Genomic DNA, 288358 nt, shown 5'->3' on the forward strand with positions numbered 1-288358 from the left:
TGCTCCAAAACGACAAAGCTCGCCAGCTACAAAGAGATCCATCTTATATTGCATCGTCACTCTTTGACCCCCTCGGCCTTTTGTCACCGATCATCATCGTGGCGAAAATGCTTCTTCAGGAACTGTGGATACTCAATCTTAATTGGAACGAATCGGTTACACAATCTATAATTGGTGCATGGACCGACTACTTAAATTCCTTGAACATGTTGCCCACTCTCCAAGTACCGCGGCGTTGCCTGCAAAGTGAAAACAACATTCAACTACATGGATTTTGCGATGCATCCATCAAGGCGTACGGATGTTGTGTGTACGTGCGAACTGAAGGACCAAATAACACCACCGTTCGGTTGTGGACATCAAAGTCTAGAGTAGCTCCTGTCAAGAAATAATCGTTTCCGAAACTGGAACTGTGCGCCGAACACTTACTCGCTCAACTATTCAACAAGGGTTGTTCGGAGAAAGACTTATACCGTCTTACCTCTGGTCAGACTCACAAATTGTACTCCATTGGCTCCAGCAGCACTCCGTTACACTCTCAACTTTCGTAGGAAATCGCGTGTCAGATATCCAGAGTCTAACATCTGCCACCAAATGGAGATTCGTGCCCACCCAAAGCAAACCAGCCGATAGTGTCGATCGTGGTTGCACTGTCACCAATCTGGACGCATCAATATGGTTCACCGGTCCACCGTTTTTGTATGAAGGCATTTCAAAGTGGCCTGTTGCAAAAAATGCTGCCATCGATTTGGACATCGTTAACTGCGAGAAACGGAAACACATATTTTCAACTACAATTACAAACAACTATCTGCTGGCGTCACTCGAAAGGCACAGCTCATACACAGTTTGTCTACGCATTTTCGCATGGATGTTCCGATTCATAAACGTCGTTCGGAAATCATCGAAGTTCAAGGGTCAAACCCTCAGTATGGAAGAACTAGAACACGCAGCAAACTGCATAACATGGAATCTTCAGACCCACTCGTTTTCAGAAGAACTCCCTTACCTCAGGAAAAATCAAGTACTTAAAGGTCCTTCAAAGTTTCTTTCTCCTTTTGTAGACGCCTCTACTGGATTCGAACTCATAAAGGTCGGAGGACGACTCGACTATTCCGATTTGCCTGAGAGTGAGAACTACTACTAGTGCTACTACTTCCCAGCAACTCATCAGTGGTAGTTAAATATGTCCGCCACCTTCACATTAGAAACTTCCATGCCGGACCAAAGGCGCTGGTGGCTCTACGTCGTCTGAATTATTGGATCATCAATGCAAGGAATTTAGCGTGCCGTATTGTTCGAGCCTGTACCCACTGCGTTTGATATCGGGACGTACCACTGTAGCAAGTAATGGTTCAATAACCCAAGGCAAGATTGGCCATCAGTAAGCCTTTCAGCAAATGCGGTGTCGATTTCTGCGGAGCTATACACACAAATCTTCGAATACGCGGATTGCCTCCATCAAAGAGCTATCTCGCCGTGTTCATACGTCTCGTCGTCAAGGCCGTGCATATTGAGGTGGTCACAGATTTGAGCACAGAAGCATTTCTGGCGGCTCTGAAAAGTTTCTCTACAGATATTTACTGTGACAACGCGACCAATTTCGTTGGCGCCTCCAATCAGCTGCACGACCTAAAGAATTTCCTATTCAATGAGAAGACTCAAACCGCAATTCAACAAATTTGCGCCGCTGACTTCATCAGCTTTCATTTCATCCCACCCAGGGCGCCGCATTTTGGTGGGCTCTGGGAAGCGGCAGTGAAGAGCACAAAGGGACTACTCAACAGATCCTTTGCAAACACCAAGTTTATGTACGAAGAGCTCTCAACAGTCGTGGTTGAGATAGAAGCCATCCTCAACTCACGCCCACTAACGCCAATGTCATCAGATCTGAATGATCTCTCATCCCTGACAGCAGGTCACTTTTTGACGGGAAGCTCACTGCATTCCATGCCAGAACGTATTGTCAACAACTCCAAGGCCAGCACATTGCAACGATTTGAAGCAGTTACTGCATCAAAGCAGTCCTTTTTCCATCGCTGGTCTACAGACTATTTCAACGCATTTCGATCTAGAACTAAATGGACCTCCCCATCGCCAAACGTCTCTGTCGGTACCATGCTGCTTATTCACGAAGATAATGTGCCCCCTCAGCAATGAAGAATGGGAAGGATCGAATCGCTGAGCTGCGCACCGCAAAGGGAACCTGTTGCCGCCCTGTTCACAAGCTCGCTGTACTTCCTATATCTTGAAAGTGGACCCTATCAACGGGGCCCGGATGTTGGATCAGATTTTGAATAGAATACTGTTTAAACCTAATGTCTACAAATGTAAAGCTGTAACCCCTCTTATAACCCTCCCATTTGCTCGTCTTAGCGAGCGTTCGTTAATAAAAGTCTCGGTCTTGAATTTTCGGTCGTTCAATCAGTTTATACTTAAAATTTCCTTCACCCCCATACTCTGATTTAAATGAGTTATAATTATAGAAAACGCTCTATAATTCACCGTTCAAAAAGGTTAAGACAGATGAGAGTATTTTGAGCAAAGAGTTTCATACTTATTCATCGTATAATCAAATATTTAAAACAAACGAAAGTTACCTTAGTTTTCAAGGAATTATAAAAAAAGATTCACCAAATGGATCTGCAACTGATAATGTTACCACTTTTTTTTTAAATAATTGTATAAATTATTATTAAAAGTTAAAATATATCAAATACTTGATAGAGCAGTGGATACGAAATTTTTACGGAACCACACTTAAACTGTTCTGTCTAAAAAAGATTTGTTTTATAACGTGGAAATTCCCCATGTAACTCCGAACGATTTTCTAAAAATTAAAATACTATTGAAAGTCGTGTAGGCCTACCAATCGCATTCCGCAGTTGGGACTCAAATGTTAACCCCAAATTGGGGCGTGGCGGTCAACGCAGCTTGAATATGAAATTGTCAGTTAACAGCGAAAAAAACGATTCGCAATAATTGAATTTACACTAAATAAAAAACTTATCACAAATAATTTATCAAACTTGACAGATAACTAGAACTTTGAACTTTATGAATGTCAGTTTTCGTAAAAATCAATATGCCCACATTTCAATCTATTAAGAAACGATTTCTATAAAATTTTTATCCACTATGAGTTTTAACGCGTGCGGGTCCTCTTTTTATAGTTTACACGTACACGTACCCATAAATTGATTTTCAGCCCCCAAAATCTCTCATAAATGCCCCCCTAAAGTGGGGGATATTTGATAGTGATCTAGGAAGTCGTTTTTTCTTTTGCTTCTTAATAGATTTTCTAGCTGTAAGGCTTAAAGAGAAACCATATGCTATAGCCAATAGATTTACCAAGACCATTGGTCGTAACAATTGTATGATTAAAGTTTTCTTCTTCATCTCTTCGTGTATATATCCCCTTCAGTTCCGCAGTAGGCTCGCCGTGACATGTCCGAGAGCAAAAAGCTTTTTTGTTTCTTTTTTCTTCCGAAAACTGGATGATGCTGTAGACGTCAGCAGATAATTCGGAGCAGCGTAGAAGAGTGCCGACGAAAGCGGTCCAGCAAAAATGATGGGCAGATCTTTGGATATTACCTTCTCTTTCTGTGTCTTATAATCTGCCTGCCCGCAGCTCTCAGAGAGACAACCTTCGGCCGGTTTTGCGCCTCTCCGATATGTTAAGAAAGAAACCAAAAGAAGAAGAAGACCTGATGCATTATGTTTGAGTTATGAAAAGAGAAGAAGCGGCTGTTTAAATTGTGCGCTGTGACACATTTAGATTTATTAATAACAGTGATATTTTTTGAAAAAACAAAATTAAGTCAGGTAAGAGCTACCTTAAGTGCAACGTATTGTGCGTTGATCCACGTCTAAAGTACTTCTCTTATGGATATTTTTTAAAGGTTTTACAGCATGAGCTAGAAAATTCAGGTTCTGTTTCCAGAAGGGGGCGTGATGAAATGTTTTTTGCCAATAAAAATCCTGCAAAGGGCTTTAAACAGTTCGAAAAGGTAAATCTACAAGTAAAACACATTTTTTTGAACACATGCTCCTATTTTTTCAGATGCGTTGGACAGGGATTCCGAGGACCCGGATAAAAGTTTAAAAAAACAATGACAACCATTAAAAACAAATTATAAAAGAAAAAACATAGATTTACGAACAATAACTCTAATTCCACAGAAAATTTAAATTATACAGTTTAAATAAAATATAGTAAAATGTAAATGAATATGTATATTTCAAAAATCAAGGATTGCCAATGTGATTTCACATGGGACTTTTCCGTGGCATGGGAATTCACAATAGAAAACTCGTTGGAAAAATTTTGAATTTCCGAAGTGATTTCACTTGTGACGTAATGAGTATAAGGAACAAGTAAAATCCGAAGTTACTTCGAAAAAGTTTCCTTTTGCATTTTCACCTGTGAAAGAGATTTACAATTTAAGTTGATGTAGGTTAGCTGATTTGGGGAAGTTAAGGATTTACTGGAGATTTTCAAATAAAGGGCTATTTAAACGATAAGGTAGTTTGAAATACGGTGGAGTCGTCGAGAATGTGTGTGATCTGGGATATATGGTACAGAATCGGCATTAGCTGTTTATTGGCTGCGAAAATCGGTAATCGTCCGCCAGTTTTGTGTGTCCTAGGCGGAACCTTATAATCTCGGTTAAAACTTTTCTTGGCAAGTTGCTAACTTTTACGTTTTTGGCGTATTCGTTGATGCTTAACATCTCTGGGTTAATGGCTTGGTACCAAGAGGATGCTTTTTGTTGTAGGTATACTCGTATATTATTTTGCAGTTTATTGGTTTTCAAAAGTTTGTTAATAGTTTAATAAAAAGTTTGATATCGTTGCATCATTCACTGCTGTGTCGGCGCATTTGGAACCCAATGAAACACGATTTTTAGGGTGTGTTTTATGATTATATGATTAATTTTAATTGGGGACAGCTTCTAAGGTTGACAGTGAGTCGGAAAAAATGCAGGTCTTACCTCTCTTTATCCCGGCTAAGCATAAATGAAAATAAAAATGTTAATACACTTCATTTCGCTACACTATCATTTCGCGCTTTCAGCCGATTAGTGTGTGTACAAACGCCATTTCGTAAATACGGCAACACACGAAAGTTGACTATGATTTCAGCCTGAAAGCGTGAATTTGTGATGCGCAACCAAGTTAACGCTATGCAGACCAGTTGGCAACGCCGTGCATAATGTTTTAATAAATCCATCGACCTTCTGTGCCTCCACTCAGTAACTTTGGAAATTAATTTTCGGGTTCTTATTTGCCGATTGTAGATAAAGAATTTTAGTTTATCCATCGCGTTGCTTGGTTTGTTTACATTTTGTAAAAGTGTGACCAGACTAAAATACAAAGTGTTATACATGTCTACTGAAAGCAAATCACGAAATGATCTGTGCCGTATAAACAGGGGTTATTTCTATGTCGCGCTTTTAAAAAATCGTGATTCCTAGTATAAACATAGTATATATCTGCATCTCTAGTTATCCGATTGATTTCTTTTGCATAAACTCCTCTGAAACCTCAACTTTTTAAATACAAATAAATTGTAATTAACAACACTTACAATCGGTTTTTATACCCTTGCAGAGGGTGTAATGATTTCTGTCAGAAGTTTGCAACGCAGTGAAGGAGACGTTTTCGACCCCATAAAGTATATATATTCTTGATCAGCGCCACTAGACGAGTCGATCTAGCTATGTCCGTCTGTCTGTCCGATTCTACGCAAATTAGTCCCTCAGTTTTAAAGCTACCGGTCTGAAACTTTTTCAAAAGTCTTCTTTCTATTGCAGGTAGTATCGGACAACTATATCTTATAGCTCCCTTAGGAACGGAAAATAAGTGGTAAAAAAATATGACAAAATTATATCTTCGGTGTTTTTAAACATATATCATTTTTTAATTAGTTTTGAATTTTGAATTAAATTTTATCAAAATCGGACGACTATATCATATAGCTGCCATAAAAACAATCGAAAAATTAGTGGTAACAAAAAATGAAAAATTATAACTTCGGTGTTTTTTAACATAACGGGTGTTTTTTTTAGAGGTATAGAACTTTAAGTTGCAATAAATCAACGAAGAAATAATCGATTGACATGAATTTTTTTTATTCGAAAGATAATCTTGTGGCATTACATTTTATATATGATTTCTGGTGTATGCCCGCCACGGCTGGCTCGAATGTAGTCCAATCTGGACGTCCAATTTTCGATGACTTTTCCCAACATTTGCGGCCGTATATCGGCAATAACAAGGCGAATGTTGTCTTCCAAATGGTCAAGCGTTTGTGGACCAACGACTTTACATATCCCCACAGAAAGTAGTCTAGCGGTGTTAAATCACAAGATCTACGAGGCCAATTTACAGGTCCAAAACGGGAAAGTAGGCGGTCACCAAACTTGTCTTTCAATAAATCGGACTACATCTCTCTAAAAAAAACACCCGATATAACGTCCTACGATTGGAAATAAGATTTTTTAATTAGTTCTTAACTTCGAATTAAATTAAATTAAAATCCGTTGGCGAAATGAAATAAATAAATAAATACATTTGATCAAAATCAGATGACTATATCAAACAGCTGTCATAGGAAAATTGGTTTTGTGCTTTATGACATATAACCAAGCTTGGAAGTAAAATTTTTTTATTGATTCTGAATTTCGAATTAGGTTTTATCAAAGTCGGAGAACTATATCATATAGCTGTCAAAGGAACGATCGGAAAATTGGTGCGAAAATAATATGGCATGGCTTTTTGACATATTATCTTATAATTTTTAATATTACTTAATATTACTTTTTAATATTACTGCAGTCAGCAACAATTCTTAAAAAACATACATGGTGTTCCTATAGTTGATTATTTCTTATAACTGCAAGGGTATACAAACTTCGGCTTGCCGAAGTTAACTTCCTTTCTTGTTTTTTTATAGGCTTCTCGCTCGCTCTTACTAGAAACTTATGGCGTTTGTATTTCTGAGTTACTAAACAATCTCTTTATAATTTTTAAATAAAAAAACAATCTCTTTATAATTTTTAAATAAAAAAAGAAAATATATTTAATTAGAATCAAAAGAATATTTTTTTTCTTTTATTTATTTTTTTTTTTTTTGTACATGTTTTTTCTTAATATATTTACTATTTTTATTATGCAATTATTTTAGCACATCGGCTTTTCTTGTAATGAACAGTGCTATAAAGAAAATGAGAGCGATCGAGAAGGCTGCTAAAAATATCAGAGGGCATATTACATTAAATTCGATGTTGAAAACCAAAAATTTAACCTATAAAAAACCCGATTTTAGGTGACAAATGGGGACACATTGTCAGGGCAAAAGCAAAAAAAATTTTAGTTTTAAATTTTGGTTCTATTTTTAAGAAATTATAAATTTTGTGTGTTTAAAAAACACAGGAGCTTCCTATACGGACTATTGATTTAAAGTCTGCTTCAGCAAATTTTCGTTTCGGTGGGATGTAGGAAGAAACAATATATATTTTTTTGAAAGATTTTTTTTCCAGTGCCACGGTGTGGATTGAGTTTTGAAATGAAATAATTGTGTGTATTATTGACTTTTGTATTAGAATTGCAGTGCAGTGAAATTCTAAGTTAACTGGGATAGATCATTTTTGGTAATACTCGCATGTGATGTGGGTCTCCTACAGGGAAACGATTTTGGCATTATGGACTTTCAATACGATTAGCAGTTCATTGTAGTTGTAAAGGTAACCATTTATATTCAATTAAAAAAGCTTTAGAGCCATTTTTAGCTTGGTATTGGTGTTTGATTTGTACCAGAAGAGGAAATGGCTTTAAGTTTTGCTCTAGTCATAACAGAGTTTTACTTCATTAGTAGTAGGATTTAAGATTTTGTTTTTGTTGTGTGATCCTAATTGGCGTCTTGTATTTTGGAACCGGATGACTTGGGTTCATCAGGGTAAAAATTTGATTCGTTCGGGAGGGCACACCCATCAGCTTACCGTTTTGCGCTGCGTAGGTGCTACTATGGCTTTCGGTGGTTGCATTTGATTAGATTGAAGTTGGAAGCAATGCCTGCAGAGGAGTACAGGGAACTATCGTGTGGGTGGTTTTTGTAAATGGACCAGGCTGTCTTATTGCCTACTTTGCTTAAGGCCTTCCTTCCTTGTGTATCATGAAAGCTGGGTAGTTTCCGTCGCGGGCGTGATGATAATAAAGTGGTAGCCTCTTCTCCGTGCAGTTGATACAGTTGGATTTTTTTAAGCATATATGGGACCGGGCTGTGATTAGGTTATTGAAATAACGTACACGTAATCTCACTAGTTTTGATTATATTTATTATAGTTTTATTGTGAAGTTTTTAGTATTATAATTAGGTTTTGTTAAATGGATTAATCTGCTTCTTAGTTTTTTGTCTGCGTTTTTTCACGTCTTTTGTACTCATTATTAGACCAGCTGATCTGGGTTGACACACCATTCCCATAAATCGGCCATCCTACACTGCACTCGCCTCGAATGCGTCGTCTTCATCGTCGTCATAAGGCATCTAAGGCTTGAGATACTCAGCGCAAGTGCTCGTCTGCCTTGGGCCTTCGCTGAATACTGAGTCTTTGGCTACGTCATAGGTGTCATTTGATTTCACCCTTATAATGCGGTATGGACTAAGATACTTCGGCTTTAGCTTTAGTCCTGGAACAAGCTGTGTTCTCTTAATAGCAACTAAGTCACCTACTTTATACTTTGATGCTGTTCTTCGTCGTAAGTTGTATTTTTTTTATTTTCTTTGAAGTTTCATCTCGATCGTCGTTAAAGAGATGAATCATTTCTTCTTCTAACATTTGCTGGATATGTATGTTGGCTTTGGGACGCATCTTGGTTCCCGTAAGTAACTCAAAAGGCGTTGTTTTAGTGCTTCTGCAAAATGTTGAGTTGATGACTTGCTGTACGCTGCTGACAAACTTAAACCAATATCGTTGATCATCGATTGAAATTTTTAAAAGGGCAGCAATTATTGTCGTGTTGAGCTTCTCGACCTGACCGTTGGCATGTGGAAGGCCCGTTGTGATGAGATGATGCTTGATGCCTTCGGTGTTGCAGTACAGTTGAAATTCCTCCGACTTGAAAGCAGATCCTTTGTCAGAGATGATGTGATTATGTGACATCTTTGATAGAGGTCGTCTTTGTCGGATAGAGCCAGCAAAATTTGGTGAATCTATCGATTACTGCAAGTATGTGCTCATACTGCTTGTGAGTCGACTACAAAGGGCCAAGGAAATGGATGTGATACATCTGCAGCTGTTTTTCATCCTTGCTGAGTGAATGAAGTTCGCCGTCTTACTGTTCTTGCTTACGGTTGCTAAAAATGCATGGTAAACAGCAGTTTACACTTCTGAATCTTCTCTCTTCCAGCTTCGGTCTGTAGAACTTCTTGCCAATGGTCTCTTTACACTTCTTGACAGAGAAGTGACCGTGTTCGTGTGCTTGCTTGGTAATTTCTCGTTGCATACCCGTCAAAACAACAATGTGTTCACAGTCGTCAACCACTTTGTGTAAGAGTCCCCATTTCAAGAAGTAATTGTTATGGGTGGTCTTTTCTGCTAAAATGTCTATGATGGCTTTAAGCTGGTCGTCTTAAGCCTGGATGTTCTTGATTCTGCTATGAAATGAAGTCTCTGTTATCATCATCATGTGTACACGACGACGTGGCGAATTAAGTCTTGTTAATGAAGAATCCAGCGATAAATTTTTTCCTTTTTGTCTATGTCTTGGCTAGAGCATTACAGTTTGTTATAAGTTTAAAGCGCAAACCCAGTAAGTAGACCCTGAACTTTTTGAAGTCTTCCACAACAGCTAAGATTTCGAGCTCGTAGCTCGTGAACTTCCTATCAGCATCTGTCGTCTTTTTGCTCGTATAATATATAGGATGTCACTGGTTATCGTCCGTAACTTTTTGCAGCAAAACTTTGCCGAATCCATCGATTGAAGCATCCGTATGGAGTTCAGTCTCGTGCTGCTGATGGAAAATTTTTAGGACTGGTTATTGCGTAATGAGAACCTTTAATTTGTTAAACGCATCTAGCTGTTGGTCGCCGCAATGAAATCTTGTTTCGTATGTCAGATAAAGGTTTAGCTATCTGCAAGAAGTTGGCGATGAACTTTCGGAAATAGCGCACCAAGCCAAGGAAACTTGGTGGTTCTTTCAAATTAATCGGAACAGGAAACGATGTCACAGCATGTGTTTTGGACGGCGATGGACTTATTTTCTGATTTTCAATTATGTGACCCAAGTAAATGAAATTTTTTGAGGTAAATTAAACGTCCATACTCTGAGCATCTCTTTAGAACTTCGATGATGTTTTCTACAGCTTCTTTCTCCGTTTTTGCAGATATTAAAATGTCGTCGACGTACGGTATCGCCCCTCTTTTACAAGTCAGGTCTCTGAAGATAGTATTTACTTGTCGTTGGAATACGCTCGGCGAATTGGAGAGCCCGAAAGGAACTCAAAGAAACTGGAAATGTCCGTTGTGTGTGACGAACGACGTTCGATCAAAGAGAGAGGAATATGGTCTCTGATGATGATTGATTCGTCAGTAAAATATTCATAGGCGATGAGATCTGTCACGTTTTTTATCTAGGTCAACTGGGCTGCTGTTTCCCGACTCGGAGGCGTCAATTACATCGTCCTTCAGCCTTTGGTCGGTTTGTTTGTCTATGAAGCATCGCTCGGCATACGAAAGTTTTCGAGGTCGTGAGTGTATCGTCATATCGTTGTAAGGATCAAACGCATTTGAATGTTTGTGGATTTAGTGCTTACCGGTTGATAGTTTTGAACGGCTTTGTAAACTACCTCTTTAGCTCTTATGCTTGCTGATGGTTCGATGTCAGTTATAACTGCTTCGAAGTCTTAAGTGCCACTTTTAAAAATCGAATTGATCTCTGCGTCGGCACTACGTGGTTTGGTTACTTTCACGCCTTCACTAGAAATTGTCAATTGGGCTTGCTTGCAAAACTCTTCACCAAGAACCATCTCCTCCAGGAACTGCGACTCGACCACAAGAAACTTCGTTACGAATTGTTCACCGTCAATTGTAATTTTATGTTCAAACGAAACCGATGGTTTAATCTTGTTTTGATCTGATTTACCGAAACCGATGAGATAAGCGTTGCACTCACTTAACTTTGGCTTTTTTAGGTTTTTAAATGTGGTATCGGTAACCAAATTGTACTTGCTTCCGGTGTCGATCAGAGCGGTGAACTTTACATTATTGGCCTCTACAGTGATGCTCATAAACGCGTGAGCAGTTGACACCTTACACATGTTGATTGATTCCATTTTGTCAGTCAAACTCTTTTCTGGGCATTCTTTTGCGATACGTCCGAAATTGTTACACTGAAAACATTTTCGTCATTTGTTTTTGTTTTTGCACTTCGCAAATGTGTGACCTTTTGCGCCGCAATTGTAACACTTTAGATCTCTGCTTTTATTTCTCACTTTTTTTCGCCTTTGAGAACGTGAATTAACTTTTACTCTCACTTTTTGATTTTCCGCGGATTACTTCGTAGCACTTCGGTTTGTCTTTAAACTCGCTCAGACTTTTTTAATTGTAGAGCGCTAGCTTATTTGCACACGAATGGTCAATTCCCACGATTACGTATTGGATTAAGACACTGCTTTCGATGTTTCCCCTTGAAGCTAGTTCTTTCATATGCAAAAAATATTCTTGCAGACCTTCACCTTTCTTAATTTTTCTTTCCGCCATCAAATTGTGTAACTGAGCACTGTTTGTCGCGGTCTTGAACTCGGCCAGTAAGGTTTGCTTTAGTTTCACACAACTCGTTAGTTCGCGCCCACTATTGGCAAACATTTTGGCAAGGCTTTGCAGCGATCGCTTGGCAAAAATGTCCTCAAATTCCTTCACCACACTTCGACCGACAAATTGTCTTCGCCACTGAACGCGCGGACTGAGTCCTTTATGTCACGAAAGCTTACAGCGAACTTCGGTGTTTCAAAAAAAACTGCTTGTTTCGCGGTTGTTTTTAGAACTGCTACTGCTTCGAATGCTTATGGCGTCTGCTGCTTGATTTTCTTTTCTTTCGTCTTCAGATTCGTCATCTTCGCTTTCATTTTCTTCGTTCTCGTTGAATTCTGCGTTGACCAACAAGGAATATTTTTGCAAATTGCAAAATATGTGTTTTGTCAGTTTCGTAACCTTGAAACTAGCGCAGCTATTTTCTATTGTTTTTGTCCCCGTCCTCTTCAAAAACAAACTTGTGCAAAAGTAGAATATTTTGCTTTTTTTTCATCTCGAAGCATCGCACTAATGCTCTCAAAATGGTTCAATTTTGTCATTTTGCACTCTCACGGACACTAATGGATATCAAAATTGTATGTGTATTCGCACACGCTTGATTGCCGGCTGCGTTTTTTATGCGTATCGCGAATATTTTTGCACCCTTCCGAGCTTTTAGTTTAGCGGAGTTAAACTGTTCTGATGACGGATTTCTCGATCTTTTCTGCACTTTCCTTTTCATTTTTACTCTTGGCTTTTATTGGTTGAGCCCCCAAATTATGTGGGAAATCCAACTGGTTTTGATTATATTTATTATAGTTTTATTGTGAGGTTTTTAGTATTATAATTCGGTTTTGTTAAATGGAATAATCTGCGTCTTAGTTTTTCGTCTGCGTTTTTTCACGTATTTTGTACTCGAGTCGTTTTCGAACGTTCTCTCCTCGTCGTTGCAAATTCTGATTTCCTTCTCAATTTTGGCAAGCTTGCCACGACGTTAGTTCTGAACAATCTCTCGTTATTAGACCAGCTGATCTGGGTAGCCACACCACTCCCACACATATTAGACTTTTTTCTGTATTTTCATGAACGGCAAGGCCACAGTTCGAGCAGATTGATGTATTCTTGCAAAACTTTCGGTATGTCCAATTGGAGATCAGGTATTGCAGCGCATTGGAGGAAGGATGTATAGGCAAACCTCGACTTTTTCGTATCCAACGTATATATGTTCTGGTTAGTTTAACGAGAGGATCCGGTATTAAGATTTTATTTTTTTCATTTTTTATATTAATTGTGTAATATCTGAAGAATTTTGTATCAAATTGAGTATTTTCAGTATGAGTATCAGTATGAGTATTTTTATATCTCCGGATTTTCGTTTTGCACTGGAGTTTTTTGCATTATAAACTTTTAATCATTTTTCCCACAACTCAAAGTCGGTGCCCATCATACATACTTCACCGTTCCTTTTGAAATTTTAAACACTTCTCCTGTACATATTTTACAAGGTGAATCTGTCGATTATTTTTCGTGCATAATTTTGATTTTACAATCAGAAGTTACCCAATTTAAAAAACAAATAGTTTTTTCACTTCAAAGTCTTAAAAAAATTGAAAAATTGTAATTAAAAAGACTCTACAGCGTTACCTGGGGCTAAGTATTATCTAACGAATGAACTTTGATTTTTGGATTTCTGATGATCCAGCATCGAATTATGACGGTATTCAACTTTTGACAAGTCCGGACAACCATTGCCATATTCTCGAATATTTCTTTGTAAAAGTTGAATAAGACATTCTTCGAATGTTATACTCTAATGTACAATTCGTTGAATAAATACATTTTGACTGTGTCCTAAGAAAAAAAAATCACAAACATTAATTGCTCTGATCAAAATGTAGATAAGTGGAAGCTATCTTTGCGCTTGTTTTGATTATGGGTTGAGAAGCTGCGGTGCTTTACCAATATGCGGAAGGACACGTCGGTCATCTTAGATTGTCGAGAGCGAACTGTGAATTTTAGATAAAGATTTCATAGTTTCATATGTAAATTTGCTACGTGAACTGTGCAGCATACAGAATCGATTCGATTAAAAAATAGAACTGATATCAATCGCTGCCCTGCAGTTTCATAATTCAGTTTAAGCGCTAAGTTAGCACGAAGTCGACTGCTACGGCGACAGAGCAGCCAGCGACTCGGTCAAAGCCAAATGAGAGCCGTGTTTCTCAGGCATGTCCCTTTTGTCATGCATGATCCGTTTCACATGAATGCAGGGTATTTATGGATATGTTCGACTCTGAAATCATTATGTAAAAATATAATTTTGAAAATTCACTTATTAATAAATTAAAAATGATAAGCTTATTAACTAAAAAAAAAAAACAAATATATTAACCCTCACACAAATTATTTAAATTATATGCATTTACCAAAAGTTTTGAATTATTTTAAATGAAAGGGTCTACAAAAGCGTAGTCACTTGGCCTATAAGCCTTCATCCGCATTCATTAGGGAGGACATGTTGTGAGAGGGAGAGGAAAAAATTCCTTTTTGTGCGTTCTCTTCTGCGAAATTCTGCGAAGCGTGCCACCCCTGCTTCCAAGGTTATGTTTTAAAAGCCATATTAGTTCTTGGTTGATTAGGGAAAACATCATGAAGATATTCAACCACTCAAAGATATGGAATATTGACTGATTGCAACTTTTTCAAAAAAGTACCAAATATGCCATATTTAGACCCCTATAGCTGCGGTAAAACTCAAAATTTCGCAAAGCCGTTCAAATGAATATTTTGTTTTGTCGTTATGAACTGGAAAAGCAAAAAGTTCAATGAAAATCGGATCTTCGGAATAGGAGTGGCACGCTTCGCAGATTTTTACTCTTAGAAAATGAAAAATCAAAAATGACACTGAATTCAAAATTGATCAATGTATACTTTTCCACCATGATTTTTGTTTTGTGAGGTTCTTTTTTATAAATCAATGGTAAAAATAATTATTTTATTATCGGAAACTCCTGCAACCAAATTTCCCCAGAAAGCAAATCTCGGTGTCACAGATGTCATTTTTGACAACTACTAAATCCCCCGTATAAAACTTTATTTAAGGCAACACTTATGAAATCTATGAACTATCTGCACATTAAAATTTTTATGTTTACTTAGTGATTTTCTATATAAGCAATGTCTTGAAAAAATTAGCTTAAAACAAGAAAGGAAGTAAGCTTCGGGAAGCCAAAGCTTGTATACCCTTGCAGTTATAAGGATTTTTTGCTAGCTTCAGTAATATTAAAAATAGTTTCTGTGTTTCTCTGACCGTTTCTTTGACAGCTATATCTTAGAGCCGTCCGATGTTTATTAATTTTAATCCAAAATTATTAAAAATATAAAAAGATGATATTCCCAATATTATATATCATATGTAATATGTCGTTGATTTTCGAATTAGCGTCGCCTTTGAAGAGCTGTGTTTACTTTTGTGCTCTGAGTTTTTGTATTTTTCAGTGATTTTGTGCGAGTGCTTACTTTAGTGTCGCACAAGCCGCGCTCAGTCGATAGAATATTTTTTTCTCATGCCCTATTTTTGTTGTGTTTTGTACCCTTTTTAAAGTATTATGGTAGTTAGAATTTGACCAAGCAGAAATTTTGTAAAATGTGGTGGCTCGAACGGATTTGAATGATTTCAACAGTCATTGCTATTCCATGTATGTAAATTTAAATTTTCAAATGTTCCGAAACAGTTACACAACTTTGTTAATGCCAAACGTAAGCATTGGCATTGCCTTCATCGATACGTTTAAACTTAATGGAGGCATAGGCGGATTCTGCTTGGTGAAATTCTAACCACCATAATCCCTTAAATAGGGAAAATTGCATTTTTAAACCTATAACTATCGAAAGTTCTCTCTTAAAAGATTTAGCACCAACAACGGCAACTCATTCTCCCGGTCCAGATGGACTTCTGAATGTGTGCTTAAGTTTTGTGCGTCAACCATTTGTAAACCGATTCCTAAAATTTTTAATTTGTCTATTTTATCATCAATTTTTACTACTAACTGTAAATGTTTTTTTTATTTTTCCACATCATTAAAAGGGTGCGAGAGCGGATGCCAAAATTATAGAGGTACTTCTAAATTGACGGCAATTCCTAAAGTATTTGAACGTATTATCACTTCTCATTTGCAACATTTACAATATGTTCCTTGCATATATCACCCTGTCAGCATGGTTTTCTTAAGCGAAGATCGAACACCACCAACCTTCTTGAATTGACATCTATTGTAATATTGGATTAAAGAAAAAATGCAGACTTACGTTATATATACAGATTTTTGTAAGGCCTTTGAAACTGTGAACCATTCTTTTCTTTTATTCAAATTAGATCAGCTTGGGTTTCCTGGTAATATATTATCTTGGATTTCATGTTACTTGAATGATAGGACTAAGAGGGTTATATTCAAGAATGCTGTTTCAAAATTGATCTACGTGACATCTGGAGTGCCTCAGGGTAGTCATTTGGACCCTTTGCTATTTACTTTGCCTATTAACTATCTTCCCTCAATCATAACACATTCTCGTGTACTAATGTATGCTGATGATGTTAAGCTTTGTTTGTCATATAATGATATAGCGTCGGGATTTAACTTACAGTCAGATATTGATTGTTTTCATGGATTGTACACACACCTTTTATATTTGAACTGCCTTAAATGCAACGTTATGACTTTTTATAGGGATACTCCTACGTTTATCAGCTACTTTCTTATAAATACGCCACTCGACCCTGTTAACAAAGCCATGAGTGTTTTTGGGTTTATAAAGCGTTGGTTAAAAGAATTTTAAGACCCTTATACGACCAAATTATTATTTATCTCTCTTGTCCGTCCTATTTTGGAATATTGTTCGTCGGTTTGGAGTCCACAATATCAAGTGAACATCGACCGTATTGAGTCGTTACACCCACTTTCCGATCTTTCCTATGACAGCTTTATGCTATAGTCGTCCTATTTTGATAAAATTAAATTCGGAATTCAGAACTAATTAAAAGACGAGTCTTATTCGTCAGAAAGTATGCAATAGGTAAAAGGAAGTATTTCCGACGCCATGAAGTATACATATTCTTGATCAAGGTCACCAAAGAATTAATTTTTTTAAATTGTTTTTTTCGATAATTCCAATGGCAGCTATAAGATATACCCGGATATATATATCCTTCTTGTTCCACCTTATATACTACCTGCAATAGAAAGAAGACTTTTGGGAAAGTTTCAGCTATAGCTATATTCCGATAGCTTTAAAACTGAGAGACGAGACGGACAGACGGAGGGACAGACGGACATGGCTAGATTGACTAGTATAGGAATGCTGATCAAGAATATATATACTTTATGGGGTTGGAAACGTCTCCTTCATTACGTTGCAAACTTCTAACTGAAATTATTATACCCTCTTCAAGGGTAAAAAAAAACAATCTACAAACCGTCCAGACTGACAGGGGTACCAATTTCCATGAACTTTAATGTACCATATTTCGAGGTAGTGATAAAATGTTGTGTTAACGAATTATGTAAAGTACGGTGCATAGTATTGTAGTATAAAATAAAACCTATTTCTGGTAAAAATTGCATGTTAAAAGAAGCTTTAGCTATTAAAAACAAATTATAAAAACATGCTGCCTTTTTCAAAAGAATATTTTGCAAACTGTGGATCTAACAAGATAGGAAGTTATCTTCGGCAAGCCGAAGTTTGTTAACCCTTGCAGTTATTAGAAATAATTAACTTTAGTAACACCGTGCAAAATTTTTAAGGATTGTTTCAGACCATTTTATTGGCATCTGTACGTTAGAGTGGTCCTACTTTTATTAAATTGAATTCGAAATTCTTAAAAATATAAGAAATTATATTCCCAATTGTATTCCCAAAAATAATATGTTTTATAATATTTTCCCACCAATTTTCCGATCGTTCCTTTGAGAGCTATATGACAAAGTCCTCAGATTTGTATAAAATTTAATTCGAAATGCAAAACTAACTAACTATTAGGACCCCTATAGCTGCGGTAAAACTCAAAATTTCGCAAAGCCGTTCAAATGAATATTTTGTTTTGTCGTTATGAACTGGAAAAGTAAAAAAGTTTAATGAAAATCGGATCTTCGGAATAGAAGAGGCACGCTTCGCAGATTTTTACTCTTAGAAAATGAAAAATCAAAAATGACACTGAATTCCAAATTGATCAATGTATACATTTCCACCATGTTTTTTGTTTTGTGAGGTTCGTTTTTATAAATCAATGGTAAAAATAATTATTTTATTATCGGGGTGCCACAGAAAACTCCTACAACCAAAATTTCCCCAGAAAGCAAATCTCGGTGTCACAGACGTCATTTTTGACAACTTCTAAATCCCCCGTATATAAACTTTATTTAAGGCAACACTTATGAAATCTATGAACTATCTGCACATTAAAATTTTTATCTTTACTTAGTGATTTTCTATATAAGCAATGTCTTGAAAAAATTATTGCAGTTATAAGAAATACTCAACGTTAGTAACACCATATACAATTTTTTAGGATTTTTGCTAGCTTCAGTAATATTAAAAATAGTTTCTGTGTTTCTCTGACCGTTTCTTTGACAGCTATATCTTAGAGCCGTCCGATGTTTATTAATTTTAATCCAAAATTATTAAAAATATAAAAAGATGATATTCCCAATATTATATATCATATGTAATATGTCGTTGATTTTCGAATTAGCGTCGCCTTTGAAGAGCTGTGTTTACTTTTGTGCTCTGAGTTTTTGTATTTTTCAGTGATTTTGTGCGAGTGCTTACTTTAGTGTCGCACAAGCCGCGCTCAGTCGATAGAATATTTTTTTCTCATGCCCTATTTTTGTTGTGTTTTGTACCCTTTTTAAAGTATTATGGTAGTTAGAATTTGACCAAGCAGAAATTTTGTAAAATGTGGTGGCTCGAACGGATTTGAATGATTTCAACAGTCATTGCTATTCCATGTATGTAAATTTAAATTTTCAAATGTTCCGAAACAGTTACACAACTTTGTTAATGCCAAACGTAAGCATTGGCATTGCCTTCATCGATACGTTTAAACTTAATGGAGGCATAGGCGGATTCTGCTTGGTGAAATTCTAACCACCATAATCCCTTAAATAGGGAAAATTGCATTTTTAAACCTATAACTATCGAAAGTTCTCTCTTAAAAGATTTAGCACCAACAACGGCAACTCATTCTCCCGGTCCAGATGGACTTCTGAATGTGTGCTTAAGTTTTGTGCGTCAACCATTTGTAAACCGATTCCTAAAATTTTTAATTTGTCTATTTTATCATCAATTTTTACTACTAACTGTAAATGTTTTTTTTATTTTTCCACATCATTAAAAGGGTGCGAGAGCGGATGCCAAAATTATAGAGGTACTTCTAAATTGACGGCAATTCCTAAAGTATTTGAACGTATTATCACTTCTCATTTGCAACATTTACAATATGTTCCTTGCATATATCACCCTGTCAGCATGGTTTTCTTAAGCGAAGATCGAACACCACCAACCTTCTTGAATTGACATCTATTGTAATATTGGATTAAAGAAAAAATGCAGACTTACGTTATATATACAGATTTTTGTAAGGCCTTTGAAACTGTGAACCATTCTTTTCTTTTATTCAAATTAGATCAGCTTGGGTTTCCTGGTAATATATTATCTTGGATTTCATGTTACTTGAATGATAGGACTAAGAGGGTTATATTCAAGAATGCTGTTTCAAAATTGATCTACGTGACATCTGGAGTGCCTCAGGGTAGTCATTTGGACCCTTTGCTATTTACTTTGCCTATTAACTATCTTCCCTCAATCATAACACATTCTCGTGTACTAATGTATGCTGATGATGTTAAGCTTTGTTTGTCATATAATGATATAGCGTCGGGATTTAACTTACAGTCAGATATTGATTGTTTTCATGGATTGTACACACACCTTTTATATTTGAACTGCCTTAAATGCAACGTTATGACTTTTTATAGGGATACTCCTACGTTTATCAGCTACTTTCTTATAAATACGCCACTCGACCCTGTTAACAAAGCCATGAGTGTTTTTGGGTTTATAAAGCGTTGGTTAAAAGAATTTTAAGACCCTTATACGACCAAATTATTATTTATCTCTCTTGTCCGTCCTATTTTGGAATATTGTTCGTCGGTTTGGAGTCCACAATATCAAGTGAACATCGACCGTATTGAGTCGTTACACCCACTTTCCGATCTTTCCTATGACAGCTTTATGCTATAGTCGTCCTATTTTGATAAAATTAAATTCGGAATTCAGAACTAATTAAAAGACGAGTCTTATTCGTCAGAAAGTATGCAATAGGTAAAAGGAAGTATTTCCGACGCCATGAAGTATACATATTCTTGATCAAGGTCACCAAAGAATTAATTTTTTTAAATTGTTTTTTTCGATAATTCCAATGGCAGCTATAAGATATACCCGGATATATATATCCTTCTTGTTCCGCCTTATATACTACCTGCAATAGAAAGAAGACTTTTGGGAAAGTTTCAGCTATAGCTATATTCCGATAGCTTTAAAACTGAGAGACGAGACGGACAGACGGAGGGACAGACGGACATGGCTAGATTGACTAGTATAGGAATGCTGATCAAGAATATATATACTTTATGGGGTTGGAAACGTCTCCTTCATTACGTTGCAAACTTCTAACTGAAATTATTATACCCTCTTCAAGGGTAAAAAAAAACAATCTACAAACCGTCCAGACTGACAGGGGTACCAATTTCCATGAACTTTAATGTACCATATTTCGAGGTAGTGATAAAATGTTGTGTTAACGAATTATGTAAAGTACGGTGCATAGTATTGTAGTATAAAATAAAACCTATTTCTGGTAAAAATTGCATGTTAAAAGAAGCTTTAGCTATTAAAAACAAATTATAAAAACATGCTGCCTTTTTCAAAAGAATATTTTGCAAACTGTGGATCTAACAAGATAGGAAGTTATCTTCGGCAAGCCGAAGCTTGTTAACCCTTGCAGTTATTAGAAATAATTAACTTTAGTAACACCGTGCAAAATTTTTAAGGATTGTTTCAGACCATTTTATTGGCATCTGTACGTTAGAGTGGTCCTACTTTTATTAAATTGAATTCGAAATTCTTAAAAATATAAGAAATTATATTCCCAATTGTATTCCCAAAAATAATATGTTTTATAATATTTTCCCACCAATTTTCCGATCGTTCCTTTGAGAGCTATATGACAAAGTCCTCAGATTTGTATAAAATTTAATTCGAAATGCAAAACTAACTAACTATTAGGACCCCTATAGCTGCGGTAAAACTCAAAATTTCGCAAAGCCGTTCAAATGAATATTTTGTTTTGTCGTTATGAACTGGAAAAGCAAAAAAGTTTAATGAAAATCGGATCTTCGGAATAGAAGAGGCACGCTTCGCAGATTTTTACTCTTAGAAAATGAAAAATCAAAAATGACACTGAATTCCAAATTGATCAATGTATACATTTCCACCATGTTTTTTGTTTTGTGAGGTTCGTTTTTATAAATCAATGGTAAAAATAATTATTTTATTATCGGGGTGCCACAGAAAACTCCTACAACCAAAATTTCCCCAGAAAGCAAATCTCGGTGTCACAGACGTCATTTTTGACAACTTCTAAATCCCCCGTATATAAACTTTATTTAAGGCAACACTTATGAAATCTATGAACTATCTGCACATTAAAATTTTTATCTTTACTTAGTGATTTTCTATATAAGCAATGTCTTGAAAAAATTATTGCAGTTATAAGAAATACTCAACGTTAGTAACACCATATACAATTTTTTAGGATTTTTGCTAGCTTCAGTAATATTAAAAATAGTTTCTGTGTTTCTCTGACCGTTTCTTTGACAGCTATATCTTAGAGCCGTCCGATGTTTATTAATTTTAATCCAAAATTATTAAAAATATAAAAAGATGATATTCCCAATATTATATATCATATGTAATATGTCATTGATTTTCGAATTAGCGTCGCCTTTGAAGAGCTGTGTTTACTTTTGTGCTCTGAGTTTTTGTATTTTTCAGTGATTTTGTGCGAGTGTTTACTTTAGTGTCGCACAAGCCGCGCTCAGTCGATAGAATATTTTTTTCTCATGCCCTATTTTTGTTGTGTTTTGTACCCTTTTTAAAGTATTGTGGTAGTTAGAATTTGATCAAGCAGAAATTTTTTAAAATGTGGTGGCTCGAACGGATTTGAATGATTTCAACAGTCATTGCTATTCCATGTATGTAAATTTAAATTTTCAAATGTTCCGAAACAGTTACACAACTTTGTTAATGCCAAACGTAAGCATTGGCATTGCCTTCATCGGTACGTTTAAACTTAATGGAGGCATAGGCGGATTCTGCTTGGTGAAATTCTAACCACCCTAATCCCTTAAATAGGGCGAATTGCATTTTTAAACCTATAACTATCGGATGTTCTCTCTTAAAAGATTTAGCACCTACAACGGCAACTCAAGTTTTGTGCGTCAACCATTTGTAAACCGATTCCTAAAATTTTTAATTTGTCTATTTTATCATCAATTTTTACTACTAACTGTAAATGTTTTTTTATTTTTCCACTTCATTAAAAGGGTGCGAGAGCGGATGCCAAAATTATAGAGGTACTTCTAAATTGACGGCAATTCCTAAAGTATTTGAACGTATTATCACTTCTCATTTGCAACATTTACCCTGTCAGCATGGTTTTCTTAAGCGAAGATCGAACACCACCAACCTTCTTGAATTGACATCTATTGTAATATTGGATTAAAGAAAAAATGCAGACTTACGTTATATATACAGATTTTTGTAAGGCCTTTGAAACTGTGAACCATTCTTTTCTTTTATTCAAATTAGATCAGCTTGGGTTTCCTGGTAATATATTATCTTGGATTTCATGTTACTTGAATGATAGGACTAAGAGGGTTATATTCAAGAATGCTGTTTCAAAATTGATCTACGTGACATCTGGAGTGCCTCAGGGTAGTCATTTGGACCCTTTGCTATTTACTTTGCCTATTAACTATCTTCCCTCAATCATAACACATTCTCGTGTACTAATGTATGCTGATGATGTTAAGCTTTGTTTGTCATATAATGATATAGCGTCGGGATTTAACTTACAGTCAGATATTGATTGTTTTCATGGATTGTACACACACCTTTTATATTTGAACTGCCTTAAATGCAACGTTATGACTTTTTATAGGGATACTCCTACGTTTATCAGCTACTTTCTTATAAATACGCCACTCGACCCTGTTAACAAAGCCATGAGTGTTTTTGGGTTTATAAAGCGTTGGTTAAAAGAATTTTAAGACCCTTATACGACCAAATTATTATTTATCTCTCTTGTCCGTCCTATTTTGGAATATTGTTCGTCGGTTTGGAGTCCACAATATCAAGTGAACATCGACCGTATTGAGTCGTTACACCCACTTTCCGATCTTTCCTATGACAGCTTTATGCTATAGTCGTCCCATTTTGATAAAATTAAATTCGGAATTCAGAACTAATTAAAAAACGAGTCTTATTCGTCAGAAAGTATGCAATAGGTAAAAGGAAGTATTTCCGACGCCATGAAGTATACATATTCTTGATCAAGGTCACCAAATAATTCATTTTTTTAAATTGTTTTTTTTCGATAATTCCAATGGCAGCTATAAGATATACCCGGATATATATATCCTTCTTGTTCCGCCTTATATACTACCTGCAATAGAAAACTTTATGGGGTTGGAAACGTCTCCTTCACTACGTTGCAAACTTCTAACTAAAATTATTATACCCTCTGCAAGGGCAAAAAACAATCTACAAACCGTCCAGACTGACAGGGGTTCCAATTTCCATGAACTTTAATATACCATATTTCGAGGTAGTGATCGAAATGTTGTGTTAACGAATTATGAATAGTACGGTGCTTAGTATTGTAGTATAAAATAAAACCTATTTCTGGTAAAAATTGCATGTTAAAAAAGCTTTAGCTATTAAAAACAACTTATAAAAACATGCTGCCTTTTTCAAAAGAATATTTTGCAAACTGTGGATCTAACAAGATAGGAAGTTATCTTCGGCAAGCCGAAGTTTGTTTACCCTTGCAGTTATTAGAAATAATTAACTTTAGTAACACCGTGCAAAATTTTTAAGGATTGTTTCAGACCATTTTTTTGACATCTGTATGTTAGAGTGGTCCTACTTTTATTAAATTGAATTCGAAATTCTTAAAAATATAAGAAATTATATTCCCAATTATATTCCCAAAAATAATATGTCGTAAAGCCCCAAAGCTATAATTTGTTTTATATTATTTTCCCACCAATTTTCCGATCGTTCATTTGAGAGCTATATGACAAAGTCCTCAGATTTTTATAAAATTTAATTTGAAATGCAAAACTAACTAAAAATTGAAATTGGACATAGTCGTCCAATTTTGATAACATTTAATTTGAAATTTAAAACCAATTAAAAATTGTTATTTCCAAGCGTAGGAGGTTGTATGTTAAAAATACACAATTTGTAATATTATTTTACCACTAATTTTCCGATCGTTCCTATGGCAGCTATATGATATAGTCGTCCGATTTTAAAAATATTTATTTCAAAATTCAGAACTATCCAAAAAATGCTATTTCCAAGCTTAGAAGGTTATATGTTAAAAAACACCGAAGATATAATTTTTTTTTAAATTTGTTCCCCGATACTTCCCATGGGAGCTATAAGATATAGTTGTCCGATCCGGCTGGTTCCGACTTATATATTACCTGTAATAGAAAGAAGACTTCTGGGAATGTTTTAGCCCGATAGCTTTAAATTAATTAATTAATTAAAATTAATATTTGAAAGGAGCCGACTGCCGGGAAGGGCAGCGAAACCTATTCAGTATTCAATACTTAATGTATGTATCCAACCATGGTCATTTTTCCAAATTTTTCCAAATAGAGGATATTGCTCAAAGTTCTGGGACGCATACGGTTTTGATGGGTTGGTTTCCAAACCAACCGTCACCAAATCCGACGCCGGTTTGTGTGGCATCCCTGTATAAAACGTAGGCAATAATTCTCTGTATGTATGTATGCCATACCGTTGATATAGGGGCCTTTTTATTTGTGTAGTTAAGATAACACTGCTTCTATTTTGGATTGGAGAAGAATTATACAGAGTGGCCTGTCCTTAAGACTCAGTCGCTCTTTCGTTCTCTCTGCATTCGGTCCAAATGTTTAGACGTCACCCACGCCTGTTTTAGGTACACTTATTACATACGCGTTGTTGAAAGTGCTGACGAAAATATAATCCGTCACTATTAAAGGTCGTAAATTAGCATTGATGGGACCAAAGTAAATATCGTTAGTAGTCAATGTAAATTTTTGCAACACAAACAACAAAATCAATTGAACGACAGCAGAGTATATGGTTCCCAGAATTGTAAGTATACACACAGTATCAATCTTTATTGCTGGCACAATTAGCAAGTGCGTTTTAACTTCCTATAACACATGTATTATAAAATTCAACTACATTTTTATGGGTGAAGAGAATATTCATATTACTTATTTTTCTTAACTTTTTTTTAGCGAGGAAGAAGGATCAAATATCTTTAACTCAGCTAAAAGGAGGAAATGGAGATGGAGATATAAAAACCCGCAAAACGAAAGTGTAAAGATATGCTAATGTGGGCTGCAGACAGATTTATGCGTTATAGGCGTTAAAGTTGATCAAAAAATAGGTATCGACGAAACCAAAACATTTCAGTTAAATTTTTTTAGCATAAATTAGTACATATGGCCATTCTTCATGAATAAAAAATTTTAAACGTGACTTTTTACTTTAAGGAGTGTCAGTCCCTAAAGCCGCTTTCGAGAAATATGAAAAAGCTCTAATAAAAAGTTTAAAATATCAGGGAAACGCAAAAAATTTTTCGACACACGTTTCTAATGAAATGCCTGCAGCATTAGTAGTTCGCAAGTTAAGGGTGTACGAATTTTGGGTATTTTCGTTTTGGGTTTTCTTTTGGTTTGCTAATTAACGCTATGCAAGTTTTGTGAGCATTCGTATGTATTTTTATACCGGTTTATCGTAGAATATAAGGGTATTTTGTATGTGATGGAGCAGGAATAAGGCAATCAAAAAAAGTGTTTTACAGCAAACAAAAACAAAATATACACAACTAAAATGTATTGTTGCCAAAAAAAATGTTTTCCACGCCCCCTCTAAGATCCAAAACTTGCCTACAAACTTTAAAAAATCGTCTAAATGAACGCTAATAACTCGGAAGATATTAAAGCTAGAGAGTTTAAATTTTAGATAAAGATTCCATAGTTTTATACGCAGCGCATATATTACCATTCTATAAAAAAATTTTACTTATACCATCCCATCGCCCACAATTCGCCCACAGTTTTGATGCTAGAAAAAAAGTTGATCTGTAATTTATTTAATTTGTCAATGCCTATCGCCCACATTAACGCCCAAAAACGTCCATAAAGCATATTAAATACACTGAAATCGTTTTTCTGTTGCTTATCTGCCACCCCCTGTTTCCGCCCTTACGCTGAATGACGGTTATCTTAAATAGTTATTTCTTGTTTGCTCTGTTATCTTGGGGACTAAACTGTGATAAGATCAACTTTGAATATTTTTGAAGACATACACCAGCAACTAAAAGGTATTTTACGTTTAAACGTGATAGATTTTAAATCAACCAAAATTTATACGTTTTTTTTCTCTCACTTAAATTTATTAATATCAACGAATTCAAGCCCAAGTTTTCTTATAGTTAGTCCCATTACTCATAGACTACAAAAGTGTACTAGGTTCCTCGAAAAGTAGGTAACGTAGAAAGAAGTCTTAACGACCCCATAAAGTATATATATTCTCGATCAGGATCACTAGCCGTGTCCGTCTGTCCCTGTAAATGCTGTGAATTCGGAAAGTGTAAGAGCTATAGAAATGAGATTTCAGAATGAGACTCGTTGCGAAGATTATACTCTGACGCCCACAAACCGGTTTAAGTGCGAACAAAAAATCTAACTAAATTGTATTATTATTAATACCTTTCGATTGACCTAAAAATTAAAATTATGTCAGGGACCGAAAATAATCTCCCTGACAAAAACTAAAAAATAAATAATTTTCCTGACAAAAAAATCATTTTTTTAGAAAGTGAAAAATGTATAAAAACAAAGACAATTTATAACAACAAAACTCACAAAACAAAAATCATAGTGGAAATATTTCCACCATTTTTATAAATCAAAGGTGAAATTAATAATTTTACTTTGAAACTTAGGCAATTATTCTCTCTATGTATGCCAAAACGTTGAAAGGCCCCTTTAAATATATATAGTTAAGGGGGGATTTCTTCGTAGATTTTTGGAAAGGAAAAAATTTTCAATTGAAACAAAACTCCTTGGATTTGTAGTTTTTGTTGATTGTACAAGAATTTCGCCGCATTGTTTCTATATTTTCCGCCAAAATAAAATGAAAAACGCCGACTATAAAAGTGCTTCGATTTCGAATCAAGGAGAAGAATCAGAGAGAGTTACCTCAGTTAGACTCACTCGCTCTTCCGCTGAGGAAAATATAGTCTCTCGCTATTAAAGGTCGTAGATTACCAATGATAGGACGAAAGCAAAGTTTGTTAAAAATCAACGTAAGTTTCCGCACTACAAACAACAAAATCAATTGATCACCACCATGGCTGCCACACCTAGCAAGTGCGCTTTATCTTCCTGTAACTCATGTCATATAAAATTCAATACAATACAATAAAGAAAATATCCAACATTCAAATAAATCATGTTATTTCTTTTAACTTTTTTAACAAGTAGGGACGATTAAATATCCTTTACTCAGCTAAAAGGAGGAAATGAAGATGAAGATATACCAGCAGCAAAACGATATTGTAGATATACAATACTACAATCTTACAATACTACAATAATACAATAAAACAATAAAACAATAAAACAATAAAACAATAAAACAACAAAACAATAAAACAATAAAACAATAAAACAATAAAACAATAAAACAATAAAACAATAAAACAATAAAACAATAAAACAATAAAACAATAAAACAATAAAACAATAAAACAATAAAACACTAAAACAATAAAACAATAAAACAATAAAACAATAAAACAATAAAACAATAAAACAATAATACAATAACACAATAACAACAATACAATAATACAATCATGCAATAATACAATATTGAGTAGATTTTATATTACATTTTCGTTACCAAAGTTATTATTAGAATTTTTGTTCGTGATCGTCACTATATTTTTACCTTGTTAAAAGGTGTTTTTGTTTGATGTGCAAGAGTAGAAGTTAATATACCAAAAAACATCAACGTTTTTTTTATACCCCTGCATTTTCTTTCTTTCGCAGGTCAAATATAAGTCGGAACCAGCCGGATCGGTGAACTATATCTTAAAGGTCCCATAGAAACTATCGGGGAAAAAATTTAAAAAAATATATATCTTTGGTGTTTTTTAACATATAACCTTCTAAGCTTGGAAAGGACATTATTTAATTAGTTCTGAATTTCGAATTAATTTTTTATCAAAATCGGATGACTGTATCATATAGCTGCCATAGGAACGATCGGAAAATTAGTGGTAAAATAATATTACAAAATTTTGTGTTTTTAACATAAAACCTCCTACGCTTGGAAATAACATTTTTTAATTGGTTTAAATTTCAAATTAAATGTTATCAAAATCGGATGACTATATCATATAGCTGCCATAGGAACAATCGGAAATTGGTGGTAAAATAATATGAAAAAATTATATCTTCGGTATTTTTTAACGTATATCCTCCTACGCTTGGAAATAACATATTTTAATTAGTTCTGAATTTTTAATTAAATTTTATCAAAATCGGACGACTATATCATAAAGTTGTCAGGGGGAGTTGGGAAAGTGGGTGGAAAAATAATATGAATCAAATTATAGCTTTATTGTTTTTTTACATATTATCTTACAGTGGGGGTCAAAAGTATTTTCACAAAATAAAAGTGAAATATACTTGTAACTTAATCTTGCTCCGCTTAACTTTTAGCATCAATAAAAAGGTAATTTAAATGACGGTTGAACGATGCACTATTTTTCTTAGCCCATTCAGTACTTATTGAAAATTCAAAATTTGTGTGAACGTCTACTTTTTTAATTTTTTTCCTCGTATTGAAAATTAAAATTTTTTGATACAAAAAATTTGTTTAAACAATAATAATAGAAAATGCAAAACGAATTTTTCAAAAATAATTTTTATTATATTTTTTATGATTTTGTGAAGGTGACAATGTCGGAAAAAATGTATATGGAAAAGAGAAAAATATGGCCTAAATGCGTATTTCTAAACATTTTCAAAAAATTAAAACAAATATAGGAAATTTTATTTTTAATCTGCTTGCAGTAATTATTATTTTTGTTTTAGAAACTTCGATTTGCCGAAGTTAACCTCCTTTTTTGTTTTACATATTTTAACGCAGTTTTCTTTAATTTACCCATGGCAGCTATACGAATGAGTTGTCCGATCTGGATTCCGATAGCTTTAAAACCGAAAGACTATTTAAGCAGTGTTGTTTTTTTTTCAACTATATCTACAGATGAACACTTGGCTTGAACACTTTTGGTGGCATATAATTTTATACTATATGATTAAATATTTACATTGTGATTTTTTCTAACGTACATTTATTACAAATTAATTATTTACGTTGTCGGTCCTTCAGATCCGTAAAAAAAATTTCACTTGTGAATCCAGAGGAACATGTCAGCTTGCACGAGTGAAGAACAAGAAATATAGAAAATGGTATGGAATGTTCGCTTTTCCACAAGTAAAAATGCAAAGGAAACTTTTTCAAAGTAACTTACACATTTGTGGTATGGGCTGTAACCTGCAAGTGGCACGACCTAAGTGAAATTACTTCTGAAAATCCGATTTTTTTTATTGAGTTTTCAAATTAAAATATTGAACTTAAAATACATACATAAATGCGTACGTATTTACATACATAAATGAGACGATTTATAATATTATGTTCATTTGCGGCTTTTTTGCTTTTTTCTCCCAATACTCTGTGCCGAAAAACCAAACCAAAACCAAAAGAAAAAAATACCTGGTTAAGGCTGATATTTTTTGAAAACAATAAATTTAGGTAAGTGCTAGATGTTGTGAGTTGATCCACTTTTAAAGTACGTCCCTTTTTAAAATGTTTTATTGGTTTTACAACATAACCTAAAAAATACTGGTTCTGTTATTCATCAAAAGACTTAAATAATCAAATTTTAATAAAATGAAGTAACATGTAAATAATTACATGTTACTTCATTTTATTAAAATTTGATGTTTTATTGGTTTTAAACCAATGTAAAACCAATAAAACATTTTAAAAAGGCCCACTGTAGCTATAGCTACTAATAAACAATTTTACGTAATTTTAAATTAACCTTTAACCCGAGAATAAATAAATCATATCAACTTAATAAGTACTGAAGGGATAAAAAAAATTATTTATGGAATGATAAGATTTTTTCCAAAGATGACAAAATTTAAAAGAAGTAAGTTCAAGTTATATTTAACTTGTGTTTCGTCCAATTACTTATGCCGACTAATTAACATGATGTTATGATGATTGAGATCGAACTTTCATTTAAAAGCTAAAGCCAGCATAATCAATATTTTGCCAAGTCAATTGAAGTGCACAGCACATGCAGCAAATCAACTGTTTTAACTAATACGTCGCCAAGCAGCGACGATATTTTGCGTTATAGGCGTAGTAGAGTTTGTGAAAGAATCGATGGTATGTACTGTCGATAGTATCGATGGCCGAAACATTCAGCAAACAATTATAGATCAGTCCCACCATCGATATTATCGTTTCAGAAAATATAAAGTAAAATATATAAAAATACTAGAGTTTTCCACTTTAAGGAACACAAATTTAAAAAATTAAAGAGGAATCAATGTAAGCGATTAAAATTGAGTACATCTAATGGAGTACATTATATTAGTAGTTATGTGTTGTTAGAAGTGGTTCGACATAAAAAAGGACAAGTTTTTGAGGCACAATAATGGTACGTTATCTTTAAAGTGATGTGAAGTAAAGATTTGTTTTTTAATTCATTGCTTAAATAAATGTAAGTATATAAGTATTCTTTAATATGTACAAAAATAAAAATTTTTTTATGTTTGTACAAAAAGATATGAGGTCGGTCTAACTACTCTCACTCTCATTTATTCCGCGTCTGGCCATCAGGACACTCTTTCAAAATTAAAAACCAAGATTGGTTTTAGGTCGGAGTACTAAAATCGATATCGGCTTTGCCTTGATACCGAAAACAAAGTTCCACGATAGTATTTATTTTATAACCGTTACTCGTAGATTAAAAGGGTATAGTAGATTCGTCGGAATGTATGTGACATGTAGAAGGAAGCCTTTCCTGCGCAGCTCAAGTTTGTTTTAGAGGGGTGCCACGCCCACTCTAACGTCCATAATCCGAGAAAATCTATGGCGCCTACAGTTTTTACGATAGAAACAAAATTTTACGTTATCTCTAAAGTGATGACCAAAAAAATGTTCCACGCTTAATTACTCTAACGCCCACAAACCGCCAAAAACTAGAGTGGCCACAGTTTTTGCTAAAATGTGTTTGTCTTATCAATACCTATCATATTACCTAAAAAATGTTGCCACGCCCACTCTATCGCCCACAAACGGTTTAAATTCTAAAATCTGTCTGCCGCCCACAGAACATATACTGAAATAGCGGTTAGGTGACGCTTTACAATATTGCTTTGCTGCTTTTAAATCTTCATTTCCCTTTTGCTCCATTCAGCTGAGTAACGGGTATCTTAAAGTCGAGGCACTCGACTATAGCGTTCTTCATTGTTTTATATATATATATAGTAAAATTGTTTACTAATTTAATGAGTCGAACTAATGTCCCGTCAGTTGACTAAGGACGCGTTTCACGTCTTTATTAAATGAACTCAGCTTAAGACTAATTTCTTGTGACAAAAATCTTTCTTGTGCTGCCCTTTGTTTACAAAAGTCTAGAAGCGATTTGGATTTGGATTGTACATAAGTTTGGGAGCGAAGTCGCCCGTTTGGGATATTGATTGTATACAATAATTTGAGAATAAGAGTGCCACTCAGGGTGCGACTCTTATTGATTGCAAGAATTGTTTATGTTATTGAAGAGAGGCGTCGCCTGCTCCGTATGTGGATCGTTTACATTGATTCAGCGTGGGATCGCCCACGCTGCATATTCTTATTTTTTGGTACATAACTGAGTATGTGAATATGTCACTTCCCTCCCCTTAAAAAGGGTTGCCTATGCTTGGGCTGGCATTTCATGGTACAATGCAGGCAACTGGTCTTGTGCCGGTTCCATTTCTTGTTGTGGTTCTTGCTTATTTTTTTTTTTGTATAAATTTTGTATATCAAATGGTGAGTGGATTTAGTGTAAAAAATTTTGATTGGGCTAGAAAAATAATAAGAACAATAACTACAATTATTATAACTACGTAAAGTGAAGTTTTATTTTCTGAAATTAGTCTTAAAACGTCATTGTGTTCTACCATTTTAATCTTAGTTACATTAATCGGTGAATACAATGGTCTTAAATCAAATTCTTGACTTAAGGAATTTTCGCTTAAAATAACATTTCCAATTTAGGTCTACATTTTTTTATTCTAATAATTTTGTTTCCATTTATTTCATTGTAGTTTCAGTTAGATTCCATGTTAGTATAATATTTGGCTCAATGTATTGAATTATTTCTTTTGAGAGAGTTGGTATAAAATTACATGTTGGGTTCTTGCGCTTAATTATATTTTAAATACATTCATTATCAACTTCTTTATTGTCTTGATTATAAATTTTATTCTCATCTTCAAAATATGATTGTTGGTCTGAATAGTTGTTGCAGGCCCATTTCCATGTGTTCAATGTGCTCAATAAATTGCATGAGTTCATAATCAAGCGTTCCAATACTATTGCGGTTATTTTCGTAGTTAGTAAGTTTCTGTAATCCTTCATTCACAAACCTTATAACATCATTTAATTTATGAAGTTGAATTTTCTGCAATTATACCTATTTTTGTTAATTTTTATTTTATCATTTTCCTTAAGTGTGCCAAAAAGAAATTTAAAGGATGAACCTATTATGTCAAATAGTCCACGTTTCTGCCTATTTTGCTGATGAATACTTTACCATTTAATTCTTCTAGTAGTTTATTGTACAAGTTTTTCATTCTGGGCGAGTCTGTGATTTTGTTACCAAAAGAATTTGTGATGATATTAATTTCCGTTAAATTAATTCTTAGACAGTGATGTTCATACACTACCGGTATTTGAATTGGTATGCTTGAGAAGAGTAAATAGCCAAGGTCGTAATCTGGGTTGGTTATTTGAATTCGTTGAGTGTGGCCCGTGGTAAACAATAGAAACAACATCATTGTACAGAAGGTTCCTGTGGGAGTTTAACGGCATTATTTGTGTTTTGTAGTATTTGGTTTCTCTATTTCGATTAGTAATTTTGTAATGGTCTTTGTCTATTTTTTCTACATTTTAAAATGGATTTTCTATTTTAGTCCTTTTAATTGGTCCTTTTCTGTATCTAGTGTCAATGTTAAATTCCTGTCGATCTTCATTTAGTTTATCTATTTTCTTTAATATTTTGAGTGTCTAATATTGGATGCCCGGCGTATAAGAATATTTGAGCAGGTGTTTGTCCAGTAGTGTCATGTTTAATTTTATATTTGTATGTGTAAAGGATTGTTTCTATCTTGCTTAATATTACTTCTTCATCATCGGATTAATTGATTATTCGGATTTTTTCATTTATTGTTTTATGAAGTCTTTCGACGTCTGCTACGCCGTTTTTGCCGCATTGAGTTGTAATTCAATTCCTTCTGCTTCAAGCCATCTCTTAAGAGTCAAGCTGGAGAAAGCTCCGTCTCTGTCTGCCTTTAGTAATTTGCGTTTACCTAATTGATTAAAAATAAGCATTAGCGCGTTCCTGCATTCCATTCAGTCCCTTGTTTTAATTTGTTCAAGTGTAGCGAATTTAGAATAACTGTCAATGCAACTGATGTAATGCTTTCCCTCAGATGAATAAATACCTACTACAAATTTGTCTCTACAATGTTCAGGGTTGGTTGTGATTTTAAAACGCATTTTTGTGTTTCTGTGTTCTGTTTTTTCCAGATTGCATATGTTGCATTCATTTACTATGTTCTGAATTAATAAATGTCTATTGCGAAAGAAATGATTTTCTTTAAATAATTTTGTCATTTTCTGTATACCAGGATGTAAGAAATTTTCATGTGATTGAAGTATAATTTCATTAAATTCGGCATATGAACAAACATTCTTTAAAAGGTAGAGGCTTTTTTACTTTAGTGTAGGTGGTATTAATAATTTCTCTGTGTGCTCTTTGAATAAGTTCAAAATCTACATTGCTCTTAATATAAATGGAAATGTTTTTATGAATAAAATAATACAGTAAAATCTGTTTGGCCTTATCGAATGTCATTTCATTATATTGAATTGTGGTAATAGAGTTAACAAATATTGTTGAATTCTCTACTTTATTTTTATCAGATTTAATGAAAATTATTTGTTTCTTGAAATAATTTATTGGTTTTTCTGTTAAATGAATAAGATTGCTATTGTCTTCGTCTGCACTATGTTGAGTAACTTCGCTATGATGATTTTCTTCAATTTTAATACTTGATAATGCATCAGCAACTGAATTTTCCTTCCCTTTAATATAGTGGATTTTAAACTGGTATTCGTTTAATTTAGCTCTCCATCTCTGTAACTTGGCATTCGGTTCTTTTAATGTAAGCAGCCATCAAAGAGGTCACTAACAATGAGAAAATGTCGTTCTAGTAAATAATGTCGAAAAGTTTTACTGGCCAAACTATAGTGAGTAACTCCTTTTCTATAGCATTGTAATTTAATTCATGTTTATTGAGTGGATATAAAGGATATAGGATGGCCATTTTGAGAAAGCACGGCTCTTAGGGCTAAATTACTGGCATCTGTGGTTAAAGTGCATTTTTTTCGAAATCGGGTAATTGAAGAATGGGTTCTCTAATAATTAAAGCTTTAAATTTTTTGAATGCTTCTATGTAGTCGAGATTTTATGTATCTATCTTTGTTCCTTTTTTAAACATCTGGTCATGGGTTTGACTATGTCTGCGTAGTTTGGGATAAATTTACGATAATAGCCGGTTAATCCAAGGAATGCTTGGATCTCTTTTACTTTTGTTGGAATTGGATATGAATCTATGACTTTAACTTTAAGGAAGTTTGGCTTTAAGGGGTTACGAAGTGACCAAGAATGCTAGCTTCTTTTTTTAAGAACTGCAATTTTAAATTAGCTTCTGCAAGTTTGGAAAAAACTAGTTGTAATGAATTTAAATGTTCGGTAAGGGACGCGGAAAAATTATAATATCATCTAAATACACTAAACAGTGTTTGTTAAGCAACGGTCGACGGATATTATTCATGCACCTTTGAAAAGTAGCGGGTGCATTTCTAAGACCAAATGGCATTCGGAGGTATTCATAATGACCGCTTTTGGTGGAACATGCGGTTTTAGATATAGATTCTGGGTCCATTTCTATTTGATCCCTTTGCTAAATCAATAGTAGTAAAATATTGGCATTTTTTTAGTTTACCGAGGATTTCGTCCATATTCGGTATTGGATATCTGTCGGGGATAGTTATTTCATTGAGTTTCCTATAATCAATTACTACTCTATATTTAATTTTACCAGAAGCATCCGTTTTTTTAGTACTACCCAGGTAGGACTATTATATGGTGAACTACTTTTTCCAATTAATCCCTGTGTCAATAAGGCATTTGTATGTGCAACCTTTGTGTGCTATTTCTATGTACTGGTGATGTCCGGGGCTATTACCCGAAAATTTTCGTTTGGCTCTGAGCTATTTTGATTTTGATCATATGTATTTTGGATGGATTGTACCTGTTGTTGCCCTTCATTAAGCAACCCATGGTATTGATTCTAATACTGTTCTTTATAATAATTGGGTTGTAATTCTTCGTATTCGTGCACGTCCTGAAATCTCAATTCGTCAATAGACATTTTAGTTTGGTCACTGTCCGATGGTCTTACTCGTTTGCTAACAGGGAAGTTAGTGTTTAGATGTGGAGGGTTGTTGCTGTTGAGGGTATGTATTTCCTTTATAATGTGTGTGTGTGTGTGTTTGAATTTTATTGGAATGTTGTGGGAAAGGATTTTTATGAGTTATTGGTTGTGTGTTCATGTATTGGACCGAAATGATTTGGTACGTGCCTTTCCATTAGACGCCTCCCTATGTCAGGCATAACTCTTAGTGTGTCAGTTTGGGTGCCCCCGTTCGCCGCCCGTAGTCTTACCACCGCAGATACTGGCAGTTCCACATCAAACTGTTACTTAACCGCACTTATGACCTCCGTTTTGTCCGTGGTCTCGTCGATGTCCTTCACCTCGATCAGCGTTGTCTCAGTCACGCCCACGACCGCTTTCATTTTAGTTCCTCCAGGTGCGGATCTGCCTTTACCTTTGTAAGGATATCCGCGTAGGACCCTCCAGTATATGTTGCGATAACTATCGCGTCATTTTGTGGCGGACGTACCTTGGGCTTCCTTGCCTTCGGTTCTACTTTTTTCCACTCCTGTGGTGGGCTTCCACTTTTGGGGCTTACTGGTGCTCTCGGTCCCAGCATGTTTGCCCCAATTTCCCCCTTGGCTAGCATCGCTTGCCGGCGGCTTATGCATCGCCTTTTTTGCTGGCATGGCTAGCGTTTTCCCAGTTTCATGTCCCCTGGGTCGCATGCTATTGCCGCACGCGAGCACTTCTGCGCAGGTTTTTTTTAGCGGTCACCTTTTGGGCTGCCTTTTTTTACTATTGGGGGGTGCCTGACTGCTCTCCGCCCTTTTTTTTGGCGATCTCGCCATTACTTTGCTCTTTTCGAATGGGTCAGCTCCCATGTTGGCCCAGTCGGGTAAACTGGACAGTGGTGTGTGGAATCCGTCCGCATTAGCCGGCGCCGCCAGTCCTTTGCTTGCCGGCGTACCACCGCCCACCACCAGTCCAACTCCGACTTGCTCCAGGGGGTTGTTTCCCCGGTCCCCTACCCACCATTGCCCCGTCTGGGGAATTTACCGGTACTGCACGAAATTTCTGCCTTTACCCGCAGTGACCTGCTTCTCTTCGATCGGACTTCGCTCAATTATTTAATAGAAATCTTAGTGGTAAGGTTTAAAAATTTTTTATTTATGATTTTCCCGCGAAGAAATACCGCCCAAGGTGTACGTGCTACGGCACGCACTTATGTGCTTGGCCTGCACCCTGTCCGAAGCTTGCTGCTATGACACCCGCATCCCCTTTCGCACACTACGATCAGCTGGTCGCGCAAGCGCTTTTCACCATTGATTTCGTGTTCACGAACAAAAAGCGCGAGTGGAAAATTTGGCAACAACTAAACAAACAACGAGTGGAAATAAGGAAGAGGAAAAAGATGCCTTCCCTCCCTCGCCTACGACCGGCCCCTGCCTGGCCGCCAAACCTGTTGGGGATAAATTCCCGGGTTGTTCCTAGATGTCGGCCACGACCTCCTGGCCACCAGCTGACGTCCAGGTATGTGTCCAGATGCTCCAGGCCGGATAGCCGGCTGTCCTTTCGGTTTTTTGCTGAAAACTTGGGAAAATAGACGGATCGATTTAAAAACGCGACCGCACTCTCCGCTTTCACAACTCTCTCTACCTGTTGTGTATAGGTGGGTCTAAATGATTGCATGTATTGATTATAATTAGGTTGGAATAGTTGGGAATATTGTGGGTAACTTGGTTGATATGGGATTTGGGTATTTGTATTAAATTTGTGTGATTTCGAATTCTGAGTAGGGTTTGCATTTTTATTACGGTTTTCTGTATTTTTTATTAAATTCAAAATTAATATGTTCTTCATATATTCCCTCATTTTTTGTGTAATAGTAATTAATGATCTTGAGTCTGCAATATAATGATGAGCCAAAATAGTAATGAATTGTATTGGTAATTTTCTAATCAGTATTTTATTGGAATATTTAATCGCCTGCACATAAATAAGAAAATCTGATTGGTTACCTTCCAGATGCAATTTTGAAATTAGTAGTTGACGTCGTCTTTCCGCTTCTTTGCAGAATGCTCTCAGATTTTCCTTATAAAGTGTCTCCCTGAAGTTCTCCAGTAGTTTGTAGTTCGGTGTCTGCGGCTTAAATTCTGCAATTAGTCTCGATCTAAGGGTAGGCCAATATTCGATGTTCGGAAGGCCCAATGATCGTGTTACGTGTACGTCTAAGTTTCTTTCGATAGCTCCAAGTAGAATCCTCTGTTGTCGCACATCAGTGAATCGGGGGAAAATTTAAAAAAAATTATATCTTTGGTGTTTTGTAACATATACCTTTCTAAGCTTGGATAACATTTTTAAATCAATTCTGAATTTCGAATTAAATTTTATCAAAATCGGACGACTATATCATATAGCTCCCATACGAACAATCGGAAAATTAGTGGTAAAATAATATTGAAAAATTATATCTTCGGTGTTTTTTAACATATGACCTCCTACGCTTGGAAATGACATTTTTTAATTGGGTTTTGAATTTCGAATCAAATTTTATCAAAATCGAATGACTATACATATAGCTTCCATATAGGAACGATTAAGTTTAAGTTTTGTTGGACTTATTTTTTCTTTAATTTTTATATGTTATACTTATTTCTCTTTTTAGTTGCCTTTGGACTTATTGAGTTTTTTTTTTATACTTCCACTTTTAGTTGGACAACCGAATTGGAATTATAATCCAAGTTGGAGGGTTGAAGGGTCGCGTAATTGTTAATCGAGAATTGAATTATACAATTTAATTTATTTTTCACTCGAGGTTCTTTTTTTTCGGATACTTCTTGAATCGTACCGACTGCGTCATTAAAATAGTTTATTAATTTAATGAGTCGAACTAATGTCCCGTCAGTTGACTAAGGACAACGCTTGTAGAAGAATAAATTAACGAATATTTAGTTTTACGTCTTTATTCAAATGAAGATCGCCTACGCCTCATGTTCTTTTTTTTGGTACATAACTGAATATGTGAATATGTCACTATATAACAATCTCAGGGTTCAAACAGACATGGCTTGATCGTCTCGATTATTGGTCCTGATAATGAAAATATATACTTTATCCGGTTAGTCGCCTTACAAGCCATATTCCTTTAAAAAATGTCATTCTATGAAAAAAAAGGTTCTAAAAATAAAAATAAAAAAGTCTAAAAACAAGAAAACCCTTGCAGTTATAAAAAATAATCAGCTTTAGTAGCACCATGTGCCATTTTTAAGAACTGTTGGTGGCCCTAATATTATTACAAAAATAAAAATTATTTATCCTGTGACCATTTTCTTGACAGCTATATGTTAGAGTCGTCCGAATTTAATAAATTTAATTCCCAATATTATAAGAATTTATGTCAAAAAACTACGAAGCTTTATTTTATTTTCCCACCAATTTTTCGATCGTTCGTATGTCAGCTATATGATACACTCGTCCGATTTTGATCAAATTTAATTTAAAATTCAGAACTAATTAAAAAATCTTCCAAGCCTTGAAGGTTATATGTTAAAAAACACCAAAGATACCATTTCATATTATTTTTGCACCAATTTTTCGATTGTTGGTATGGCAACTATATGATATAGTCGTCCGATTTCGATAAAATTTTATTCAAAATTCAGAATTAATTAAAAAAGGTTATTTCCAAGCGTAGGAGGTTATATGTTAAAAACCATCTTCACTGCGTTGCATACTTCTGACTGAAAACATTATACCCTCTGCAAGGGTGGATCCACTATCAGATACCCGTTACTCAGCTTAAGAAAGCAAAAGGGAAATGGATATATATGTATACATAAGCAGCAAAGCTATATTTTAGGGCGCCACCTAACGGCTATTTCAGTAGATTTTATGTGGGCTGCAGACAGATTTAAGCGTTTAAACCGTTTGTGGGCGTTAGAGTGGGCGTGGCACATTTTTATAAGCTGCAAAGCTATATTTTAGGGCGCCACCTACCGGCTATTTCAGCAGATGTTATGTGGGCGGCAGACTGATTAAAGCGTTTTAACCGTTTGTGGGCGTGGCCCATTTTTTTGGTCAGTCGATAGTTATTAATGAGACAAATGCATTTCAGTTACAATATTGTTTTTATCGTAAAAACTGTAGGCGATATATATTTTTGCGGATAGAGATAGGCGTTAGAGTGGTCGTGGTAACCCTCCAGAACAAACGTGAGATGTGGATGAAGCCTGGGAATCTGCTTGCCAAGTTTGACTGTTCAAGCTTTTATAGTTTCCGAGATCTCAGCGTTCATACGGACAGAAGGACTGACGGACATGGCAAGATCGACGCGGCTAGTGATCCTGATAAAGAATATAAATACTTTATGGGGGCGGAAACGCTTTCTTCTATCTGTTACATACCTTCCGAAGAATCTAGTATACCCCTTTGACTATTTACTATAATAAGTCAAGAGATGTTTCAGAAGTTTGTCGTGAAAGCATTTAAAATATTTCATTACAAACGTTTTAAAAGTATAAATAATTGTAGATTTGACGTTAAATAAGCTACAAAAGACCAGGTTACCACAAGCTGATGCCAGTATAACCACATACACACACGAAAGCTAAGGAAAATAATAATAAATAAAGGCGCGCACACCGAGACCAAATATAATGCCAAAATATCAGAAGCTTGACAGTCCCATCCCGCCAACTGTCCACGAAGATGACTGCGAGGGCGATTTTCCTCTGTATTCCATTGGCAGTCATCAGGTCGCTCGCCTGTCAAAGAGTCGATACCAATATCACAATCTCGTGAACAACGGCATAGAAAGCGGAGTTGTGACAATCGAGACGAATACAGTACGGATTCCAGAGGAGCAAACGTGGGAGGTGCCTCTGCTAGGCGATAGCGATGACAGGGCTAGTCAGGTGAGCGCGGGACATTTATTTACAACTGATAGACATATGCATGCTACTATATATAAATAAATTGCGCGAATTTTAGCACGGACGAATGGAATTGAATACGGAGCTTAAGTGCCACAGCCGTCAGCCAGGATTCGGTTGTAACGTCAATATGAAAGCTGAGCAGCAGGCCAAAAATAAAATTCTGCTCGTAGCCTTCATTTGTTTCATATTCATGGTAAGAAGAAAATTGCCAAACCCGACTTTAAATGTGTAGAAATTCAATGTTGTTTTAATTATAATGAATGTTATGCCCTACTAAGCAATTATCTCATTTACGTTAACCACAGGTCATTGAATTTCTTGGCGGATACGTGGCTGGTAGTCTCGCCATCATGACGGATGCCGCTCATTTAGCATCTGATTGCATTAGTTTTGTCATCGGTTTAGTTTCCATTTGGGTGGGAGGGCGTCCACCAGACGATTGCATGTCTTTTGGTTACAAACGCTTCGGTAAGTCGCTAAAAACGTTTGTTACCATTTTAAGGAGTTTACCTTGCGCACATTTACGTCAAACACATTCATCTATCTTCAAGCAATCCACAGATTTTCAAAATCTTAAAAGCTATTTTCTTAAATATTTTTTTGTGCTTTTTGGCCTATCAGAGGTCATCGGCGCATTGGCCTCTATCTTGGGAATCTGGTTCCTAACCACCTTGCTCGTGGTGCTAGCCGTTCAAAGAATATGCTCCCAGGACTTTGAACTTGACGTAAATACGATGATGGTCATTTCAGGCATAGGCATTGCTATTAATATCGTGTAAGTAATACAAATATCTTTAATTCTTTATTGCCACGCATTTAAACTTAGGCGGAGCTCAATTGTAACAAATTAAAGCTCAAATTTCGAGATATCAGAGGTGAGTTTAACGATTTTTTTAAGTTTGTGGCCTTTTTGTATGCGTGGCAACACATTGTCTAGTTCGATAGGAATTGACGTGAACAACAAGAATACTTTCGAGGACAAGGTTAAATTTGATTGTAAATGAAAACGTGTGCAGTTGTATTCTCCCAGCGACTGATTATTTTATTCAAGTCCTTTTTATGCACGGCTTGTTGAATACTACGCAGTGTGTGTACATTTTAAAATATCTGCCCAAAAGTCATACTTGAAACTTAAATACAGCTTCTCTTTGAGCCTGCTCATATAGTAAACGGGAAGCACATGACCATCTAACGGAAATTTCTGCATCAGAACTTCGTCGAATCCGAATCTTCACAGAATCAATCGGCACCTGCTATTTATACCAGTTACTCGTAGAGTAAAAGGGTATACTAGATTCTTAAAAAAGTCTGTCCGTCTTTCCGTATGAACGTCGAGATCTCAGAAACTATAAGAGCTAGAATGTTGTCTTTTTTCAGACCATTTTTTTTACATCTATATTTTCGAGTAGTCCCATTTTTATTAAATTGAATTCGAAATTCTTAAAAATATAAAAAATTATATTATAAGATAATATTATTTTCCAACCAATTTTTTCGATCGTTCCTATGACAGTGAATATGATTTAGTCGTCCGATGTTGATAAAATTAAATTCAAAATTCAAAACCTATTAAAAAATTGTATTTCCAAGCGTATGAGGTTATATGTTGAAAAACACCAAAGATATAATTTTTTTTCTTTTTTCCCCGATTGTTCCTATGGGTTGGTTCCTATGGCTGGTTCCGACTTATATACTACCTGCAATAGAAAGAGGACTTTTGGGAAAGTTTCAGCCCTATAGCTTTAAAACTGAGAGACTAGTTTGCGTAGAAACAGACAGACAGACGGACACACGGACATGGCCAGATCGACTCGGCTAGTGATCCTAATCAAGAATATATATACTTTATGGGGTCGAAAACGCTTCTTTCTACCCGTTACATACTTTCCGACGAATCCAGTATACCCTTTTGTTCTACGACTAACGGTTATAAAAAAAACTCGACCGCCTTGCCTTGTAATATATGTATGTAAATTTCAAAAGGATGGGTGCACGAGTTTTTAAGTTATGGGGGTCACCGACTTTAGAATCGTGAGTTGTGAAAAAACGTTTTCAACACAAAAAAATCTAGCAAAAAATGAACATCCGGCAGGTATAAAAATACTCATAACTTTGTCAATTTTGCTTTAATTGACTTCAAATTTTTAATTCAATTATGCATTCAATTTGAAAAATAAAAATAAAATTAAAAATAAATTTAAACATTAATAATTAATTAATTGATATTTAATTTAAGCAATGGCAAAAAATGAAAATATCATTTTCCTACCAATATTTTTTGAGGATCCAGTGATGCTTAATATGTACATATATCCGCGTATAAACGTAAAGCTTCAGTACAAACAAAAAATTTCAAAGAACAAATAAAATAGATATTTCACTTATAAAAAAACAGAATCGAATGCTGTAATAGCTTACGATGTTACAGCAAAAGTTATCATGGGCGAAGACAATAAGAAAGAAAAGAATTTCAAGAGATGTAATATATGCAAAAAAAAAAATAGACTACATTATAAATATATTGTTTCGGTTTTCCCTTGCCCGGTGTCGCCTTTTGTTTCTAAGAGTATACTAGGGGTTAAAAAATAAGGATAATATTAAAATATTGCTTACATAATCATAAAAGTTCTTCGGCGTTGATACAGATGCAAGGTTTTTTCAGGAGGGTGCCCCGCTCACTCACTCTATTTGCCTACTCTATATTTTTTGATTGACCTAAAAATATTTTGCAACGCTTGTAAATTTTGATTTCTTTGTGTATATATTCCATATCTTCCTGGTCACTACGTCGACTGCCGTCCACAGCGTTGATGCCGAACAGCTCGATAGCTCAAGAATTATATAAAATGTATTATTTTTTGATCGGTATATTGAAAATTTTTTTTGTGCGTGGAGGCTGCCGTCAAACACGTCATCCAAAATTTTGCCAACTAAAATGTTTTATATGAAGTTTTGTTGTTTAGGAAGACTTTTTGTGGGTTTAATACAAAGCCTAATATAAGTATTTACGGCTTCACAAAAATACACTGTATAGAGGTTTTTATAAGTCTTTATAATTTGCGAAAGTCGTTGCTCTCTTCTGTTGCTTTGCCTTCGGGTTCCTTCATCAAATCCCCTGTCACGTCCATTGTCGCCCGATATACTTGTCTCGTTCTTTTTGTTCTCGTCGTCGTCTTTTATTCGCTATCTTCCTCTTTAAGTTTTCGTTATGCTGCTTTATACTCTCTTTCCATATAGTCCAACCGCTTTTGTAGTTTTCAAGATGTCAGCGTTCATACGGACGGACAGACGGACATGGCTAGATTGACTCGGCTAGTGATCTTAATCAAGAATATATGTTTTACTTGATGGGGTCGGAAACGCTCTTTCTACCTGTTGCGAACTTTACGAATCTAGTATACCATTTAATTGGATATACAGACCATTCTGATGAACAAAAAGTTCGTCTGGTATTTTAAAAGAACGAATTAATATGAACAACATATTAAAAAAATAAATTATTGGGTTCGAACCCAAGGATGCAGAACATGACCAGCACCCAACAAATCAAGCAGTAGCCCAGTTGGGGACAGTACCAGCGATTTTATCTACAGTAGGACAAATTTTCAAGTACATTTTTCTCTGAGTTGAGAAAAAATGTATACGTACATTTTGATATCAATGCTCTCAATATGAGAACGAGTTGGTAAGAGTTATAAAACTGCGTTTATTTCAAAATTTTGTGATAATTATTCATTGTTTTGTAGGTAACAACTTAGGTTTGAAGTGTAAGGCTAGCGCTCAAATATTAGGATGAATTTTATGGTACCTGTATATGTTGTCTAAAAGACATTTGTCTTAGTTTAACACAATTTGTCGTATATCTTGTATATCTTTTGATAATGTTTAATGTCAAAATTAACCACATTTTACTTTTCTGTACCGTAAAAAAGAAATTTGTTTGGATTAGGGAATTTCAATAGAACTGAAGGCACCAAATCATAAACATCCCCATGTATCTTCATATATGACCGTTTAGTTGAATATAACCCATCAAAGAGTTATTTAGTTTTAAGAAAATGTTGAAACTTACTGTTTAGATTGTTGTTCAAGATTTCTTTCAGTTTTAAGGCTAACGCGCTGAAACTTTCCCAAAAGTCTTCTTTCTATTGTTCTATTCTTTCTATGGTAGGTATTTTATAAGTCAGAACCGGCCGGATCGGAGAACTATATCTTATAACTCCCATAGGAACTATCGGGGAAAAAATTTAAAAAAAATTATAATTTTGGTGTTTTTTAACATGTAACCTCCTACGCTTGGAAATAACATATTCTTAACTGGTTTTGAATTTCGAATTAGATTTTACCAAAATCGGACGACTATATCATATAGTCAAAAATCAAATTAGTGGTAATATAATATGAAAAAATTATATCTTCGGTGCTTTTAACATAAAACCTCCTACGCTCGGAAAATTAGTCGGAAAATATAAAAATTATGTATACGATGTTTTTTAACATATAACCTTCTAAGCTTGGAAATAAAACTTTTTTATTAGTTCTGAATTTCGAATTAAATTTTATCAAAATCGAACGACTATATCATATAGCTGTCATAGGAACAATCGGAAAATTGGTGGGAAAATAATATGAAACAAATAATAGCTTTGGGGCTTTTTGACAAATTCTCTATTTAATATTTGGAATATAATTTTTTATATTTTTAAGAATTTCGAATAAAATTTAAGAAAAAAATCGGATTACTCAAAAAAAGGAAATAATTTTTTTTTAATATCACTTTTTTTAATATCTTAAAAAATTTCACATGGTGTTTATTTTTTCTTTTAACTGCAAGGGTATACAAACTTCGGCTTGCCGAAACGGCTTGCCGAAATGGTTTAAATAGAATGTATTAGGCTAGCATCAATCTTGAATGTTACTAGCAGAAAATGTTTTAAGTTATCAGCTGTGAAAGACTGTTTTTATTTGAACGAGGTGTCAAGGTAGGTAAGTTGCCTATTATTCTTAATAGTTAAAAGTGTCAAAATGTGTAAAACTAAAGAAAGGACTGCCGTTTTAAAATACCAGCTAATCAGAGGTGCTTGTAACTTGTGTTTGTGACCTTGATATTGTATTTATTGATTGTGGTTCTCAAATAATAGTGTCTAAGCTCTAACCTAAAAAAAAAAACAAAATTGTTGAGTTAACTTTTATTATTATTAAATAGAGCTACAAAGTAAGTCCAGCTCTTTCAACCTCTGAACCTTTTCTATTTTGTAGAATATTAAATTTTCATTAAGCTCAGTTAGTATAAATGTGCACTCCTGCGCACTTTCTCTAAAATTTGGATTTTAAGACCTCTACCTAATACTGTATATTTCGCACTATTTTATCTTAAAAAAATACAGTATGCAATTTTCTTTGTTATCAAATAATAAAATAATATAGTATATATATAATAATTATTATAAGATATCATTTCGCTTACAAAACGTTGATATAAATGTTTTTAGTATTTTTGTTAAGATTTATATTGGTTAATAAAATAAAATTTATTTTAAAAAATGCAAAATACATTATTAGTTAATTCTTATGCTTATGGCTTTGTTGACAGTGGATCATATGGCAATCATATTTAAGTTTTGGGTCCAGAAGAACAAATAAATTTTTAACTAAATACATACGGTCGAGTGGAGTTTATAACTAATAAGTAAAAAAGTAACATCATCATCATATGTTAGTATACGAAATTGTGTTATTAAAGAGGGAAGATCGTTAATAAGCAAAGTAAAAAGCTCTACTCCAGATGTCAGGTAGATTAATTTTGAATCAGCGTTCTTGAATATAACCTCAGAGGGTCCTACCAAACAACTTGAAATCCAAGTTAATAGATTGCCTGGAAAACCAAGCTGATCTATTTTGAATAAAAAAAGATAGTGGTTGACAGTTTCAAAGGCCTTACTAAAATCTGTATATATAACGTAAGTCTGCATATTTGTCTTTAATCCATGTATTATAATGAATGTCAATTCAAGAAGGTTGGTGGTGGTCGATCTTCGCTTAAGAAAACCATGCTGACATGGTAATATATGCGAGAAACATATTGTAAATGTTGCAAATGAAAAGTGATAATACGTCCAAATGCTTTGGGAATTGCCGAGAATTTAAAAATATAATTTTTGGCATCCGCCTTCGCACCCTTTTTATGAAGTGGAATAATAAAAAAATATTTACAGATAGTTGGAAAAATTGATGATAAAATAGAGATAGAGAATAAGTTGCTGTTGTTGTTGCTAAATCTCTTAGGAGAGAACTTTCGATAGCTATAGGGGTAAAAAGGCAAATTTGGCCTTGATATTGATATATTGATATGAATGAAAAAAGTGATATGCGCAAATTGAGGAGACAGTATAAATCAGGTAATACTCCTTTCTTTTTATCTTTGTGATAAATGAGCTGAGTTTTTGGTAAGAACTAGAATGGCCAAATTATTTATATTTAGAATGGTAAATTCGAGCGCAAACGATGCACACTGAACAGAAGGAATTGTGAATGCCGCAGCTGATAAAGCGCGACAAAAAAGAAGGGTTAAACGATCCATGAAATGCGACTCTTAATTTATTCGAAGAGCTTTCTGGTCGCAGATAAGGGATAAAATAATGCGGCTCGTTGCTTACCTCTGTAGTCTTTAGTTGACCCAAAGCTGAATACTACTTTTTTTAATTGACTTGGGACTCCTAACGCTTCTTTTTCTAAACACGAAAAAAAATGATTGAACTTTTCGTTATTGGATAGGGATTTGTCGTTGCAAACCAAGCTATTAAAAAAACCTATAAAATTTCTTGATCACAAACTTTGGCCTCAATTCTAATTATATTGTTTTTATTCCGCTCAAACTGTTCCAGCAATTCGTTTGTGTCCCTCCCTCAGCGAATGAGTTCTAGCAATAAATTTTCATTTACATATTTTTTCTAGATTTTTCCAACAAGTAAATGCAAATGCAATGGCGCTGGAAGTAACAGAATTCTTGCACTGAAATAATCGCTCGAGCGCGATATGCGATAGAAACAAAAAAAAGTAAAGCATGTTGTTAGTAACATATATTTCTTATAACTTTTTTCGTCTTTTATAACTATAAAATTTTCGTCTTGTCGAAGTTAACTTCCTTTTTTTTTTTATTATAATTTGTCCTCAGATATAAGCGACTTTTTCGGTTTCTGTTTTAGTGTTATTCTGGTAACTAAAAGCCGTAATGATAATTTTTAGCATTTCGAAAGAACCTGTTGGTTTAAAATATTTTCTTGTTGTAAGATGCTGACCTATGCAAAGTTCGGTGAGTGGGCAGCGAAGTCACCTTTTGGTGCTCGCATACCCCCCTTTTGACCATTTTTTTTTTCTGTGTATCCCTTCTTTATGGCTGACTCTTGCTTAGGCCTGACCTCTAATCCTTTTGCCTAGCGGTCTAGATTTTGTATAATTTGATCTTTGTTTTTGTATCCTTATAAATGTCTGATACCCATTTTCTCACAGAAAACTTTCAAAAATACGGCACGTAATTTGATTTGTAATTGGTTTAAGATTTTTCGCTTGCTCTTGTCTTTCCACTTTCTAAGAGCCCCTGTAAAGGCATGTGGTGCTAAGCGGCCTTATAAAGGCCACGCTCTTACTGTCCACTCCGTGGCTCCTGTTTGAATCCTTTATCTTCTGCCCACGGTTTTTGACCGTCTACGTTTTGTACGTCTTGCTGGTCCAAAGTTCATGGCCGGTTCAAAGGCTGATTTTGCACGTGACACTATTGCTTACTCTTCGAGTCATCACTCTCTCTTGTTACGTACGCCCTCCATCTAGAAAGATTCAACGACGAATTCTAAGTCGGAATGAAGGATGCATTTGACTAGCCAGACTCAGGCTAGTAAAGGCAGAAGAAATTACATTTCGGCAGCTTACAACGGCCACGATCGACCTACTGGTAACCATATAGTGCAAAAGCCAGACGTTAATTCCAAAGATATCGGATACCGATAAATAGTAACCCCAGGTGGGAACACCTAGCTTATCCGATCTAAACTAAGTAAAAGCTCTACTAGGCTATAAAAGACCTTAGGCCATTACAAAAAAGGGGGGAATCCATTCTAGTGTCTTGCTGACGGAAGCCGCCGGCTTCGAGGAAAGGCGAATTTTCCAGGGGCAGCCGTCTATGGAGTTCTCTCTCATCAGGATCAGCCACCAGGTTCCAGCAGCCCTTGAGATGGAGACCAATAGCTCAAAAGATTTTCATGTGTTGGACTATCGCCACCATTATAACCAAAGAAGGAGGGAAGATCAACCACACGGACGACATTCGACATACTTACTGCTTGTGGACGCAGTACTCGAAGTACTTTTTTGAAGAATGCTGTTGGTCACTAAGACTCTGATGAGATGGCTTCTACAGCTGAACAATCTTCAGGAGCATGAGTATCACGAGAACTGCGTCCACAAATATCCCCATATGTCGGAAAATAGATAGAAAACGTGGGGTCTGGTACTGTTTGCATATTAATGGCCCCGTCCCCATGCACCGCACTCATTTGCATATGCGGGATCTGAGACAATTACCATAATCCATAAATAAACTAATTTTAATGGGTTGCAAGGTCAAAAAAAAGTCACGATCATGTCCAAAAAAAATATACGTGATTGCCCCCTTCGCCTCCACATTACCATGTGACAAAAAGATCGCACACCCAAAGAATCCGAAGGTTGTTATCTCAGAGAAACATTACCGATCATTTTGGGGAATAATGTTTTCTGCAAGACAAGTTTAGAAATCAAAAGCACCCCAATAAAATAAATTTCACAAGTTAATGACTCTCAAAAGTGGGATATATTTTGAAACCCATATTTTCGTTTCCGCCCCTGAACGTTTTACTGGTAAATTGCCAAAGATTCTCTCCTTTCCACAAAAGGGTTATAAAGATATCAGCCAGAGCCAGAGACCCGAACATGGGTTCTTGACTATTAACTGACTGCAATAAACGGGACACACTGGGTTTTTGTTTTTAGAAGGTATTGAAAGTGCTGACCGCTTATCTGTCCTTTAAATTGCTCGATGAATTGGTTAATTTCCTCATGATATTTTATTTTATTAATCTTGTTTTCTTGTAGCAATTTATACATCTAGCGTCAACTTTAAAATGATGTATATAAAAATAGTTTCTTGTTATGGTGCTACATTTAAAATACCTCACTCTTAAGATGTGTTTGACAATATGGAAACCGGTTTCCTTTAAACCTGTTTAATGACGGACAGCCCACTTCCTCGATATTAATAAACCGACGATTCCCAAAAAAAATTCTCTAAAAATCGTTTCTCTTGAGCACCCTTGCAAATAATCAGTTCTCCGTTTGTAATTGTCCTCCAAAATTTTCGAGTTTGTAAAAAACTATTTTCTCCATCGGTACAACAAATTTTGTTATGTTTATTGGTTAACCAAATTGCAGTCTTTCTGGATTTTGAGTTAGCAAAGTAAAATCATATGGTGGTTCTGATTCTTACTAAAATCGACATTCAGATTATCATATGAATATGAGTCAGAATTCAAGTGAACTTTCAAGTTAGATAAATTATTTGTGATAAGTTCTCCATTTAGTGTAAATCCAATTATGGAAAATCGTGGTTAGCTGACATATTCACATTCCAGCTGTGTTGGTTGCCATGCTACAATTCTAGGTTAACATATTAATTCCAACTCCGGAATTTGATTGGTAGGTTTACACCACTTTTAATAATATCGTACATCTTAATTTTTGCAATACCACTCGGAGTTACATGGCGGATTTTCCAGGTTATATTTGTCATTTCCACTTTCAGAAGTATCTCCGAAGTCAATCCTGGAAGTGTCGCCGTAGACACTTCAAGAAGTGTCGTAGAAGTGACTCCGAGAAGTGCCGCCGAAGTGGCACATTTCTGGACTTCTGCGATCCTAATGCGATATCGCGGACGATAGTTTTCATCTTCTAGAAGTCACATAGAAGTGTCTTCCGCGATAGAAAATGCTTGCAGGGCTGTTTGACCCAGTAAGAACGTCATCGACATAAAAATCCTCCAGCAGAATTTTAGAAGCGTTAGGGTATTCATCTGGATAAACCACAGCGAGTGAACATGATGTTCCGTAAGTTACAGTGCACAGTTGGAAATGCTTGATCGGATCGGATGGATCCTTTCTCCAAACCATTTTTTAGTAGTCTCTGCCCTTCTTTAAGCCATATTTGTCGGAATATTTTTAAAAGTAGGCACACAGCAAAAAAAATAACTTAGGATACTAGGCCCTGTGTCATTTAACACCTTACCATTAGCGTCGCGAAAAGATCTATCAAAAGCCACTCGCAGTTTGCTGTCGAGCAACCAGGGATTTCTCAGTGGGAAAGAAAGAATTGATTTCCAGTAGCGATGTCCTCTGGCGGATATACCCCCGCTTAAAGTATACCTTCTGTGTCCGAAGCTGTTTTTTTTTCTTTTTTTTGGGTTTAAAGCCTTGAAAGTCAACTTGGATCTGTGCAAGCTTGCCGAAGTCTGGGACTCCCCGCTTCCACGCCGTTACTGCTGCTAGGTAGGGGAAATTCTCTTAGGGTTCTTTAGGACTGTGTCCTATTGGAATATATCAGCCTTTCTGCGATGCGCAGTTTCTTGAGTACTATTGTGGCCATGTTGCATACAGCAGACCAATTTACTTCTGATTTAAGCATAATCTCAGTTGCCTTAAGTATAAGTCCACATGTCCATGCTTCCGTCCCAGCCATCTCTCCATTTTCCTTTGCTACTGTTTACTTATCTCCCTTGCCACTTAGCAATGTTAAGTTCTCTGCACATTTTCCGAGGGGGCTCAGTAGTTATGAGTCCTGTGATGGCTACAAAGTAAATCGGTATGACTCCCGATATTACAAACGCCGCGTCTTGGCTTGCCGTGCGGAACGCACAGCAGTGTGGCGGATTAGGTGCCTCCGTACGTCGCACTTATTCCTACCAATGCAGATTCCACATCGAACTGTGCTTGGACCGCACATAGTACGGTGATCTCGTGGATGTCAACCGAACGATTATCGGATATGAGAGACTTGATATGCATCGATCCTGTGTCCAAAAGAAGAAGACGTTTTTAACATAAGCCATTTCAATTAAATGTGTTGATTTTGCAGTGCCTACCTATCTGGGCAAGATTCTTAATAGCCTGTGGATTTGGATGGAGATGAGGAAGGGTATGATTGTCTTATCCGTTAGTATGTTTAATCAAGCAAAAACGACTCTTAACGAGCTAAATATATATATATATATTATATATTTTTATATATATATATATATATATATATATATATATATATATATATATATATATATAAATATTTTTATTTATTTTTTTTTTATATATATATATATTTTTATATATATATATATATTTATATTGCACCCTCAACAAACATGAGTTCTGATATCAATTATTGTGACGCAAATGTAATATACGATCTACTAAATAAATACACTTTCTACATTTTTAACATTCGGCACACCCATATCCCCATATTACAATATCGCTTTCCATCTTAAATATCTCCATTTCCCTTTTGGTTCCTTAAGCTGGGTAACTGGTATCTCAAAATCGGGGCACTCAACTATTTTGCTTTTTTTTAAACGTTTTCGAATTTCCGTTTGGAAATGATTCTGCATGCACTATATTGAAATACACCCTGCTAAAACTGTTTAAATGAAAGACTCCCACATTTGTTCAGTTATTATTTCAAACTTATTTTATTTTATATAAGTTCTAGCTTACTTACTAAATGGACGCGTTGAAAGCTGATCAAAAGCACTTATCTTTATATCTATGCTATAACAATTTACAGGAGGTCAAGTACTCCTCAAGTGCTGAATGGAAACAAATATTTTGGCTTTCAGATTTGCATTTTTAGACTTAAATAATGTCTTATCAAAATATACAATTAAAATTAACGTGACCCAGTTACCTTTACATATACCATTATTATTTTTCCATTTTTGACACTTATTGAAGGTAGCTTCTTGCATAGAATGACAAATTCCAAATTGTAAACTAAATAGTTAAAATTTATGTATGCAACAATTATGTCATTCCTAGTTTTCGTTGGCATTGGAACTCTCCTAAATAGATTGGAAGGGTGTCGACCTAATATGGCGATTTTTAAATTCTAAAAAATTTGTTTATTATTTACAAAAATATCTTTAGCCGTTAATAAAATTTACGTAAGTATCCTGTTAATTTATCTTGTAGTACTAAAGTTTCTAATAATGCATCCTTTTTCCGAGCATTTTCTGTTTTTAATTTATTTATTTATTTATTTATTTGTACAATGTGGGCTTACTTATAAAAAGTAAGCTACAGTAGTGATGACAGCCATAGCTGCTGGGGCTTTCGGCTGGTTATCTATTCAGCTATTTCTTAGTACTTATATAGGGTTCAACACTTAACGATTAGATTACATCTAACAAATAACACTTAATTAGAAAACATAGAATTCTTAATCTTAAACTTGAAATTAGAAAGTATTTTTACATTTTGTTTTTTGTAGCCTTATAATTCATTTATAATGTTGGCCTTTTTTAGAAATGTAAGGAGGATAAGTAAGTTTTCAGGGCTAGGATTAGTTAGGAGAGGGATGAGATCGGAGTTTGGTGTTTTGGGTCTGATATTGTGGAAGGTTGGGCATTCATTCAATATATGCTTTATTGATATGTCCGTACAATTGCAAAATTTGCATTGGTTTGATGGCGGTTGCACAAATCTATTTGCATAGGTTAGTCTAGTGTGCTCAGACGTAACCGTATAAGCTTGGTTTGTTTAATTTTTGATAGATTATTAAAGAGGGGGTTTTTTGTGTAGTGGGCAATGTTAAGATGACTGACATTCGTTGTTTGATACCATGTGGATGTTTTATTAATCAGTTGTGGAGCAAAATTAAGCAGTGTTGATTTTAAATATCTATTCCTATCTAATTTATTTATGTTTGTTGAAGCTAATAGGTGGGAGATTGTAGCTGCTTTAGTAGCTTCATCGGCAATTTCGTTTCCAGCTATCCCTACATGGCTTGGTACCCAAAGAAGTTTAATTTTAGGGAAGTTGTTTATTAAAAGATTTCGAATTTTGGAGATAAGATAATAATAATTTATTTATATTTTATTTACCTTGGTTAAAATCTAAAAGTACACCCAGAAAAAAATCCTTTTAAAATATTACAAGTTCAAGACCAAACGGGGTAATAAAGTGCGTTAGCCTGTTTGTTGACAGTTCATGAACACTTGTTCATAAAATTCGTACGAGCCTTGATGTTGGTTTCCGAACGAATGGAGTCAGTTTAAGAACATTTTGGTACTAACTTTGGAGCCTTAAAATATAAAAAAGGAAGGTAGATGCTACTTTTTCTGGACTCCTACTAGACATCTATAATTAATTACAGTTATTTTCCCTTTTTACCTCTTAAAGTATTTTCGTTATTTTGGTGAAATTTGCTACTAGAAGTAATTATAATGCATGAACGCCGTTCGATATCTGAGAACCAATATTTTTTTTGGTAGAATTTGTTACCTACTACGTTTGATTTTCGTAAACAAACGTTTGAAGAGTGAGAACTAAAAGTGGACAACGGATTGTTCGCAAATCATGAAAAATATTCCTAATTTTTTTCGTTTTATTTTCATATCATGCAAACTTCTTTTCTATTTACAAGAGTGTTTTAATAACCATTCTTGGATTTATTTCTTTGTTAAAGAGTGTTTAAATACTCATTCTTCCATTTATTCAAAAATTCCGGTTTTAATTTTAGAATAAATTTCCATCTATTCAAAATTCCAAGTTTTCCTTGGAAATCGATTTAGCGTCGCTTCTGAACATTTGTGTTTACTTTTGTGCTCTACATTTTTGTCTTTTTTCAGTCATTTTGTGCAAGTGATTTGTATTCACTTATTTAGAAAACATAGCCTAATATTGTATTAGAAATTTTAAAAAGATCTCCCAGTTAACAGGTATGTGTTTATAGTTATTTTAATATTCCTATTAGATTTTTTTCGATCTTGTAGCTCTGTTAGGTATAAGTTACGCTCTCTAAACTTGCTAGAACGCTTTTACTCCCCCTCAATTTCTCCTGCTCTATTGTATAACTGTAATTTAATCTCCCTATAAACATGCTGAATATCTGGTAGACTTTTTCAGTGCGATTTCTGTAACTGTCTCTCTCTTGCTTGCTTTACATTGTATTTCTTGGTGCTTTCATTTGTTAGTTTTGCACAAGCCACTCTCAGTCGATAGAATATTTTTTTCTCTCGAGCTTTCTTTCGTTTGATTTAATTTGCGGTCTCGTGCTGTTATTTTTTTCGTGGCTTGTGCCAAATTAACTTTGAGGTATTTTTCAAATTTTGTTATTTTTGCTTTAAACTTATAATGGCTCTGGTCTGTTCTCTTGCGTCTTCAACTAAAGACCCTTTCTTTTTTTTTAGATGGCTTTATGAAACAGACTCTAGACTCTAGAACTATATCATATAGCTGTCATAGGAACGAACGGATAATTGGTGGAAAATAGTATGAAACAACTTATAGCGTTGGGGCTTTTTGACATATTGTCTTATAATATTGGGAATATAAATTTTTATATTTTTCGGATTCATTTTAATTATTGATTATATTTTATAACTGCAAGAGTATACAAACTTCGACTTGCCGAAGTTAACTTCCTTTCTTGTTACTTTAAAGATTATCCATCTTACATTTCACTGTCTTTTTTTTAATTTATTACAATGTTCATCTGGTTTTCCTGGTTCATGATGTTGATTGAGCTTTTTGGACTTTATACAGCTGTTACCCGTTTTTACTTTGATGGTTAAGACTTGGTATTGTAATTATCTGTACAGACCTGAACTGTTTCTGTATTGTAACTGTACTGTATCTGTACTGTATCTGCAGTGTATCTGTACTGTATCTGTACTATATCTGTACTGTATATAAACTGTATCTTTTTAGTTGGTTATTAACTGTTTCCAGCTATTCTAGTCTATTATTAAGAATTATCAAAGTTCTTGTCCACGACGTTCGATGTGAAGTAAAGACTTAGATGAATGAGAAAAAATCACTTCTTTTAAACATTGAGTCATAAGCATGTGACACACAAGAGAGACAGGAGATAAGCGACGACCCAAGACGCAAGACACTGATTAGATAATATATCTCAGGACCATCCCCTCTTTTCAAGGTCTAGTTTTAATTGCAGTCAGAGACATATTCTCTAGAAATCTTTTATATTTTTTTTTGTGTTATATTCATAGTAAAAAGAAAGAAATTGTAACTTTCACAGTGCAAAATATTCTATAAACTATAAAGATAATTTAAAAATTGCAAATTTGTTTATTGTGATTGAATCAAGTTGAAAAAATTTACCGGCCGGTGAAGTAGAAGTTACCCATCTTTAATATTGATGGTTGCCAAATCCGCCTCCTCCACAGCAAACAAAATATATGGGTTCCTTGAACCCATATTTAAGATATTTTCATCATTCTCTAGTTAATATCTTTCCTTATTTAAAGTGGCTTAAAATTGATTTGCACACTCGGGTCCCTAGCTAAAGCCACCACTGTAACAAATCTCGACTTTTCAAATGACTGTCCCAACCACCTGTAATGTCCATTCAATATTAAATTAACTTTTCTCTTCTAAGCAAGGAATACAATTTTGAAACTGATTCTGACCCCCCTTTTGAATGGCATCTTTCTTATTTATTTTCGATTCACTGTACTGTTAAATTTTGTCTTTAAATTTTTGTTTTGACTTATAAATATATTCATCTGTAACATGATTTATATTTAAACCAATCTGATTGGTAAAAATAATTAACATAATTAAACTGCACCACTACAAGACGATTCAATTAGCACTGAATTGCTTAAGAAAAGTTTTCTATCATTCAAACGGCATTTAAATTTCCTTTCGATTAATGCCAACGTTTTTATAAAGTCAGTTCAAATTGTGAGTATATTAAACTTTTCGTTGTTAAAATACTTATGCTGACAATTGTTTTATCATTTAATGGGATTTTTGATAAGCCCATGATGATCACGGACTTGGTGGTCACTCATAGAACTAACTTTTAAGGTATCTGTACTGCATAATATATTTCCATCCCCATCTAATCACTGTTAAAAAATCACAAAAATACTTATGGTTATATTTTAGTTCTTTATAAATAATTTAGGAAAAATCATTAAGCAAACATACTTAAAAATAGTAACATATTGTTTTTTATCCTCGTAGCATAACATATATCGCATCAAATATTCCTAATAATTGTAGAAGATTTCTCTTTTCATGTCGACAACGTATTAACTATTATATTATTAAGAGTTCGCGTAATTTGCTAGTGAGATGATGATAACTAAAAAGGTAGATCAAAAATTAAAAATCCAATTCAAAACTTATATGTGCTTCAGCAGTGCCAGACCAATGAATTGTGAAAAACCAATTCAGATAATAATACCATAATTTAATTGTTTATGAACATTACTTATAAAACAAGAAAGGAAGTTCAATTCGGCAAGCCTAAGTTTGAATGCCCTTGCAGCTATAAAAAATTATCAACTTTAGTAACACCATGTGAAATTTTTAAGGACTGTCGCTGACTTCAGTGATATTAAAAAAAATTATTTCATTCTTTTTTTCAGACCATTTTTTTTGCTATCTATATGTTAGAGTAGTCCGATTTTTATTAAATTGAATTCGGAATTCTTAAAAATATATAAAATTATATTCCCAATATTATAAGATAATATGTCAAAAAGGCCAAAGCTATAATTTGTTTCATATTATTTTCCCACCAATTTCGCGATCGGTCCTATGACAGCTATATGATATATTCGTCCGATTTTGATAAAATTGAATTCGGGATTCAGAACTAATTAAAAAATGTTATTTCCAAGCGTAGGAGGTTATATGTTAAAAAACAACAAAAATATAATTTTTTTTAGTTTTTTCCTCGATAGTTCCTATGGGATGTAGTTGTCCGATCCGGCTGGTTGCGAATTTTATACTACCTACAATAAAAAGAACACTAGTTTTTATTATTTATATACATACTTTATGGGGTCGAAAACGTCTCCTTCACTGCTTTGCAATCCTAGGACTGAAATTATTATACCTTCTGCAAGGCTATAATAATTGCTTGCAGAGTATCGTGCCAAACCTTTTATAGGGTATGAAGATTTAATTTCTTTCGGCTTATGGTGACTTTAAATTGTTATTATTTTTTTCTTGAATAAAAAACTTGTTTTTACATGTTTGGCAATATTTTGCATTTATTTTTTCTATAATGTCTTTGAGCGCTTGTATACACAGTTCTTGGCATGTCGGAAATGCTGCATAATAATTTTATGTCCAGCTCCGTTCACATCAGAAAATTAATAATAACGACCCCATAAAGTGTATATATTCTTGATCAGCGTCACTAGACGAGTCGATCTAGCCATGTCCGTCTGTCCATCTGGCCGTCTGTCTGTCCGTTTCTACGCAAACTAGTCTCTCAGTTTTAAAGGTAACGGGCTGAAAATTTCGGTGTTTTTTAACATATAACCTTCTGAGCTTGGAAAGGACATTTTTTAATTAGTTCTGAATTTTGAATTAAATTTGATCAAATCGGATGACTATATCATATAGCTGCCACAGGAACAAACGGAAAATTAGTCGGAAAATAATATGAAAAAATTATATCCTCGGTGTTTTTTAACATACCTCCAACGCTTGTAAATAACATTTTTTAATTAGTTCTGAATTTCAAATTAAATTGTTTCAAAATCCGACGACTATATCATGTAGCTTTCATTGGAACGATCGGAAAATTGGTGCGAAAATAATATGAAACAAATTAGAGCTTCGGGCCTCTTTGACATTGGGAATATAATTTTTTATATTTTTAAGAATTTCGAATTCAATTTAATTTAATTCAACAAAAGTCGGACTACTCTAACATATAGATGTCAAAAAAAAATGGTCTGAAAAAAAGAATGAAATAATTTTTTTTTAATATCACTGAAGTCAGCAACAATCCTTAAAAATTTCACATGGTGTTAATAAAGTATATAAGTTCTTATAACTGCAAGGGTATACAAACTTCGGCTTGCTGAAGCTAACTTCCTATCTTGTTTGTTTTCATCCAACTCATAACGACAAGAGCAAGTATTTTTTTGTCAATATTTGTGAGCTAGAAAATAAATAACTTCATTTGTACAATTTTAGCCCAGAATTAACGTAGACTTCTTTTAAGTGTACATATACAATTTTATTATTTTATTTTCCTTTTTTAAGCTTTCTTGAAGAACAAAATTTATTATTTTCACAGCTGAATATACCCTTAATGTGTATTTCCTAGTTTTTAGCCTTATTCTAAATTTTAGAAACTTAAAAAATATTGGTTTACACCAAGGGCGGTAGTATTTAACGTACACCATTCGTACTACATCGAAATGATCTATAGAACCAAAAACACGTTTATATCACCTTAAAATAACTTTATATCATCTCAAACCAACCTTTTATAAACTCAAACCAAGAATCAACTCCAAATCATTTTAAAGCAACCTCTATAACAACTAAAACCGAGAAATAACTCCATATCACCTCAAAACAAAACGTACCTCATCAATCAGATCTATAGTATCAAAACAAATTTTTATATCTGCTTAAAACAATTTCATATCGCCTTAAACCACCCCGCCTATCACCTCAAACCAACCACGTATTAACTAAACCTCTTATCAACTTAAACAACTACTAAATAAAACAGATCTATAGCTCCGAAAACACCTTAATATCACATTAAAACAGTATTGTATCACATTACAACAATCCCCTATCAAACCAACCTATATATCAACAGACGCAACTTCATTACACCTCAAAACAACCTCCGTACTACATCAAACAAATCTATAGAAACAAACAAATATACACGTTTTTATCAGCTTAAAGTAACCTAATATCACCTCAAACAAACCTATTAATTATTTCATACCAAAAATCAACTCCAAATCACCTTAAACCAACCTCTATATCAACAAAGCCCGAGAAACAACATCATATCACTTCAAAACAACCACTATAACCTCAAACTGACCACTTATTATCTAATTTGCCAAAGATCGAAAAATTGCTGACCTCTATTAAGTTTATTTCACTAAAAGTTGATAAAATTTCTTCGCAGTTACAACTACCGCTCATTTGTTCTTCAAGACAGCTTGAAAATATACAATAAAAAAATAAAAACATTTTAAAACAAATGAAAGTAGTCTACGTTAGTTTCTATAAAATTTAAAAAAAATGATTTTTGAAAAACTATCTTTGCATTTACTATTAGTTGCTTAAAAAAATTAAGTTTAGAAGACAAAGAAAAAAATTAAAAAGTAGATTTTCACACAAAGTTGTTCTATTCAGTAAGAACTGAATGGGCTAACTATTGTATCATTCAATCGGCATTTAAATTACCATTCCATTTCTGCCGCAGTTTTCGTCAAAACACTTAAGTCGACTAGTTTTACCAATCTGATTGTTTAAAATAAAAATCATATTACAGATGAATATATTTATAAGTCAAAACAAAAATTTAAAAAGAAAATTTAACAGTACAGTGAATCGAAAATATAAAGGGGGAAGCCATTCAAAAGGGAGGTCAGTATCAGTTTCAAAATTGTGTTCCTTGCTTAGAAATGAAAAGTTAAATTAATATTGAATGGACATTGAAGGTAGCTGGGAGAGTCATTTAAGAAATCGAATCTGTTACAGTGGTGGCTGTAGCTAGGGGCACAAGTATGCAATAGAATTATAAACCACTTTAAATGAAGAAAGATATTAGCTAGAGAAGGATGGAAATATTCAGATTCAAGGAACCCATATATTTTGTGTGCTGTGGAGGAGGCGGATTTGGCAACCATCATAATTCATCTCCTTCACCGGCGTGGAATTATCGAGTTCCAAAACCATACCATTCTGATAGAAATTCTCTTAATATAGGATATAAATTCTTAAAATTATTAATATATGAAAAAATGTTTGGTGTAAACCAATATTTTTTAGGTTTTAAAATTGTAGAGTAGGCTACAAGGGTCTTATGTATATTTCCTAGCTTGTAGCCTTACTCTACAAATTTGAGAAAATAATTAATTTTGTTTTTCAAGACAGCTTGAAAATGTACAAATAAAAATGTATATTTACAATTAAAAAAAGTCTACGTTAGTTTCTATAAAATATAAGAAAAATTATTTCTGATAAATTCTTTTTGCAGTTACTATTTGTTTTACTTACCCAAAAATACAAAAAAAATTAAGTTTTGAAGACTCTTAAGTTTTGAAGACGTCGATTTTTACACAAAGTTGTTCTTTTCAGTTAGATCTGGGCTAAGAAAACTATTGTATCATCCAAACGGCATTTAAATTACCTTTTCATTTCTCCCACAGTTTACAAGAAGTAAGATCAAATTATGAGTATTATAAACTTTTGTTTCGGCGGGGAATCGGCGAGTTTCAAAACCATCCCAATCTGATATAAATGCTCTCAATATAAGATTAAATATTTGATAATTTTTTTTAATTATATACTGATGACTGGTCTAAAAGTTTAGTTGTTCAGATAATCAATGTAAATACAGTCACTTCAACTTGATTCAAGCACAATAAAAAAAATTTAATTTCAATTTTAGAATAATCTTTATATATCTTAGAATATTTTCCACTACGAAAGTTACAATAATTTTCTGTGTACTTAACCAAATTTTAAAAATCAGTAGAATAAAACTACTTATACCAACATCCTTACAGGGCCGTTACACTGTTTGACAGCTACATTTTTAAAGAATAGAAGAAAAATAGTAGAAATATATAAATAAAAAAAGAGTACCCAGCTAGAAAATGATATAACCAGACCCCAACACGTTTACCACTTGAAAAAGAAATTCAATTTAAATATTAGACCTTTGTCTAAAGGTAATGTGGGATTGATCCAGCATTGTTTTAAAAAATGCAATATATATTTTTATAACCTTGCAGATTGTATAATGATTTAAGTGAGAAGTTTGCAACGCATCAGCGTCACAAGACGAGTCTAGCCATGTCTGTCTGTCCGTCCGTCCGTCCGTTTGTTTGTCCGTTTCTACGCAAACTAGTCAGCAAACTAGTTTTGAAGCTATCGGGCTGAAACTTTCCCAAAAGTCTTCTTTCTATTGCAGGTAGTTTATAAGTTGGATCCAGCCGGATCGGACGACTATATCTTATATCTCCCATAGGAACTATCGGGCCAAAAGTTTAAAAAAAAATTATATCTTCGGTGTTTTTTTAACATATAACCTTCTAAGCTAGGAAATAATATTTTTTAATTAGTTCTGAATATCGAATTAAATTTGATCAAAATCGGACGAATTTATCATATAGCTGCCATATGAACGATCGGAAAATTAGTGGTAAAACAATATGAAAAAATTATATCTTCGGTGTTTTTTAACATATAACCTTCTAAGCTTGGAAGTAACATTTTTCCGACTTCGGCCTGCCGAAGTTAACTTCCTTTCTTGTTTTTTTTATTATATTTGCTTTATTTATTGAATCTTTTCTTTTACGAGACTAAAAATAAGTATATGAAAACTTAGGAATATAACTTAATTAACAGTCATGTAATGGGCCCTAATAATTCTTGCTGTTCTGGCAGAACGTTTCGATGCAGACGAGTTTTGTTCGAAACCCGTGTTAGGGCACCATGGTGCCCCAGTGAGGTACGACTTAAGTAGCTTATGAGTGTTTTCTGGCAGTAATTTTATGATTTTATTCATGAGGCCTTCAAGCCACACTCGGTCGAAAGCCTGAGGGACGTCGAGGAATATCGAACTACAATATTCCCGAGGTTCGAAGGCTGTACGAATTTCTGATGTTATCCGGTTTACTTTCTCGATGGTTCCGTGACTTTCTCGAATCCCGAATTGATGTGCCGGGATTAAGTTTTGTTCTTCGGTATAATTATAACCACAGACTTTTTTCTTTTTTTGCTACGCACAATAGTCAATGTTGAGATTTTGGCTGCTGACACGAGTTCTGACTCCAGGGCATCAGCAAAATGTTTAATTGTGATGTGAGCTCAATGTGGGAACCTAGGTACTTTTTGGACTTTAGCCAGTTAGTTCTATGCGAGGTTAGCCTGAAGAGGTGCTGGATTAATAATAATAGTAATTGCATTATACAGTTGACTTCCTTTAAGGGTCACGCGTCTTGATCCCCAGTTCGTACCTTTGGAGTTGTAATCTCCTCCTCGATCTTTGAGTGAATTGTAGAAGTCCATGAATTGCTCTTCAGTTATTCTAAAATAGAAAACGGCTTTAGTGATACTGCCGTTGCCTGCTTGTACTTTTATAGACGCAAATAATTTGTTGCAAACCTTCGATTAAAGTGGTGATTAATGCGTTCCCTAATTAAGATTCCGGTTACTCCGTACCGTCCGGATGATCTGTGCAATATGAAGTATACCCCCTTATTTGAAAGTTGTATTTACTTGTGAGATGCGTTTCTGCCAGCAGTATTATATCTATTTGGTTTTCATTAAGGGGTTGAGTTATTTCAAGTGGCATTGGCATTCCACATAGATATTCGTAGGCAAGTCATTGAATATTTAGATGTGAGCAAATTTATTAAAATGTTGTAATTTCCATTAACGTTTTGCATCGTTGTTTTCATAAAGGACATAAATTCCATCATACCCTATTGTAAAGTCAGCATCATGGTTTCGATGCTTGCTGAGCTTTTATTATAGCTTTTATTTGAGAGCATTGAGCCTGTGGAATCCCCTTCTGATTGCCAAGACCTGATTTTGGGTACTGGCATATGAAACTCCCCCTTTTGTGTTTAGGGGCCCAAATGAAGATCCGGCTGCTTTCGCAAAGAAAACATCAGGTGTTGTTTGAGATTGCACGTAGGCATTTTGTGCATTGAAGCCGATTCTTCAGCTCTTTATAGACTGCGCAGCCTCGGTAGTTTGCGGTATGGTTTTCTCCACAGTTAGCGCATTTCTTCGACTTTGTATCTTTTTTGCTTACAGGGCACGGTTCGGAGTTGTGGAAGCCTCCAAAAGCTACCCAGACGCATCAAGGTAACAACGGGTAACAGCTGTATCAAGTCCAAAAATCTCAATCACAATCAATCCTTCCAATCGCATTCCGGAGTTGGAATTCATATGCTAACCCCAAATTAGGTAATGGTAGCCAAAACACCTGGAATGTGAAATGGTCGGAAATCTGCAAAAAAAACGCGATCCGCAATAACTGAATTTACACTTAATGGTGAACTCATCACAAATGATTGATTAAAATTGAAAAATCTCTTGAATGTCGATTTTAAAATAATAATAATAATAAGATTTCAATCTCCTTACTATAATCGAGAATAACATCCGAATTAAATTAAATTGAAGGCCCTTTTATTACGGTCGTTTAACGTTAAGAAAGTGTTTAAAAAAAGTGTTTCGATTGATACGACACTAAGACACCATCAAATCGATAAAGAAGACAAAAAATTATAGGAAATGGAAAAGGTTGGTTAGAAAAGGTCACACTTACATTACCTTCAAATGGGAACAGATAGATCAGTTTTTTATACACACAGTTTGGAAAAAATCATTTCGACTTTCTAAAAAAATTAATTATTTAATACGATATAATATTCTTTATTAAATGTGTGAGAATATTTTGAAAGGTAAGATGATATTGTTGAGTTAGACAAACCTCATGGATTCACTTAAACTAAGTAGCATTCTGAATGAATTTGATGGAATTCTGTTCAATGCAAATTTTGTATGTCTTCAGATTACACAATCAAAACTCTTTGAATGTATTAATACATTCCACCGAGGGAGGCGATACCACTCAATAATATAAAAGTGTATTATAATCTGGAAAAACATAACAAATCATGATCGACTTTATATTTCGAGTTTAAATTACAGGTATACTTATGAGTTGTCGCGCAGTGATTTTAACGCGCGCCTACAGACACTTTATTGCAGTCAGGGACACATGTTTGACTACGAGTTATGGTGAACGATTTTGAAATCCTGAATCGACTGTCTCTACTTGCAATTCGCAATGGGTATGTGACGATGGGGGTTCATAAAGTATACTCCTTATAGACATGGTCGTAACATTTTTATGACCTCGGAACCCATTAAAACCAGTTAATTTATAGATTACGGTCATTGTCGAGAACCCTCATATGCCAATAACGGTGGGGCGGGGGTCTTCAATATACTAATTGTCTCTTTTGTGACGATCAGGTAATAATAGAAAGTCGATTTCTCGAAAGTGAGGTTTAGAAGTAGGTCTCTTGTGCGTCCCTATTATTGGTCACATGTTTATGAATCAATGGCGAAAAGAAGTGATTTTTTCTTATTTTATAGATAAAACGATTCTGGAACGGAACAGGTAAGATATCTGAGAAATTTAGTAACTATCCCATAATAAACCATCAAGTTAGGAGTTCAATACAACGTGAAACCAATACTCGCACGCGTTGAAATAATATATACAGATACAGTACAGATACAGTTCAGATACAGTGCAGATATAGTACAGATGCAGTACAGATACAGTACAGATACAGTATAGATACAGTACAGATACAGTACAGGTCTGTACAGATAATTACAATACCAATAATAAAGCATCAAGATAACAACGGGTAACAACTGTATTAAGTCCAAAAAGCTCAATCACCATCAAGCAAAATCTGTTAAACTCTGCATGGAGCATTGGAGACAATCTTCAAATTTTCTGTACCATTAAAGCATTTGGGAATTGCTGAGGGCTATGTAAAAGTTTTATTAAATTGTGTTGATGTTGACTAAGATTCTCGGCGACGTGTTTGAAAAAACCAGGAATAAACAAACATTTAAATTGGATATAAGAGTATCTCCTGAAAAATTCCTACCAATCGCATTCCAAAGTTGGGATTAATATGCTAACCCCAAATTAAGGCATGGCAGCCAAAACAGCTGGAATGTGAAATTGTCGGGAACCTGCAAAAAACGCGATTCGCCCTAAGCGAATTTACCAAATGCTGAACATTAAAATTGAAAGTTCTCTTGAATGTCGATTTGTGTAACAGTAAGTATGCCCAACCTATATAGAATGTAAACAACATTTCAATCTCGTTACTATAATCGAGAGTAACATTCAAATTGAATTAAATTGAAGTCTATTTATTGCGGTCGTTTAACGTTAAGAAAGGGTTGAAATCGATGAGACACAAAATTATAGAAATAGAAAAAGGTTGGTTATAAAAGGTCACACTTTGCCTTCAGATGTTAACAGAAAGATCGAATTGGGGACAGTTTGGAAAAAAGTCATTTCGACTTTGGAAAAAAATAATTATTTTTATTTGTTGAAGTTCGAGTATGCAGATCTTGTGGTAAGTGAAAAATACGAAAGCAAAACTCTTTGAATGTATTAATATATGTGTGGAGCAATGATGCATGCACCGAGGGAGACGATACTTCTGTGTGCCATCGAATTTTAGGTTACAAAAATGAACCACTCAATATTTAATAAATATATTATAATCTGAAAAAACATAACAAATCATGATCGGAATACCAAAATAATTGAATAAATGTGTTAGTATGCTACAAAATGATCTTCTGACTTTATTTTTCGAGTTTAAATAACAGGTATACTTGTGAGTTTTCGGTGAGTTTAACCTCCTTGATGGAACTTGGTAAGGATTAGTATGCGCGCCTACAGAACCTTTATTGCGGGCAGGGACACATGTTTGTTTACGAGTTATGGTGCACGATTTTGAAATCCTGAATTAGCATTGGGAAACGTGCGACTGTCTCTTCTGGCAATTCGCTGGAATGAAGCTAGAAAAGTAATATCAATTTATAGCAAAAGCTTGTTTACAATACCGAAATAGGTAATTAAATGTATTTGTAAAAAATGTCAGCCACTTGCGACTAGCGGTCTCGATTTTAATACCTGTTATCATGTTAATGAGCGTGCGCGCCTACAGACTTTCCTGTGTCCCTTTTATTGTGGCCAGTAATACCCCTTTTCGGGTCTCTGACAGACCCTTTATTGCGGTCAGAGGCACATATTTGATTACGAGTTATGGTGAACGATTTTGAAATCCTGAATTTGTATTGGGAAACGTGCGACTGTCTCTTCTTGCAATTCGCTGGAACAAAGCTGGAAAATAAAATCAATTTATAGCAAAAGTTTACTACATCAAAATTGTTAATTAAATGTATTTCTAAAAAATATCAGCCCCTTGCGACTAGCGGTCTCGTTGTTAATACCTGTTACCATGTTAATGAGCGTGCGCGCCTACAGACTTGCGTGTGTCCCTTTTATTGCGGTCAGGTAATAGACCTTTTCTGGTCTCTGGCTCTGGCTGATGTTTTTCGGACCGTTTTGTGAAAAGAAGCATAATATGGGTTTGAAAATATCTAAGAATCATGAACTTGTGAGATTTATTTTATTGTGGTTCTTCTAATTAGTCTTCAAACTAGTCTTGAAATTATAGAAAACATTATTACCAAACTTGATCGAACATGTTTCCCTGAGAAACAATATTTGGATGCTATGGGTGTGCAACCTTGTGTGATGAAAAGGGGGTTGTGGGGAAATGTGAGATCTTTCTCATACACAAAACAACCCCTGTTGAATGATAATTGCTCATAATGCCGGAAAAGGTCACGAGATCAATACAGTTAAATGGGTATGTGACTATGGGGGGCTTATAAAGTATACTCTTTATAGACATGGTGGTAACGTTTTTATGACCTCGAAGATGTTGGTGAGGGGACAGGGGCCATTAATATACATATACATATACAAGTCTCCCTGAAAAATGCGGCTGAGGGCTAATATTCATTTTCTTTTTCACTTGCGTTTACTTATGTGAAGAAGTTGGAGTTACCCACGCTGACATTGATAAATAAACAAATCCAGTGATTTAAAAAAACATGTGTACGATTTCTAAGTAGGTCCCCCGCAGATAAATATTTTTGAAGTAAAAGTAAAAACAAGTAATTGTACATTAAATAAAGGGGAATGCAAGATTCACAAAAGCTTTTACTCTTTCATTGAACGGTCGTATTTTTATTCTTTTTATCTATAAACCATCGAGGCTTAGTTCAAATTTTCTTACATTTATAAAGCTTTTTATATCCCTAACAATATCCGTTCGCTTCGCGAATGCATAGAGATTTTGTGTTTAAATTAACAAATTTTTTGCATGCCCAAACAAATTAAAGTTTGCATTCCCAGTCATTGTGCAGTGTTTGTTTTTATTGTTTTATCTAATTGCATGCTCCTTTTCTACCAAACGCTGTTTGAAGCGGTAAGAATCTATACCGTAGTTACCCGCTCTCCCGCATTCCCGCATAAAACGTTGTTCTTGGCACTAAAACTAACGCTCCCCCGCTTACTCACTCCCGGTCACTCTCTCCCGCTATTTTGCTCTCGTAGCTTTTTTTTTTTTGCACGGTGGGCCGGAATATCGCAATAACGACTGTCTGTTGTTCAAAGAAATGCAAGTTGTTGATTTTGGCTAGACAACAGAGCATTCCGTGCCATTAGTGCGACAGTACTTTTCATGCTAAATGGCTTGGCTATTCGGGCCTGGTTCGCTATGCAATCGACATGAGAAGTGGCTTGCGCTACCATTGTGAAGAATGTATTGCTTATGAAACCCAGGTCTTCATCTTTATCTGTCTCAAAAAGCTAGATTATTTCCTTCTGCTTTCCTATCAGAATACAAGATGTTTACAAAGTAAGTTGACCAAATTTTACACTCATAATTGTCTTCCCATGTTTTTGTGTTCACAGAAAATTGGTTAAAACGGGAAATTCTTAGTTCCGAAGTCTTTCCAATGAAGTCCACAACGTACAGGCTTGATCGTCCCTCTCGACGTGGAGGTGGAGCTTTTATTACAGTTGACTCAGAATAAACGTCTGAAGAAATAACGTCCGACGATATAATGGACATTGAATTTCTTTGTATAAAACTATCCCTTACGGATATTCCGCTGTCATCTGAATTCCCAATATATGCAAGTCATTTGTCTGCTATTCAGTTTATTTCAAGTAAATCTCCTGCTTTAGTGGAGAAAACTTTTCACTTATCACGACATAAAAATGTGAAGTCTAGATTCTACAAAAAGTTTAGAGCTTCCGGATCACAAGCTGCCTTAACGCTCAGTGTTACAAAATATTTTTAGCTTGTGGCAAGACACAGTTACACTGGACCCAAAATTTGTATAATTTTGTAAACACAAAGCGTTATTCTTCAAGTTACCCATCAACACATAAATTTAAAAATTCTGCCGCAAACACTGATCAGGCTATAGCCGATCTTTTTGCATAGTTGTTCCAAACCACGTATTCAACATCTAGTCCCTCAGATCATTCTTACCCATATGACATGCATAAATCATAATTTATTTTCTGTCCTGTTAGAAGTGAAAGCTCACTTCTTTTAGATTTGCAAAGGGTCAAACCAGTCTTCTCTTAGGTTCCTGACGGAGTCCCAGAATGTGCGCTGAGACTTTGTGTAGACCATTGAACAAACTTTTTACTTTGTCTTTAGAAATGTCAGATTTCCCGCATAGATGGAAGGAATCGTTTGTTATCCCGCTTCATTAAAAGAGGATCAAATTGAATGCATGTAATTACAGAGATATTTCAGAGCTATCAGCTATTCCGAAGCTCTTTGAGAACGTTATTACTCCCCATTGGCAACACAGTTATAGGTCTCTTATTTCCTCAACGACAACCAACCTTCTGGAGTTTACTTTATTTATGTTAAATGTTTCTAGAAAAAATCTCCAGTTTTATGTGGTTTTCACTTATTTCAGTAAGGCGTTTGATTCTGTAAACCATTCGATTTTAGTATGGAAATTGGACCTTTTAGGGTTCACTGATGATCTTCTTAGGTGGACCTTAAGTTATTTGAATGGCATGACTCATTTTTAAAAACTCTTTATCATCCCTAATCCGAGTTACGTCCGGTGCACCTCAAGGAATTCATCTTGGTCCGCTCCTGTTTACATAATTTATAAATGACTTTTTTCTAGTCCTAACGAACTGTGTACTTATGTACGCAGATGACATTAAAATTTGACTGCAATTTACTGATCCCGAACAAGGTTTAACTTTACAATCCGATCTGCATTTCAATAATGGTGCATGAATAATGAATTAAATTTAAATGGTTCTAAGTGTAAGCTAATGACCTTTTTTCGTGTCAGCCCTCACTATTCAACTTATACTTTGAGCGGTTGTGAGTTAGATAGAATAACGCATGCTGACGAACTTGTAGTCTATATGGATCCCTAACTTATATTTTCTGATCACATTACTACCATGGTAAATAAAGCCAGCGGCGTGCGTGCTTTTATCAAAAGGTGGTCGAAGGGCTTGACTTGTTTATTTCATTATCCCGACCAATTCTTGAGTACTGCGCTCCAGTTTGGAGTCCCCAGTATAGGGTGCATATAGACCGGATCGAGTCCGTGCAAGAAAACTTCTTAATATTTGCCTTACGGGGACTTAACTGGGATACAAGCCTAATACTGTCATCCTACTCTAGTAGACTACTTCTAATTAACTTACCATCATTAACCAAAGAACTATGCTTGGTATTACGTTTATTGGGAATCTTATTCATGGTGATGTGGAGAGTCCCGAGTTACTGGGTCGCCTGCATTTTAATGTGCCAAATAGATTCACAAGAAACTATATTACTAACTAAATAATTACGCAAGACATGAACCTTTTAGAGTACTCTGCAGTGAGTACAAGAGATTATATCACCTAATATCTAGTACCGACTCAATAATTCTATCCCACTTAGCAACTAATTAGTTTTACTTTGTGTATCGTCACAATTCGTATTTTGACAGGCATATATTCTTTAATGGTGTATTGTAAAAATTGTCTTTTTTTTTGTCCGCGATTTCGTTTACTCGCCCAAAATGGTGTGGGTCTCCGCGCGTAACAAGCATTGCTTGGTGTCGTAAGGGCCACTTGTTTGTACTGACCATAATGCATCAACATGTAAGAAATTGCCGAAAAGACAGTGGCGGAAAAAAATTGACATTGAAAAATATTACTTTTTGTAGTGAAAAACAAAAGAAATAAACAAATGAATAGTATTTCAAAAATGTGAACGAATCTTAAAATCTAATTAAGTGCCAAGTTCCTAGGAACCAAAAATAAGAGATATTTGTTTTCAAACAATGCTTGTTGTTCAAATTCCATCATTTCTACTTTTGTGTACGTAAGAAATTCCTTACGTGGCTAATTAAATAAGACTCCCAAACATCTCTAACATTAACTATGTATATATTTTACTAAAATATTCTTTACAACAAAATTAAACAAATCAAGAGCCAGAAAGCCAATGTTTGCAAATTTCTAAACTGTTAACTAATTAAAATCTAATTTTTTCTAATGCTAGATGTAGTTGCTCAGGCGGTTCCGGAAAGGTGCATCAGAAGGCAATGTGGTAAGTGAGAAACCTGAATTGATCGAATAGAAAGACTACGCAGACCCCAGATGCTGGCGAGAGATGCTAAGGACCGCAAATACATCGGGAAACCTACAGCCCAAATTGTAAATTAAAAAGGAAATAAAATCAAGGCAATGAAATCAAACAAAAAGTGTGTTTTATATTTTTTATATCTGCTAAGCACCCAATCTATGCTGAGCTTGTGCTTTTTCTAATGCTTAATTTAGCGCTCAACCAGTTCTGAACCTGTGATTTTTCTAATCTTATCTAGTTTAGTAATTATTCAAGAAGAATTCAATTACTCTAATTTTATATTATTTATTCTGTGGTATTTATAGGTATATTGTTTGCAAAAAAAATGTTTAAAGTTAACTCACCTGCATGCAGTCCGTTAGATTTGGTTTGTTGCTGCTTCGATGTAGTTGTTTATAGTATTTTTTTTTATTTAAACCACTTAAGGTTCTAGATATGGAGTTCATCCTTACAATGTTCCCATTTCATCAAATACGTTTTTTTAAAACAATTCAGCAATGTTTATGGCCTTGGTAATGCCAACATCGCTTAACAAACCCGTGTAACTATACAGAATTTTATGCCCGTTTGGCTTATTATATATTTTTCTTTAACAAGATTTACATATACTTGTTAAAATTTTTGTATTCCCGGCCGGGTGTTTGTTTTAGAGGGCTATGTAAAATCATTGGTCTATGCGGATAAGCCACAAACGCTTAACCATTTGGAAGACAACATTCGCCGTGTTATTGCCGATATACGGCCGCAAATGTTGGGAAAAGTCATCGAAAATTTCACCAGGAGGGTGTGCAAAGGTGACTACTATATATACACGAAGAAATGAAAATCTATAGTATTCGTTCGATTGTTTCAAGTGATAGATCAATCGAATAACATTAATTGGTTTGGTAGAAAAGGTGGTGAAAGCGTAAAATTTAAAATTTGGAAATTTTGATCTGGTGGTGATAATTACCCCCGCTATCAACCTAACTGTATTCTCACTTAAATACTGTCAGATGCTCCGTTCAAAAGTAATATTTCGAAATACTATGTACGCCTTTTAAACGCAATTTGTTTACATTCATTTTTTTTTATTTAAAATTTTGTTTTTTTTTTTTATTTCTTAAAAACGTCTGTAAAAATTTCAAAAAAAAATTTTAAGGTGCTTAGCCATTTAGATTCTTTAACTTTTGGCATACAAAACATTCTTGTAAAATTATCCGTGTCAAAGTTATTCAACAAAAATGGCTACATTTACCAGTTCAGATCATTTAACATTGCCAGAGAATTGACCTTTTTTTGTGCATATCTAAACTCTTTTTGAAGGTCTTGGAATTATAAAATGATGCTAAAAATTGTATAAAATTGCGTAATTGTGTATTGATATACGAGTATATCATCTGTGTAATGTGTAAACGGCAAAAGCATTGCTTTTGTGCGGAGTTTAATGTGAACACATGTACTGTGTGCAAGAGGTCAATACATTGGAAAAATGCCGACTCAGCTTGTTTGACGTCAATGCGTTCTCGCGGGTTATCATATTGCGGGGCACTTGAACAAAAATAGGTGTCGTTTGTAAGGTATTGATCCTGGGGGTTGACAATATTGGGACTATAAGCTTTGTTATATGGAGTGCCTCAAAGACAAACGCCTTTCTGAAGGTGAAAAACAAGGAAAAGACTCCCAAGTTCACATTTTCCCTCTTATTTATCTTTCTATAATTTATAATATGTATTGTAAACATATTTTCCAAGTACTCAATTCAAGTTTTAGTCCAGTACCTTCTGATAGTTGCATAGGGTAGAGTTGTCCGAAACCGACCCCCTAATTGTAATCAGTTGAAAAATTGTTTAAAAATGTTTTTTTCCTTTCGGTTTCGGACCACCCTTTGCGGGTCGGCTTCGGACCACCGTGTATTTTTTCACTTTCAAAAGTCGTAGCTGTAACAAATCGAAAAAACTTACCTTGGAACTTTTGATGACGAAAGAAGAAACACTGTTAACGCGTTTTACCTACAGCTCCAAAATGAATTTTGCGCCTGTCAAAACTGAAAATGCTGAAAAACATAGGTTATTATACGAGAGGAAAATGGCGGCATACTTCCAAATTGTCGGCAATAAAGAAGCTTTCAAAAGCCACCACCGATAAATTTTATGGCAGCACGAGTCATGAGAAACATTGGGGGGTCGGAATGGTACCACCGGTCGGTTTCGGACCACCTTACCCTATGTTTTAGGGGGAATTAGGAATACATTTTTATTTACGCATTACTTTTTCATGTTTTTATACCCTTGTAAAGGATATAATGATTTCAGTTAGAAGTTTGCAACGCAGTAAAGGAAACGTTTCCGACCCTATAAAGTTTATATATTCTTGATCTGCTTCTCTAAACGACTCGATCCTGCCATGTCCGTCTGTCTGTCCGTTTCTCCGCAAACTAGTCTCTCAGTTTTGAAGCTATCGGTATGAAACTTTCACAAAAGACTTCTTTCTATATATAAGTCGGAACCAACCGGATCGGACAACTATATCTTATACCTCCCATAGGAAATATCAGGGAAAAAATTAAAAAAAATATATATATCTTCGGTGTTGTTTAACATATAACCTTCTAAGCTTAGAAATAACATTTTTTATTTAGTTCCGAATTTCGAATTAAATTTTATCAAAATCGAAAGACTATATCATAGCTGTCATAGGAACGATCGGAAAAGTGGTGGGAAAATAATATATAACAAATGATAGCTTTGGTGCTTTTTGACAAATAACCTTCTCAGCTTGGAAAAACCATTTTTTAATTAGTTCTGAAATTCGAATTAAATTTTATTAAAATCGGGCGACATGAACAGCAGAAAAATGTATTTACTAAAGTTGATTATTTCTTTTAGCTGTATACAATATCCGGCTTGCCAAAGTTAACTTCCTTTCTTGTTTTATTTAAATTTTTGTTATTAAAGTTTTCTGTTGAATACAGTCAATGGTCGTAAATGTTATTTTTTGTTTTCTGATTATGTTTTTTTTGTTTTACTTGTATACTTGTATATTTTTTCGTACTGTGTAAAACCCTTTGCGGGGTTGTTGTTGTCACAAAACATTTCATCACGTCACCTTCGGATAACCAGAGTTTTCTGGGTTTTGTTGTGAAACACAAGAGCACAAAATCTTGCGTTAAAAGTAGCACTTACCTGAAATACATTTTTTTTTTAAATATCACTTTTTTATACCTGTTACTCGTAGAGTAAAAGGGTAACTTGATTCGGCGGAAAGTATGAAACAGGTAAAGGGAAGCGTTTTCGACCCCATAAAGTATATATATTCTTGATCAAGATCACTAACCGAGTCGATCTAGCCATGTCCGTCCCTCCGTACGAACGCTAAGATCTCGGAAACTTGGCATGCAGCGGGTTGCCACGCCCACTTTAACGCACACCAAACGCCCAAAACTGTGGTGGCCAGTTGTCATGCTAGAAAATTGGTTTATGCTAAAACGCATTTGTCTTATCAATACATATCGATTGACCTAAAAAAAGTTTCCACGCCCACAAACCGTCCAAGACTGTGTTTTTTTTTGCTAAAATGTATTTGTCTCTTTAAAACCTTCGATTGGCCTTAAAAATGTTTGCATTTACCCACTCTAACGCCACCAAACAGCTAAAACGCTTAAAAATGTCTGCCTCCCAGATAACATATACCAAAATAGCGCTTTACAATATTTATTTACTGCTTATATATCTCCATTTTTATTTTGCTCCCTCCAGCTGACTAACGGATATCTGATAGTCAAGGGACTCGACTAAGCGTTCTTCCTTGTCGAAATATATACCAATCAGTGGTGGAACGGAGGATACCATTTTTTTGGTGAAGCCCTCGTATTATTTGCTTTTATATAATTTGACGGTTGTGTAAATAAAACACACTGACCAAAAATAGTTTATCACGTCGGTTGGTGTCATTTTTATTTTTATATATTTAACCGGATGGCCGACGGAAAACTTCAGTTGGTGGGAACAAGATGATTGGAATTTAAAAGATATGTGTATATATGTATAATATGTAAATTAAATTATTGCTTAGTTAATTTTTAAAAAATATATTGTTTTATTGTTAATTCTTATTTACTAGTTTACACAATTGTTATTGGTACCGAACTTAATTTTCACTGCTCGCGATATTCAAGTTGTCGACCGATCAATTTTGATTTTGACGTTGTTTGAATGTTAAGAATTTTCTGTATTCAATTAAAAGCATGGTAATTAAATATATAAAAATGCGATTATAATCAATATTAATGTAATTGGTATTTGAGTTTGTTTAATTTGAATTAAAGGATTTAATACGTTAATTTTATCGAATGAAAGTTCCGACTCATTTGATATAATTTTAATATAAATTAAGAAGTCAGCATATTTTCCTGCAGTGATGTATTGCAATATCTTATTGTCTACATTAGTGCAGTATTTACTATTAATTTTAGTGCCATTAAAGGTTATTAAATATGACCCATCTAAATGAGTGTCATTAGCTTTATTATCTCCGTTCATAAAAATGGCTCCTTCTTGGATTACACCCACATACATTTTTATTTTGCATAATGATTTCAGTCAGAAGTTTGCAACGCAGTGAAGGAGACGTTTCCGACCCCATAAAGTATATATATTCTTGATCAGCGTCACAAGACGAGTGGATCTAACCATGTCCGTCTGTCCGTCCGTTTCTACGCAAACTAGTCTCTCAGTTTTAAAGCTATCGGTCTGAAACTTTCACAAAAGACTTATTTCTATTGCAGGTAGTATATAAGTCGGAACCAGCCGGATCGGACAGCTATATCTTATAGCTCCCATAGGAACTATAGGGGAAACAATTTTAAAACAATTAATTCTTTAGTGTTTTTAAGCATATACCTTTCTAAGCTTGGATATAACATTTTTAAATTAGTTCTGAATTTCGAATTAAATTTTATCAAAATCGGACGACTATATCATATAGCTCCCAAAGGAACAATCGGAAAATTAATGGTAAAATAATGTTCAAAAATGATATCTTCGGAAATAACATTTTTTATTTTGTTTTGAATTTCGAATTAAATTTTATCAAAATCGGACGACTATATCATATAGCTGTTATAGCAACGATCGGATAATTGGTGGGAAATAATGTGAAACAAATTATTGGGGCTTTTTGAAATATTATCTTATAATATTGGGAATATACATTTTCATATTTTTAAGAATTTCAAATTCAATTTAATAAAATTATTCATTCTTTTTTATAACTGCAAGGGTATACAAACTTCGGCTTGCCGAAGTTAACTTCGTTTCTAGTTTTCTCTTATTTTATTACATAAAGATTTTTCTCTATTTAGTAATCTGGTAAAACAAGAACCTTCTGGGTTTATAGTGCAATGTTAAATAATTCCGTCTTAAAATTAGAAATTACATAAAACTTATTTTTACATTTTGCGACATGATTATTGATTAACAATATTCCATCACTGTGCGAAATTGATCTTGATTTTTAAACTTCACAACGATCGATAATTATAGGGTATTTAATATATATAATAATAAAATCTTGGTGCAAAGCGATTTTAAATTCAGATATATCCAATAGATCTGTAATAATAACACTGTTTTGTTCATGTTAATAAATTTCCTGTATGTCATCATTGTTTAGAATTTTTGTGTTAAAAAGATATATTTTTGCTAATGTAATTGTGTTCATTAAATTCATAAGATCGTAAGTTAGCAAACGGAGGCGGTGTTTTCTGAGTGGAATTTCTTAATCCTTAAAGGCGATTTTAAAGTTGTCAGATTAAGTTTTTATTTCTTTAAATATTTTGGAATTAAAAACGAATCTATTGTTATTGTTTTGTATCAAACCATCAATTTTATTTTAAAGTGTTATGAAATCATCATGATCTGGTGTTCCTGCTATCCATTTCCAAATTGTGCCAAAGTCATTAATGTTTCTTTTTTTTTTATTTGAGAAATAAGTATTTTAATAATTTTTAAATCGTGGATTACTTCCCATTGTGAATTCTGAACGTTATGACTGTTTAAAAATTCTGTTTCAAGAGTAATAATATCGTTATGAAAACTTAAATTAGTTATATGAAATAAATCCGCGTATGATTCATAAATGAGAACTTCTTTGGTATCCTCCTAAAGAAAGAAATCATGGTTTGTGTAATCCATAATTTCGGATTTGGTTGTAGCTACCAGCAATAATAAGTACATTATTGAATTCATTATCTGGAATTTAAGATAAGTAAATTGGTTTAAAATTTAATATTATCTTTATGAATGGTATGGTTTCTGATATTAATAATACCTTTATTAGGATGATTTTCCTTAACTACTTGTTTTTTATATCTAGAGTTAAGCTTATTTCTTTCCCTTTTTGGGCGTAATAAATGTCAATATGCAAACCTTCTCTATCCGAAATAGGTGCTTGACCGATAGGAATTTGCACTGGATGTCTGTAATATTTGTTCTGATTGCAGATTGTGCAAACTCCTTTTGTTTTTGATAAAAGTTAGGCCAATATATAGCCGGTTAATTTGTTTATAATTTTCATGAAGACCTCTGTGTGCTCGACAATGCGTTTCTGTTATTATAAGCGATCTGTCTTCAGCGTTTTCTACGTCTTGGACAAATATTCTAGTAAATAAAAATTTATTTAAAAAATTATCTTTTAGTGGTTTTTGAATTATATAAAGGTCTTCTAAGCTACAATGAATTTCGGTTGTTATAATAGGTGGAATGTATTCCTTTAAGATATTTAATAAATTGTTTCTAGTATTTCCGAACACGTTAATCGACTCAAATATTGTATACCTCCCCGTTGCTATTAGCAATTGTTGCTTAAACTGGTTTAAGGGTTTTCGGGTTTCTTGTGTAATATTTTCAAAACTTCTTTCTGCTGAATGCTGAGTGTTTTGATCTGAGACCGACTTGATACTTTCTGTTAAGTTATTAATTTGTATCCTAGATAATGCATCTGCAACAACATTTGTTGCTCCTGGCTTATAAATAATTTTTGGAGAATTACTTTCAATGTAATAATACCATCTTTTCATTTCGATATTAGGGTTCTATTGAAAATAAAAGAGGTTGATGATCAGTGTAGATTTCAATGTGGTTAACTCCATATAAATAATTAGGTAAATTGTTAAAAGACCAAACTATGGGTAAAAGTTCATTCTTATAAGTAGCATATAATTTTTCTGTTTTTATGAGCGTTTTTGATATAAAAGTAATTGGTTTTCCTTCCTGAGAAGGCACCCGCACCAATAGCCAAATCTGACGCATGGGTGGTTAAAGTACATTTTTATCGGGTTGAACTAACTCTACTTGTGCGATTAAAGTATTTTTGAGCTCCTTGAAAGTTCTTACTGTATAAAAGTTTTACGGGATTCCTTTTTTGATACTTTGCCATTTTGGCCTTCTCAATATTTCTAAAACGGTTTAGCAATTTTGGCGTAATTTTGAACAAATTTTCTGTAGTATCCTGTAAGGCCTAGGATTTTTTAGGGATTTTATATACTCACCAAAATTTTTATTATACAATTAAATCTTTATAATGCTGTTCAATTGTTTTTGAGAAAATAATAATGTCATCATATAGACATGACACGTTTTTCCAACTTGTTCTCTCAAAATATCATCCATCGCTCTTTGGAATATTCTAGGGGCGTTTGTTAACCCAAATGGCATTCTCAGGAATTCGTATTTTCCATTATTTATTGAGAATGAGATTTTTTGAATGTCTGTTTCATTCATGAGAATTTGGCGGAATCCTGATTCAAAATCAATTGTGGAAAATTATGTAGCTTCCCGAGGTTTCACAAAATTATGGAAGGATCCTGCATTGGATAGTTTTCCGGTATAGTGTTTTCGTTAAGTTTCTTATAATTTATTACCAGTCTAAGTTTTGGAGTTCCATCTTCCTTAAACCCCTTTTTACGACTAATACATAAAAATTATAAGGGCTTCTGCTTGACCTTATAATTTCTTCCTTAAGCATTCTGGGGATTTCAGAATTCACAAAATCTGAAGCTGATAGAGCATAAGGCTATTGCTTACATATTGCCCTATCATTTTCGGAATTTATTTCACCGCGTATGTCAGTCCTAAAAGAAATCTGCATATTTATTTTCGAATGTTCTTTATTAACAATATTTAATATTTTGTCCTCCAAATCTTTTCTTTGATATGAGGATGAATTCTGTATATTGTTAATTTTTTGGTTGTCGGATACTTCTACGACGGCGAGTTCAGGACTTTTATATCCCAAACTTTTATGTTTGTCTTATATTCCGACGACGGCGCGTTCGTGATTTTTATATATCAAACTTTTTTTCGGATAATTCAACGACGGCGTGTTCAGGATTTATGTTTCCCAAACTAAATTCACTTTGCTTTCTCTCTTCCGACTCGGATCTGATTTGAGGCTTTTGATCAAAGTATTTTTTTATTATGAATTCTTTTAACGGAAGAATGTCGTTTTCTTCTGTCTAATAATGTTCGTTTAAAATATTACCGTTATCGTAATTTAATTTTTTTTCCTTTCCATTATACTTTATTACCCCTTTTTCTGTATCAATTACAGCTCCGATTTTTTTCAATAGGTTGTAGCCAACAAGTAAATAGAATCTAGCCCATCTAAAAAGTATAGAAAAATAGTTAATAGTATCGAAAATAGTTATATGGTAAAACTTAATTATTGAATATCCATTTAATGTGGATACTCTTTTATATATTGGTAGTTCAATTTTGTTTTTTATAAATTCCTGTTTTAATATAACAATTTCAATTTCAATTATTTTATTATCCTGTCTTAATATGTAGGGTAGGCCTTTTCTTGAGTTTGCCGGTTAATTAACAGTTCCTGTTTGTACTCTTTTACTTAAAGGTTGTTCCTGTTGTGTGTTTATGTTTCGATTCTTTTAGTTTGATTACATTTATTTTGATAATTATTTTATCCTTGAATATTACTGTCATGGGGTCTATTTGGCATCTGAATTGATTTATTAACATCCATTTGATCTGGCTTACTTTGTTGTCTAAAAGAGTTCCATTGATTTTGTTGGTCATTATTAAATCTTGCCTGATTTCAGGTATTGTTTCTATTTTGATTTAAAATGTTATAATTATTTCTGTTTTGATTATTTGCTTGATTAAACCTTAAGTTATTAGTATATCTTTGATTGTTATTATTGTTATATTGTCTTGGTTTATTATTTGAGTTTTTATTCCCATATAAGTTTGAATCATTAGTCTTGCGTTGTGATGATATAAAATTGTTCGCGAATTGGGCCCTAAAATTGTTGCTTTCAAGTTCTTGTACTATTACCATTGCGTTCGGTAAATCGGGTGGATTCATTGAAAATATTACATCTGAGATATGGCCGTTAAAGCCAGTTATGAACATTCGTAGTGCTGATTTTCTATGTTTTTCATTAAGTTCAGATGTAATTGGTTTATTCCTCCCATGTGTCATAACGGTTTTGTTAATAAAGATAGTTAATTTTTTATTTACCGAATTATAAAATTTCATAATCGATAATTTCCCCTGACTTAAATAAAATACGTATAGGTCGCTTGTCACTAAAAACAAAATCTAGTCTTGCCATTATTCAAAATATCTTCTTCGCGTTTATATTCTTGAACCGACTTGATTTCATAGAAAGTATCGCACCTTACGTTTGGATCAATATCTTCCACCTTGAATTCCTCAACCTTCTTTATGTTGTGATTTAATTTTTCTTCTTAGTTTCCTTGTATATGAGATGTCTTCTTTTTGCCTGATGATCCTGTTTGGGGTCTTCGTATAGCGAGAGATGGCCCTCAGCTCTTTCTTCAATTTATTTCTCGGCTCTTCCTTTTTTTGTTTAATTTGTATTTGATTTTTAATTAATTTTTTATTTATCCGTTTAATTTTTGTTTTTTTTTATTTTTTTTAGTATTTGTTTTTTAGAGTAATAGTTTTTTGAGCAGTGTGTGTCACGGTCACTAATTAAAGGATTGTTGTAAACAAAGGGGGTTTATTGCTTTTATTGTCTTCCTCCTTTAGCTATTTCCACGATGTAAACACTTTTAATAATGTCATCTGTAAGGTTTTTGAGCAGCTCGAATTTCCTTTCTGTTTTCGAAAACTGTTTTGTTTTAAAACTTATTTCAGGAATTGTTTTAAAATTGCTTAATGAATTTTTAAAAAATATATATTTGTTATTGTTAATTCTTATTTACTAGTTTACACAATTGTTATTACTACCGAACTTAATTTACACTGCTCGCGATATTCAAGTTGTCCACCGATTAATTCGCATTCCTGACTTTGGTTTAATAATCAATAATCAAACCTCGGCTTAAGAGATTTATCTCAAAAATCATCTTATTGTGAAATTTAATTATGCTGACCGATGTGCAATTTGGTGGGAACTCGAAACGCAAAAGGCGGATTGATTAGGTTTTGAACAGAAGCTAATGTTTACTTTAACTTTGATTTGCTTAACTTAGATGGGCAACCAAAATCAGACCTCAAAGCCAAAGGCAAAAATAAATAAAATACTGTTTAAAAACCCTTTCCCTTCAATTTAGAGTAGGCTCGCTCTGACATGTCAGACGGTAAAAAGCTTTTTTGTTTTTTTTTTCTTTCGAAAACCGTTGTCGACGTTGCCGTTGTCGACGTTGGCAGAGAAGCCGGCGCAGCGTATAGGTAGAAGTGCCGAAAAAAAGCGGTCGTACACCAAGGAGAGACAGATCTTCGGAGATACCTCTTTTTCTTTGTCTTATAATCTACATGCCCGCGGCTCTCAGAGAGACAACCTTCGGCCGGTCCCTATTTTTTGCCGCTCTCTTTTGTTATTTGATTCATAATAATTTATAATAAAATTAATATCTTTTGTAAATTAAATCAGGTAGGTGTTACCGTAAATGCAAGATGTTGTACGTTGATTCAGTACGTCCCTTTTTGAGATTTTTTATAGGTTTTACAACATGACCTAGTAAAATCAGGTTGTGTTAACGAAAGGTGCCCTGATGAAATGTTTTCTGCCAACAAAAATCCCACAAAGTGTTTTACACAGTTCAAAAAGGTAAACGTACAATTATAGAAGTAGAACACATTTTTTTTAACACATGCCCTTAACTTTTTCAAGGGGCGTTGGACAGGTGGCACGCCGCAACTTGCGCTGCTCAGAAAGCCCAGGAATCTGCATGCCAAGTTTGGTTGTTCTAGCTTTTATAGTTTCCGAGATCTCAGCGTTCATATGGACGGACGGACAGACAGACATAGCTAGGTCAACTCGGCTAGTGATCCTAATCAAGAATATATATACTTTATGGGATCGAAAGCGCTCCCTTCTACGTGTTACATACTTTTACTCTACGAGTAGCAAGTATAAAAAGTCGTTGGAAAGATTCAGCAAGTGAAACTTTTTTTTCTGCAGTAGGCAGACAGTAATAAGCGTTTTTGTTTTTGAGCGTTGAGTTTTGGACACAAAAAGTAGGTACTTAACTAGAGCTACTTGGTGTGCAGTGCACGTGTGTGTTTGGTGGTGTGTATTTTACTTACTGTACAGTGCACTATGTGGTAAATGTCCCCTTTATCTGGCATTTAATATTGCGAGTAAACCAAAAGAGTTTTATCACGCAGGTTTTTGTAGTATTAGTAGTATTATTTTATTTGGACACCTATTGTGTATTAAGAATTTAGAATCTTAGAATTTTTCAGTTTCTCATCTGCCCCCAAAATTAGAAAAATAGAATACTTTAAACAATTTCTTTGCTGATAAGAAAAAAAATAAAAAATCCCCTATAGTCGAGTGTTTCGACTATTATATATCCGTTACTCAGTTTTTGTATAAAACATTGATAAAACAAAGAAAGAAAAAGAAAAGAGAAATACAAATTGGAATATGGTTAAAAAATGTTAAAAAATAGCACAAGACACAACATAAATACACATACGAGAGTTATTCGTAGACTAATGAGAAAACTGAATGATATGCAGCGCTGTAAAGATAATGCCCGTCAATATTACGGGTACGAACTTTCGGTCACTGCCTTCTTGTGCTCTTCAATGCTCGGTTAAAATTTACCTAATTGGAATTAAATTATTGAAATTGGTATTGAGAAGTACTGGAGAGATAAGGCGGGTGAAAAAACATTGAAATTCCTTAATTTGTTAAATATTTAATAGAAGAAGTTAGCCGCGCACTCTGCCTTTTCTTAGCAACTAATTACACTCACGCGTGCAGAAATCCCTTTTTCATTGCCTAGTTCTGGTGTCATTGCGTGGAGGTTGAGGTCGTGGGATTCTCGCGGATTGTGGATGTCATAGTAGGCGTGGCTGCTGAAACAAATTGACTTTGCTCAGGAAGCCCTGGTATCTGTATGCCAAATCGTACTCCTTATACTTACCACTGTGCGATTGTTCATCTTTGGACGCACGTACGAGTATAGGTGGATCCGTCCATGTACCTATCATTCAGACTTGGCTGCACGATTCCTGGGCTTCCTGCGGAGTGCAAGTTTGTTTTAGTGGGGTGCCAAGTCCACAATCCGCCAAAATCTGTAGTGCCTAAAATTTTTATGATAGAAAAGAAATTGTAACTGAAATGTATTTGTATCATCAATACCTATCGACTGACCTTATCAAAATGTGCCACACCCACTCCAAAGCCGACAAACTGCCCACAGTTGGCCACAGTTTTTTGGTAGAAAATTTTTGTTTTCCAAAATGTATTTAAAATGTATCAATACCTAACGCACACAAATGGCTTAAACTCTTAAATCTGTCTACCGCACTCAACATATATCCGATTGCTTTGTTTCCAATGCTGTTTTCAACAGATTAACCACATCATTATTATCATGAAAGATCTAAATCGATAGCTTGCAGGAAGGGGTCGCTTTACCGGTGTTTCGGTGCACGGGTGCTTTTGCGACGAAATGTACTGCCGAGAAGAGGTTGGTATGGAGAATCACCACTGATGTTCTGATTTTAATGTTAAGGATGCAGCCGATGTTCTCACAAATATCATAATTTCGTTTATTCCAAGGGCGTTTCCTTTTAACAATTTTACTAAATAACCGTCTTCAGATCTTCTTTATTAAAGATTTCCCAATGTAGCATTTTAAAACAGCTATGCTGCGCCAAAACTCGTAGCTATTGATATTCAGGCATTTTTACGAACAAAAACTTAACAAAAATAGGATGAAAAACCAAACAATTAGCTTAGTACTGGATAAACGATAGTCGAGGCACTCGACTATAGCGTTTCTAGTGACTTTCCTAAAATCATATAAATAAATTAGTTACATTTAAAAATTTAATTTTAAACAGAATGATGTTAATTTTGCATGGCTCCTGGTTCGTAAGCGGCAATGGACACGGTCACAGTCACGGAAACGGACACTTTCATAGTCACGGTAAAAGCTTTATAAAGAAAGAGGATTTAAAGGCAGCTGACACCGTTCCAAGCAAAGAAAATATTGGTGCTATGGATGCGACGAATTTATTGCACCGGCCTGGGTAGGTATTTGAACATTATTATACATCCATTTTACACGAGCGTCTACTCACTGTTTTTAACACTGATAAATAATCTTCTTTCTTTTTTATTCTCATTTGAATGGGCTTAAGGTCAGAATGCAGAGAGAGAGTGATGAAAAAAGTAAGAAGCCCCCTTCCCTTACCATTGTTTATCAGAAATTTAAAGTTTACAATAATATTAACCTAATTATGTAATAAGGGAGGAGGGGGAGTCAAATAGAACAAGTTGATAAAATTTATAATTATTCAATACAACAGCGTTTTCCGCTTTGCCGTGCATAAATACATTTGGCATAGTCTGGCTCTGATGTCTTATTTGTCGATTCTTGAATCGAGCTAAAAGACAATTGCTTGTGTGGCTTAAAAACGAATAATGGATTTGAATTCTAGGTTTCACTCTGAGGCTAGATTCAACTTAATTATTTTTTTTTATGTATTTCATTTTTATATTTTTATTGAGCTGTACTTTTTTTAAATTTGTTTAAATACAATTTTTTTTTACAGTTATGAATTATCGTTACAACAAGTAAGCTTTATAAAAAATTCACAGTATGCAGAATTGACGCTCTTTTTGTACCTGAAGACCGATATCATCCAACCATGGAACTGACAATTTGCCTCCCCTGCTCTTATACCCTATTTCTTTTAGTTTCTCCAACTAAAATGAGATGTTATCGTAAATGTGACTATAATAAACTTAACGATATGATTTCTAATTATAATTGGACTTGTACAATTGTACAGACATTGAAAGTGCCACTGAACTATTCTATACAGTTTTAAATACGTTTTTTAATGAATGCGTACCTGATGGGTTTCTTTCAAACCTAAACAGGCCTCCTTGGTTTACCAATGCGCTTTAAAGACTTAAAAACCTTAAATCTAACACTTATAAAAAGTATAAAAAATCGGGTAGACCAGCAGTTTTTTCGAAATATTTGGTGGCTCGAACAGATTTTAATGTTCTCAACAGTCATTGCTATTCTATGTATCTAAGTCGATGTAAATTTAAATTAAACTTTGTTAATGCCAAACGTAAGTCATCGGCATTTCCTTCATCGGTACGTCTAAACTCAATGGAGGCATCGACGGATTCTGAAATTGCTGATTTATTTGCTGAGTTTTTCCTAACTGCTTATAGTTCGACAGCTTGGTCAAATTCTAACTACCCTAATCCTAAATAGAGCAAATTGTATTTTTTCCCCTGTAATCACCAAAAGCTCTCCCGTAAGGGATTTAGCAACAACAACGCCAACTTGTTCTCCCGGTCTAGATTGACTTCCTGAATGCGTGCTTAAGTTTTGTAAACCGATTCTTAAACTTTTTAATTTGTCTATTTCATCATCAGTTTTTCCAGATTGACTTCCTGGATGTGTGCCTAAGTTTTGTAAACCGATTCTTAAACTTTTTAATTTGTCTATTTCATCATCAGTTTTTCTTTCTATCTGGAAGGAATCTTTTATTATTCCACTGCATAAAAAGGTGCGAAGGCAGATGCCCAAAATTATAGCGGTATTTCTAAATTGTCGGCAATTTCTAAAGCATTTGAACGTATTATCACTTCTCATTTGCAACATTTATGTTCCTCGCTTATATCACCATGTCAGCATGGTTTTGTTAAGCGAAGATCGACCACTACCAACCTTCTTGAATTGTCATATATTATAATAAATGGGTTTAAGAAAAAAACGCAGACTGACATTGTATAAACAGATTTTAGTATGGCCTTTGACTCCGTTAACCACTCACTTCTTTTATTTAAATTAGATCAGCTTGGGTTTCCTGGTAATCTTTTTTCTTGGATTTCATGTTACTTGAATGGTAGGACTCAGAGGGTTATATTCAAAAATGCTGTTTCAAAATTGATCTACGTGACATCTGGAGTGCCTCAGTGTAGTCATTTGGGCCCTTTGCTATTTATTTTGTTTATTAACGATTTTCCCTCAATCATAACACATTCTCGTGTACTATGTATGCTGATGATGTTAAGCTTTGTTTATCATATAATGATATAGCGTCGGGATTTAACTTACAGTCGGATATTGATTGTTTTCATGGATGGTGTGAGTACAACCTTTTAAATTTAAATTGCCTTAAATGCAATGTTATTATACGTTTATCAGTTACTTTCTTTAAAATACGCCACTTGACCGTATATATTCAGTTAACGATTTAGGTGTTTTTCTTGACCCTGCCACATTATGTCCACTGTTAACAAAGCCGTGAGTGTTCTTGGGTTTATAAAGCGTTGGTCAAAAGAATTTTGTGACCCTTATACGACCAAATTATTACTTATCTGCCTTGTCCGTCCTATTTTGGAATATTGTTCGTCGGTTTGGAGTCCACAATATCAAGTGCACATCGACCGTATTGAGTCGGTAGAAAAAAAATTTTTCTTATTTGCCCTGGGTAGTTTGAACTGGGATCAAAACGTAAGGCTACCTTTCTACGAGAGTAGATTACATTTGCTTAATTGTATACATAGAACAATGCCTTGTACTATTTTTATACAAAATCTTGTAAGAGGTGACATTGATTCTGCAGATCTTTTAAACCGCCTAACATTCAACCTTCCTGTTAGACTAACACGAAATTATTATCCTCTTAATTTGCCACGATGTACATACATCAAATTTTTGTCTGCACGAGCCCTTTCGCGTTCTATGTAATGACTATAATAAACTACTATCATTTAATTTGCATTTCAACATCTACCCGGTTTTAAAAACTAATATTTTAACTCATTTGCTTAGTTCTTAGTTGTGCCTTTTATTTTCATTTGTGTCCCGTCTCTATTTTTTTATGTATGTATCTTCCTCGCGAACTCGCATTTTTTGCCCAAATTGATAAAAGGGCCCCGCGCGTAACAAGCACGTGCTTGGTGTCGTTGGGCCACTTGTTTGTACTGTTCGAAGTGCATCCACGTCCATATATATGATTATTATGATTGATTGATATACTAATTTGGACTTTGGTATTTAATCGCTTCTCTAGATATATTTTTGCTTATTGCAATTACATATTAAAGGTTTTAAAGAAATATATTATAACAAAAAAAAAATGAACACAAAAAAAATTCATTTTCAATTAAAACGTAATGTGTACTCGAGAAAAGGATTTTTCATTATATTTTGACGGATATGCTGAGTGCTTTCCCTATAAAATGCACATGTTTAATAAAAAGATTAAAACTTTATTTTTTACAGATCCCATGATATTTATTTATTTGTTAAATAAACATTGATGATGTATTCCCAGGTTTTTTTTTAATCAATCCATTGAAAAAGGGGTGTTTTTCAATTAATAACTACCCTTTAGTTCTGCAGTAGGCTCGCCGTGACATGTCACACGGCAAAAAGCTTTTTGTTGTTTTTTTTCTGTCGAAAACTGTATGCCTGCGCAGGGTAGAAGTGTTCCGAAAAAAAGGTCGTGCAAAAACGAGAGAGAGCTTCCTCTCTGTTATAATTTGTCTGACCGCGGCTCTCAGACAGACAACCTTCGGCCGGTTTTCTTTTGCGTCCTTCCATTATGTTCAGAAAGAAACCAGAAGAAGAGGAAGACCCGGTGCATTCTGTTCGAGGTTTGAAAAGAGAAGCAGCAGGTTTTTTAAACTGTGCCCTGCTACACATTTTAATTTATAAATAAAATTGATATTTTTTTTTAAAAATTAGGTTGGGTAAGTGCTATTTAAAATGCAAAATTTTTTTATACACATGCCATGATTGTTGGCCAGGACAAATTTAAAAAAAAAGCGAAAACTGTATTAACGAACAATAGCTATAACTTAAGTAATACAATTAAAATAAAATGAATGATGAAATAAAAAATCCGAATTTCCGAAGTGATTTTACTTTGGACGTGTCACTTAAAAAGGTTTTCATAAGCGAAAACTCGCTGAAAAAAATCAGAATTTCCGAAGTGATTTCAATTGACACGTGTCACTTGCAGGTAACAGGCCATATAAAGAATGAGTAGAAAGAACAAGTGAAATCCGAATTGACTTTGAAAAATTTTCATTTGAATTTTCACTTGTAAACAAAAAAGGAAGTTATACCCTTTGCTGTTATAAGAAATAATCAAGTCTAGTAACACCATGTAAAATTTTTAAGGATTGGGACTGACTTCAGTGATATTAAAAAAAAGGTAATTTCATTCTTATTATTAGACCATTTTTTGACATCAATATTAGTTAGATTTTTATTAAATTTAATTCAAAATTCTTAAAAAAATAAAAAATGTTATTTCCAAGATTTTCATATTATTTTACCACTAATTTTCCGATCATTCCTATGGCAGCTATATGATATAGTCGTCCGATTTTAATAAAAATTGATTTCGAAATTCAGAACTAATTAAAAAATATTATTTCCAAGCTTAGAAGATTATATGTTAAAAATCACCGAAAATATAATTTTTTTAAAATTTTTTCCCTGGTAGTTCCTCTGCACCCTCTGCAAGGATGTAAAAAAAACCGTAACTTGGAATTATTATTGCTAACCATAATACTAAATATATAATATAAATATAAACGTCATGTGAGAGTATTTCTCATATTACATTTGGGGGTTCGTCCTAACCCAAAAATTACAAGTTACGCCCAACCGAGAAGTATCACCGCTGTCTCGAAAAGTATCAAAAGAAGAAGAAGTAGAGTTTGACAAATGCCAGACAGTAACGGGGAATGAGTTTAAGCGAAAAGGAAATAAAGAAAGAACCTTCGAGGATACGAATTTTAATAAGGAAAACAGCCATATTACACAAGATCAGTGGCTGCATCAGACAATAATATGAGTGAGCCGGCGAAAAGCGTTGTGCAATAACTTTCCGAAATCATCGGAGAGCAAAGTGACGCACCCTGTTTAATCGAAAGCAGCGCGATCGACGAAAATACAAGAACGTTGAAACCCTTGGTTCAGTTGCTTGCTATTAGGATTTGAGCGGTTGAGCGATTCAACGGTTGCTCGATTACTGCGGAAAGCCTTCCAGATTTTGACGGAGAGTCTATACTGATAAAAATTGGTATGAAAACTTTGAGCTGAATGCTGTGGCCTACTATCTAAACATAAAACCGAAACCAAAATGACGAACGAAGCAAAGTTGATTTTGAATTCTACGTACGCACACGAATACTCGCAGATGCGTATGCTGCTGGAGACTGAGTTCAGCCGACTATATGTGTGCAGCGCGAAAGTGCATGAGCAGCTCCGTGATCGCAAGAAATGAAAGCAGAAATCTTTTCACGATGAAAAAGATTGCTTCAATTGGCAACATTGGTATTGTATTCCAAAGTTTTAGAACGCCTTGGCGAAAGAACCCATTTTAAGTATATCAGAGGGGCGAAAATAGAGTTACACATGGATGCTTCAAAAGATGGACTTGAAGCGGTCTTAATGCGGTGGTTCGACAGCAGAATCCATCCAGTACAATATTGGATCATCATAAGCTGAGTCCGGATTGCTCTGCATTTAAGCAAACCCTACAGAAGGCGGATGTGCTAAGAGCAGTCACACAGTGGATTGTTTGTTTACAGGATTTCGAGTTTGCAGTGGAGCATCGCCCTGGAGAACGGCTGAAGCATGTTGACTGCCTAGCGATAGAGACTATCCCGACCGAGTGATGCTTGTACGAGTATCCTCGGAGATCACAGCTCGGATCAAAGTCGCACAAGGAAAGGACGAAATGCTAAAGTCAATTATGGAAATTCTGACCAGCTGTCCCCTGGACTTGTAAGAAGAAGTGATTTTCGGTACCCACAGTGCAGGTCATTTTGCACTACAGAAAACAGTTCACGCTGTTCAATAATTGCACTGGATGCCTTAGTTAGAACAGAAGGTTCATCAGGTGTAGAACAACTGTGTGAGATGCATAAATTTCAACAAAGAACAACAAGAAAGAGGGTTCTTAAGCTGAATTGATAAAGGTGATCATCCCTTTCACACGCTTCATGTTGATCATCTTGGCCCCATGGATGCCACTGGAAAACAGTATAAGTACATATTCGCGATGGTGGATTCATTTACAAAATTTATTTTGTTTCTTACAAAACATAAACCTCCGAGGAAACGTTGAAATATTGAGAGATTTGGTCGGAAATTTTAAGCTACCCTGTATGGATGGTTTCGGAAATATGTTCCGCTTTCACGGCCAACCCGGTTGCAGAACATATAAAGGAAAACTGAATCGAGCACGTTTGGAGCACAACCGGAGTTCCCTGTGGAAATGGTCAAATTAAAACAGTGAATCGCATAATTGTATTCATTATTTCAAAGATATCGAAGGAGCCAATAGGTTTAAAGCAGTGCCGGAGGTCCAGAGAGCGGTTGATTCCCACGTACATGCGTCAACTAAAAAGTCACCCTTTGAGCTGCTGTTTGTCGTGAATAAAACTGTAATAATGAATCTATTGATCGTATTTACAGCTTTTGGAGGAGAAACTGTTTTTAAATGTTGACGAGCAAAGGCAGCAATTGAGAAAGGATGCAAAGATTAAGATTCAACGCACACAGGAATCATATATAAACAACTTTGTCCTAATGCGAACAACGTAAGTCAGTCGGAAGTCAGCCGGAAGTTGGAGACCTAGTCGCAGGAAAGAAGTTGGCGGGACAATATCCCGTACGAAGTTTCAAGTGTCAAGAGGAAAGGAAGATACGAGATACGAGATACGAGAGAAAAGCGCATTTTTCGGAGGATGACAGTCAGCCGAGCAAGATTTGTTTATTTGGTTCCAAGTCTAAGTCCTGCCCAAAATATTTATCAATACAATACTATTTTTAAAATTGCTAATGAAATATGTTTCCTAAAATCTTTCGACTTACTGTCTTGGTCAAACGCATTAATAGTTCACGTTAGGGATTGACACGTTTTTCTGGCTTAAATTAATAACATCTAAACCATGCGAGGTATTTTATATATTTTGTTATTAGTGGTAGAAGCACCATTTGATGAAATTTGGAAACATTCGCTTGTGTTTCCTATTACCTCTGTTAATATATAACGATGAAATGTTGGACTCCGAAGTCTCCGTTGCTCTTTGACTTTGCTGTGCTTCCTTGCATATTTAAGTTCAACAGACCTGAAAATTATATTTTTTGATTTAAATATGTCCTTTCAAACACCCAGCTGCAAGAACTGCGTAACATGTATAAATATATATAATTGTAAGCTGTCGGGGTATAAAATCTTTTACGGATCTAGTTTTTATTTGTATCCAATTCAATACCAGCTTATATTGTCTTCCCTTGTTAACTTCTTTATACTAGTTTTATTAATTTTAAGAATACGGTTGGCGATATGCTCACATATAAAAGCGATTACGGTACTCAGTTTGTCCCGGCCTCTTTTTTGCTTGCACCAAACTTGTTGCTACAAAACAAATTTAATTTTTGCAAAAAGTCGAAAATAACGCAGGATGAGACAAGATTTTTTAAATGAGGAAAAATCATTCTACAAGATGGTATAAGAGCCTAGTTCAACATATCTTAACATTTGTATACCCTTGCAGAGGGTTAATAATTTCAGTCAGAAGTTTTTGAGTTGTTTATATTATATATATAATAGAAAGAAGACTTTTGGGAAAGATTCAGCCCGATAGGTTCAAAACTGAGAGACTAGTTTGCGTAGAAACGGATGGACAGACGGACAGACGGACGGACAGATGGACAGACGGACAAACAAACGGACGGATGGACAGACAGACATGGCTAGATCGACTCGTCTTGTGACGCTGATGCGTTGCAAACTTCTCACTTAAATCATTATACAATCTGCAAGGTTATAAAAATATATATTGCATTTTTTAAAACAATGCTGGATCAATCCCACATTACCTTTAGACAAAGGTCTAATATTTAAATTGAATTTCTATTTTTTAAGTGGTACACGTGTTGGGGTCTGGTTATATCATTTTCTAGCTGGGTACTCTTTTTTTATTTATATTTTTCTACTATTTTTCTTCTATTCTTTAAAACTGTAGCTGTCAAACAGTGTAACGGCCCTGTAAGGATGTTTGCGTAGAAATGGACAGACGGACATGGATAGATCGACTCGTCTAATGACGCGGATCAAGAATATATATATTTTATGGGGTCGGAAACGTCTCCTTCACTGCGTTGCAAACTTCTGATTTAAATCATTATACGCTCTGCAAGGGTATAAAAATGGGTATCTACTACTTCACCGGCGGGGAATTAAAGAGTTTGAGAACCATGCTCCTTTGACTAATTGTCTATTATTCTGTTTAAATTTTGTATGAATCTTTTTCTTTCAAAGATTATGGTAAAAAATGTATAAGTGAAAGTCACAGAGACTTTCGACAAAGTATACATTTGGTCATTAACGTTTGGGTACACACATTTGTTATGATGATAGAAATAGCTCATTTGTTTTTTTTCTTACTTATTTACAGACAGAGACTTTTAAAATAAGAACATTCATTTTAAGAAAAACGTGTATGTATATTTTGATATCAATGCTCTCAATATGAGAAAAAAAATGTTAAGAAAAAAAGTAAATGGAGTTTATTTAACAACTATTTATAAATTATACACTACTGACTTGACTAGCAGTTTAGTTGTTAGGATAAACAATGTAAGTACCACCAGTACAAGTTTATTCACAATAGAAATATTTTCAACTTCTAACTTATCATTGTCTTTTTTAGAACTGAGTTAACAGTGAAAGTTACAATTCTCTCTGTGCACTTTACCAAATTTAATTAATTAACCTTTTCGTTTAATCTTATATGTTTCCGACGCCCTAAAGTATATATACTCTTGATTAGGATCACTAGCCGAGCCGATCTAGGCATGTAAATATTTAACGCAATATTTTACCTCATTAAGAAGTGTTATTTTTTATATCAGACGTTTTGATTTTAAACATCATTTATTGATTCATTTACTTTTCCAAAAGTAGATTTAAAATTTGTTGGTAACAATTTAAGTGATTCCAAGACCCTTAAGTAAGGTATGCAAATTAAGTTTCTCACTAGTGATTTAATTAAAAAAATTTATTTTTATTTATTAATCACTTAATCACTACTACAATTTTTTAATAGGTCGAACTTAGTTAATTCACTGCTCGTTTACTTTTACTCGATTTGTACTACTGCTCCATTCGGATCTCAAAAACGGACTGTCTGATCTCTAGTTCAATGATCAATAATCAAACCTCGGCTTAAGAGATTTTATCCCCAAAAATTGATAAAGAGAATGGCTCAAGAGAGTCGGAAAATAGTATGATGCAATTTGCCAATTAAATTTGAAGTCCAATCTTGGCCGGAAATTGGTGTTTACATTAGCGGAGTTTTAGGGACCGCTTTGGGGATCTTTTTGATAACGTTAACGGACTCGGGGCTCGCCTTGGGGATCTTTTGTTTACGTAAGCGGACTGGATGTTTACAGCATCCGTTTGATTTGGGCTGCGTGAAATTGATCTGGGTGGGAATGATTCGGAGGCCTGGTTGAAAGAAATAGCTGACCACGGATTTATCTCGGGTCTGTCAGAGTTATTTGGAAATTGGCTCTCGGCTCAAAGTTGTTTATAAATTGGGTAAATAATGTGTCATATAACTCCCCCCATTCTAAATTGAATCGTTCCGATTCATTGGAACTGATGGGTATATTGAATGGGTTTATTGGGTTATTTTGACAATGATATTTTCTTCTAGGGTATTTTCATTGTCGGGTATATTATTTATTTTATTATCGGAAATATTATTTTCTGGTTCAATTTCTATATGAATTTTCCATGGTTTGAATATTAAAAATTTTCTGAATTTGATTACAATCATAATAGTTAAATATATAAATGTGAATATGATTAATATTAACGTAACTGGTATTTGAGTTTGTTTAATTTGAATAAATGGATTTAGTATGTTAATATTATCGAATGTGAGTTCCGAATCATTAGATATAATATATTCGGATACTAAAAAATGAGTGTCATTAACTGTATTTTCTCCATTTACAAAAATGGCTCCATCTTGGATTACATCTACATTTTTATTTTTTTCTCGGATTTTGATACAAAGGGATTTTTCTCCATTTAGTAATCTAGTGAAACAAGAGCCCTCTGGGTTAAGTGTGCAATAATTATTAAATATTTCTGTCTTAAAATTAAACATTACATAGTACTTATTTCTACATTTTGCGACGTGATTATCAATTAATAATTTTCCACCATTATGTGAAATGGATCTTGAATTGTAAACGTCACAACGATCGGTAATAATAAGGTATTTTATGTAAATTATAATAATATCTTGATGCAAAGCGATTTTAAATTCAGATATATATTTATTCGTCGGTTGTATCGGGTTTTATTGGCCGCGCTAAATTCCTTTTTTCACTTTAAAACTATTTTGTTTTTATTTTAAAGCTTTTTTTTTTAGAATTTTTTAATCGCACGGCCCCACGTTGGGCGCCAATTAAGTTTCTCACTAGTGATTTAATTAAAAAAATTTATTTTTATTTATTAATCACTTAATCACTACTACAATTTTTTAATAGGTCGAACTTAGTTAATTCACTGCTCGTTTACTTTTACTCGATTTGTACTACTGCTCGATTCGGATCTCAAAAACGGACTGCCTGATCTCTAGTTCAATGATCAATAATCAAACCTCGGCTTAAGAGAATTTATCCCCAAAAATTGATAAAGAGAATGGCTCAAGAGAGTCGGAAAATAGGATGATGCAATTTGCCAATTAAATTTGAAGTCCAATCTTGACCGGAAATTGGTGTTTACATTAGCGGAGTTTTAGGGACAGCTTTGGGGATCTTTTTGTTTACGTTAACGGACCTGGGGCTCGCTTTGGGGATCTTTTGTTTACGTTAGCAGACTGGATGTTTACAGCATCCGTTTGATTTGGACTGCGTGAAATTGATCTGGGTGGGAATGATTCGGAGGCCTGGTTGAAAGAAATAGCTGACCACGGGTTTATCTCGGGTCTGTCAGAGTTATTTGGAAATTGGCTCTCGGCACAAAGTTGTTTATGAATTGGGTAAGAGCCCCCAAATAATGTGTCATATAACTCCCCCCATTCTAAATAGAATCGTCCCGATTCATTGGAACTGATGGGTTTATTGAATGTAATTGTTGGGTTAATTCGACAATGATATTTTCTTCTAGGGTATTTTCATTGTCGGGTATATTATTTATTTCATTATCAGAAATATTATTTTCTGATTAAATTCCTTTATGAATTTGCATTGGTTTGAATATTAAAAATATGATTATTATTAACGTAACTGGTATTTGAGTTTGTTTAATTTGAGTTAATGGATTTAGTATGTTGATATTATCGAATGTGAGTTCCGAATCATTAGATATAATATATTCGGATACTAAAAAATCTGTATATTTTCGAGCTGTGATGTATTCCAATATCTTATTGTCTACATTGGTGTAGGAAATATTATTAATTTTAGTGGTGCCATTAAAAGTTATTAAATATGACCCATTTAAATGAGTGTCATTAACTGTATTTTCTCCATTTACAAAAATTGCTCCATCTTGGATTACATCTACATTTTTATTTTTTCTCGGATTTTGATACAAAAGGATTTTTCTCCATTTAGTAATCTAGTGAAAAAAAGCCTTCTGGGATAAGTGTGCAATAATTATTAAATATTTCTGTCTTAAAATTAGACATTACATAGTACTTACTTCTACATTTTGCGACGTGATTATCAATTAATAATTTTCCATCATTATGTGAAATGGATCTTGAATTGTAAACGTCACAACGATCGGTAATAATAAGGTATTTTATGTAAATTATAATAAGATCTTGATGCAAAGCGATTTTAAATTCAGATATATCTAAAAGGTCTGTTATAACTAAAGGTCTATCTTCGTGCTTATAAATTTCTAGTATATCATCATTGTTTAGAATTTTAGTATTAAATACATCAATTTTGGCAAGTGTAATTGTGTCCATTAAATTCATAAGATCGTAGTAAGCAAACGCAGACGATATTTTCTAAGTGGAATTTCTTGATTTTTAAAGGCTGTTTTGAATTGTTCAGACAAAGATTTTATCTCTTTAAATATTTTAGAATTAATAACGAATTGATCGTTATTATTTTGTATTAAATCATCGATTTTATTTTGGACTGTTATGAAATCATCATGATCTGGTGTTCCCGATATCCATTTCCAAATGGCGCCTATTTCATTAATGCCTCTTCTTGATCTACTGGGTATAACTTGAGAGATAAGTATTTTGATAATTTCTAAATCGTGGGATATTTCCCAAAGAAAATTCTTGTTGTCGTGACCCTTTAAAAATTCTGTTTCAAGATTAATTATTTCTCTATAAAAACTTATATTAGTTATATGAAAATCTGCGTGTGATTCATAAATAAGAACATCTTTGGTATCCTTGTAAAGAAGGAAATCATGGTTGGTGTAATCCATAATTTCGGATTTGGTTGTAGCTACCAGCAATAATAATTACATTATTGAAATCATTATCTGTAATTTGAAACAAGTTATTTAATATTATCTTTATGAATCGTACGGATTCTGTTATTTATAATAACTTTATTTGGAAGATTTTCTTTAACTACTTGTTTTTTATATCTAGAATTAAGCTTGTTCCTTTCCCCGTGTTTCTTTTCGTAAATGAATTAAATTAAGCTCATCTTTAATGCAGCGAGCCATTTCTGTTAAGGTAGAGTGTGCCCTTTCTATTTGTCCGTTAGACGTACTATGTCGAGGATCTGCAAAGAATAAAGATATCCCATTTCTTTGTGCAAAAGATTTAAATTGGGATGAAGAAAAACTTGGTTCGTTATCTATCATCAAAGATTTGGCTAATGGAAATTGTTGTAAAATTTCTGAAACTTTATTTTCTATATTCAGTTTATTAGGGATTTCTTTTACCACTAAGTATTTCGAATACGAATCTATACAAGTAATGAATATAAGATTTTGGGCGTAGAATATGTCAAGATGCAAATTCTCACCTTCTCTTTCTGGGATTGGTGCTTGACCGATAGGAATCTGTACTGGGTGCCTGTTGTATTTGTTTTGATTGCAGATAGTGCAATTCTTTATAAACTCCCTAAGCTTTTTGTATAAATTTGGCCAATAATAGAGTCTAGTTATTTGTTTATAATTTTCATCAAGCCCTCTATGAGCCCTACAATGAGTTTCTGTGATAATAAGAGATCTATCTTCAGCGTTCTCGACATCCTGGACAAATGTCCTTGTGTATAAAAATTTATTTATAAAATTGTCCTTAAGTGGTTTTTGAATTCTGTAAAAATCTTCTAGAGTACAGTGAACTCCTAATGTTATATTGGGTGGAATATATTCCCTTAAGATTGATACTAAATTTTCTGGAGTGTCATACTCTATTATATGTCTAATATTTCCGAATACATTAATCGACTCATGTATTGTATACCTCCCCGTTGCTATTAGCAATTGTTGCTTAAACTGGTTTAAGGGTTTTCGGGTTTCTTGTATTACATTACTACTACTCTCTGCAGAATGCTGAGTATTTTGATCTGAGACCGATTCATTACTTTCCGTTAAATTATTTATTTGAATCCTAGATAAAACGTCCGTAACAACATTTGTTGCTCCTGGCTTGTAAATAATTTTGGGTGAATAGCTTTCAATAAAGGAATACCACCTTTTCATCTCAATATTTGGATTTTTTTGAGAAATGGAAAATGAAAGAGGTTAATGATCGGTATAGATATCGATGTTGTTAACCCCATATAAGTAATTTCGAAGATTTTTAAAAGCCCATATAATGGCTAAAAGTTCCTTTTTATTGGTTGCGTATAATTGTTCGGTTTTTGTCAGAGTTTTTGAAATAAATGTAATTGGTTTTCCTTTGTATATCCCAAACTAGATTCGCTTTGATTACCCATTTCAGATTCGGATCTGATTTGAGCTTTTTCATCAAAGTATTTTTTTAATATAAATTCTTTTAATGGAAGAATGGTGTTTTCTTCTGTTAAAGAATGTTGGTTTAATATGCTTCCGTTATCATAATTTAATTTTTCTTCTATTCCATTATATTTAATTACTCCCTTAGCTGTATCAATTACCGCTCCTATTACTACTCTCTGCAGAATGCTGAGTATTTTGATCTGAGACCGATTCATTACTTTCCGTTAAATTATTTATTTGAATCCTAAAGCGTCCGTAACAACATTTGTTGCTCCTGGCTTGTAAATAATTTTGGGTGAATAGCTTTCAATAAAGGAATACCACCTTTTCATCTCAATATTTGGATTTTTTTGAGAAATGGAAAATGAAAGAAGTTGATGATAGATCTCGATGTTGTTAACCCCATATAAGTAATTTCGAAGATTTTTAAAAGCCCATACAATGGCTAAAAGTTCCTTTTTATTGGTTGCGTATAATTGTTCGGTTTTTGTCAGAGTTTTTGAAATAAATGTAATTGGTTTTCCTTCCTGAGAAAGAACAGAACCAATTGCTAAGTCAGATGCGTCCGTTGTTAGAGTAAATTTATTTATCATAGCCTGGTTGTACTAGTTCTACTTGTGCAATTAAATTTCCTTTAAGATCGTTAATAGCTCTTACAGCTGAATCATCAAACTGTATTAAAGTTTTACATGATGCCTTTTTTGATACTTTGCCGTTTTGGCCTTCTAAATATTTTGTTAAAGGTTTAGCTATCTTTGCGTAATTTTCCACAAATTTTCTGTAATATCCTGTAAGGCCTAGGAAGCTTCTAAGCTTTCGAATATTTTTAGGTATCGGATATTTTACGATAGTAGACATTTTTTCGGGATCGGTTTTTATCACATTGTAGGAAACAACGTAATCGAGAAAATTGGTTTCTAATTTAAAGAACTTTGATTTTTCAATTGAAATTTTCATGTTTGCGTTCAGCAAAATTTTAATAATGAGAATTAAATCTTTGTAATGTTGTTCAATTGTTTTTGAAAATATAATTATGTCATCCATATAAACGTGACATGTTTTACACACTTGTTCTCTTAAAATATCATCCATCGCTCGTTGAAATATTCTTGGAGCGTTGGTCAAACCGAAAGGCATTCTTAGGAATTCGTATTTCCCGTTGTTTATTGAAAATGAGGTTTTCTGAATGTCTGGTTTATTCATGAGAATCTGATGAAATCCAGATTCCAAGTCAATTGTTGAAAAGTATTTAGCTTTCCCAAGATTTGACAAAATCACTGAAGGGTCCTGCATTGGATATCTATCTGGTATTGTATTTTCATTAAGTTTTTTATAATCAATTAGGAGTCTGAGTTTTGGAGTTCCGTCTTTATTGAAACCCTTCTTTGGTACTACTAGTACTGGTGAATTATAAGGACTTCTACTCGGCCTTATAATTTCTTCATTTAACATTCGATTTATTTCAGAATTCACAAAATCTGAAGCTGATTGAGCATAAGGGTATTGTTTGCTGTAAATGGCCCTATCATTTACGGTGTTTATTTCACCGCGGATATCTGTCCTAAATGGGATCTGCATATTTATTTCTGAATGCTCTTCATTAATAATATTTAATATTTCTTTCTCCAGATCTTTTCTTTGATCTGCAGATGATATTGTTATGTTGTTTATTTTTTGATTGTCGGATAGTTCAACGACGGCGCGTTCAGGATTTTTAATTCCCAAACTTTTATTTTTGTCGGATATTTCAACGACGGCGCGTTCAGGATTTTTGATTCCCAAACATTTATTTTTGTCGGATATTTCAACGACGGCGTGTTCGGAATTTTTGAATTCCAAACTTTTGTTTTTGTCGGATTTTTCAACAACGGCGTGTTCAGGATTTGTATATCCCAAACAAGATTCGCTTTGATTACCCATTTCAGATTCGGATCTGATTTGAGCTTTTTCATCAAAGTATTTTTTTAATATAAATTCTTTTAATGGAAGAATGGTGTTTTCTTCTGTTAAAGAATGTTGGTTTAATATGCTTCCGTTATCATAATTTAATTTTTCTTCTATTCCATTATATTTAATTACTCCCTTAGCTGTATCAATTACCGCTCCTATTTTTTTTAATAGCTTATAGCCGACCAGTAAATCTGAGTCTAGCCCATCTATTTCATGAAAAGTATATCGCGTGTCAAAAATAGTTATCATATGATAATATTTAATTATTGAATATGCATTTACTGTAGATACTCTTTTGTAAATTGGCAGCTCGTTCTTATTTTTATAAATTCCTGTTCTTATATAACAAGAGGTTGCCCCAGTGTCAATTAATATTTTTAATTTTTTATTTATTTTTGGATCTTTTCTAATTAAGTGGGGTAAGCCTACTCCTGACTTTTGTCTAAAAAATGGTTCTCCTCAATGTTATTTAATCTCATCGTCTTGTTAGCCGGTTGGTTAACAGTTCCAGTTGGTACCCTTTTATTTTGGGCTTGGCCTTGCTGAGTGTTCTGGGTCTCAAATTTTTTTGTTTGATCCCACTTGTTCTGACTATAATTATTATTTTGATATTTATTGTAGCTTTGATTATAGCCGTTGTAACCCTTATTCTGAACCTGGATAGACTCGTCTACCTTAATTGGTTCCGGATTATTTTGTGGCTGCCTATAAGTGTTCCACCGTTTTTGTTGGCTATTATTAAATCTACCCTGGTTCCAAGAATTATTTTTATTCTGATTATAATAACCGTAAGTATTTTTGTTCTGGTAGTTGTCATGATTAAACCTTAAATTATTATTGTTTCGCTGGTTACTATAATTATTGTTTTGCTGTCTAGTCTTGTGGTTGAAATGTGTTTGTCCATTTCCACTAGAGTTTGGCTCGCTATGTTTTCTCTGAGTAGCAGAGAAGCTATTTGCGAAATGAGCCCTCATGTTGTTGCTTTCCAGTTCCTGAACTATGACCATTGCATTTGGTAGGTCAGGTGGATTCATTGAGAAAATAGTATCTGAAATTTGGCCGTTGAGGCCGGTAATGAAAACTCTAAGAGCTGTCTTCCTATGTTTCTCATTCATTTCCGCTGTTATAGGTTTGTTTCTACCGTAGGTCATAATAGTTTTATTAATTAGCAGAGTTAATTTTCTATTAACTGTACCATAATAATCCATTATGGATAATTTTCCCTGACTCAATACACTTAATTCCTGTTCAATAATGTGAATTGGTCGTTTGTCGCTAAAGACGAAGTCAAGTCTCGCCATTATGGCATCGAAATTTAATACAGTACCGTTATGGGTTAAGGCGTCGTTTGCCATTCCTGTTATTTTGTTTCGTAATATAGATAAGGCAGAATAAAATCTTTCACTCCCTCTGACATATTGCCCCATGGCTATTTCTGCCGATTCTCTCCAGCTTACATATTTATCCTCTTCACCTTTATATTCCCTAACAGATTTGATAATCTCATAAGATGTGTCGCATTTTATATTCGGATCTACAATCTCTGTCTGATAATCCTCAACAGCTTTAATTTTGTGAGAAAGCTGCGATCTTAAGTTAACGATCTCCTCCTTTAATGGATTTAATTCAAGATTTACAATTTGCTTAATTAAATCTCCTACATTTAACATTGTGTTGTTTGTTATTGCCTGAAGGCTTGTATTTTCTTGGGGCGGATTCATGTGGAGTCTTTTATTTGCTCCAGTCTGGCTTGTTGAAGGTTCTGGCATTTTGAGAACTCTTTCAAAATTTGAAATTAACTCTTCCACTTTGTATATTTATATTTCCTTTCTTACAAATTTTTTATAGAATAATAATAATAAAAAATTGTATGATAAAAATAGTATCGCTCACGAATCGTCCTTATTTTTTTCTCTTCTCGTTGCTGTTTTTCCTGTTGGGGTCGTCCTTATACTGAATGATGATCCTGATTGGGGTCGTCCTTCTTTTTTTCTGTTTTTAAATTGTCTCGGGGTCTTCCTTCTTTAATTAGGTCTTCCTTCTTTCCAATTTTTGGCGAGGGATTGCCCTTCAGCCTGTTTTCTTAGAATGTCTTTGTTGTTGATTTTGAAGATTTTTTTTTTAATTGTTTTTCACAATGTTTATTTTTTATTTTATTTTTTTTTGAAAATTTTTTGTCGTTTTTGATTTTTATATTGTCCGAGCAGTGAATTTATGTTACGATGACTATTTTGTAGTTTGAGATTTTAAGGGGATTATTTCATTAATTAATTTCCACCTTAGTTAAACTTTTTATTTATTCGTCGGTTGTATCGGGTTTTATTGGCCGCGCTAAATTCCTTTTTTCACTTTAAAACTATTTTGTTTTTATTTTAAAGCTTTTTTTTTAGAATTTTTTAATCGCACGGCCCCACGTTGGGCGCCAATTAAGTTTCTCACTAGTGATTTAATTAAAAAAATTTATTTTTATTTATTAATCACTTAATCACTACTACAATTTTTTAATAGGTCGAACTTAGTTAATTCACTGCTCGTTTACTTTTACTTGATTTGTACTACTGCTCGATTCGGATCTCAAAAACGGACTGCCTGATCTCTAGTTCAATGATCAATAATCAAACCTCGGCTTAAGAGAATTTATCCCCAAAAATTGATAAAGAGAATGGCTCAAGAGAGTCGGAAAATAGGATGATGCAATTTGCCAATTAAATTTGAAGTCCAATCTTAACCGGAAATTGGTGTTTACATTAGCGGAGTTTTAGGGACAGCTTTGGGGATGTTTTTGTTTACGTTAACGGACCTGGGGCTCGCTTTGGAGATCTTTTGTTTACGTTAGCGGACTGGATGTTTACAGCATCCGTTTGATTTGGGCTGCTTGAAATCTGGGTGGGAATGATTCGGAGGCCTGGTTGAAAGAAATAGCTGACCACGGGTTTATCTCGGGTCTGTCAGAGTTATTTGGAAATTGGCTCTCGGCTCAAAGTTGTTTATGAATCGGGTAAGAGCCCCTAAATAATGTGTCATATAACTTGCATACTAGAGGTGCAGAAACATCGATGTTTGAAGACATAGATGTTTTTCGATGTTTTTAAAAAAACATCGAATGAAAATAAGTTGCACTTTATATATTTACTATCCAAAAATTTAAGGAATCACGTGTTTCGGCCTCATTTGTTCTTTCTAAATGCTGTCTGAGCAATATGATTGCTTCAGAACGAGTCGAAGTGGTTCTTGCGTTTAGTTTTAATTGAAGCATTGTGAAATAGCTTGAAGAATCAGTTGGATTGGGTGGTGTAGGCGGTATCGACGCTGGTCGAAAGAAGATCGTCTTCTAAGACGCGACATGCTTGTTCAGCGTTACTTGTTTTTTGAAATACTTGCTTTTTAAATCTTGCGTCTATCAGTGTGTAAATCCTTGGAACGGTGCGTGTCTCATAGTGCCCACAGCGATCTTTGAAGCGATCACTCAAAGTGTCGAACGCTAGAATCGATTCTGGGGTTTTAAAGCTATTTTTGTAAGACAAAACTTGTACTTGCATTTCGCACACCACAGGAATAACGAAAGACATTGTAGGGTACTTTCCGCCGGATATTAATTTCGTCGCATTTTCAAGCGGACGAAGTAACACACAAAGTTCTTCTAATGTATTGAGAAAGGAGAAAGAAAGGAGCAGGAGCCTTTGCAGTCCCTAGTAATGCTATTGAGAGTGCCTCGTTGGTCTATTAAATTCGTTCGTTCATTTGGAAGGCACTGTTCCATCTTGTTGGTACCTCCTGAATTAATTCAAGGGGGTCTATCACCATCTGAGCGTCCTTAAATTTTGCCATTGCAGTCGATCTGCGCTTAATAAATGCGACAACAGCCTTGCACTTGGTTAAAATAGGTCGAACATACGGGACACCTTCGAGCTCATTTTCAAGATCCTTTCTTAATTCATTGTACAGCTTAGGTAAAATTGTGTCCCTAAAATAGGTTCTGCTCGACATTTTGTATTTAGGGTCCATGTTGTGAATTAAATCACGGAATCCACCGTCGTCAACTATGCTAAATGGTTGAACTTCCTGTGCTATCATTAGCATTACATACTTATCCATTATAATTATAATAATTCTCAAAATGTAACAAATTTAATGTAAATTAATTTCCCAATAATTTCCCTATTGTTCCTATGACAGCTGTATGATATAGTCGTCCGATTTCGATAAAATTTAATTCGGAATTTGAACTAATTAAAAACTGTTATTTCCAAGCTGAGAAGGTTATATGTCAAATAGCACCAAAGCTATAATTTGTTATATAATATTTTCCCACCAATTTTCCGATCGTTCCTATGACAGCTATATGATATAGTCTTTCGTTTTAATAAAATTTAATTCGAAATTCAGAACTAATTAAAAAATGTTAATTTCAAGCTAAGAAGGTTATCTGTTAAAAAACATCGAGGATATAATTTTTTTTAATTTTTTCCCCGATAGTTCCTATGGAAGCTATATAGGTATAGGAAGATATAGTGGCCTGATCCGGCTGGTTCTGACTTACAAGCTACCTGCAATAGAAAGAAACTTTGGGAAAGTTTCAGCCCGATAGCTTTAAAACTGAGAGACTAGTTTTCGTGGAAACGGACAGACAGACAGACGGACATAGCTAGATCGACTCGTCTAGTGACGCTGATCAAGACTATATATACTTTAAGGGGTCCTTCACTGCGTTGCAAACTTCTGACTGAAATCATTATACCCTCGTGTATACGTGTTTTCTTAACGCTCCGGAAAAACAATTATTCACTCAGTCCAAAACGTTCAAAAAAATTTGCGTTTCGCTATGCTAATCGCAAATCATAAACTAAAGTTTTTATTAAATATTTAATTAATCTTAACGCACTATAAATAAACAAATGATTAAGAACGTGGATCAGCGCACTCAACTCCAAAAACCACAAGACGAAGCCCGTGAAAATATTCATAGATTTTCCATTCTGGCGGAACCCGAAACAGTATCTGAACAATTAGCCCCAAGGAAACTTAAGCCGCCACCCATCTTTATTCGGGAGAAGATCTCGAATGCCCTAGTCAGCAAAATAGGTAAGCTACTCGGAAAAGATAACTTTCATGTTATTCCACTTATGAAAGGGAATATAAGCGAAACAAAACTGCAAACCAAAACTGAAGACGATTTCCGAGCAGTGTCAAAGTACTTAAACGATGCCAAAAATAATTACTACAACTTCCAGCTAAAAAGCTGCAAAGGCTTGCAAGTTGTGCTTAGGAAATAGAACCCGATGTTACCCCCTCTGAAATTACAGAGACATCAAAAGAAAAGGGTTTTTTGCAAAAAATGTTATAAACATTATGAACAAAAACAAGAAGCCGCAACCGCTATTCCAGGTCGAGCTGGAGCCAGACAGCAGACATTTGAAAAAAAAACGAGGTGTACAAGTTGCATTACCTGCTACATCGCAGGATCACAGTAGAAGAGCCCCACAAACGGAACGGGCCAGTGCAATGCACAAAATGCAAGGAATACAGACACCAGGGCTTATTGCACCCTCAGGTCAGTATATGTAGCTTGTGGAAACTGGCACGGCTCCGAACCCTGCCCTGCCAACAAGGAGACTCTCTCACTAAAAAGTGTGTAAACTGCCAAGGAAACCACACAGTAAACTACAGATGCTGTTCAGTCTACTTCCAGTTTACTTCGCAAAAGTAGGCGGGTCATCATTCAATTCAATTACCACCAACGGAATTTCTTACGCCAGTGCTCTGAGATCAGGCACAGTTCACATAGAGCCGAAAATTGATAACATCCAGCAGGCCATGAAACAGACACAAAGTGACATGGAAACTATGATGATCACTTTGCAACAAAATAGATGGAATTTATGTCCTCCATGAAAACCACCATGCAAAACCAAAACATCTTATTACAAAAGCTTGCAGCTCAGCAGTCCAAATAAGCTATGCCTAGTCTTCGAATAACTCTGTAGAACGCCAACGGTGTTTCACGGCATAAACCTGAATTAACTCAATTTCTGAATGAAACCCACATCGACGTTATGTTGCTGGCAGAAACGCATCTCACCTTTTAGTACGGGGATACACGTTCTACATCACCAGATGGTAAAGCACATGGCGGAAACGGCATCTTAATAAGAGACCGCATCAAAAACCCCTTTCACCAAAGGTTTGCAAAAAATATTTTGCCATCGATAAAATTACAGTTTTACAGTACATTTTACAGTACAACTGCCACCTTGCCATTGCCGCTGTTTATTGGCCACCCCGTTTTACAGTCTCCGAAGACCAATTCATGGACTTCTATAATTCACTTGGAGAGCGATTCATAGCAGCAGGAGATTACAACGCCAAGCACACACACTGGGGTTCCCGCCTTGTGACCCCCAAAGGAAGGCAACTATATAATGCACTTATCAAAACATGCAATAAACTAGACTACGTTTCACCAGGCAGCCCTACATACTGGCCTACAGATTCTAGAAAACAACCTGAATTTTGCTGTAACAAAAAATATTTCTCGCAATCTGATATCTGCAAAATCGCTTTTGGATCAATCATCGGACCACTCACCAGTGCTAATAACTCCTCTCGAAAGCCCGGAATTAATCGAGCACCCTTACAGGCTGATGTCGCATCGAACCAACTGGCTGAATTTCAAAAATTACGTTACTTCCTATATTAAACTAAATCCACAGCTTAACATCAAGAAGGACATCGACTACTATGCCGTTGCACTGGAGTCTGTACTCGTCGCAGCAGCCAAAGTCTCTGTACCGCAAGGGAGGGATGGGCACACACACCAACACAAAACTAACCTTGAAATCGAACAGCTTATTTCGGTAAAAGGACGTTTGAGGCGTGCTTGGAAAACCATCAGATCGCCAACCTCAAAACAAAGTCTTAAGGAAGCTGGTCGCAGACTTACCAGGGCTCTAAGGCACGAAAAAGTAAAAGCACAACGCCATTACATTGAGAAACTTTCACCCACCAGCACCAAGCATCCCTTGTGGAGGGCCCACCCAAATCTAAGTGCGCCGGCCAAAACAGTAATTCCAAAAGCGACAAAGACAGAGCTTGTACATTTGCTTTACACCTTCGAAATGTCTTTCAGCCAAACCCTGCAACAAATTCATTCGCACTACCGTCGCCGTCAATTCGAATTGAAACTGAAACGGAGCCAATTCCGTTAACACCAAACGAAGTTGCAAAAGTCTTCAGCGAGCAATTGATGAATTGAACTACCAAACTGTGCAGTTGAGGTCATTTGTAAGCTCTTTAACGGAATTACACGACTTGGCTACTTCTCAAAAAAGTGGAAAAAAAAGGTAATCATAATGATCCCAAGGCAGGAAAAGATCACACAATACCAGCTTCATACAGACTGATAAGTTTACTCTCGTGTCTGTCAAAGCTGATTGAAAAATGCCTTTTGACGCGCATAATCCCATATCTGAAAGAGCTCAACGTTATTCCGGCACATCAATTTGGCTTTCGAGAGAGCCATGGAACAATAGAGCACGTCAACAGGTTAACAACAGAAATCGGTCTGCATTCGAATATCGGGAATACTGCAGTGCGGTATTCCTTGACGTTGCACAGGCTTTCGATCGTGTCTGGCTTGATGGCCTTATGCATAAAATCAAAACTATTCTGCCGGAAAGCACTCACAGGATACCTGAATCGTACTTTTACAACAGAAAATTCGACGATTGTACTATAGAGGCTGGAGTTCCCCAAGGTCCCGCCCTTGGTCTAACTCTATTTCTCCTTTACACCGCAGATATTCCCACATACGACCGGCTACCTACTTTTACATTCGCAGACGATACCGCGATCATAAGTCGGTTCAAATGCCTAATTCAGGCAACAGTAGTATTAGCTGATCATCTCGTGGTAGTGAAGAGGTGGTTTTCAGACTGGCGTGTAAAAGTAAATGCGCAAAAGTGTAAACACATAACGTTTACTTTAAACAGACAAACGTGACCCCCGCTAACTCTGAATAACACGCCACTTCCACAAGCTGACGATGTAACGTATCTTGGCGTTCACCTAGACAGGAGACTGTCAGATAGTTTCTTAATTTAAGATTTGGTATACTTATTGTTAGTCTCAATAATCAATAATAAAAAAAAGAACGTCAACACATATTGACCGATAAGCATAAAAATGCATCAGCCAGAGAAGTAAAAAAAAACGACTATCAAATACCCGTTACCCGTTAAGTGGAGACATATAAGCAGCAAAGCGATATTTAGGGCGCCACCTATCTGCTATTTTAGTAGGTGTTATGTGGGCGGCAGACAGATTTAAGAGTTTAAACTGTTTGAGGGCGTTTGAATGGGCGTTAGAGTAGGCGTTTTAGGTCAATCGGTAGTTATTGTTGAGTCAAACACATTTCAGTTACAGATTTTCGCGGATTGTGGATGGGTGTGGCACTCCGTCCTATATTATCTTGTATTTCATATGCTACGGAGTATGTCTTGTCTTTTAAAACTTTAAAAACTTCTGTGGGATAAGGGTATATTGAAAGATTTACGGCAGCCTATTTAATTTCAAATAGGGACACACTGTTCAATCTCATGGCATATTTCGTCCTAACCCTTTTCATTGAAGTTATCTATATCCATCACCCTATTTCAATATAAATTACGCCTTATAAATTTAAGCAAGTCACTTGATGTTGTTATTTTGTCAGAGGAAGTCGTGTCATCCATAGAGTGCGAAAGTCATGGAGTTTAAATAAAAAAAAATGTTTCTCTACTTTACTTAACTACGAGTATAACCTAAAAGAGAATACTGTGCGATAACACATCTTAAAACTGCCGCAACGAAGAACGAAGTAAAACTGAAAAGAATCAATTAAAAGCGGGGAAGGGAATTATAAAAACAATTAAGGCCGAGGAATACTTAAGAAGGTTAAGGAACTACTAGCAGATTTGTATATTAGAAAAATTACGAAGACCACAAAAGAGTGCCAAGAGTGTACAAAACTTGAATATGGGCGTGCCCACAAATCTAACGCAATAAAACTCGCAACGAAATAATGTACACAGCATAGAAAGAAAAGCATCGAATTTTGACGACACGGTCGCAGGTGAAAAGGAAGGTAGCAATTACCCTTGAGAGAAGGACAACGAGAGGTGATCCTTACGACGAAAGCGACGGTGTTATTGGCGAGAAATCAAAAGGACGATATACAGAAACGGACTGGCAACATGCTACTTTTGCTTCAACAAAAGTTGCCCTGTGGCCAAAAGAGAAGCTATTAGAACATGCAAACGACGCAATTTGCAAAGTGGCCGAGGCGTGCAAGCAGTGCGGTGTGACGACATTGGAAAAGAGTACGAGCTGGAGTAGCTAAGTCAACTGGAAGTTTTAAAATTCAAGCAGTCATAGATTATTAAATTATTTTTTTGTATCAAAATATTTAAATTTTGAATTGTACTACTGAATGTAAACGGCTTATACGCATTACCATGGATACTAAAACGATCCTCGCTATGACAGTGCGTCTTCTAAGTTCAAAGTCCTCCGAACTAGGTTTGGCAAAAAAGGAGCTTTGCTAGATCAGTTGTTCGATCATTATGAATTAGTTGTGGCTGACGATGAGGACGGCGATTCTGATGAGTATGGTGCGAGTGTTAGTGGTTTACTTGGTTTACCAAGAAGCGGTTCAAACTAGTAGCTCGATATTTATTTTACGCGATATTCAGGAGCCAAGGCCAATATTTCCCGGTTCCGTTATATTTCTTTTCAATCGAACAGTCGGGCGTGCACATGTATCTCGCAAGTATTGCGATCGATAGTGAAGAATTTAAATAATAAACTCTCCAAAGCTAAAACGAGTAAGTTTCCCGGCGAATTGGTCAGACAGCTGAAGTGGAAAAACTTAGAGTCGTCCCGAAACAAGGTCAGGGCTTGAAGAGAAAGACAGCCTCACTAATTAGTTGCATAAAAATAGAGTTAGAGTGAGGAAGAGGGCACGGGTAGGATGAAGTATAACGTAACCATCGGATGAGTGGACTGAAAAAATTTGGCAAATAAGTTAGCAATATCGGAATCACAAGAGAAAATTAAATACCTTGAATGGTTAGCCAACTGACCGGTTCTCTTAAACTTCTTAAAAAGCCTTGACATGGAATAGTTTAGGAAAGAGAGTTTTTAAGACTCGGTGGCAGAAGGAAATCATACGACAAACATAACGAAAGCAGAATATAGAGTTCCAAAATACCGTTCCACAATATGAGAGGGGTCGTCGATTGAATCTATGAAGAACCAGTCGATTTCCGGTAAATGGCTATGTAATAATAATCCCGCTCCGTCAATAAAGAAGATAGGTACATCGTTTCAATTGTTCTCGTTCTTTATTTAATTTTTGTTATTCAAATTTATTGATGGTTTTGGAGCAGCCGTTGTTGCCGCTCCGAGTTCGAAGGAGGTTCTTGTTGAGCCCCAATTTGATTAGGAGCTAAAAAGGTCTAAGTCTCGTAGAGGCGCTGCCAACAGCGGCAGCGGAGAGACGGCCTATGTATTCTTAAGTATATAGCTATGCTCACTTAGTCTGAAGCGCGGAGGTATATGCACACACATGAGGTCCGCTCGTGTTGCATTTATGCTGACATTTGCTCTTTCAGAGTACGGGCCAAAGCACAGCGAGCGGTTCATAGAGCGACAAAGTGCTACAGTGCGTGCCTCTTTTAGTACTCTTGGTACAGTGATTGGTCGATATATATATTTTATATGTGTGCATATTACATCTATTCATTTCACTGAACCTAGCTCTGCGAAAACATCGAATGGATGCTGGTGCGGTTTCGAGACATGGCAGTACTGAAGCTGATGCTTCTAAGGTTACCTCAAGTTTAGGATGGTACGCGTTTTCAGGATTCGAAAAAAGACTAGTTCGAGTAACATATGTGATTGCGAACTCTCAGAAAAAATAAAGTCTTAAACTTTACCAGAGCAGTTCAAGAATGAGTTCAGTTGTCCTAAAGAGAGATCGATAAGACCGTAAACTCGTGGATTGTTGTGGGCACAAGAATATTTGAATTAGTTGAGGACATCCAAGAAATGGCAAGAAGTTTAAAATCGCCCAAAATGATAAGATGATCGTAATTGCCAGCGGTCGAATAAATACTCTGTATTTGAGCCAAATGATGAAGGTATGGACTTGTATCAGACCGAGGGGAATATACGAGCAAGATATAATAAAAAAAAAATTCCCTTAGATAAAGTTGACGGCGATGGTCCCGTGTTGGCGTTTGCAGGCAAAGTGCCGGAGCTATTCACAACAGAACGCGATGTAGAAGCCTGCTCATTGTTGACGGGCTGCAGATCAGGGTCAAGACAGGCTCAGATGGTCCAGAATAGGCAGCGGCAGGCGAAGGTCCTGAGGAAACGACTGCACTGCAAAGAGGGCTTACTGGCACTTCAGCGATGTGACTCAAGTGTTGGATCATAAGCGAAGCCAAAAGCAGCAGTGCACGACGTAAAATTGGGATCAACAGGAAGTGGTTCCAATGTAGGATCGGCACTGTGGCCGCCAGCTGCCTCTGACCGCAGAATTATATCTTTAAAATTATATTCTGCCTCTATAAACCGATCAGATAGATCCTTAAATCCGGGCGATAAGGACTGTTATTTCAGTACGATTTGCCTTATAAAAGCCATAATATTGACTTCGATATGATGGCAACTGGGGCAGGTCCAATCCAGGTCCATATTTGTTTGTTTTATTGTGGTTGACTGATTTCAACAATAGTCGAAACGTTTTCGGGAGCTATTAGGATATACTTCGAAAGCTATTATAGTTTTGTCGCAAACACGTTCAATTCTTAGTCTTCTTAGTCTTAGGGTCTGTATAAAGCATAAACAACACCCCCAAAGCCGACGAGTTACTGCCAGACCCTATATCGTGTTCCGCAAGTACAGATCCCTCGACTCGAACGTTACACACTACAGTTTTAATTTATTATTATTAATAAGAAAAAGGCCTTACTGAGTAATTTTTATTCATTAAGACTCACTGGTAAATTAATTTTTTTGAAAAACATGCTAAGTGAATGTAAGTATGTAAAGCAAACTTAACTGTTCGGAAAATACTGGCATCACTTGAAAGAAGTTAGTGGCAATACTATTTTTTTAGGCCTAAGCAATCTTTTATTTCTGTAACTTCTATAATTTCCGAGAAACTTTAAACAAAAAACACCCTCGACTCGTAGGGCATATAGCAAGAAATTCAGTTAATATATTTTCCGTATATATCTATATTTGTTGGTTAATTTTGTTTGTAATATCTTTTTAAAATAAACATTTTTTTGCTTTACAATATTTGTTTATAGACTTCTTGCTTAGCTCGATGGTCGTTAGCGTTGCAAAGGTATAATTTCGATATTGAGCATCGAAAGGGATCCCTTAACATAGTTCCCGATTCATTGTCCGACCGACAGCGGTTATGTTTATTGAAAAGCCGAAGGAGGAGAGCAAGCTCACGATGAGTATGCTTGGGAGCTCTGGATACCCAGAGAATTAGTGCCCGAAATCCTTTCGCGAGCGCACAATAGCCCTTTATCGTCACACTGTGGCATACACAAAACGGTTGAGTGAGTGTGGCGATATTATTTCGGGGCGGGCCTTGTGTCGGATATAAAGACTTATATAAATGCCTTTAAAGTGTATAAAAGCACAAAAGCTCTTAATTTCGTACTACGTAGTTCGGGAGGCTTTGTAGCGGCGACTGAAGCACTGAATTTATTCTTTTTTTCTTTTGGCGACAGTAATCAGCTGTATTAGGTTATCGCTGGTAAGCTTGGTTTCAAAAATCAGATGTTAGTAACAGATGTTAGGTGCCAACTGTCAGGGTCTGGCATGATCAGCTGTACCAGGGGATTTCTGGAAAGCTTAATTACCACTTTGGCTTTTACCAGCTGCGATGCACTTCCGCTGTCTGCCTAGGCCAATATTTCCCTGTTCCGGTCTATTTCTTTTCAATCGAACAGTCGGGGCGTGCACATGCACTAGAAAATAAAGTTCCCAGTCCCACACAAGTTCAAAACTTTAAGCCGGGTACGCAAGTATCTCGCAAGAATTGCGATTCGATAGTGAAAAATTTAAATAAAACACTCGCAAAAGCTTAAACTGAGTAAGTTTCCCGGCGAATTGGTTTTCTTTCTGTGCCTAACCCCCGCCCATGTCACAGACAGCTGAGTGTGACTACGAGAGTGTGCCCCGGCCAGCTGGACAGCAGCAAGTTATATTTTTTTACCCGTCACCCCTTATAGAAACTACTTAAATTTGAAAGTTAAATTTGGCGCGTCAAAAGAATCGGGATACTCCGTCTATACTTTAACCCAATGGCGCAAAACGCCATAATCTTTTTCCAGCACACCTGCGTCGGGAGATCGATCTTTCGTCGATGGACGAGTTGCCGTGACTTTGAGAACTAATAGTTTATTTCCTATATCCACCTTTATTTTTGAAAACTAAACAGGACATTTATTTGAATGGCCAATGTAATAAAACAAGAGGCCCGAATCTTATGAAGCATTAAATTACGAGACAAAAAATAGTATCTAACAATTATTAAGTACCTACAAGAGGAAAACCCTTAAAGAAAAAAAATTTGACGCGAATTTAATTTTTAAATTTAATGGAATTTTTTGGTAATCCTAGATATATTAAAACAAACAAATCAAATGAAAAGCTCACCCTGAAATAAATTGAAATTTTTAACATTAAAACAGCCATTCTTCCCTTACAAAAACCGTATACGAGTATATATATGTTCTTTTAATTATGATTATCAATTTTATTGCTGAACTGTTTGTTAATTTTGTTTTTATTTCCCTGAAGGCTTATGTCCAACATTTATTTCTGCGTTTTTTTTTCATTTTATTTATATTTTTTCCGGTTGAATTAATTTTTGTCTCTTCATAATAATGTGTAGATTGTTTCAGGGTCTGTATAAAGCAAGAACAAAGGCGACGAGTTAGTGCCGGACCTTATAGCGTGCCCCGCGAATACAGATCCTTCGATTCACAACCCTTCCGTTGAAAGTTCGTTTTATTAGTTGCATCAAACAGACAATACGATGCGGATTTATATCAACACTTTGATTGATATAATTTATTATTATCATACTTTTTTTTTAACATTTAAAAATGACAAAAGTGATATGCGAAAATTGAGGAGACAATATGAAACAGGTATTGCTCCGTTTTTTTACCTTTGCGATAAATGGGCCGAATCTTTGGTGAGAACTGGAATGGCCAAATTATTTCTAACGGGTGTTTTTTTAGAGGTATAGAACTTTAAGTTGCAATATTATTCGATTGACGCCAGCCGTGGCGGCCATATGCCAGAAATCATATATAAAATGTAATGCCACAAAATTATCTTTCGAATAAAAAAAAAATTATCAATCGAATAATCCATCGTTGTTTTATTGCTACTTAAAGTAAAAAAAAAACACACGATATTTAGAGTGGTAAATTCAAGCACACAAAAAAGAAGGGCCTCTGAAAGCGACGAACTGAGTTATTTATAACGGTGATAAGACGATAAATTTGTAGATGCTCTTGAAAAGGGGTTTTGCACGATCCATGATATGCTACTCTTAATTTATTCGAAGAGCCTTCTGGTCGCAGATATGGAATAAAATAATGCGGCTCGTTGTATATTCTTTTGCCTGTAGTCGTTAGTTGACCCACAGCTGAATACTACTATATTTAATTGACTTGGGACTCCGAGTCTAACTAAATTCTAGCTGGCATTTTTTTCCTGTCTGACTTCGAGCCGTTGAGAGTAACACGTAACCGATTTTTTGAGGTAAAGGTTGACTTAGCGTGTTGCGTGTTTTGGAATGCCAGATTGTCAAAAGGGGACGGCGATAAATTGTCTTGGATACTTGCGGGGTCGAGGTACACCGATGTAGAACTGTATGATGGGGTTTTCTACAATTAATGGAATGATCCTTGCCAATTTGAACAGAGATTTTACTGGACTATTTGCGAAGTGCGTCTTTGAACGAAATGTCTATTTGACTTGCAAAAGCGACATTTCAATTTGGGTACTTCGGCAGGTCATGATAATGTTAACGCCGTTTTACTATAAGCATGCTTTTTTGGCTGACCCTGTTTGGGAGCTGCTAAGTGTTGATAACGTTTATTAAGCGCCTGTAAGCAATCCAATCAAATTCCATAATAAAATGGAGTCGTATATAAGTTCTTCTTCCCAATGCTACTGCCTTTTGGGATTTACTTTAGACATGCCGATATGAACTATCATTTCATTGGCATTATAATTTTCTTGGGTAAACCTAAATCAAGGTTCCTTCTTTGCGTTATTTGCTTCCGTGATCTGGTAAGCTTTTACTGTTCCTAACGCTTCTTTTTCTAAACACGGAAAGAAATGATTGAACTTTTCGTTATTGGATAGGGATTTGTCGTTGCAAACCAAGCTATTTAAAACACCTATAAAATTTCTTGATCACACACTTTGGCCTCAATTCTAATTATATTGTTTTTATTTCGCTCAAACTGTTCCAGCAATTCGTTTGTGTCCCCCCCTCAGCGAATGAGTTCTAGCAATAAATTTTCATTTACATATTTTTTCTAGATTTTTCCAACAAGTAAATGCAAATGCAATGACGCTGGAAATAATAGATTTCTTGCACTGAAGAAATCGGTCGAGCGAGATATGCGATAGAAACAAAAAAAAGTAAAGCATGTTGTTACTAACATATATTTCTTATAACTGGGGTATAACTGGGGTATAACTGGGGTATAACAAGGGTATAAAATTTTCGTCTTGTCGAAGTTAACTTCCTTTTTTTTTGATTATAATTTGTCCTCAGATATAAGCGACTTTTTCGGTTTCTGTTTTAGTGTTATTCTGTTAACTAAAAGCCGTAATGATAATTTTTAGCATTTCGAAAGTAACTTGTTGGTTTAAATTATTTTCTTGTTGTAAGATGCTGACCGATGCAAAGTTCGGTGAGTGGGCACCGAAGTCACCTTTTGGTGCTCGCATACCCCCATTTTGACCATTTTTTTTTCTGTGTTTCGAACAGTCGGGGCGTGCACATGCACTAGAAAATAAAGTTCCCAGTCCCACACAAGTTCAAAACTTTAAGCCGGGTACGCAAGTATCTCGCAAGAATTGCGATTCGATAGTGAAAAATTTAAATAAAACACTCGCAAAAGCTTAAACTGAGTAAGTTTCCCGGCGAATTGGTTTTCTTTCTGTGCCTAACCCCCGCCCATGTCACAGACAGCTGAGTGTGACTACGAGAGTGTGCCCCGGCCAGCTGGACAGCAGCAAGTTATATTTTTTTACCCGTCACCCCTTATAGAAACTACTTAAATTTGAAAGTTAAATTTGGCGCGTCAAAAGAATCGGGATACTCCGTCTATACTTTAACCCAATGGCGCAAAACGCCATAATCTTTTTCCAGCACACCTGCGTCGGGAGATCGATCTTTCGTCGATGGACGAGTTGCCGTGACTTTGAGAACTAATAGTTTATTTCCTATATCCACCTTTATTTTTGAAAACTAAACAGGACATTTATTTGAATGGCCAATGTAATAAAACAAGAGGCCCGAATCTTATGAAGCATTAAATTACGAGACAAAAAATAGTATCTAACAATTATTAAGTACCTACAAGAGGAAAACCCTTAAAGAAAAAAAATTTGACGCGAATTTAATTTTTAAATTTAATGGAATTTTTTGGTAATCCTAGATATATTAAAACAAACAAATCAAATGAAAAGCTCACCCTGAAATAAATTGAAATTTTTAACATTAAAACAGCCATTCTTCCCTTACAAAAACCGTATACGAGTATATATATGTTCTTTTAATTATGATTATCAATTTTATTGCTGAACTGTTTGTTAATTTTGTTTTTATTTCCCTGAAGGCTTATGTCCAACATTTATTTCTGCGTTTTTTTTTTCATTTTATTTATATTTTTTCCGGTTGAATTAACTAACTTATAATTTTGTCGCAAGCACTGTCAAATTTTTGTCTCTTCATAATAATGTGTAGATTGTTTCAGGGTCTGTATAAAGCAAGAACAAAGGCGATGAGTTAGTGCCGGACCTTATAGCGTGCCCCGCGAATACAGATCCTTCGATTCACAACCCTTCCGTTGAAAGTTCGTTTTATTAGTTGCATCAAACAGACAATACGATGCGGATTTATATCAACACTTTGATTGATATAATTTATTATTATCATACTTTTTTTTTAACATTTAAAAATGACAAAAGTGATATGCGAAAATTGAGGAGACAATATGAAACAGGTATTGCTCCGTTTTTTTACCTTTGCGATAAATGGGCCGAATCTTTGGTGAGAACTGGAATGGCCAAATTATTTCTAACGGGTGTTTTTTTAGAGGTATAGAACTTTAAGTTGCAATATTATTCGATTGACGCCAGCCGTGGCGGCCATATGCCAGAAATCATATATAAAATGTAATGCCACAAAATTATCTTTCGAATAAAAAAAAAATTATCAATCGAATAATCCATCGTTGTTTTATTGCTACTTAAAGTAAAAAAAAAAACACACGATATTTAGAGTGGTAAATTCAAGCACACAAAAAAGAAGGGCCTCTGAAAGCGACGAACTGAGTTATTTATAACGGTGATAAGACGATAAATTTGTAGATGCTCTTGAAAAGGGGTTTTGCACGATCCATGATATGCTACTCTTAATTTATTCGAAGAGCCTTCTGGTCGCAGATATGGAATAAAATAATGCGGCTCGTTGTATATTCTTTTGCCTGTAGTCGTTAGTTGACCCACAGCTGAATACTACTATATTTAATTGACTTGGGACTCCGAGTCTAACTAAATTCTAGCTGGCATTTTTTTCCTGTCTGACTTCGAGCCGTTGAGAGTAACACGTAACCGATTTTTTGAGGTAAAGGTTGACTTAGCGTGTTGCGTGTTTTGGAATGCCAGATTGTCAAAAGGGGACGGCGATAAATTGTCTTGGATACTTGCGGGGTCGAGGTACACCGATGTAGAACTGTATGATGGGGTTTTCTACAATTAATGGAATGATCCTTGCCAATTTGAACAGAGATTTTACTGGACTATTTGCGAAGTGCGTCTTTGAACGAAATGTCTATTTGACTTGCAAAAGCGACATTTCAATTTGGGTACTTCGGCAGGTCATGATAATGTTAACGCCGTTTTACTATAAGCATGCTTTTTTGGCTGACCCTGTTTGGGAGCTGCTAAGTGTTGATAACGTTTATTAAGCGCCTGTAAGCAATCCAATCAAATTCCATAATAAAATGGAGTCGTATATAAGTTCTTCTTCCCAATGCTACTGCCTTTTGGGATTTACTTTAGACATGCCGATATGAACTATCATTTCATTGGCATTATAATTTTCTTGGGTAAACCTAAATCAAGGTTCCTTCTTTGCGTTATTTGCTTCCGTGATCTGGTAAGCTTTTACTGTTCCTAACGCTTCTTTTTCTAAACACGGAAAGAAATGATTGAACTTTTCGTTATTGGATAGGGATTTGTCGTTGCAAACCAAGCTATTTAAAACACCTATAAAATTTCTTGATCACAAACTTTGGCCTCAATTCTAATTATATTGTTTTTATTTCGCTCAAACTGTTCCAGCAATTCGTTTGTGTCCCCCCCTCAGCGAATGAGTTCTAGCAATAAATTTTCATTTACATATTTTTTCTAGATTTTTCCAACAAGTAAATGCAAATGCAATGGCGCTGGAAATAATAGATTTCTTGCACTGAAGAAATCGGTCGAGCGAGATATGCGATAGAAACAAAAAAAAGTAAAGCATGTTGTTACTAACATATATTTCTTATAACTGGGGTATAACTGGGGTATAACTGGGGTATAACTGGGGTATAACTGGGGTATAACAAGGGTATAAAATTTTCGTCTTGTCGAAGTTAACTTCCTTTTTTTTTGATTATAATTTGTCCTCAGATATAAGCGACTTTTTCGGTTTCTGTTTTAGTGTTATTCTGGTAACTAAAAGCCGTAATGATAATTTTTAGCATTTCGAAAGTAACTTGTTGGTTTAAATTATTTTCTTGTTGTAAGATGCTGACCGATGCAAAGTTCGGTGAGTGGGCACCGAAGTCACCTTTTGGTGACTTTTTTTTCTGTGTATCCCTTCTTTATGGCTGACTCTTGCTTAGGCCTGACGCCTAATCCTTTTGCCTAGCGGTCTAGAATTTTTATAATTTGATCTTTGCTATTATTACTGATGAATCTTTCAAATGCCCGATGCTAGCACGGTACTTAGAATCTCTGTCTGATACCCATTTTCTCGTAATTTGATTTGTAGTTGGTTTAAGATTTTTCGCTTGCTCTTGTCTTTCCACTTTCTAAGAGCCCTTGTAAAGGCATGTGGTGCTAAGCGGCCTTATAAAGGCCACGCTCTTACTGTCCACTCCGTAGCTCCTGTTTGAATCTTTTATCTTCTGCCCACGGTTTTTGACCGTCTACGTTTTGTACGTCTTGCTGGTCCAAAGTTCACGTCCGGTTCAAAGGCTGATTTTGCACGTGACACTATTGCTTACTCTTCGAGTCATCACTCTCTTCTGTTACGTACGCCCTCCATCTAGAAAGATTCAACGACGAATTCTAAGTCGGAATGAGGGATGCATTTGACTAGCCAGACTCAGGCTAGTAAAGGCAGAAGAAATTACATTTCGGCAGCTTACAACGGCCACGATCGACCTACTGGTAACCATATAGTGCAAAAGCCGGCCGTTAATTCCAAAGATATCGGACACCGAGAAATAGTAACCCTAGGTGGGAACACCTAGCTTATCCGATCTAAACTAAGTAAAAGCTCTACTAGGCTATAAAAGACCTTAGGCCATTACAAAAAAGGGGGGAATCCATTCTAGTGTCTTGCTGACGGAAGCCGCCGGCTTCGAGGAAAGGCGAATTTTCCAGGGGCAGCCGTCTATGGAGTTCTCTCTCATCAGGATCAGCCACCAGGTTCCAGCAGCCCTTGAGATGGAGACCAATAGCTCAAAAGATTTTCATGTGTTGGACTATCGCCACCATTATAACCAAAGAAGGAGGGAAGATCAACCACAAGGACGACATTCGACATACTTACTGCTTGTGGCCGCAGTACTCGAAGTACTATTTTGAAGTATGCTGCTGGTCACTAAGACTCTGATGAGATGGCTTCTACAGCTGAACAATCTTCAGGAGCATGAGTATCACGAGAACTGCGTCCACAAATATCCCCATATGTCGGAAAATAGATAGAAAACGCGGGTTCTGGTACAGTTTGCATATTAATGGCCCCGTCCCCATGCACCGCACTCATTTGCATATGCGGGATCTGAGACAATTACCATAATCCATAAATAAACTAATTTTAATGGGTTGCAAGGTCATAAAAATGTCACGATCATGTCCAAAAAAAATACACGTGATTGCCCCCTTCGCCTCCACATTACCATGTGACAATGTTGATAATGTATTCTCCTCTTCATTATGAGTAATTAATAGTCACGTGAGAAAGGTGCACGTGAAAAAGATCGCACACCCAAATATCCGAAGGTTGTTATCTCAGAGAAACATTACCGATCATTTTGGGGAATAATGTTTTCTTTGACTGCAAGACAAGTTTAGAAATCAAAAGCACCCCAATAAAATAAATCTCACAAGTTAATGACTCTCAAAAGTGGGATATATTTTGAAACCCATATTTTCGTTTCCGCCCCAGAACGTTTTACTGGTAAATTGCCAAAGATTCTCTCCTTTCCACAAAAGGGTCATAAAGATATCAGCCAGAGCCAGAGACCCGAACATGGGTTCTTGACTATTAACTGACTGCAATAAACGGGACACACACACAAGTCCGAGAGGCACGCTCGTTAAGAAGATCACTGGGCCGCAATAAAAGAAACACGCGCCAATGACATTATGCCGCACACAAGTACGAGGGGCACGCTCATTAAGAATATCACTGACTACCTATCTCTGTCACGTTTCCAAAACGGAACAACGCACAAGCATACCTTTAATTTAAACTCGAAATAAAATATCGTAAGTTTATTTTGTAGCATAATAATACATTTATACAATTATTTTGGTATTGCGAAGATGATTTTTATAGATTGAAATTAATTTTCTGGCTCTGTTCTGGCGAGTTGCATAGAAGACCACCATAGTTTGTAGCTTTCAGATCATGTCCACCTTGACTCATAAACATAGTTTTTGTTTTTAGAAGGTATTGAAAGTGCTGACCGATTATCTTACCTTTAAATTGCTCGATGAATTGGTTAAGTTCCTCATGAAATTTTATTTTATTAATCTTGTTTTCTTGTAGCACTTTACACATCTAGCCACAACTTGAAAATGATGTATATAAAAATATTTTCTTGTTTTGGTGCTATATTTAAAATACCTCACTCTTAAGATGTGTTTGACAATATGGAAACCGGTTTCCTTTAAACCTGTTTAATGACGGACAGCCCACTTCCTCGATATTAATAAACTGACGATTCCCAAAAAAAATTCTCTAGAAATCGTTTCTTTTGTTTGTTTTAATCAGTTTTCCGTTTGTAATTGTCCTCAAAAATTTTCGAGTTTGCGAAAAACTATTTTCTCCATCGGTACAACAAATTTTGTTATGTTTATTGGTTAACCAAATTGCAGTCTTTCTGGATTTTGAGTTAGCAAAATAAAATCATATGGTGATTCTGATTCTTACTAAAATCGACATTCAGATTATCATATGGATATGAGTCAGAATTCAAGTGAACTTTCAAGTTAGATAAATTATTTGTGATAAGTTCTCCATTTGGTGTAAATCCAATTATGGCAAATTAATAGCAATTAATGACAGCTGTGTTGGCTGCCATGCCACAATTTTAGGTTAACATATGAATTTCAACTCTGGAATTTGATTGGTAGGTTTACACCACTTTTATAATATCGTATATTTTAATTTTTGCAAAACCACTTGGAGTTACATGGTGGATTTTCCAGGTTATATTCGTCATTTCCAGTTTAAAAGTTTATTCATTTCTGGTTTGTTCAAACACATTGCCAAGATTCTTAGTTAGCAACAACACTAGTTCGCGTTTACGATTTAACAAAACATTTTTATAATCTTCAGCAAATTTTAACAAATTTTTAAATGGTACAGAAAAGTTGAAATGGCTCCACTGCTCAATCCAGAATTTAATAGATTTTGACTTTGAAGATTATCCCGAGATATACAATTTTTTAGGGTAGTAGTCATGCCGACAAATCACATCCATTTATTCGTATTTGTACATAATTTCATCCAAAAAGTATACCATACAAATATTTTTAGAAAAAGTGGTAACATTATCAGTTTTAGGTCCATTCGGTGAATCTTTTCTATTAATTCCTTGAAAATTAAGGTAACTTTTGTTAGGAAGCACGAATTCAAATTCTAATTTCCTTTAGAATAAATTTATTATTATTATCAAAGAAACCTTGAACATCAACCGAAACAGTTTCTTTCTTTATTTTCTTAACTTTAAAGACTTTCTTGTACTAGTAAGTATTGGTAGGTTTACACCACTTTTAATAATATTGTACATCTTAATTTTTGCAAAATCATTTGGAGATATAAGGGGGATTTTTCACGTTATATTCGTCATTTCAATTTTAAAAGTTTGTTCATATCTGGTTTGTTCATACACATCGCCAAATTCTTAGTTAGCATCAACACTAGTTTGTGTTTGCAATTTAAGAAAACTTTTTATAATCCTCAGCAAATCCCAAGAAATTTTTTAATAGTACAGAAAAGTTTAGAACTTTCGTCTCCACTGCTCCATACAGAATTTAATAGATTTTGACTTTGAAGATTATCCAGAGATATTAAACTTTTAAGGTGGTAGTCCTGCCAACAAATCGTGTTCTATCAATCTCACATCCATGTATTTCGTACTTAATTTAACCCAAAAGGTAAACCATACAATTATTTAAAAAAAAAAGTGGTAACACTATCAGTTGTAGGTCCGTAATTACATAAAAATTATGGTAACTTTCGTAAGGAATCACGTACAAATCTTGATTTTGGATAGTAATTTGAATTTCATTGTTTGGTTTAAATGTTTGATTACACGATGAATAAGTATGAAACTCTGTCTTCGAAAAACTCTCATCTGAGTAAACTTTTTCTCGAATATTTAAAATTTCGTTTATTGTTTTCCTTTCCACTTTTTATATTATACTCAATCCTAACGACTTTAAAAAGAATTTATTTTTTAAAGTAAGTGAGCTTCTTTTTTCTGTAGGTCTTCTTTCTATAGCTTTACAATTAGTAATTCTTGGATGAGGACTTAGACTACGTCTTTTATTATAAATAATCATTCTTTCAGCCGAATGTGTATGCGAATTGAAACTTTCACTACGTAAATTTACCAAATCACCGTTTGGTCAAAAATTATGTGAAATACATTATTTTTTCGTCAATACTTGGAATTGTATTATACATATTAATGTCAATTAGAGCGCATTCATATTGCCCATTCAATTCGATGGGTGGAAAAAAGTATGTATTAAAAATGGAACGATTTCTATTCAATGATAATGTAAGTGATCTAGACATACTGAAATGTATTGATATCTATCTAACCCAGATTTTATGTATATCACTCCATAAATCATAATAAATTGATCAAATCCTTTTCTGTACCTTCCGTTATCCATTTCATCATCCTTGCTAATCAAGAGAAATCCGTGCTTATCTTCCAAACACTTTTGACAAATTTTTACAAATGTTTCTCAATTTATATCAGTGTTAATATGATCCCGATATTATAAGAATGGAATTGTCATGAATCAAATGTTTCGGTATGTTTGACATAAATAAAAAGAGTCTATATTTTTATGTCGACCTATACAAAAATATGATCTTATGTTGTCTTGTTTTTCACAAGCTACGTCATCGACTATCAAAATGGAATTATTTTTCGCTTCACTGGGGTCTAGTACACCGTCATTATGGGAGAATGAATAATAAGCCATTCCTTTTAGCGGTTCGATTTATTGCTCCAATTACTCATATTTAGGTTGTTATAAACTTTTTGAAAATATATTAAAATTTTCAAATTGAAATATTTCTAGCTACAATTTTTTGTTTTTGGATTATTTAACGCATCTTTCAATCTAATGTACTTCATTCAATGAGAAAACATTGATGATTAAACATCAATAAAATGGGGAAACGTTGCTTATCGATAAGCTAATCAAAACATTACTGTTTAAACCGGACTGGGTACAAAGTTACAGAAACCCATTTGATGAAGCCTGCAAAGAGCACGATATTGTATATTCTAAAAACAAGGCATTGGGTGAACGGCATATAGCCTGGTGGCGTCTCAAGGAATCAGATAGCCCCCTTGGTGAAAAAGCAGCAGCTTACTTTGTTACAAATATAATGAAAGCCAAGAAAACATTTGGTATGGGATAGAATAAGACGGAAAAGAAGGGGAGGAAAACGATAAAGAAGAATACAATGAAGAAAACAAACCTTTCGACTGTTATTAATGCTGCTACTAATACATTAAAAAACAAAAACTATTAGACATTATGAGTGCAATTAAAGTTGCACCTAAATTAAATCGTCATTCAATAGGTTCTAAGAAAAATGTTAAAGTACCTCGTGTAATCAAAGTACCCAAAGTTGGAGGTTTTCTACAAATCTTTCCGATCTTGACGGCACTCAGCGCTCTTGGTTTAGCAAGTGGTAGTGCCGCAATTGCGAAAACAATTAATAATGCAAGAATGGGTAAGGAAAATATGGAGGAGAAGAAACGCCACAACAGGAAAATTGAAGGTGTTGCTGTAGGAGAAGGATTTTATCTCAAACTTTATAGAAAAGGCTATGATTTCTTGCTCAAGCCCTGTAGTAAGGGGAAATCAATTAAGAAACGAAAAAAGTAATTTCTCTGCTACCCAATAGACCACTATCAAATATCGACATTACATGTTTTGCTAAGAAACATATCCTTCTGTATCCCTGTATTTATGGGAGATCTACTCCCAGAAACACCAAAAAGGCGGGAGTGTGGTGGAGAGTTGTAAAATACTTGGGCTATAGAATACAATACAATTGCGATAGAGTTCAAGACTTTGATACGTACAACTGTGGACAGCTGTGCCTCGATTTCTACTTTCTTTCATAACCGGTATATTTGATTGGTTAATTTACATTTTGGGGTTGAAAATCCATGTGTGGGTACGTGTATGTGTACGAGTATATGAGGTCTGTATGATATAAAAAGTGGACCCGCACGCGTTGACATTCACAGTCTAAGTCTTCACTTCTCATCGATCGTCGTCTAGTGAACAAGAACTTTGATTATTCTTTACAATAGACTAGAACAGCTGATAAAAGTTTCCAACTAAATAGTACAGAAACAGTGCAGAAATAGTACAGAAACAGTACAGCCCTGTACAACTAATTAGCGTCCAAAACCAAGTTATCAAAAAGTACATTAAATTTAATAAAAAATTTCTAAAAATTTATTATTAGAAATAAGCCAATATTCATTAAAAATGTAAGATTTTAAGTATAAAACAATAAATGCCCTTTTTTAAATATAATGATGTATATTCCTTCCCCATAAAGTTTGTAAAATGCAAACCTTTCACCAATGTATACAGAAGAGGTCGATATGGGTCTGGACGCAAATCTAGAAGATAAAGCACTAGTTATAATTATGATTTTAATATCAGTAATTTGACCAGAGGAAATGTTTTGGATAAAGGTTATGGATCTAAAAAAACTGTAAACAATTCATTAATATTGGGGAATAAAGAACTAAAAATTAAAGATAATATAATAACATTTTCTAATGGAATGAGTTGTGATCTTACTCCTAGTCTGTACTCTCTAATTTTTCTTTGTAAAACTGGAAACTATGATGATCAAGATTTAAAGATGTATAAAAAAATTATATTAAGAAGAACTCAAAAAAAAAAAACACGATTCCCCAATACATACCTAGTAAAAAGTGGCTGGGGTTTTTAAGGACTAGCTGCATAAATAAGAAATATATTTTGTAGAATAACGAATGATTTATTTAATTTCTTTTTTATATATACATTCAGCTTATCTTATATTTAGTTTATTAATATTTTTTAACATTGTTTACTTAAATAAATATTAAAATAATAAATATACCTTTAACAAATTCCAAAGTCTCGATCATAATAAAACATATCCAATTCAAGTGATTTATAAAATAGGTCTTTTTTATTGTATTCTTTTTGCAACTTAAGGTTATCAAGTGATTCTCCATCGTTAACATAATTTTTATGTATCATTTCACCTATGCAAAATGGATTAGTTTCTAACCATTTAACATTTTCTAAAGTATCTTTTTCAATTAGTCTCTGATTTTTATTGATGTCCTACTATGATCTTCTTTAGTTTTACTTTAACTGTAGATATTTTGTGTGATTTTGATCTAAAGATTATTCTATTGCCATTAAGTGGAGTGCCAGTTTTTATAGTGCTCAACTGTAAGATTTCGTAAATTCACTTTCTTTCCTTTATTGTGTGAAAATTAAACTTGATCTATTCTATAAGAATAAACCTGTGAACATAGATTTACAAATTCTGACATGAGCTTACCGTTATGCTCATCTTAAAAAAACATAAACTTTTTTTTATTAATTTATTTATATCTATTATTATTTCTTACGTCCGAATAGTCCAATGTATCTAATTTGTCTTCAAGAGCATTACGAAGATCTTTATAAAAATAGTCAGTTTTTATTGTACAGATAAGTGAATTAGTATTCATATCATTCAAGGGTAACTTTTCCAATTTAATAAGTCTAATACTGCAAATCCTAAATACATGGGCTTATAAAAAAGGACAGGAAATTATCAATAATTTTAGTTGCACTATGAAAATTGGATTTTGAAATTAAAGTTTTTGTACAATGTGCATTTCGTTCAGTCTTGTTGCTATCCAGAGCTTCCCATGTACATACGAACAAGCTTTATATCCACTGTGCGCTCAGGTTCCTTCATTCTTTTTACGTATATATAATTCTTCTATCAAGGCTTTTGTAAGAATGGAACTCCTCTATGGATCTCTTTCACTACTAACCCATTCTGTATACAATGTTTCACATTCTGATAATGTATTACATAATTTTTGTATTTCCCAGGTCAACAATTAATTTTTTTACCCTATCCTCTTTTTAGGCCAGACAATTTGACAGACAAATGGAAGATCAATATGAAGATCATGTGAACTGTACGGATATATTAGGTCCACTTCCAAAAAATAGCCATATTTACCATCAATTGGCATATTATGAATATCAAAATTGTTTATGTCTGTGGTAGACATACACTTAAAGTCTTTACATAGTAAAGGTTGTAACATTGCCCAATCATACAAGTTATTCGCATCCCAATACATTAAAAGTGAAGACTCCCTCGAGGAATCGTCTGACACAAATTTATTATTTGCATTTGTGTATCATGACAATATTGGACTAAACCACCTCGAATGCTTTTATTAATAAATCTATTTATAAATATATCTGTCAGCAATTTAAGTTGAATATTTGTCGTTTCCAATATTGCCTTCAAAGAAAGACCTGATCTGATCTATTTTATCTAAGTTTTCCACACTCAATTTTGTAACATTTTCTTTTAATGAATTTACAAAACTGGTTTCTGAATTTATTCCTGTCTCTAAAGCAAATTTATCTAGTCTAGAATCAAAAGTACACTTTATATAATAAGCGTATGATATTGGAATATGTTCATTAATAATAAGTAATTTGGGGTTCACTTCAAGATTCTTTGGTTCCAGAATGCATTTAAAATCCGCGTAGACAACGAATGAAACTTGCAGCTGATGTTGAACTTTTGTAAACTCCAGAGTATTATGGGGCTGCGGCATCTTTGAGACCTTTCCTTCCTAAGTTCTGGGAAATTTAAACATACATTGCAGAAAAAATGCGAAATCCTCTAATTTCCTCTTTGTGCAGTCATTAGTCTTTGAAACAAAATATGAGTAAATTATTTAATTGTTTAAAAGAGACAAAAAATTAATAAAGGAATTTACCTTGAAACATTTTTAATAAACATATAATGTCCATTTCCGCCGTCTTCCAAAAACAACACATTGATGTGAAGAGGATTTTGCACTTCCGTTTGAAAAAGTGGTCCAATTATTTCCTTCAAATTTTCATTATATTCGAAAACGTTTCAGCTCAATTGAGTATTCTTTTTTAGAAAATGTTTTATACATTTTATTTCAATGGGGAATGTTAATCTAATTTTATTTCATCACTTAAACGAATTATTTCCAGCGATATGTCATTATTATACGCCATACATCATCGCGGCCTATTTACAATTTTTAATGCAGAAATAAAGGCCCATTTAAGACAGTAGTGATAATTTTCATTACATATGTTGACTATCGCCTTTTTCGTTAAATGGAAACGAGGTAGTGGTATGAATGATGAACCAGGCATCGGTGTATAATGATTCACATTCATTTCTAAGCGATTTAATTTTATAAGAGACCATCTATTATTTCCATGGTATGTTCATGAAAGATAAATTCTAAATCAGAATCTTTATTCATGGTCGGCATTTTACTTTTACTCATTTAATTCTATTTAGATTCGTCTTTAAAAAGAATATACTCTGCAAACAGTCCAAAGTTTACTTTGGCTAATGTATAACTTTCTAATAAAATGCTGAGATGAGGTAGCAACGACAATCCAGCTTCACTCAAGCAACTTTCAGCAACTTTCAACAAGTCCGATCCATCGCTTACATACATGTAATGCATTATTCTTCCCCTGAATCCTTCGGAAATTTTCTTGACTCTTCCGTCAAGGGGTTGAATTGCATTTGCTTATGCGACTCCGAGAAGACATGGTTTGACCACCTATTTTTTTGAACATCACACTTGCAGAATTTACAAAACTAGTGCTTGTTCTTGATGCAGCAGACTAACCCACTTCAATACTATTTTTAGAAGACTAACTATTGTTCCCGGTCATTTATAGTGTTTTGAAGTGGGCTTGGACGATAATGTTGAAAATGAGAGGTGCATATATAGGATTTTGTAAATTGGAAAACAATGTAGATAGTGCTAGCATGGCACATAGAATATTCATTGGTTAGAAAAGATTACAAGTATTGATTTTGAAATTGAGATTTTGTAAATTATAGAGGTAGTTCTAACAGGTCAGAAGAGATGAGAAGTATTGGTTTTGAAAAATATTTATAAAAGTGTAACCAGTAGGACACCATCAATCGATCAAGGAGATAAAGAAGACACAAAATTATAGAACAAAAGAGAAGGTTGGTTAGAAGAGACCGCACATACTTAGGTTAAAGGTGGAGAAGGAAAGATCAGTTTTTATACACACCGTCATACTCAGGAAGCAAATAGAGGAAAGTTTGGAAAAAAATTGTTTTAACTTTGGGAAAATCACAGAAATCATATGCACACCTTGAGATAAAAGAAGATGTTGTAAAAGAATATTTTAAAAGGCAAGACGAGATTGTTGAGTTAAAGAGTCAATGCGTCCTATGTACGTCTTCGGTCTGTACAATCAAAACTATCTGAATGTAATGGATATAATATGAAAACATCTATTCATGAAAATCAAGTAGACCCCTGTGCGTGGAGCAATGATGCAGGAGTCGATACTTATGAATGCCATTGAATTTCGGATTACAAATTGAGTGTCTCACTCAATATCATAAAACTATATTACAACCGGAAAAAAGAATGAAAAATAACAAATAATATAACAAATACCAAAAAAATTGAATTATTATGCTAAAAAATGAACCTCTCACTTTATTTTTCTGGTTTAAATTACTGGTATACTTGTGTGTTGTAAACTTTTGAGAACCTGTCCGAGATAGGTATTCAGTGATCTTCTCAATGAGCGTGCCCCTCGGACTTGTGCCTTTTATTGCGGTAAGGTAATAAACAAAGGCTCTGGCTAATATCTTAATAAACTTTTTGTGGAAAGGAGAGAATCTTTAACAATTTGCCATTAAAACTTTCCGAGGCAGAAACGAAAATATGGGTTTGAAAATATTTCTGAGAATCATAATCTATTTATGACCTCGAAACTCATTAAACTCGGTTAATTTATGGATTATGGTAATTGTCCCAGAAACGGCATATGCAAATGAGAGGGGGGCGGGGGACAGTTCTGCGCTACCGCATCTTCATGTGAGTCCGAAAGAGTTTTCAGTAAGGCTGGACAACTTATTAGTGAGCGTCGCACTCGGCTATTCTTGACCGTTGTCGACAAGCTCCTCTGACCAACATGTAAATAATATGCAAGTATTTAAAGTAGTTAGGGATAGAAAAGTAAGGATAGTAAGGTAAGAATAGTGATTTAAGGACAGTAAGGAAGGAATAGAATAATCTCCTTAAGAAGAATTATTTACTTTGGACCATGTATATAAGAAACAATAATATACAATTTTATTATTTTTTTGATTTTCAAAATAAAAATATTACAATATTCCGATGAAATCTTCACACACCGTAGCTCATGATTCCTTTGGCACCTGCGTCAGCATTTTGCCAACCGTCTGCATCAGATTTGTCTTGAGCCTCACGTGAGCTCGGGCGCCTCTGTGCATTGCTTGCCATAAGTTTCGGTCTTTTAGACGTGATATTGTCCTTCGGCTTCCTACTTGGCCAGCTGCCGGTAAGCCGTGTTCCTCCTTTAGCCCCGTTTCCCGTCGACGCACACCCTCTCTGCCTGCTCTGTTAGGTAGTTTCCTTAAAAGGGTTCACCTTCCATCACGCAGTCCGGGTACTTTTGTGGCTGGGGGCTTATCACATATCCTGAATCCAGCTGAAGCTTACGCCGCCGTCTCCTTGATCCCTCGAAGCGTTTCTGGTAGTGTCTGCCTTGAGCAGCTTTTGCGCCGTGGTGTCGCTTACTTATTAAAAATGGTAACCTTCCTGATACGGCTTGATTTTTCGGATCGCCTAGACGATTGCCAAGCACTCCTTCTCACCGTTGAACTTTCAACTTCAGTTGGAATTTACCTTTCCGTCTCGTTCGTGCCGAAGTCGTTCGAGTCCGTTTTCAGGATAAATGGTTTTTTGAAATCCGGGCATGCCAGTACGGGGTCTTCAACGAGTCTTGCCTTTACCTCTTCGAATTCCGTCTGATGTTCATGTGTCCACACCCACTTGTTGCCCTTGCGTAGCAGATCTTTGAATGGTTGTTTTTTTTTCGAAGTCGGTACAAGTCGGAGGTACCGTGGTGCTACGCTCGGAGCTCTCTTACCCTTCCTATAAAGGTTCTAGTTCGGCGATGGCTTCTAACTTTTCCAGATCCATCATTTTTCTGTTGCAAGTCACTCGAAGACCATAATACAAAAGCTCATTCTTGAAAAATTTGAATTTTTCCGGGCTTAACCTCAGATTTGTTTCCTTCAGTTGCCGGAACACCTCTTTCAGGATCGTCTTGTGTTCTTCTACCGTACGCCCCGCGCCATGATGTCATCCTTGTAAGCAAATGAGTGCTGCGACATTTCGGGACCAATCACATGGTTTGGCACCCGCTGAAAGTCGTAGTCTTTTTAACCATCACGATGGGAGATCTGTATGGGCTTTCGGGTTCTTTGTATAATATCGTTGCTGTCGTCCTTCATCGTGATTTGATCCTCTGTCATATTTCACGTTCCCGTCATGGTGTTGAAGCTCGTTAGCTTTGCATCCAGGAACTTTGTTTCATCCTCATTTTTGTCTGTTGCACGACTGTCACTGATAGCTTCTCCTCGCTTTATTGTGTCGATTCTTGGCGAATATTTTAACTTCGTGCCGAACACGCTTTATCTCGGTTCCGACTTGTGTTAAACAGTTCCATCCCAACACCAATGAATCCACGCAGGACCATGGTCAGTCGCTTTTTCCCGAATGGGATTTCCATTTCCAGCTGTTCATAGATCCCACACCTTCCGTCTGCCAAGCTATCTTGCCGTCATGTCCTCGTAATTTTCCAGAGGGCAGCCAAGTTGTCCTCCAGTTCCTTGCCTATGAAGCTTGCTGTAGCAGCGGTGTCTATTGCAGCCTTGTACGTGCCTCCACCAATCGTTACCGCTGCGGATAACTGCTGCTCCTCTTCGATTAGCTCGCCTTTTAATTTGGAGAGATAGCTTCTTGCGACCCCCTCTCGCCTCTCTGCGGTGAGATCACTGGGCATTTCCTGCCTGCTAGCAGCATTCTACGCTCCTGACGCCTATTTTCCCGCATACCCAGCAGAACAACAGGCGTTGGTGTCTACATCCTCGTTCCCAGTGTCCGTGTCCGCCGCACTTTCGGCAGGCCTCCTGGGGGTCTGTGACATGTGTCGTTTCCCAGGCCTTTGTGTTATGCTTGGTGACCTCTACGCAGTGCTTGTTGGCAGCGTATGCTGCTTTTGGGGTGGTGTCTAAGGCCTCTGCGTGGTGCGCCTGTTACCTGCTGCCGTGGGACTCGGTGTGCTTGCGTGGTTGCCTCGTTGCCTGTTTCTACGCATTTCTGGATGTTCCGCCCCGTCGAACCTAAACGACCCCTGGCGGACCTGTTTAACAAGCCTTGCATAATCTGACTTACTGGGTCTCGAGGTCAGCGCTGTTGTTTTCCTATCTTGGCGTGACTGTCTCCTCTGGGCCTCCATTTGCAAACTTGGCGCTCAGGCATGACACTAGGTTGTCCCCTTCAGCATCCGCTAGCGTGATGCTTGGGCCTGCTCTGTCGTGGTATGTAACTCCCAGCTCGGCTCAGATGTCGACGAAATGTGGATCGCTTCCTGTTTCAGAGTAATACTCTGACAATGTCCCTTGAATGTCTTCTAATCTGCCATCCAGGGCGACATTAAGCCTCTGTGCGACATGGGCAAAATCCTCCTTAAGACGATAGATCCATTTATTTCACATTGCGTTTAAATAGCTTTCACTGCTTGGATATTCACGTTTAGGGCGCCAGATGTAATGAACTGATTTTTAAGATACAGAGTAGTGCTGCTATCTCAGTAGATTGTGTGTTTGTCAGTAGATTGTGTGTTCGTAGATCAGTGAGAAAAGTGAAAAAGCAAAACTCTGATGGTTGATATCGCCACTTGTGCCCCTTGGTGTCACCGACGGATCTGGTTGTCTCGACGTCCTCTCCACTCGTTGACCGCTCTCCTTTCTGGCTCGTTATACTCGGTGTTCGGTCACGCCGTACTGATCGATCGCTCTCCCTTCTGGCTGATTTTGCCAGGACCTGCTCACTTTCCACTTGAAGTACTGGGCTTACGCCGGGAAGCACCAAATTAGTTCCTGTGGCGAGATACACTAGGCTTAGACAGGCTTTTATCCGAGCTCTCTATTTTTTTGTCGCCAGCATTCATTCTGACTCTCCAGGCATAGCACCAGGATTTCGTAGACAGGAATAAACAAATCATTTTGACTTAGCCGTGTGGTATCCTCTGGACCTCAGCTACTTGTGTCTCAATTCAGAGATTCCTGGAACCCTGATCGCAAACGTCTTGACGTAGCGATCTTGCTCCTTTTAGGATTCCACGGCGCTGCCTCCGACGACTCGGAGTTTATTTGGCTCCCTTGCAGTTTATTTGGTAGACTGACGTTTCACTTTGATAAATTGACTGATCTTGATGGGTTGACTCCTTGTCATCGACTGATGATCAAACTGCCAGCGCCCTGCGGTTTTATAAGGGCCTTTTGGAACCGTTATCTACTTTTTGCGAACGGCCCGCTGAATCTGTCCACTCCGGGTCCAAAGTCTATGGCTCTTCTTTGATCCTTTATGCTGCCGTCGCGCTTCCGAGATGTGGCACTTCTTTTCCTGTTCGAATATTCACGGCAGAGTTTAAAGTCCCTTATTCCTTTTTGCATACGGCACTCTTGCTCTGCCCGATAAGTCTCAACTCTTTCTTTCTCCATCCTTGTTTGCCAACCTCTCTCATTCTTCATCCTTGTTCTCCAGATTTTCTTCTTCTCGAATCTTTTCTCCAAACTCTCTTTTTCTCATACCTTGATCTCCAAACTCTCTTTTTCTCCAACCTTGCCCTCTAAACCGCTCTTCGCCGCGCCCTTAAGACGCGAATTCGCCGTGTACCCGGTAATAATCCGGCCGATTGTTGTCACTTCTGGAGGGATAATGTGGACTTATTTAACTCCAACAGGATCGGTAATGTTTCTCTGAGATAACAACCTTCGGATTCTTTGGGGGTGCGACCTTTCTAAAGTGTATAGCAACACCTGGAATAATGAGGTAAAAGGGTACGTGGTATCGACCTTTGGATATTTTGGGTGTGCGACCTTTTTCACATGCACCAGTCTCATGCGATTAATATGCAAATTGTTCTATAACCCGCGTTTTCTATCTGCTCACCCCTCCGTCCTACTTAAGATTCGTCTTTGAATCTTTCTATATGGAGGGCGTACGTAACAGGCATGGAATGACTTCGCAAAAGCAATCTGCACACGACCATTGTTGTCTGTTCCGTTGTTTATTTCTTTCTTCTTTTTCTTAGGCGCCCATTGACGTGTGTCTTTGACCCACTCCTGTGATCAAGAGTCCAATGTTTTAACGGCTGAGCTGTTCGGGCTGATATTTTTACTGTTGTTGAGCAATGTTTTTTATTTGTATATTCTGTATTCTCGGCGCTCTGAATCTGGTCTTTGATGTTAGATGTGACCAAACTGACAATCATCATATTCATTATAAATTTTCGATTAATTCCATATTTTCGTACTTTTTTCAGTGTTGCAGTGAATATTTCCGGGTAAACTTTTTATTAGGTACATTCCGGTAGTAGAAGACGAGCGATCCAACTCCTGCGTCAACGAATAGTAGTAAAACTCTTAGTTTACTGGATTGGATTTCCCTAGAAACTTGTTGTCTGCTTACGCCATACATTACTTGAAGTCGGTCAACGCGAAACTCTTCCAGTGCTGGGTTGAAATAAAACCCCTTCATTTATATGGTTGTACCCTCGTTTAAGGCATCCGCTTTCTTTAATAAACTATCACTTAGTGCTGTTTAATGCAGGCATTCACTTTTTTTCCACTTATCGTTTGGTATAACAGGATCACGTGATTCCTTTCCAAATTCCCGGTCGGCGACGTCGACTCTGAATAAGTCGACAATAAAAATGTTTTATGATTAACTAGCCTTGTACGTTGTTGCGCAGAGAAACTAAAGAGCATAAAGCATGTCAAGGGAAACGGTAAAGACTCGAACCAAGCAAACGACCTGACCTGTCGTCCTTATGGTTGATCCTCCCTTCCTTCTTTGATTATAATGGCGGCGATGGTCCGACACATGCAATTCTTTCGAGCCTTTTGTGTCCTCCTCAAGGTCTGCTGGATCCTGGAGCCGGCAACTTTCGTCAGCAAGACACCAGAACAAATTTTCCTCCTTTTTCTTATCGCATATGTTTTTTATATATCGATATCTTTGGAGTCAACGGCCGGCTTTTGCACTTTGCCAGCAAAGGGGTATGGTTACCATTAGGGCGATCGTGGCCCTTGTTCTGGCCACGCGATACCAGTAAGTTGTTGAATTGCCATTTGTTCTGCCCTTACTAGCCGGAGTATGGCTAGTGAAATGCACTATTTATATAGAAGAAAAAATACCTATAAACCAATACCTATCGACTGATTAAAGAAAAAGTGCCACGCCCAGTCTAACCCCCACAAACCGCCCAAAACTGTGATAGCTAAAGTTTTCATGATAAAAAGTTTTTTATTGCTAAAATTTATTCGTCTCATAAATACCTATCGATTGACTTAAACAAATTTTTCCACCCTGCAGCCTGCTGTATTAAACAGCGCAAAAAGCTAAGGAATCAACATGCCAAATCCCACTTTCTATCTTTTGTAATTGCCGAGATCTCAGAAAAAACGTTAGCTCAAAGGCAACTGTGAACAAACACGTGACCATATTAGTAGAGTGTTGTAACCAAGCACATATTTCAATATAAAAAAAAGGGCGAACATTAACAAAAAGCATTGGACAGAAGTGTCAAGACTTCTTAATAGGCATCCAATAAACCTATTGTCAGGCAACTGTGAACGAACACGTGACCATATTAGTAGAGTGTTGTAACCAAGCACATATATTAACATACAAAAATAGGGCGAACATAAAAAAAAAGCATTGGACAGAAGTGTTGAGACTTCTTAATAGGCTTCCAATAAACCTATTGTCAATAAAAGAAAAAATTCAATTGAAAATCTCAATTCTAACAGTTTTAAATACTTAGTATACACTTGAAGCGGTCAAACAAAAAACAACTTTTAAAAAAATATCAGTTATAACCGAAAATATAGTAACCAGACCAATTACACAAATAGACCTCATGGAAGTTATAGAAAGTAATGGAAGTAACAACAATTATATTATTAGCAATAATCAAAATAAAAAATAAAAATAAGTAAAGATCTACAACTTTTTGCGTATTGTGGGCGTTAGGCAGAGCGCTGCACCCTGCTGATACAAATTTGCGTTGCGCAGGAAACCTAGGAATCTTTGACCAATTTTTTTTGTCAGCTATATTTTGTAGCCGTCCGATTTTTATTAAATTAAGTTCGAAATTCCTAAAAATATAAAAAATAATATTCCCAATATTAAAAGATAATATATAAAAAAACCCCGTAGCTATAATTTGGTTCAAATTATTTTCCCACCCATTTTCCGACTTTTCCTGTATGATATAGTCGTCCGATTTTGATAAAATTTAATTCGAAATTAAAAACTGATTAAAAAATGTTATTTTCAAGCTGAAGACGCTTAATGTTAAAAAACAACAAAAATTTAATTTTTTTATATTATTTTCCCAGCAATTTTTCGATCATTCGTAAATGATATAGTCGTCCGGTTTTGATAAAATTTAATTCGACTTTCGAAACTAATTAAAAAATGTTATTTCCAAGCGTAGGAGGTTATGTGCTAAAAAAAACACAAAAGAAAAAATTTTTCAGATTATTTTCCCATTAATTTTTATATAAATTAACCCGAATTTCAGAACTAATTAAAAATGTTATTTTCCAGCGTAGGAGATTATACGAGTATGTTAAAAAATACTAAAGATAACATTTTTTCATATTATTTACCAACCAATTTTCCAATTGTTCGTATGACCGCTATATGATATAGTCTTCCGATTTTGATAAAATTTAATTCGAAATTTAGAACTAATTAACAAAATTGGATTTCCAAGAGTGGTATTTGCGTAGAAACGGAGGAACAGACGGACATGACTAGATCGACTTGTGTAGTGATGCTGATCAAGAACATACATAATTTATGAGGTCGGAAACCCTTTTTTCTACCTGTTACATACTTTCCGGCGAGTCTAGTACACCTTTTTACTCTACGAGTAACTTGTATACAAATACATACGGTTTTGTCTTTTACGCAATCATGTTGCTTAAAGCCCTATATTGATTTATATACTAATCCCTAAAGGCACCAATCTGTGGTCGATTCCTTTTCTACCCCTCGACAACTACATGATATACAGACTCGTCTAGTGATGCTAATCAAGAAAAAATATTTATGGGGTCGAAAACGGCTTCTTGACTGCATATTCAACTTCTGACAAAAACATAAAACCCTATGCAAGGATATAAAAATGAAAATATAGATATCGGTCTATAGTCACCCTTTGTTTTTGTTATGGGGAGTACTTTGGCTATCTTCTAACATTTTGGCAATGTATAAAATGTTATAGCGGAGATCTATTCCATCAAACTGACTCACACAAAGACAACTGAATCTAGTATAACAGTTGTTGTTTGGTAATGTGTTCGGATACGGATTGTTAGTTAGATCAGGTACTTCAGGTTGAGATTTTACAGAAGTATTATTTAATTCATTAGCATTAATAAGGCAAACTGTCTGTTCTCGTTTTTTACTCCAATACTGCTAATATTTTTGCAGAACGCTGTTCCAGATAACACATCATTGAATTTCTGTTGATAGAATTTTCTTTTAGCTAACCAGCATACCATATTTACCTTTATTTTCAAGGAACTGTGCAAGTATTCTGTTTTATAGTGCTAATCATTGGGGTCTCATTTTTTTCACATTATTTACCCATTAATTTTCCGATCGTTCCTATGGTATAATCGTCCGATTTTTATAAAAATTAACTCAAAATTCAAAATTAATTAAAAAATGTTATTTTCCAGCGTAGCAGGTTATATGTTAAACAAGATAGGAACTTAACTTCGGCAAGCCGAAGTTTGTATACCCTTGCAGTTATAAAAAATAATTAATAATTTTATTAAATTGAATTCGAAATTCTTAAAAATATAAAAATTTATATTCCCAATATTATAAGATAATATGTCAAAAAGCCCCAAAGCTATAATTTGTTTCACATTATTCCCTACTTATTTTCCGATCGTTCCTATGGCAGATATATGATATAGTCGTCCGATTTTGATAAAATTTAATTCGAAATTCAAAACCAAATAAAAAATGTTGTTTCCAAGCGTAGGGGGTTATAAGTTAAAAAACACTGAAGATATAATTTTTGAATATTATTTTACCATTAATTTTCCGATTGTTCCTATGGGAGCTATATGATATAGTCGTCCGATTTTGATAAAATTTAATCCGAAATTCAAAACCACATAAAAAATGTTATATTCAAGCATAGAAGGTTAAAAGTTAAAAAACACCGAAGATATAATTTTAATTTCATGTTTTCCTACTAATTTTCCGATCGTTCCTATGGCAGCTATATGATATAGTCGTCCGATTTTGATAAAATTTAATTTGAAATTCCAAACGAAATCTTATTTCCAAGAGTAGGAGGTTAAAAGTCAAAAAACACCGAAGGTATAATTTTTAATATTATTTTACCATTAATTTTCCGATTGTTCCTATGGGAGCTATATGATATAGTCGTCCGATTTTGATACAATTTAATTCAAAATTCAGAACTAATTTAAAAATGTTATATCCAAGCTTAGAAAGGTATATGTTAAAAAAAAAACTATGAATTAATCTTTTTTAAAATTTTTTCCCCGATAGTTCCTATGGGAGCTATAAGATATAGTTGTCCGATCCGGCTGGTTCCGACTTATATACTACCTGCGATAGAAAGAAGACTTTTTGGATAGTTTCAGCCCGATAGCTTTAAAACTGAGACCTTGTTTGCGTAGAAACGGACGGACAGACAGACGGAAGGACAGACAGAGATGGCTATATCGACTCGTCTTGTGACGCTCATCAAGAATATATATACTTTATAGGGTCGGAAACGTCTCCTTCACTGCGTTGCAAACTTCTGACTGAAATCATTATACCCTCTGCAAGGATATAAAAACACCTAAGATATAATTTTTTCATATTATTTTGCAACCAATTTTCCAATTGTTCGTATGACAGCTATATGATATAGTCTTCCGATTTTGATAAAACTCGAAATTCAGACCTAATTAACAAAATTTGATTTCCAAGAGTGGTATTTGCGTAGAAACGGAGGAACAGACGGACATGGCTAGATCGACTTGTGTAGTGATGCTGATCAAGAATACACATAATTTATGGAGTCGGAAAACCTGTTTTCTACCTGTTACATACTTTCCGACGAATATAGTACCTTTTTACTCTACGAGAAACTTGTATACAAATACATACGGCACCAATCTGTGGTCGATCTCTTTTTTACCCCGTAAGAGCCATCGGCCTCCTCGACAACTACATGATATATAGACTCGTCTAGTGATGCTAATCAAGAAAAAATATTTATGTGGTGGAAAACGGCTTCTTGACTGCATTGCCAACTTCTGATAAAAAGATAAAACCCTATGCAAGGATATAAAAATGCAAATATAGATATCGGTCTATAGTCACTCTTTGTTTTTGGTATGGGGAGTAAATTGGCTATCTTCTAACATTTTCGCAATGTATAAAATGTTATTGCGGAAATCTATTCCACCTGGTTTAAAATTTAAAGTTGACTGTTGGACATCAGATTGACTCACACAAAGACAACTGAATCTAGTAGAACAGTTGTTGTTTGGTATTGTGTTCGGATACGGATTATTAGTAAAATCAGGTACTTCAGGCAGGGGCGGATTAGGACAATTTGCCGCCCTAGGTAGTTTTGATTTTGGCGCCCTAGACTGCAGCCTAATTTTCACCTTTATATTATTGTTTTATTGACCTTGTGTTACATATTAGGAATATGGGTTCAATCAGAGAAGCAGGTAGTGATGGTTCAGAATTCTTTTTTAATATCATCTTATTTGTTAGTTGTACATATTAACATAAGTATTTGTATATCTGTGCGTTTGTTCGTTTATTCGGTTTTTTATATCAGTGGTTTGTGCGTTTATTTGGTTTATGTGTTCTTACGTCGTGCTTTACGAATCGCAAAATCAGAAATGATTGCATCGCATTCTAACTCACGTAAAACTTCCGCTTCTATTGTCAACAGAGCCAAAGAATTCAAGCGATTTTGTCCAATAGTTGATCTAAAGTAATTTTTAACTCGTTTCAAACAAGAAAACGATCTCTCACCGCAGCAGTTTGTGATAGCCATGGAAAGGAAAATTCTGTAAGCAATGTCGACATTAGGAAAAACTTCGACAAGATCTTTACATCTGAAAAAGTTGAAAGTTTCAATAGGTGTGTGTGTTTTCAAACCCAGATCATATTCAGATATGCTTTGAAATGAATCACTTCATCATCCAAACAACTTTCCAAATCTTCATTGAATGCTTCTTGCAAAGCTTTTGCTTTTTCTCGGATTTCCACATTATTCATGTTTTTCAAATCAATCAATACAGAGAACTTATTGCAAACTTCTTCATATTTTTGGCACCTTTTTGGCGTAATTCAAATAATAAATTGTCAAAGATGACATTGTACGTGTTGACTCTGAAGTCAATTTTTTCAAGCAATGTTACCTCCTCTGTTCCTGTTTCATCTTCATAAATTTTCCGACGTTTAACCCTGCCTTGAAGTGTTTTGTATTCTTGGTTGACTGACAACTCGAATGCTTTTTTTTCAAAAAAGTCAAAATCATCACGTGCATCACTTTCAACTTTTATAAGACTTTGATACAATTGAACTACTTCATTCAGGTTGGTAAGCGTGGATTATAATTTTTTGCTCACAGCATTGAATTTGGAAAGTAAAAACTCCACAAAGATTGCATAAAAGCTGTTTCAAGCAATTCGAAACGAGTCCTAATACCTTTGGCTTTATTTCGTGTAACAGCTTTTTGTGAAAGATCGTTTTCTATGTAATACAAAGCTTGAAGTATTTAAGTATAATACTGATCGAGAGTGCGAACGGCATCGTTGCGAGCTGACCAACGTGTTAATGAAAGAGATTTCACAGTAATTTTCTGAGATTTCTTGCAGTAAGATTGGAGAATATCCCAACGACTCGTAGATGCTGAGAAAAAGTTATATAAACTTTGAAGATCTTTAAAAAAAGCAGCAGCTGTGGAACTACTTTCAACTGCGTGATTTCTAACTAAATTAAGCGAATGAGCTGCACAGGGAACATATTCAGCGTATTCGTTACGATTTTTGATCAATTGTTGCAATCCCGCTTAAATACCGGACATATTTCAGGCTGTGTCATACGACTGACCTCGACAATCTTTGATATCAATTTGTAAATCACCCAAAGTAGAAATTACAACATTTTCCATTTCGACAGCCTTGTGGCCCGCATTTTGTAGAAATTTCACGAAACGCTCTACTGGCATACCTTCTTTTTCACGTAACGCAGTAAAAGACACAGATATCCACATGTGAAATGTCAGGGGTGGAATCAACAATGATAGACTAATATTTCGCACATTTGACCTCTTGAATGATTACATTTAATATCTTATCAGCTAATATTTGTTTTGGACAGAAAACTGGTACTACCGATGCCTTTATTTCCAAATTTCGAAATATGCTCTTTCAAAAATGGATCGAATTCGGCTATTAATTCTAAAAGCATCAAATTGTTTCCGTTGTGAAGACAACCAAACTTTTCTTCATGCCCTCTAAAAGGCAAGGCCACGTGAAGCTAAACTCTTAATGACAGCGACGACTCGTTTCAAAACATTTTTCCAGTAAACTACTTTTTTGTCATATTCAGCGAGCAGAGTTTGGTCGATTCGAAGAAAAGCACTCGCTCTATCTTTCAAAGTTTTCAAACAAGTTTGATGCTTTTCAGAATTTTCTTGTTGACTCATTCTTACGCCCGCATTTTTCCAATCACTGAATCCATCTTTGTCAGAGGAAGCAGATTCACCGCCAAAAAGAAGGCATGGAGCACAATATACCGATCCTTTGCTTATAGAATATACTAACCAGACACGGGAAGTTTTTTCACCATTCACAAGTTTTCTTTTGAACATGGATGAATTCAAAGACCGCGTTATATCATTGTTCACTCTTTTTGACTGCGAAAAATCCAGATGTTCATTTCTCTTATAATTATACTTAGCGATATGATCACGTAATTCGTCATTTATGAGCCATTCCGCAGGGTCATCACTGAATGAAAATTTCGACTTGTTATGAACGTCTGATGCTATCTCTTCTGTAGATTCTAAAAAATTTTTCAAATGCTTATGTTATGTACTTATTAATCTGCGCACAAATTTTTTTTAACAAAAATACAGAAAATCTAGAAACCAGAAGTATAACCTTGAACCAATAATAATGAGAAAAAAAATTAAAAAAAATAGTAAATTATAGAGGAACAAAAATTCATGGAATTCGAAACTTTAATTTACCTGCGAAATCTGTTGTTTCTTCAGAAATTTGGTTTTTTTCAGGAACGGTCAAACTACTCGAATTACCCGCATCACTTTGACTTCCGGTTTTTGCTATATCCTCGTCATCGATTTCGCCCGTCACTCATTTTTATTGAAAGTTAAAAAATAACTATTCTCTTTATCGATATATGGATCTTTCAATTCAAATTGATGAAAACTTAAAAGAAATTTTCACGATTGACACATTTTCTACATGTGATTCGGCGATATTGCACATCGGGAGCGTACCTTCGCGAATTGGCGCGAAGATGGCTTCCGCGAACGCGCGTGAAATTCAAACGCACGGTTATTTTCGGTTATAATGATTGTGTGTTTGAAGTATATTGAACAATATGTTAGAGTTGAAGACCTTAGAGTACAAATTTTTTGTGTCTATTAAAAAGTAGTATTTTATGTAGTGTTAACAGTCGAAATTTGCCGCCCCTAAAAATTTGCCGCCCTAGGCAGCTGCCTATGTTGCCTATTCGGTTGAGATTTAACAAAAGTATTATTTAATTCATTAGCAATAATAGGGCTAACTGTCTCTTCTCGTTTTTCTACTCCAATACTGTTAATATTTTTCCAGAACTCTGTTTCAGATGACACATCATTGAATTTCTGTCCTGTATGGTACATTTTTATTGCTTAGAAACGCAATATTACTGTTAGAAAACTGTAACTGTGAATCAGCATTGGAAATTGTATACATAGCTTACCAGTTAAAAGAGCTAAATTCTGAGTCCAGTAGCGTACAGATTATAACGGTTAGGTTCCAATAGGTTATAGGGTATTCCTCAGCGCCTAGTTCTATGCTACACTTTACGTAGATAAGTTCGTGCCGCTAGAAAACTCGTACAGATACCAGCTCATTAAAAGGATTTTACTTGCGTCATCCATTAATGGTTAAATATTATCTGATAACGTTTGAATTATTGGTCCGATTCCGACAATTTTAGGCAAGTAGATACACTATTCGGTATAACAAAGGTTAAATATACTCCTAATTCGTACTTACTTCTCCTAAATTTTAGCATCAATGGAAAGATAATTTAAATGCCGTTTGAATGATACCATACTTTTCTAAACCAATTATTGGTAACTTATCTTATCTTTCCTTAGGATAACTGAAATCAGTTTTGAAATGCTTTGGTAAAGTTTTAGACCTTATTTTTTTCATCAGAGTTCGCAAATGCATATGTAACTCAAACTAGTCCTCTCTCTAATCCTGAAAACGACTACCATTTTACACTTAAGGTAACTTTAGGAGCATCAGTTCCAGTACTGCCATGTCCCAAAACCGAACCAGCATCCCCTCGCTGTTTTTGCGGAGCTAGGTTCCCAGAAATGAATAGGCATCCGAGATCGAGATGGCATCTTTCAAACCAGCTGTAATTTTATACCCGCCATAAATCCACTACGACCCCGTGCAATGTGTGTTTTCTCATTAAGCTACTGGACGGTCACGTTTATATAAATTTGGTGGGACGAACACACAAATTTCTGAGCTAGCCACACGAATCTCGTAGCGAGCAAACCATACAAATAAGTTCTTTACAATACTTTCCGACAAATTTACTATACTCGTTTACTCTACGACTAACGAGCTTAATTCGCAGGGAGTTGTCGAAATAGGGGAAAACCTGCGAGCACTGCCGGATATATTCAGTTTTTAAATAAAACATGGAAGATAGAGGAGAGATATAGGTAGCAAAGAAATATTGTATTTTGATATATTTTATGTGGACGGCAGACAGTTTTAAGAGTTTTTGGCGTTAGAGTGGGCGTTTCAAACATTTTTTGGGTCAATCGAAAGGTTTTTCATGAGACAAATACATATTAGCAAAAAACAAGAAAGGAAGTTAACTCCGGCAGTTATAAGAAATAATCAACTTTAGTAAAAAAATATATAACAAATTATAACTTTGGTGCTTTTTGACATATAACCTTCTCAGCTTGGAAATAATAAGTTCTGAATTTTGAATTAAATTTTATCAAAATCGGACGACTATATCATATACCTGCCATACGAACGATCGGAAAATTAGTAGGAAAACATAAAATAAGAATTATATCTTTGGTGTTTTTTAACATATGACCTTATAAGCTTGAAAATAACGTTTTTTAATTAGTTCTGAATTTCGAAAAAAATTTTATTAAAATCGGACGAATATATCATAATAATTTGATATCCATGATATCTACTTATATAAATTAATTAATGTTTGTTGTTTTTCACTATTTTTATCCCTGCAGATCAGCAAGGTCGCAACAGGCCCGCGAAGCGGAAAACGTAAACGTTCGAGCCGCCATGATACATGTTGTTGGGGATCTGGTGCAAAGCATTGGTGTTTTTTTGGCTGCTGTCCTAATCAAATTTTACGTGAGTTACTTCTCTACATTCTCCAATATTTTCTTGAACGCTATGCTAAATAGTACATGAAACCTTTTATTTGGTTTTATGAGTCTGAAACTTGATTAAAGATTTTTTCCTAGAAACCGACCCCTGTGCTTTACACCACTTGCATTTTTTTTAACAAGAACAACATTGGCTTAGCTGAGTCAATGGCCTAGACGATCATATTAATTTCTTAGCTTAAGGAAGTGCCGGCCATGCGGCTGGGACAAAAAGTTTCGCGATTTGGGAATAAGTAGATTCAATTGAAACTGGCGATGGGACAAAATTGAACTCATTCGAGGTCGCGTTGTACCGAACAAAGCTGGCAAAGCTATCGGAATTAAGGTCACGAAAGTTTACGTGGATTAGATGCTTGTTTGGGATATCTTCGAATATGCTCTTCTGATTAGCTATCCATTTTATCAATGGGAACCCGGCGCGGCTAAACGTGTGGTGAAGCTGGCTGATCGCAAGTTGAGCCTCTTGAATGGAATTAGCCCCCGCCAGAACGTCGTCTACATAAAATGCCGAAACATATTTCTTGCTATAGGGAAAGCCTTTTCTACGGCATCTGGCAATGGTTGGAGTATGCGGAGTGCCAGAAACAGTGATTTTTGTAGTGTCTGCACTGAACGTGAATTGGAAATAGCGCCACTTCAAGATCTGAACATGAAGAATATTGTTCAAGCTTGCTAAAGGGCTAGAAGCATTGAATAGCACGCTAAGTTTGGTGGTGGTACTCTTATGTTTGATCACCGCGTGGTGTGGAAGATAATAGCTTGGAACATCGTAAGACGGTGGGACTTCACTCATGTGACCCAGATCAAAATACGCTTAAAAGACAGTCATATTGCTCTATTAATATCAAGTGTCTAGTCAAACGGTTTTCATTTCTAAGAAAGTGAGCTAGGGCAATGGATCGCGAGTGCCCTTGTTTGGATTCGAAATTTTCGGGTTCACAAAACGGTAAAGTTACCACGTATCTCCCGCTGCGGAGTAGCAGCTTAATCAGATTGAACAGGCGTTCCGTAACAAACCTAGCTTCAGAACCCGAGTCAAGTGGCATATGTCAATAATGGCCGTGCCTAGCAAAACCGCTCTGCATGCTGGGCAGATTTTCTGAACCGTTGGCGGGCCCCTGTATAGCTGAATTGAGTAAGCTTGCTGAAGAACTAATTGCGGGAGTTGACCCACGGGGTTGCCTTTATGCAACAGTGTATGATGCCGTGCTCGACATTTGAAACAGCTGTGAATGGTAGTACATTCACGTATCTGGAGACCTCTCGCGAAACAATTTAGGCAAAGCTGTTTTTTTTATTTTTTTTTTTTACAGACATCTGGAGAAAACGCTGGAATAAGCGCACTAGAGGACTCTCTTTTGAGCACCGATCGCAATTCTTTGGTTGTGTGACCATCTTAGCTTCGAAGGAGTTGAGCTACCTGAAAACGGGTTCACTCTTGGCGTTAGAGTAATTGCTGCTGATGGGTTTCATATCCTCAATCGCCTCTAGCGTTCGGTATCGGTCGCTCAGAAACGTATTCATTTCATCCCAAGTCGGAATGTCGGACTTGGGTTAGTTTTGGTAATATAAATGCGCACAGGAATTCTAGGAGACAGTCCCAGTTCTCTGTGGAAATGAGCCAGCGCTATCAAACACCCGTGGGTTGCGCTCTGTAGGTCTTTCACAGCTCGGTCAGATTCAGAACTTACGGACCCCAAATTTAAAAGAAGTTTGAGTTGGCTGTTTATTAGCTGTCTCTTATTTTCAAAACGTTCTTGAAGCGCTGCCCATGCTGAATCAAAACCCTCATTTATGAGGGGGACTTGGCTTCAATTGCCTTAGCCTCGCCGCTAGTTTTAGCGATGTCAACCTAGAATTGTCAACATAAACTACTGAAAAAAGATCCCTAAATGTTGGCCATTTCAGATAGTTCCCTTCGAATACTTCAGTATCGCATGGCGGTAACCGGCACTGAGACGGAATGTAAGTGGACTGATTATTTGTACTCGTGGGAGGATGCTGAAAATTGACTCGGTCGATTAGTTCACTGAGCTGAACTGCTAGTTCCTCGTACACCGAATAGCTATATTCATATTTTCGGTGCAGAGTCGCCAGAATATCCTCCGCCCTTTCAGTCGTACTGCTGAAAATCGTGTCTAGACATGCTTCTTATTCTTTCTCGGCTTTGTCCCAGAGTGAGCGGACTTGTTCCTTACGGACTTTTCAGGTGTGGACGGGCGCAGATGAGGGCCATGGAGTTTCAGTCGTCGCTCTGAAATAGCTGAACCGAGCGAGAGCTGCACTTGCAATTTCGTTGTTCACCTTTGTGATCGACTTTGGGGCTACTGGGCTTCCTGTGCGCGAGCGAGGAGATGCGGATAGCGATCGCGTTTTAATTACAGGCGGAACCGATAACCTTGTTTTATCTCCTCCTGGCATTCCAGAAATCAGATTATCTGGGCCGACCTTGTTTGCTTTGTAAAAATTAGAGCCGCCCCGAAGAATCTGTCCTGGAGTGTGGTCACACTGAATCACCAGATTGGATTCCAATGGAAAAAGAACCACGACAAATCGTAATTTAATTTGATTTTAAACACAAAAAAAATAATATTTTGCAGTGGTTACTTCGTTTTTCCGTTATGGCAAGCGGTCGCAGCTCCGGTCTACTTTTGGAATATGTGGAAGAAAAACAGTTGCACATCAAGTAGTTGATGTGCGAAGTAATAACGAGAATTCGGGAAAAATGTTCTGCAAGATATAAATGTTCTGCAAGATATTATAAGTTGTATGCTGTGCTGCGGAAATGAGCGCTAGGAAAAGGAAAATAAATGTATATTTCGCAACGTCAGGGCTTGCACAAAAAAATATATTTTTATTTAATGGATGTGAGCCGACGGTTTTTGCGAATTAGCGCTGCTGAAATAAATATCATGCAAATTCTGGAAAAGCGTATTGTGGTGATGGGTTTGGTGAAATTTTTGAAATATTTTGATTTTGGATAATATAATTATATTATGTATGTATGTGGACAGGCATATGTACGTTTATTAATAAGCATACATCAGGATTATATATGCGTATGTATGGACGAATGGATATTTGTGTTTGTGGGAACTTGGAAATATATGTGTGTAATTGTACTTTTCATATTTGGAAATTAGAAATAATGTGCATTGTATTGTTAATGTCGCTATTGAAATGTTTGTAGGGTGTACCGCGAAAGTAGGTAAGTGGGCTACCGTGCTTACGTTGCCTTACGTTACACATGTTTAGATGGCCGGGCATATGTACGAACATTAATAAGCATGCATCAGGATTATAAGTGTGTATGAATACGAATATGTATGGAAATGGCACTGGTAAATTAGAACTCCCAGCTTCTACCTAAATCTAATGTTAGGAGAGCGGGGGTGGAGACTGTTAAAAGTCCGAGAGCGAGATGAGAGACCATCTGGACGTAACTGCTCTCGTCTGTTAACCACTAACATTCACATTAGCACCTCCTTGGAACGAACATCGGATTGAAAATAGTATGATAGCGACAATTACATAAAGCTTTTAACACAATTTCTCTAACAACAAGCTACGCATTTCGAGCGACATTTTATTTTAATTTCGCTTTTCTTTGAACAATAAATATTAGAATAAACGACTCTAATTCGAGTTATATTTTAACCAAATTTTAATCGTTTCGGATTAAAATGTAATCATTTATGCGACTCTTCTTTTTCCCCTTACTAGTAGAGAAACGGATAAATTTTAATAGGGGAATTGTATGTAACAGGTGCAAGGAAACGTCTCCAACCCAAGCCAGGACTGTATAGCCTTGCAGTTATAAGAAATTATCAATGTATGTAAATAACACCATGTTACATTTTTAAGGATTGTTGCTAGCTTCCGTGATATTGAATAAAAAACCCTGTTTTTTTAATAATTATTTTATTTTTCTCTGACTGTTATTATAAGATAATATATAAGATATTTATTTATTTAATATATAAGATATTTCAATGGGAAGGTTTTAACAAGAGAAACACATTTTACCAAAAAATGTTTCTAGCATGACAATTGTGGCCACCTCAGTTTTGGCTACACTAGGTGTGGCACATTTTTTATGGATTAATCGATAAGTACTGATGACACAAACACAATCCAGGTAAATGTTTTTTCTACCATAAAAACTGTAGCTCTTATAGTTTCCGAGATCCCAGCGTTCATACGGACAGACGGCCAGACGGACGGACAGACGGACAGACGGACATGGCTAGATCGACTCGACTCTTGATATCGATTGATGTATCACTCGTAACAATCGGATGATTTATCGCCGCTTGTGAACAGTTACTTTTATGCTCTGAGTTTTTGTCTTTTTCAGTGATTTGGTGCGAGTGTTTTGTGTTTAATTATTTACAAAGCTTAGCCCGACAATTGCGTTAAAAATTTTAAATAGATCTCCCAGTAAACGGGTATGTGTTTATATTTATTTTAATATTTATATTAGATTTCTTTATTCTCTTAGCATTGTTAGTGTAATTTACGCTATCTAAACTTGCTAGAATTCTTTTACTCCCTCTCAATCTCCCTCGCTCTATTTTATAACTGTAATTTACCCGCTCTAAGAACTTGCTGAATTTCTGGTAGACGCTTTCTCTCTCTCTTTCTCTCTTGCTTCATTTACATTGTATTTGTTTGTGCCTAAAAATGTTAGTGTCGCACAAGCCACGTTCAATCAATAGGGTACTTTTTCTCGTGCTCTCTTACGTATGATTAATTTTCGCGATCTCGCGCTCTAATTTTTCTTTTGCATTTTGTGCCCTTGTGATTTTTAGAAACTTTACGAAACTCAGTTGTTCCACAAAGGAAGCAATTATTTGTTTCTAGATTCACCCCAGATACCACATCTGAGGATGTTCTGGAATTTATGCGGGAAAAGTTCTTATCCGAAGTTATTGCAGTTGAACAATTTCGATTTTTGTCGTAAGAAATCGTCTTATAAAATTTTTGCTCCCCCTGATGTTTTTAATGTTTTACTCTCTGAAAGGTTTTGGCTTAATGATTTTTAGTAACTAAAGAATTTGTTCCCGATAAGACCATAACAAATAACAGGCTTTCCACTGTACCAAAAAACTAAAAAGTTTACTGTTACCTATACCCCAACATCTGAACGAATTCTCATTCATATCTCGAATACAATTGCAATTTCATTGCAATCTTTATCTGTTTTTGTTACATGTTCTTATATTCCACTTGGCTTTGATGTATTTATTTATGAGCAACATCTGTCTGCAATAAAATGTGTTTTAACCCTACTTTCTAATTCTTGATTCTTTAGGTGACTTTAATCTACCTGATATTTCTTGATATGTGGTGGCTCAAACGGATTTTATTGTTCTCAACAGTTATTGCTAATATATGTATCTAAATCGATGTTAATTTGAATTTTCAAACGATCCAAAACAGTTTTACAACTTTGATAATATTAAGCGTTAGTCATCGGCATTGCCTTCACTGGTACGTTTAAACTCAATGAAAGCATTGACAGATTCTACAATTGCTGATTTATTTGCTGAGTTTTTCCAAACTACTTATAGTCCGACAGCTTTGTGAAATTCTAACTTCCCTAATCCCTTAAGTAGTGCAAATTGAATTTTTCCCCTGTAATCACCGAAAGCTTTATCTTAAGAGATTTAGCAACAAAAACGCCAACTTATTCTCCCGGTGCAGATGTACTTCTGAATGTGTGCTTAAGTTTTGTGCGTCAACCATTTGTAAACCGATTCCTAAACCATTTAATTTGTCTATTTTATCATCAATTTTTTTACTATCTGTAAGTATTTTTTCATTATTCAACTTTGAATCCTTTGAATCTGTCAACCATTCTTTTCTTTTATTCAAATTAGATCAGATTGGGTTTCCTGGTAATATATTATCTTAGATTTCATGTTACTTGAATGATACGACTAAGAGGGTTATATTCAAGAATGCTGTTTCAAAAATGATCTACGTGATGATGTTCATCATAACACATTCTCGTGTACTAATGTATGTTGATGATGTTAGACTTTGTTTATCATATAATGATTTAGCGTCGGGATTTAACATACAGTTAGATATTGATTGTTTTCATGAATGGTGTGTGTACAACCTTTAAAATTTGAACTGCCTTAAATGCAACGCTATGACTTTTTATAGGGTTACTCCTACGTTTATTTAGTTACTTTAATCTTAAAAATATGCCACTCGACCGTATGTATTCAGTTAAAGATTTAGAAGCTCTTCTAGACCCTAAACTTTAATTTGACTTCCCAGAAATGTTAAAGGGTTTATAAAGCGTTGGAAAAAAGAATTTGACGGCCCTTATACGACCAAATTATTATTCACCTCCCTTGTCCGTCCTATTTTGGAAAATTGTTCGTCGGTTTGGAGTCCACAATATCAAGTGCACATCGACAGTATTGAATCAGTACAAACAAATTTATTTTATTGCCCTTCGTAGTTTGAACTGGGATCAAAAAGTAAGGCTACCTCCTACCAGAGTGGAATACAATTGCTTAATTTACCTACATTGGGAATCGTAGAACAATGCTTGGTACTATTTTTATACAAAATCTTAAAGAAGTGACATTGATTAAGCAGATCTTTTAAACCGCCTAACAATGTTCCTGTTAGACTAACACGAAACTATTATCCTCTAAATTTGCCACGATGTACATTAAATTTTTATCGGCACAAGCCCTTTTGCCTTCTATGTATTAACTATAACAGCCTTTACATTTACCTTGCATTTCAACTTCTATCCCGGTATTAAAAATATATTTTAACTCATTTGCTTCATTCTTAGTTTTCCCTTTTATTTTTATTTGTGTCTCATCTATATTTGTTTTATGTATCTTCCTCGCGAACTCGTATTTTTTGCCCAAATTGATAATAGTGTCGTTGGCCCACTTGTTTGTACTGTTCGAAGTGCATCAACGTCCATCATATATTACTGTAGATTTTCGTTTTTTTTGTGCATACATAGTAGTCGCCTTCTTACACCTTCCTGGTGCGCTTCGTCACTACGTAGACTGCCGTCCGCAGCGATAATATTATATTGGCTTTACTAGCCCGGAATCGTTGGATTCTTTCGTAGTCTTTTTAAGATAGCCCGGCATGAGAACCGACGTAGGCAGCATTGTAGTTAGGGCGCTGAATTTGTATGTATTGTTTCGCTTGTACTTGTTTCTATCCGACTGTTTGAGAATTTCATCTGCTTTGGAGAATTTCAATTGGTCTTGCATCACCTTTGGTGGCTCGGAATGATCTTCCACTTTAGGCCGATGGGTTCTGTTATGTTCTAAAGTTACTATATTCCTCAGTTTTTTTTGGTCAGGAAAATCCATTACAAAGAATATTCTATGATTGCTATGTCGTCGAGGGAATACCTCGGATAAAGATTTGGGTCGTTTGAAAGTCTTTATTTTCGATATTTTTCTGATGACTGAGACAATTTACAGGTAAGAAAATCATGCTATGAGTGGTAGTGTCCTGAGAAGGCATCGGCTAGAACATTTTGTTATTCTGGTTTGTAGAAAATGTTAGCATCATGATCAATGAATCAATACAATTTTTTTTAGCTATTTATTTGGATATTTGTAGTTTCTTCGGATTAAAATTTGCATTGCAGGTCAAGTTTGTTAAGTGGTCGGAAGATCCTAGCACAGTTTTTTATCCATAAAATTATTGCAATCAATTCAAATTTATAAAGATTATTAAGAAACAGGAAGCCCACTCAAGTCTAATCTAGAAAACGTTCAGAAGGTCAATAATAATAAGAATAATAATAATAATAATAATAATAATAATAATAATAATAATAATAATAATAATAATAATAATAATAATAATAATAATAATAATAATAATAATAATAATAATAATAATAATAATAATAATAATAATAATAATAATAATAATAATAATAATAATAATAATAATAATAATAATAATAATAATAATAATAATAATAATAATAATAATAATAATAATAATAATAATAATAATAATAATAATAATAATAATAATAATAATAATAATAATAATAATAATAATAATAATAATAATAATAATAATAATAATAATAATAATAATAATAATAATAATAATAATAATAATAATAATAATAATAATAATAATAATAATAATAATAATAATAATAATAATAATAATAATAATAATAATAATAATAATAATAATAATAATAATAATAATAATAATAATAATAATAATAATAATAATAATAATAATAATAATAATAATAATAATAATAATAATAATAATAATAATAATAATAATAATAATAATAATAATAATAATAATAATAATAATAATAATAATAATAATAATAATAATAATAATAATAATAATAATAATAATAATAATAATAATAATAATAATAATAATAATAATAATAATAATAATAATAATAATAATAATAATAATAATAATAATAATAATAATAATAATAATAATAATAATAATAATAATAATAATAATAATAATAATAATAATAATAATAATAATAATAATAATAATAATAATAATAATAATAATAATAATAATAATAATAATAATAATAATAATAATAATAATAATAATAATAACTTTGTACCGCACAGTTCATCCAGATCCAAAGGTTTGCAATTAATAACTTGCAGGCAAAGTGCAGCAAGCGAAAAGAAAAGCTCCTTATAGCCGCTGTCTATTGCCGGCCTAGCAAGTTACTTAGAGATTGCTGCTAGAGAGACTCTTAAAGAAAGGCAACTATACAATGCAATCGTAGAAGCAACAACTGTTTAAAAAAAAAACAGTAAAGAAAAGAAAAAAAAAAGAGAAAAAAGAAAAAAGAAAAGAGGGATATACGACTTGCTTGGCAAACCAACAGATTGTCATCATTTAAACAACGTCTGAAGAAAGACATTGTCATTGGTCTGTTTGTCATACCACAAGTCGAATATACAATTATTTCCCCATCAACATTGTTTCAGCCAAAAGAGAGCGCGAAAGTAATCGGCAAACTGAAACTGAAAATATCAAGATAATAAAAAATGACAGAAATGACTACAGACCAATAAGTTAATATACTGTAAAATTTGTCAGAAAAATCTCTTCTAACTTGCGTATTACTAATTTTAGAAGAACACAATGTTATGCCGTCTTATCAATTTTGCTTCCGTCAAAACCATGAAATAATCAAAGAAGTTAAAAAAAACTTCAGAAATTCGCAGAGCATTTTAGCATTGGAAATACGGCAACGCAATATTGCTCCACGGATCTCACGTTTTGCATAAAATTAGAAAAGACTTGGCTGATATGCACAAGCTATTTTAACAGAGTCTTCGCAGTAAGTTGACACGCAATAACATCTATATTATCGAAGCTGGAGTCACGCAATGAAGCTCTCTAGGGCCTACTCTTTTCGTCCTATATTCACCCCTCACCATTCGCTTCTCTTTCAAGCGCATATAGAATATAATAACAGCAAAACCTAAGAAAAATTCTAAAGACAGGAATAAAGAAAAGAGTTATGTCACATTTCAATGCGATTGATTTATACATTTTGAATGAACGTTTTCTTATGATTATACCCATTACTCGTAGAGTAAAAGGGAAAAGTATATAACTGGTAGAAGAAAGCGTTTCCAACACCATATGTTCTTGAGTTGAGACTAGACAAGTCGACCTAGCCATGTCCGTCCGACCGTATAAACGGTGGAAATTTCTTAAAAGCTAGAAACTTTAAATTTGACATGTACACAGATTGTTGAGCTTCTTTAGCAGCGCAAGATTGTTTGTTTTCAAAATTTAGCTTTCTTGCTTAGTTACATAAAATAATCATAAATAACCGTATGCTTATTTTCGAAGCCCAAGTTCTCAGGTTCCAGGCCCATACTATTGTGTTCTAAGTTCAAATAATACAAGGTGAGTTCCAAAGTAAACAGGACTTTTAAAAAAAGACAGAACAAATAGTTGTTCGGCAAAATCAATATATGTTATGCAAAATAGTCTCCTTCTGCTTTAATACAGCGTTTTGCACGGACCAAAAGCAAGTCGAACGAGTGTTTTAGCTCGTTGCCCGGTATGGCTGCCAGTATGCCGGTGCAAGCCTTTTGAATGGCCTCTACGTCTGCATATCGCTTTCCTTTCATCGGCAAATGCATTTTTCCGAAAAGGTAGAAGTCGTACGGTGCCATATCAGGTGAATACGGGGAGTGGTTGATGGTTAAAATGTGATTTTTGGTCAAATAGTCGGACACTAGCGTCGATCGATGAGACGGCGCATTATGGTGCAACAAATGCCAACTTCCATCCTCGCGATATTCGTTCCGAACACGTCGAAAACGGCGCACCACACGCTTAAAAATTCCAATGTAGAATACCGCATTAACGTGTTGGCCGGGTGGAACAAATTCTTTGTGGACAATACTTTTGGAATCATAAAAACAAATCAGCATAGTCTTCATGTTTGCCCTCTCCAGGCGCGTTTTTTGGGCTTCGGCTCGTCCGGCGCTTCCCATTCAGCACTCTGGCGTTTCGTTTCGGGATTATATTGAAAACACCACGTTTCGTCACCACTCATAATCTTGTAAAGGAAGTTCGGATCTTTTCCTTGCCTTTTAATGATGTCCTTCGAATGTTGAATTTTAAGCAATTGTTGGACGTCAGTCAATTTGTGCGGAACAAACCGTGCACACACCTTTTGTAAGCCCAAATGTTCGGTTAAAATGCGATAAATCGATGTTTTGGAGATGTTCAATTCTATTTCCATAAATTTCAATGATGATTTCGGCTGATTTTTTTATGAATTCACGCACAGTTTCGATGGGATTTTCGGTGATCACGGATTTTGGTTGTCTCACATGTTCATCGTCATTTATGTCCTCACGACCACTTTGAAAACGTTGAAATCACTCGTGTACACTAGCTTGTTTCATCAATTGAAACGTTTCGGTAAAAATTTTACCAATTTTAAAACAAAATGTAATGTTAACCTCACTTCCAATAGATGAAATGTCATGAAATTTTTACTGCAGATTCTAACGTACCACCAGAGGGCGCTAGATTAAAAAAGTCCTGTTTGCTTTGAAACTCAACTTGTATAATTGTAAAACTATTTGTGGAAAACTATTTTCTGCATCTGTGGAAAAAATGTTGTAATGTTTATTGGTTAACCAATGTAAAATCATATGGTGGTTCTATTAAAAAACTATTATTCAAGCTAGGATATTTATCGAATAATATTCCAATTTCTTTTTGAATAATTTATTATTATTATCAAAGAAAGTTTCTTTCTTCATGTTCTTAACTTTAAACAACTCATTGTACTAGTCCGTTCAATGAGTTATATTTAACTAAACGCGCTACCTGAGTATGACGGTGTGTATAAAAAACTTATCTTTCCTTTCCCACCTTCAAAGTATGAGCTACCACTTCTAACCAACTTTTTTAAATTTTTTTTAAAGTTTAATGCCTTTTTTATTAAGTTGAATATTTCTCTCTGTATATTATATATGTAAATAACTAATACAAATGAGTTTATTTCCATTTTCTATCACCTTCACGAATGTCTGTATCCACACCTAAATAACAATTATATCCTTATTTCAAAATGCCTTTATGTTCACTTGTAAATTTGTCACGACTAATTTAAATCACATTAAACAAACCACCCAGGGCTAACCGTATCATAATTAAGGTTCTTACCTGCTATACAAACATTATACGCTACAAAAAAGTCATAAAAAATAGAATTGGAAAAGTATTTTTTACTTGCGGACCATAAAACTAAAAGTCTTGACAGTTACCAGCGATTTAAATAGTTAGAATACATGGGGTTTTTAAATGTTCCGAAAATAAAAAGTCATTGAAAATGTATATAAAATAACAGACTCAAAACTAATACAAAGGGTTTGAAATGAATTTATCGTCAGCACCAAAATGACTATAAAACCAAGTCACAACACCAAAGGACACCACAAACGAAAGATGAGCGCTCAGAATTTTTCCAGCGCCATCCGCGAAATGCGTGCTCGCCTTAGCGAGCAAATGCGCGAGTGGAGGGGGCAAGGAGATCCTTGCCCGAATGAGGAATGGGCAAGCCAACAGGCAAAAACCCCACAAAATGCTGCAGAGAATATTTATTGGGAGGAAGTCCCCTTGAAAGATGCGCTGAGGAACACTGCGATACAGCTGCGAAATGTTCTTGCGGATCCAATATTAAATGTGGATAAGCTCCTCGAGCGGGTAGAGCGCCAGGAGCAAAACATGCTTAATTACGAATAAGAGGGCGCTTTTTGGCGTTTTTCTTTTTAAGTACATTAAAGTAAATTTATAGAAGATATAATAATAAAAACACAAAGAAATAAAAAGTGAACAACACATCTTGTTTTATTAAATTATATTTTTATTCTATAATAATAATAACAAGAAAGGAAGTTAAATTCGGCAAGCTGAAATTTGTATACAATTGCAGTTATAAAAAATAATAAGAATTCGAAATTCTTAAAAATATAAAAATTTATATTCCCAATATTATAAGATAATATGTCAAAAAGCCCGAAAGCTATAATTTGTTTCACATTATTTCCCACCAATTATCCGATCGTTCCTATGACAGCTATATTATATAGTCGTCCGATTTTTTATAAAATTTAATTCGAAATTCAGAACTAATTAAAAAATGTTATTTTCAAGCTTATAAGGTTATATGTTAAAAAACACCCAAGATATAATTTTTATTTCATGTTTTCCTACTAATTTTTCGATCGTTTCTATGGGAGCTATATGATATAGTCGTCCGATTTTGATAAAATTTAATTCGAAATTCAAAATTAAATAAAAAATGTTATTTCCAAGCGAAGGAGGTTAAAAGTTAAAAAACACCGAAGATATAATTTTTTAATATTATTTTACCATTAATTTTCCGATTGTTCCTATGGGAGCTATATGATATAGTCGCCCCATTTTATAATATTTAATTCGAAATTTAGAACTAATTTAAAAATGTTATTTCCAAGCTTAGAAAAGTATATGTTAAAAAACACGAAAGATATATATATTTTTAAATTTTTTCCCCTATTGTTCCTATGGGAGCTGTAAGATATAGTTGTCTTGCCTTATATACTACCTAGAAAGAAGACTTTTGCGAAGTGTAGTAGACGTTAAAGGATTGAAAGTATTGGCTATCAACTTCTTAATAATATGGCTTTATTTGTATGCTCGTGTACCTTGTATTCGGTTATTAGGATTACAGCCTACTCTTGTATATTCGTTTCCAATATAATTTATTTATACATCTTTAAATCTTGATCATCATAGTTTCCAGGTTTACTAAGAAAAATTAGAGAGTACAGACCAGGAGTAAGATCACAACTCATTCCATTAGAAAATGTTATTATATTATCTTTAATTTTTAGTTCTTTATTCCCCAATATTAATGAATTGTTTACAGTTTTTTTAGATCCATAACCTTTACCCAAAACATTTCCTCTGGTCAAATTACTGATATTAAAATCATAATTATAACTAGTGCTTTATCTTCTAGATTTGCGTCCAGACCCATATCGACCTCTTCTGTATACATTGGTGAAAGGTTTGCATTTTACAAACTTTATGGGGAAAGAATATACATCATTATATTTAAAAAAGGGCATTTATTGTTTCATACTTAAAATCTTACATTTTTAATGAATATTGGCTTATTTCTAATAATAAATTTTTAGAAATTTTTTATTAAATTTAATGTACTTTTTGATAACTTGGTTTTGGACGCTAATTAGTTGTACAGGGCTGTACTGTTTCTGTACTATTTCTGCACTGTTTCTGTACTATTTAGTTGGAAACTTTTATCAGCTGTTCTAGTCTATTGTAAAGAATAATCAAAGTTCTTGTTCACTAGACGACGATCGATGAGAAGTGAAGACTTAGACTGTGAATGTCAACGCGTGCGGGTCCACTTTTTATATCATACAGACCTCATATACTCGTACACATACACGTACCCACACATGGATTTTCAACCCCAAAATGTAAATTAACCAATCAAATATACCGGTTATGAAAGAAAGTAGAAAGAAAGAAAGTAGAAATCGAGGCACAGCTGTCCACAGTTGTACGTATCAAAGTCTTGAACTCTATCGTAATTGTATTGTATTCTATAGACCAAGTATTTCACAACTGCCCTAGGTAACTGAAGATTTCCAAAGCTATCTAAAAATTTTATATTTTTATTTTTTTTTTTATTATATGCAACCTTACAGAAAGAAACCATAGCCCTTTCAGTAGGGTTTGAGATAAAATCCTTCTCCTACAGCAACACCTTCAATTTTCCTGTGACGTTTCTTCTCCTCCATATCTTCTTTAGACTTTCTTGCATTATTAACGGTCTTTGCAATTACTGCACTACCACTTGCTATACTACCAAAAGCGCTGAGTGCCGTCAAGATGGGCACGATTGGTAGAAAACCTCCAGTTTTGGGTACATTAATTACACGAGGTATTTTTACATTTTTCTTAGAACCCATTGATTAATGAATTTAATTACGTGCAACTTTAATTGCACTCATAATGTCTAATGGTTTTTGTCTTTTAATGTCTTAGTAGCAGCAATAATAGCAGTCGAAAGGTTGGTTTTCTTCATTGTATTCTTCTTTATCGTTTTCCTCCCCTTCTTTTCCGTCTTATTCAATCCCATCTCAAATTTGTTCTTAGCTTTCATTTTATTTGTAACAAAGTATGCTGCTGCTTTTTCACTAAGAGTTCAATATGGCGTCGTTCACTCAGTGCCTTGCTTTTAGAATATACAATATCCTGCTCTTTGCAGGCTTCATCCAATGGGTTTATTTCTTGATCACCGCGTTCCAAACGTTTCTGTAACTTTTTACCCGGTCTACAAAAATTATATCTAGGAATATGGGCTTCAAACGGTAATATATTGATTAGCTTATCGACAAGACCACCACCGTGCTTACAATTAAAAATACGACTGAAGCGATTATAAAAACGTTTCCCCCTTTTATTGATGTTTAACCATCAAAGATTTCTCATTGAATGAAGTACATTAGATTGCGTTTAATAAGTCAAAATCAAAAAATTGTAGTTAGAAATAATTACGATGAAATAAGAAAGAAAAATAAGAAAAATCTATCGCCACGACATAGTTTCCTCCTACCGAATACAATGAGAGCTCTAATTGTCGGGTCTTCAAATTGTGGTAAAACTAATATTATGCTAAGTTTAATAGAGACTCCCAATGAACTAAAATTCGAAAATGTTTATATGTTTTCAAAAAGCTTATATCAACCACAATAAGAGTACAAGGAATGGGAATTATTTCACTGGGTTTCACTAGGCTTCACTGGGGACAGTGAAATAATTCCATTATTATATTCGATGACGGAGCTTATGAAAAACAAGACAACATAAGATCCTTTTTTTTGTATGGGTCGACATAAAAATATCGACTCTTTATTTATGTCAAACATATTGTCATATACCGAAATATTTGATTCGTGGCAATGCCAACTTTTTTTTTATAATGTTTAAACAATATGATTTAAATATGCGGCTATATATCGGGATCATTTGTAAAAATTTGTCAAAAGGGTTGGGAGGATAAGCACCGATTCCTCTTGATAAGCAAGCATGATGAAATAAATAACGGAAGGTACAGAAAAGAATATAATCAATTTATTATGATTTAAGGAGTGATATAAATAAAAGCTGAGTTATATACCTACAATCCCACAGTCTATCAATAGCTCTCAATTTGTTTACAAACTTTTTTGATTGGGCAATATAAATGCGCTCTAATTGACTTTAATATGTATAATTCGATCCCAAATATGGACAAAAAAAGTATACTATTTCGACAACAATGTTATTACGATTCCTTCTGGATCATTCGAATCCAATGACATCACCGATTTCATATACAATGAACTAAAAGACTATAACCTTGAAAAAACATTTAAAATCCAAAGTAATAATAATACACTTCAAGTTGAAATTAACACCATACAAGAGTCAGTTTACTTTAAAAAGGAACGGTCGGTTGGACAACTGTTTGGCTTCCATTAAAAAGTACTAGAACCAAAAACCTATCGATCAAATCAGACTATGAACATATTAAAAATTCAAACAATTCGTTTGGAATGTTAGAAAAAAGGTTTACTCAGATGAGAGTATTTCGAGGAAAGATTTTCATACTTTTTCATCGTATAATCAACCATTTAAGCCACACAATGAAATTCGAATTACTATCCAAAATCAAGACTTGTACGTGATTCCTCACGAAAGCTACCATAATTTTCATGTAATTACGGACCTACAACTGATAGTGTTACCACTTTTTTTTAAATAATTGTATGGTTAACCCTTTGGGTTAAATTAAGTACGAAATACATGGATGTGAGATTGATAGAGCAGGACTGGTTGGCAGGACTACCACCCTAAAAAGTTTTATATCTCTGGATAATCTTCAAAGTCAAAATCTATTAAATTCTGGATGGAGCAGTGGAGACGAAATTTCTAAATTTTTCTGTACCATTAAAAAATTGGTTGGGATTTGCTGAGAATTATAAAAAGTTTTCTTAAATTGTAAACACAAACTAGTGTTGATGCTAACTAAGAAATTTGGCGATGTGTTTAAACAAACCAGATATGAACAAACTTTTGAAATTGAAATGACGAATATAACGTGAAAAATCCCCCTATATCTCCAAATGATTTTGCAAAAATGAAGATGTACAATATTATTAAAAGTGGTGTAAACCTACCAATCGCATTTTGGAGTTGGGATTCATATGCTAACCCGAAATTGGGGCATGGCAGCCAACACAGCTGGAATGTGAAATTGTCAGCTAACTGCGAAAAACCACGATTTGCCATAGGCACCGATTCCTCTTGATTAGCAAGGATGATGAATTGGATAACGGAAAGGAAAGGATTTGATCAAATTATAATGATTTAAGGAGGGATATCAATAAAAGCTGGGTTAGATACCTACAATCCCATTTCAATATGACTAGATCACTTACATTATCTTTGAATTTACAATAAACTAAAACCTTGATAAAAGATTTAAAATCCAAACTAATAATAATAATCTTCGAGCTGAAAAAACTACCATACGAGAGACAGTTTAGTTTAATAAGCAACGGTAGGTTGTAAAACTGTTTGGCTTCCATCAAAAAGTACTAGAACCACATCCTAAAAAAAACCTATCGATCAGATCAGACTGTGAACATAATAAAAATGTATACATTTCGTTTGGAATGTAATATAATCAGCGGTTCATAAGTTGATAATACACCGAATCATGCGTTACATGAGTTTGGCATTAATGTTCTCCCTGGGTATAAAATGACAGTGACACCTCATAACCTAATTTATTTACTTATCAACTTTGATGAAATATATGCGCATTGTTCACCTAACGGTGATTTGGTGAATTTACGTGTCGAAAACGTTTCGATTCGCATGCAAATTTGACTGATAGAATGATTATTTATATTAAAAGAAGTAGTCTAAGTCCTCAGCCAAGCACTACTACTAAAGCTATAGAAAGAGGACCTCCAGTAAAAAGAAGCTCACTTACTTTAAAAAATAAATTATTTTTAAAGTCATTAGGATTGAAGCTTTGAGTATAACATTAAAAGTAAAAAGGAAAACAATGAGCAAAATTTTAACTGTTCGAGAAAAGGTTTACTCAGATAAGAGTATTTTGAAGAAAGAGATACTTATTCATCGTATAATCAAACGTTTAAACCAAACGAAGAGATTCGAATTACTATCCAAAATCAAGACTTGTACGTGCTTCCTTAATTTACAAGGAAATATTCGAAAAGATTCACCAAATGGTCCTACAACTAATAAGGTTTCCCCCTTTTTTTTTTAAATAATTGTATGGTTTACTTTTTGGATGCAATTAAGTACCAAATAAATGGAAATGAGATTGATAGAACACGAATTGTCGGTATTACTACCACCCAAATAAATTGTATATCTCTGGATAATCTTCAAAGTCAAAATTTATTAAATTCTGGACGGAGCAGTGGCGACAAAATTTCTACGGGAACTCACTTCAACTTTTCTGTACCCTTAAAAAATTTGTTGGGATTTGCTGAGGATTATAAAAAAGTTTTGTTAAATTGTAAACACAAACTAGTGTTGATGCTAACTAAGAATTTTGGCGATGTGTTTGCACAAACCAGATATGAACAAACTTTTAAACTGGAAATGACGAATATAACGTGAAAAATCCCCCTTATATCTCCAAATGATTTCGCAAAAATTAAGATGTACAATATTATTAAAAGTGGTGTACACCTACCAATCTAGATACTAGTACAAGAAGTTCTTTAAAGTTAAGAAAATGAAGAAAGAAACAGTTTCGGTTGATGTTCAAGGTTTCTTTGACAATAATAATAAATTTATTCTTAAGGAAATTAGTATTGAATTCGAAAAATATCCCAGATTGAATAAAAGTTTTTTAGTAGCATCACCATATGATTTTACTTTGCTAAATACAAAATCTAGAATGACTACAATTTGGTTAACCAAAAAACTCAATGCTCAAAAAAAAAAAAAAACTAGATAATTATTTTATTGTCAAACACACCTTAAGGGAGAGGTTTGTGCTCTAAACAATGCATACAATATTTTGAGATTTTTTAAATGTAGCACAAAAACAAGAAAATAATTCTATACACATAACTTTTATATTAAGGCAAGATGTGTAAAGAGCTACAAGAAAACAAGATTAATAATATGAAATTTCATGAGGAAATTGACCAATTCATCGAGCAATTTAAAGGACAGATAATCGGTAAGCACTTTCAATGCCTTCATAAAACAAAAACTATGTTTATGAATCAAGGTGGACATGATCTGAAAACTACAAACTATGGTGAATACTTTACATTTTGTAATCCTCATTTAATATCGGCAACGTGCGTATGTGTCTTCTATGCAACTCACCAGAACGGAGCCAGAAAATTAATTTCAATATATAAAAAATCATGTTCGCAATATCAAAATAATTGAATAAATGTATTATTGTAAACTTGTGACTTTCGAGTTAAAATTACAGGTATATTTGTGCGTTGTACCCTTTTGGGAACGTGTCAGAGATAGGTAGTCAATGAGCGTACCGCTCGGACTTGTGTGCGGTATAAGGTCATTGGCGCGTGTCCCTTTTGTTGCGGCCCAGTGATCTTCTCAGTGACCGTGCCCCTCGGACTTGTCCGTGTGTCCCTTTTATTGCGGTCAGGTAATAGACAAGGGTCCATGTTGGGATCTCTGACTCTGGCTGATATCTTTATGTCCCTTTTGTGAAAAGGAAAAAACTTTGACAATTCAATTGTCTATCTAATCTAATTGTGCCAGAAACCGCGTTATCTATCAACTGTGGCGGTATAGGTGTGAAAGTGAAAAAAATATATTTATTGGAATCATATCTCCCTCCCCTTGCACTCCATTTAGCAGAGTAAGAAATAGTCCATACTGGCAAATTAGAAGGCAATTCCAAATGCAAGAAGTTAACAAATCTGCCATGCCTTTAACAGGATGTCTTTTTTTTACTATACCCTTGCAGATGGTATAATGATTTCAGTCAGAAGTTTGCAACGCAGTGAAGGAGACGTTTTCGACCCCATGAAGTATATATATTCTTGATCAGCTTCACTAGACGAGTCGATCTAGCCATGCCCGTCTGTCTATCTGTCCATCTGTCCGTCCGTCTGCCTGTCCGTTTCTACGCAAACTAGTCTCTCAGTTTTAAAGCGATCAGGCAGAAACTTTCCCAAAAGTCTTCTTTCTATTGCAGGTAGTATATAAGTCGGAACCAGCCAGAACAGACAGCTATATCTAATAGCTCCTATAGGAACTATTGGAGAAAAAATAAAAAAAAAATTCGGTGTTTTAAACATATTATTATTATTGTAATCAGTTCCGAAAATATCTATATACTATATCATATAGGTGCCAAATGAACGATCGGAAAATTAGTGGTAAAATAATTTGAAAGAATTATATCTTCGGTTTTTTTAGCATATAACCTTCTAAGCTTTGAAATAACATTTTTAAATTAGTTTTGAATTTCGAGTTAAATTTGATCAAAATCGGAGGGCTTTATCATATAGCAGTCACAGAAACGATCGGAAAATTGGTGGGAAAATAATATATAATATAATATATATAGCTTTGGTGCTTTTTGACGTATAACCTTCTTAGTTTGGAGATAATATTTTTTAATTAGTTCTGAATTTTGAATTAAATTTTATCAAAATCGGACGACTATATTATATAGCTGTCATAGGAACGATCGGAAAACAAATTATTTACTAAATTTGATTATTTCTTATAACTGGAAGGGTATACAAACTTCGGCTTGCCGAAATTAACTCGATTTCTTGTTAAATCAAAGTTTAAAATTTTTCTGTCATAGTTCAGTTTTTGTTTTTGTTTATGACGTTTTAGCATTAACCTAGCTCTCTTAGATGCTTGTTCTATTTTTATTTAATTCTAAGCTTCGAATTATATTGTATCAAAATCGGACGTCTATATCATATAGCTGTCATAGGAACGATCGAAAAATTAGTGTTGAAAAAATATGAAAAAATTATATTTTCGGTGTTTTTTAACATACAACTATATAAGCTTGGAAATACCATTTTATAATTAGTTCTGAATTTCAAATTAATTTTTTTCAAAATCAAAAGACTCTATCATATAGCTGTCATAGGGACGATCGGAAAATTGGTGGGAAAATAATATATAACAAAGTATATCTCTGGTGCTTTTTGACATACAATCTTCTCAGCTTGGAAATAACATTTTTTAATTAGGACGACTTTATCATATAGCTGCCATAGGAACAATCGGGAAATTAGTAGGAAAATAATATGAAAAAATTATTTACTAAAGTTGATTATTTCTTATAACTGCAAGGGTATACAAAGTAAGGGATCATCGTTTGAATCAATGAGACCGATCGATCTCGGATGCCTATTCATTTCTGAGAACCTAGCTCCGCAAATGGTTCGGTTTTGGGGGATGGCAGTACTGGAACTGATGCTTCTAAAGTTACCTTAAGTGTAGAATGGTAGTCGTGTTCAGGATTAGAGAGAGGACTAGTTTGAGTTACATATGCATTTGAGAACTCTGAGGAAAAAAATAAGGTCTAAAACTTTACCAGAGCAGTTCAAGACTGATTTCAGTTATCCTAAGGAACAATAAGATAAGTTACCAATAATTGGTTAAGAAAAGTATGGTATCATTCAAACGGCATTTAAATTATCTTTCCATTGATGCTAAAATTTTGGAGAAGTAAGTTCGAATTAGGAGTATATTTAACTTTTGTTATGGCGAATAGTGTATCTACATGCCTAAAATTGTCGAAATCGGACCATTAATTAAAACGTTATCAGATAATGTTTAACCATTAATTGTATGCTGGTTAGCTAAAAGAAAATTCTATCAACAAAAATTCAATTATGTGTTATCTAAAACAGAGTTCTGGAAAAATATTAACAGTATTGGAGTTGAAAAACGAGAAGAGACAGTTAGCCCTATTATTTCTTATGAATTAAATAATACTTTTGTAAAATCTCAACCTGAAATACCTGATCTAACTAACAATCCGTATTTGAACACATTACCAAACAACAACTGTTATACTAGATTCAGTTGTCTTTGTGTGAGTCAGTCTAATGTCCAACAGTCCACTTTAAATTTTAAACCAGATAGCCAAAGTACTTCCCATACCAAAAACAAGGGGTGACTATAGACCGATCTCTATACTTTCATTTTTCTATCCTTGTATAGGGTTTTATGTTTTTGTCAAAAGTTGGTAATGCAGTCAAGAAGCCGTTTCGACCCCATAAATATTTTTTCTTGATTAGCATCACTAGACAAGTCTATATATAATGTAGTTGTCGAGGAGGCCGATGGCTTTTACGGGGTACAAAAGGGATAGACCACGGATTGGTGCCTTAAGGGATTAGTATATAAATCAATATAGAGCTTTAAGCAACATGATTGCGTAGAAGACAAAACCGTATGTATTTGCATACAAGTTACTCGTAGAGTAAAAAGGTGCACTATATTCGTCGGAAAGTATGTAACACGCAAATACCACGCATGGAAATCAAATTTTGTTAATTAGGTCTGGCTTTCGAATTAATGTTCTCCTACTCATTCCGATCGTTCATATGGCAGCTATATGATATAGTCGTCCGATTTTGATAAAATTTAATTCGAAATTCAAAACCAAATAAAAAATGTCATTTCCAAGCGTAGGAGGTTATAAGTTAAAAAACACGGAAGATATAATTTTTGAATATTATTTTACCATTTTCCGATTGTTCCTATGGGAGCTATATGATATAGTCTTCCGATTTTGATACAATTTAATTCGAAATTCAGAACTAATTTAAAAATGTTATATCCAAGCTTAGAAAGGTATATGCTAAAAAACCAAAGAATTCATTTTTATTAAATTTTTTCCCCGATAGTTCCTATGGGAGCTATAAGATATAGTTGTCCGATCCGGCTGGTTCCGACTTATATACTACCTGCAATAGAAAGAAGACTTTTCGGAAAGTTTCAGCACGATAGTTTTAAAACTGAGAGACTAGCTTGCGTGGAAACGGACGGACAGACAGACGGACAGACGGACAGACGGACATGGCTAGATCGACTCGTCTTGTGACGCTGATCAAGAATATATATATATTTATGGGGTCGGCAACGTCTCTTTCACTGCGTTGCAAACTTCTGACTGAAATCATTATACCCTCTGCAAGGGTATGAAAATTATATCCTTTGTGTTTTTTAACATAGGAGTATAACCTTATAAGCTTGAAAACAACATTTTTTTATTTAGTTCTGAATTTTGAATTAAATTTTATTAAAATCGGACGACTATATCATATAGCTGTCATAGGAACGATCGGATAATTGGTGGGAAAAAATGTGAAACAAATTATAGCTTTTGGGCTTTTTGACATATTATCTTGTAATATTGGGAATATACATTTTTATATTTTTCAGAATTTCGAATTCAATTTAATAAAATTATTATATATTTTTTATAACTGCAAGGGTGTACAGAAATTCAATGAAATAATTGTTTTAATATCACTGAAGCTAGTAACAATCCTTGAAAATTTAACATGGTGTTACTAACGTTTATTTTTATTTTAACTGCTAGGGTATACAAACTTCGGCTTGCCGAATGTAACTTCCTTTCCCGAGACTGCCACAGTTTTGTTCGGTTTGTGGGCGTTAGAGTGAGTGTGATACTTTTTTATCCGTTTCTACGCAAAATAGTCTCTCAGTTTTTAAGCTATCGGACTGAAAAAAATTATATCTTCGCTGTTTTTTTAAACATAACCTTGCAGGCTTGCCATTTTCTAATTAGTTTTAAATTTCGAATTAAATTTTATCAAAATTGATAGACTATAACATATATTTGCCATAAGAACGATCGGAAAATCTTTATAATAACCTTCTAAATAACCTTCTAAATAACTTCTTAACTTGGAAATAATATTTTTTATATTTTTAAGAATTTCGAATTTAATTTAATAAAAATCGAACTACTCTAATATATAGATGTAAAAAATATGGTATAAAAATAAGAATAAAATCATGAAATCACTGAAAGTCAGCAACAATCCTTAAAAATTGTACATTACTAAAGTTAATTATTTCTTATAACAAGTGTATACAAACTTCGGCTTGCCGAAGTTAACTTCCTTTCTTGTTCTTAATGCTCTCAAAGGTAAATCTTTTGCAAAAACATTTAACTTTACTTGGGCTTACAAAAAATATATGTCTGTGTATTGGTGTGCGTCCAAGTGTGAGTTGTAAAGCAATTAATTCTGAATTCTTATTCAATTTGTCTTAATGTGCACAAATCAAAAAATCTGAGTAAATTCGTTTTTTGCAAGGTAATTTCAAGTTTTCGAACGCGGAGCTCTTTGAAACAGGGAAACGGACGATTCCAGGCAAAAATAATTAGTTTTTGATTTTTTGTCGATCAAATTAAATAAAAAATATTTGTTTTAAAGCATAACAATTATTTGATAAGGAGAAGCATTTTTTTTTTGCTTAAATTTAAGTGCAAAATGGAAAAAATGCAACAGAAATAAGAAATTGTTGAAAAAAAAAAATTAATTGGCTGCAACGGGCAATGAACATTTATTTCGGTGAATCAAGTGAAATTGAGAAACAGCGCCCAAAATTGTCAAAAAAAGACAGCAGCCTTATCGAAGGCACACGGTAGCAACGTTCCCTTGCTGATTGATACAGCGAGTAAAGCTGCTTGACCTCAGGGACTCATACATCTTGCTGTAGTCCTTAATATTCTTTCGAATAGTCCCGAAATGCAAAAGATATTAGGCAGATTTTAACAAACCCAAAAGGCAATTTGTGTTAAGGCTTAACAAAGGAGCAATACTGCGCAATTAGAGAGGATGCAAAGAACAGAGATGCCGACATTTACCCTCTATATAAAGATATTGTTCAACAAAAAAAGCTCTGCAGAACTTCTAATATATATATTGGCAAAACTGTAGCTAAGGTGCCTCTGCAAGATCTTTTGACCCATACAGCTACTCGAATAGTTATGCTCCAAGAGAACGTGATTAGAAATACAATGAGGCAGCAGGAGGCAGATTTTTTATTACCTGATTTAAGTTCTTAATTTCACCGATGTTTTCAATAGACCATTAGATACATCAGATCTTGTTATTTCTTCAACAAACCTTATGAAGCGTATTCGAAAGCATAAAAGTATGGTATATAAGTATATAAACAGAAGTAATTAGCCTCTGTCATGCGAATTCGAAGGCCTGGATAAATCTTTTGAAGGAAACGAAGATGAAATTGACGTTTTGGGTTTTATATTTGACGAAGAGCTTGCAAGTGAAGATAATGCCTAATTTTTTCAAATAGCAATAATGTTTTTATTATATTGCTTAGAATAATTTTGCCTATCATCTTTTCAACTTTTGTATATGAATTAAACCTATTTTTAATGTATGTTACGTGGGCATATTAGCGCATATGTCCTGAAAAGGACTTAAGCCGAGGGCTTACATAAAAATCTGTGTATTAGCCTGGCTGCTGGAACCCACTGCAGGTCTTACCTGCAGTGGAGTGGAGTCATGGTAAGAATTTTTTTTAAAATCGTTGATTAACTCTTTCACCTTGTTCGTGTTTATTTAATTTTTTTTTATTTGAATAAAATTCATTTTAATATAAAACTATATTTAAACAACTCACTAATTTTCTTTTGGGTTTCCTTGGATTCGGGATGTCTCCTATTTATGCTTGATGATCCGGTTTGGGGTCTTCGTATAGCGAGGGATGGCCCTCAACTCGTCCTTCAATTGGTTTCTGTATAGCGAGGGATGGCCCTCAGATCTTCCTTCGAATTTGATTTGTTTAATTATATTGTTTAGTTCTTATTTATCAGTTTGACTTTTTTATTTTTTGTTTAGTATTTTTTTTTTTTTAGTTTTTAGTTTTGTTTCGACCACTAATTAGCGAGTTGTTGCAGAGAAAGGGGGATTCTTTTACTTATTGATTTACTCCTTTAGCTATTTTCAGGATTTAAACACTTTTTATTATGTCATCGGTTACGTTTTTTTTGAGCAGCGCGAATTCCCTTTCTGTTTTCGAAAACTTTTTTGTTTTAAAATTTATTTCAGGAATTTTTTAAATAGCACAGCCCCACGTTGTGCGCCAATTAAGTTCATAACACCTTCTTAGCATCGAACTTATTCACTGCTCTCAATACTCAAACTATCAATTGATCGATTCGGTTCTAAAAATGGACTGCCTGGGCAAGGGCCGATTATCTGATAAGCAAACTTTAAGATGAACTCAAGAAAGTCGGAATAAATTGGATGATGAAATTTTTGGTTTGGTGGAAAATCAATTAAACAGATTGCTCTGCAATTTGGGGCCGCGATGGATGCTGACTAGATGCTAATGTTTACATTTTGAAGATTCGGCTTAGTTTTCGGTAAAAGGACCACGGCGATACTGTTTACAATAGAAAGACGCAGCGGCGCAGTAATTGTTTACACAAGATAGACCGCAATAGGAACTTAAGAATAAATTCATTGGAGTAGGAAAGATTATTAATAACTCTGGGTTTGGTGAGAAAGCTGATTAAGCAGTTCCCAGCTAGAAGTTGTTGACAAATTGAATAAGTGGCCTGGGGTCTAGGGTTGGATACCTTGCATACATACATACATACACATCCATAGATATTTAAATTGCCATACAATATCGCACGTTCTTATATATTTAAACCAATTATAACGACATGCAAAATCCAGGATCCGGAGCGTCGAGATTTCATTGCACTCAATCCCGTGCAAAAAAAGGGGTGAAAGTCTGTCAAAACGAAGTTTCCATTTTTTTGAATAGATAAAATATTAGAAAGAACCGTAGACAATGATCTACAGTATAACTTAAGAATTCAATATTTACTATCGAAAGCATACCTACCTGTAACTGTAGATGATTTAAAGAAATTCTTTTTTTTAACCACTCATACATTGTAATAAAATCCAAAAAGCCCAAACTATATTACTTATTCACGGCACATGCCTTGATAAACGGGATCGTATGGCGCGGCCCGCGACTATCCATTGGCACACGAATATGTGAATTGTCGGGAATATGGCCAAAACACAGCCCGATCGTATTGCGATTAAGCGACAGCTAAGCTTGTGGGGCAGTGTGGACTGACGACCGACGAACTCTACGCACTTATATTGTTTTCCAGGCACTTTAACTATCTATTCTTGCTATGTTAGAGAGGAGAGAGGCTTACCAATGCCCATATGCCCACGTAACAAAAACTACGGTGACTGCTTCATAAAACCATCTGATATCTTGACCAACTTGCGACGACTAGGACCGGACTCGGGCAGCGAGAACATTGTTCTCACTTTTTCCTTGCAGAGATGCTGGCGTCAATTCGCCGCACTCTGACAGTCTGGGAAGTGTCGGATTTGGATAAACTAGCTAAGATCGCAGACAAAATGCTCGAAGTAGTAAATTTCAACGCCACATTTGCGATCAGCACGAATACCACTACTGTAGCGAGACCATCTGTTTGCGCAACTTCTGCCAAAGATCCTCCGAAAAACATCAAGGATAACATCGTTCGTTTGCAAATGGATGTCAAACGTCTCCAATTTCGAGGACGCTCATGCAGCTTACCGCGTGGCCACGTACAAACTGTAAATTGAATCGACAGTCATCCGGGCCTCAAGAGAAGCTAGGTTTCTACCACGAGCGATTTGCGCTCACAGTTCAGCCAGCTATTCCACAGGAGCAGCGTCTACACCTCATGGTGGATCAGTGGTTTTCATCATACTACGAACGCTGATAAGCCAAAAAATGATTTGAGCGCAGTGGTCGGTCAACATTTAGTCAAGTGCGCCAAAAATTCATATGGCCCCTGGATGAAAAAAAATGTCGTTCGGCAAGACAAGTGGTAGATTTGATCACCTTGACAGTGTAGTTATGCCACTTTTATAAAAATATCGGTAATGTCTGATGATGATTGATAGATTTACGCAGTGGCCAGAAGATGTACATCTCTCAAATATTACTGCTGAGATAATAGCTACGGCGTTCTGGACATACTGGATATCTGCCTGCCAGTCCTACCTTCTCAGCCAAACGTACTCATAGAAAGGTGGCACAGATCCTTTAAGTCATCTTATATGTGCAACAGAGGGACTCCGTGGACGGAGTTACTGCTTGTTCTTCGTACCTGGTTCAAGGAGGACATCAAATCTTCCGCCTTAGCTGAATAAATGGAACGGCGTAGCAACACCTCACTGACTTTTCGGCAAGAATCAGCAAGCGACACATGTATATTGATAATATTAATAATCTTCGTATTTTTTAATGTTAATTAATTTTAATTGCCAGCCATTGCCATTCGAAAAGTATAAGATTGGTGTACAGTAAACCATTTACATTTTATAAAGACCAAAAAACACTGTGGACGGCAGTTCACGTAGGGTCGAAGCGCACCAGGAGGGTAGGCGAAGGCGACTACTATACTATGTATACTGTGGTAAGAACATATCGAGAGCTCACAGTGCTCAATCCTATGTCCAGTATATACTTCTTATATGCCATTAAACTTAAATACTTGAAGCCAAAGAAACTAAGTCTTTGTTGCCCAAACATACGACACATTCAGATCTCGTCGTTCATTTTCAAATATAGGACACACAAGAAATACATGTTTTGCGTCTTCATTATCAGTTGCGTTAAGTAAAAGTCCACATGTCCATGCTTCTGTGTAAGCCATCTCTGCAGTTCTGGGATAAGCTTTTACGTCCATCGTCTTTTGCTACTATTTGCTCATCTCTCCTGCCATTTTGCAATGGTAAGTTGTCTGCAACTTTTCCGTAGGAATTCGACAGTTGCGACTCCTGTGCTATCTGCGCGGATCGGTAGGACTCCCGATATTACCAGGGCCGCGGTAATCAGGGCACACGAGCTCTGTACAGATTCGCCATCAGGCAAATAACTATAATTTATTGTGGCTCGGCCCCATATGGGAGCAGCGTACATCAGCGTCGATGTGACAGCGCTAACCAGTAGTCTACGTCCTGGTTGCCTAGGTCCCCGAGTGTTCACCATAACTCGGTAAATTGCAGCTGCGGCTCTACCTGCCTTGCCACTAACGTACGCTAGATGTTTTTTGAAAGAAAGCCGGTGGTCGATCATGTCACCTAAGTATTTTAGGCTTGGGCGAGATTTAATTGTGGCTTCCCCAATTTTGATAGTAGCCGTCTCCATTTTCTGCCTGCTACTTATCGGGCCTGTTTCGGTCTTATGCACTGCCAAGGCTAGACCTTTTTATTCGACCCATGCGCTTGCTCGTTTCCGAGCTTCGCTGCAGATTCTTTCCGCGTCTGGGAGTTTCTCTGCCGTAACTACTATGGGTACGTCATCCATAAAACCAATAAGTCATGCCACCTCGGGCATCGTGATCCTAAGGATTTCGTCGTGCATGATATTCCACAATAAAGGGCCTAGGACTGATCCTTGGGGGACTTCCCGGTGACCCTGTGAGTCGATTGCCCAGATTCAAATTAGTATAGGGGTTCAGAAACATCGATGGAAACAAAAATCGATGTTTTTGGACCATCGATGTTTCTAGGGCCATCACTGTTTAAAGGAGAAGACACACGAAAGGTTAGTAATTTGTTACATTTTTCGAATTATTATAATTTTAATTAATTAATTATTTGCTTTAATCTTATAGGGAATGGTATTGCAACGGAATGTAGAGTATCCGTCCCAACAAAAAAGAAAGTTGGATAAATATGTAATGATAATGATAGCACGGGACGTTCAACCATTTAGCATGGTTGTCGATGATGAACCTATTTCAGAGACACAATACTACCTAAGCTGTACAATGAATTAAGAAAGGATCTTGAAAGTGAGCTCGAAGGTGTCCCGTATGTGGCAATTACCACGGAAGGATGGACTTCCCGGGCAATTAAGCCTATATAACAGTAACATGTCATTTTGTGAACAAGAAGTTCAAATTAGTGTCTGCAGCCTTGCCGACGGTAAGTCTTTTAATGCCCACTAATCACTCGGCAGTGAATATTGCTGATACTCTTCGACAGGTCCTAAACGAATGAGGTCTTCTACATAAAGATTTAACTTTTGTTACCGATAACGACGCAACTATGAAAAAGGCGTGCGAGCATCTGGAAATTAAACATTTTCCATGATTTGCACATACTATTAACTTGCTGGTTCAAGAAATTCTGAAAATTCAGATAATTCGACCTATTTTAACCAAGTGCAAGGCTGTTGTCGCATTTATTAAGCCCAGACCGACTGCAATGGCAAATTTTAAGGACGCTCAGATGGTGACAGACCCCCTTGGATTAATTCAGGAGGTACCAACAGTGCCTTCCAAATGAACGAACGAATTTAAGAGACCAACGAGGCACTCCCAATAGCATTACTAGGGACTACAAAGGCTCCTGTTTCCTGATTCCTTAAATTTTTGGATGGTAAATATATAAATTGCATATTGTGATTATTTTAAAGTAAATTATTCTTATTCCAGCAATGTTTAAAGAACATGGAGCCTTACCAGGAGCTTGCAAACAATTTTTTGTGTATTCCTGCCACGTCCTGCGAGTCCGAAAAAGCTTTTAGCATGGCGGGTCAAATAATTTCCGATCGCCGTACCCGTTTAAAGAGTAACATCGTAGACCCATTTATTTTTATTACTAAAAATTATGATCTAAATCGTCTGATCTAAAACCGTTTAAATGAATAAAAGTTTTTTTTTATTTTTAATACAAATTTTGTTCACATTTGTTAGGAATATTTATAATTATAAAATTATTTTCGAAAACATCGATGTTTCATTCGATGTTTTTTTAAAAACATCGATGTCTTCAAACATCGGCATTTGAAATAGCTCGCTATTATTAGCTGTTTTTACACTGGGACATTTAGTTTGCTCAATGCATTTAGTGTGTGGTGCCAGCTAGCGTATTTAAATGCGTTTTTAACATCCAATGTTGCCGCTATGCAATACTGCTTAGTGCCGTTCAACCACCTTTTCCCCTCGATGGCTTTGTCCGTGATGCCGCACAGTTTACCGACGGCATCGATTGTAGATAGCCCCTTTCGAAAACCATACTGCATCTCAGGCCGTTGGATCCGACAAATGCACCTTCTAGCCGGGAGCGGATTATTCTTTTAGAAATTTTTGCCACCGTATCCAGCATGCAAAGTGCTCTATACGAAGAAGGCTCATCCGCCCCTGCGTTTGCCCTCTTTTATGGATTTTTCCAGGGCTCATCTTCTTTTCCTGTAGCATATCTGGAGTGCTCTGAACTCGAGTCTTCCTCTTGAGCGTTGATATGCGCGTCTTGCCCTAAGGCATTCTTTCCTGACTTCCACAATGGCTTAGTTCCACCAGTAAATACGTCTTCTTCTTGATAGGGTCTTCCCCTTCCTCTGCTTTGATGTAATCTGCTATGCTTCAGCTGATCCGCATGTAGAGAGGTCCTCGAACAACATCTGCCCCATCTCCGTTTCTATTTTATACCCTAACACGGTCTTTGCAACGCGTGGTGACTCATTTGTAGACTTAATCGTGCAAATTATTGCTGCATGGTCCCAGCTGGAGGCCTAGGCCAATCCAGCGCTCACAGCGTTAGGTGGTCGCAGTCTGTCTCCTTTTTGCGTTTGCAGAGCGTAAGCAGGGCTTTGCTTTGCAGCCTCTGGATTGGTGCTCCTTTGCCACGCTCTTAGTCTTACCACCATAGATTAACGGCACATATAACATCAGTTTTTTTCGGTGGTCTCGTCGATGTCTTTTACCTCGATCACATAAACCGGCGGCGTCAGGCCTTTGCCTGCCGGCGTACCACCGCTATTTATTGGCCCAACTCCTAGGCCTGCGAAAGGGGGTTGTGCCCCCGGTCCCCTGCGAAGTTTGGGCCTTTATATATATGGACGTTGATGCACTTCGAACAGTACAAACAAGTGGCCCAACGACACCAAGCACGTGCTTGTTACGCGCGGGGCCCTTTTATCAATTTGGGCAAAAAAAAAAAATAGAGACGGGACACAAATGAAAATAAAAGAAACAACTAAGAATTAAGCAAATGAGTTAAAATATTAGTTTTTAATACCGGGATAGATGTTGAAATGCAAATTAAATGATAAAGCTTATTACATAGAACGCGAAAAGGCTCGTGCAGACAAAAATTTGATGTACATCGTGGCAAATTTAAATTTAAAAGGTTGTACTCACACCATCCATGAAAACAATCAATATCCGACTGTAAGTTAAATCCCGACGCTATATCATTATATGATAAACAAAGCTTAACATCATCAGCATACATTAGTACACGAGAATGTGTTATGATTGAGGGAAAATGGTTAATAAACAAAGTAAACAGCAAAGGGCCCAAATGACTACACTGAGGCACTCCAGATGTCACGTAGATCAATTTTGAAACAGCATTCTTGAATATAACCCTCTGAGTCCTACGATTCAAGTAACATGAAATCCAAGAAAATAGATTACCAGGAAACCCAAGCTGATCTAATTTGAATAAAAGAAGAGAAAGGTTAACGGAGTCAAAGGCCTTACTAATATCTGTATATACAATGTCAGTCTGCATTTTTTCTTAAATTCATTCATTACAATAGATGTCAATGCAAGAAGTTTGGTGGTGGTCGATCTTCGCTTAACAAAACCATACTGACACGGTGATATAAGCGAGCAACATAAATGTTGCAAATGAGAAGTGACAAATGCTTTAGAAATTGCCGACAATTTAGAAATATCTCTATAAATTTTAGCATCCGCCTTTGCACCCTTTTTATGGAGTGGAATAATAAAATAGAAGGAAAACTGATGATGAAATACTTAAAAACTTAAGCACACATTCAGGAAGTCCATCTGGACCAGGAGAATAAGTGTGCGTTGTTGTTACTAAATCTCTTGACTTAGGTGATTACAGGGGAAAAAATAAAATTTGCCCTATTTAAGGGATTAGAGTAGTTAGAATTTGAACAAGCTGTCGAACAATAAGTAGTTTGGAAAAACTCAGCAAATAAATAAGCAATTTTAGAATCCGTTGATGCCTCCATTGAGTTTAGACGCAATGCCGATGACCTTCGCTTGACATTAACAAAGTTGTAAAACTATTTCGGATCGATTTACATTGATTTAGATACATAGAATAGCAATGACTGTTGAGAATATTAAACCGTTCGCTCTACACGATTTTTTAAACTTTTTTTAAGTGTTAGATTTAAGTAGTTTGGAAAAACTCAACAAATAAATCAGCAATTTCAGAATCCGTCGATGCGTCCATTGAGTTTAGACGTACCGATGAAGGCAGTGCCGCTGACTTACGCTTGGCAAAAACAAAATTGTAAAACTGTTTCGGATCGTATGAAAATTCAAATTTACATCGACTTAGACACATAGAATAGCAATGACTGTTGAGAACATTAAAATCTGTTCGAGCCACCACATATTTCGAAAAATCTGCTGGTCTACCCGATTTTGTATACTTTTTATAAGTGTAAGATTTAAGGTTTTTAAGTCTTTGAAGCGCATTGGTGAACCAAGAAAGCCTGTTTAGGTTTCAAAGAAACCTATCCCATTAAAAAACGTATTTAACACTGTATAGAATTGTACAGTGTTTGTACAATTGTACAAGTCTGTCCAATTATAATGAGAAATCATATCGTTAAGTTTATTATAGTCACATTTACGAAAAGATCTCATTTTAGTTGGAGAAACTAAAGAAGAGAGGGTATCAGAGCAGGGGAGGCAAATTGTCAGTTCCATAGTTGGATGATATGGGTCTTCAGGTACAACAAGAGCGTAAATTCTACATACTGTGATTTCAGACGGGTCTAAAACAAACACAAGATCTAATTGTCTTCTTAAGGAATTTTTTATAACTAAAAATATATGATCTACCTAACACATATACGCTGGGGGTTGTTTTTTTTTCTGCCTAAGCTCTTACCCAAACCGTTAGATCTCGTGCCCGTCTCTGACCCAAATGTTTCAAAATGTTTAACATTCCGCACGGAACAATTCAACTTAGCTTTATTTAGTTGTTTAGTTTTGATGTAGTGTTCCGATATTTACGTGTGACAAGGCAATCGAAAGCTATTGCATGCCAAGACTTGAAGGAAGTCAATATATTTAGGCCGGTGGAAATAAACAACCCCGCTATTGACCTTTGGGGGAAATCGGCCATAGTTGCTAAGAAAAATTAGTTCTACCGCCTTTGGAAAAACTAGCAGGTTTGGAGAGAAAACAGCTAGAAAAAGCTGCTGCCGAAACGTGTAAAATACTAAAGGTACATGAATTTATAAATACTTTGTACGCCTTTTAAACGTCTTAATACCAGCGTTAAAAAACATTTTTTTTATCTATCTTATAAGGTGTTTAGCCTCTAGAACTCCTAAACTTTTGACATACGACACATTTTCTTAAAAAAGTCTTGTGTCAAAATTATTAATTAACAATATTGGCCACATTTACTAGTTAAGAGCATGTTACACTGCCTGAGAATTTAACTTTTTTAAGCGTACCTAAACTAATTGAAATCTTGGCGGTAAAACAGCTATGAAAAGCTAAATTTAGCTAGCTCGATTTAGCTAGTGATAATGATCAACAATATGTACACTTCATACATGAATATTAATATCAAAAAAAAAAAAAATTACAAAGACATTGAATTTTTCGTATGGTTAGACATTTTTTAAATTTACATTTTTACACTTTCACCACTTATTCTCCCATCGCAATTAATTTTTGTAAAGACTTTGTGTGCAATTCATTTTTTGAATACCTTTCGATTCATGAATCACTCGTAACCAACCGACGATTACTGTAGATTTACATTTCTTCGTGACTATACATATTAACGAGGAAAAGGGTCGTGGGATTATGCACTATTAAAATACAAAAGTTCTGGTATCGACTTCTGTGACGAATAATGCTTATTAATTCGACTAAATAAGTACATTTTCTAAAATGTTCTCATCCGGCCAGTTCCATCCAAATATTAGGTTTATTAAAGGAATATTGTATTGAAGCGTGTCGAATGAGAAGGATATCGTGTCCGTTTCTACGCAAGCTAGTCTCTCAATTTTGAAGCTTCCCAAAATTCGTATTTATATTGCAAGTAGTATTACGTATAAGTCGGAACGAGAGGATTAGGAAAACTTTATCATATAGCTCAGATGGGAATAATCAAAAAAATATTCAAGCAATTGAACAAAAAAATATAATTTTTGTGTTTTTCAAATATTAACTTATAATTTTGGGCATATTCTATTTTTTAATATTTCAGAATTTTGAAAGAAATTAAAAAAAGCAGGTTTTTTATATCATACAGGTGCCATAGTAACGATCGGATAATTAATGTCAAAATAATACAAATACCGTTAAGTTTCGCTTTGACAAACATATACGGTAGTAAATTGAAATTAAAGTTGGTGTTTAGTTTTCTAAAAATCGGATAGCTCTCGACCTACAATGCTTCCACGGTGTTGGGGCTCAGTGGCTTGATCGCTGAAAAATATTTAAAAGCCCTGAAAAAAGGGTACGAAAAACACGGGGTACTTTTCGGATTATTGCGCGTTGCGCCTTGGTGTTTATTCGTTCACATGTAAATATAAACTAATTAGGCCTTGCTTAACTTAGGCGTTCCAGAACGAAGCGGAGACTTACAGAAGAGATGGAGAGGGAGAGCAGAGTACAGTGCGAGCGAGAGAGATGGAGACATCTGGATTAACTGCTGCTCTACACCACCTCCAGAAATTAGACGCCCTTTTGGCATGAACATTCTTCCCGTAGTAAGGACGTAGGATTGTAGGCTCAAAAGTATGACTTGTGGCACTGATGACCACTGCGGCAGAAATCTGCGGAATGTTCGTGAGCCAAGCAATTACAAAAATACATGTGGATTGTACTTCCTGGAGTCTTCTCTGGGCGCTAAGCCGCAGAAAGTGGTGACACTTAATTAGAGAGTGGATCTTTTGGCAGACTCGGCATTGGTAGGATTTATTACCTTGGGAATGACTCCCATCCAAGGCGGGATATGAATCCTAGTATTCGAATGAAGTATTCTTATTACTCTTTTTGTATGGAAACTTGCGCTGAACAGGATAAATTGTGCGTGGAATTGAGATGGATACCTGCCTTGGAGGGTCGGATGGAATCGGCGGAGTAGAAGAATCCCTGTTACAATGCAGCAATGTGTGATGCCGATCTTAGGAATTAAGACAGTTGTGAGCGCGTGTACAATCCAGGAATTGGGGGCTGCTTGCAAAGCAATTGGAGCACAACAGCTTCCTTTGGATATAAGCTAGGCGATCGGCTACCGTCATTTGCACAGAGTGGTTCTTCATCGAACACAGATCGCAGCCTTTGGGTACTACCCTTTCCTAAAGGATTTTATTTTTGGAAATTCTGCAGATCGGCAGATCGGAAACTATCGGCAGGCTAAGATTTCGATGGCGCTCTGTAGGAATTGTGGCTTTACATATATTGGATGGATTGCTCCCATAATGAAAGCGCGACCATTGGTAATTTCGCCGAGCACATATGTACCAGGATAGGATCCCAATTCATAATATTGATGCCGGAAAATTGAAAGGAAGTAAAACATCATTGAAAAGTGCGTTGAAGTTCCTTTAAGGCAGCTCCAAACCCCTGTGCTATGAATTTCACATTGAACAGAGTTTTTAGGTTATTCCTAGATTCGAAACGCTCAGTTAGGTTATCCCAAGCTGAGCGAAGCCGTAATTGGTGAGTGAGCTTCGCCACTTGCCTTTTTTTTTAAGTGGAATAATTTTTCATCGAGTGTTAGGCTCGGATTGTCTATGTATGTATATCGTCGTGAAAAGGTCCCGCAAAGTCGGCCAGAGAAGACAATCGCCTGGGTAGGATCACACTTGCGCTCAAACGGGCACATTTAATATATATAACTTAGATCGGATGATCAGTCTTTTGTAATACATTACGCACTTATACCACTTTGCGCTGAAGAAAACGAAAATGTGCGTGTGTATGTGGAGTGCGAATAGCGGAATTACAGAGCGGGAATTGTGGAGACTTCGCTTATGTTCGTTTATCGGTGCGATTGTTTGTCACCTGCACAATTAATTTTTTGCTAGAGTAAATCTGCCAATATTATGATTTATTTTTAAAGCTGGGAAATGTTTAGCAGTAATTCTAGGAGAAAAGTACTTGGAATGGACTGTATTAGAAGTAATATATTTATGTATATATAAACACAGTAAAATTTTAAGTCCAGTCGAAGAATAAAAGTGGTGGGGCGCAGCGGCTTGATCGCTAAAAAATATGTAAAAGCCTTGGAAAAAAAATTACGAAAAACGCGGGTTAAATTAACTAATTAAGCCTAGCTGAACTTAGGGACTCCAGAGCGAAACAAATACTTAGAGAAGAGATGGAGAGGTAGATCAGAGTGCAGTGCGAGCGAGCGAGATGTCTCGATAAACTGGTGCTCTATACTGCCTTCAGAAATTAGACGCCCTTTTGGCAGGAACACACGCGAACGACCTGCAAGGGTATAGAAACTTCGGCGTCTGAAGTTAATTTCCTTCCTTATTTTAAAAATCAAAAAAATCTAAAATTAGATTTCTATTTGCTTTTGCTGTAATACACGTATATAAGTATTTTTATCACAAAAACTTGTAAAGATCAAAAGTTGAGTAATCTCAAAACTATATAATTTGATTTAACAAGAAAAGAAGTTAACTTCGGGAGTTACTTCTTGCAATTATAAGAAATAATCAAATTTAGTAAATAATTTGTTTCCCGATCGTTCCTATAACAGCTATATGATAGAGTCGTCCGATTTTGATCAAATTTAATTCGAAATTCAGAACTAATTTAAAAATGTTATTTCCAAGCTAAGAAGGGTATATGTCAAAGAACACCGAAGCTATAATTTGTTTCATATTATTTTCCCAATTTTCCGATCGTTCCTATGGCAGCTATATGATATAGTCGTCCGATTTTGATAAAATTTAATTTGAAATTCAGAACTAATTTAAAAATGTTATTTCCAATCGTGGGAGGTTATATGTTAAAAAACACCTAAGATATAATTTTCTTAAAATTTTTTTATAGTTGGCCGAGTTGGCTGCTTCCGACTTATATACTACCTGCAATAGAAAAATAACTTTTGGGAAAGTGTCAGCCCGATAGCTTTAAAACTGAGAGACAAGTTTGCGTAGAAACGGACGGACAGACGGTCATGGCTAGATCGACTCGTCTAGTGATGGTGATCAAAAATATATACTCGTATACTTTATGGGGTTGGAAAAGTCTCCTTTAATGCGTTGCAAACTTCTGACTGAAATCGTTATACCCTCTGCAAGGGTACAAAAAAACAGTGGTGCAATATAAATGGTCCATCGAATCAATCTAAGCTAAAGTGAATTTATGCATAACCAAAGCCCAAAATCCTCATTACTGGTGACGGCAGTCCCATAGTGACGAAGCGCAGTCGGAAAAGTCTCCTTTACTGCGTTGCAAAATTCTGACTAAAACCATAATATCCTTTGCAAGGGTATTACAGTTTAAAATCAATTCCAACATGTTAAAATAAATAGAATTTTTTTTTAAATAATTGCTGACTTATTGCATAACAAAGTATTAAAAATAGCATAGCATAATCTTTTTATATGTTTATAAAAATAAGACTTAATAAAAAAGTATATTACGCTAGAGCTGTTTCTTAAACTGGTGAAAGATTATTAATAAGGAAACTGTTCGCAGGGGGTAGCGGGGCTACGCTGGCGCTGGAACTTACAGCGTCGTCCATTTGGACGGCGGACTGCTGTTGCGCTGTAGGGGAGAAACACTCGAAACGCGAAGTGCACCGCTGACCGAATGTCGGAGTCAGCGGAGCGACCGTGATTTATTTAAACAGAGTGACAACGTCGAACTGCATAAAGGAGGGGAGATGAGACAGGAACGGGTTAGCACTGAGTGCGGTGCAAAGCGGGAGCGATGCGGGGGTCCAGATTTGCTGGACGGTGGGAAAATTCCGCCCCTTTGAAATTGCTAGCGTTGCAAAAAGTCCGGAGCGCCGGAGAAGATCTACCCGAACACCGTCTTCTGAGCTACCGGCAATCCCTCGTGAACCATGTGGAAGCCCCGCTTTATCACCTTCGGGTAGACGTCCGCGCCAAAAATAAGGGAGATGGTGGCTGGCGAATGGAACCGCTCATCCGTGAGCAGTAACTTCTTTGCCACGGATGCGCACGTTCGGCTCGATTTTGAGGACCGCTTTCAGCTTAACCGCGTCGTCGACTTTCGATCGAATCGTCGCCGTGCAGATGCTCTTCTCTCCAACGTTGGTCGTCCGCAGACGAAACGCGGCGGACATGAATGCATCGATGGAGCTTGTCGGTGTGTACGGATCAATGAGGGCGGCGGTGTCGAACTTCTCCCCGGTCTCCACGATCACCAGCGCAGTGGGAAGGACGTTGGCGCTATGGCGTTGGAGGAGAGCCGCTAGCGACGGAGCTGATGTCGAAGATGCTGAGCGCTGCGGATCTTGCCGGTGCAAATGCTGCAGAGAAGAGGGCTGTGGCTGGGAGCGGGACTTGTTCCGGGAACGGCGCTCGTGCATGTGTAGAAGCCTGTTGTGGTGACACGTTCTGCGCAGTAAGCTCCCAGTGGAGTGCTCGCCTGAGAGGCAGTACTTGTTTATGAGCACTGCTCGCAGCTGCTTCTCTGCGCTTAGCTTTAGGAACCTCTAACACTTTCGAAGAGGATGAATTCACGGCAGAGTGGCTATCAGTAGGATAGGTACCTCTCGTACGTCTGCTATCCAATGCTTGAGCGCTACGTGGACGGGGAGCCATTTTCCTAGTCAAAGCGTGGATAAGGAAGTGTGGATAACTATGAACAGAAGAGTTCCGCCGACAAGAAAGTGCTTTGGTGTCAACGTTAAGAGTTCAGTTCGATCCTCAGACATTGAAGATATCTGTTTAGAATTTAGACAAGCTTCGATTTTCGCTAGGAGGGTGGACATATCTTCACTTCCTTGTAGCGGTGGACTTGTAAAACAAGGTCTTGATGCTCTTGGCACCAGCTTCCCCCCATATGGGGTGTTCCAGGAGGAATATTTTGCAAGCTGAGCTGCTGATGCCTATACGCATCAGTCACAGACTCCTTAGCGGCTTGCAAAAAATCTCGGGAAAGCACGGTGGAAGCGGCGACGAAGGTCCTTCCATTGTCGGACTAAACTTGGCAGGGAAACTCTCTTCTAGATACGAAACGAGTGAATGTGGCAAGAAATATTTTAGTCGTTATTTTGGATGTAGGCTCTAGATGGATAACCTTTGTAGAAAAGCTAACGAAAACCAACATATACCCTTTTGTAACGAGACAAACTCTTCCGGTATACTTTTTTATATTAAACGGGCCGGCCATACCTGTGTACGTGAACGGATGGGAAAAAGCATTCTCTCTTTGCAGGAGTTAGCCTCCGTTTTCACCAAGTTTTTTATTCTCGGAAACCAGTATGTGGACTGGCGGTAATCAGCACCATTAGCTGATTACCGCCATGTAATGAAACGAGATGCGTAGATTTTCTCAAGCTGTCGAAGACCGTTACGCGGCCGCATGCCCAGATTATGATATAATTTTCTCATATAAATGTTTTTTATTTATTGGATCATTTTCCTTTGTTTTACAATTTTTTTTTTACACCCTTGCAGAGGATATAATGATTTCGGTCAGAAGTTTGCAACACAGTGAAGGAGACGTTTCCGACCCCATAAAGTATATATATATTCTTGATCAGCGTCACTAGACGAGTCGATCTAGCCATGTCCGTCTGACCGTCTGTCCGTCCGTTTCTACGCAAACGAGTCTCTCAGTTTTAAAGCTATCGGGCTGAAACTTTCCCAAAAGTCTTCCTTCTATTGCAGGTAGTATCTAAGTCGGAACCAGCCGGATCGGATACCTATATCTTATAGCTGCTATAGGAACAATCGGAAAATTAGTCGGAAAACATGAAATAAAAATTATATCTTCGGTTTGTTTTAACATACAACCTCCTACGCTTGGAAATAACATGTTGTAATAGTTATGAATTTCGAATTAAATTTTATCAAAATCGGACTACTATATCATATAGCTGCCATAGAAATATCATATATAGCATTTGAGGGATAATTCATGAATTGATAGAAATATATAGTTTTTGACAAGTATAAAAGACCATGAAATTTAGGGTTCAAGAATTAGTATACAACAAATCCAATCCTACGCTGATCAAATAAATAAATTTAAAGTACATTTTTGATCAACTTATTTTGTTGAATTTGAGGCACTTCTTAGAGACCTTAAATGACGTGAAACCTGTGATTGGATAATGATGAAAAAGATGTTTGGATATTTAAATCTAAATTTAAGAAATTAAAGAAAAATGGAATAATGCAAGGTATATAAAGGAATAGATCTGAAAAGATATTGTTACGGTCATATTGAACTTATATCAGTAAATAAGTAAAGTAAATAAAATTCTTCAATACAAAGGACTGAGTTTTAAAATCTTACCACAGTATTAAATCAGCCTGAATAAGAAGTACGCCCAACAGATATACTTTTCTTGATCCAATTTGAAGGCATGCTTTTCAGACAACATCTACAAAGGATGGATTACCTAAAAGCTACTTTGCAGGATTTAGAGAAATAAGAGTTGATCCACTCAAAGTTTGGATTCCATAATAAACTTTGTCATTTGCTGCCTGCACTAAAAGATTAAGCCCTTACGTATTATAAGATAAATAAAGTATTGCTCCAAAACCATAAATAACTCGAATTGATTTTATAAAAAAAACAATGTTTTTTTATTTTTTAAAATTGTTTTTAAACATCTTCTTGAATTTTCTTAAATAATAGTCTAGTGTTTTCTTCTATGATACAATAATGTCCGCAAGTATTAGAAAAAAAATGTATAAGCGTTAGATTTTGAAAATTAAAAAAAATTTTTTTTTTGGGATATTGTCCATATGAATTGAAAAAATTTTGCTGACTTCGACTATCAAAATAAAATCCAATCCAATGAGTTCCAGGTTGATCTGAAGTTTCGGAATTCGCAATTATTAGTGCTGGATACTTCGAAATAGTTTTTGGTAATATATCTGAATGGAAAACTTATTTAAAAAAGATTTTGTCTTTGAATGCATAGAAAGCACATGTTCAATTTATAAAGTATTCATTTTACGAGAGCGTACGAATATTTCTATGCTTAACAATATCGTAATTACAGTACATATACCAAGCAGGTACACAATTGCTTCAACAAGTGGTTCGGAAAATCTTCCTTAGATTCTTAGATTAAATTAGAACATATAGTTGAATTTGATTGATCAGCAGTTTAGTAAAAGGCTAATTCAAAACTGTTTGAATATCCTTGGTAATTTGAAATCCACGATCCTAATACTTAATTCCACATGATCTAAAAAGAATATTAAATCCTCTTGAACTTTAGACCTTTTCAGCGTTCGGGTAAAGAACTTGAACTCAAATTGAAATGGGTCTAAGGCTCGGGTTCCTGAGTATGAGCGGCTTTTAACCATACAAATAACCGTACAAGTAACTGCGTTGTCTATCAATAGTGTATTGTTGCCTGGATATGTTGTAAATGATTTGACTTCAATTTTGCTAATTGGGTACAGAGCATTTTTAGTTTGTAAAACATGATAATGAGCCATTAAGATATTTGGCTTAATTATTATATGGTTCATTAAAAGTTGTGCTTCTAGTATCTTTAAATTTGATTCAGTACCAGTTTCCATTAAATAAAACTTTGTTTTTTCAGTATTTAAATTACTTCTTAAATCATAATCATAATAATTATCACTTTGCGATAGCAATATATTATTTAAACAAACTGACGAACTTCTAAATAGTGAATCTAGAATATTGTTTACAACACATACAGCTTTTCCTTCAATGTTGCTGTTATAATTTTTTTTAAGTTGCACCACAAGTCGTAAACAAACACTTGATAAATCTCAATAAGTATCGCCATTTTCCAAGCAAACAAAATCGATTGAACAGGCGCCGCCAAAAATGCAATTGGATTGTATAAGACTTCTTCAGTTCTTAGAATAGAACTTTGCTGGGGCTGGGCCGCAAACTTATCTACAAAAACAAATCTCAAACAAAATCACTTTTCATACATTCGATATGCGTACATATTTGCTTTCAAAAAATATCTTTAATATTTAATTTTCTTGTTGATTTTTATTTTTATGATGCGGGTCGGTATGTTTACGTTGTCGTTTAGATTTATAATGAAGTTTTTTTTTCTATTTTTCAATTGCTTTATTAGAAAGATTGTGCAAAGCAATTTAACTTTGTTATTGAATTATATTTCTTAAAGGCTTTCTCCCCTTTCATTGATTACAGCCTTACCAGTCTCAGCAGCCTGATTTTTTATAGCAGTTATGCCCGAAAAAAAAGTGTTTTATGTAATTAAAAATACCGCTAAAAAATGTCCGATTTCACGTCCTTGTTGCAATATATGCGGAGATATCTAAAGACTTCCAAACTGATTTACAAAATAATCCTGATAAGATTTCACCATGATGACTATTTTAGTTCTAAATAAATAGTATTTGTGTTTGAATTATTTATAGTCCTGACTCTCTCCTTCTTCTAAAATAAAGAGTAACGAAAATCGGAACAGCTGAAGTTTCAAAAGGTATCTTATATCCATTGAAATCAGTAATTATATAGAGATTTCATTTGGTGACCATATGTCTAAAGGATAATATTGAATATTTTTAAATTAGATGTCTTAATCTTTTTTTGATTATGATGAAATCATGGTTTTTTACTACCTACTGACCTTGGTTTTATTTTGTCAGTGTAAACAAAAATCACTTCTATTTCAGGTATATTCGTTGGAACTGATTCATTTGTATACCTAAATGTTTTAGCATTTACAAGACTAACAAATTCAGTTTCTTCCAAAAACATTTTTATCTCTGTTTGGTTAATATTTAATGTAATCCTTAAATTTATATCTGTAATACCGACTTCCCAAGCATCGCCCATTTCTCCTGGAATGTTCACAATGTTTGTAAATGCACACTTAACGTGGACTAGATTTTTTTCTTCTAACCGATCGGTTGTTTCACGTCCTGTTACATATTTAAAATCTAAATAAAAAGATTATTAATAAAAGATTAAAGATTATTTAAAAAAGAGGTATCGGATACTACATTTTCTTTTCTTTTATTTAAATTAAAATCATCATCATCACTTTCAGTTGGAAAGTTGGGGAACTCAAATTTTGTTTGTTCTTTTTGAAGATTTCATGATTTATTACGTTTTTTATTTTAATCGTAGCTTAATTCTTGACAAATTTTAAGTCATTCATCAAAATCACTTATTTTATTATTATTTAAAATTTGGTAAAAAATTTAAATTTAATAATTCACATCCTCTATCATTTTTTATCAATTGCTGATGGGTCTTAGGTTGCATAAAAATTACTTTGCTTAGATTATGTTTACTTCTAATTACTTTTTAAAAGTTTTTCAAAAATTCAAGAAAGCAATGGAGTGATTAGATTCGTTAGAAATTCCACTTTTTAATAAGGGACTTTTCTCGTAGAGTTTTATGTACGCTTTGGGCACGAAAGGTTTATACTATTTTAGAGCATTAAGATGGGATTTACTAATTTTTTTGATTTCATTATAATGTGTTTAATACAATCTCTACGATTGTTTTTACCAGGTTACAATTACTGTTGCTTACAATTGCCTTACAAAGTCTATTGTCGGCCTTTTTGGGCAAATCAGATGAATCTTTTTTCGCAACGTATTTGGTATTTAGTAAAATAGTGGTAAGATTTATGAAATATGTATTGAGTTACCACTAATACTGATAAACTCACACACTTTTTAATAATGGCTCCCATCCTTAAGTTAACCAATATTAAAAAAATTGGTTCACTCGTTTCAATTTCAATTGTTTCAGGGACTCCTTTAAAATATTCCACATTTTCGAAATTGGGTCTCCTCTCCATAACACCAAATAATTCTATTTATTAAAATATTAAAAAGATGATTTTTTTTGGTAATTCGATTTTTCAAAAAAATTGTTTTTCCCGATGCGGAGGGTTTACAAAAAAGCATTGTGAAATGATGTATAATTTGCGTTAAAATTTTTTTTAAAAAATTTATTTTGTTTAGAATGATTGTTTTTATATTATATTATTACTAACTACTAGGTTTTTTTACTCTAGATTTTATTAATATTCTTTTAATCGCGTTTGTTGGAGCAGTTCTTCTCGAAATGAGTATCAGGTCTGCAATAGTTACAATACATAAGTTGCGTGTTTTTTTTGCGGGGAGCATTTCCAAAATATCTCTTAAAAAAATACATAATAAGAAACAACCTGATAGGTCCGTAAATTTTTTTTACTAAATTTTAAATTTAAACACATGCGTAACCATTATATTTCATAATTGGTGTTTTCTAAGAATACAAACAGTTTAAGTAAATTATTTAATGAACATCGAAGTGGAAGTTTTTTATTGTGTATTCTATAATAGGTAAAGAAATTGGGTAGTTGAGTTAAACTTCTTCCAATATTTATATCGATAACGCTTGTTGATAAATAGAACAACAAGAACTGTATAATACTTATTGAGCGGTGAAAGTATTGTGTATGGAATATCTCCACCTGAAAAATCCAATCCGTGAACGTTCTGCTGGTTACGGTGCTGCTGCTTAAGAGCTCCATTATCCAATTATTTTGTTACTACAGGGAAAAACGGATCGCTTAATTTATACTTCGGCTTACAATTTTTATGAATGGGACCCATGTATTTTCCAGAAAATTGATTTCCTTTTCACAGGCACAGCAGTTGCCTTCCTATTCATGGCCGTGGATTGTGCTAGCACTCGGGATTTTGGGGGTCGTAGTTTTTTCCTTGAGTGATTTACAGAATTTTGGTATACAGTCAGCGCCTATAAAAATATACGAAATTTGAATTAGTTTTTAAAAAAGTAATGAATTCATTTTTTGTTTTTTTTTTACATACATTAAAATGTCCACAATTCGTTTAGATCAGGATTATATTTATGTGGGGATTGGTTAAGTTTGTTAGGATATTTAATTTAAGTTTAAGATAAATATTAACAGCTTCACAAAAATATATTGTCTAGAGGTTTTTATGAATTTATTCAATTCGCGAACATCGTTGCCTCCGTCTGTTACGTCGTCTTCGGCTTCCTCTTTCAAACTCGCTCGCTCGTCCACTGCCGCTCGATGTAGTTGTTTCGTTCATTTTGTTTCGTCTTTTATTCGCTATCGTCGTTTTTGCAATCCACTTTAAGTTTTCGTTTTGCTATTAACCTATCGTTATTTTTTAAAAACAGCTCGTCGTTACTTTTTAAAATATACTCTCGCATATAGCAGACACTTAGTTCCACACTCCACACAATTATCAGAGTCGTCAGATATGTATGAAATGTTGTTGTTTGTCATCCAAGCTTTCATAAACTCGGCACAACTAGAAGACTTTCCAGGACCGTAAGAGTTTCAAAATTTCTGAACGTCATAGGAGTTGTTGGGTTTAACTTTCGGTACTTGATATGGACCTAAAAATTTTGGTTTTAGTTTCAGGCTAGTACCAAATTGCGTTCGTTTAATGACAATATTGTGAATAAGTCAATAACGGCAAAAATGTGTATATAGTCCTAACTTGTTGAATCAAGGGGTCCAAGAAAATCTACATGGAATGAGTGCAGCGGAGCGGCCTTTTTTTAACGGATGCAGTAATCCTTCTTCCTTTCCTCGTTTTCTATTTGTGAGAATTATTCAGGTTATTGGTCTTCATGATTGCAAAATGACCTCTGTAGCTTGTAGATAATTCCAGATTTGCAAAAGTTGTCATCTTGGAATTTTGCGCCGTTGTTGAGTATCTGTTTAATTGCTTTTAGGTGTTCGTCTTGGCTTTGTGCTGATTTAATGGCAAGAGTGACGTTGTCCTCCGTTATTGTCATGACTGGGTGTTGACTTAGAGATCTACGTGCTTCATTTGCATTCCTAAAGTTTGCAGTTGTACTCTGCAAGTACCATCACCTGATTCTTTTATTCAAGTCCTTCTTTTGCAAGGTGTTATTAAATCGTCGCAGTCTGTATAAATTTTAAAGAATCTGCCCAAAAGTTAGATTTGAAACTTAGAGACAGCTTCTACAACGGCTAGTTCATAGCTTGGATACTCTCTTTGAGCCGGCGTCGTCTTTCTGCTTATGTAGTAAACGGAATGCCGATCTTCCGGAGATTTCTGCATCAGAACTGCGCCTAATCCGTTGTTTGGCACCACGTAAATGTTCAGAAAATATTAATTTTCGTCAAATGAACGCATGAAATGACCGATAAAAATGGCACAGCTTTCGAGTTTTGGCTTCTTCATCTTCGCGCTTTATTTTAAACTTGCTGCCCGTATCGAAGAGAGCTACACACATTTTGCCGTCAAGTGATACATCCTTGCTAGTGATGTCGTTCTTCGGTTAGACACGATTAATATTGGATTTATTTTCAGCCGGCTTTTCTTTTTTCGCGTAACAAACTAATTCTTTTTTGTAGCTTTTTACTGGACCGTTTTGGTTTTTTATTAAGCTATCAGATTTCGATCACTTTCCGTTTGGTAGCCTTTCAGTTTATTCTTGAACTCACATACATTTTTTGCGCCATATAATATTGATTTATTCAACAAAAGTTCGTCTATCCCGTCTATGACGTAATGCATGAGCGCTTCTATTTCGACACTCCCCCGCGAGGCGATGTCCTTCATACGGTAAAAGTATTCATTTCGTCTTTGCGGCGTTTGGTTTTGCTTGTGTACATGTTTGGAGCTTACGTTAGACCGAAATTCATCCAGCAAAGCATATTTAAGCGAGTCCCATGAGTTTAAATCGCGTTTGTTGCTAACAAAAAGTTTTGCTATACCTTTTAGCGATTTATTCGCAAACACAAAATTTTGCAACCCGCTCCAGCACATTAAAGTTGCCGTATCATCGAATTCGCGCAACCAAGTCTTTACAGGTAAAACATCGGTACCATCAAATACACGAACCGATTCTTCGACGTCGCGAAAACCTAACGCGAAAATTGGAAAGTTCTTGCTCTCCTTGTTTTCAGAAAAACGAACTCCGCCATTTTCCCGACTTTTGCGCCCGTTCCTAGAATTGACGGACTTTTCCGCATTTTGTTGCACATTTACATTCCTTTCGTGGTCGTTTTCCGTATTCTTTGAGCACTGTTGAAAGCTTGCGAGTTATAGAGGGTACTTCCTTGAGAATTTTCCTCATATGCTGACTCCTTTGTCACTTTCTTCGTCACCAATAGCTTCTAGCAGGCTTCCACTTTGCAGATTGCCAAAAATGTGAGAGAAAATATCACCCACTTCATGGGTTATTTTCAGAACACCGCATATGCTTACACAATCACGGTCATTTAGGTTATCGTTAATATAAGCAATTTTGCGCCTGTATTCATCAACAATACTAGATTTGCTGCTCGATCTTAGAGTTCTGTCTATAATTTCACCAAGTTGCGTCCTTTTCGGCTCAGAAATATTTTTAATTTTCTTTCACTGATCAGAAAGTTTGGCTAGTTCTAAATATTTATACTAAAATCTTTATTAGTTACTCTATATTTTTATTTCTTTTATTTGTGATTGGAAACTCGATTCCTGAAAATCCAATTGTATTCCGTCATATACAATTATTTCGATGTTTATATTAATGTGGTCAGTTGTGGGCTTTGTCATTTTCTCTCGTGAATATTTTTTTCTTTTGTTGTTGTAAAAGTAGAACTCTCTTGATTTTATTAGCTATGAATGCTAGTATGCACCACATGAATCAAAAAACGTCACTATTCTGTACTTTTATAAGTGCATTTCGGGAACTTATATTTTGGGATGCCTCTAGGTATCCGTTAGCTGGAATGTTTTCTAGCTTGATTATAGTAATTTCAAAATAATTAAAAATTTTTTTTTTCTTACCAGAGTCTTTTTCATGACCATCTATTACCAAATTTTGCCAAATTAGCTTCATAGATAATGTTTTTATTTTGATGTACAGATTTATATGCATTCCCAAAACGTTTTGTTGTTTCAACAGTAACTCCTTTGTCTGCTTGTTTAATATATGTACCATAAACTCTTAGGTTGAATTTAATAGCTCCTTTTTTTATTTAAATTATATTTTTTTGGCAATGCTTTTCAAAATCTTTAAAGTCAATAGTGCTTGATTGATACGATTTTACAGGAAAAACATTTTGTGAAGAAGAATTTCCCTGGATGAAGCATATTAAAATTTGAATATTTTTTATTTTCGTTAATCTTAACCTTTTTTTTGTTGAGTAATTCCTTATCCTTATCCATTCCCATCCGTTTAAGAGCTGAAAGAACGTCCGAATAAATACGTCTTTCTTTGTTGAGTTGATATTTCAAACTGATTTTATTTAAGAATATGTTCTACTTAAATAGCTAACATGAGATTTACAACTATTCTTATCTTTAAGGGCGATAGAGGAGATAGCAATTACTCCGATCGCACTTATCCCTAAACATGTGGTGACCACTCGCAGGGGGTCATTTTACAACCTTTTTATCTCGTTGTTTTAGGTATGCACACATGTGAGACATTTGGTGCGGCTACAATTCCGCTACCTAAATATACATTTGTATATATGCGTGTTCATGTTTGAACATACTGCCAAAGGCCGGCAAGAATGATATATTTTTAATATATGAATAGTTATGATTTAACGATTTAGTGGACTGTAATTATTTATTCAATTTTATTTTTTAAACTCAAATCTTGCTCTTTTTGTGCATATATATTTTTCAGCTTAGACATGTAATTCTCTTATAGCTTAACTCTAACATTGGTTTGATTTATTCTTTCTTAAATAATAAATACTTCGTGTTCTGATGAACATTCTGCCAAAGGCCCGGCAAGCTTTACAATTATTTTTGACAATTGTGCAAACAACGGTTTAGTGGACTGTAAATTTATTATTTTTCAATACACATTTTTTTTTTTTTAACTTAACTATTTTACTTTAAATTCCTTGCAACGGGCCTGCGAAAGTTATGGCTTGTAATCTTTGCCTAACAAAACATTTTTTCACAAGGTATATTATAAAAATTCCCAAAACTATTAATGACAATATAAGACCAGCATGTCCGGAAATATGATGGAAATGTAAATCCTTTAATTGTGGATGGTTTTCTTTAAGCTCTTTAATTTCTTTCTTTAATTTATCAATTTCAATTGTATGATTTAATGGCGTTAACTTTAACGGATCCCACATTATTTTCGGAACTTCACTAACCTCTCCTATGTATGGTGTTGACAGTGTCTCTTCACTTTCCGATTGAATATTATGATGGGCTATAAACATTTTGTCATCCGTTCTTGCTGTACAATACGGTGCAATACTTAAAATCCCTTGCTCAGGCAGTTCAGACAACTCCATTTGAGACCCAGAACATTTTACTCTTATTTTAGTACCTATCGGAACCTTAAACAACCAACTACTTTTCTTTTCCAACTCTACCCAGTAACTTGTGGCATCCACTACTGTTTTGTATACACAATTCGAAGCTCTATTTGGTTTTAACGGCTGAACTTCACATGCGTTGTCATTCGCGGAGTTCCAGGGCCAACTTCCTTGGCATATCCTTTTATTTTGTTGCCATTTTTGACATTGATTTAAAGTTGCTTCGCTCATTATGTGATACGAATCGATTTCAAAATTATAAATTAAAAATTCGGAAGTTATGTGTACCATTATTATTTTATCTACATTCTTAATAGGCAACGGAATTAGTCTAAACAATTTAGACGGATGCCTACTGAACAAAGGCACTTTTGCAGTGATGATTAATTTATTCTCTATAAACAATCCTCTCGCTGTTAATAAGGTATATACCTCCTTTAGTTCCGTTCCTGATCTTTTCCCTGGAATTATTAGATTTTCCGACAGATTTTCCTGAATCTTGGCAATCTCAATTTTTAGCTGATTTGGCCTAAGTATGTTTGTGTTTAGTCTGCCGTGATTAATATCAATTAAAAGGCTTATAATCCCTGATTGAACTTTTTCACCTTCTTCAATCAAGGAGTGAAGCTGTTTAGTTATCATAAAGAATTTTATCGATTCTTTGTAAACATAGTAACTCTCTTTAAGAACTTCTGTCATGTTTTCAATTCTTACTTGCATACTTTTAAAATTAGCGTTAACATCCTCGGTTGTTCTTTTTAATAAATTAGTAGTTGAATCAACAACTGACGTTTGCTTTTGAACCAATTTATCCATGTTCCTCTGATTATCTAATAAGTTTTTCATATCTTCCTCTAACTGTTCCCTGTCATCTTCATCCATTATACCAAATAAAATATGATACAACGAACCTATAAACTCTAAGGGAGCACGTTTGGTTCTGGATCTTGGTTCCATCATAAATAATTTATTATTCTCTTCTAGTTCCATTAATTGGCTTTGCATATTATCCAAAACTAGATTGCATTGATCTTCGAAGCCATGAAGTTTTTCACAAACTCTTCTCATTTCCTTTATCAACGCTTTACCTTTATAAATCATTTTAAAATATGCCTCCATGTTATAATAAATCACCAAATTCCAAGACGTACTTACAATTTCTACATCTCCTAGGGGATCTAAATATATTGCCGCAGTGCTATTAATTCCTTGTACCTCAAACCCATCCTTTTTTGTTTTTATCGCTGCGGCACTTGACATCTGGCACAACAAAGCCAGCAAAACCAATATTACCATGCTACTAAGCTTAGATAACCTAGGGGAAACTCTTTTTATGGTCGGAGTTGCAGTTGCATCCTCTGCTTGCTGTACACCAATTAAAGGACAAATCTTGGTAATCGGTCTTGTAAATGATGCTTCTGAGGTTTTTACTTTGACAACCCTAACTTTATCGTCTCTACCTTTATGAACTTCCTCTACTTTTGCCATTGGCCATCTAGCTGGGTGACAATTTTCATCTTTTAAGAGCACTACCTGCCCCTTTTCTATATTTTGACTACCTTTTTTCCATTTATACCTCTGCTGCAACGTATATAAATAATCCTCCTTCCATTTGACCCAAAAATCTCTTCTCATTTTGCGAATTAACCTCCACCTATCCAGACTAGGAACCTTTTCATCATCATCTATTGACTCCACTATGTCCAACGTAGGTCGACCTATTAAGAAATGTCCGGGCGTTAGCACCTCATTATCATCGACATCTTCTCCCGTCGTATATAGCGGTCTAGAGTTTAGTACTGCTTCGATTTGGCATAATAAGGTTGACATTTCTTCGTATGTCAATATACTATCTCCAATGACTCTTTTTAAATGATATTTAACCGACTTAACACCTGCTTCCCAAATACCTCCAAAGTGAGGTCCTGCCGGCGGGATAAAATGCCATTGAATTTTTTCGGTTTCCTTTTCTGCAGCTACTCTGGAATTATATTGTATGGCTTTTAGTAATTCTTCATCTAATTTTCGTGCAGCTCCTACAAAATTAGTACCATTATCCGAATATATATTGGCACATTTTCCTCTTCTAGCTATAAATCTTTGTAATGCTGCTAGAAATGCATCAGAAGTTAAATCACTCACAACTTCTAAATGAATTGCCTTAGTTGCCATGCATACAAACACTGAAATATAACCTTTAAAAGTTTTTTGACCTCGATTTTTCGAACATTTTAGGTGATACGGCCCTGCATAGTCTATACCTGTATTTAAAAATGGGTATGCTACATTCACTCTGCACTTCGGCAGGTTACCCATTATTTGTTTACCTGTACATTGCCTATATCTCGCACAAGTGACACATTCTCTCAATACTTTCTTCAGAGAATCCCTTAACCTAAATATCCAATACTTCCTTTGGATTTGGTTTCTCATTAAATTGATTCCACCATGCATTGTCTCCTTATGAGCCTTTTCAATTAAAAGTCGTGACACGTGGCATTTATCTAATATTATCGGGTGCTTCACATCAAATCGTAACTTGCTATTTTGCAACCTACCACCTACCCTTAGAATACCATCTTTGTCTAAGAAGGGATTCAGCCCTATAACCTTACTTTTCTGCTCTATTTCCTTATCGGCTCGTAAGCATAATATCTCTGCAATAAAATGTCGTTCCTGCTGTTTTTTAATAATTAATAATCGGGCCTTTTTTAATTCATTTATAGTCAGCCAATGTGGGTATGACATCTTCTTGACTTTCATGGCGATAAATCGTAATATCCAAGCTACGACCCGTTCCAACTTTTGAAAACTTGAATATTTATCCAGCAACTTAGAAATGGTGTCTTCGGATTTTACTATCACCGTATTTACTCTTACTTTATCATCTATTTGTAACTTGGGCCAGTTGTCCTCCGGTGTTGAGAGCCATTTGGGCCCATTCCACCACAGCGAACAATCTTTTAATTTTGTAGCACAGATGCCTCTTGAGGCAATATCTGCTGGGTTATCCTCAGATCTTACATGATTCCATGCTGTATCTTTTACTTTTAAAATTTCGTCAGTTCTACGTCTAATAAATTTATCCTTGCAGTTCTTATTTCGTATCCATCCTAATGTAATGGTAGAATCACTCCATGCAAAACTCGTTGTTATGCCAGGAATAGCTTCTTTCGTTCTACTCATCAATAGGCTCAAAAGATGGGCTGCGCAAAGTTCTAACTTAGGGATTGTCTTCCTATTTTTCTTAGGATTTACTTTACTTTTGCTTGCTATTAATGTAACGGATTCTCCTACTTTTGCATATACGACTGCTGCATACGCCTTTTCGGAAGCATCAGCGAATCCGTGTAGCTGAACCGTTATGCTAGTCTGCGTTTTTAACCACCTGGGAACCCTAATGTCTTCTAATGATTTTAAATTTTTCTCGTACAGATTCCACTCAGCTAAATCGTTAGTAGATAATTCTTTATCCCAATCGTTTTCTTCTAGCCAAAGCCTTTGCATAAATAATTTTCCCACTATAGTCACTGGCGACAACCATCCTAATGGATCATATATTCTTGCGAGGTTTGATAACACTAACCTCTTATTTATTTTTTTATTGTTTTTCAACTTAACTGCAAATTTAAACTCATCTTTAAAAGGTTCCCATTGAAGACCCAAAGTTTTAACTGATTCCGTTTCCTCTATGCTCAGTACTTTATTTTCACTCGCATTTTCAACTGTATCAATAATTTCTTTCTCATTGGAGATCCATTTTCTTAAATTCATTCCTACTTTCTCCAGCTCCATTGAAATCAGGCATACTATTTTCTTGGACTCTTCAATGCTGTCTGATCCAGTCATTAAATCATCCATATAGAAATCGTTTATAATCACATCTTTAATTGACTGATCCTGACATCGATATCCTATCTCAGCTAACACCCTGGTTGCTAAATACGGAGCTGATGCCGTACCATATGTAACTGTGGTTAGCTTAAAATCTTTTATTTTGTTTTTGGGGGAATTTCTCCAAAGTATATGCAAATATTCTTGATCTTTTTCTGAAATATTAATTTGTCTGTACATTTTTTCAATGTCTGCTGAAACAACATACTGCCATTTACGCCATTTTAAAATGATATCGAAAATATCTTTTTGAACTCGAGGTCCAATCCACATAATGTCGTTAAGGCTTTTATTATTTGTTGTTTTTGCAGACGCATCAAAAACCACTCTTAACTTTGTTGTTAAGCTCTCATCCCTAATTACGGCTTGATGCGGCAAGTAATACTTTCCTTCAGACTTAGATTCGATCATATGACCTAAGTCTATATATTCAGTAATAAAGTTAGAATATTGTTGTTTTAGATTTTCATTTTTGCTTAATTTCTTCTCTAAATTTAAAAATCGTGCCATTGCTTGGTTTTTTGAGTCCCCTAAAACCTTATCGTCTTTAAAGGGCATTGATACTATATATCGACCTGATGAATCATTTTTTGTTGTTTTTATAAAATTTTCTTCGCATATCTGAAATTCTAAATCCTCTTTACTTTCTTCTTCTAATTCCCAAAACCTTTCCAAATCTGTACACTCGATCACAGTTGCCACTATTGTGTTACTGCCTTTTGATTTTGTGCAGCCTGACACTATCCACCCGAACTCAGTATTTTGACCTAGGAGTCCGTCTATTTTCTTAACTCCTCTTTTAAAAATGTGCGCGTTTAGATCTGCACCTATTATTAGGTCTACTCTACTTGGCTTATGAAATTCGGGATCAGCAAGTCGGTATTTGTCCCACTTTGTCGTGTCAATCTTAACCGCTTGTACTGGTAGTGCCTTCATTAATTTTGGAAGAATAATTGGATCTACTTTCAAATTATTTTTATTCTCTTGATTTGTTTTTATTTGCAAGCTAACTTTGTGCCTTGAACTGCATGTTTTTACTGAGGAAACTCCACTAATCTCCGTATAATTTTTAATTTTTGGTAATTGGAGAATTTGTGAAGCTTCCTCTGAAATTATAGTACTTTGAGACCCACTGTCAATCAAAGCCCTTAATTTTTCATAGCCTCCATTTTTTGATTTGACCTCAATTATGGCTGTGGCTAATAATACGTTCTCCGTTGTCCTGCATGTGTTCACTTTTTCTGGAACTTTAACATGAAGCAACGTATGGTGAGGTTTGTTGCAAGTCAAGCAAAGCTGCTCGCTTGTGCATCTCTTAAAACTCTTATGTTTTAAACATTTTGTACAAATTTGATTTTTTCTTGCCCAGTCAGTTCTCTCTGCTGGGTTCATTCTTTTAAATTTGAAGCACTGGACTAAATAATGTCCCGGTAATTTACAACACGCACAATTTTCGCTGTTATTATTCTGCGTTGTATTTACCACTTTCTTTACAGGTTTCTCTCCCTGTGACAATGATGATATGGAATTGAGCCTTTGCTCTAAAAATTCCACCACATCCGAAAGCGCTTGGATTTCTTTTGTCTTTTTGACATGACTTTCATATAAATTTAATGATTCTTTATTAAATTTCCGAAGGATTATGTGGGCGAAAATGGCATCCACCTCTTCGGACAATTGTGCCTTCAATTTCATAATATATATTGACTCATTAATTGAGTCAATGAACTTTTTAATCTGCCTATCCGATTCTAAATTTAAATTGGGCATATCCAAAAGCCTATTCATATGTTCCGAGAATATCTTTCTTTTATTCTCGAAACGCTTGGTTAAAAATTCCCAAGTGGCTTCATAATTTTCGCCCCCGCCTAACAATAAATGAGTGACAACACTCCTGGCTTCACCTTTTAAGGCTGACTTTAAATAATTAAATTTAAGAGATGGACTTAAATCCTCTCTTGAGTGGATTAGCTCTGTGAAAAGTTCGTAAAACAGATCCCACTCTTTGGAATCACCAAAAAATGTGGGAATCTGTATTTTAGGCAGGGTTGGTAATTCCTCTGCCTTCACCACCATCGACACGTCAGCATGTCTATTGACTACGCTGGATCGATTTTTAATGGCCGTTAGTATATTTTGCGTATCAAACTCGATATCTCTTATTATGTCGTCAAACACAGAACTCTCGAAATAGGTATTACCCTGTTCAATTAGGTTCTGTATCTTACTCCATAGAAACTCAATTTTGTTTTTCCTTATCGTAAGGAAATCTGGACTATTGTCTATGAGAGTAGACGTCTCATCTAAGTATGCTTTCAAAATGCCTACCTGACTTCGAAATGTCTGCTCTATCCTGGACGCGTTTGAAGTGCCTGGCAACTCGATCTCTATTTCCATATTTTTGGTCTTTGAAACGTTTGCCGTGGGAATAACCTGTCCCTCTGGCTTATTTGTCTGAGACTCTTTTTCAACCCTTAATTTTATCTGAGCCAACACCATCATAATGATATCATACTGCTTGGTATTAAAATACTCATGATCGACAACGCCGATCTTTAAAAGGGCAGTATGGTTAGTAATAAAGAGTTTTTGAAGCTCTTCTAATCGTCCTACGTCTAGCTCCGTTAGCCCTATTTTTGCCTCTAAACGTCTTATTTCCAAAATAATCCCGGACTGCTTCTTTAGCAAATCTATCGTTTTTTCCGAAATCATTATTATTATTTTCTTAGGGATATATGTATGTAAAAAAAAAAAAAAAATTTATTGTGACTTAGCTGCTTCCGTTGCCGTCGCCAGAGTAGTCGTTTTTTGCTGTTGCTGCTAAGGTCGCCGCCGCTTGTCCAGTCGCCGCTCTTCGTTGCAGCGGTATTTTTTGTTGCTGTTGTTGCTGCTGAAGTCGCCGCCGCTTGTCCTGTCGCCGCTCTGTCCTTGCAGTGGTATCTTTAGTTGCTGTTGTTGCTGCTGAAGTCGCCGCTGCTTGTCCTGTTACCGCTCTGTCCCTCTGGTGCAGCTGAAGGTGCTGCGTCGCTGGTTTTTTTTTTTTACTTTTCGTTTAAATGCTTAATTGCATTTATTTCCCGCACAATGTCGCTGATGTTTAAGGGCCTCAAGCACGCCTTACACGACACTGTTAATTTTTTAAGCTACCTTTAGTTTATTTCTACCAGAAGGTGCTTTTTTTTTTTGTTATATGTATCTCTGTTCCTTACCTCGGGTGGGGGGTAACAAGAGATTTTTTTTATTTTCGCTACCTTAAGCTGCGTGTGTCTAGCACTACATACAGACTTTCAGGTGCTGGTTGATCACTCTGAACCTCTTACCACAGGGGGGAAAGTTGCAGAGTTTCGAAGGATCAAAATGATCGGCTCGATTGACCAAAATGAAAGAACGTCCGAATAAATACGTCTTTCTTTGTTGAGTTGATATTTCAAACTGATTTTATTTAAGAATATGTTCTACTTAAATAGCTAACATGAGATTTACAACTATTCTTATCTTTAAGGGCGATAGAGGAGATAGCAATTACTCCGATCGCACTTATCCCTAAACATGTGGTGACCACTCGCAGGGGGTCATTTTACAACCTTTTTATCTCGTTGTTTTAGGTATGCACACATGTGAGACATTTGGTGCGGCTACAATTCCGCTACCTAAATATACATTTGTATATATGCGTGTTCATGTTTGAACAAGAGCATTTGATGATATTGTGGTATGATCGTCCAGATGCTTTTGCCTTTGGTTTTGCGGTCACAATTTAGATAGTGCTTGTGAAATTCATAATTATAAACTAAGGTAGCATAACTTACACCTTATTTTTGATTTACACATTAACACATGGAAGGCATAACGAGGCTTTGAGCAATAAACATAATGCTTCAAGCTCACTCATCTCCACATTTTTTGTGCACAAATCACAAGCAGTAAATGACTCAATTTTTGGGGACTTAGTTTTAATTTTTATATTTAAAAAATATATTTAAATATATTGTAATGTTCTTAGGAATTTTCACACACATGTTAAAAACTTGGAAAGAGCGGATCGAATTTTAAGGCGCGATTACAAGGACCGATGCGGTTCTAATTAGTTATTAGTATACTGTGCTGAGGCATTTGAATAACTGATCCTGAGCAATGTGAGTGGATTCATTTACATAGACTAAAATGTTCACTTAACAGGTTGACATCTACAGGGAGTGCACACAGGCATGTTTAACTCGTAGAACCAATCTCATTGGTTCTCGAATAAAAGGAGCAGCCCAATACTCCAGTCCAAGGGGTATTAGAAGAAGAACGAACACAAGGATTGATAACAAATTACCAGGAGTGAAGGTGGTGTAGGAGAGGTTACGATATAGATAAATATCAAACTTTGGCACAGGTTAGGGGAAGACAGTCTCTGTGTAAGCAATACAACAAAAAATAGCTATTAAAAGCGGTTGAGGAGGTTTTTTTGTAAGAGTTTCTTTTAAGTGAAACCACTAACAGTGTGCTTGGTATCCCAAGGAATCAAATTTAGTATATAATTTGTGGAGTCGGAAGCGTCTCCTTCACTGCGTTGCAAACTTTTGAATGAAATCATTTTACCCTCTTCAAAGGTATAAAAACTCCAAAGATATAATTTTTTCATATTTTCCGGACGTTCGTATGGCAGCTATATGTTATAGTCGTCCGATCTTGTTAAAATTTAATTCAAAATACAAAACTAATTAAAAAAGTGTATTTCCAAGCGTGGAAGGTTATAAGTTAAAAAACACCAAAGATATCATTTTGATATTGTTTTCCCGCCAATTTTACGGTCGTTTATATGGCAGATATGTTTATAGTCGTCCGATTTCGATAAAATTTAATTCGAAATTCAGAACTTATTTAAAAATGTTATTTCCAATCGTAGCAAAATATACGTTAAAAAAACATAAAACAAACATAATTTTTAAAACATTTTTTTTCCGATAGTTCCTATGGGAGCTTTAAGAAATAGTTGTCCGATCCGGCTGGTTCCGACTTATATACCTGCAATAGAAAAAAACCTTTTTGGGAAAGTTTCAGCCCGATAGCTTTAAAATTGAGAGACTAGTTTGCGTGTAAACGGACGGACAAACGGACGGACAGACGCACATGGCCTCTGCAAGGGTATAATAAATAGACATACTGATATGTATTTCTGGTGTTACTCTCAAGTATTACATAGTTTGCATAAATATTTTGATATATTGTCTCATTTACTCCACATGAACTGATAAAAAATGTATAACTTTTGACAACTATTAAAGATAATTTGCTGAATTTGTTAGGACTTAGGGTCTCCTGTTATCTACCCTAACACCAGTTTAGTGGTAAATATCTGAAAAAAATAGTACGAGCGCGGGATTGAGGGCTTTTGCTCTTTGCATTCATTCTCTTCTTAGTGCATTTTTGTGCGGCGAAGGAGAAGTAAAATCCATGCACTTAAATTGGAGGGCTAAGTCTTTACAGCGCTGTAATAATTTCTGTCGTCATTTTAAAGAGATGTATGTGTGTTTACTTATGTTGTTTGTATGTACGAGGTATGTTCAAAAAGTGAGGTGACTTTTCAAATTTCGCGGGCAACATATTTTCGATTATCGATTTTTATGTTTTGTTATGTTGGTACACTTTTCCCTAACATCTGTACCAAGTTTCAATTGAATACCCTTTTTTGTTTAGTTGTGAGAGGCGTAAAGGTAACAAGTTGTTTTGCGTGCTCAGCGATTTTTTGCTAACAAAAAATATGGATCAAAGGATTTGCATCAAATTTTGTGTAAAAAGTAAAATTAAGTGCTCCGAAACATTTGAAATGTTGACAGTGGCATACAGTAAAACTGTTCTGAGTAAAAAAAATGTTTTTAAGTGGTACAAACTCTTCCAAGATGGCCAGGAAGATGCCAATGACGAGCCTTGCTCTGGACGCCCAAGCACGTCAACAACTGATGAAAACGTTCAAGCAGTGAAGAAAATTGTTTTGGAAAATCGTCGAATCACTATCAGAGAAGTTGCTGAAGATGTCGGTATATCGCTTGGCTCGTGCCATAAAATTTTTTCAAACGTTTTGGGCATGAGTCGTGTGTCAGCGAAGTTTGTTCCAAAATTGCTGAATTTTGACCAAAAGGACCGTCGCATGAGCATCGCTCAAGAGCTTTTGGATGACGTCAACGACGACCCAGATTTACTCGAAAGGGTAATAACTGGTGACGAATCATGGGTATATGGTTATGATATCGAAACCAAAGCCCAATCGTCACAATGGAAGAGCCCAGGTGAGCCAAGACCGAAAAAAGCACGCCAAGTTCGATCAAATGTTAATGTTTTGATCACTGTATTCTTCGATTACCATGGCGTGGCGCATCAGGAGTTCTTACCATATGATCGTACGGTCAATAAACAGTATTATCTGGAAGTTATGCGCCGTTTGCTAGAAGCAATACGAAAGAAACGTCCAGAATTGTGGAAAAACAATTCATGGCCTTTGCTTCACGATAATGACCCTGCTCACTCATCTTTGCTTGTGAGAGATTTTTTGGGCCAAAAACAACACCACAATAATGCCTCAGCCACCATATTCACCGGATTTGGCCTCATGTGACTTTTTCTTGTTCCCAAAATTAAAGAGACCTATGAAAGGACGGAGATTTGCAACGACTGAAGAGATAAACTCTGCATCGCTGGAAGAGCTCAAGGCTATACCGAAAAGTGTTAATGGGAAGTGCTTTGAGGATTGGAAAAACCGTTGGCATAAGTGTATTGTATCTGAGGGGGATTACTTTGAAGGGGACAACATTAATATTGATAAATAAATTAATAGTTTTTCTTGAAAATACAAAGTCACCTTACTTTTTGAACACACCTCGTATGATTAATTTATGCCTTTGACTATCAAGAAAAAAGCCTTTTCGCTCCAATGCCCACATACCGACCAAGGAGTTGAGAAAAGCAACGCCACCAGACGTCAGTCAGACAATGTAGTCAGTCAAACAATGCATACATACATCATTACCCGTTACTCGTAGGGTAAAAGGGTGTACTAGATTCGTCGGAAAGTATGTAACAGATAAAAGGAATCGTTTCCTGTCCCCATAAAGTATATATATTATTGATCAGGATCATTAGCCGAGTCGATCTAGCCATGTCCGCATGTCCGTATGTCTGTCTGTCCGTCTGTCCGTTTGTCTGTCTGTCTGTCCGTACGAACGCTGAGATCTCAGAAACTATAAGAGTTACAAAGGGCTTGGCATGCAGAATTCTGCCCTTCCAGCACAACGCAACTTTTTTCAGTACTGTAACGCCCGAATATGGCCAAAATTCTTAAGCGCATTATCGTACAGTTACAATTTTATTGTGAGAAATGTGGGCACTTAACATGATTTATTGATCTATTTGTAATATTAACCTTATTAACAAGAGTTTATTTATATTAATATTTGTATTTTACGCCTTTTAATTTTAGCCAAGTGTTAAGTACGCTGACCCCCTCTGCACTCTTCTCTTCTCTATAATCGTAATACTGACGACAGTTCAGCTATTTAAAGAGTCTGTGTGCATCCTTGTAAATGCAGTTCCACAAAAGCTTAGTTTGCGTACCCTAAATTCCGAGCTGGCTAATCTCGAGGGTGTCAGGTAATTAATTCCACAATATCTGCCAAATCGACTTCACTTTAAAAGCATCGACTTCACTATGTTGGCAGATCTGTTCATCACCTTAACGTTTGGCAGCAAACGACTCATCTAACTGTAATGATGGTGCATCTCGTCACAGGTAAGTTTCTAAAGTCCATCTATCTTAAGTGGCAAGGTTATGCTTACATATGCGTTGCAGATTCTCGAACAGACGGAACTGCGGTGCTCCAGGCGGCATCAAAGCTCGTATCCAGCGCAAAATACAACATAAATCATGCAACTATTCAAATCGAACATTTAACTGCAGAGCCGTAATTTATGAGCCGTAAATTATATTTCACCGGGATTAGCTAATTGCACTACTTTTGAACTACCAAAATAGTTAAAGTCATCTTGTGTTTTAAGCCACTTTTGAAAGATTATATTTGTTATATTTTCATGATGTTCTCTGAATTAAAAAAAAAAATTATTATTCTAATATTGGTATATGGATGCGCCGAATAAAATATTGAAAGAGACATATAAATAGAATCCAAAAGTACCTGTGCAGAAATTTTATTTTTAGAAATACTATACTCAGAAAAAATCGTATCCCATTTTGTTTTTATCCTAAATGAGCTTCAAGGCAAGTTCAAGGTAGAAGTTAGATTTTGTTCGACCAAAATGAGTCAAATTCTTAATAAAATGTTTTACTGTTAAATTATTATTTTTAACTTGAGGACAATTTCATTAGAGTCCAACAACCAAAAAAAAAATACCAATCCCATAGATCAATAAAAATGGCCCCATTTAATTTAAGGATCTCCTGTTACGGATTACATAGCACTGTTTTCTTATTTTCTACGGCAATAAATGTTAGATTTAAGGAATAATTTTTTGAAGTAAGGCTTAAACAAGTATAAACGCTCTTGAAGCCTCCATTTAAGGAGGTAGTAAATCAGGCAAAAAATTCGCGTTTTACCAATTTACTTCAAGGTTTTTTTTTCGACTAACTTTATGTCTACAAAATTCATAATGCTAAGCTTTGGAATTACAGACTTCGTGCTTACTATAAGAATAAAAAAACTTAGTATAAACATGTTAAACCTATTGAACTTTGATTAGGATTGTGTATTATAGAATAACATAACGGTGTTTACATTAAATTTAGTGCGCGCGTTGAAAGGACGATTTAAATTGAAATATATATTGTAATATTTTTGTAATTGCTTTATTGGACTGTCGGATAAATTATACGAGCTAACTTCCAATGCTGGCGACACAAGTTTTCTTTATGAATTAGCACCAACTGCTCAACTTGCACATATTTTTCCAGCTCAAAGCTGAAGTACATGCAAGTACTCTTGGAAATTGATTCTATGAAACTGTGTTAGCGTAGACATCTTTATTATTGACAAATTTTGATCTGGAAGTGCCTAAGAGATGAACAAATTTAAAAAAGAGCTTGAGTAATGGCTTCACCTTTGGGTCTTTGGGCAATAAGAGGTCTAAACTTTAAAATGCCCTCAGCCATGATGACGACGGTCAGACTCGATTCCGCATCGTTTCTAACAAGCAACATATTCAACGACTTGATTGCGTCAAAAATTGGAACTCGAGGTGGAGTACGGACAAATTCACACCCCATTTCTGGGAAAACACATTCCATTTCCAGTGTTGAGAATTGAATTATCGGTTGAAGCTATTTAGTTGTGACTCGGTGCCAACGAAATTTGTTGCTTATCACAATATATTCGCAGCGGTCTTCCTCGAGGTGCTACAAATCGCTTAAAGCTCAGGCGAATTGTATTCATTGACAGGTCTAATATAAATTCAGCACGGACTGTTTTTGTGGCAAAGCATGTGGATAAATATGTTTTATAAGGTGCCACGAATTCTATAAGTAGTGTAAAACCCATATATTGCGTTCGTTACCTAGGCTTATTTCTGGCGAAATAACAATGCGACATGCATATGCATTCGAAGTAAATGCTCCACAAAAATTTACGTTAATATTAAAGATTTCTTATTAGAAATTTAGGAATAAAGCAGCTTTTAATAAGCGGCATCCAACGCATACTAAGTTAAACGTGCAACTATGCGTTTTTTTTGGAAATGAATGGAATTAGTCTTTGAAGTGTTATGCATTAGTTTTATTACACACATTGTAGCACTTGGCCACAATGTGCATAAATAGATCCAAGACCCAAGCAGTTCAAAAGTGCTGGGTAATATGATCGGTGTTGTATAAACTGTGCTTAATCGACATGCGCAACTATGTCAGCTGAATACCTAAAAACAATCTTCCAAATTTGACCGCGCACACATCCACGTACCCTGCAATCAAAACTGTTCCCAATACATTAAAACAAAAGAGATACAAAAGATAAAGAGGACCTGACCGAATGACTGCGAGGGACCACTTGTCAATCCATGTCACACCGGTGTCCCATCAAAACAATAAATACTTGTGCAGCCAGCACCGGTACCACCCGACGCAACAAGTCAGGTCAAGGAAAAGTGAACCGGGAGCGCTACCAAGAGGGTATATTTTTTATTATCACTATGATTTGGACTGCGTTTTATTTTTTTATAGTTATAAATACCAGTTGTACAATTGACGACATTTAATTTTAACAAAAACTAGGCAGGTAAATATGAGTAGATACACAACGCGGGTTCTGGGACAATTTGCATATTAATGGCCCACGATCATGTTTCGGAATAATGTTTTCTATGACTGCACAGACAAGAAATCAAATGAAACCCAATAAAATAAATCTCATAAGTTAATGATTCTCGGAGGTGGGAAATATTTTGAAACCCATATATTCGTTTCCGCCCCTGAACGTTTTACTGGTAATATGTTAAAAATTCTCTCCTTTCCACAAAAGGGTAATAAATATATCAGCCAGAGCCAGAGACCAGAACATGGGCCCTTGTCTATTACCTGACCGCAATAAAGGGGAAATACGCACAAGGCCGACGCGCACGCTCATTGATAAGATTAATTAATTTAAACTTGAAATAAAAAGTCACAAGTTTATATTGTACCATAATAATACATTTATTCAATTATTTTGGTATTGCGAACATGAAATAAAATTAGATTTTATAGGGTAAACATTCCCAGTAAAAAAAATGTATAAACATTTCTGAATAATACTCAAATGAGCTTAAACTTTTTCGGATATTATGAAGATTCGAATGAAATAATTGGACTACTTTTTCAATCGGAAGTGGAAAATCCTCTTCACATCAATATGTTGTTTTGAGAAGACGGTGGAAATTGACATTATATGTACATTTAGAATATTTCAATTCCTTTATTCATTTTTATCTCTTTTAAACAATTAAAAAATTTATTTATATTTCGTTTCAAACACTAATGACCACACAAAAAGGAAACCAGAATTTTTCTGCAATGTATGTTTAAATTATTCCAGAACTGAGGAAGCTGCATTAAAACAAGACGCTTTGTAGTAGGAAGGTGTCAAAGATGCTGCAACCCCAAAATAATACTCTGGAATTTACACTAGTTTAAAATCAGCTTTAAGTTCTATTCATCGACTACGCGCATTTTGAATGCATTCTGGAATTAAAGAATCTTGAAGTGAGCCCCAAATTATTTAATATTAATGAACATATTTCAATATCATACGCTTAATATAAAGTGTACTTTTGATTCTAGACTAGATAAATTTTCTTTAGAAACAGTAATAAATTCAGGAACTAGTTTTGTAAATTCCTTAAAAGAAAAACTTACAAAATTGAATGTGGAATACTTACATAAAATAGTTCCTATTAGAATGACTTCAGTTGACCAAAAGTTTTGGTTGAAAAAGTTTTGAAATTCGTTTTCTCGATACGTACAGGTGTTTGAATATCCTATCATTTAAATTATTTGACGATCAAATGAATACTGTGAAGTCATTTTTCAGTGATGATATAGAATTTCAACTAATGCGTAAGAAGGGTATATTTTCCCATGAGTATTGAGATTATTTTAATAGACTCGAAGAAACTTGCCTTCCACCAAGGTAAGCATTCTATAGTAATTTAACGGAAAGGGAGTGCTCTCAGGAAGATTATGATCATGCTCTTAAAGTTTTGTCACATTTCTCATGTTGAACTCTAAAAGACTATTTAAAATTATATTTCAAAACTGATGTATTTATTTTAACAGACATTTTTAAAAATTTCCGATAAATTTGTCACAACCCTTACTATATAAAGACTTTAAGTGGATGTCTACCACAGACATATTCATAATATTCCAATTGATGGTAAATATGGTTATTTTTTTGGAAGTGGACTTTTTATATCCCTACCATTTACATGGTCCCTATATTGATCTTCCATTTTGTCCGTCAAATTGTCTAGCCCGAAAAGAGCATAAGGTAAAAAATTAATTGGTGACCTGGTAAATAAAAAAAATATGTTATACATATCGGAAATTGAAACAATGGCAATTCTTACAAAAGCCTTGGTTGAAGAAATATATATACGGAAAAACAATAAAAGACCCTGAGCGCAGAGAAAAATTGTATTGTTCTAAATACTTTTTATAGACAAAAATGCAAAAAATAAATTTGAAAAATACTTTTTTAAGTTAATGAATAACTCTGTTTGCGGAAAAATAATGGAGCACCCCTGAGAGCAGAATCGATATAAAGATAGATGATAAAGATGATAAAGATGATATTCGATTAATGATGATCTTGAAGCCAAATTTGATACATCGGACTATTCAGCCGAAAGAATTAATAATAAATATAAATAAATTAATAAAAAAAAAGTTTATGTTTTTTAAAAGATGAGCTTAACGGTAAGCTCAGGGCACCCCACTTTATGGCAATAGAACAATCTTTAGATCAAAAGCACACAAAAAACCTACAGTTAAAGTTAATAAAATAATTCTTTGCGGCACAGATAACATAAGAAAACGTAATTTCATTTTTATTTAAGTAAACATTGTATAAAAATATTATTAAACTAAGTATAAGACATAAGCTAAACAATAAGATAAGCTAAACATATAAAAAATGAAATTAAATAAATCATTTGTTATACTACAAAATGTCTTTTTTTATCCAGTTAGTCTTTGAAAACTACAGCCACGTAACTAAAACTATATTTTCTTTTCGCCTTACAACTTTTTCAACTAGGGGGAATCCGCCCTGAACTTTATATATCTCTATATTCGTTTTAGAAAAGAATTTTGAAATTATATTTTGATTGGATTGTAAAGTTAGTTGTAAAGTGTAAATCGTCCAACTCTTTCTCATCATCGTCGTAATTTGTTTATTTTTTCAATTCACGTTTTACTTTTATACTGTCTTTTACATTAGATGTTTTTTATTTTTTATTTTCCTTAACAAGATCATGTAAGGGTTCGGTAATAGGTATAACAGTTTCCTCAAATCGTATATTTATCTTTTTTGAGATCATCGAATTTTCGCTTCAATGCGAACCTAGCTTTAGTTAACTGAGAAAAATATTCATCGTTTTATATTTTACGAACTTTATCGGTATCAGTTACTGAACAAATACTGTTTCTATACCATTTCCCAATAAAAGAGATTCGATATAATTTTTTTATTTAAAAAAGAAGTTATTTTTATTCTTAAAATCTTACGTTTTTAATGATTATCGGCTTATTTCTTATGTAAATTGTCATTAATTTTACGAATATTAAATTTTCTACCAACCATTTGATTGATGATATAATCCTGAAGAGAGGTGTACCTTTCTGGCATGTAGAGGATGTGTTCCTCCAACTCGAGAGCAACAGATTCTCCAATCCTTGTCTTCGATATCAGCGTCTTTTTATTAAATTTACTGTACTTTTTGATAACAATATTCATCTGGTTTTCATGGTTTATGATGGTAACTGAGCTTTTTGGACGTGGTACGGGAGCGTTGTAACCTTGATGATTTAGACTTGGTTTTGGACGATAATTAGCTGTACAGGGCTGTAGTGTTTCTGTACTGTTTAGTTGGTAACTTTTACCACCTGTTCTAGTCTATCGACGATTGATGTGAAGTGAAGACTTCGACTGTGAATCTCAACGCGTGCGGCTTCACTTTTTATACCTTACAGAGCACATACACGTAGCCACACATTGATTTTCAACCCCCAAATGTAATTTAACCAACCAAATACACCGGTTTCTACGAAGAAGAAGAAATCGAGGCACAGGTATAACAATCGAAATAATGTATATTATTTTTATTTCTATTATATGCAACCCAATGAGTACCACTTGTTTGTGATTTATCTAGGTTTCTATACCACACTCCCGACTTTTTGGTGTTTCTGGGAGTAGATCTCTCATAAATTACACCTCTAAAATAAGGGATATGTTTCTTAGCAAAATATATAATGTCGATATTTGATAGCAAAAAAGCAAAAAATTATTTTTTTTCGCTTCTTAATTGATTTTTCCTTACTATAGGGCTTGAGTAAGAAACCATAGCCCTTTCATAGGGTTTGAGATATATTCCTTCTCCTACAGCAACAACTTCAATTTTCCTGTTGCGACGTTTTTTCTCCTCCATTTTGAATTATTAATTGTCTTTGCAACTGCTGCACTACCACTTGCCAAACTACCAAGAGCGCTGAGTGTCGTCAAGATCGACACGACTGGTAGAAAACCTCCAATATTTAAAAAATTAATTAAGCGAGGTATTTTAACATTTTTCTTAGAACCCATTGATTGATGAATTGATTTACGTGCAACTTTAATCAAAAGTGTTAGGAGGATAGGCACCGATTCCTCTTGATTAGCAAGGATGATGAATTGGATAACGGAAAGCAAAGGATTTGATCAAATTATAATGATTTAAGGAGGGATATCAATAAAAGCTGGGTTAGATATCTACAATCCCATTTCAATATGACTAGATCACTTACATTATCTTTGAATTTACAATAAACTAAAACCTTGATAAAAGATTTAAAATCCAAACTAATAATAATAATCTTCGAGCTGAAAAAACTACCATACGAGAGACAGTTTAGTTTAATAAGCAACGGTAGGTTGTAAAACTGTTTGGCTTCCCAAAAAGTACTAGAACCACATCCTAAAAAAACCTATCGATCAGATCAGACTGTGAACATAATAAAAATGTATACAACTCGTTTGGAATGTAATATAATCAGCGGTTCATAAGTTGATAATACACCGAATCATGCGTTACATGAGTTTGGCATTAATGTTCTCCCTGGGTATAAAATGACGGTGACACCACATAACCTAATTTATTTACTAATCAACTGTGATGAAATATATGCGCATTGTTCACCTAACGGTGATTTGGTGAATTTACGTGTCGAAAACGTTTCGATTCGCATGCAAATTTGGCTGATAGAATGATTATTTATAATAAAAGAAGTAGTCTAAGTCCTCAGCCAAGCACTACTACTAGCTATAGAAAGAGGACCTCCAGTAAAAAGAAGCTCACTTACTTTAAAAAATAAATTATTTTTAAAGTCATTAGGATTGAAGCTTTGAGTATAACATTAAAAGTAAAAAGGAAAACAATGAGCAAAATTTTAACTGTTCGAGAAAAGGTTTACTCAGATATGAGTATTTTTTTTTTAAATAATTGTATGGTTTACTTTTTGGATGCAATTAAGTACCAAATAAATGGAAATGAGATTGATAGAACACGAATTGTCGGTATTACTACCACCCAAATAAATTGTATATCTCTGGATAATCTTCAAAGTCAAAATTTATTAAATTCTGGACGGAGCAGTGGAGACAAAATTTCTACGGGAACTCACTTCAATTTTTCTGTACCCTTAAAAAATTTGTTGGGATTTGCTGAGGATTATAAAAAGTTTTGTTAATTTGTAAACACAAACTAGTGTTGATGCTAACTAAGAATTTTGGCGATGTGTTTGAACAAACCAGATATGAACAAACTTTTAAAAGGGAAATGACGAATATAACGTGGAAAATCCTCCGTGTAACTACGAGTGATTTTGCAAAAATTAAGATGTACGATATTATTAAAAGCGGTGTAAACCTACCAATCATTCATATGGATTCATATGTTAACCTGATATTGGGGCATGGCAGCCAACTCAGCTGGAATGTAAAAATGTCAGCTAACCGCGAAAAACCACGATTTGCCATAATTGGATTTACACTAAATGAAGAACTTATTACAAATAATTTATGGAACTTGAAAGTTCACTTGAATTCTGACTCATATCCATATGATAATCTGAATGTCGATTGTAGTAAGAATCAGTATGCCCACCTTTATGAAATGAATACACATTTCAATCTAGTTACTATAATCGAGAATCTCAACCATTTTGGACCTCAAATGAATTTAAATTGAATTATTGTGGTTGATCTTTCATATCAAAACGAATCAGTGAAAACTGGATAGAATAGATAGAACAATAGAACTTAGGACACTAAGTCATGAAGATACCAAAGCTTATTGTCTCCTGATACATGATCGTTTCTTTAAAGTTAAGAAAATGAAGAAGGAAACTGTTTCGGTTGATGTTCAAGGTTTCTGTGATAATAATAATAAATTTATTCCAAAGGAAATTAGAGTTGTATTCGAAAAATATTCTAGCTTGAATAATAGAACCACCATATGATTTTACTTACAAATACAAAACCTAGAAAGACGGCAGTTTGGTTAACCAATAAACACACAACATTTTTTGTACTGATGGAGAAAATAGTTTTCCACAAAAATTTTGAGGACAATTACTAACGGTAAAATGATTATTTGTAAGGCTGATTAAAAGAAACGATTTATAGAGAATTTTGTTGGGAATCGTTAGCTTATTAATATAAGAGGGCTGTCCGTCATTAAAAAGGTTTAAAGGAAACCAGTTCCCATATTGTCAAACACATCTTAAGGTCTTTGTGATCTAAACAACGCATATTAATATACTCGTATGTCAATATTTTGACATTTTTTAAATGTAGCACCAAAACAAGAAAATAATTTTATATATCATTTTAAAGTTGAGGCTAGATGTGTAAAGAGCTAGAAGAAAACAAGATTAAGAATATAAAATTTCTTGAGGAAATTAATCAATTCATCGAGCAATTTAAAGGAAAGATAATCGGTCAGCAAAACTATGTATGTTTATGAATCAAGGTAGACATGATCTAAAAACTACAAACTATGGTGAACACTTTACATTTTGTAATCCGCCAGAACGGAGCCAGAAAATTAATTTCAATATATAAAAGATCATGTTCGTAATACCAAAATAATTGTATAAATGTATTATTATGCTACAAAATAAACTTGTAAATTTGTATTTCGAGTTTAAATTACAGGTATACTTGTGCGTTATACTCTTTTGGGAACGTGTCATAGAAAGGTAGTCAGTGACCTTCTCAATGAGCGTTTCCTTCGGACTTGTGTGCGGTGTAAGGTCATTGGCGCGTGTCCCTTTTGTTGCGGCCCAGTGGTCTTCTCAATGAGCGTGCCTCACGGACTTGTGCGTGTGTCCCTTTTATTGTGGTCAGACAAGGGCCCATTTTCGGATCTCTGGCTCTGGCTGATATATTTATGACCGTCATGTGGAAAGGAGAGAATCATCTGAGAACCATTAACTTATGAGATTTTTTTATTGGGGTTCTTTTGATTTCTAAACTTGTCTTGCAATCATAGAAAACATTATTCCCAAACATGATCGGTAATGTTTCTCTGAAATAACAGCCTTTGAATACTTTTGGTGTTCGACCTTTCTCAAGAGCATAGCAACACCTAGGATAATTGTCCCAGGATTTGCGTTTTCTATCTACTAATATGTAAACACAAATATATTTAGAAAAATATATAGGCACATTTAAAATATTAAACTAAAATATTTGCGAATTAAATCTCATTTTAAACATTAATAAACTACAACATAATTATCATCTTTTCTGAAGAAAATTATAATAATTATAATCAGAAATAAAGCTTAAAAGTATATCCACCCAAAATGGCATTAGTAGACGTTAAGTCAGTGGATTTCACTGCTATTAATAAAGCATACTTTTGATAATCATTGTTGTCATAATGTGCGCAAATTTCTTTTATAAAACATATAAGGTGCACAATAATTGCCTAAAGATGAAATAAATGAGCAGGGCAAATGTTCTCGATAAGATCTAAATAAGTAAGATTGTTTGAAAAAAATATATGTATGAATTAAAAATAAATTATTTTAAAAAATGCCATCTAAAACGATATATTAATGACACAGATTTTTGAATTCGTGCACTACATATTCTGCACAATAACAAAAAAACTTTTTTTTAAGCTATATAGATAAAAATGATTGAATGTAATGAATTATATAAAGAACTAAGTGAAATAAAATTTGAAATTGATAAATCATACAAATCACTTACACATAATAGTCCAATTTAAAGAAATACTATTAGAAAGCATACAGCAAAAATAGTATGTTTTAATTAAATTTATATATATCAGTCCCGAGTACACTTAACACTGGATTAACAGTTGAAACTTGTGAAGATCCAGAGTTGTCGGAACCAACTGACATTGACCCGGTAGAGTCAGAAGAGTTAACAGAAACAAACCCAAAAATAGAAAAAGAAGATTTTAAAAAGCTTACTATTCCAGCAGTTCTATTGTCAGATCAAGATAATACTACATATTCAAGTATAATAGAGCATAAACTAAATAACAATACCACAATGGCACTGTCAAATATTGACTCTATTAATACTGCATCCAAGCCTATACCAGTTTTCGATGGTAAAGCTCAAAACTTAACAAGTTGATGCCGTGCAAATAATAGAGGCAATAAAAGGCGAACACGAACAAATTGCATTTTCTATAATAAAAACATAGCTAGAAGGTGTAGTTAGGAACTTAATCGGAATCGAATTAACAAATAAAGAACCAATGTCAAAGGCGAAACTGCCATATCCAATTTTGAAAATATTTGCAAGTAGGCAACTATTTACAGCCAAATACTGTCCTATACTAAATGAATTGTTGCGGAAATTATAGTGATTACTTTTGTGGTCGTAATAATTATTACAGCAACTACAACAGTACCAATTATAATAATGAACGGGGCCAGTTTAGAGAACACTCAAGAGGCCATGGCAATTCAAATCGAAGCGAAAGCAACAATACCACAAATCATGTCAGAGTAGCCAATAATTCATCCCAAAATTCACAAAACCCTTAAATACTCTACAGTGAAAAATGCAGAGGTTTGCACCATTAATCTCAGTAAAAATATATATGTATCATTCAACCATGTGGCTAGCGGAAAGGAACTTGTCTTTTTAGTAGACACAGATATTTCAGTGGTTAAAGAAAATTCGGATGTCTTTCAAGACATACAAGATACTTACATAATAGACATTAAAGGAATTCATCAAGAGGTTAGCAGATTTAAAAGATAAATATCAATTGAAGTATAGACCACTAAATTTTCACCACACGATTTCCATATCATGGATTTACAATTAGATTTTCTCTGTGATGGCATAGTAAGAACTGATTTTATTTAAAAATACAACTGTCTTTAGACTGCAAGCCATCTGAAAATTGGCTTATAATAAGACCTAATAATCTATAATTTCCAATTTATGTTCCAATAGAATACAGTTCTGGCAATAACTAAATACTTTTGCCAGCAAGATCCCAAGTTATTAGAAAAATTAAAATTAATTCAAAAGAAGAAAGTGTATTAATTCTAACTCAAGAACTTTAGCGTGGTTTTATATTGCAAGTACAATAGCAACAACTAAAAATGCTTTAAGAAGACTACTAAAAACAACAAATAAAGATAAACAGATAAACTCGACTATCAGATACCCGTTGCTCAGCATGAGGAAGAAAATAAAAATGGAAATATATACATATGCGCCACCTACCGGCTTTTTTGGTATTTGCTATGGGGCGGCAGACAGTTTTAAGGGTTTAAGCCCATTTTTGTAGGTCAAACGAAAGGTTTTAATGAAACAAATAAATTTTAGCAAACAAAAAAATGTCTAGCATGTGGCCACTACAGTTTTGGACGGTTTGCGAACGTTAGAGTGGCCGTGACAAATTTTTGTTGGGTGAACCGATAGATATTGATCAGACAAATAAATACCAGCTAAAATTTTTGTTCTATCATAAAAACTATAGGCGCTACAGATTTTCGCGGATTGTGGGCGACTCGGCTAGTGATCCTGATCAAGAATATATATATTTTATGGGGTCAGAAATGCTTCCTTTTACCTGTTACATACTTTCTGACGAATCTAGTATACCCTTTTACTCTACGAGTAACGGGTATAAAAAGTCAGTAGAATATTTTAGCATATGAATCACTTTTGAACTATGAATTAGTCGAAACTAATCAAGAAAATAGGGAAAAATCTTTATTATCTCAATTGTCAATACACTTTCCATCACACTTTAAGTCACAGCTTTCAAGCTTATGCAAAAAATATAATGACATATTCGGTTTGGAAAATTAACCAAAAAACACCAGGTGTTTCTATAAATAAAAACTGTGATTAAAAGATAATGAACCAATGTATATAAAAACTATAGAAGCCCACACAGTCAAGTGAAAGAAATACAGAAGCAAGTCGGAAAACTGATCACCGACGGCATTGTTGAACCTTCTGTACCTGAATAGAAAGTGACGATAAGTAATTGACTACAGTCAAATCAATAAAAAAATTACTGTCCTATAAATTTCCACTCCCTAGAATTGATGATGTTTTAGATCAACTAGGATGAGCAAAATATTTTTCATGCCTTGACTTAAGCCAGGATTTCATCAAATTGAACTCAAAAAAAGTTCAAGAGATATAACGTCTTTTTCAACGAGCAATGGCTCGTATCGCTTCACGTGATAACCTTTGGGATTAAAGGTAGCGCCTAATTCATTTTAGAGAATAATGACTATTTAATTCTCTGGACTAGACCTTCACAAGCATTCTTTTATTGTTTTTAATAAATGTAGGAAATACAATCTAAAGTTGCATCCACAAAAATGTTCATTTTATATGCATGAGGTGACTTTTCTCGGTCATAAATGCACAGATAAAGAAATACATCCAGCGCCACACAATGCAGACAGCGCTATACGTTCCGTAGCATTTTGCTATTATACATACATACGAATAAAAAATAATTATATATATATAGTCACTTATCCATAGCACCACCCTTCAGTTAAAAAAAAAGTTTTCCAAGGGAATCGACTTGGTATTCCAAGGGGACATGTCCTTGTGCAAGGAGGGAACTCCCCCGGACGCCCCATGGAAAATTGTATGAAATGTCCGTTTTTTCCTAGGGCAAAGGACATATTTTTGAAGTCCCTTCGAATGTCCACCGTTCCTTATACTCATACTGTCCCTTGCAAGGGACACGTCCAAGGGAAATCCCATCGGAAATTCGCGATTTTTCCATGAAGTTTAGCCTGCAAGAGAAACGTCCCAGGGAAATCCCGTCGGAAATTCGCGATTTTGACATGGACTTTTACCTGCAAAGAACTCGTCCTAGGGAAATCCCTTCGAAAATTCTCTATTTTTCCATGAAGTTTTTACCTTTCCAAATATTGAATTTAAAATACATAATTAATAACACATATTAATTTACTTTTCTATAAAAAAAATGTCAAAATGGGATGTTCTTTAAACATGAATCGACGCACAACATCTAAAAACATATGATCTTTTTTGAAAAAAAAAAATCAAATTAGCTAAGTGCTTCCTTAAGTTAAAGATGTTGTGCGTTGATATACATTAAAAAAAAAGTAATTTTTTGAGATTTTATTATAACGAGTCGCTGTTTAGACTATCGGCACGTTCCCACAATTCAGGGTACTTAGATTTCGGGACCCAAGTCTGGAGTCAAAAGTCCAAAGTTAGAGAATTACTCAATAGCAGCAAACACAACTCACAAAAAGCTCTAAAGCTCAAAGTCGAGGTATGATTGTAAATAAAGCAGGAGTTAGAGAGCGAGTTCAGCTTGAGATTTGTTAATAACAAGTCGGTGTTCTTCAATGATAAAAAATATTGTAACAAGTTTAAGAATAAGAAAAAAGTCCTTAAAAGTCCTTTAAAAAGTCACCGGTACTGATCAAAAGAAGGATAATACTATACGACTAGCTTATCCTGATCAGCGTAAATTCCGTGAACAAATAAAGACAAAAAAAGAGATCCGAAAAAGAACCTAAGTGCAAATCATTCGCACGCAGAACTTGAATAAAATCCAAATCGGTCAATACGCGTCTAATCTTAAAAATTAAAAAGTGAAAAGTAAAAGTTAAATCGATCAATACGCGGTAATAAATTTAGGTGCAAATATTGAAAATTTCAAAGAGCAACGACAACTGAAAATGCCAAATCCATCAGCGTTATCACAGCTGTCCGAGATCCATTTGAATCAATTGATCTGGCAAATCAAAGAATTGCCATACCTTGATGGAAACCCAGCGAAGTTAAGCCGCTACATTGCCACGGTTGAGTACCGTCTACAACTATACCCTACTCAAGATGCACGACAAATTCACATCATATATGGAGCCATCGAAAGCATCATTGTCGACACTGCGCAAGCAGTCATCGAAGAAGAAAAATCGAATGTTTGGGTAACTACGAAAGAAGATCTAATCAAGGCCTTCAAGGATCACAGACCTTACGAAGACATCATCCAACATATCCGGAACAACCCATGTCAAGAAAGCATTGGTAAGTAAGTTCGTAAATGAACTTAAGTTTAGATTTTGAAAAGTACACAATAACCTAGATTTAGAGTCAGACCTAACAGAAAGAATACTTTACTCAAGTTCATTAAATAGAGAAAACTTCCCGACAGATTGTATAATTGTTTTTCCAAAAAAGGTATCACAACTCTTGCAGAAAAGATTTTAGGTCATTGGGAAGCAGACTTATTTGATAACTTAAACCTAGACGTCATGATAATCGAAGGTATTCGGGAGGTTCGCATCAAAATTATTATTATCAAAAATTTAATTCTCAATCACCAAATTATCCAAAGAAAAACAATAGCAATTCAAGGGATAATAATAATTAAAATACTTCATCAAGTCTTCAAAGTTCACGAAATAACAAAAAAAGGAAGTTAGCTTGCGCAATCCGAAGTTAGTATACCCTTACAGTTGCCGAAGTTAACTTCCTTTCTTGTTTCATATTATTTTACCACTAATTTTCCGATCGTTCCTATGGCAGATTTTGATAAAATTCCAAGGTTAGAAAGTTTCAAAAACAGCGAAGATATAATTTTTTTTTAAATTTTTTCCCCGATTGTTCCTATGGGAGCTATAAGTTATAGTTGTACGATCCGGGTGCTTCCGAATTATATACAACCTGCAATAGAAAGCTGACTTTTGGAAACATGGCTAGGTTGACTCGTCTAGTGACGCTGATCAAGCATATATATACTTTATGGGTCGGAAATTCCCTCTAGGAACCAAGGTAATTATCATGTGTTTAATAGAAATCTAGATCAATGTACGGCACAAAATCCTTTACATTTTCAGGTATCTACTTCAAGTAAGACAAAGGGAAACTGACAGTGCACAGAAACTGCCTCGGATACAGAAAATGTTGCCCATATGTCAGAGTAATAATTAAAGGAAAACTCCTTAGAGCTATGATAGATACAGGGTCATATATCAACTTAATGTTAAAGAATTTTGCAGAAAATAAAGAAGAGGAAGAAAAATTAAAAGTTTATACATATATGGATTAATGGAATTGAGTAAAAGTGTAACATTAGATCCTTCAAAATCTATTATATTGTCTGATAATTACGATATCTTGATAGGCAGAGATTATTTAAAAGAAAGTAAGGAAAAAAAATGACAAGGATGAAACATGTATAACGTATGGATAAAATGATATAGGAAAGGATAAGAGTGCAGTAAAATGCCTTTATCCACCATCATTTGAGAAAAAGATTGAAAAGGATAAGATCGTATTAGAATGCCTTAATCCACCTTTGTCCAATAACCAATCATTTAATCTTGCCATAAATAATTAATTAAAAGTATGTAATGAATACAGGTTAGAACACTTGAATGAGGTAGAAAAAGGAAATTTAAAAAAGGTTTTATTTGAATTAAATGTGTTCAGTACAAGGAAGGTAAAAATTTGACTATTACTATTAAACAATCACTACAAACCAAGCATGAAGATCCAGTGTATAGAAAACAACGTTCGATGAATAAGTTAACAAACAAATAAATGAAATGATTGAACAGGGAATATCTAGTAAATCAAAATCTCCCTATTGTTTACCAATTTGCATAGTTCCAAAAAAGAGCAATGCATCAGGAAAACTGAAATTCAGTTTAGTAGTAGACCACAGAAATTTAAATGAAATCACTATCAATGATAAATTCCTAATACACAGAATGTATAAAATATTAGACAAATTAGGAAGATATCAATATTTCACTACCATTAATTTAGCCAAAGGATTCCATCAAATTCAAATGGAACCAGAATCAATAGCTAAAACAGAATTCTCAACAAAACATGGTCATTACGAATATATAATATAATATAAATTCCAGAGATATATGAACAAATTATTAGAATATTTAATCTATAAAGATTTTTTAGTCTATGTAGATTATATTATAATTTTTTCCACTTCAGTGGAGAAACACATTCTATCATTGAAAAAATTACTTCAAAAATTGCAAGATGCCAATTTAAATATTACAATTAGATAAATGTGAATTTATGAAAAATGAAACCGAATTCCTAGGACTGTGTGGATTTTATTGGAAATTTATACCGAATTTCGCAAATATTGTAAAACCAATGACTATGAAATTAAAAAAAAGTGCATACTAAGGACGAACCTTACGGAGAAGCATTTGAAAAAATGAAAGTTTTAATTACATCCGACCCGATTTTAATCTACCCTTTTTTTTTTTTTTGACAACAGACGCAAGTAACATGGCGATAGGGGCAGTATTATTACAAAATCATAAACCAGTTTGTTATGCCAGCAGAACCCTTTACGAAAATAAAATAAATTATGCTTAGATAGAAAAGGAACTTTTAGCAATCGTATGGGCTACCAAATATTTTGGATCATATTTATTCGGCAGGTGTTTTGAAATATTAAGTGACCACACACCCTTAGGTTTGGTTCAACAATATCAAGAAACCAAATTTGAAATTACAAAGGTGAAAGATAAAATTAAAGGAATTTGACTATCAGCTATTTTACCAGAGAACAGAATTACGTAGCCGACGCATTATCTAGAACCAAGATAGAAGAAACCATGTTTACAGACAATTTTGAAGAAGATGTACAAGAAAATACAGACAGCAACGCAGACGCAACAGTGCACAAGAGGACAATAAAAATGTATTTTCTATGACTAAGACACCATTCAATTATTTTTCTCGACAAATTAAATTAATTAAAGGAAACGAAGATACGACAGAAGTGACACACTATTTTCATAAAGAAACATCACAGAAACTTCAGCTATTTTGTTCAGAAAGGCTATGTAGAAATTTTAGGTGCAAACTACTTAACGAAACTAGTAAGATGTGCAACAAGATTTGAAGATATTCTTACATGCACAGACTTCAAAAAAAAAAAAAAATTTAAAACGACATAAGAAACTTATACACCCAGGAATTTAAAAACTTCCAAATGGTTATTTTCCTGATTATCAAATATTAATTTAAAATATAATAAATGAATGCAAAATTTATAATATTGCTGAAATAGAAATACTGTTTTCGTAAAATGTGTGCTATCGGGTAACTATCGTCCAAAATTGTCTCAGAAGTTACTTCTTCGCGATCGCGACCCTTTTTGTTTTTGTAAAATGTGTGCTATCGTCTATCTATCAGAATTGTCTCAGAAGTTGCTTCTTTGCGATCGAAATGTGTGCTATCGCCTTTCTATCGCTTAGAAATGACTTAGAAGTTACTTCTACGCGATATATGTATATTTTGTTTTTGTAACTTATGGACGATTGGCTATAGAATTATCGCTCTTTTGCTTGCATGGGACATGCCAATAAAACAGAACAAAATCGTTGTTTTCTAGAACGACACGCGCCTTTTTTGTCATTTTTTTCTTTTTCACTTGCGTTTATCTAGTTGAAAAAGTAAGAACGAAACTTGCCAAATAAGAGTTTTTTAAATACTAAAACAAGAAAGCAATTACAAGTAAGTCTCTGACATCAAATATTTATTTAAGTGGAACTAACATCAAGTTGATTTTCAATAACATTATTAAAAATACAAGTTCCTCCAGAAACACAGTTCTGGAATAAAATGGCAGTGAAAAGATGATTTTTTTATGTAAAAAAAATAAGTACAAATCTGTGAAAGAATATTCATATTTTATTGACTACAAAAACTAAAAGGAGTTTGTTCGCAAAACTTAATGACTTTTTGGACAAAAAACTCGAACATTTTTAATTTTCAGTACTTTATATTTAATAAAAAATATATGCTGTAACAAATAATATAAAAGGATAAATAATTATATATATTATAAGTGAACAGTTACGTCAAAACGCGATCCATATTTGGAGAAAAACCACCCCGTGCGTATATGTCCACGCTTCCTACAAATGGCGTTACCCGATCGGGTAGCCTATATCTAACTGAAGCAGTTTTGCTCTAATTGCTTTGCAAGCAGCAGAAAGCACAGAAAGCTTGGTAGTAGCAGAAACAGTTACTTTTCCAGAGCTTACGCGTACTTACGGGTACCGCCGGCAGTGAAGTTTTAGACTGCCCAGCTCCGGTGGATGCCAACATAGCTGCCGTTACCGATTTGGTAAATATACTTTAAAATGGGGGTTTTGGGACTGATGCCTTTGCCAAACTGGGATTTTTTTATGATCAAGGTCTTTTTTTTTAACTCTTTGAAATCAGCAACTATTATCAACAACTTTTCTAAAGCGATAATTGATCAGCGCTACATAGACATTCAAATCAAAGTCTCTTTCAACGCATTAGGGACAAGTCCCCTAAAAAATCACACGCATATTAGTATAGTTTTCCACTCTGGCAACAAGTCCACTACATTTCGGATTTATGACTATGTTGCTCATCACTGAGCGCTCATTCAGTGCTCAATTTGTTTGAAATTGACTGCCTAAATTAACATATGCATGTCATAGAATTCAGCAGTGCTTAAAAATGCACATTCAGTGCTTTTTAAAACACCCTTTTCTGCGCTTGAAGCACAGATTCAGCACAGATTGTGTGCTTATTTAAGCAGAAAAAAAGCACAGATTCGGCACAGATTGAATTAAGCAGAAGAAAAAGCACTGATTCAACACAGGTTGAGCACTTAGCAGATACATAAAAAAGAAAAGACACGAATAAATTTGTAAGTTTAATTTTTTTGTAAAATAAATTTATTTTTTTGGTATTTTTTTTGGTTATTTTCAGCTCGTAATAATAACTTACTAGCTAAGATCGCATCAAAATTTGGGTAGGCCTTTAGCATTTTTTTGCTTTGCCCCCCCTCAAAATTTTGAGCCAAAACAATTTGGTTCGAAATAATATTTCTTATTGTACAGTTTGCCTTCATCTTGATCTACAAACATATCAAAATATAAAAAAAAACGAAATAGAAAATTATTGACAACACTTCCTTGCCAATAAGCAATTAAATACATTTTGCACGTAAAAACAGAAAATATATATTTTTCTTGAATATTTAAAATTGTAAAATTCGTTTAAAAACTTAAGTTTTCCACAAATTATTGATTCCTTTTTATTATTTGTTACGGCATATATTTTTTATGAAATATAACGTTTTCCCAGGGAATGAAAATTAAAGGTGTTTGCCACTTTTATCCAAAAAGTAACTAAGTCACTAGAATCGATCTGTTCCGTCCAATCCGATTGTCGCTTTAAAGCCGTACAAGATAGCGCCTTTTCCGCCGGAAAAATGGGCAGGGCGTAAGCAGACTTTGCGGAGTGTGATCGACGACTGTCATGCGCTGACCAAGAGACGTTCTGGGAAAATTCGTCGTACTTAAAGGTGTAAAGAATAGGCCTATAAAGGGGTTGCGGAATAAAATTTGTTCGAGCGGGCCACTCCGCCCAACAAATCGGCTGAGACATATAATAAAAGGGTTAGATGTAAGGTACTTAAACAGTTCCAGTTTTGTTTAAAAACGTTTAAATTCTACAACAAACATTTTTAGAGCTGCCATGCACTCCCAGCGGCAATCGGATTGGACGGAACAGATCGATTCCGCTTACTCTTTTTTCTGTTTAAGAAATTAATCGTGGCTTAAATCGTAAACAGTGCGTGCCTTCAAACAACACTCGAAAATTATCTACAAAAAAGGGACGAACAGCGCGCGTTGTTCTGTATAGTAATACATATTCAATGTATAATTTAATAAAACGATTCCCTTTATGCATTAATATCAGGAATTTGGTACTGAGCTTTATAACTTAGTCGACCGCCCTCTCACACCCAGGGTCATGTACGGATTTCAAAAGTTTTGGTGCTGATAAATGGAGCCAGCATTTGGTAGCAACTGGGTGTGGACACATTTTCATTTAGCATGTTGAAATCGACTGCAAACTACTCACACTTAGCAGCTTGCGCCAAGATAAAAAAGGAATACCTGAGTTCTGGAACTGATAAATTATGATCGCTCTACAGTTTCCAAGTCTAGCCGTATGCGAAACAAAATATAAGTGTTGTTATTCCTCCAACCTTTAGAAAGAAAAAGAGTTTTCGTCTTATTATAGGAATGGATGATTAGAAACCGCAGAAAGCATCTTAGCACTTACTGATAGTTTCATTTTAAGTTGATTAAATATCCTATTTGTAGAAGTGCTAGGGTCAACTGAAACTTTCTATGTTCCTTTTTTATTGTTGGCTAATTTGAGTGTGTATTGAGCCCTGCCAATCGAACATGATTTAACGATATTTGGGAATATATTCTACCCGACGCTTCAAATGAGACTATAATTTTACTCGATGATCCCTTTGGTCGGAAAACATACTGATATGGAATAAAATAAAAATGCAGAGAAGGACTTAAATTAATTGGTTGCAGATTTATTATAATTTTTCCCTCAGAGTCAGGGGAAACGTCATATGCAAATATTTCCTCACTTAAAATTTGGTCAGGGATATACAAAAGTTATTTCATTAATTTAGGGAACCTATCGATTTTCCTTAGCGTCTGATAAAAGTTTTTGTCTTTCGAAGCTACTAGAGTGGTAATAAGATTGACCGCGCAGGCGGATTTTCTTTACAATTTCCCAACGCTACCCACCAGCCAAAGACAGTATTTTATAAGGTTCTTCCTTAGTGCACGTGACGTTTTCGTCGAGACCCAATAGTCGTCTGGACTGGAATTTAGCTATACATGCGGTATTCCCAATGCCAGAAAACTTCGTCTCATGGCGGCATCCTTTTAAATTGTAAATTATTTACCAATTTCTCCATAATAAAATTGACTTGTGACCCCGAGTCTTAAAAATTCTAGAGCACAGTTTGTTTCTTGCCTGACTTCGAAACTCGAAGAGAGCAGTTGCGAGTAAGTCGTGATCGATTCTTTGAGGTAAATATTGTCTAATCGAAGCACTAAGTAACCGTTACCTGATTGTCAGAAGGTGGTGGTGTAAATTATTACTGTGTAATGGAGTTTTGAAAAAACTAGACATCGAGATGATTGAGACTTCATGACCCCTTCCTAGACAATTGATGCAAAGACCTATGCTTGTGCGACTTTGAACCGGTTTTCAACCGAGATATTTGCGAATGAAGTACAACTTTGCATAAAATGTTCATCTAACTTGCATAAGGTGCATTTAGTTTTGAGTTTTTCGGCATGTCGGGACTTTCCTAATGCCGTTTTACTATAAATAGGCTTATTCCCAAAGTGCCCCATTTTTTTCTGCAAGTCGTAAATTCCTCATTCCTTCGTTCTTCGTGTGTTCTTGTTATAGATGGCCTACGTTATCCGCCCAATCGGATCCTGGAACAATTATTCTTCTTCCTCAAGGACATTTTGCTGTTGTTAGATTATCCGTGCTTGCTGTTAGCTTGCGTGTTCGTCCAACGCCTTTTGCTGATCCGCTGGACATGCATTACGATTCGTTTAGTGATGAATATGTTCCTCTCTTTTTTTCGATTAAATATATGTTTTGTTCTATTCTGTATTTACTAATGTGTGTACTCGTGTCATTGGTGTTGGTGCGGCGATGATTTTTTTGTTCCCTTATACTTCCTGATGAGGACAATAACTGCTGCTAACAATAGCAATGCAATGACCCCTGGGCCAGCGGGAAATAGTTTAGGGTAGTACTCCTGTCTACCTTCTGCAGTTTTCTGCTGGTCGTTGGGTTGCTAGTGTCGGATGCATTAATGCTTATCGAGGGTAACTCCTCCCTCCTGAAACTGCACTACTAACTATGGGTGGAGTGAAGGTCGGGATCGGTGGTGCTGTTGTATAAGTAATCTTTTCTTTTTCTTTTTGCAAATCACAATTAGCGTCAATATACCAACTAGAGTTGGTGTACTCGTATATCCGCAATATGCCCACTACGAATGCGTGAATTCTGTGCTTTCTCACTGAGCTACTGGGTGGTCACGTTTATATAAATTTGGTGTGACGAAAACACAATCTACTGAACTAGCCGTAGTTCTTGTACAGACCATACAAATCAGTTAGTTACATCTGGTGCCCAAATTGTCTCAGCAAAAGTGAAAGCAACTAAAACAGAATGCGAAAGAAGTAGATATACCGCCTTAAGAAGTAGAACTTCGCCCATGTCGCACAGGGGCCTAATATTTTCCTGGACGGCAGACTAGAAGACATGAGAAGGGCAAGGTTGGATTATTACTCCGAAACAGAGAACGACCCTGGACTCTTCGAAATCTAAATTGCTTAAGGAAAGGGCTCTTAAGTTGTTCATCGCCAACAACAACCAATGAAAACCTTTGCAGAGTTTATTGAGACTCATACTTTCTGCCTAGAGACTTCTTCACCAGGCTGGCGGATCAGGTAAGGCAACGGAAGCAGGGCTTCAGCAAGTCGTTCAAAGACTACAGGGCTGCCCATATTCGACGGACCCATCTGACGACGCCATAACTTTTGACAGAGATGCCAGATCGCTTAATGACATACCGCGTTTGAAGCGTCAGTCCAAGCAGATTTTTACCATGGACCAATACACGCCACGCGAGCGCTCTGAAATAGTTGAAATTTACATTCAACAGAACAAGTCAATTGTGAAAACTCAACGTGCTTTTAAAAAATTAAAAAATGTGAAAAGTGCGCCTTCTAAGAACACCATTAAGCGTTTATACGAAAAATTTACGACTGGTGAGGCTCTTTCTAATCCGAAGAGGCCATGATCGACATACAGACGACGGTAAGGCCACTTAATTATTCTTAAAGATCTTCAAGCGTACAAAGTTTTGGTCCTGGATACGCTAATGATATTAGCAGATGAGTACGAAAAACTTGAAAAGAACGGGAAGCGTTCGCGCAGGGAAATAAGTTCTCGAAGACAACGTCGGAATCACCAATACAGTTCAGATGCAGAAGATGCTCACAGTTTCTGCCCAACCGAAGTAGGCACTTCCAGTCACGTCTAGTTTTACGGCAGGACGTTAGCGTCACGATGATGGATGCGGGCACTGTGCTGAGGTTTAAACTACCGGAGGTTAGCTGCAGTTGAAATGTGTTGCGAGGCGTATGTCCAGACGTAGGAAGTAGAACCGCGGAGTTTTGAGTGCGTCGATAACTGATTTATTCTTAAGTTGGTACTTGCTTATATACTTCTTAGAACACGAAAGTTTACTGACATGAGTTATATTCTATTGTACTTCAGCGGTTTTCGATGATGGTAGCAATTAGCGTAGTTGGCTTGGCTGACACTGAAACAATATGCTGACCGCCTTGGCAGGTCAATGCACCGTCGAGCTAGAGAGGCGTTAAGTCATCCGTTGGCATTAAATATTACATGCTGATCAGCAATTCTCATGACCAGTGGGTGACGCTGAGCGCCTGGTTCTGATTTCTTGGGTGCTGTTCATGTTGAGCACCTTTGGGTGCGGACATTCACCACGCGGACGTCAATGGACACCACGCCAACAGCAACAGATGCAGGTAAAGGCAAGAGTCGTTGCAGACACCGTAATGGCGTGCGCGGATTTCGACAAACAATTTATCCTGTAATAGACCGGTTCTCCATGTTGAGTTGTTGCGACTGCGAAGCGCGACAACGGAATCCTTGAAGAAAGCTTTCGCAAGGTATAGGGTCTCATAACGAAACTTGGGAACCAAGCAACTTTTTACAGCTCCATTCACCCCGTAGGAGAACCCGACTGAGAGAGCAAATAAGACGGTGAAGACGATGATAACGCAGTTCGCAGAGCAAACCAAAGAAACTGGGAAAAAAATTGTCTGAAATCATGCTGTCAGTAAACACGAGCGCTGCGGAATCCACAGCCAACACACCGCCATTCATTACCGAAGGCTGAAACCCAAGATTACTGAGCGCGCTATATGACAAAAATACTTAAGGGACCGGACGGCCAAATGACACCCCGGAGGAGAAGGCCAACAAACTCAAGGAAATCTTCGAGATTGGTAGGCGAAATCTGAAGAGAGCCTCCCAGGATCAGGCTAAGCATTAAGAAGGAGGTAATGGACGCCAGCGGTATGTGACGTCGTGTGGGCCAAGGAACACCATTTATAAAACTGAACGAGGTGTCCGAAGGGCTCGCAGCCTAATTGGCCAAAGATACGACGTCACCAGTGATCTGCAAAATACGACACGTAAACACAAAGAAAAAGCGGACAATCCACGTAAACGAGCTGAAACAAAAACAAACGCAAAACACAAGCGATCAGCTATAACAAGCACACATAACAGACGGAAAACAACATTGAAACTCCAACCATTTGCAAAGGATGCTACGAAAAGAGTTCAAGAATAGCTCCAGGGATTCTCAAATTCTGCGGGAAGAGTCCAAGGATAACTCCAATATCAATGGATATTACGAAAAGGCTAAAAGGATATCTCCAGAGACTCTCCAAGCGTACTATGAAATGGCTATAAAAACACGAAAAATATCCTTGCACGAACAATGCATACAAGGATCGAACGAGAGTGGGCAACTTCTTGGCCACCAACTTTAACATGGGGGCATAATTCTGGGCAATCAGCCCACAGCCCCAACCGCAGGCCAATAAACCAACAAAGATCCTGAAGAGTCTAGTCAAGCCCAATCCCATTAGACAAATAGATCTGGATCTACAGTTAAGGGAGAAAGAAAGGATGAGCACGGAAAGAGCGAAGAAACTTGGTAAATTACGCATGAAAATTGTAAATTTGCAAAGTTGTTAAGTTTCAAATTTGTAAAATCACCATGAATCAGGGAAGGGGGCGCCTCGATAGGTAGTCTATTGGCACTGGAAAGGGAAATATCGGTTATGGTGAAACTCGCGGCAGCTGATAAGTATCAATACCGAGGGGAGGCCGCCTGGGTTATCGAAAGCAAAGGGTGTCCAGTGGGAACAGATGGAGCATCGGCGAGGGGTATTTGAAAATGCTACAAGGAAGACGCACAGCGCTGTAGAGACTCAACGGAGCTAAAAGCGCCGAGGTAGCAACGCCGGAGAGTTCGAGCGAGTTTTTTTTTAAATGTTTCCCGAAGCAAGGGGGGAAACTGAGGAGTTTAATAACTTCAAGAAAAAAAACCCAGGTAGCAGTAAAAACAGATGGCCGGCCTTTTACCAGATGCGTCGCGAATACGCGTAATAAAGTCTAGGCGAAGAGCGGTTAAACGTGAAGAGAGTTTGGAGACCAAGGTTAGAGAAAAAATATTTGGAGACCAAACATGGCGAAAAAACAAACGAGTTTGGAGATTAAAGATAAGGAAAGAGACAGTGGAGAGTTGACGAACATGGAGAGTGCCGTGTGCTAGAGGGATTTTGACTCTGCCGTAAACTTTAAACCGGAAAAGGAAATGTCATATCTCGGCAGCGGAGCAGCAGCATTTGGCAGGCCTTTGGTGGATAGCTGTGCGTAAATAACAAGTGGGTCAAACTGGATCCAGGGACTTTTAACCCAGCACGGAAAGTGATAGGAAAATAACGTTTCCAAGGAATCATCAAGAACGGTGAAAATATCAAATTGAACAGACAGTAAGCAAAATAATCTACAAGGGAGCCGCAACAAGTCGAGTCGTCGGAAGCAGCGCTGTGGGAGCCTAGAAGGGGCAAGATCACTACATCGATATGTTCGGGATTGAGATACCAGGAATCTCCGAATCGCGAAACTGGTAGCTGAGGTCCAGAGGGCATCGCAGGGCTACGTCAAAGCGATCTGTTCATTCCTGTCAACGAAATCCTGGCGTTACGCCTGGAGAGTCTGTCAGAGTTTATACAGAGAAGGCCTGCAACAAGAACTCGTGAGCTCGGGTAGAGGCCTGTCTAAACCCAGTGTACCTCGCCCCAAGCACCACTTTGGTGTGTCTCTGCGTAAGCCCAATACTCGAGTTGAGTTGTCTAACCCGTGAAGTCCCAGAACCGTGAAGTCCCAGAACGGTGTGTCAGAACCCTGAGTGAAACGAGCCTGAATGGCCGATCAGTACGGTCTAAAATGGAGTTTTCCAGGAGAAGTCGCAGATCGGCGTATGCCCGAGACCCCAAATACCAGAAGCCACACTACGTCCAGCCACACATCCAGGAGAAGCACGCAGGACATCGCCATCAGCAAGCCAGCTAAAACAACGCGAAGGCTGCGCACGACAGATCTAGCCCCACGGAAACGTCACAAACAATAAGCTAAGCAGAAACCCCAGTGGGTTGAGCGAGCGTCTTCATGGAGCGAGTAAGGATCTTTAGGGAGCTATGGGACTGGAGCATCAAGTGAACAAGGCGAGAGGGCATCGAATCAACCAGAACTGGTTCCTGGCTACAAAGCCGTTTATAATATTATACTCTCACTAAACCCGCTATGCTTCCTCACTGAGCAACGGAGCTGCTAAAAAAAAAATCGCATTGACACATCCTTGCTGCAATTTAAAACAATTTGTTCTCTAAGGAAATCTCACAGCTTGCCAGAAATCAAGTAAACATGGATAAAACTATTGGTAGATTATCATTGAGTCAAGACATACTTTGCTCCTTGGAAAGGACCATGAACTCACTTGGAAGTTTATCAATCATCTGCACACTCGCCGCACTACTTCGTCTACACGTTTAGAATGAATATTCAAAAAACTGTGTTCGTCTCTAGTACACAGAAAACAAAACTAGTCAGAATCAATTTGATATGCGCATGGTAAGTTTGTGTTTTTTTGACACATATGCTTTTTACCACGAAATAATGTCAAATTGATACCAAAAAATGTAATTCTCTCTTTTCGAATATTTCTTGACATCGATAGCACTATGGCGACGTTAGTTACGTGAGTGGAAGCAAAACAAACCTATTCGATTTTCAACTTGACCCACTTTAAACTGTCCTGATGACAAGGTCCCAGGTTCAAGTATGCCCCAAGTTAAAGTATTCTTTAGCTATTTAAAAATAATATCTAAAATGTTCCTATAATTTAAATGCATTTTCGTGTAGGCTGTGTGTACACTGCTACCATGACTAGACCAGCCTTTCTAACTAAGTAATGGGTACGCTTCCTTTGAACGTCTTTATTCACTCTAACAGGAGTAGATCTATGTAAGCCGTCTCTAACACCCGTATTTAGCGATACATGTCTTCTGTTCCGCAAATTCGGTACACATAGAACCTCTCTCAGACCATTCAACAAATACTTTCATTTTTACGTTGAAGCGATGCGTTTTCTCGAAAGTTCCCTGCTCCAAGTAAAGTAAACAAAACCTGGAATCTTTTAGCAACAATAATGGACTACAATTTTTCAAAGAGCTTAGGGAGGGGGAGCTAAAGCCATTTAAAATTCGCGGACAATCGCTGGAGCCTTACCCCTGGTCATCTCCTCACATCTTATACGATTTTAACGCATTGCATACACCAAAAAACGTCTATGGTGTCAGCATTGGCTGACTGGACGCATTCTCAACTCTGTCTTTGAAGAGTGGGGATTTACCGCGCCCGCGAGTAGGCTAGATAGAGATGTGCCGCTGTTGCTGTCCTTCGACGATTTGAGGTTTGGGACGAAGCCCATGTGCGCTCCTTCAATGAGGTTGGAATTTCGTGTGCACCGATTGTGAGGTCATACACTCTACGGTGCTCCGACGACGAGATGTAGGCTAGAGCTCACCGGTATGTGGGGCTCCGACGACAAGTTTGGTTAGAGCGCTCCAGTGACGAAACACAAAGTTAAAGTTGCGCGCGATGAGTGCGTTAAAACCGAGCCAACGGTGTAGGCCAATGCACCCAATGCACAGTGGATCCGCTTTTATGGAAGAGCGGCAATAAATACTAATAATAGTCATAACGTGCTGAAATTTATAACAATAATTTAGCAAATTTGTCTAAACATATAGCCACTAAAATCGGACATATCGATCGGCTATATCCTATAGCTCCCATAGGAAGAATCGATACCCAATTATAAAAACATATTTGATTAATCTAATTTATTACGATTTTGGTATGGAAGATATTTTTCGTAGTTATACATATTATTAAAAAACTAAAATAAAAATCAACAAACAAAATATTAATGAAACAAAAATTATAAAGCATCATCAAGTAACTCGTAGACAGATGTAAGCAAACTGGACCTTTCTTTTTTAGATATGAACGCAGCAATAAATAGTTGATGACATCTGTGCTTGTTAAAGTACGAGATACTTTCCGACTGTGTTGATGTCTACATTTTTTTAGTTCCTTGTTATTGGACTTGGCTGCTTCCTCTGAAAGCTCTCCTATCGACAGTAATGCATACTCTATTACAGCTGAACCATGAATTAAGACTTTATGGACGGTAGCCGGTAAATAGTACCATGGATATGCAGCTATTATATATTTGGCTGTATCCAGCGCATAGTTTTCAAATTTCTCCACATTAATTTTGAATCCCGATGACATGGCTTGCAATAATGTTGCACATCTGTGAATCAAAGATGCATCGATTCCTGTTATTTCGGAGCTCAAATATGCATTACAAGAGAATTTTCTTGCGATACTTTGTCCACTAGTATTCCATTTTTTAGCGAAATTCCTCCTGAATGTGTTTCTTCCTGTTCAATACTTGCATATTTTTTTCTTCATCGCCTACTTGCCACATTTTGATTATTAGAGACGCTTAATTCTTTTGGCTTTAATTCTTTAATTTTTGCGTCAAAATATTCTGCTTCGTCTTACGACATTTTCGCGGTCCCTTTCTTAAATTGAAATCTTATTGGTCGACAGTAACGAGTCGAATATGGCCGGGGGTTTTTCCAAATTATTGAGTAACCAGTTGGAGAGGTACGTAGGATATTACAAATAAGCTTCTGTCGACCAAATCACCGTTTGAAAACTTTTGCTTATACTCGCTATGCCCTGTACTTCCATCGAAGCCCCATTGTGTTTTGAAGATCTATTATACTAGATGCCGTATTATCTAGTAAGCTTTGTAGTTCGACTTCCGGACGAAATTCGTCTATATAAATACCATCGGGGTATCTTATTTTCACAAACAATAAGCTAAGCAGAACCCCCAGTGGGTTGAGCGAGCGTCTTCATGGAGCGAGTAAGGATCTTTAGGGAGCTACGGGACTGGAGCATCAAGTGAACAAGGCGAGAGGGCATCGAATCAACCAGAACTGGTTCCTGGCTACCAAGCCGTTTATAATATTATACTCTCACTAAACCCGCTATGCTTCCTCACTGAACTACGGAGCTGCTAAAAAAAAAGTTCGTTACAGTGTACTTAAAGGAGTTTCAGCCAACAGAAAATGTCAGTTCAAGACGCATTGACACATCCTTGCTCCAATTTAAAACAATTTGTTCTCTAAGGAAATCTCACAGCTTGCCAGAAATCAAGTAAACATGGATAAAACTATTGGTAGATTATCATTGAGTCAAGACATACTTTGCTCCTTGGAAAGGACCATGAACTCACTTGGAAGTTTATCAATCATCTGCACACTCGCCGCACTACTTCGTCTACACGTTTAGAATGAATATTCAAAAAACTGTGTTCGTCTCTAGTACACAGAAAACAAAACTAGTCAGAATCAATTTGATATGCGCATGGTAAGTTTGTGTTTTTTTGACACATATGCTTTTTACCACGAAATAATGTCAAATTGATACCAAAAAATGTAATTCTCTCTTTTCGAATATTTCTTGACATCGATAGCACTATGGCGACGTTAGTTACGTGAGTGGAAGCAAAACAAACCTATTCGATTTTCAACTTGACCCACTTTAAACTGTCCTGATGACAAGGTCCCAGGTTCAAATATGCCCCAAGTTAAAGTATTCTTTAGCTATTTAAAAATAATATCTAAAATGTTCCTATAATTTAAATGCATTTTCGTGTAGGCTGTGTGTACACTGCTACCATGACTAGACCAGCCTTTCTAACTAAGTAATGGGTACGCTTCCTTTGAACGTCTTTATTCACTCTAACAGGAGTAGATCTATGTAAGCTGTCTCTAACACCCGTATTTAGCGATATATGTCTTCTGCTCCGCAAATTCGGTACACATAGAACCTCTCTCAGACCATTCAACAAATACTTTCATTTTTACGTTGAAGCGATGCGTTTTCTCGAAAGTTCCCTGCTCCAAGTAAAGTAAACAAAACCTGGAATCTTTTAGCAACAATAATGGACTACAATTTTTCAAAGAGCTTAGGGAGGGGGAGCTAAAGCCATTTAAAATTCGCGGACAATCGCTGGAGCCTTACCCCTGGTCATCTCCTCACATCTTATACGATTTTAACGCATTGCATACACCAAAAAACGTCTATGGTGTCAGCATTGGCTGACTGGACGCATTCTCAACTCTGTCTTTGAAGAGTGGGGATTTACCGCGCCCGCGAGTAGGCTAGATAGAGATGTGCCTCTGTTGCTGTCCTTCGACGATTTGAGGTTTGGGACGAAGCCCATGTGCGCTCCTTCAATGAGGTTGGAATTTCGTGTGCACCGATTGTGAGGTCATACACTCTACGGTGCTCCGACGACGAGATGTAGGCTAGAGCTCACCGGTATGTGGGGCTCCGACGACAAGTTTGGTTAGGGCGCTCCAGTGACGAAACACAAAGTTAAAGTTGCGCGCGATGAGTGCGTTAAAACCGAGCCAACGGTGTAGGCCAATGCACCCAATGCACAGTGGATCCGCTTTTATGGAAGAGCGGCAATAAATACTAATAATAGTCATAACGTGCTGAAATTTATAACAATAATTTAGCAAATTTGTCTAAACATATAGCAACTAAAATCGGACATATCGATCGGCTATATCCTATAGCTCCCATAGGAAGAATCGATACCCAATTATAAAAACATATTTGATTAATCTAATTTATTACGATTTTGGTATGGAAGATATTTTTCGTAGTTATACATATTATTAAAAAACTAAAATAAAAATCAACAAACAAAATATTAATGAAACAAAAATTATAAAGCATCATCAAGTAACTCGTAGACAGATGTAAGCAAACTGGACCTTTCTTTTTTAGATATGAACGCAGCAATAAATAGTTGATGACATCTGTGCTTGTTAAAGTACGAGATACTTTCCGACTGTGTTGATGTCTACATTTTTTTAGTTCCTTGTTATTGGACTTGGCTGCTTCCTCTGAAAGCTCTCCTATCGACAGTAATGCATACTCTATTACAGCTGAACCATGAATTAAGACTTTATGGACGGTAGCCGGTAAATAGTACCATGGATATGGAGCTATTATATATTTGGCTGTATCCAGCGCATAGTTTTCAAATTTCTCCACATTAATTTTGAATCCCGATGACATGGCTTGCAATAATGTTGCACATCTGTGAATCTAAGATGCATCGATTCCTCTTATTTCGGAGCTCAAATATGCATTACAAGAGAATTTTCTTGCGATACTTCCGTCGTTTGAAGATCCTCTACCTCCATCTCTAGGTTTGTCCACTAGTATTCCATTTTTTAGCGAAATTCCTCCTGAATGTGTTTCTTCCTGTTCAATACTTGCATATTTTTTTCTTCATCGCCTACTTGCCACATTTTGATTATTAGAGACGCTTAATTCTTTTGGCTTTAATTCTTTAATTTTTGCGTCAAAATATTCTGCTTCGTCTTACGACATTTTCGCGGTCCCTTTCTTAAATTGAAATCTTATTGGTCGACAGTAACGAGTCGATGATGGCCGGGGGTTTTTCCAAATTATTGAGTAACCAGTTGGAGAGGTACGTAGGATATTACAAATAAGCTTCTGTCGACCAAATCACCGTTTGAAAACTTTTGCTTATACTCGCTATGCCCTGTACTTCCATCGAAGCCCCATTGTGTTTTGAAGATCTATTATACTAGATGCCGTATTATCTAGTAAGCTTTGTAGTTCGACTTCCGGACGAAATTCGTCTATATAAATACCATCGGGGTATCTTATTTTTTTAAGACTTAGTACTCTTTGGTAACTGGGAAAAAATTCAAAGGATATTTAGCTATTTACAAAGTTTCTTATCAGCAAATATTGGTGTTCTTCTTGGAGGTCACCATTAAAAGCGAAATACCTTCCATGGTATCTGCCGGCAGGAAATTTTGATTTCGATCATCATTGCGTAGAAAAGAAGCAGCGGATTCATCTATTTTAATGAGCTGACCTACACGTCTTCACTTTGTTCTCTCTGAAGCCTCCTCAAAATCAAGTTTAGGACGGCTCCGATGAGCACTTTCCTCCATTTGATTTGATTTGCAATAGGGGCGTTTTATTGAAATTGATTTTTTACTAAGTCGTCCAAATTGAATAACTCCGATTTTTTCCGTTTGTAATTTTTCCAAAAAGTTATAATTGTTTTGCAGAGGTTTTCAATTTTATTGGATACTTCGCTCAACTCTGGAATAATGTAAAAATCAATTTCTGTGCACCACATATTAAATACATACAGATATGGAAAAACACATTTTTGCGATGCACCTATCGAAACCCAAAATCAAAATTTAAATAATAATTTACAAAATTTATAATTTTGCAAAAAAACGAACCACTAAAGAAGTGGAAGAAGAAAAAACAACAGCGCAAATTGCAACAGCACAATAAGCAAAGACTCACCTTTAACTGCTTTATTAATTTTAGTAGTAAAAATACATCCTCAAGTTTCTGCCGCTAATTTTAAAATATTTAGTAACCTTAAATAAGACGATCAGAAAAACATTCATACCAAAATCTGGGTTTTCTTGGAACATAACTAAAAGTTTAACTAAACATAAAAAATACTTTCAAAAAATACACAAAGAAGGGTTATTCGAAAAAAATTAGTTTTACGAAAAAACTTTTTCAGGAAAGTTAATTATTAATATCTCACTTTGATTTCATAATTCAAATTAAATTAATTATTCAAATCGGAGCACTGCAGCGTACGTCTGATCACTTTAAAGGGCGAATTAAAATAGAGAAATAACTTCCAAAGCGCATCTGCGTTGCCAAAGTGAACACGTGTTCACGATTGCAAATCTATTTTTAGAAAGTACCGTTTCCAGTAAAATCCGGCATGTGCAACGAAGTTTGGACTTTTAAGAGACAATTTCGACACATTTTGTTAAAAAAATATGTCATCATATTTTTTGATTTTTGGCTTCTGACGTTCAATGTGCGATGACAATGCGCATCCAGTTGTGCAACGCAAAATTTTGGCTAGACTTCGCAAATTCAAAGCTCTTGCTAGATGATCACACGGACATAGTGATCCTGTTGAAAAATATACATACTTCTAAGCAAATAATATATACTCTTTTGTTTTACGAGTGAATGGTTTCACAAACAACTGAAATGTTTGGTTTTTTAGTTTTTATTATATCGGTTCGGAATTCTCTTACTAAAATAGGCTTGTATCTTATTGACCGTATACCCTCCCGAAATTAATTTTATTTTACTCTGAACAATCGACAATTTGAGCATATATTGATACTATGAGTAAGATGTGCTTTTATAGCATATTTAAGCAATTAATTAAAAAGCAATATTTTAGAAATACATTGGACATTATACAAATTTATACATAAATGTAAAACAAAATTACTTTTAATTTAATTATATGATATAGGTTTCACGGGTGGGGGACACAAGTCAACGACTTCGACCGCCTAGGCTCGTCACGGTCCTGTGACAATTTTTTAGTAGAACTGTTCAAAACGTGTATTTTCATGTGAGGAATTTTCAGCTCCGGGCTTTCTTGGCCCTACCATGTAAAAATTACGCACTCGTGGAGTGCTGTGTTGTTTCAAATCTAATTAACTGTATGTGTTTCTTTGCACAGCAATGCCCCCTTTTTTTATTTTTTTAAAATTTGAGTTCCATTTCATGGCGTTTGGACGAAGACTGGCTGGGATCATGTCAGCCTTCATTTTGATTTCTTTAGTATTAAATACTTCGCAGTCGATCTGCATCAACTTAACTTCATCATTTTGCGCAGTGTTTTCTAAAGGGAGAACCAGCGAGAACAATTTTGGTGGAGTACTATTGTTGCAATTCATTCATATTGAATGAAAGAACATAAAAAGTATCATCTCTTCGTTTGATATTACTAATTAAACTTATTTGATCGCGTTTATGGTATATCATTCTCTTTTTTTTCATATGGTGTTCTCTGTCTGTCATGCATATTAGAAATCGAGCCATTTAGATTTGAGTACATTTTACGATTTTCTTGTGTTTTTCTTAAAAAAAATCTTTAAAACCGTATTCCTCATTTTTCTTTATCTTTTATGCAGATTTTGTTTCTACCTTTACATTTGCAACTTGTCAAAAAGAAGTAACTTTTCCCGTATTGAGATGTTTTCCTGCAAAAGAAAAACAAATAAATATATAAACAATAGATATAAAATGTTGTTTTGGTAATCTTTAAACTATTATTTAAAAGATATATAAAAAAATAAAAAATGTAAAAAATAAAAAATATTCAATACATTTTCGATAATAAAACAGTTTAATTGACTTTAAAAATGTGTATCTTGCTTTTTCAGGCTTTCTTTATATCGTTAGAAAACTGTCCGAATGCACTAGATAAATTAAAATAAATTTGTTACGATGTGCTGACATTATTGGATTGTATTCTTAATTTGTCCCAAATCCACGGTATTTTTTCTTTATTCTTATAAAACTAAAGGTATAGATAACTCCATTGATTGATAATAATATTGTGTTAGTCTTCAAAAAAATCAGAATTAAATAAGGAACTCTCATTTTCAAATTGGAATAAAAATCAGGAAAAAATATGTAGCAAAGAAACTCATACCAAAGTAGCCAATTTTACTCGTAGAGTAGAAGGGTATACCAGATTCGTCGGAAAGTATGTAACAGGTATAAGAAAGCGTTTCCGACCCCATAAAGTCTAGATCAGGATCACTAGCCGAGTCGAACTATCCATGTCCGTCTGTCCGTATGAATACTGAAATCTATAGAAGCTAGAAAAGTCAAACTTGGCTTCATGCGCAAGTTTGTTTCAGCGGGGTGCCACGCCCACTCTAACGCCCACAATCAGCGAAAACCAGCCAGTAGGTGGCGGCCTAAAATATAGCTTAGCTGCTTTTAAATCTCCATTCCCTTTTTGCTCCCTTAAGCTGAGCAACGGATATCTGATAGTCAAAGCACTCGACTTGTTTTTAAGCTAGAAAAGTATGGCTTCGTTCTCAGTTCTGGTTTCTTCTCCTTCTTTCAGTGTCATAGTGGCACTTGAAGTTATCATGGCGTTCGGATATAGGGTCTCTAAAAGTGAGACAAGTGAGAAAAAACAAGCGATTTAAAGAAGGTTTGCATTTGGAATTTAAGGGGTAATTGTCAGTTCCGAAAATAATGACTTTTGAATATAGCTTTAAAACTAAAAAACTACTTTGCGAAGAAACGGACGCACTAACGTTTATGGCGAGATCAACTTGTCTAGTGATGCGGATCAAAAATATATATACTTTATGAGACCGGTAACTTCTCCTATAGCGGCACAGAGTTTTATGCAAAAACAAGATAGGAAGTTATCTTCGGCAAGCCGAAGTTTGTACACCCTTGTAGGTTTAAGAAATAATCAACTTTAGTGACACCATGTGATATTTTTATTGATTGTTGCTGACTTCAGTGATATTAAAAAAAATTGTTTTATTTTTTAAGACCATTTTTTTGACATCTGTACGTTAGAATAGGCCGATTTTTATTAAATTGAATTCGAAATTCTTAAAAATATAAAAAATTATATTCCCAATGTTATAAGATAATATGTCAAAAAGCCCCAAAGCTATAATTTGTTTCATGTTATTTTCCCACAAATTTTCCGATTGTTCCTATGGCAGCTATATTGTATAGTCTTCCGATTTTAATAAAATTTAATTCAAAATGCAGAACTAATGAAAAATTTGTATTTCCAGGCTTGGTTATATGTCAAAAAAACACCAAAGATAATTTTTTTTCAAAGTTTCCGATTAATTTTCAGATTGTTTCTATGGCCATTTGAAATTTAATTTGAAACTCAAAACCAATTAAAAAATGTTATTTCCAAGCATAGGAGATTATATGTTAAAAAACACCCTCTGCAAGGGTATAAAAAAACTTTTTGACGGTTTACATGTCACTTACAGTCTACTGCAGAAGTGAACTATACGCTTATATTTAATTATTACTAAGTGCTACTCATGCCATATTATCTTCCCACATCTTCTTTCTCACGATTTCTTGCTCTGTGCTTACAAGTAATTAAATCATGATAGAATTTAAAAAATTTTTCAAGACTTGTTTACCCAAAGCGTCATGCCGAACGGAAATATGGTATCAAGAAAGTGTCCTTGATTTAAGGGGCTATTAAATAAAAATATATACGCTATTCCAAATCCGGAATAAATGGTCTAGGTTGGGTGGGATTCTACCAGTTGCTACAACAACAACGACAGCAAAAACAGACTTGATTGTTTTTAAATATTATTATGATAATGTCAATCGTCCAAATACTCTATTTCCTTTAATTAATATGGGTATCAATATTATTACATCCTCAAAAACGCGAAATTAAAAAGTATTATCGCATACAAGGCCAGCACTTCGACTAGTACAATTGAAAAAAACCCACCGTGCATTTATACATGTTTTTGGCCACCTCTTTTTACAAGCTTGGGCCATTCCATTAATCTTTGCGGACTTTAATCTGTTTTTTTATCTAATAGTAGAAACACTCTTAGATTCAATTTGAAAAGGAGGGCGTGTTGACCAACCCATTTTTATACCCTTGCAGAGGGTCAGAAGTTTGCAACGCAGTGAAGGAGACGTTTCCGGCCCCATATATATATATATATTCTTGATCAGCTTCACAAGACGAGTCGATCTATCCATGTCCGTCTGTCCGTCCGTTTCTACGCAAACTAGTCTCTCAGTTTTAAAGCTATCGGGCTGAAACTTTCCCTTTCTTCTTTCTATTGCAGGTAGTATATAAGTCGGAACCAGCCGGATCGGACAACTATATCTTATAGCTCCCATAGGAACTATCGGGAAAAAATTTTTAAAAAAATTATATCTTCGGTGTTTTTTAACATATAACCTCATACGCTTGGAAATAACATTTTTTATTGGGTTTTGAATTTCGAATTAAATTTTATCAAAATCGGATGACTATATCATATAGCTGCCATAGGAACGATCGGATAACTGGTGGGAAATAATATGAAACAAATTATAGCTTTTGGGCTTTTTGACATATTATCTTACAATATTGGGAATATAAATTTTTATATTTTTAAGAATTTCGAATTCAATTTGATAAAATTATTGATTTTTTTACAGCTGCAAGGGTAAACAAACTTTGGCTTGCCGAAGTTAACTTCCTTTCTGGTTAATGACTTGAGATAATTAAATTAAAGAGTGGTGCTTATCTATTTTCTGAGTTCCATAACAACTCATTATATAGATTCCATTCCTTGAAATCACCAAAGAAAGTGTATATCTGAATTTTAGGAAATTCCTCGGTTAGCTATAGTTTTCTAATGTTTTGAACATCGAATCCTAATTCGCTTTTCTTGTCCTCAAATTCAGAGCTTTCAAAAAAACTTTTTACGTCGTCTATTTAGCCAAAAAAATTTGATTTAAAAAAAAATTTTTTTCCTAAGGTTAAGAAAAACAAGGAAAAACGCTTTAGTGGAGTGACTCGATTATTAGATACCCGTTACTCAGCTTATGTGAACAAAAGGAAAATAAAGATATGTAAGCAACAATGCTATATTGTAAAGAACCATCTACCCTCTCAGAATATGTTATGTGGGCGGCAGACAGCTAAGGAAGCCCAGGAATCTGCAAACCAAGTTGAAAATGCTTCCTTTACTCTAGGATAAACGGGTATAAAAATATCGAAATTTTAATGTTTCCATTATTTCCTCAAGATACTTTCTTAAATGCCCCATATTGTTTTCAAAATTAATCTTTAACATAGCTGCTTCCGAAGTGGTTTTTATTTAGTCTCGCATATTTCTGCATTTTTCACTTAATATTTCCAGGTCCAAATGTAATCGCATCATAATGGTTTGATGTGAAATATTCGTATTCAATTACACCCATCTTTAGCAAAACCTTTTGCAGGTCCAAACTTTGAAACTACTGCAGAGTTAAATGCACTTATACCTCTAAAATCCTGATCTGATGAGTTAACTAGAACTGTTTCTGCAAGAGCTCAATGGTTTTGTCAGAAAACATTTTCTTAATTTATATATGTTTTCATTTATTTATGTACGTTACGCAAATTAGAAATAATTTGAATTTCTAACTTACCTGAATTTAGACGCTTGTTTATGTCGGTGAGGCTTGATGTCCAAGTCGTTGGTAATACTTGACAATTGTTGCTGGCTGCCTGAAGTCGATGATGTTGATGATGATTGAAGTCATCTTTGTCGGGGTTTTTAGCTTTTATGTTTTATAGCTTAATGCTTTTTTGCATTGTAGGCATTTTTTATATTAATCGTCTAGTGATGCTGATCAAGAATATAAATCATTTAATGTGTCTTTTTCACTGCGTTGCCAATTTTGAAAAGTATCCTTTGTTGACAAATCTATATCACTAGCTGTAGTTACCCTATAGTCTTTTTATTTTTTTATTCCACTCACACTGAAATCCATGAGTTTATTTTACTTGGATGTTAATGCACTATGGTCAGTACAAACAACTGGCCCTTACGACACCAAGCAATGCTTGTTAGGGCGAGTTAACGAAAACGCGGACAAATAAAAAGACAATATAACAAAAGATAATTAAAAATACGGGTCAAAATACACATGACAAGATACATAAAGCATAAAATATATTAGTTCCTAAATAGGATAGTGTTATTGATTTAAGGATAGGCAGTCGGTAGTAGATATTAGGTGATATAGTCTAATATAATCATTGCAAAGTAGTCTAAAAGGTTCATGCATTGCATAATTGGATATACAATAATTTAACACTAGCGAAATATAGTTTTTAGTGAACCTATTTGGCACGTTAAAATGCAGACGATCCAGTAACTCGGGACGCTCCACATTACCATAAATAAGATTTCTAGTAAACGTAATACCAAGAATAGTTTTACGGTTAGCTAATGATGAAGCTAATGATAAGAAGTAGTCTACTAGAGTAGGATGGTAGTAATAGGCTTGTATTCCAGTTAAGTAAGGCAAATAATAAGAATTTTTTTTATAGATTCAATCCGATCTATATGCGCCCCATATTGGGGACTCCAAACAGGAGCGCATTACTCAAGAATTCTCAACTCAAATTCTTTTGACCACATTTTGATAGACGCAAGCACGCTCCTGGCTTTATTCACCATGGTAGAAATTTGTAAGTTTTGACAAATGTAAGTTCTTGACTCCAAGGTCATCAGCATGTTTATCCTATCTAACTCACAACCATTCAAAGTATAAGTTGAATACTGAGGGCTGACGCGAAAAAAAGTCATTAGCTTACACTAAAAACCATTTCACCCTAAAATGTCCAGTTTCCGGACTAGAATCAGGTGATTTACAGAATCAAACGTCTTACTGAAATCAGTGTAAATTACATCAGTCTGACGAATTTTGCCGTTGGTTGTCGTTGATCTACGCTTTATAAATCCATGTTGACAAGACGAGATAAGGCACCCTCAATTGTGCTGTTAATGGGGGGTAATAATGTTCTCAAAGGGCTTTGGTATAGCTTAAGGCTTTGAAATACCTCTGTAATTCAAAGCGTACAATTACCTACCCTTTTTATGAAGCGGGATAACGAACGACTCCATCTGTGAGGGAAATCAGACCTTTCTAAAGACAAAATAAAAAGTTTGTGCAATGGTCTACACTAAGTCTTCGCGAAATAAGCACACATCCAGGGACTCCCTCTAGACCCGGAGAATAGACTGGTATGACTCTTTGCAAAGCTGTCACTTATATCAGGACCAACAATAAAGTTGGATTAAGGCATGTAATATGGGTGAGACAGATCTGGAGCACTTGATGTTGAATAGGTGGTTTGAAAAAACTGACTATGGTCTGATCAGTGTTTGCGGCCGTATTTTCAAATTAAAGTGAAATGGAAAACTTGCAGATTCACGTATGGTTTTCACAAAATTATAAAACTATTTTGGATCCAGTGTAAATTGGGTCTTGCAACGAGCTAAATAGTTTTTGTAACGTTAAGGAGGGTAAAATTAGACCGAGCACTTAAGTATCGGGAAAAAGCAGCTTGCAAACCGAAAGCTCTAAACTTTTTTTTAGAGTCTAGACTTTACACGGAGGTTGGTTTGAATTTTTAGGACAATACAATTTGGTCAGCTTACTTTGTAAGTCTCTTGTATTCTGATAGGAAAGCAATAAAAAATAATCTAGTTTTTTGAAATAGATGAAGATGTAGATGTGGATGGCTTTGGATTTCTAACTTCCTTGAAAAGAATTTTCGTACTTTTTATCTTTGTACTCTTTAACAAAAAAAATACCATACATGTGATTGGACTTGGTATTACAAAATTTATGGCTGCACTACCAGTTTCAGTCGGCGCTACGGTCGGTAGGTCAACATGCCGCGTTGGAATCATTGTTGTGTTATTTACAACCGATTATTTGGGTGACTCATGGGACAAAATCTCGCTTTGCATTCGGTAACCGAATCTGTTTTAGATTTCCACCTCAGTACCATTGGTGCGGCAGCTGAGATCGACTGCTGTGCTGCAGACCTCGGATCGCCAGAGAGCGTTCTTTTACGCGATCTTTTTACGCTTAGGAAAATCGGGCTTAAATAGAATATGGATAGACAGCTGCGACTCAAGAGCCACAAGCAGATCCGTATTTCTTTCCCTGGGATTACTTCCGTAACAGTTCTTTTTGTAATACAGATTGTAGCGCATGTCATGGTACATGGCGTACCAGGCCCGAATGGTCAATTCATTTTGCATCAGAAATATTATCGCACAAATGGCACGGAATGCTCTGTTGTCCAGTCGAAATCAACAACTTGAATTTCTTTAAATAATAGCGGAAGTGAGTAAGCTGGCGAGCATAAGTTTATGATATTCAATCAACAAAGTTGGAACGTACTACCGCTTAAACTCTTACCGCTCCAGACAGCGTTTAAAAGAAAAGGAGAAGGCAAAAAGATAATACATTAACAACAAACACTGCACAGTGATTAGACGTGCAAACTAATTTTGTTAATTTAAACACAAAACAATCACTATGCACTTACGAAGCGAACGGATGTTGTTAGGGACAAAAAAACCAATTATTTATACAAAAATATAAATTAATCACCGATGGCTTATGAACAAAAAAAATTCAAATTGGAGGGCGAGACAAAAACATGAACGTTCACTGAAAGAGATCTGGTTGGTTTAGTTAAACGATGACGAAGTGCAAAATTACTCTATGCCGCGCAAGTTAAACCAATACCATTTTAGATGAAAATCAATTTATACACCTCCAATAAGACCAAAAGCAAGGAGTATAGTGAATTTAAAAGCAAGGTATAGCAGAATCAGTCCCAGCTACCAGAAGTAAAAGTTTTCGACGGGTTTTTGTATCGCTTATGGAGCATAAGACAGGCAGATGATTTGTCTTGTAAAATAGTTTTCCAAAAACTTTACCTATATATCCTGGGACCGTACCTGCGGTCTCTAGCCATATGTAAGTTTTTAAAGTTCTTAATCGTTTCTCAAAATTTCCGTTTTATTAAAAAGATCACCACCGACGGTATATTGAAATACGTAGAAGACGATTTATTGCCGTGCAATTCTGGGGTAATTTAAATGCATCGATTACTGACCTGTTAACTGTCGAAGGCATTATGTTTTACTTTGCTAAATTAAATTAAAAGCCTTTGATTAAAAATGAACGTTCAGTGCCCATGGGAAAACAGCATCAGAGGAATGAGAGCTCTTATAACCTTAAAAGTCACGAGACTTCCTTTGACACAACGTTATCAAAGCTGAAATTAGCACATCCTGTAAATTGTTCAGTATTTATTTTCTATTTTTTTTTTTATCAGAAATCGATGTGCATTTATTTGTATTATTTTATTTTTGCTTTACTTTTACTCCCCCTTTCGGATACCAAGTATAAAAATCGGAAAAAAATAATAACATTTTTTAATGATTATATTCAAAATTTTCGTTAGAACTTGAAAGTAAATATCTTTTAAAATTCATGATCTACAAGACAATACATTTTCAAAGATATTTTAAGAATGTAGTGTCGGTATTTTGAAAAACTTCAGTTACCGTTTTGTTTTCTTAACTAATTATTTATTTTGAAAATAATTAAAAAAGAATACTTACCACTTTAAGGGCATTATATTCATGTTCTAGTTTATTTATTCGAGTCTCCAACGAAAAAACATATTAATTTTTTTTTACGAGATAAAAAAGCAGATTAACGGTTAAATATCCCGTCCTCTCTTGTTAGAGTATTAAATATTTTGCATTTTTGAGCTTTATTGAGCTTTATTTCCGTTAAGCTGGATTTTTTGCATAAGGGCTTTGTAATCGTGTGAAGATAAAATTGTTTCTTCGGTTTAGTTGGCTTAGTTTTTGAACAAGGTTATAACAATTTTGTTATAATTTGATTTTCAGAAGACTGTCTTATATTTGTTAACTTCCTATTAGTAACACATGGAAAAGTCCGTAAAATGTTTTTTGAATGTGGATTACTGTTGCTTGTTGTATTTGTAAATGGTTTATAAAATGTTCCAACCTTATCTGAATCAAAATTCAATTGATCTAGCGGCCTTTCTTGTAAGGCGTCCGATATTGCGCTCCGCATGCCACTTGAACTGCTAGAACTTCCCGCGGGAGATGATGTATCGCAGTTTTGTATAAGATATCTATTAATAACATATTTTAATTGAAAGTTATTTTCATTTATATTTTTTGTGTCTTCAGCCAAGACATGGAAATTTTCACAAATTGCGTTTGACGAAAAGTGCGATGCAGAAAACCTAAATTTTTCTTGAAAATCCGGGATCAATTCATTTAGATCTAGAGATGTTTTGATAAATGGGGCTGATGAGTTTAGAATATCGTCTAAAGCATTGTTATCGTTGTCGTTTTGAGAAGTTTTTCCAAACAGAGATAAAACATCTGCAAAACATTATTATCATAAGCAAATAAATATTAATTCAAAAAAATTTGTTGACGATTTTATAATAAAAAAACAGGAGGCAATTTCTGCAAGCCAAGTATCTATACCCCTGCTGGTCTTTCCTATGGAGGTATTATATATAGCATATTTAATATTTTAGGAAAACTCATAAAACACTAAAGCAACTCATCGTCATTTTATAGAAAATGCAATTCTTTTATTTAAGTTTACTTTTCATATTCTTGTAAGGAAGTGATTTTTTACGTTCTGCTCGCTACGAGATTCGTGCGGCTCAGTAGATTGCGTGTGTTTGTCCAAATTTATAAAAACATGACCGCCCAGTAGTTCAGTGAGAAAGCACAGAATCCACAATTTATTGCCGGTAAATTTACAGACGGCTTGGTAGTTCGGATGTCCTTAATATGACCACTTGTGGCCCTTGGTGTCTCCCACGGTTCTGGTAGTCTGGATGTCGCCTCTTTGACACGGTGCTCCATTCCTGTAGCTCCCTGAAGATTCTTGCTCGCTGCTTGCCCCTGACGCCTTGACTCGGCGACTGCTTGACTCAGACTCGCTAGGGGGTCAGCCGTGCGAGCTTAGGGAAGCGTCACCGTTCTCAGACTAGGGTGAACAGGTTGACACCCTCTCCAGGATCACTCCTTTTGACAGACGACCGCCTGTCCCATGCTCCGACCCGGATGGTCCCACTGGTATTTCTGCTCCGATAGCGCGGAAGCTGCCTCGCGCTTCACTTCGCTTCTACGCCTAGTTTAAACGAACGTTCTACCCTAACCTTACCCCTTTGCCTACTGTCCGTGATGTTCTTGCGGGGCTTGATATGTCTTGCGTGGCTGTCGCGATGTGGTTTCTGGCTTGCTGATGGTAGTGTCCTACGAACTGCTCCTGGCTGCGTGGCTGGACGTAGTCTGGCTTCAGGTACTCGGGTTGTCGGGCTTACGCCGATCCAGGACTTCACGAGTCGGAACCGTAGGTTCTCTTGGGCAACTCCACTCGAGTCCGTACTGATCGACCGCTCTCCCTTCTGGCTCGTTTTACTCCGGGTTCAGACACACCTCTCCGGGACTAAACGTGTCTGAACCGTAGGCTCTCTTGGAAAACTCCACTCGAGACCTTGCTGATCGACCACTCTCCATTCTGACTGACACGCCAAAGTAGTGCTTGAGGCGAGGTACAGTGCGTTTAGACAGGCATACCCCCGAACTCATTTCCTGTCGCCGGCCCCTACTACTACTCAAATTCTGACAGACTCTCCGGCGTAACGCCAGAACTTCGTTGACAGGAATAAACAGATCGCCTTGACTGTAAGATGCCCTCTAGACCTCAGCTACCTGTGCCTTAATTCGAAGATTCCTTGTAATCCCAATCCCGAACGTCTCGAAGTAGCGATCTTGCTTCTTATAGGCTCCCACGGCGCTGCTTCCGACGACTTGACTTGTTGTGGCTCCCTTGTAGTTTACTTGATTGGTTGATTGTTCACTTTGATATCAGCTCTTGATAGTTTGACTCCTCGTGATCGACTGATCTGATCGATTGACCGCGATCGACTGCCTGTCCAGTAGCCAGCGCTCTGTGGCTTTATACGAGTATGGGCCTCCGGGAACCGTTTTTTCCCTTTTCGGCACGGCCCGCTGAATCTCTCCACTCCGGGTCCAAAGTTAATGGCTCCTGTTTTGACCGACTTTTCCTTTATGCGCAGCTTCTAAACGACGTCCTGTCCAATACTGCCGTCCCGCTATTTCCTGTAATGCCTGTGACACGTCTGTGTGCCGCCCCGCTGCTGAGATGTGGCACCTTCTCTCTTTGAGACTTTGATAATAAATATAATATGCTGATCATCTGCTTCTAGCTATTTGTTGTGTTCCGGTTATGTAAGGTAACATGTAAAAATTGCAAAATTTCTGTTCCTAAACACGTATCATACACTGAATATTAATAAATATAATAAATCAATAACAACATTTGTATTTTTTATACAATTCTTAATTTTATTCCAAGATATTATTCTAAGATATAGATAAATATTCTGCTTTGAAGTACAACGGAACAGGCCTAGACTGATTAGGCAAACGAGATGTGTTGAAAAAAGAAACAAATCAATTCAGTATTCCAGTAACTTGTTCAATATTTTTTAAACGAGTTTAGGTAATTTTTGTACCTGTCGATTGGGGATTTTAAAAGAATTAGAAGTATTTAAAGGGCAATAGTGCCGTTATAAGGTAATTGTTGTTGGTGCAGGCACAAGGAAACCCGAAGTCTCGAAACCCAGCAATAGTCTCATATTAAAAATAAATACACAGAGGTAGGATGCACAACCGAGGAGTTATGGGTTGCGTTAATAAAAGATTTGTTCTTCATTTAATACATTCATTTATACTTCTTGGAGCAAGGGTAACTCCCTTGCAAGAGCAACAAATAGTGAAATGATTTAACTACTGCGTGGTTTGTTTGGTGCTAGTCATGTTCAGCGCTTAGCGCATCACCAGTAGTGTTTCAAAATTGTAACTATAATTATCTATGTCGCGACGCTATCGTCCTCGACTTCGGTTAGACACCAAAATTGGTGAACCCGACGTAATTTTTTACCAACAAATAATTATACTCCAGCAACCGAAGTACCAAATCCACCTTGACAGGATCCACAGCTCTTCCAGCTTCACAAGGGCGATCGCCTAAGAAGAGCATCATAGCTCATCCAGTTTAGCTCATTTGATACAGAGTATCATCCAGCTTTATCCATTTGGCGTTAAAAGATAATTCGCTTTTAAAAGATGAGTTTTTAACTTTAAGCGCTGTGACCAATCCAACAGCTTATTAAAAGTTGTGTCAAGGTTTCTGCCGAACGACGCCACCTAGTCGGCTATTAGTCAGGTAAGACCTAGCAGAAAAATATCAGAAAGTAACGTGGCGTTAGCAAACGGCGCTCAAAAAGTACCTCAACCCAAAGTTTCCATTAACTAAGCACATCAAGTTATTCCTTACTACAGAAACGACGCAACGAACTAACTTCCTCTCTTGTTTTGGCGTTTAATGCACAAACTATTACTCAAGTACTTTAATTACTCGAGAATTTTCGATTTCACTTTATATGAATAAATTATTAAATTTTTTCAAGAACAAGACGATCCAATAAGGTTAAATATAGCTCTGGCGCAAGTTAGTATTTCTGAGTTTCATGGCGATATTTGGATTGGCCCCGTTTTGACGACTTATTTATTCAAGTGCAGCAAATTATTATCAGCCAAGAATGCAACAGCTACAACAAGTGACCGCTTGCAAACGTGCACGCTCCGTTCTCACCAGCGACGTTTTCGCCACTTACATATAAGCAACATATATTCGTTTTCTCTGTATTGTATAAAACGACTTAAATAATAAAGGCAGCGCTAATGCCATAACTTAAAAACCTGCCTCCACCAGAAAAAAATTAAGATTCCTAAGTTGAAGAAGACTTGCCCGAATCACTGCAAGGGACCATTGTGTTCACCCCATTGCGACTACACCGGTGCAGCCAAAACCGGTGCCTCACAAAAGAAGTAAAAGGCTGTGCAGGTAGCACCGAATCCGTAGGGCGCAACAAGCCAGACCAAGGATATGAGAACCAGCAGCGCTGCAATGCGATGCAAATCATTTCATTTATTATATAAAAACCAATTTCAAACTGAGCGACATAAAAGTTGCCCAATTAGGGTATGACCTGAAAATCACACACAAACATTGACAGGAAATTATATCTAAAATATAATGATTCTCGGTATACATATTAAGAATACCAACCCCAAATATGTGTTTAATAGACACGAAAACAGTGGATTGCACTTTAAATGTAATAAATAAAGTAGAAGTAGAAAATCAGGATATGACAATAATTACTATTTTTATGACCGCCAATTTACTGTTCAAAATCTATAAAATACCGAAAAGGATTTTAAAGAAAAACTATATGAGCAAGGTAAATAATAATTTGGTCGTATAAGGGTCATCAACTCTTTTGACCAACGCTTTATAAACCCAAGAACACTGATGGCTTTGTTAACAGTGGACATAATGTGGCAGTCAAATTTAAGTTTAGGGTCCAGAAGAACACTTAAGTCGTTAACTGAATATATACGGTCAAGTGGCGTATTTTTAAGAAAGTAACTGATAAACGTAGGAGTACCCCTATAAAAACAAGGTAAACAGTCAAGGGCCCAAATGACTACACTGAGGCACTCCAGATGTCACGTAGATCAATTTTGAAACAGTATTCTTGAATATAACCCTCTGAGTTCTCCATTCAAGTAACATGAAATCCCAACATGAAGCCCAAGCTGATATAATTTGAATAAAAGAAGAGAAAGGTTAACGGAGTCAAAGGCCTTACTAATATCTGTATATACAATGTCAGTCTGCATTTTTTCTTAAATTCATTCATTACAATAGATGTCAATTCAAGAATTTTGGTGGTTCGCCTAACAAAACCATACTTATATCAGCGAGCAACATAAATGTTGCAAATGAGAAGTGACAAATGCTTTAGAAATTGCCGACAATTTAGAAATCTATAAATTTGAGCATCCGCCTTTGCACCCTTTTTATGGAGTAGAATAATAAAATGGAAGGAAAACTGATGATGAAATAGACAAATTAAAAAGTTTACAAATGGTTGACGCACAAAACTTAAGCACACATCCAGGAAGTCCATCTGGACCAGGAGAATAAGTGTGCGTTGTTGTTACTAAATCTCTTGACAGAGAGCCTTAGGTGATTACAGGGGAAAAAATAAAATTTGCCCTATTTAAGGGATAAGAGTAGTTAGAATTTGAACAAGCTGTCGAACAATAAGTAGTTTGGAAAAACTCAGCAAATATATCAGCAATTTTAGAATCCGTTGATGCCTCCATTGAGTTTAGACGCAATGCCAATGACCTTCGCTTGACATTAACAAAGTTGTAAAACTGTTTCGGATCGATTTACATTGATTTAGATACATAGAATAGCAATGACTGTTGAGAATATTAAAACGTTCGCTCCACACGATTTTTTAAACTTTTTTTAAGTGTTAGATTTAAGGTTTTTAAGTCTTTGAAGCACATTGGTAAATCAAGAAAGCCTGTTTAAGTTTGAAAGAAACCTATCCCATTAAAAAACGAATTTAACACTGTATAGAATTGTACAGTGTTTGTACAATTGTACAAGTCTGTCCAATTATAATGAGAAATCATACCGTTAAGTTTATATTAGTCACATTTACGAAGACATCTTATTTTAGTTGGAGACACTAAAGGAGAGAGGGTATCAGAGCAGGGTAGGCAATTGTCAGTTCCATAGTTGGATGATATGGGTCTTCAGGTACAACAAGAGCGTCAATTCTACATACTGTGATATTAGACGGGTCTGAATCAAACACAAGTCCTAATTGTCTACTTAAGGAATTTTGTATAAAGCTTACTTGCTTTAACGATAATAATAATCATGTGCGGATAAAGGCACAGTTTTAGTTTTTTGTTACAGTGGAACGGCTGTTATGGGTTCTCGGTTTATTTGGAGCAAATTCTTTAATCATCAACCATTAAGCCAAAAGCTTTCAGAAAGTAAAAAATTTAAAACAACAGGCGGAGCAAATATTTTAAAAGACGATATTCTACGAGCGTGGCTTGTGCGACACTAACAACTTTAAGCACGAACAATTACAATGTAAATCAAGCAAGAGAGAGAGAAGGTGAGAGAGTAACAAAAATAGCACCAAAAAAGTCTACCAGAAATTCAGCAGGTTCATAGAGAGGGTAAATTACAGTTATAAAATAGAGAGAGGGAGATTGAGAGGGAGTAAAAAAGTTTAAGCAAGTTTAGAGAGCGTAAGTTACATTGATAAAGCTTAGAGATTAAACAAATCTAATGAAAATGTTAAAATAACTATAAACACGTACCCGTTTACTGGGTGATCTATTTAAAACACAATTGTTAGGCTAAGCCTTGTAAATAAAAATTTACAGAATACTCGCACAAAATCACTGAAAAAGACAAAAAACTCGGAGCACAAAAGTAAACACAGCAGTTCACAAGCGACGCTAAATCGAATTGAAAAATAAAGATATAAATAATATTATAATAGAATAGAATAAAAATAAACTACAGGCAGAGTTAATAAGAGTACGCTTAAGTTACTCACAAACTATTTTAATGTATGTATATATATATATTTATTATTTATTAAATAAATTAATTAATTATAAATATTTATTAAATATAAATAAATTAAACATATAAACACAATATTGATATTTTACTATTTCTCCATTTTTATTGAAATCCAAAGAGTGCATCGAAAGAATAATAGCGAAGAATACAAACAGGCAGCGTCAGCATGTGTCTCATGCAGTGAACGCTTGCATATGTGCACAACACGCTCCGTTCTTAGAAAAGTAAGTAAAAAAATTTTTTTATTTAAAATTTTCGAAAGTTTGTAAAAAAAGCTAGTTTTTAATAAGTACCCTCTGTTTGCAAGTCTATATCTCCATCTGTAGTTATCCGAATGATTTCATGTCTTTTGCATAAAACCCTCTAAAACCTCTGATTTTAAATTAAATTTTTTTAAAACACAAAATTTGTATTTTCCTAGATATAAAAACGAATTTTAATTTTAAAAAATTGTTTATGCCCCCATTCGTTATCTACAATCGGTTTTTTTTATAAATTGGAGCCATTTTAATACTCGTTGCTCTTGGAGTAAAAGGGTATACTACATTCGTCAAAAAGTATGTAACAGGTAAAACGAAGCGTTTCGGACCCCATAAAGTATAAATATTCTTGATCAGGATTTCTAGCCGAGTCGATCAAACGCCCACAACCCACGAATATATGTAGCGCTATAGTTTTTATGATAGAAACAAAACTTTACCTGAAATGTATTTGTCTCATCAATACCTATCGACTCACCAAAACATCTACTGTAAAAGCCGGTACGTGGCGCCCTAAAATATCGCTTTGCTGCTTATATATCTTCATTATGGAGTTTGAATTTCTGAGTTATTTAACCAACTATTGATAATTTTATAATAAAAAATTAAATATATTTAGTTAAGATCAAAATAGTATAATCAATTTTAATTTTTAATTTTAGTGTATTTTATTTGTATTTATATGTATTTTCCTAATATATTTTCTAAATTTATTATGTAATTATTTTAAGACAAGTCGATTTTTTTTGTAATGAATAGGGGTGTCTGTAGCTAATTTTTTTGTTTTTGGTATAATGCAGTAAAAGGATAAAGTGACTTTAACAGTCATCGTTTTTTGAATTTTTTTTCCATATTTTTCTCTTGAACAGCATATTCCGCGTTGATTGAAAATTTGACAGCTATATTTGGGTGAGACTTGGATGGCCATTCGAATAAATCCCAGGTCGCTTGTATTGTGCTCTGGGGACAAACCATTTTATTGTGCTTCCTAAGCCATGGAAAAAAAGTGCCACTGAGCCCCCAAACCAAAATCTTTCAGATGATGCGTAAGACTTGCTTAATTTTTTGTTATTGTGTTGCGCGCCAGATCCATCCGAAAAAAACTTTTTTTTTTATTACGTTAAATTTTATTTTAAGAAATCTATTAGGTGTCGTTGAAAAACATGTACAGCTATTGTATCGTAATGCAAACATTCGGAAATCATTACCAGGCCTTTTAAACCGATTTCTCCTTCATTATTCCTCCATTGAACTCCGAGCACCTAATCTTGAAGTACAAAAGCGCAATTTTCTGAAAATTCGCAAGTGACAATGACAAAGTGTTTTTAACTCTTCTTTTAATTTTTGGTAAAAGTAATTTTTCCAATCCCGTTTTGAAAGTTATTTGAATGTGCATTTAAGTCTCTACCGAATACAACAATCAAATTTTCAATCAACGCGGAATATGCTTGTAGGAGTTCTACCGAAATCTAGTTTTGCTAAAAAGTTTTTTTATACCTTTGCAGAGGGTATAAAGATTTCACTCAGAAGTTTGCAACGCAGTGAAGGAGACGTTTCCGACCCCATAAAGTATTTATACTCTTGATCAACGTCACTAATCCTGTTTTACATGATTTGGGGTTATAATTAACAAAATAAGGCGCATTTTCAATTAAAAATAAATGGGTTTAAGATGGCGGAATAGTTCTTTTTTTCTTGAGTTGCCAGTACTATTAATGACATCTGGCGGTAATTTCATGTCAATGTCAGTATCAGTACTATATTTACGCTTGTGTTTACCAAACGATCAAGAGTGCATTTGTCGATTTTTACAATGTCTGATTTAATTAAGCAGAGAAATGCCATAAAATTTTGTTTGCGGAATGAAATTTCGGCTGCGGAAACGTTGAGGATGTTGCGGAAGACCTTTGGTGGTTCTACCATGTCCCAGAAAAATGTTTATGAGTGGTATAAAAACTTCAAAGAGGGTTGGGAACGTGTTCATTATTTGGAGCGATACGAACGACCATCGAGCACAACAGATGACCAACACGTCAATGAAGTGAAGAAATTAGTGCTTAAAAATCGTCGGTTGGCTGTTAGAGACCTTACTGATATGATCGGAATATCAGAGAATTCTGTGAAAACCACTGCAAAAAAGTCATCGCGTTGATGTGTGTGAAACAATGCTCTCTGACTATCAGGACAAGCTCAAATGCATAATCTCGGGCGATGAGATTATGCTTACGACCCTGAAAAAGAGACCAATCAAGCTAATATCGTGCTAAAGGCGAGGCCAGACCGAAAAGAGCACGTCAAAGTCGTTCAAAAATCAAGGTTATGATGACAGTTTTTTGTCGATTTTCGTGGTGGTGTGCACTATGAATTCCTTCCTTTTGGCCAAACTGTTAAAACGAAATATTATTTGAGCGTTATCCGTCGTGTGCGTGAAGCAATTTGTCGAAAAAGACCAGAATTATGGGCCAACCACTCTTGGTTTTTGCATCACGATAATGCACCGTCACACACTGCACTCGTTCTTCGTGACCATTTCGCCAAGAATTCGACGCATATCGTTCCACAACCAACGTATTCTCCTGAATATGATCTTCTCAAAACTCCCACTCCCACTCCGGGGAATTCGTTTTGAGTCGAATAAAGAGATAAAAGCGGAATCGACGAGGGCGCTCATGGCTATACCGGAAAGGGACTATTTGGCCTGTTTCGAGGATTTGAAAAAACGTTTGCATAAGTGTATTTTATAGTGAGGTGATTTTTTTTTTAAGGATTTGATTCAGTAGAATAAATAAAGAATTTTCACTTAATTAACTGGGCTTAAAAACATAAATTATATGCTAAAAATCTTAGCCAAAATCACCCGTCAAAGGCATACACAAAAAATATTGCTTTAAATTCAACAAAAAAAAACAAAACCTTGTTGCATTTGGAAACAAAATCGGACCTCTTGGATAGTATTACGGCCGCATCTGCGAGTGGAAAGCAATCCAGTTATATTCTCCTAGCGACTGCCCGAGTAAATATTCAAGGAGTAAATGGACAATACACAGAATTCAGAGCCCTCCTTTACTCTGGATCCAAATTAATTTGCTTCCCAAAAGAGCAACTAAAATACTCTCATTGAAAATCACAAATAAATGACATTGGTAAAAATTCTCAGACTTCCAATGCAAGGATCAACGATCAGTTAAATTCAAAACGGCGATTTTAGTTTAAGGCTTGGTGCAATGGCTTTGCCTCACATATTCGCTGATCAGCAAACTTTTATAATTTCGACTTATAAATTGAAAATACCAAAAAATCTAATGTTGGCTGACCGTCAATTTTCAAACCTGGAAAAATTGATATTCCCCCTGGAGCCGAACGTTACTTTAATATAATGCAAGCCGAGTGCACAAGCTTGAGGAATGGAGTTCCCAAGCTACAGAATACAAAACTTTGATTGATTGTAGCAGGAAAAATTTCGGAGAGAGCACCTACATTATCAGTATGTAGTGTACTTACGGAAGGAGAAAAAGTGGATGAGCAACTCGCCAAATTCTGGGAACTAGATAATTTTTAACCTAGGACAAAATGCAATTCACCAATGAAGAAACAGTGTGAAGATCACTTCCTTCAGAACGTTTAGAAGGCTCAGGACTCTAGACTAATTACTCAGTTACCCTTTTTGGAGCATACATCAGCGCTGGGGAAGAGTCGTGACATTGCCACCATACGGTTTTTATCCTTAAAGAAACGATTGTAAGAAGATCAGGCAATAAAAAAGGGATACATAGAGTTCATGAAGGAGTACGAAGTAAGTAAAGAGTACATCTTCCGAAGTCCCATTGCTTTAAGCCGCATCATTGTGTTTTCAAACCCGACAGTCAGACAACCAAACTAAGCGTTGTATTTGACGCAAATGCAGTGCCATCTTCAGGAATATCATTGAACGATTTAATGCACAAAGGTCCTACAGTGCAAAACAGTTTAATATCAATACTGCTTCGATTTAGAATGCATAAATATGTATTCTCTGCTGACATTGAAAAAATGTACAGGTAGGTTCGGATAAATCCAAATGATCAGCAATATCAAATGATCGTCTGGAGAAATGATCGGGCAGAAAGGCTAAAGTCGGTTGAAAACCGTCACCGGCACAAAGTCTGCACTATATCTGACAACAAAATGCTTGAAATATTTTGCAAGCAAGGAAATGCAAAAATATCCTATAGGATCGTCTGCTTTTAAGAATGATTTTTATGTCGATATATCATTCCTACCACACAATTTGAAGGTGCTGCCTATGAGGACTGCAGCATTAAAACCTTGGGAATCACTTGGTATCCTCCGATTGACAAACTTTGTGGAAAAACACAAACTGTGACCACAGACAAAATAACAAGACGCGTGTGGTTCCAGAAATACTCAAAATATTCCATCCTGTCTGATTATTTTCTCAAGTGCAAAGCTTAACAAAAGAGAAATTTTAATATAACGAAGAATTGCCAATGCAGTTAAAATCGGAATAAAAGCAATGCCGGGAAGATTTAAAAATGTTAAATGACATTAAAATTCCATATCATGTATTTGATGGAAAGATTCCGGTATCGAAGGAGAAAATCCATATGCTGCAGCCATTTATCTTCGTGCAGTTCACAAGGATAAACGAGTGACTGTGCAAAGTCGCGTTTGGCCCCTGTAAATACGATCACACTCCCGTGTCTAGAATTGAAGGCAGCAGTTTTAGGTGCTCAAGTAACAGCGACCACAAAGGAACAATTGTCGCTGCAAGGAACTGCAACATATTTTTGGGCAGATTCCGAAATTGTGATGTCCTGGATAAATAGCACATAGACAAAAAAAGACAAATTTGTGGCTATGAGAATTACAACCATTCAAGAAGCATGTTCCATGTTCCATCAGAATACAACACTGCGTTAAGAGGAAAAAGTGTTTCAAATTCACAAATTTCAGTCTTTGGTTCTATGGTTCACTGTATTTGTATTGTCCATCATCAAAATGGACATTACATCATGCGCTTCAAAAGAAAATCTTCAAACGCAACGACAATGATGAAATTTGAAGAGATGGAGCAGTCTGGACAGATAGTTCTCCGATTAATTCAGCACAATAAATATAGAGCCAAAATCAAAGAATTAAAGAAATCCGGGGAAGTTAGACGAGGCAGTAATCTCAGCGCCCTAACGCCTTTCTTGGATCACGATGATCTCATTCGAGTTGGAGGCAGATTGAAATCATCTGAGCTTTCATTCGATGCAAATTCATGTACTATTGCCATATAATAAATCAATAGCCAAATAAATATTTTTAAAAATCCATAAGGAAAATATGCATTGTGGTGCCCAAACTCTAATAGCCACATCAAAGATATTGGGCAATAAAGGCAAAAACAATGGTTCGAAATGTCAATTTAAAATGTGTTAATTTCACCAAAGGTAAACCAAAATTAATGAAACAAATAATGAAACAGTTACCACCCATTAGAGTTGTACAAGCTCGACCGTTCCATAATTCTGGAGTTGACTATTGTGTAGCACTTAAGATTCACTACAAAATTCGTGAAAAGAAACCACATACTGCCTACAGGGCAGTTCATTTGGAATTAGGCAGAATTTTAACTACAAGAGCATTCTTGGCAGCACTTCGTCGATTCATAAGTCGTCGAGGAAAATGTCAAAACCTACACTGCGACAACGCTACGAATTTTGTTGGAGCAAGGAATACGTTTCAGGAATTGGAAGAAGCTATCTTCTCAGAAAAGGCCAAGAGTTGACACCTGCAATAATAAAGGCGTCAACTTTAGGTTCATTCCACCAAGAGCACCGCACTTTTGAGGACTTTGGGAAGCGGTGGTAAAATCGGGAAAACATTTACAAAAATGGAGAAGATCCTCGGCGAACGTAAAGGAAGGAGCATTAGTGTTCATAAAGGAGGATAATACTCCAGTTCTGCAAAGGCCATGGGGCGAATAATTAAGACAATTCATGGCAAGGATAATTTTGACAGAGTTGTAGAAGTCAAAACGAGTTAAGAATATTTAAACGAGATATCGCCCCACTATTCTCAGAAGAGGAGCCTGTTCATAAGCATCCAGCTGCCGAAGAGGAAGATGAGAATCCTCCTGATGAGAGGCAGACGAAAAGGTCGAAGAAATCATCAAATCGCTGACAATGTCGTTAGTTGTTATGCTTCTTCTACTACAATTAACCTTACTCAATTTGCATCGAAACCTGAAATATGCTTTGAAAGGATTGGAAAAAGTCAACTTGCGAAACGGATTGGAATTTTGATGGAAGACCCAATCTTGAAGTACAAGGTGTTGTATCAACGAGAGGCTCAACTTTTGCCTCCCAATAGTTTTAAATTACCACATAATCTTGAGACTATTGAACACCATTATATTGATATTTATATTATAACTATATTATAATTGTAAAACCTACAAATAAATTTGAGCTGAATCAAATGGCGACCACGCCTGAGACGGTTCTTTGATCCAGCCCTTCACGATCAACATTACGGATTGTTGAACGAGGGAGCCACACCAGGGGATTACTAGGAATCTCCGAACTGAGACACAGGTGGCTGAGGTCTAAGGAGGCACCACACGGCTAAGTTCTGTTCTGTCCTGCCGACGAAGTCCTGGCGTTACGCCTGGAGGGTCTACTAGACTTAGATTTGAAATCGAGAGTAGCAAGCCAGAAGGGAGAGAAGTCCCGGAGCGGCGTAACAGAACCCCTAGAGTAGCGAGCCAGAAGGGAGAGAAGTCCCGGAGCGGCGCAACGGAACCCCTAGAGTAGCGAGCCAGAAGGGAGAGAAGTCCCAGAACGGCGCAACAGAATATTTTCTTACATATACAAAATTTGCCGCCATTTTTTTTCCTTTGACTACTTGATTTCCTTTTTTCTGCCGAGCCTAACCACACCGAGAGAAAGGGGTGGACCCAACTTTAGGAAACCTGTTGTTTATTAGTTAAATAAATATTTCTCAGATATTCAAAATACCACGCACTGCCACGTCCTCTTTCCAAAGGAACTTCGGGGAATATTTTTAGTGGAAAATTTAGATCTTCTTCTGCCACTGCCGGTTGTATTGAGCCAACTCGCGCCCGACTACACTGGGAAAAAAAAATAAAGTAAAAGTAGAAACTCGGGTTACAAATAAATCAATAAAATGCTCCAATAATTGTATTTCTCGCCTAATTTTAATACAACTCGTATGAAAGAATAAAAATCAAGCTGGCCACGCATAAATATAAATATTTCAAGACAAATGCTTAGATTTTAGGCCATAAATTCTGCCCTAGGGAAAAGTTGTCTCCATAATCGATAGAGTTCTCCCTCTAAATAAATGGAATTCTATGTACGCGTAAGTCATTTGCTGTGCTGCCAATACAATTTAAGCGGCTCGTGAATACGCTCCTCTGCATTTGGCACATAGGATGCTATTTGATCAGTTATCTTTGAAGCGCAAGTTGAGCATCTCTAGAAGCCACGGCGGCGGAGCATAAGACATGTGATCGATGGGACTAATAATGATATTGGTGTTGCTGGGAAGTCGCTTGTTTTCTGGAGACGAATTTAAAGATATAGCGAAATAAAGAGTGTAGACAAATAAATTCGACGTCGGTAGGTTTGATGTTTGTAAACTAATATATATGCGGTCTTCGACTTAAATTTTTTGTTTATTAATTTAAATCAGTTTAATGGCAACCTGGCCAATTCCAAAGAAGATTTGCAGTAATCACAGCGAAAGCGAGATCTTATTACCCTTTCAACAGGTGAAAAGTATTTTTCGTTGGGCGGCCAAACTATTAAATTAATGTCAAAGTAATACGAGTATATACAAATATACGAGTACGGTAAAAATATACAGTAGTAATTTGAAATGGAGCATTACTTTATTTGCATTTTTAGTTTTCATTTTTTAAACATGGGAAATCTCTGTACATACGAGTACAATGATCCCACAGGAAAGACCTGCGAGGGTATAGAGATTAAAAAATTGGTGAAGTCAGCGTACAAGCATACGAACACAAGAGCCTTGATGAGACTAAAGAAGTTATTTACTGTCATTTACTTAGGAATGTCTCAAAAGAGGAAATTCTAGCCGAACTAAAGTCCCAAAAAATTTCTGAGGTCTACAAATGGACCAAATATCAATATCGAGTCCCGACCTATAACGCCTGCCTTTAACTTTACCAATCTATCCGATAAGGTGTTTGTAGTCTATGAAAAAGTGTTTACACTACCATACATACCACGCCCTATGCAATGTAAAAAATGCCTTCGCGTCAACCAGAAGATAACCCTACATGTAAAAACTGTTCAGAAACCACTCACAACAACGCCAACAACGAATTTAAGCAGCAACCAAAATGCATTAACTGCAAGGGCAACCACACGTCCATAGGCAAAATGTGCCCAATCTTCTCTAAGAACGGGAATTTAGAGCCATAAGAATCAGCAAAAAAGTAGACCACAAAACTGCGCGTGCTATTATTTCACACGTCACATTCATATCCAAAAAACTGTATGCTCCCAAACCTTAAAAAATGTAACACCAACAGAAAACTTCACCAGACCAACTGAATCACAAATACATAATAAAAACGAACAACGTAATTAACATTACCAGCGAAACTGTTTTGATAACAGGAGATTTCAACAGCTGGCACCAAAACTGGAGATCCAAAAACTCCAACTCAAGAAGAACAATTGTAGCGAGCGAAGTACTTGATATATATTTACCTCATTAATATATACACATATTTACACACGCAAATATACACACTTATTAATCTTAACATTTTGTTGACAACGGCCTACATAGGTGTCATGTTAAAATGCTGACTATGCATTCCCACGATGCCGGCTGGCTCTCTCTCACTAACACATCGAGCCAGCCGTCTTAGGGGCTACGTGTGTGTAAATTATAAAATTAATTAATCCGTGAGCCGGCTGGCTGTCCGTCTGTAGAGAGGGTGAAGCTGGCTGGCTGATCGTCTGTAGTTGGAGGTCGGTTGACCGTAGTTGTAGCTGATAATACCAGCTGCTGCGTGTGTTGTAAGTGGCCGGTTGGCCTGTGTCATCAACAGTAGAAGTATGACGATTAGGTTGAGAGGGTAACTGCCCTCTTTTAGCCCGCTGGCCCAGAGACTCAGACTGGGTGTAAATTCAATAAATCAAATACGGCGATGGCCGGAGTTTCAATTCGTGAGCGTTAGCTCTTTATTCTTTAAAATCAAAATGAGAACTGAACTTAAAGCTAACATAAAAAGGGACTCATAGCGGCCACTCCAATGGGTAGTGCTTGCCGGCTATGCACGGGCTTCCGGCCAGACGCTGTGTCAGCAATTTGGCCGGAGCGAGCTTTCGGACGATCGGTCATTGCCGTCGCCCGGTTAACTTAGTTAACTACTCCCCCCTCAGAATTTAGGCCGTCCTCGGCCGACCCTATTTGGGCGATCATATCTGCTATTTGGACCGTAGCTCTCCTGGCCTGGATGACTCGCCGATAGGTGAAGCCGACGCAGATCAACGCGCAGCATACTGCTCCTGCCACCAGTACTATCTGATGTAAATGATAGTCGTTGATATTCTCCCCGACTCTCTTGATGTGTTCCAAGTTACGCTCACTCAGGCGGTGAAGGTATGGAAGACTGAGGATGTTGTGCTCCATAGTAATATTCAAAGAGGGCGAGCGGGCTACTCCTGGGACCCTTTTCTGGGCCCTGTCATTGTTGACATATCGGGTTTCATTAACCATGGCACTCTCAGTAAATGTAATGAGATGCGTGCCTCGTATATGGATGTAAGTGCCATTATCCACACTCACACGTACCGGACGATCGTTTACAATTATGATGCCTTCATCTACGTGAGTAATTGGATGTAGATCGCTGTGCTGGATGTCACAGTGCGCTATGCCTCCAGCGTGGAGCTCTTGCGCGCACGACCTTCTAGACGCCAGCTGGCAAAATGTGGCTCCAGGTGTTGTGGAGCAATTGTTGACCGTGTGGATTGCTCCATTGCAATCTGCTATTATTTTGTCCTCCAGCCTGAGCATCGTGTCATGATGGGACACAGGAAAAACAGTGATTTTAATGCACGACGATTTGATTATGGGAAATTTGATAACGAAATACAAAAGGTTAGCGGACTGTAATATTTTAACGGAAGCAACGGACAATAAGTCTTTGATGGGGGTATCTGTGGGCTCTTCTATCCATATATCTTCTAGGTCTGCATGATCTAGTATACTAGGGCTCACAATGTTGGCCTTAGCTAGAGCTATCGCTAGTAATAAGTTTTGCAGCTCCATACTAATCATTCTATTTCGGGATAGTAGCATCTCATAAAGATGCCCCGAGTCAACTTGGGTTCCCTTGGCCGACCTCAGAAGTTGATTGACGGTGAAAGTAATATTATTAATTTGGTCTTGTACTTTACTATTGATGTTTATCTGCCTATTGTTTGCATTTATTAATTGGAATTCATTGAATTTAATTTTTTCGAAATCCTCTGCATCTGGCGTTCCCGCCACTACCTTTAACGCCGCTCCTAGGAAATCCAAACTCCTAGCTACTCTGTGGTGGATGCTCAACGAGTCGAGCAGGTCACGCAGATGAGCGACATCGACACTCAAAAGTTTCTGCATGTGTGACTGGGGAAACATGCTGGTCATGCCATCCGTTTCTTCCACCACGCGCCTATATTCTGAGAGATTCGCCGAGTGTGTAACGGACGCGAATTCTTCCCAAACTAAAATTCTACCATCAATGATGGGAATATATTTGGCCTGCGAGTAGTCCGTGACGTGCCCCGATGTTACGGTAAGCAGTACTAACAGGGATACGAATGCGAACCTGTAATATTGGATGTATTGTAGTGTTTGTTTAAAACAGGGTAGCCCACCACCAAAGCATAAAGAGTAAAGCATAATTATAACAAAAACTTACAACAAATGGATAAAGGTAAGAAAATATAGAAAAAACTTATGCCAAGTGGCTAGGGGTGAGAAAAATAGAAAAAATGATAAAAAATGAATTATTATTTAATGTTGTCCTTGTGGACCACCCTCCCCTTAATGAGGACCGTGGTCCCCAGGTCCGCTTCAACAGCTTTTTCCTCACACAGTGGTGTGAGTTTATTGCCAAGCCTTCGGTTTGACTTGACCAAAACCTTCTCGCCGACTTCGAATGTTCTGCATTGTCGGGAGTCATTTTCCCTAGCCCTGAGCGTGTCTTGCGCCCTAACGATCTTATTCTGGACGTCCGTCTGTGGGTCGTTTGGATGCTTTTGCACGATATCGACTGGCCGTTTGTCAACGACAGAGTGAATTGATTTATTATATTTGGCGGTTGCCAATAAAATAATTTCCACAGTATCGGTTATCTTCTTGTCGATTTTTAGGCAACGAGCAAGCTCCAAGAGGGTGCTGTGAAAGCGCTCTACTTGCCCGTTTGAAACGCTATGAAGTGGTGGGGCATTTGCAATGCTGACGCCAAAATGGTTGTCAAGCATGGCTGAGATAGTGTGCGAGTTTAACGAAGGTTCATTATCGCAATAGACTACTCTAGCCCTAGGGAAAAAGTTCATGATTTGGAGTATGGCCGGTTTAAGATCCTCGATTGTCCTAGAGTGGACATGTTGCACAACTGCAAACTTCGAAAACTTGTCGATGCAAGTAAGGAAGTATTTCTTGTCTGTGGAAAAGATGTCGATATGTAGCAGTTCTCCCACATGAGAGGGGATCGGAGTCTCGCCTAGCTCATGCTTCTTTGGGTGCCTATCGTACTTGGCTTTCGCACATGTTTTGCAGTTTGCTACAATCTCGGTGGCTAGCTTGGCCATCTTTGGAAAGTAGTACTCGGAGAGTATCTGCTTAACATTTTCTTGGGCCGATCTGTGAGCCCTGTTGTGTTCGACGGTGAGGATTTCCCGTCTTTCAGGAACTGCAAAAATATCCGTTACACGGTTTTTGCAATGCCAAAATTTGGTGGCTGGAAACTGCCGAACCAATTCGTCCTGTATCATTGCCAGCGTGGGCAAGTCACAATGAATGGCGTTTACGCCTTTAGGAACGATTATATCTGCGAGTTCATCAAGTAATGACTCTTTGCAGGAGAAGTTAATCACATGCCGTCTCTTGTTTCCAAAGAGGACAAAGCTGCGTTTTAACGGAAAGCGTGCCTCCTCCAGAGTTATCTGGTTCTGGAAGCAATTCAAAGGCTTGTCCGTGGTTTCAATGGTATAGGTTAGCGACAGCTCACTGTGAATTGTGGCCGCGCTAGAAAAAGCTTCCTCTTCCACAACGTTAAGTTGCTGTCTTGAGAGGGCATCCGCAACGAGGTTGTCTTTGCCGGGCTTGTAAAATATTTTTGCGCCGGACTCGTCGATGCGGGCTTTCCACTTCTTGATTTTCGCATTCGGATTGGATTCCGACACTGCGAAGGTCAACGGTTGGTGGTCAGTAAAGATATTTATATCTTTGACTGCATATAAATAGTGGCGTAATTTGGCCAGTGCTCAAACTATAGCTAACAGCTCCCTTTCATTGGTAGCATAGTTAACTTCCCTGTCTTTTAAGGTCCTAGAGATCATTGTTATGGGTCTCCCTTCTTGGGATAGGACTGCGCCAATGCCGTACGCTGAGGCATCTGTCGTTAGATCAAATGCCTTTTGGTAGTCGGGGTATCTAAGGATGACATCCTCGGAAGCCAGAATGTTACGCAGTTTTTGGAAAGCCAGCCGTTGGGGCTCGTTGAACTGCACCTGGATGTTCCTGGATCTGTGCCTACTGACACTTCCAAGTTCCCCTTTCAAAATATCAGTGATGGGCCGAGCTATGGATGCAAAATCTTTTATGAAGCATCTATAATAGCTGGCTAAGCCAAGGAATGATCTAACCTCGAAAACGTTCTTAGGCTCTGGGAATTCCTGTATGGCTTTTATTTTTTCTGGGTCTGTGGTAGCCCCGTTATTGGTGACTATGAAACCTAAAAAGTTAACGCTTTTCTTAAAAAATCGTGACTTTTCCGTTGATACCCTCATATTTGCATCGTGTAGGCTCTTGAGAACCCAATCCACGTGCCGAATGTGGGAGTTTTCGTCCTCCGAAAAGACGATAACATCATCAACATAGACATAGCAAAATTTGCCAATCTGCTCTCGCAGTATGTCGTCAATTGTTCTTTGGAAAATGCTGGCTGCATTTTTTAATCCAAATGGCATTCTGCGAAACTCGTACTTTCCTCCGTTAACGGAAAAGGAAGTTTTCTCACGGTCGCATTCCGCCAGCGTGATCTGATGATAACCGGACTTCAAGTCCAGGGTTGTGAAATACTTGGCCTTGCCTAAGTTTCCTAATATCATCGAGATGTTCGGCATGGGGTATCGATCGGGTATTGTTTTCTCGTTTAGTTTGCGAAAATCCAATACCAAACGCATTTTCCGCCTGCCAGTTTCGTCGGTGCCCTTTTTGTCTACAACCCATATTGGGTTATTGTAGGGGGATTTCGACTTTTGGATGATGCCGTTTTTTAGCAGATCTTGGATTTCGCCATTTACAAAATCAGCTGCCCCCATTGGATATGGGTAAAGTTTGGCATAAATGGGCGTCTCATCAATAGTTCTGATGGTGGCAACCACCGACGTATTGTAGGACAAGGCCTCATTGGGGTCTGCGAAGGTTTTTTTCCTGTCGCTGAGCATTTTCAAAAATTCTTTTCTGACCAAAGGTGGTGCATCTGAGCAGTCCACCTCAGTAAAATTTACATCGGGACATGTATGAAAATCGATGTTCTCTACATCCGCGCATCCCCCTAAAAAATTTATGGCATCAGAGTCGTATTCATTGATAGCGTCGTCTTCAATTTCTTGTGCCGCGCTAGAGGCCGCTGTGGTGTACGTATCACCAATTTTGTCAGCGCCTTGGGCAATGTGGTTAACCCTTTGCTTTTTTTGTGGGTTGGCTTTATCGGATGCCGCCGGCTTCCTATTCTGGTATGCCGGGGCCTGTGATGGTTTAAGCATCCTAGACAATGATGGATCCACCTCCATGGGTTCTGGAGTGTCTCCATGATGCCTACCGCTGCGTGGAGCAGGGTACACCTGTGCTTTGTTTTGCTTAGTATAATGGGGATTTTTACCGCCATTATATTGGGAACTCGCCTGAGGGGCGTCCTGCTGACGCTCTTGCGCCTTAGGAAATTGTTTTTTTTCCCTATCTTCCTGGCTTCTTGCAAATGATGATGCAAAGGTATACCTATCATGATTCGCCTCCACCTCCTGAGCCAAGGCAAGTGCTGATGGCATGTCCTTGGGCTTCGCCGCGAAGAGGACGTCTGTGAGGCTGCGTTTTAATCCAGAGATAAATACGCGAAGAGCATCATCCCGGAATTTTTCGCATAAAACTTGTGCAGCCGAGGCTTCGTACGACATGGTCGCTTTGTTGGTGAGGAGGGTGAGCTTCCTTTCAACCTCGTCATAATACTGTAGAAGCGAGAGGCTCCCCTGTCTGAGGGTGCCCATCTCCTGCTCTATGTCATGCATTGTCCGCTTGTCACTATAAGTAAAGTCGAGTCGATTTATAATCGCGTCGAAATTAAGCACTGTGCCGAAAGAGGATAGCACTGCATCGGCCGGGCCCCTTATTTTGCTCCTAATTATAATAACTGCCTGATAATGGCGTGAACTTCCTACGAAATTCTTAAAAATGTAGTATGCGCCTACTGCCGCCTGCCGCCAGGAGACGTATGTTTCCTGGGCACCCGAAAATTCGGGCAGGCATTTGACGGCGTCTAGCGGCTCATTACAAATGACGTTGCTATCAATGTCTATGGGTGTATAAACTTTAATTTGAGGAGCTACTGTTGGGGTGGGTGCGACCTGTATCGCCGCTACTTGGTTGGCCAGTTGTTGAATAGTCTGGCGCAACTCATTCTCCCTGCGCTGGCTGTCAGTAGCCGCTGCTTGTAGGGCATGGTTGACGGCAGCCTGTACTACCGCCTTTATTTGATCTGGGTTAAATGCCATGTCTCTGTCTGAGGGAGAGCCGACGCTTACACTTTTCGGTGTAGAAGTTCTTGCCGGCCCTTCGGTCTCGGATTCAGAGTCACTGGGGACCTGCTTGCTGTTCCTATATTGTTGGAATGGGTTGCTCATATGGAGCTGTGCAAGCTAAATCGGCCCAGCGATTTAATGCATGCTCAAGCGGTCTTGCCCACGGATATGGCGAGGGGGCCGCGGGGGCTGAGATGCCGCTCGGTAACAATGGTAACTCGTTGGAAAACTGAGCTGTTGCCTTGCCAAGCAGTGACAAGGGGAAGGGGATCGCGGGGACTGGGTCTCCGCTATGGCAAACGAAAATATAAACAACAAAAATTGACACAGTAAAGATTCGTGGTGGCTAAGCTGCCGTTCTGAAAGACAAAGAAGCGAAGCTAAACAAAATCGGAATACAAACGTCGCGGTGTCAAGTTCGAGTGTCGTAGTGGAGTGGGTAAGCGATGGAAACAAAAACAAACCCACGATTGTTGCGAAGCTAACACAAAGAATTTAGGTGTAAGCAAAAAGACGACTACGTATAAGGGGTAAATTAATGCACAAATTTAAATGAGACAGTATCCGTCGCCAATAAAAATATATCAATAAATGCACAATTAATAAATTTATTTCCCGTCGGCGCCTTTGCGTCTTGGCTGGGTGATAAATATGTAGTCTGGTAGTTATGTTGGCGATAATATTCGGCACCAATATATTTATTGAAAGAATTTTTTTTTATTTTTTTAAAAAAAAATGCAAACAAAGAAAAACATAAATAATATCACTTATGAAATTGTCAAACAATTAATGAGTATATTTATTTATGAAAATGTTAACATGAAACTCTAATACGGAGCTGCAGAAAATATAGCGTATTTAAATATTACCACTGCAGATGCCGGAAAATTTTCGGAACAGAAGTGCTCACTTACATGATTTCCCCGACTTAGGTGGGTGATTTTAACGTGGGCGCCAATTATAAAATTAATTATTCCGTGAGCCGGCTGGCTGTCCGTCTGTAGAGAGGGTGAAGCTGGCTGGCTGATCGTCTGTAGTTGGAGGTCGGTTGACCGTAGTTGTAGCTGGTAATACCAGCTGCTGCGTGTGTTGTAAGTGGCCGGTTGGCCTGTGTCATCAACAGTAGAAGTATGACGATTAGGTTGAGAGGGTAACTGCCCTCTTTTAGCCCGCTGGCCTAGAGACTCAGACTGGGTGTAAATTCAATAAATCAAATACGGCGATGGCCGGAGTTTCAATTCGTGAGCGTTAGCTCTTTATTCTTTAAAATCAAAATGAGAACTGAACTTAAAGCTAACATAAAAAGGGACTCATAGCGGCCACTCCAATGGGTAGTGCTTGCCGGCTATGCACGGGCTTCCGGCCAGACGCTGTGTCAGCAATTTGGCCGGAGCGAGCTTTCGGACGATCGGTCATTGCCGTCGCCCGGTTAACTTAGTTAACTTGTACGTGAATATGCTAACGTTGCATTTACTTCGCCCGCAGCTCACTCAATTTTAGCAGCTAAGAATGTTTGAAAGACTTAATAAAATCGCTTTCAAACTGGATGTCTTTCTGTCTATACCTCTTTGTACCACGATCCTTTTCACATGACGACCGTGACAGGACTCGGGACAATCCTGTGGATTCAAAAAAAAAAGTTCCCAGCTGCGAATTTCTAGACTAGTGGTTGACTACAGACAAATAAACAAAAAATGATTAGCCGACAAATTTCCTTTACCACGCATAGAAAATATATTGGATCAGTTAGGTCGGGATAAATACTTTTCTTGCTTGGACCTCATGTCCGGATTCCACCAAATATAATTGTCAGAAAAGTCTAGAAACTTACATCATTCTTTACAAATAAAGGTTCATTTCGTTATACGCGATTGCCATACGGACTGAAATTGACACCAAATTCATTCATGCGAATGATGACCCTAGCACTTTCTGGTCTAGAACCATCACAGGCGTTCCTATACATGGACGATTTGGTAGTCATAGGATGCTCCGAACAACATATGTTCAACCATTTAACAAAGTTATTTCACTTATGCCGAAAATTTAACTTAAAGCTTCATCCAGAAAAATGCTAAAATATGAGGCGCGTAGGTTTGTAGCATTCTGTAACTAATTTAGAAGATTCATAAAAAACTGCGCAGATTATTCTAGACATATAACAAAACTGTGCTAACTTCGAATGGAACACGGCTTGTAATGATGCATTTAATTATTTAAAAGAAGTCCAATTTAGCCCAACATTCTTGCAATATCCAGATTTCAAGAAAGAATTTTGTATAACAACAGACGCCAGTAAATACGCTTGCGGAGCGGTACTGACCCAAGAACATGAGGGCGCGCACTTACCCGTTGCACATTCCTCTCGATCTTTTTCAAAAGGAGAATTTAACAAGTCAATTACTGAGAATTAACAGCCATCCACTGGGCTATAAAATACTTCAGACCATACGTTTACGGAAGACATTTTTAAAAACAGACCATCGACCTTTAATTTACCTATTTTCAATGAAAGACCCTAGTTCTAAATTAACAAGAATGAGGCTAGATTTAGAAATATATTATTTTACTGCGGAATACCTCAAGAGAAAAAATAAATGTGGCAGACGCGCCGTCCAGAATTACAATAAATGACTTAAATTCAATAAACAGATAGTTAACAAAAATTACAACAAGATCAGAAACACGTAAAAACCAGGAACAGAAATCAGATCTTGGAAAAGAAAGAGCTTCCAGAGCCCAGGGTTTACGACGTTGTCAATAACAACGACATCAGGAAATATGTGAAACTTAATTCTTCAAACATAAGTGTTTGTTTAAACGGGGAAAACGAATAATTTCACAATTTGTAATTGATGATTTGTACTCTAATGAGGAATTGATTTAAAATAAAACGAATTAGTGTTTGTAAGACCAGCTCGAAAATTATAGATATTTCTAAAATAAATCAGATAGATGATTACTCTAAGGAAATTAAGTTTAGGTTAGAAGCAGTATACAAACATGCAAGGACCATGCTGGAAAGAGAAAAAAAAGCGAAAAATACTATACGATAAAGACGTTAATAATTTCGATCTAAAAGTCGGAGACCTAGTCTTACTTAAAAACGAGACTGGGCACAAACTAGATAAGAACTTTCTAGCACCATTTAATTATAGACAGTAAAAAGAAGCAACAGGTAGTAAGCAAAGACAGATTAAAACCTTTTTATAGCTAATAACGTAAAATATAACAACTGAAAAATAAAAATCCAAAAAAGAAATATATATATTAATAAATTGCAATCATGATTTAACTTCATTTCATTTCCATATATTTCAGTTCATTTTTATTATTAATAATAAAAAATATAATAATATTAAGATATCTCTAGAATGACTTCATTAAAATATACGTGTAGCGAGGTGTAGCGAGCGAAGTACTTGATATATATTTACTTCAGTAATATATATGTTCATATATATACACATATTTACACATGCAAATATACACACTTATTAATCTCAACAATTGGTTGACAACGGCCTGCATAGCGGCCACGCTAAAATGCTGACTATGCATTCCCACGGTGCAGCTGGCTCTCTCTCACTAACACATCGAGCCAGCCGTCTCAGGGCATATATGTGTGAACGTGAATACGCTAACGTTGCATTTACTTCGGCCACTGTTCACTCAAGACTTAATAAAATCATTCTCAAACTGGATGTGTCTATACCTCTTTGTTCCACGATCCTTTTCACACAATAGCCAAATTCAATGAATAATCAAAACTTACCTTATTAAATGACAAATCACCAACACACTTTACTAAACACTACACCTTCACACACATCGACCTCAGCTTTTTTTCTCCCTCACTCACTCACTTTTTCCAACCGACACTATCATCAACAAAAAGGCACCAATTTTTGAATAAAGCGAAACAAACTGGAACAACTTTGCAATCCACACACATAACAAAAGAAACGTCACTAATTAAAAAAGTAATTATAAAAAGCGCACACCATGCAATAGCACAAACACTACCCAACTGACACTTACGCACAGTCCCTTGGTAGAACAAAAACTTAGCAGACCTCTGAAAAGAAACACAACTCAGGAAACTATCATTGCTTACAGAAAAGCAAACGCATTTCTAAAGAAGAAATCAAAATTAGGAAAAGGTAATCCACAACCACTTTCACATCAACCATTCAAACAAACACATCAACAACAAAAATATGGAACAACATTCGCCGAAATTGCGGTCTTTACCTAGTAAAAAAAAATACACTGCATAAAAACCAATAATAACATGACTACCAAAAACAAAAACGAAATCGCTACCCTGCGCGCACAACACTGGACCCATCTCTCAAAAAACGCAAGTTAGTCAGGAATTAAACTCCCATAAATATAATACAATAATCAATCACATCACAACCACATCTGCTATAGAAATTGACAACTGAAACCAAAAGAAGAAGACCTGGTGCATTCTGTTTGAGTTATGAAAAGAGAAACAACGGCTGTTTAAATTGTGCGCTGCGATACATTTTAATTAATTAATAAAAGTGATATTTTTTGGTAAGTGCTACCTTAAGTGCAAAATATTAGGCGTTGATCCTCTTTAAAAGTACGACGGTTTTTGATATTTTTATAGGTTTTACAACATAACCAAGAAAATTAAGGTTTCGTTAGCCGAATGTACCGTGATGAAATATTTTGTGCCAATGAAAGTCGCGCAAAGGGCTTTAAACAGTTCGAAAAAGTAAATTTACAAGTATACAAGTAAAACACATTTTTTTAAAACACATTCCCTTAATTTTTCAGATTAAGTTTTTTTTTTAAGTTTAGGAAAAACAATAACATGCAATAAAAACAAATTATCAAAACATAAACATAGATTTACTAACAACTACTATAGTTCCACAGAAAATTTAAATGATAAATTTTCATTAAAATATAATAAATATAAATATATATTTATGTATTTTAAATTCAATATTTGGAAAAGTGAAGCTCAATGGAAAAATAAAGAATTTCCAGTGATTTCACGATTCCCAGAAAGGCATTTCACAAGTGAAACTCGTTGGAAAAAATTCAGAATTTCCGAAATGATTTCCCTGGCACGTTACCCTTGCAGGGGACAAGCCATAGAACAAATGAGTATAAGGAGCAAGGGAAACCGAAGGGACTTCGAAGAGTATTTAACAAAATACGAAGGCAACGAAAGTAAACAAAACAAACTCACACGCATGAGACTTAAATTAAAGAAATATAATTTTACGGTATCTTAAGGGTAAAGATTATTATGTAGCAAGCGCGTGTAAGGAATAACAATCAAATAACTACAAAATATTACCATCAATATAAATAAACTCACTACACGGTCCAGTGGAGACGTTCATATCAAACAGCCGAATATACAAATTTAGGAAATATAGATTTATCCTTAAGAGATCAAATTTTACTAAGTTAGACTTTAAAAATACTGCTCCGCATATCTCTAGCAGAAAAAGGAAACACTTTACTTTTCATAAAAACATACATACACATACATACAAAAAAGGTCACATGAATTAAGCCACGTGCGCTGAGCTTACACCTTTTGGTCAGCGATCGTGGGCATGCAGAATAGCGAATTCCCAAAGTTGATCTAACTCAGCCAAATGCATACAACAATAACAATAACTCAAATGCACTATCCAATGACACTTTGGTCAACAGAGACAGCAACGAAGAGCAGCAGCCAATAGAATTAAAGAACGTTAGCAGGAACAGCAGCAGCGGCAGAGACGGAAGCAGACAAGGTGGTAGCGAAGGATCGACGCGTAGTCATAATAAAAAATTGTTTAGCTTAATTAAAGTTTATTCCTTTACCTTATAGAATACTACTGTGGGCAAAAATTGAGGTAAATTTGTTTGTAAAGTGAAGATTCCTTATTTATTTTCCTGAATCAATTTCATCCTCTTCAAAGTAATCCCCTCCCTATAAAATAACCTAAGCAAACGTGTTTTCAAATCCTCGAAACAGGCCAAATAGTCCCTTTCCAGTGAAGCCATGAGCGCCCTCGTCGATTTCACTTTTATCTCTTCAATCGCCTCGAAACGCGTTCACCGGAGTGGTCTCTTGAGTTCTGAGAATAGCCAGAAGTCACACGGAGCCAAAACAAAGGAATACGCACATCAACGCGATGACTTTTTTGAATGAAATTTAGCGTTTTCGGTACGTAACGAGATTTGACTTTTCGTAGGCCCAAATGATCTTTCAAAATGGTTTTCACAGATCCCTCTGACATTCCGATCATATCAGTAAGGTCTCTAACAGCCAACCGACCGATTTTTAAGCACTAATTCCTTCACTTCATTGACGTGTTGGTCATATGTTGTGCTTGATGGTCGTTCGAAGCGCTCCAAATAATCAACACGTTCCCAACCGTCTTTGAAGTCTTTATACCACTTATAAACATTTTTCTTGGACATGATAGAATCACCAAAGGCCTTCCGCAACATCCTCAACGTTTCCGCAGCCGAAATTTCTTTTCACAAACCAAATTTGATGGCACTTCTCTGCTCAGTTAAATCAGACATTGTAAAATCAACAAATGCACTCTTGATCGTTTGGTAAACACAAGCGTAAAAATAGTACTGATACTGACATTGACATGAAATTACCGCCAGATGTCAACAACAGTCCTGCCAACTCGAGAAAAAAAGAACTAGTCCGCCATCGTAAGCCCGCGAATTTTCACCTTACTTTTTGGCCATTATTGGAATAAATATTACACATATGTTATATTTTCTGGTTCGAAATAAGAACATTACATTATAAAAGGGCTGACCGAACAGATCGTCTTTCCTCATTCTGAAGGGTATAATGACTCTGACTCTGGTAAAAGGGCAGTTTTCCCGTTATTTGATAAAAACAGTGCTTGTATCAGCACTGTACTCGCGTCGTGCAGTGATTAACCAAATTGTTTGCCGAAGCATGCCGACGAGCACGCGCGGTCCGATGTGACTCGCACCAAGGGTAAAGTACGATTTGCGAAGGTTTTTTTTTACGTATTAAGATTTTTGACAGTACGTAACGTTATTTTGACGATAAATTTGTAGAAATTCCTGCGGGGTTTTACGCAATATGATAAACTGAAACTTTGTAGGAGACCTACATTATAATATCTATACATTTAAGTGAAGACTTTCAACTTTGCGAAATTATGGAGTCTGAATTTTGGCAACAGTCAAGGCTGTAAATTTGGCTCAACCAAGCTAACATCATTTAACGAAATTTGGGAAGAAGAAATTTGAAGAACGCACTGATATGTTATATAATAATGAGGCTCATTGGGTATCCTGTTTTCTGTTGCCAGTATATGACAGAAAGCTAAATACTATTTATAAACGGAGGCAATGAATGGTTGGGTTCATTTTCATGCGCCATGCTTTTTCATACGAGAAACCGAGACAAAGACTTGAGTTATGTTTTGCAGGAGTATGTTTGTCACAGTTTCCCGACGCTGCCCAGCCAAAGGCAGTACTTTGTAGGGTTGGATCAGAGTGCCTGTGAAACAAACCTGCGCTGCGCAGGAACCCCAAGAATCTGCATGTCAAGTCTGACGGTTTTTAATGTATAGATATACATTATGGGGTCTTCTACCTGTTACATACTTTCCGATAAATCTATTATACCCTTTTACTCTATGAGTGACGGGTAAAACTATTCAGCGCCGGTTTGAAAAAGTAAAGGTTTGTTAGAAAGATACCATACCTGACACCTCTGAACTGCAAGGCAAGCTGAGCACGCGGAATTCCCAGTGCCAATGTATTATGCCATAATAAAATTAACTTGTGACCCCGATTCTATCAAATTATTCTACTAGAATACTTTCAAAGGATGGTCATCTGATTTGCAGGTCGGGATACTGCAAAACGCCGTTTTGTTATAACTAGGCTTGTTTGGCTGGCTCTATTTGGGAGTTCTGCATGTCGTGGATTCCTCAGCCTTTCAGTGTTAATAACGTTCATTTTTCGAAATTCTACTGTGACATGTTGAAGGTAGAATGATTTCTTTCTCCTTCAGAATGATTGAAATTTTACATTTGTAAGGCCTTCGCTGATACACATAATTCATTATAAATTTTCCCTAATTTTTGTTGCAATTTAAACGGCTTTTCAATGTATCCATTAAAAATACCCAAACGAAATTCTATTTCGCAAGCATTAGGGGGAGTTTCTTGACTACAAACTTGTAGCCAAAATTTCAATATTGTAATTCACATTCCGGTTAAACTCGTTTGTGTCCTCCTCCGCCGAGGGAGTTTTGCCAATACATTTTCGACTTCCACCCATTGTGACCAGCAACTTCGCTTTTCAGGTTATACCTAACAAGTAAATGCCAATGTAATGTGCCGATCGAACGGCTGCACTGTCCGCCAGACCTGAAGCATCTTCCGGGTTATGCGCGATATGCCATTAAAACAAGGAAATCAAAAAGTCCTACGCAGCAGAACGAGGCAAAACTTGAGACAGACCAAATAATCGCAATATGTATTTTTTGTATGTCTTTATACGGTTATTGACCCGAGTGAAATTAAAATACGTGTGTGTACAAATGACAACATTACTGTTGTAATGAACCGCCTCGCGATGATGCTGTCCTGCGACGATTTCAGGTTTGGGAAGCATTCGATGTGCATTCTACAATGTTCTACTACAAGATTGAGATTCGAACATCCGCTTAATGCGTGCTTCGACGAGATGTAGGCTAGAGGTTTCCGTTACCTGTATGGACTTGATAGACGCAACATTCAAGTAATTACCATCTCAATTTTCTGTGCGGTAGACGGTGTAGCCTCTTATTTTTAAGTTTTGTTTTGTTTGTTTATGATGTGCGTCTCTACCAGTAGCATAATGCCGATATGATTTTCATTTGGGAATTGTGTTACTTAAAGATTGTTCCGTGAAACGCCATTGGCGTTACATATTATTATTCGTCAATTTGCCATCGATTATTTGGACTGCTTAGCTGAAAGCAGCATTACAACACCATGATCTAGTTTTAAACCATTGTTTGCATGGTCGTTTTCATGAATGACATAAATTCCACCATACTTTGTTGCATGGTGACCATCATACCTTCCAGAGTTCTGTGTGACTGTACTTGGATCTGTTGAGCGTTTCCTAGATTAGAATGGAGTGGGTTTTTCCGTCCCTGACCGAAGGGCATCGGCGTATGAAAAGTCCTTCAGGGTATTTAATTTACCCAATGAGGATTTGCAGCCGTGCCAAAAAACAGTTCCGGCGTCGTACGCGAGTAAGTGTACGACTTTTGGATATTCTGATGGCGCGTTGCTGTGCATCTCCACTCCATCTTTCTTTTGACTGGGAAAAAATTGAAATTGATTCCGCCCCAGTCAGCTGACCGGGGCATTCGAAATTTTCACCCTAATGTAAATAGGTGGTGGCTTTTGTTACAGTTGGGTCTCCTTAGTCAGTTCTGGTTCATTTCTTTTTCACTAGCCGAATCGATCTAGCCATGTCCGTCCGTCGGTATGAACGCTGAGACCTCGGAAACTTTAAGAACTACAATATTCAAGCATTTATTATTGTAAAATATTTATGCACCTGTTTAGGTCATATCACTGATTTTGAGTTTATAGTTTAATTGTATTTTTATAGTCTTTTAGATTATTTGATTTATTACTGGTGAAGTAAAGTTTTTGTGTTTTGTTTGCCTTTAATTCGTCTATTTTCTTGGACTTTTCCCTGAGCTCGCATTTCAAAATTTGACTAGCGTTATATGAGCACCTCTTGCGCTCTTGCCGAAGACTTCGAAATGCTTGGACCAGAAAATACTAAGCCGAAAGCAGCAGGAGAAAAGGCGAACCCAAAGTTGCGAGTAAACAAGCAGAAAATGATGGTACATTATTTCCCGGTGCATCTGTGAACTTGCCAGTCTACTACAAAACAAGAATAATCTGAGCAATGCCCAAAAATTGCACTGTCTCAAAGAGTCATTGCCAATAAACGTGATATTGACATTCGTCAAATCTAGCTCACAGATGTAAAATACGCAGTGGCTTGGGGAATGATGACCACTTTCTGGTAATTAACCCGACCTCTCCAGCTGTATGTAGGATGCTATTAGATTATTACCAAATATGCCGAATCTACTCTGGCAGTGAGATGGCTGTGTTGTGAGTAACGGTTCACACTGCAAAATCGATGAAGTAATGGAAAAACTTCATGACCTAAAGCTTCTAAACATGGATTTTTTTCCCAATTCTGCCACTGAAAATAGCAATGTCAGTCAGCGTAAAAAAGTAGTAAAACCATCAGCTCCAGCTTCTTTAATTGGTAGTCAAGCCAACCAGACCTGGTACCCCCGCACCAGTTTTTAATGCCGCAAAGAACCAAGCAAAGAATCTCCGGAACAAGAAGAAAATAGTTGGTCAGGCTCCTAGTTGTAAGCAACTCAAACTTGTGCCAAGCAAAAAATGTTTTCAAATTGGTTGATTTAGAGCGCACATAAAAACTGATTCTGTGTGTGAATATGTTTCAAATAAGCTAGGTGTGGATACAGACACCATACGAGGGTGGTCCGATAAGTACTTAGCCTCCAAAAGAAAATTTTAGAAAAGTAGCGATTTATTTCTTGAGCGATGCTCAAACTTCTTTAACCCATCTGAAAAATATATTTTCTCGCGGTCAGCAAAATAGGCGGCGAAGACCTCCTCATTCGACGCAAATTTCTGACCAGCAAAAAACGGGGGCCATCACCTTTCCGGCCTATGGGACACTCTTCGCCTCTTTCGGAGCAGGTTCGCCGGGTGAAGTCCACTGTTTCGACTGTTCATTGGTATGTGGTGTGTACCAGGGGATGATCCATGTTTTGTCGACGGTCACGAAACGACGCAAAAACTCCTTTGGATTGCGTTTAAATATTATCAAACACTGCTCTGAAGGGGTTTTACGGTTGAGTTTGTTGTCCGTAGTGAGCAAACGTGGCACCCATGGCGACGACAGCTTTCTTATGCCTACTGTCTCAGTTATCTCGCGTATCTTCAATTGGGCAATACGAGATCTTGGATTTTTGTCACGTTATCATCAAAAAACGAAGTGCGACCAAGTTGAAACTCGTTAAACCAATTTTTTGACAAACGCTCTTTGCTTTCGCTGCGTGATTTCCCTTCTAAAAATCGAATCACAGACCGATTTTGCTTTTTCTCAATTTTTCTAAAATCCGCGGACAAAACAAAACTACGAGTCCTACAGTACTATACGATAGTACATTTCTCTTGCAAAAGTGCCGCCATCGAGCGGTGAGGCTATGTACTAAACGTGTAAATGTGGCTATTGGCTATTCACTTGTCAATTTTAAATTTCAGACTGACAAATCAATAACATTATCAGCAGAATTCTTCGTTTTCTGTTTTGTCTGACGTTCATGAAACGCTCATTGGAGAGGCGCTGTCACCAGATCCCATCATGATTACCACTCTATGCGCGCTCTTCGCAGATGTGCACTTATCACAATCAGAGCAACAACGACAACAACAACAATATCACTCTCTTGAGAGCTGCTCTCATCATAATTCCTCAAGATTTCCTCTCTAAGAGCGCTCGTCGAAGTTGGGCGCTCATTACAATCGAACCAACAACAACGTCAGCTGGAGTTGTTGTCTGATTTATGTTACGATTGTCTAATGCTCACAACAGCTTGAGCTTTCGAAATTTACTCTTGGTCACAATATCTGACGCTTCGAATTGCTTGGATTTCTCGCTAACTGCACCGACCGCAAGTATTACTTGCCATATCCTAAGACGAGTTTGGTGTTAGAGTTATAGTTGAAATTTGGCTCAGTATAAACTGTTACTCAAATGAATTCTTCGACTCCAATTTGTAACATGTGTTCCGCAAAGACATAGATAGCTCGAAAACCCACTGTGCTAGGGGTTGGTGTAATTGTTGCTGTCATACATACCACCGAATGGTTCATATAAATTTTACAAGGCTCATCTGGAAAACATTACCGACATCTAAAATAATCGTCCGGACCATCTACATATCTGCGTAATTGGAGTCTTTAATCTATCATCCCTCGTTTGGTCTCAGGATCCGGAGCATAACTCTTCACTGCCAAGCAACATACATCAACCACACGAGAGGTATGGGCTTAATACAAGTGAATAATATATACAATAACTTACATAAAATTATAGACTAAGTATTCGTTAACGCTGATATTTTCTTTCCTTTAGTCATCTATAAGCAATTGCGATATCCATCATAGGTCATTGCTACTAGGAATAAACTTATACAGTTTTGGGCCTATTTTCAACCAGCCTTTGTGTCATCAGAAATGAGATCTCTGCCATTAACTGGGAGTCAGATTTATCGCAAGTCAGTTTGGAGTCGTGTTATGACACTTTTTTAGTTGTTATTTTAAACATCATTAAGAACAATGCCCGGTGAATGGTCCAAAATTCATTTTAGTTGCCTTAGTATACGAAAGGTTTAAAAAAGCTTAAAAGTCTTCGATGCAATTTCTATAATAGGTTTTTACTTAAACATGATCATAGTAATTTGGCGAAAATTTGAACTTCTAAATAATTTTCATTTCAATAAGCATATAGCGAATGTTGAGAACGGGCTAAAATATAATCTCAACTCTTTCATGGTGATTCATCAACTCGAAGAAGAACGCTTCTTCGGTCCCATCAGCTATGTTCCTAGGGAATTTATCCAAGGTCTCTTATTTAAACCTTTAATGCAATCCCTCCCCTATTGAATTTAGTAAGTTTAACAGTGCTAGAAGAGAATTTTCGTATAGTTGTGGAAGACGTTAATGATTCTGTGACTGTGATGGAATTGCGGCCTATATTCCGGATCATTGTATAGATTCAAACATTTAGATACCACTAAAAATTCTCGTTGATAAATACCAAATAAACCCCACAAAGTGCCCTACTGGAAAATCTGGGCCGCTTGGGCTTAGATTCGACATTACTAAACTGGATAAAATCATTTTTACACCATCAACTTTATAGAGTTAATATAACAACTTCTGGCCTTCCTCAGGCCATAATTTTGATTAATGATGTGTCTATCTTGTGTGTGTCTACTGTACGCTCTTACAGTATATCCATATACAAGAATTCTATGTAGTGAATGAATTCCCATTTGGCATGCTCTCCTATGACATGCTCTTCTATGACTATCCCGCAGTTTAGACTACATAATGAAAGTATACTTCACGAAATAAAGTTTAACTAATATAAATGCATTAATATTACTGAAGGCATAAAGAGTTGCATAAACCCAGCTTTCCATAAGAAGCTGAAAATATTGAATTTAAATTCATCTCGACGAAGCCGTTAACTGCAGCAAGATTTCTAAATATATATGCATTTTTTATAGATGCATATTTATTCATATACATGTAGTCAAATGGGTAAATTTGGTGAACTTCAAATCGTAGGGAAAATTAATCTAATCAATAGGGCCAAAGAAGAGGTATACCAACAGCCCCATTTGCCCCTTCGCATTTGCAATAATATTATAGAGTTTTTATATCTATATATTTATATCAGGATCACTAGCCGAATCAAACTAACAATGTCCGTCTGTCTGCTCGTATGTATAATCCATAAGATCTCGAAAACTTTAAAAGCTAGAATGTTGAGATTTAACTGTAAGCGCCAAGTGTTTTTTCCAATACAGTGATTGATTTTTTCCACACTTTCTGAAGACGTTCGAATAGGAAAACTGATGAAATTTATTTTGCTGTAAAACAATCACTCAAAATCTGGGTGCGTTCGCCAAGCTTTCAGCTTCCCTAAACATTTCCATAATATTTGCTATTTCTGGCCTAGTTCCATTTATTTTAAAAATAAAAAACTGCTCAACAAATAAAAGGGTCCCTTTAAAATGAAAATTAATTAATTTAAACAAATTAAAATAAGCGTGGAGGTAAAATTTAAAGTCCAACGATTTACGAGTTCCATCTCTTTAGTGTGGTACTGCCTGTACAAGGCCGGAATTAAGTGTATCATGAGCAATCAATCTCAATATACTAATAATAATAATGAATAACTTTGGCACTGACTGAACACTTTATTTTTAAGGTTTCTAAAACAAAAAAGTTACTATGCTCGTCTGTATAATCCCTAAAATCTCGAAAACTATAAAAGCTAGAATATTGAGTAGACTTTTGAGTTTCTTGCGCAGCACAAAATTATTTCAGCACGGTGCCACGTAGTGGTGTCATTTTTTCCTGAGCAAAAAAAACTGGATCAACCAAAAAAAAAGAGGAATCCTAGAAAAAAGTTTAAAAAAAAGTATGATTTTAATACAATTTTTAGTTGTTGGTTTTTCATTAACAAAAGCATATATTTAAATTTAACAGAAAACTAAATTTACTTATGTAGTTATTTTTACATTAATTAAATTATATTCAATAGTTCAATATTTTGTGTATCATCGCCCGGATAATTGTCTCTATGTTCTGTTGCAGCTAGGCTGCTGGGTGGTATTTGGTGGTAAAAACAGCACTTATTGTGTCTGCGTAGGCTATACCTAAAGTTAATAGTAAGTAATTATTTCATTTAAAAATGAAAAAATATATATGTACCTTATTCTTAAAATAGCATTTAATGTTTCAACGGTCATGCTATTTCGATGTTTTGTTTTAATCAAATTAACTTGACTAAAAACTCGCTCGACTTAGGCATTTTACCAAGGCAGCGAAAGCATTTGTAGCGAAACTAGTGCCAATTCATGAAACCGGCAGTTTCCGCCAGAATCACGGTATTTTAGAACTTCATTCCAACATTTTTCAGTATAATTGGTATTTTCCCATTGCACCAGCGTAATTTCATTATACTGCCGCTCAATTTTGTCAGTATTTGGTGTACCAAAATACTCTAGGATCGGAGTGATGCTGTTCTTTATTATTTTTAATGTCCTGTCGAAAGAAATGGCATCAATACGATTCAAAATATTAAAGTTTTACGGCAGCCTAAAAAATTTGACAAGTGGTGGCCAAGTTAGGTGTGAACTTTTAAGCGATGTTAACCGATAAGGGTAAATATCATTACCATACCGATAGAAATAAATTTTTAGCATTTTAACCGTTAGCCCACAATTAAAACAACTACAAAGTTGAGTAAGTGAAAATAAAATAAAGCTTCTCAAATTTGAAAAAAAACCACAATTCCCGCTGCCCGCTGTTTTCAAATTTTTCCCGTAATTAGACTTCAACAAAATCCAAATCCGACGGG

General features: G+C 35.7%; 2 protein-coding genes and 3 long non-coding RNA genes across 33 annotated transcripts in view; 2 read left to right on the forward strand and 3 right to left on the reverse strand.

Moving 5' to 3' along the window:
• The first annotated feature begins 24996 nt into the window (after positions 1-24996).
• Positions 24997-208426, forward strand: LOC108021916 (zinc transporter 2). 25 transcript variants are annotated; one of them, XM_050889601.1, is made up of 14 exons: positions 25008-25105; positions 25169-25284; positions 25434-25585; positions 28260-28489; positions 29985-30033; positions 40536-40918; positions 40995-41132; positions 41245-41407; positions 41501-41714; positions 84861-85049; positions 146022-146148; positions 207726-207895; positions 207964-208034; positions 208095-208426. In XM_050889601.1, the coding sequence occupies exons 6-14, from the start codon at positions 40661-40663 to the stop codon at positions 208208-208210; spliced, it is 1446 nt and encodes a 481-aa protein (XP_050745558.1). In that variant the 5' UTR covers positions 25008-25105; positions 25169-25284; positions 25434-25585; positions 28260-28489; positions 29985-30033; positions 40536-40660; the 3' UTR covers positions 208211-208426. The 25 variants fall into 25 exon arrangements, 24 of the variants coding, with proteins under 24 accessions (XP_050745564.1, XP_050745563.1, XP_050745565.1 ...); XM_050889592.1 differs by having other exon boundaries at positions 25000-25284; XM_050889595.1 differs by having other exon boundaries at positions 25000-25284; positions 28260-28307.
• LOC108026040 (uncharacterized) lies at positions 66602-84369 on the reverse strand. Of its 5 annotated transcripts, none has more exons than XR_001768239.3 (6): positions 84166-84369; positions 83936-84095; positions 83765-83867; positions 73475-73566; positions 66962-67171; positions 66602-66846 (listed from the first exon to the last, which is right to left on the reverse strand). It is a non-coding gene; the product is annotated as an uncharacterized LOC108026040 (long non-coding RNA). The 5 variants fall into 5 exon arrangements; XR_007764845.1 differs by having other exon boundaries at positions 73475-73557; positions 83765-83864; positions 84166-84368; XR_001768238.3 differs by having other exon boundaries at positions 83765-83864; positions 84166-84367.
• On the forward strand, positions 174974-176551 carry LOC108036690 (uncharacterized). The gene is made up of 4 exons (XR_001768852.3): positions 174974-175451; positions 175522-175834; positions 175895-176290; positions 176347-176551. It is a non-coding gene; the product is annotated as an uncharacterized LOC108036690 (long non-coding RNA).
• A 33391-nt stretch (positions 208427-241817) lies between the features above and the next one.
• On the reverse strand, positions 241818-252068 carry LOC108036688 (uncharacterized). The gene is given in 6 exon segments (XM_050889664.1): positions 241818-242499; positions 242501-242625; positions 250770-250833; positions 250835-250888; positions 251438-251570; positions 251999-252068. Coding segments are annotated over 6 exon segments (690 nt in total). The 3' UTR covers positions 241818-242255.
• Positions 252069-287453: 35385 nt separating this feature from the next.
• The window catches only part of LOC127011656 (uncharacterized), a 25431-nt gene continuing 24526 nt past the window's right edge, over positions 287454-288358 (reverse strand). The window contains exon 3 of the long non-coding RNA XR_007764848.1: positions 287454-287654. This is a non-coding gene — a long non-coding RNA (uncharacterized LOC127011656). The remainder of the gene's footprint in view (positions 287655-288358) is intronic.

Source organism: Drosophila biarmipes, unplaced genomic scaffold (assembly GCF_025231255.1).
Source record: "Drosophila biarmipes strain raj3 unplaced genomic scaffold, RU_DBia_V1.1 ptg000004l, whole genome shotgun sequence".
NCBI classification, from domain to species: domain Eukaryota; kingdom Metazoa; phylum Arthropoda; class Insecta; order Diptera; family Drosophilidae; genus Drosophila; species Drosophila biarmipes.

What these genes read in the sequence shown, in the direction of transcription:
- LOC108021916 (XM_050889592.1), top strand. Translation starts at nt 40,661, where the DNA reads ATGCCAAAATATCAGAAGCTTGACAGTCCCATCCCGCCAACTGTCCAC. An exon ending in TTTTGGTTACAAACGCTTCG is followed by an intron (nt 41,408 to 41,500) that starts GTAAGTCGCTAA and finishes AGCAATCCACAG; the next exon opens with ATTTTCAAAATCTTAAAAGC. An exon ending in GATGGTGCATCTCGTCACAG is followed by an intron (nt 208,035 to 208,094) that starts GTAAGTTTCTAA and finishes TATGCGTTGCAG; the next exon opens with ATTCTCGAACAGACGGAACT.